Source organism: Drosophila innubila (genome assembly GCF_004354385.1).
Source record: "Drosophila innubila isolate TH190305 chromosome 2L unlocalized genomic scaffold, UK_Dinn_1.0 4_B_2L, whole genome shotgun sequence".
NCBI classification, from domain to species: Eukaryota; Metazoa; Arthropoda; class Insecta; order Diptera; family Drosophilidae; genus Drosophila; species Drosophila innubila.
The window spans coordinates 26725182-27013539 of record NW_022995372.1 but is presented as its reverse complement, the minus strand read 5'-3'; the positions used below and the strand labels follow the sequence as shown (position 1 = coordinate 27013539).

Here is a 288358-nt window from a genome sequence, read left to right as displayed (position 1 = left end):
AGGGCGCGCTTTAAATCAACTTCAGCTAGGAACTTTACGTTGACTTTTTCTCTGCTGCTGGCGCTGCTGTTGGTCAGGGCTCTGACAAAACAGATTATACTGATTTCATGCTGGGAAAATCAAAAAATGAACGTGCGGCAATTTACATACTTAAGTTTTGCTTTGCCCTTCCCCCCTTACTCCATTGCCAATCCCCGCTTTACTAAACTCCCGGGGGTTGGCGCACGAATTTATTGGCCACATGTTTTGTGCTACCTTCGTGAGTTGTACAATTTGCCTTTTGACAATATGTATACGCATTATACTTTCTGAGTTTGGGATTACAAGGAATTTCCGGGGATTCCTTTTTAATTGAATTTCTTTCGGCTGTTTGTTGTCATTGTTGTTGTTATTATTATTGTTGTTGTCGTAGCTGCTTTGCATTTTTAGCTTTCTTTTCTTATTTATACCGAACCGCATTCCATGGCACCCACGTCAGATAATTAAAATGACCGTAGGGCAAACCAACGTTCATAGCATACATTTTGGGGCCGTCGGATTTTGCCAAGTGTTTTGATTGTTATGTGTTTATTTTGAGCGAAACGAACGGACTGTTTACACTCGATAATTTCCATAATAAGCACAAGCCCAGCAACATTAATAATCATATTATAATGAGCTGCTGAGCCATCCCATGACTCACTCTGAAAGAAAATACAAAAAGAAAGGCACAGCAAAAGAGACAAAGTAACATTAGAACACTTAAACACTTAGCTTCTTTCAATGCATTTAAGCAGAAACAGCTCAGAAAATGGTTCCTCGTCTCTAGCCGCCAACCTCAGAGGAATCACCACTCTAGTTTCCTCTCTCACTCTCTGCCATGGACAATCCAAAAGTAAATTTCTCCAAGTTCTATCATTATCTTCAGACGAATTATTAAAATCTAACTAATACATGGAAAATTTTTTAACTATTAACAAAGGATAATATTTATTTGGATAAAAAACGCAATAGTAAATATTATTTAAGGATATTCATTAATATTCAAGAAATTCAGAAATACTATAACACCGAGAATACTTGTTAACAGATTTAAAAAATTTTAAAATCAATTAATAAATAAAAAAAACATAAGAAACATTTTTAAAAAATAAATATATTTTGTATTTTGATAAAAATTATTGCAAAAGTGATTGTTTATGAACTCTCAAAAAAAAGTTTTAAAACCGTCAAATAGCTTAATACTTTCTGGAACAGTCCAAGAGCAGCTTGCATATGAGAGAGAAAGAGTTGAAGCTGTGAGAAAGTGTGTGTGTATTGCAGATTTCTTGTATACTCAGCATGTCTGCTGCATTTGTGTAAGTGAGTGCGTGTGTGTGTGTGTGTGTGTTGCTGTACCAGCTCTTGTTATTTTTATTGTAGCTCTGATTCGCGCTTTATTGCATTATAATTGAATCTTGAAGCGCACAACTAACGCAGGAAACGTTGGCTGACTGGTTGCTTTTCCCGTTCCCCGTTCCCCATTTCCCTTTCTGATTCGTCGTCGATGCCTTGGGGCAGCTGCCACCCTTCCCGCGCTTTGTCTGCCCACAGCTGCTGCACTTAATGCCAAGTGTTTAAAAAAAAGCGAAGTAATATTTACTTACATCCCTTGCCTCACTCTGCCCGCCTGACAACCAGGCATCCATCTATCTCACCTCCCTCACTGCTTTGCCAACCGTTCAGTGTTCAGTGTTCACCATTCTCCATTCACCTCGCACTTCTCACCTCACCTCACCTTTTCCTTACCGCTCACTTCACCGCTCATTTTGCTCATTGCCAGCGAAATGCAATAAAAATTGTTTTCCCATAGACGACGACGACGGCGACGAGCAGGCTAAGCAAATGTTGTTGGAAATGAGCTATAAAAACGGGAAATTGTATTTTACAGTAAATTTTTGCTACATACAAACTAGCTTAAGTCCTCGATTCACCTTCCCTATCCCTATCACCTTCCCCTTGCCACAACTACCCACTCCATGAGCTGCTCCTCCACTTGCACGTCAACGCCTTTCATGGGGCTGTCGCAGATAATCCGTTGCTGAGTTGGCTTGTCTTGACTTGGCTTGACATTGGCTTTGGGTCGACGCTCTGTTCCGTTAGGTTCAGCATGGTTCAGTATGGTATGGTATTTTTCCGTCCGCTTTCTGGCGTTAGTCTCGGATGCGTCTAACGTGGCTTATAAGCTGCCAATATTAAAATGATGACAAGTTTATGGCAAAAAGGCAACGAAAAAGGCAGCAGCAAAAATGCAATTCATGGCAAACTGATGTCTCGTGGCTTTATTTTCATTTAGCTGCATCTGCCTCTACCCCCGACATCCATGCCTCAAAACAGAATACAGAAAATTTCAGCAATGAGAATTATAAAGTAGTTGCCTCTGTTGCCTCCCCCTTAAATGATAAAAATTAAGGCTGGTCAGGCACTCTTGATATCAAAAAAGTAAACAATTTGTACACGGCTTTATAAGAAATAATATCCCTACAGACTGTATTAAACAATAAATTTTTTTGTGGACTGTTCATTTTTTATTTTTTTGTATTTTTATTTAATTTATATGTGGGTTTAAATATTAATAATAAAGAATACACACACTGGTTTGGATATATTTGAAACTATCTATGAATATTTTACAGACTGTTGAAACAATATCTTTTTTTATTTTTTATTTATTTTTATTTAAATCATTCAATGAAATTATATCCTAGCAGATTTTAAAAATTATTAATATTATTGTTATTATATTCAAGTTTTAATTTTAAATACTCCTAAAAAAATGTATAACTGACCTCAGTTATTGTTACATAAATAATTAATACATTAATATTTTTGTTTTATTATATTATGTAGCAAAAAATTAATTTGATTAAGTAAAGTGATAGCTTCAAATATATAATAGTCTTATAATATTTAACAACCACTCATTTCGTTGTTTTTCATTTCCGCTTGTCCCTTTACTAAAAGTGTTTCTAATTGGAACTTTTATTGTATTTAATATTTAATGGCATACTAAGAAACATTTTAATATTGAAGCACTGTCAATAGCTTTAAAATATATATACTCAATACATTTTTATTCAGACAAAATAAATATGTCGAAAATAGTTCATTCCTGCAAATTGTATTACTTTTATTTAAATTCCGTAACATATTATATTTTTTTTCTATCTTAGTTCGGTTTCTAGCCCCATTTTTGCAACGCTGGTTAAGTGGGCAAAGGGAAAGGTAGGAGAGTAAAAAGAAACATAAATAACTGCGCAGTGTTTGTGCCATTTTGGTTGCCACATTTGAATAAAATATGAATAAAACCCGAAATGCATTTAGTTGAAAGCGGGGAGGGAGGCAGGTATAGACAGCGTCGTTGAGGGGGCAGGCCATCAGTCGTTTGTTTCTTCTCTACCCCCTCCCGCTGCGACCAGTTTGTCACCTTTTCGCTTTCGAAAAGGTCTTACTGTAAGGCCGTGCCCGTCATCGTCGTGTGCTCATCCCCTTCCCTTCTGCCTTTCCGCAGCTCCTATTGACGCACAGTGGTCCAAAAGTCTTCAAATGTAAAAGTCTTGAAATGCACGAATATAAAATTTAAGTCGATTACCAATAATCCCAAAGGCTTATTACTTTTTTAAATTTATTAAGCAGATGTTAAATGCATATGTTTTAGCAGCTATTCCGCAATAATTTTCCACCTATTTCCTTCTTTTATTATTATTGTTTTTGTATTTAATAAAGACTTTTTTTATTAATCTAAACTAAATAAGTATATTTGAGTTATCTTAATGTAGATAAGTTTATGTGACTTAAAAGCACGTATATTAAAGTCCTTGTCAATATTTGACTAAAACTGTCACTTGTGCAGTAAATCATCGAAGAAAAGCATAAAGTAAAAGTGTAATAAAACTTATTTTTAGTTTAAAAGTGCAAGTCATTGTTGTTTCAAAATAAATATATTAACTTGAAGTAAACTTAATTTTTTTAAGTATATTTTTAAGGATTTTTTTTTAATGCTAGCACCTCCGTTTGGACCACTGTGCGACGTCACCTCCATCGCATACAGATACGATAATATTTGCATTCAGTTGTGCCTTTATCATTGTTGCAGTAGCTTTTTTATTTTGTCGTCAAAACGTCAGCGGCATCGTCGTCGTCGTCCTGGTTGTCCTCGTCTGGAGTTCGTTCAGGCGCAGCGTTCGCTTGGCTTAATTTTGGCTAGGGAAAAGTGCATAAAAAATCTGCGGCGAATTTGCAATTTGAATTCGACTGTGAGCCAGTTCCTAGTTCCCAGTGGCAGTTCCCTTCTTCCTGCTCGCCTGTCTCCTGTCTCTCGTCCTGGCTCTACATGTGCCTGTGTCGCTGTCGCCTTTATTGAGCCCAGAACATGAATTGGGCACGGGTCTGGTCTTGTCTGGTCTCTGGTCTATGGTCTATGGTCTTCGTATTCCCGTTTCTCGAGCGTCTTGACAGCCAGTCAGGCGGCTATTTAGGAAGTAATTTTCGCGCTTTCATCGCAACTTCTTTTTTCTACTTTTGTGTGTGTCTGTCTGTCTATCTGTCTGTTTGTGGTTGCTTTTGGGCACGTTATTCACGTTAGCCGTTATTTGAGCTGCCGCTTCCTCCCCGCTTACAGCTCAAATGCTGCTCGACAAGCGCCTTTAATGCATTTTTTAAAAAGCCAAATGCGCAAATTGAATGCGCCTCGCTCGACATTTCTGCGGTGTCCTGGCAGATGGGGCACGTGCGCTCCCAAACTCCCCAACGCAGGATAGAAGACATGCACAGAAGCCAGAGAGCATAGGGGAAAAGACAGAGGAGGAGATTGAGAAACACCGGCCGCAGAACGACACGCAGGCATAATTTTTGCTGCTGCACTCAAGCTTAATGAATATTTCAACAGTCATACTCTCGTCCATACATAAATACATAATACACATGTTATACTTCTGTATATACGACTATGTATGTAGGTAGGTAGGTAGGTGCATATGTATGAGTGAGTACTGTAGCATCAGTTAAATGTCATGCTAAATGAGCATCCAAATGTCGCCAGTCTACCTCGGATTTGTTTGCTCTTTGGGTGTGCATCAAAGTGTTCAAATTGGTTTACGAATTTACAATATGTTATATGAATATCAATAAGTCCATGAATTTCAATTGCATTTCAAAGTGCAACACTGCTCGACAAACTTATCCAAGGATCAAAGGATTTATTTAAGAGCGTAACCAGGATGAAAATGTATAGTTTAATCAATTTATTTGGTCACTATTCGGTTAACTTTTTAAACCGAAAATTAAATGATACAAATGAATGAATTTTAGATAAGAGGTTGTGGCGGACCTCGTGGTCCTTGTGCATTTGTGCAAAATAGTCGAGCTTGTGTCTAACAATCTCATTTCGGTATATCATATATAAGATATCAAACTTTTTAAGGATTTGGATGATACTGCATTTTTTAACTACGGACATTATGGGAAAACCAGACGTTGAAAAATCGGCCCTTAGAAAACTTAAAAATAAATTTCAGTTTTATTTTGTTTTTTTTAGCGAGATAGGTACTCAGTCTGTGAACCGATATACCTCATTTAGTGAATTTGTCAACAGGGTATTGCTGCGGTTAGCTTTGCTTTAATGTTGCGGCTGTGTTAAAAAGCATTAAACGAAAAGTCCATTTTAAAAAGAAATTGTAAAAAAAAAAAACAGAATTCATATTGTAAAGCCATTATAAGTTGATTGAACTGGTCAATTTTATGCTAGTACAACAACCGACCCTGTAAACAGAAAACTATTGCAATACCTTTTCTTAAAACGTATTAAATAGTTTACAGCCAAGTGCAAATGTATTAAATACGAATATATTTTCTCTTGGTTTCTATTTCATTTCCTTTGCGCCATCTTATAATTAAAATTGCACCTCATACCAGATTTTCATAGTCTCTTCTCACAACTGACCCAATCTGAACTCTTTCGACACCAAGCAAACTCCCTACATGAAGAACGTGGCCTACCCATTAGCCAGTATCATATGAGCCCCTTCCAGAGAACTGCCAACCACAATTTAATCTCTGTGGCATTATGTGCCCCAATCCTCAATCCACATTGCCCTGTAAGTCTTAGAGCATACTCAGAGCAGTCGCCCTCATCATCATATTCATTCTCATCCTTACTCGCTTCAGCTTCTTGCGTTTCCCCATTCTGAAGTTGTTTTTTCTCCTTTGTATTTGTTAATAAACTCCCAGGCAGACTAAATTCAAATTACGCACACATCTTAAGAGCAGGCAACTGAGACATAGATGAATACGGGGATGTTGCCAGTCATTTCGCTTATAGGCGGCTCATTATGTCAGGTCTATATTCATATACGTACCCCACTGCCACCATACTCCCCGGCACCCCCTTTGCCGTGTTTCCGTATGCGTGAGTGCGTTCGAGATGCTTGCCTAGCTCCACCTTGCTCCACCAGCTGCAGAGGATGACTCCTCCTGTTGACTTTGCTTGTCGTAACATTTCATCTTTATTTCGGCATTATTCCCATGGCGCCGCTTATTGTTTTCCGTGAAAATGGCAACGGCAATGGCAACAAATTAGAAGCGTACCCAACGCCCGAAACGAACGCAAACCAGCTAACATCAGACCGAACCAATTGGGCTGTCTCTAATTGAGGACACGAGTTCCTAAAGGATGCCTTGACTAACTTGCATTTCTTCCTTATAACAATTTCCATTTACTATATTGACTTGTCCTGCAAAGAAGATCAAATTACAGCTGAACTTTAGCGAAAAAGATTCAAATCATTCAATGAAATCACTTTTAAATGGATATCGAAAGAAATAATCTGTTTAATAACTGTTTTCTAATCTTTACTTTAAGTTTTTAAAATAATATACTCTCAAAATATCATGTGTAATACCTAAGGCTTAAGTATTCAAGCAATATAAAAGATAACTAGGCCGAAACAACCGAAGATAGTTGAACTCAGTTAAATATACTAACCATCAAACATACATAAACATATGAAAATTTAACATTTATAGACTAACATAATTTAAAGAATAATCACTGCGGACGGCAGTTCGCGTTAGTGACGAAAGCATCACGAAGGGTGCGAAAGGCGACTAACACTATATACAGCTAAGTTGCAAAGTTTGCTACGACTGTCCGATCAGATCGAGTTATATACTGATCGAAAGGTTTAGTCCTAACTTACAAAATGGCATACTAAAACTTTTTCTAACTAACCTGGGTCATGAGATACGGGGGTGTAAGTGGGAGGGAAAAAATATAGATGATTGCAGCTAATGAAGCTGTTGGTGCCTTTTGGTAACATTTTTTATTTTTCAAAAATTCTACTTAGTCGATTGATACCTCAATCACCCAAATCCCATAACTGGTTCAAAAGATAAATAAATTTGAAAATTTTAGTGGACTTCTCAAATTGAAATGAAAAGTCAGTTTGTTTGTCTGGTTGCATCAAGGCGCTAAAGAAGCTTAAATGTAATGATGGGGATTTATTCCTTTTCGAAAATCTAGAAATGTTTGTTCTACGACTTTTTGAAAAAACCGCTAGTTTAGCGGGAAAGCGCTAAATCCCGCTAAAATTGAAACCTCAACAGTTTCCAAACCATAAAAGCTACCGATATGTTCTATATATCATTGGAAAGGTGTGATTGAGGGCTTTTATGCTTACCTTTAAACTTTATAGTATAATTGGCATTCGGCACTGCGTTAAAAGTAATTTTTATGTACAAAGAAGCTCACCCTTTTTGCTCACAGTGCACAATGCCAATTTTCGCCTTTTTTTTTATTAATTTATATTTTTATTTAAAATTTTTAGATTAAACTGAATTTTGTTCGTCACAAAATTGGATATCAGAAATTTTGGGGCTAGAATTTGCTTTCGTCACTAGACTTTTACCTCGTGTAGAGGTTTTTTTGTGGGATTGAATTAACAGAAGATATGTATATTAACATAAAATTAATTAACATAACATTCATATAACATGTCTATATAAATTATACTATGTTAATATAACATTGATGTAACATGTATTAATAAAATTATGTAATGTTATTATAACATTAACATGTGTACCTGCTGTTACCCCCACCCCTCCAGACTGTGCGTACCACGGCTTGCAAATCGCAACTTATTTGCTTAATATATTCGTTGTTTATTATCCGATCGATTTTCAGCATACATCATAAAGATAGTAATCTATACGTGTGCTGAATTTGAAATCTCTACCTATTAAATTGGCCTTGTAATTGGATATTTTATTTTTTTGTCGAATACAGGAAAGTTGGTGGGCGTGGCAAAGTTCTAAAGCAAACTTGATCTGCGTGCGCAACATAGCAGTATTGTCACGAATTCGGTAGCTCTAGCTCTTATAGTCTCTGAGATCCAGGTTATTATATGTCCTCCATCTGTCATATTTCCTAAAATATCTTCTCTGTTTATTAACCGATCTCGATGAAATTTTCAGCAAACCTCACCCCTGTGCCTAGTCTCAAGACTGCAGCTTTAAAATTGCTTTTGTTATTAGGTTTTGATATCATTTACGTGGGCGTGGCCAAATTTTAAAATAAACTTGATATAGGTCAACATCCTCGGAGTATTGTTACCAAATTTGGTTGCTCTAACTCTTATAGTAAATGTGTTCAAAGTATCGAACCATAATTGTCACGAATCTAATAGGCTCTAGTACCCATTTTTTGGTACCGAGCTAAAAACAAGGGGGCTCAGCCCCCTGCACGCTTCGCTCGCGGTGCTACAGTCGATCATACTCGACTGTCGGGAACCCTGTACTTACTACGGAAAAGCTAAGACAGATAAAAATTAATAAGAAAACCCTGAGCCCAGGAATTCAGAACTCACTACTTGGCACGAAATAAAATTTTTCATACTAAAAATTGATTTTCGCCCGGTAGATCCAATAACAGCTATAAGATGTAATAGACAAATTTTAACCACCTTTTGGATTTAAGTGCATATCCTATTATATGGCAACTCATCTTTGTGTAATTAAAGCTCGGAGACTTCTTTATCTTTTATACACCTACATCCATGAATAAATAGTAACACTGTTGAAATTCAGAGAGATGTGCTTAAAAAAATTTTGTAATATGTATTAATAGGATTTTAGCTTTCTACATGTCCAAAAATTAACTTGAAAGAGCATACTTACATTTGTTAAAAAATCTTTGTTTTTTTTTCTGTTTCATACCTTTCATTTGATTTTATTCTGTATACGCAACGTAGTCAAAGGATTCAGTTTTACATAAATTCATCGTACAACAGTTGATTAACAGTTTGCTTTCGCTTTCTCGTTTACGTGTTTGTTTAATTCTTCAATTGCTAATTTACTTCGTTTACTCTACTTCCTTTTGGTATATCCTCTATTATAATTTCAACAATTTCCATGCAACAATTGTTTTAAAGTTTTAGTATTGTTCAGGCTCTTCCTACAATGTTACAATGAAAAGAAAACCTAAACCCTTGAAAATGGTATTGTGTATTGTCTTCGCGACATCAACGATAAACATATATGAACAGTTTAGAGTCTGCTACTTCTTGAGACTCCAGGCATTATTATTGGGAACTGGAACGCGACGTTGCCCGGATTCGCGTGCCAAAACCTCCATGATGCTTGTGGCGGGCAACCAACACTGCGTTAGAGATGAGATTAGTTCAAATTTAAATATAAATATAAATAAGAAATTTTACTTACGCGCTCCTTGTGTGCCGTAGCAACCACATTGCGGTTGGGCTCCTTGTCGTAGGAGACGGACTCAACGCCAAACACTTCGCACAGCTCGTGCACCAATTGACGCTTCTCACGATTCATGGTGGGAAACGAGTGACTTCTTGACTTTTGCTTGCTCTCCTTGGCCAGCTTCACCAAGTCGCTTAATGTTTCATAGACGCTCTTGGTTAAGGCCGGATTGCGCTTGGCAAATCCACGTGTGAATTCCGAGTACTTGGTAAGTGACTTTAATTGAGTGTCCGGATTACGCGACTGCAAACCGATGGCCAAACGGCGATTGCGCTCCAGTAGTCGACACTCCTCATTGCAATCCAGTCTGCAGAGAGAAATTTATATATATGAATGGTAAAAAGATTTAAGTTTTATTGGTTCGAGTAAATGAAAATTCAATCTGAAGTTGAAGTTAAATTATTAATATATTATGTAAATTTAAGATTCATTCATTTTAGCCATACAAATATTAATAATTTGAAAAAGGAGAATGTGATCTAAGTTCTTGGATATGATCTTTATTCAATTTCAGGACTTTTGCATAAAGTCCACCTTTTTATTTATCTCTTGAACAACTGTCGAGCTTATTGTGCGGTCGTGATAAAATTGTATGGCCGCATTGAAACCAGGATTATCAAGCCATAACTTGATCTACATACCAAGTTTTGTGTCTCTAACTCATGTAGACTCTGAGATCTATGTATTAATACAGGTGAATGAACATTAATGGCTATATCGACTCAATTGTCGATGCATATTAAAAATATATTTATCTTGGGTCGTCTGTCATGTCTTCCTCTGCTTGTTACACTAATTTTTCCTTCGACAAACTCAATAGACACTTTGTACTTCTGAAGCTTAAAATCAAGCTACAATAAATTATAGATGATTAAGTGAATTGTGATAGTTATTTTTTTCCGAACTGAAGCATTATTTGAGTTGAGATCTTTTATACTCACGTTTTATTTGATTTGATGGTTTTGGTGGGCGCCAGAATCTCGCTTAGTTCCATGTAGTTGCCCCGAGACATCTCGGCCATGGACGAAGCCAGCTGGGCGGTGGCAATGCGACTGTGCTCCCTGGCCAATTCCTGGCAGCTTCGATTCTGCTTGCGATTGCCGCACTCACACTGCACCTCAACGAGCTCCTTGCACGGCGTTTCTGGGCAATCGCTGTCGTGGCAAGGTGCAGCACACTTGTGTCCACAGAGCACGCGTGGCTTGGTGCAGCTCTGGCGGCACAGTTCGCCTGCCTGCTGGCAGTCGCCCTCGTGACAGGCTCGGATGCACTTGTGGCGTCCACAGGCTAATGGTTTGCCACAGGCGAGGCCACAGCTGAAGCTGCCCTGGGAGCAGGGAATGGTCTTGCGCTGCTCGTGGTTGCCGTGACACCACTTCGTGGTGAACATCATGCAGGGCGGGCAGGTGGCCGCCGCATGGCAGTTGTGCTGCGGTGGATGCTCACAGCCGTGGGTGCGGGAGCACGGACGCTTGCAGATGGGCTTCTTGGTGCCACATGGCACAGGTGGATAGATGACCTCCGCACCGCACTCGCAGTAAAGCTCCTCGAAGCTGCTGCGATAGCAGGGCGGGCAGTTGCCACGATGACACGGCTGATCGCATTTGTGGCGTCCGCAGCTCAAGGTGCGGTTGCAGGGCAACGGACAGGCGTGATCGATGTCGATGCAACACTCGGCGTTGCACTTGTGCTTGCCACAGCTGCGCTTCTTGGTGCAACGACGCTTGCAGCGGGCGTCATCCGCTCGCGTCGACAGCTGGCGACACTTGATCATCTGGTCCATGGCCACAACGGCATGACGGCCGTTTGCTTCGTGCAGGGCGGACATTGCCCCAAGTGGCACTTGCTGGTGCACTGATGCGGATGCGCCGGCTTGCCACAGCGCAATGTCTTGCCACAGACGCCTTCGCACGTGGGCACGGGATCAAGGCTGCTGCGCTGCTCCGACGCCACGGGCAGCTTGCCACACGGACAGCTGGTGATTTGCGAGGGACTCAGCTTGCAGGGACGGCAGGCGCCGGCGTGGCATGAGTCCTTGCACTTGTGATTGCCGCAGGGCAACGGCTTTCCACAGCACTCCTTGCACGAGTAGTTACGCTTGTCCTGACTCTCCCGGGTGCACTGTACCTCGCGCTGCTGCTTGCCACAGTGGCAGTTCTGCTGCACTTGCTCCCCGCAAGGCTCACACTTGCCGACATGACAGATCTGCTGGCAACGATGCTCGCTACAGTTGAGCAGCTTGTCGCAGATAGCTTCACACTGCAGCGGCTGCTTCATGGCGCACTGCATCAGCTTGTTGGTGCGTCCACAGCCGCAGCTGCGACTCACATTCGCCTGGCACGGCGGACATGGCCCCGGATGGCAGAGCAAGGTGCAAGCATGGCTGCAACCCTCGACACGGCAACAAAGTTCGCCAGCTGTGCGCCAGTTCGGTGCGCGTCAACGGCGGATTCTTCAGCTTGCCACAGAAGCAAGATACTCGCGTGGCAGCTCCTCTAGCACATTCTGGCAGGCTGGACATCTCCAGCCCTCGGCTGACTTTGAGCTGCTCGCCCAGGTAATGGTGCGCTTGAGATGCAGCACATGGTAACAGTTCTGGCACGACCAGGTGCCATGATGTGCCTTGATCTGCTCCACACACACTAGACACTCCAGACGACGCTGCTCAATGTCCTCATCAGTTTCTCCCGTTTCTCCCGCTGCTGGAGCGCGTCTCGGCGAGATCTGTTGATGATGCTGATGTTGTTGTTTCTCGGGCGAGGGATGTGCGCTATCGTTGCTATTGCTGGTGTCCAGTTCCTCGTTGGCACGTGGATAACCATTGATGCGATCCCGATTGCGATTCCAATCATCGCGACGCTTATTGCTGCGATGATTATCGTAGCGCTGTTGCTTCTGCGGCTTTTTTCGATCATAACGATCCTCGTTGCGTTCAGGTCGATCCTCTCGATAATCGTTGCGTCGCTGCTGGCGACTGTGAGTCCCATTCGGTTTAGGCAGCCTTTGATGGTGATGTTGCTGATGCTGTTGTTGTTGCTGTTGTTGTTGATGATGATGATGATTGTTTGTTGACGCCTCGTTGACTGTCTCATTGTTTGACTCTCTGGCAGTGCTGTTGTTGTTGGTTCTACTGTTGCTGGACGTGGACGAGATTGGAGTCGACTCCTGACCAGCATCTGCATTCAGACTAAGTTTGGCAAAGTTGGGCACAAATTCAGGTGCCGATGCCTGCAGCTTGGAGGTGCTGAAATCAAAGCCACTGGCTGAGGCAAAGGGATTATTGCCAAAAGGTGAGTACAGATTGGGATAAGCACTTGGTGCATCATAATTATTAGCAGAGACGCCTCCGTTGGCACCTGCATCGCCATTTACGTAACAGAGAAGAGACTGTGCTTGCACCTGGAAACCGATGGACATTAATAAACAAACGACTGACAACTGCTGGATGCATACACCACCGAAACTGTTGCTGCCGGAGGAGGAAGAGGTGGAGTTGTTGCTGTTGGGCAACAGTCCAAAGGCACCGCCGCCACCTCCAATGTTGTAGGCCACATTGGAGCTGGCCAAATTATGTTGTGTGATAAACTGACTGAAATTCACATAGTTGTTATTATTGTTGCCGCTGGCTGCGGCTGCGACTCCGGCTGCTACTGAGGTAAAAGCAGCGCTGTCGCCATTACAGGCAGAAGCTGACTCATCCCGGTTTAAACCTGCAGATCCGTTCATCATCTGCTGTTGTTGTTGTTGTTGCTGTTGCTGCTGCCAATACTCGGCCATGTCTCGTGGCTGCTTTTGTTGCTGATTAGCTAAAATCAGTGTGTTTCTCTTTTCGCTCGCACTCTACGCCGCTGCTGCCCACGCTGGCGAAAAGTTGATCCGAATTATCGTGTGAGTTGTGAGTGTCTCTTGTTTCCGCGCCTGCAAGCAAACAAGAATGGAATGTTTAGCAATGCTGTGCGTAAGCCTATGGCAACTTAAAGCATTTGATTTCACAACAATTTGTAACAATTTACCCGAATTTTGTTAATTGTCTCCGTTCGAAAAAAAAAAAACAACTAAAGCCACACTGCATGCGCGTGTGTGAGTGTGACGGCTATACTGCGTGTGAGTGTTGCTGACGTGCACTGTTACCTTTCACAGATGGTATCACAGAAGTAACGAGTCATCGTCTGTTAAATGAGGAGCGATACTGTTTTGAGGAGGAGCAAACTTTTCATTGGGATATTAATCCATTCACTGATGCCTACTTAGCTATTTTCGAAGTTAGATTGCAAGTAAATTTTCAAATTTGTTATTTGCCGGAAATCTGATTATTAAAAACATATATTTGGCTAACTTTTGCTATTAGTATTTTTCCTAAAACTATGCAAAACTAATATCATCTTAAAAGCTGCCTGACCAAAAAGGTGGCAGCGCCAGCAATAACATTTCATGCTTACCGAAAGATTTCGATTCTGTCGATAGTATTTTATTTAACATATGTGCAGCCCTTCTCGTAATGTGTATAAATTTCAAATAGATGATATTAACCCTCTAACAGCCAAAATCGAAAAAGACATTCAAAATATTTATTGATATTTATTTTATAAGCTTAAGTTTTAAATTTCAAATTTTCCCGTCAGGTGCAAAATACTGAAGAACGTCAGTAGACGGTCTTGTCGGTTTGAGCGGAATAAAATATGGCCGTTCGCTCGCACGCGACTTTTGGCGATAACTTTTGCTTCTAAAGTGTTTTTTTTTTCAGTTGGTAATCACTTATCTAACTATAATAATATGCAATTAACTTAAATTTTAGTGACTATTATAAAATATATACATTTATAAGCAGTTTTAAATGAACAATTGCTTGAGATGACCGTTACTATGTTATATGTGGAAAATCCTTTTCACAGGTATTTTGTTTTAAGTTAGATGTCATAAAATATACTTATTTTTGTAATGGTAGTCATAAAAAGAATTTTGGGAGACTGATTTGTATAAATTGAGCATTCACTTCTAAAAAATACTGACCATATGTATCTCTTTCCTTTTATCTGATATCAGATGAGCAGCTCGCTTATAGTGATTGCTAAGCCGGCTATTAGGCTATTTCCGTGACCACTCACATTTGCCACATTTGCTCACATTTGAATGTGCCTCATATTTGGCTTCCACGACCAAATGTGAAACTGTTAAGACACTTAAAGCAAAGCAGCTGTTCGGCTTCTGTGCACAAATTATAAAAAGCAGACAATAATAACATTTTATTATTTATTATGATATTATAATTGGCGAAAATTTAATGCCTACCGATTTTATTGATGAAAACAGCTGGTTAAGGTGATAATTGCTTTTTTTTAAGAGTTTATCGATAAACATCGTGTGTTCGATAAAAAAATACTGAAATTCACAGGGTCGAATGACAAAAAAATTGGCTCATTCATTATGAATGAGCCAAAATGACCATTCGGATTTTGTACTGAAATGAAGTCCACATTTCGGCCAAAATGATGAAAATGGCGTCGAATGAGCCAAATGTGCTGTCGTGGAAATAGGCTATAAGTCATTTCATGCCATTTCCTTAAAGGAAACAAGTCCTTTTGCTATTTTTGTAAGGAACTCAGCTTGCTTCAGCTGCTCTGTGATTGTAAAGCTTGAGTTGGAAATTTTCTATGCAAGAACCTTGTATAATATATTTGCATTAGTGGCATTCATGCTCACGATTTTATAGAAAAGTCACTCATTATATAGTAGAATAGCTTTCTTAATGTTTCTGCTCTTCGTCCTTAGATTGTTTCTGCCATAAGACCGTCCATCAAAGGGACTCTATCTAATGTGATTTTGTATTCCTCATTTATTTGGAGGCAACTGATTTCTATATATTGCTTTTGCGTCTTACCATAACGCAGTGCTTTAGCTCTTTCCTCATTGGTAGTGGGTCTGAGGAGTGGTGATATCCTAACATATACAGATGCCAGCCTACTTGTACTTGTTAACTTTCCACAATACCGAATATATGAAAACTCCTTAAATCTTGGAGCAGAACTCGGCGGGAAGTTGACTGGATTTGAGGACTAGTTGGTTCAAGTATGGGCAATGAAGATCGAATGCTTTAGAAAGGCTTGAACCATGCAGTTGTTGATGAGGATAGTTCTTCTATATCGATGGGTATAAGACCAATGAATGAGAGGCTTAAATCTTGAAGAAATGCATCGGAATTATCATTTTCAATAATTTTCAAATTTTCGAATAGTTGTCGACAACATAATCGGAGTCCCATCACTATTAAAACTGCTAAACATGTCATCGCTTCTACAGAATCTATCAACCTAAGCAGTTGTTCATTTAAAATTGCTAAATTACTATATTTATAAATAATAAACACTTAAATTTAAATTTAATAGTTATATTAGTGATTACCCACTCAATAAAAACTTAAGAAGCAAAAAATAGCAAAAGTTATCGCCGAAAGTAGAGTGCGATATTCCCTTGTGATGCAAGCGAATGGCCATATTTTTTCCGTCTACAGACGGTGTTCAGTTTTTCGCTTTTTATACTTCTAGTTACACTGTTCTATTTATTTTTTTACAAAACATTAAAGAATAATATCACATACTATCAGTCTAATTTACAAATCGATAGTCAATATATTTTTTTTGGCGATTGAAATTGCAATCTATTTGGTCATAATTAAATTTGGTATTTTTCACAATTTCAATGTTAAACAAAATTCTGTAAAACGACTCATCGCAAAATAATCATATACATTTTAAAAATCAGAAAAACCGTCTACAGACGGTCATACCCGTTAGAGGGTTAAAACTAGTCGGAAGGGCTATTGAGGGTTTTGCGACTATAGGATACCCGTTACTAATTTAGATATAAACATTACTGGAAGCATTCAGAGTTAACAGTTAAATTGTTGATAAACATTTAAAGCAATAAATAATTTAAAAGTCCTTTAGGGTAATAAATATCGAATATGAAACTCGACAAAACATTTTATTAATTGACTATTCGTAGTTGATAATAATTGAAATTTACATTAATACGTATTTAATTTTTCTAATGTGTACACTCAGTTGCAGTAAATAGAATTGCACTATGATGTCTGTATATAGTTGTCGGCGCTCCTACCTACTGATGTTCTCGAAAAGTTCAATTCCATTAAAAATGAGAATGCTTTTGAATAATCTGCTCGTTAAACCAAAATTGAAAACTTTTAATAGTTTTTCCAAAGAAACTCTATGATTTAAGTTAACTGAACCTTATCTCTTTAAGAACGCCCAGGCTCCATTGACGAGGCCATCAGAATTGTCTATATTGGCTAATACCATATATGTTGTTGTTCACGTTAGTAACAACTTTAGGTTAAATAAAGGGTTTCCGAACAAGAGCGCAGGACTTAAATTTTATTAATAAGAGTGAAATGGGAATTTTTTTTTACATTATTCACGTAGATACTAAGCGGTTGGAGAATATAGTCTTCAACGGAACAAAGTTGTAGCATTGTAAAAACACATTACAAAAACGGTAAAAGTTTTGCAAGAACAGTTCACCAACTACGTCAAGCTTTCGGTCATAATTGCATCAAATAACAATTAGGCTTTTAAAAATTTGACACCAAGTTAACACTGATGGCTGAGAAGATCCTGGTTCGTGTCGGTCAATTAAAAATATAGCAACAGTAAGGGAATCTGTGGCAGGGAATCCAGGCTTCCATTCGATATTGTGGGCATAAATTTAACATTTCCAGAAGAACTATGCAGCGAGCACTATGGAGCATCAAATTAATAAAATCTCTGTAAAATTCGTATTAACAAAATAGTGGAAACTTTAAATTCCGCGCTCTTTTTATGCACTTCTTAAATTTTAAGAATGTATAAATGCGGTCTGAAATATGTAATAATAATTCTTGTGGATATTATGAAGTAGGATGCTAGATAATAATTTATATTGTTATATTCGAAAAAATTTATTATCTTAAAAACTGCGACGCTGGTGTTTTTTAGACCCCGTACTTAAAAAAGTACAGGGGCTTACTAAGTTTGTTTTAAAGAATATGTGCGTAACATTATTGCAAGCAGATCAAGTTTATTTCAAAATTCGGCCACGTCCCCTTAATCGCCCTCAAATCGAAAAAAAAATTTAACATCCAAATTATAGGAACAATTTAAAAGCTTTCTTTATAGTTAGTACGGGGTCTTCGACAGTCAAGCATACTCGACTGTAGAACCGCGAGCTAAGCGAGCAGGGGCGGATATTGGGTGGTGTAATAGGGCTAGTTACACTGGAAGCGATAAGACCGCGGAATGAAACACTCCATTTAAAAAAAAAAAACAATAAAATATATGGCATATTTTTCTGAGTGTAATGTTGGGCAGTCTTAATACTGCTAACACTCTGGTGTGAGTGTGTGTGTCTTGGCAATAGTTCAAGCAAATACAATATATCTTTTGCCTTATTTTTTTAAGTAACAGGTATAAAACTGCTTAAAGCTTTTGGCGATTTATTTGACGTCTTACATCGAATATACCCGCTTTTTAACTTATGTCTTTGGTATACAGATAAATTGCCACAATCATGCCATATAGACCCAGAACTTCTGCGAATATCAGAATGAGAATCATCCCGATAAACAGACGTGGCTGCAGAGCCGTATTACGAACGCCCACATCGCCCACAACGCCAATGGCATAACCGAGGCCAGTCCGCACATGCCCACTGATAATCCTGCTGCCAGATGTACATATCCCTTGGCTATCGGATAAGTTTTTGCAGAATCCAGTTGTCCGGCGATTAGCACTGACACGACCAAACCATAGATTGCGATAATTCCCGCCATCACAATGGGTATAATAGACTTCATGATCAGTTCGGGCCGCATAACTGCCGTGGCCGCAATTCAGTTCCGGAGATTGCTGTTCCATAAGCAGCACCAAACGAGGATAATACCATGGCAGCAGCCACGCCCATAATTCCATAGAATGGTCCATACGGCGGAAATCGAACAAGCTCCTTAATCGCAGCATTATTGTCCACACTATCGAAAGGAGAAGCTTTCCAAGAGACTTCTGAACTCATTTTCTATATTTCTTTTTTTTTTTTTTTATTTAACACATAAATCACATGCATACGCAATAGTAACTAGTTACGACTAACTTGACAGAAATTACGTAGATATACTGCTAAAAAAAATTTTAGAATCTAAAACTAAATTGAGACAATTTACAATTGATTAAGACAATTTACGAGTAAATAAAATCAAGTTGGCTTAGACCGCATTTATGAACACTTTCGCGGTTTATCGCGAGAAGTGATTAAGTTAAGTTTTCCTAAAATTTATGTCTATTATTTTTAGTATCAGTATAAACACTAAGCGATTTACAATTTATCACAAAGCTGAATCCACTAATAAAAATTATTGTAAGTCAAGACAATTTGGGTTTAATCAGGTGCATGTCAAACATCAGTGATTTAACAGTGAGTGCAGTTACTCAAATGGTACTTCAATCTTCAGTTACTGTAATTGCCGTAAAGCTCATGTTAAGTTGCTGCTTCATTGCAGCTTAAAATGTTCTCAGGTTGCTTAACAGCGTTTGTTGTGCTGGCGGAAATGCGGAAGTCGCAGCGGCAGCTTGTGCGGCAAATGAAGGCGGGGGAAGAGTGAAGCTTGGAGTTGCAGGCATGGCTAGCGCGAGTGTTGTCGGCGGTGTTGGTTGCAACTGGTGATGTAGCTGTTGCTGCTGTTGTTGCTGTTGTTGCTTGGTGGGCATAGGAAATGCCTGAGCGCCATCAAGCGGTCGGTATTGACATTTCTTGGCATGAGTACGCATATTACTAGACTGTGTGAAGGCCTGATTGCAATTGGGATGTGGACAGACATATGGCTTGCAGCCGGTGTGATAATTGAGATGTGTCTTCAGGTGGTGTTTCTTAGTGAAGGCCTTGGGGCACAAGGGGCAGCTGAACGGCTTGATGCCCGAGTGCAGGCGATGATGGAGCGTCATGTTGCTACGATCCGCGAATGATTTGCCACAAACCGAACATTGATACGGCTTCTCGCCGCTGTGAGTGCGCATGTGCTGCTTCAGCAGCATCTTCCGGGAGAATCTCTTGCCGCACTCGACGCATTTGTGCGGCTTAACGCCCGTGTGAATGCGCACGTGCATGTTGAAGGCGACTCGCTGATTGAAGGACTTGGGACAGTAGGGGCACTCATATTCCTTGCGATTGCGATGAATCTTCATGTGGCTGCTGAGGTAGCCTTTGTCATTGAAGGTCTTGCCACATTCCGGACACTCGGCGGCAAACTCCTTCGTGCCGCGATGTACTGACAAATGATATTTATAGTTGCGCAACTGAGAGAATCCCTTGCCACAGTCCGCGCACTCGTAACGTGGAGATTTGTGTGTCTTCTCATGTGCCTGCAAGGAGAAAGAAAGCGAGAGAGGGAGAGAGAGTTAGGCGAAGTGTTGCTCATTGGTCGGAGGCCATTTTGTTAAGCAACGCTCATTTGCGCTCTCTTTCTAATGTGTATATGTGTGACAGCTGCACCCATGCGTAAAACCAGTTCTCTCATCTGCTTTGTTTTGCTTCGCTTCTGTTTTTTGGGCGCCACCATTTTTATGATCTTGTGTGCCTACTCGTACATTATCAAGATTTGCATAGGCTCTCCTGCTCTCTTGCTCGCCTCTCAACTGTTGCTCCGCCTTCGCTTCGGACCCGCCCATTTACTGTTCGTTGGCATCGCAGAGGCATCATTAAAAACGTGTTTACATTGAAGCTTGTTAAATACATTTGAAAAACGATACGCCCAACAGAGCTTTTGCAACACTGAAGTGTTCATGTGCCCGTGGAATACGAATGTTCAGTAAAGCTTTCTAAAAACATTACAAAACGTTGACAACTTTAATATAATATCTAACCAAATCGTCAAGACTCTTTACATTATTAATACCAATTTATTTACATTGAACTGTTAACATGCATAGTAACATAAACTTAATACAAGTTCGCTAAGGTACTTTTTTTTTAAATTTACATTTATTGATTAATATTTGACTATTTAGTTTCTAATATGGACTTTCAACTAATTTCAAATCTCGATTGAATCTTTTTTGGAAGATATCTGTGTCATTATCGGCCCATACACTCAGAAAATTATGACATCCTAAAATTAGGTGCGACCGTACTTGAATTTATACCGTTTCGTTCTTATAATTTTAAGATTGCTGTGTACTAAAAATCTTGAATTAAGTATGAATTACATTCACATTCCTATGGCAGCTATCCGTAATTGTGGTCCGATTTTATTCTAACTTATTCTGAATATATAAGACCATGAAAAATACATAATCCGTGAGTCTCGTAAAGATACCTTTAGAAACAACTGAGTTATTTGTACTAAACTAGTTTAAGAATTTTTTGCACTTAAAATAGTTTTTTTTTAATATTGAAAGGAAGTTAAAAATAAGATCGTTTCCTACTAAAAACAAGTACGTTTTGGGATATTTTTTTTTCATAGTCGCACCTAGAACTCACAACTGGTTCTAGCGTCGCAAATATGACGTTAAGGTTGGATCGCTGGTAAAATCAGCACCTATTTCAAAAGGTCGCTAACCTAGAAAATACACCATTATTAAATGGTATTTAATTTTGGTATTTTGAATAATTTTAGTACACATACTAATGCATGTTTTAAGATTAAAGTTAATAAATTATGGCAATGTTTTGTACTAGAAACAAGTTCATTTTGGGTTTATATTAGTAGTTTAGTATTAGTTTAGTATGTTTTCAAAATTTTCAGACTTGAATTATACCCAAAACGTACTTAAAGTATCCCCAAAAAATCTAATTTTAAGATTTCCGTACTTCCGTTCTCAACTTTAGAAATTCCGAACTTAGACAGCTTTTGAGATCGTTTGTACTTGAAAATGGCCTGTTTAAGTACGGAAATCTTGATATTTTTTCTGAGTGTACGAATTTTTAAATAATATTTTATTTACATATTGTTTTGTTTTTCTTTTCGAGATCGATGCTCTCTACTACTATTAGCGAAATGTCGTAATAGTCGCATAAACATCTCTAAGTTAAATTTATACTAATTCTGTTTATCATTGCAGTAAGATTCGATTTTCCAAAAAAAAAATACATCTTTACGAGGTAAAAGTCTATTGACGAATGTCTTTCCATGCCCCAAAATTCTGACATTCAATTTTGTAACTAAGAATGTTTGAACTTTTTTGTACCTCAAAATAACCTTTTCAAAGTGGCGAGTGCTGAATTTTTTTTTTTAACTAAGCGAATAACTTTTTGCATAAAGAGTTTGTGTGACTGAAAACTATATGTGGAATTTTCATACTTAACTTTTCAACTTCTTTCTCTCAATATTAAAGATCTTGCTTTTTTTTTGTAATTTCCATTTTAAAAATCTATTCGTGCTGCATTTTAAAGTACTCTCAGTTACTGTTGTAGTTTAACCAAACTCACCTGCAAAGTTTCGGAGCATCCAAAGACCTTGTCGCATATACGACACTTGTAGCTGATCTCCTCGGCGTTGTTTGAGTTGTTGATGCTTGATCCCAGCTTGGGAAATATTCCAACTGTAGATGCTGCAGATGTTGTTGAAGTCGCCGTGCTCAGGTTTAGGTTGGTAACAGAGGTGAGAGATATGCTCGTGGTGCTATTGGTAGCACTTAAGACCAGATCCCGGCCAGGTCTGGAGCTACTCGAACTGCTCACCGAAGAGGCCGCCGGCGATATCAGAGGCGTTGGCTTGTAGCCCGCTCCGAACTGTTTGTAATAGTCGAGACACTCGAAGCAATCGGCCCGGGTGCAAGCAGCGGGCGGAGCACTTGATTTGGGACGCGAGGGACTCTGTCCATTGATCACGTAGGGTGCAAAGTAGCGCTTCTGCTGCTGTGGTTGCTGGTAGGGCGATGTGGGCGGAGTGGTCAGGCCGGCGGCAGCTGCGGCAGCCGCATAGGCGGGCAGCAGGTGTGGAAAGAACTGGGCATAGAACTTGGTGGCATTGGCCATGGCCAGAAAGTCCGGTGGTAACATGGAGTAACTGCCGCCGGCATAAACAGATGATGGATTCACTGAGGCGGGTGGCAGACTAGTGGCAACAACTGGAAGTGCAGCTGAAACTGGGACTTGAGCTGAAACTGGAGCTGGAGCTGAAACTGGAACTGGAACTAGAGTTGCAAGCTCTTGGCTGCTCTTGGACAGATCCAAAATGTTGCCTGTACTCGGCTGTACAGACTTCTTAGCATGATTATCCTTGGCTGTGCCGCCCAAAATGCGACTGATGCTAAAGTCCGTAACTTGCGGAGGGATCGCAGCCGGACCTGGTGCCAACTGGGGGCCAGGAGACGCCGCCAATTCGTAGCTGCGCTGCAGCATGGCGTGCTTAAAGCCCATACTTTTCGTTGACTTGGCGTTCGAGGTGGAAGTATTGGGTGCGTTCATAGACCTGTACCGTGTCGGGGACTTGGCAACTGTCGCGCTACGCGTCGAAACTCGAAATGTGCGGCCTAAAGTGCTGCCAACGGCCCACAACGTCTTGGCCAACTGGATATTGTTGCTCTCAGGCATTTAATTGGTCAAAAAACGGGTTTACAGCTCAACACACACATAAAGAGAGCGAGAGCGAGAGAGAACAAGTCTACGATCTCTCAGAGATTCTCAGCCAATTAAGCAGCCCTGGCTGCCACCGCTGAACTAAAAGTCGCGCCTCCAATTACGAGCTGCCCAAGAGTGGCCGAGAACTATTTTGGTAGTAGCATTTTACTAGTCACATCTATCATAACGTTTATCACGAACAGATCTTTTCGTCTTTGGGTCTCTCCTCGACTGGTTCGGGCTCTCTAGATCTCCCTCTCCTCTCTCGCTCTCGATCTGACTCTCTGGGAATATCTTTCTCTATCTGACGCTCGTGTGGCTGCGTTGATCTCAGATTGCCTGACTAAGATTTCTTCTTTCTCTGCGTTGTTTTGTAATTAATTGCGGTAATAAAATGTGCGCATCGTTAAATTTTCAAAATGTGTTTCTCCAGTTATTGTTGCTCTTGTTGCTGTTGTTGTTGTTGGTTGTCTGTCCTGCAGCATTGTCGTCATTGTTGATTTCGTTGTGAGTATGTGTGAATCTTACGGTTATGAGCATACACCAAAGCCCCTTTTCGGGATTGCCTGTAGCCGAGCTCATTATGTGTGTGTGTGTATAAGCGTGTGTGCTAGTGTGTGTATTCAGTGAGGAGAGTAACGGCTTACATACACAAGGAACTCGGAGCTATGACATAATCTCTTAAACAGGGCTGTGGTAATGAACTTAAGGAGCTACTTGGAAGGAGTTAACATGAGAACTGGAATTTATAGATCAAGTTAGTCAGGTGATGAGTTAATCCGTTAGCCCTAGATGTGTTTAGTAAACATGTTGCAATTTTCTCAAATATCGAAACTGTGAACTTTTGAACTGAACAAATTAAGTATTCCATTTATTTATTAATATTTTTTACATGGCTAAGATCCTCGTATTCATAAAACTAATCGAATCGGCTATACTTGCAAAAATGTTTTAATTTAAGCCGTATAAATGCCCATACTAATTATGCTATCATTCTTAGAACAATATATTATCGTTATCACGTAAATACACTTAATATAATCCTCACTGTGAAAGATAAAGGTGTAATGTCATACTTTTTATTTTTCGTACACATTTTCGGAGTCAGGAAAATTAGCTACCATTTATTTATTTAAAATTTCAGCAACAATTAATAATTATTGTTATATTTTATTCAATAATGAAACTCATTCCAACTGGCTATATTTTATTCCATTTTAAAATTAAAATTTAAAATACATCTTATACTTTTATCAAATGTCGATTTTGTGCTTTGAAAGTCAATTTCAGAAACTATGTTAATTTTTGGGTTTTAATTAAAAAATTATTTAATGAAAAAAAAAATTATTTAATTCATTTTAAGAATAAGTTGACTAAGTTAAACAAATATTTTCAATTTTGTCAAATCCGTAAACAATTTTGCATTCAATTGCGCTTGCGCTGCTAGACAATAGTAGAAGTCAGACCATAATATACCCTAAACATTTGGCTAAAAATTGGGTGGATATAGCAGAATTGCTTGTATAAAAGTTTACCCAATAAAAAAAAGTTAGTTAAACACAATAAATAAGGATAAACGATGCCCATTAATCAGTCCAGTACCACAGCCCAAGGTTAGCATTTCTTGTTCCCCGGGCAGACTCTATCAGTTTTACAAGCGGGATTTATTTACAGGTGCAACTGCCTGCATAGCATCAGTAGCACCCATAAAATAATGCACAACAAAATACCCCTTTTGATTTGCATTGGCTGGAAGAGACATAAATTGAATGGAACTGCAGAGAAGTGGCAAAATGATGGCACACACACACACACGGAGAGACATTCGCAGAATGAAGGTAAGTTGAGAAAGCGCTCTATATATTTACATACATATGTAAATGAAGTGGTATACATTTACAGGAACAAAGCGATGAGTCGAGGACTGTGGCTATCTAATTGCAGAGCCAATTAGGGGACAGCTTCCAGGTGATCTAAGCTGCACACATCTTGTACACGATTTGTCTGCGATTACTTACAATGCGATCCGTATCTGAGAAACTGACCAACGGTGGCAGATCCAGCAGTTACCCGTGCCGCCAATAGACTGAATTTGGATCTTGGGATCCTAGCCTGATTGATGACGATGCTGTCAACAAGCGCACGGCTGACCAGAGTTTAAAGATCTGTATAAATTATAATTATAAACGAAAACTTCCAGAGAGGATACAAAGACTAATACACAAACAAACAAAAAAAAGAGTGAGAGATTAAAACTTGTTCATTTATTCGTGGAATTCCGCACGATTATTTACATATGCGAGCTAAAGAAACCTTAAATTTTAATTAAACTCACTAAATCATCGACCCGAACCAGAGTTACCCAGCCCCGACTTTTGGTCGCATGACTAATGTTTATTAGCTGCTAATGGTTTGTTTTACAAAAGCTACGTGGCTCGACGACGACGACGACGTAGACTTGTGAGCCTGGATCTGGACCTGGCCTGGAGTCTGTATACTGAAGACTGGACTCCCAAGCTCCAGACCGAAAACAAACTGTTTCACCCGTTGACATTTTGACAAATTCTCAGATGCTTACTACTGTCATGTGTGTGGGGCTCCAATGTAAGCTGATACCTATCTGAGATGTTGATAAGTTTTCTTATGAGTGTGCCTGTATGTGTACCTTACTGTCATTCTCTCTCTGGCTCTCACTTTTATTCTCTTGCCGATTGTCGTTCACACTATTAATTTTCCGCTCGTTTTTTGCCCCACCTGTTCGGTCTGTTGTATTTGTTTTCGTTCTCTTTATTGTTGTTGTTGTTGTTTTGTTGTGGTTCCATGGGGTGGTCGGCATTTATCACATTTTGTGTGCGTTTAAACTCTTTCACTTTGTTGAACCTTTAATGTCATGTGTTATCGGTTAATGATCAGCCGTTGCCAAGTGATTTTCTGTCAGCGGGTGATCCCCATCTCCCCATTGTCGCATCGTTGCGTCTTCTCTCATTTGGGTCTGTGTATGTTTGAACCGTTAGCGGTATCTTCCTTGTGCGTCTCTTTTAGTCACTTCTCTTATGAGTAGCTTGACAAATGTGTTGATTTGCAAAAGGGTTTTCGATATTTTTACTTTTCCCTGAAGATAATAAAATGTTTTCCTTCTTGCTTTTTTTTTTCTATTGCATATTTCAATGTTAATTCCTTTTGCCAGAATTTTAAGCTCATTAAGGAATCCAAAAATAATATGTATATACAATTTTTACAGACATTTTTCATTAAAATAGTATATGGGAGAAAAATGCAATGTACAGACAAGTTTCAAAAACTTTGTAGTAAATAGAGGGTATATAAAACAACAAAACAACATTGTTTAAAATAGAACAAAATATTTACGAACTTAGAAAAAGTAAACAAGATAGGCTATAAACAAAAATATATATGTCCTATCGAAATATAAAAAAAATATATTGATATTAACATGTAACAGTATTGTTCCCCTCCTAAGCAAAATTCTATATTCATAATAGTATTTTTTCAGGCGGTCTTCCTGTTTATATCGAACCACTCCATCGTACAGCTTCCGTAGGAACGATTGCTCGAAACTTGTGCTGTAAAATAAAAAGTTTTAATGTTTCTATCCACTGTGATCTACGATCTTGACTCAAAAGAAATTACGTTCTACGTTGACAGTAAAACATTCGAGTGTAAGACTTCAAAAAACTTCTGTCAGTTTTTTTAAAACTTTAAAGTGGAATTCCTTAAAACCCATGCAAATTCCCAAATCCCACCCAATACGCCCACAGCGATCACAAGTCCATGGTTTATGTTTGTATTTGTCAACACTTCAATAAAAAAGGCACTTAAAAATCGCTATAAGTTCAACGTGTAGCGAACAAAAGTATCGGGCAACGTTTACGGAACCATTTAGGAGGTGTTATACTATTGTGTGTGTTGTATAATTTATACATATCTCAAATAAGTTGGCCACAAAAGACAAAGACACGTTAACATTAACATACAGTCCAACAAAGCGATATTCATAAATTATATAGGTACGCCTATACATACATAGCTCTACCTATATATGTATGGGTGTTTGCTTGCCGAACTGTGTTGTAGATCACAATCATTTCAATTAATTCGAATATAAAATTCGAAAATACGCTCGAAATAAGGCAGACGGGCGGCTTCGCAAAATAAACCGCGTGCTCAAATATATCAAATTTCAATACAAATGAGCCACAAGCATAAATCAAGAGAACCCCCAGACAGACCCCGAACATCGAAACAAATCCAACGAAAGTGTAGAAAAGCACACGCACTCAAAATGACAAACGCTAAAAGTCCAAAACGACTTTTAATGCATCCTAAAAAAGCCGAATTTAACGATCTGACGAATAGCTGTCAAAGCCAAAGTCATGGTGTGCCCCTCGTCGGCCTCTCCGAGCTGTAAAATGTAATTTATTTTATTTTTACAATTCGAGAAAAAAAAAATACTAACTTTAATTCGACGTTAATTATGCTAATGAAAACACACTTAGAATGTAAGAATTAAAATCAAATTTTTCAATTTAAATTCGATCGCATCGCATGGACCATTTTTATCGAAAAACACATTTCATTAAAATCAACGGCGAATGAGATGGCAGCTTTGGCAATCAGTAAAGTGCGCAACAGAGATAGCATGCGACGTTAGGATCTTGTTTGCTTATTGAAATTTTGTGGAGCGCCCCATAAATCCCCCACAAAACAACTCAACGTTTATTATCGTTGTGGTCGTCAACGTAGGCAAGATTTTAGTGTTCGTGTTTCTGTTTTAGTTTCAAAATGTGTTGTTTTTGTTACTGGTGTCCCAGAAAATGAGCGATTAACTACAAATTTGTGCTTAGTTACACCCTCATGCAACACTGAGAAAAATACATCGGTTATTATTTAATACCCAGAATCAAGGACTTAGGCTCTTTCATTGATTGAAAGTTGTCAAGTATGAATTCCAACAGTGGTACTATTCATAAAATTATATTAAAGATACAGAAAAGTATTGGTATATTTGGTAAAAAAAAAAAAAAATTTAAATATATTTAATGCCCTCTTGTTAAATTTCAAAAACAATTTGATTAAATTTTATAATTTTTACATTTAACAGTAACCATTGTTCATTTCTAGGGCCTCGACCACGCCTTTTTTGTGATTTTTTTATTAAAAATATTTGTATAGCAGTCCTGTATGGAGTAAAAAAAATTCATTTTATTTTATAAGCTCTATTTTGATTTTAGACCGATGGTATATTGGGCAAACCTTCTTGGAATTCATTGTTTTGTCGCAAAAAAAAATGACCCACTCTAGTGTATAACCTATTTTTATAAGGATCTTGTATGCTGAATGCTAGTGTCCAAAATAATTTTAGCTTATATAAAGTTTGAAATCACTACAAAGACTATTTTGACTACGAAGCTATATTGCTCATAGGAATGTGTGTTCTGAAAATCTCCTAAAGCAACCCAAAAGGTGGTGTTTCTGAACATATGCTTTAAATAACAAAAATGTTTTGTATATATTTAGGTTATTTTTTAAATTGAATCAAATGTATTTTAATTTAATATATTAATTATATAACACATACATAAAATAACATTTACATAGCTAGGAATTTTTCAAAAAGTTGTTTTAAAATTAATTCTGTTCAAAATCTGTAGAAGTTTGTGGCAGGGTTTATAATGATATTTAAAAAAATTATTTGGTCCCCCCCTTCGCTCAAAGCTGCCTACACCCTTGCCCAGAATATAAGTTTTGATTAAGGTAAGAGTTGTATTCTTAAATTGGATTAATTAGCTATTTAATCGCTGCGGACAGCAGTCCGCGTTAGTGACGAAATCAGCGCGAAGGATGCGAAAGGCAACTATGCAGCTAATTCGGCCCTGCGTAAAAAGGTATTTTACTTTACTAAGAAGCTCAACCTTTTTCGGCATGATGCAGAATGTCTTTATACACGTTACTTAAAAAATAGGTATAAAGCTCGTTCGAACGTATGTAACAGAGAGATGGAGGCATCTTCGACCACATAAAGTATATATATACTTGATCAGCATCAACAGCCGTCTGTCCGTCCGTGTGAGTTCTAAGATCTCAGAGACTAAAAGAAATAGAGTGACCAAATTTGGCACACAGATTTCTATAGACCCCACGCAGATCAAGTTTGTTTTTAATTTAAGCCACGCCCTCCTCCGCCACCGCAAATCGCGAAAAACCACCACCCACAGTTTTTAAGAAATTACTGTTTTTATGGCAAATAACGTTATCTATTAATTTTATCTATAATCTCACTTAACCGCAGCAAGATCGGACAAGTAGAAGGGGAGTAATATCTAACCAAAGTTATTAATTAAGTTATTATTTTAATACAATCACCTAAAAGTATGCAGTAGTTTTTATTAGGCAGTAATTTCTTTAAAATACTTTTATATATATTGAAATATTAGCTTTAAATTTAAATATTCAATTAATTCAAAATATAAATGGTATTATAGCACATATTGGTAATTCGATAAACGAAAATCGAATGATGGTTCCCTCTCTTTATATGCCTGTAATTTTAATCAACATGAATAAATATGTGCATACAAAACTTATTCGTAAAACCATTTTAAAAACCGACCCAGACTTATCCTAGATTCAATTGTATTATCATATTTGGACAGTTCATTTCATTAGCAGAAGGCTGCTAAAATTTCTTAAATAAGGTATCACTGTTTAATTTTGGCAAAATTTGTTTCTTAACAACTGTGCGAACCGAACCTACGTCTTGCTCTATGGCTCGATCTAGGGATGGGCACGGGCCGAATTCGATTATTTAAGCCCGGCCCGTTCTGCCCCGGTCATATTTTCAAAAAAGGACGGCCCGGCCCGAGCCCGGCCCAAAATTATTTATATAATACAAACATGTTTAATTTTTTTTATGTAAAAACCTGATATTTTTCTATGCTAATTTTAGCGATTCATATATTTTTTCTCTTATTTACGCATTTCATAGGTAAAAAAAATTATGCTTAATAAAAATATCGATGCAAATCAATAAAAGAAATGCGGAAATGGCATTAACAGCGAATTATTACAGAAAAGATTATATCAATCCATATGAAAAGAAAGTGTGAAATTCTTACTTTTCGGGCCTACCGGGCTTCGGGTTTTTGGCTGCGGCCCGGGCCCGAACGAAAAAGGCCCGTATACGATTTTCAGGCCCGAAGCCCGTGGATTTTTTGAAGAGGCCCATGCCCATCTCTAGCTTGCACCATCAAACCGAACCTTTACCAAAATTTTGGTGGCTTGCAATCTTGGTTATTATCGTGGTGGAACCGAATGAATTGGGCTAAGAATTGGCTTAAGCCAACTCGAATTGGTTACCAACACTAAATTTCACTAATATGAAGAGGATATCTGTTAAAGCAATTAGTGTTTTAAGGATCAATCGTATTTTTTGTACTCATAAGCCAGTAGGAAAAACAAGGCCAATGACCTATCAATCGATTTCAATTTGATTTTGGAAAAAATTTAATAAATTCCTAACCTTAACCCTCTAACAAGCAAACTCGAAATAGTTATTCAATAAAGTTGATATTTATTTTATAAGTAGATATAGGTTAAATAAGCTTATGTTTAAAATATCATGCACTGTCAGGTGCATAATACTGAAGACCGTCTGTAGACGGTCTTGTCGGTTTGAGCGGCATAAAATATGGCCGTTCGCTTGCATCTCAAGGGAATATCGCACGCGATAATTTTTGCTATTTTTGCTTCTAAAGTTTTTTTTTGAGTTGGTTATCACTTATCCCTTATCACTTATAAAACTATCAATTTATAAACAATTTTAAATGACCAATTGCTTGAGTTGACCGTTACTATGTTATATGTGGAAAATCCCTTTCACAGGTATTTTGTTTTAATTTAGATGTCATAAAATATATTTATTTTTGTAATGCTAGGCCCAAACAGAATTTTGGGAGACTGATTTGTATAAATTGAGCATTCACTTCTACCAAAATACTGACTATATGTATCTTCTTCCAACCAAACTGGAAAATATTATATCTTTATCTGATATCAGATGAACAGCTCGTTTCCAGTGATTTCTAGGCCGGCTAAGTCATTTCATGCCATTTCCTTGAAAGAAACAAGTCCTTTTGCTATTTTTGTAAGGAACTCAGCTTGCTTCAGCTGCTCTGCGATCGCAGGGCTTGAGTCGAAAATTTTCTATGCAAGAACCCACATGTATAATATGTTTCCATCAGTGGCATTCATGTTCACGAAATTATAAAAAAGTCACTCATCATATAGTAGCATAAGCTTAGCTTTCTTAATGTTTCTGCTCTTCGTCCTTGGATTGTAACTGCCCATAAGGCCACAATAAGGAATTAACGATAACTCCTTGAATCTTGGACAAGAACTCGGCGCGAATTAGGCTGGATTTGGGGACCAGTTGGTTCAATGAAGATCGGAAATGCTTGTAGCATGCAGTTGATGTGGATAGTTCTTCTACATCGATGGGTATAGGACCTAGACTGTAGGTTAAACTGTTGCCTGAGCGTCTTGGGAAGCATTGAATGAGAGGCTTTAATCTTGAAGAAATGCATGAAATAGTTTCCAAAATTCTCGAACTTTCTATTAGTTTTGGAATAGTCTGAGTTTTTAGATTAAATGCTGTCGACAACATAATCAGAGTCCCATTACTTTCATCACTGCTTAACTTAACATCGCTTCTACCGAATCTATCAACTCAAGCAATTGCTTATAAATTGATATATTTTATAAATAATAGACACTTAAATTTAAAAAAATTGCAAAAAGCCTACAAGACCGTCTACAGACGGTCTTCAGTTTTTACCTTTTTAAGAATACGTCTAGTTATTTTTCTTCAAATCATAAGAGAATAATATTACCTACTAGCAGTCTAATTCACAAATCGATAGACTTAGTCAATATATTTTTTTTGGCGATTGAAATTCCAATTTATTTGGTCATATTTAAATTTTGAATTTTCACTATTTCAATGTTTAACAAAATTCTGTAAAAAAACGGTTCATTGGAGAATAATCATATATCTTAGAACGTCAGAAAATCAATTCTTAATACATAATAAATGTAATCGAAAAGAAAAATTGATTAGTTTTCCATTTACAATCTAAAAACGGAAGACCGTCTACAGACGGTCTTACCCGTTAGAAGGTTAAATTAGAATCTCTAAGTGTTAAGATTTTCTTAAATTCTTAAATTAATAATTTTTTAGGCTAAAAAAAACTCCGAACCAATGGAAACAATAAGGAAATTTATATAATATTGTGAGGTTTCCAGTCTTGCCTCGATTTTAGTTTAATTAGAATTCTAATAATAATAACAGTTTTTAAGTTCAAATCAGTTAAGGAATAACGTTTCGTGTTTAAACCAAAGATCATAATCTTCATAAGTTTAATTTTTAAAATTTACATAGTAAGGATTACTTGATGATTTTTTAAAAGATTTTAATTGATTATTTTTGAGTAAAAAAAATAAAAATCGCATATAATTACATTTAAATTCTTATTTTTTTTATTAAAATAAAAATCAATTGCAATTTATAGCTTAGGGGCCTCCTATTCCAATTTTGTTACATTTATTTAAAAAGGGAACTCAGAGGAACCACTCAAAGAAAAAAAGGTGGCAATAAGTTTTGATCAATAAAAAAATAAAAATCGAAGTGATCATTGATAAAAAAATAATCATTGATAAATATTCATAAAAAATCAAACATTTTAATTCGTGGCGATCATTATGGTGTTTTTCTTTTTCTTGTATCTTATTAATGAAAACAATCATTATAATAATGTAATGTTAATGTTACTTAAATTTCTATCAGTGTAATCCACCGGGTGAGCAGTGAGCACAAAGTTAGAGTACCAGCTCATGAATATAATAAAAAACAAAAACAGAAAAGCGCTAAGCAAATTTATTCGCTTGCTACACTCGAAACGATTTTAATTGTCTCCACATTTAAATGCGCTACATTCTCATTAAGATCTCGTATGAGCAGTGAGTGGCCAACTGATGTTGGTTATACGTGTATGCACATACTATATGTATGTATAGTATATTAGTTGAGCTTGGCCAAAATCAATCAAATTTAACGATTCGGTGTGGCGTTAGCCGGGAGATACCGAGTATTCGCCTTCAAGAGGCTACACATGCCATGTTGGTGTTGGATGTGGTGTTGGTTTGCCTGGTGTTGGTTTATTGTCATACGTGTCGTTTTGAAGCTGCCGCCGGAGAGCGCCAAATTTGCATAATTTAATTATGAGTTCTTTGTGTGCGGTTCGTTGTTGTGTGTTCGATGTCAGTGTGTGAAGAAACTATTTGGGTGGTTCAATCACGATAAGATGGACGGTCATTTCTTAGCGATTTATGGATTTCTTATTGCCATAGATCAGGAAGTTGTTGCCGCTGCTCCGTTGTTGGCATTTCTGAGTAATAAAACAGTCAAGCCTTACAGAAAAATGCTTCCAAGCAGACAATTTTCACACAATTAAAACCAAATTGGATTTTTCATTCACAAACATCATCTTTTACGATCAGTTTACGATCATGTCTCTATAGGATTTTCCCTGATCTTCATTCATTTTTCTTTAACTTATTTTCACTTTTCTCAGCTAAACGCCTGGTAATCAGAGATCATAAATCTTTAGAGTGCACCAGTGGAAAATTTCCTTTTCCATAACTTTTCATTTAATAAACTCCAGCGACCGTCGGCCAAACAGCATACCAGGCAGTTCAAGTGGCCAGTTAACTAATTATCTAAATGACAATTATTATTAAAGTGCGACCATAAAAAGCATACCCTCAGACTCGACACAATGGCCTACAATTATCACAAATGACCATAATTATTATCAACAAATGATAAAAAAAATACTCGTAAAAAAAAGTGGCAGCAACAGGATCATAAAGACCGAGTCTTCCGAGTAGAATGACACATTTACGGATCTATCTTTAATGAGCAGTATGTACCCCACACAATACTGAGGAAATGGGAGACTTAGGAAAGGGGCAAATTATTAGATAGGATAGTTTGTAATAAGTAGTTTAAATGTTAGCACAGACTAAGCTAAATAAGCATTACGATATACACTTTAAGAAAAAATATAAAACATTATTAAAGAGTATTAAATAAATAACTTAAAACTATTTAATATTTTATATATTATAAATTATAATTGGTTAATTTTTTACTTCGTTCAGTGAATGTATACATAATTCTATTTAATATAGAAGTTGTAAAACTTACTCGAACAAACTTTGCTTTATATTTCCTGATATAAATTATAATCCATATTAATTTAAGTTATATACAAGTAGCTCGTTAAATAAATCATATAACGTTAAAAAGTAAAATGAAAAAGATTAACATAGCTTAAGTAATAAATTAATATTATTATATTTTTAACTATACTGTATACTGTATATTACTTCGACTGCTCTAAAGTATTTTAAAATATTTGAATGATGTTCCTTTAAAGTTTTTAAAAAATATATTTTTAGTTATTAAATGTTTATAATATTTATTCAACGACATTTGCTAATTTTACAAGACTAAGTAAACCCTACTCAATATTATCATACGAGTATCTTAGAAATACTATTAAAAGTTATATACGCGGAGCCTGTTGTCAGTTATGAGTTCCAGGGAGCCACAATAAGGGGAGATTGACAGGATGATTGACATGAAAATGCTGAAAGTTTACCTTAATACAATGATAGAAATGTTGGTCAGATAACTTAGCCAACAGTTTAGAGTTGGAACCATAGCCCAGGCGGAAGCTGAGCAACACCTGTCGTCTATTGTGTCGGCTTTTTGTCTTGTTTTGCTTGTTCATTAAAAACTCGGATTCTGTGTAAAACATTTTTTAATAAATATTATAAAATGGGAGCTGCAGCAAAAAACAAAATTGTTTACAAGAAAAACAATTAAACTAAGAAAACGACAGAAAAAGATAAACAAAGCTACGCAGTTAAAGACCCTAAAAAATGTCAACTGCCAACTGATGGAAGCTGTGATTTCAGGCCTGTCGTCTGGGTGCCTCATAGGCTACACAGACCTACAAATCTCGAGCCTAGAGAGACTCCGAGGTACACATTTTGCCGCTCTGTCTCAGCCAACTCCCGCCCGGCGGTCCAGACAGTTGTCGGACTGTCATAAAACAATTAAGTTTAATTTTGTCACCGTGCCCAGGCCCCCAGCTAGTGCGATGGCTCAAACCCCAAACCAAAGTCATACCCAAGACAGATGCAGGCCCCAGACTAAGGCGTAATTAACGCATGCCTTGTAGTTGTTGTTGTTTGGTAATTGTGCACCTGTTGCCGCCTTTTGTGTCCGTTGCAGCACGGCAACATTGTCAACAAATTGCATGCCAGGGATGCTAAGCGTCAGCGTGTTGGTGCAACAGTTGCTTGCCAAATCAGTTAATATGCTTACGAAATGGGTTTTATCAAGCCGAATTCATTTAAGCATTACCTTTACTCAGAAACAGAGAACAAAGTCTGGGCCTAAAATGCTGAATAATTCAGATAACCGTTAAACAACTTTTAACTGGAAATCTACCAATATAACTTAACGAAATATAACAGCTAACTTCAGATTAAAGAAATATACTCAGAATGTATCCATAACCTAACCTATTTGAAGTAGATCTAGTATATCAATTCTATTGAAGCAATACAACTTTAATTTACTTTGTATACTGAATTCAATTACGAGACTCAAGCTCGATCAGAATTGTGGTAAAATTGTACTATCCTTATGACTCGTCTAAATAAATATTATGAGACTTCGTCTTTAAAAATATTAGCCAATTATCAATTTTATTATTGGTAATGTCTATTCCAGGGAATCAATCCGAAACAAATATCGGTTCTACTTCGGTTTTTTCCTTTCGGTTGCGGTATCAGTACCGGTACGTACCGGTACAGAAATAAAATTAAAACACAAAATAATTAAGTGCTATAAAACAAAAATATATTAACAGGTTTTTACAGATATATTCGTATTTTATTGACACAAGCCTGATTTAAATTTAAAGTAGTTTTTAAGTAAAAAGCAAAATTAGAAAAAATTATATGCACACAGAAAACAACAAATAATTGTTGGTAAAGTGTACCGAAAGCGCATCGGTACAAGCGATTCGTTTTTCGGTTCTTATAAAAAATTTTTTTCGGGTACGGTTCCGGTTATCAAAATGAAACGGTTATTGGTCTATTCACAAGATTGAAATAGCTGCTTTTGTCTTAAAGTTCATGAAATGGATGTCAGTTACAGCTGTACCACCATATCTTGGCATTTTATAGACATGTCGATTTCTTTCTTTAAATTACCACAATTCCACCGCATTTACAACACACTAGCTCTTTATAATTGAAAGCGTAAAGATTATGGAATTTCGGGTTAAATTAGTAAAGTCTTTGCTGTAAGTTGGTAGCTTTAGTTCCGGCTACTCATGCTGTTCATATTAAATAACTAAGTCAAATAAATTGAATCATAAAAAGCAGCACTCGTAAATTGTGCTAATTATATGTCACTCGAAACCGAAATGCGGGAATCTCAAAAACCCAAGAGAAGGAACAATACCGTTGCTTTGTGCACAAACAGACCATGGGCTATGTTTCCCCGATAGCTATAGTCAGAGCACCCACAACAAACGGTAGCCTCTCCGATCAAATGAAATATTGCTACACAATATTCGTTTTTCGTATTGTGTGTGTTTTATGGCCACGTTAATGAAAATGGCTGGGCAATAGGGAATGGTTCGCATTGTTGGCGACAACGGCGGCACTTCGAGTGGCTGTAAAACATAAATAAATAAATTCGAGACTCGTGACATTTGTAAATTGTTTTAGCAAATCAATAAACCCAATTTCACGGCTACCCCCGACTGGCTGCCACCTCGAATTATGTGATAATTGACAGCTAATTGCGAAAGCAGGTCTCGTGACATCCCCAGGACAGCAGCAAATATCCAATTGTCCATCATCAGCATTGTCAATGTTGTTATTGTTGTTGTTGTTGCTGTTATCGTTGTTGTTTTTGTCTGTTCCGCATATTTTCGCAGGCGCCCGCGGTTCGATTGGATTCTCCCCAGTTGCAGCCGCTTGAAATTGAAGTTGAAGTTGAGGTTGATGATTGATGGCGAAAATGTAACCGTCACTGGCTACATGTGGCCAAGTCAAGATCTCGCAACTGGACTCAGATCTGTACAGCGAGACGGTGGTCCATTCCGGATGTGAAGCCGTGAGGATGTTGACGTTTAACTGTGTCGCTAATTGGGCGATTTTTGCTTTAAGCCGCCTTTTGACAAATGACAGCAGACTACAATGAGATACGACTTTTGTCGTATTGTCGTACATTTATCCGTTTGCGGTTAGACTATAAGCAACCACAATACTCACAGCACTGCACTGCGGTGGGGCTAACTAGTCGTATTATCTAGTTTTGCACTTCCTATAACGCATAACGGTAAAAGATACTGAACCACATTTCCAAAATGCCTTAAACTCCTCAGGTAATAGTATGAACGAACAGTTTAACTTAATGAATGTAGGTCAAATTGCAGAGTTTATTTAAGGATGACAGTTTTTTAATCAGGCACTTGTGTGTGAAATATTTATAATTGAATTTCTTTTTGGATCAGGGCCAAGCTCATCTTTAAAATTAACATTAAAATTTAATCCACAGCTTTAAAAATCTACTACGATAAGAAAATTGTTGAAGAACTACTTCAAAAATACTCACTGAGTGGGAATAGTTAATAGTGCAATTATTGATTAAATATCCAAAAATTATTGTTTTATTGTTTGAGACTTAAAACAAAGAATCAAGACTTTACGGACTTTTTGAATAAAAGTACTTAAAGACTATTATGTTTAAAAAATAAAATAAAGACTTTTATATAATCATTTAAAAGGGCTTTTGTATAAGATATAAATATAAGTTTTTTAGCTGTTAGCAGAGATATTTAGTCCTGTTCCGGGTTTCGCTCCCAGTTTCATAGAATTTCATAAAATGTAATTCACGTTGCATTTATGCTACCATAAGTATTGAAAAATTATCTTTTTCAGCATATTAAACTTAACTTCACCACATCGCAGTGAATTCAATACGCAAAATATTTCCAGAATGAAATTAGACTAGGTGAAAGATTTTACTTCCGAGAAATCTTGCCGAAAGTGAAAACTGGAACAGTTATTATAAGTATAACAATTTGTTGCTTATTCCTCATAACAGTTTTGGTTCCTGACTTTAACTCATTTGTAATGTTCTATATAAATATAATATATCTATAACAATTAGTTTTGAAAAAATCATTTTAAACACCAACAAATTCTTGATAAAATTTTATAATAGTATAAGTTAAATATGAGCGAGTCTTCGTTGGTAAATCTTGCAACATGACCAGAAATTGCTCTTAATTACCCTGGGCTGCGCACAATATGGTCTCAATAGCCATTAATCGACGCAATTACAATAAATGTTTTATTGGTCTCTATATCCTTCTATGAAATAATCCGGTGTGGCTCTGACTTCAGAATATCACATTCTCACTGATTGAAAAATAGTAAAGTAATAATTTGGTCCATCATCTGCCTTACAATTTCTTTGAGAGATTTTCCTATTTATTGCAGAGATTTGCAACAGGGTTTAATTCAATTTTGGAGATCGAAAGTCACGCTTGAATTACAGCTCATATAAATACGAGATGCTTTTTTATAAGAATATTCGCTTTAATTTTATGTATTTAATAAAATAAAAAGACAATAAATATGTTGCTGGGACCACATCTGTACAGGATACATATCTTTTAACCTAGTTTTCACTTACTTGTATTTTATATCATTAAAATAGAATAACCATGCAAAAAAGATAACTCTCAAATAAATTGCATGAAACTCCATTGATAAATTGCAAAAGATTGTCCGTAAGTGAAAATCACACCAAAAAAAACCTCTACACGAGGTAAAAGTCTAGTCATTTTCCAGCCCCAAAATTACTGATATCCAATTTTGTGCGGACGGCTGTTAGCTCTAGTGACGAAAGCAGCACGAAGGGTGCGAAAGGCGACTTGCAATATGTACAGCTAATATGGAAAATTTGCCATGACTGTCCGATCAGATCGAGAAAAAAGCTCGAGAATTGTAATACTTTTTGCGCAGTGCCGAATGCCAATTTTCGTGATTTTTTAAATTTATATTTTTATTTTCACTTTCGATCGGTATATAACTCGATCTGTTCGGACAGTCATAGCAAATTAACCAAATTAACAAATTAGCAAATTAGCTGTATATATCTTCCAAAAAAAACATCATTACGAGGTAAAAGACTAGTGACGAAAGTCTTTCCATGCCCCAATATTTCTGATATCCAATTTTGTGATGAACAGTATTTAATTTAATAAATAAATTTAAAACATAAATATATAAATTTAAAAAAAATTACATTCACCATGCGCAAAAAGGTTGACCTTTTTATTAAAGAAAAATTTGTTTTTATATATTAAAATTGTTATAGCTTATAGCTTATAAGCTTAAAAACCTTATTTCACCTGTAAAATGTTACCTGAGTACTCTAGAAAAAAAGTTTAAAGGTACGCCCAAAAGCCCTTAAGCACATCTTTTCAACGATATGTAGGACATATCTGTACACTGATTTAAAAAAATGTTCTAAAATCAAGATTTTGGTCTCAGAACTAAGATTTGTTGTCTAAAAAATGCGTCGAGAACATAATATTTTTGAATTAAGAGAACATATCTTGATTTTAAGAACATTTTAAATAAGACCAAGCTCTTATTTTAAGAATAAATGTTCTTATTTTAAGAACATTTTAAACAATTCCAAGTTCTTATTTTACGAATAAATGTTCTTAAAATTAAAATCAAAAAATAAAATAAATAAAAACTATTTTTTATATTTTTAATTTTTTTATTTTTAAATTTTGATTTATTTACATTTTATTCTGTTTTAGTAATTTTTATTAATTTTATAAATGTTATATTAATTTGTTACGAGGGGGATTCGAGCCACCGCCCATTGCTTCACAACTGAAGCGGCCTCTATTGTTAGCCAGAGTGAAGGGGGTTGGGGGGTAAGTTCCCCCCTCTGCCCTCCCTGCCTACGCCCTTGAAGATGCTAAACTCTGAAAAAATCCATATATTTTTATACGTAGTTCCCTAAATTTTTATCCGAGCTCTTAGTGTAATACACCGTTGGAAAGGTATTGTAGGATGCATATTTTTTAAAACATATGACTGCTTTACTCCATCAACCTCGAAAAAACGGTTTTTTCACCGTTATTTTTTTTTAATGTGCAACAAAAAAATCTGGTATGCCACAATCTTTCATTTAACAATATCTACAACCTACGCTATGTCGCATCCCAGAAGTTTTTTGACTGTAGCACCGCGTTATGCACAGAAATATTAAACTGAAAACTAATTCTCAAAATAGGTGCGGATAAAATGGAACTTGTTTGGCTTAAAGTAGCAAGTAGCGAGAGCTTTCAGAATGCTTTAATGTGTAATTAAAGTTAATTGAATTAATTAGCCACAGCACAAAAAAAAAATACGTTTAGTCGTAAGTTCATGTCAAGACCTGGTCCTAGTTATAAATAGTATATAACACTCACATCTAGCGACATTTTATGACACATTTTTTTCCATTTGCTTGTCGTTTTCTTTTTAATTTTGTGTGGCATTCGTATAACCAAAACGTCACCTAAAAGCTGGCTAAGATCTTCATTTGAAAGGCGTACGCTTAAAATTGTCAGCAATTTTGATGAAAATAATTGGCCAGCTGTGGGCGATGCTGGATGGTCGATGGTCGGACAACAACGGGCGACAACGAACCAATTAAAGCCGCGACAAAATGCGTACGTGTTCATAAATATTGTCAATTAGCGGCGGGTTCACCAAACGTCTTGGCAGCCAGAGCTAATTGCGAACCGCGGTTGCGTCCTCGGGAACAAGTTACGCAACAATCGAAGGCGATCGCAGATCACAGATCGATGATCGAAGCGTAGACAGTTGAGCTGTGTCGATTCGTTCAGGATAAGTTCAAGTGAGCAGGTCGCTCAAATGAACGAATCTACTTATTGAGTCATTCATAAAGTATATTGCTCATTATACCCGTTACTTAAAAAATAAGTAAAGGGTATATTGTGTTCGTTGGAATGTATGTAACAGGGAGAAGGAGGCATCTCCGACCCCATAAAGTATATATATTCTTGATCAGCATCAACAGCCGAGTCGATATGGCCATGTGTGTCTGTCCGTCTGTCCGTCTGTGTGAGCGCCTAGATCTCAGAGACTATAAGAGATAGAGATACCAAAGATTGCCAAGATTGTCAAGATTGCCTTAAATTTTTGACACGCAGCTAAAGCGATTTAATGTTTTCAAAGTAATACAAGTAGTTACTTTAAAGTGCTTTTATATATATTGAAATAAGTAAGTAAGACTTTTTAACCGACACTTTTTCACCGTCGGTAAATTTTTACATTCACAATATTCACCATCAGTTAATTTCTCGTAAAATCTGGTAACACACTATATTTTACACACTTTTAAATTGCATTAAATATTATTTAAAAATTACAATTTTTGATATGAAATGCTTAAATATAATTTACGAAAAATTAAAAAAACAATATATATAAAACTAACAAAAAATTACAATGCCATTAAAAAACACTGATAAAAATGGTTGTTAATTTAAAATAAGAAGCTTAAAGTAAAGTTGTTGGGATATTATAGATTTCAAAAGCATTCCTTCGCTAAAAAATGCAATGCATGGTATACCTTAAAAAAAAATGAACAGCTGAACTAATTCAGCAAATTGAACTTAATATACCAACTCTAGTGAACAGCGACTCATCAATGGGGGGATTGAGTTACATTTACGAGCTCAAACTCAAGGGACGGTTGCAAGTTGGCGGCAGTCTGATTGATCAAACGGTGACAATATGGCACTTACGGGTGCAATCAAGCTACCAGAGTCTCCCCCTCTTTTTCAACTCCCTCTCTCACTCACTCTTCTTTGCCTCAAGCGATCTCTCATTATTTTATAAAGCGTGCGGACTGCATAGCAAAGCGTTACCATTGCTGCATGCCGCTTGATTAGTTCTCTCTCTCTCTGTCTGGCTCTCTCTATCTCTCTCCTTCGCTGTGGCTTGGTGACTTGTTGTCTTGATGGTTCAGTGGCTTTGTGGCTTCTGTTTAAACTTTGATGGTCTCCTTTATTTACAGGCCTTACATTCCGCGTCCATTGGGTGTCGTTTTGTAATCCTTTAGTTAATTAAATTAATTAAATGGGCGAATTGGCGCTTCGGGGATTTGAATTATGTTCGAGAGTGTGTGAATTATGCCTGCTATGAGTGCATAAAGTTGAAAGTAACAAATACAGACGAGAACTCATATTAAATTGGAGTTTCACGATGGCTTGAAAATGATTTTAGCAGCAAGTTTGGTTTGTTTTGAAAGCTGATTTCCTAGTGGTTGATTCGTTTATTTTAGGTTAATGAAGTGGATTCTTAATTATATACATGTGTAGGTCTGATAAGCTGTTGGTTTCAATTGCTAATTGCAGTCTAATTGGAGCACACCCAAGAGACTAATCCAGTTGATCTTTTTGGGCATAGCTTCCGTTTAATTTGTTTATAAAAACACGCAAAGATCTATGATGAGTACGCTGAGAATAAACGACTACTACCCTAAGTACATTTCGTTTGAAATTCAATTAAATAAAAGTTTCATTTGACCTTTAAACGTTCCATTCTCGAACGGCAGACAATCAAAAAGGTGGCACATAAAGCGGTCTCTCAGCTACTTTTGACTACTGCATGGACAGGCAGACAGTCGTCAGTTTTATGATCCGAAAATTTAAATTATAATGCAATTAAAGAGCATATCTAAAAAAATAATCAAACAAAATAAAAAGGCAACAATAGCAGTCGAAACGGCAACTCATATGCTTGAAGCGGACCAAGAACGAGGAGAACAGTAAATTAAATGTAATTAATTTTCACATGCCTCAAAATTAATATTTAAATCGGAGACAAATACGGAGAGTGTGAGCTTTATAAATAGCGTATGGTTTAATAGCTCGCCGTTTGTTAAAAGGATTTAAAAAGTTTCATTAAGATAACCAACCCAACAATAACAATTTATGTATGAGCAATAACAACAACAACAATAAAACAACGACGGCAACAAAAGTTATTGCAGTTTTAATTTTAATTTAAGCTCAACTATGACGACAGGTGAATAAACCATGGGTCAAACAAGCCACAACACAACCGAGCGGCATCTACAATACTAATTTCAAGCGACTAACTAATTTAAAGCCAACATTTGTTCCATTTACCGTTTCGCCCTCGAGGCGTGGCCATCTAAAATATAAGAGCAGTGCTTGTTTCATTTTTGAGGGCAACATTTTGACAAGATATTTGCTGTTGCTACTGGATGGGAAGATAATGCTCCAAGCAAAGTCTGACTCTGACTCTGAATCTCTGTTGCTGATGCTGTGGCTCGATCGCTTGCTATCTCGCTCGCTCGCTTAACGACCACAAATTCAACGGAAAATGGCGTTTAACTGTAACTGGCAATGTGAAACATTTTCGGGTCAGGTGCTTCAACGAGATTTCACCAACCTGCAAGTCAGTTTCAGTCTGTAGAGTCTATAGCCAACGCCCCACAGTGCTCATTATCTTACGGTAATATCGCTCATAAAGCGACTGTGTTGTGATCATAATGAACAGCAGCATCTTCATCATCATCATCATGTGGTCAGCCTTCGGTCATGATGAGATGATCTCTAGACACATATAGCAACGTCAGCTCATTATGGTTTCCTATCTGGTAATGTCTACATGGCGTTATTTCTCGTTTGGTTATTGTGCAGATTTATCTTTAAGGTTTGCGCTTGTGATTGGTACACTGTATACAGCCTTTTAGCTACTTCTTCTTTTTTTTGTCATTGTTTTCACTCATTTTGTTTTTTTTTTCTTTCTTTTTTATTGCCAGTCGTTTGTTTGTTCGGTCAACGCTTAGCTACAATTTCCGGTCGAAAGGGCGCTCGAATGAAAGAAGATAACTGAAATTGCCATTTTGTGTCGGGTAAAATCAAATGAGAGAAAACAGGGCCAAGAGAATCGATGTGAAGCGATTGCATTTTAGGTCAAGCATCCCAAAAATTCCATTCATTACAAATGTAGTAGATCTTTCAATGTTTTTACTTAAACAACTCCCTACAAATACAAATTGCAAATATATAATGATAAGCCAAGCTTGAATATAAGATTATTTGAACAGCATTTCAGATACGCATTCAACAATTTTTACCTTAATTTATATCTATGATTAATTTTATATTATCCTTAATTAATTTATAATACTTAATTTTTTATAATGTGTTTATTTATTTACTTCGAAGGGAAAGGAATCGAACATGTCATTATCGGACGGCTATATCAAATAGTATAAAATAAAATTAAGAAATAAGAACAAACCAAGGCACTCGCATGCAACTCAAAACAAGTTGTTCTCATGGCGTACAGTTCAAACACTTACTTCAGGAAACCTGAGAATATTTTAATGCTATTAATTTAAGAATGTTATACCTTGATGCCACCTAATAACGTCTTTTACTTGATTCAAAAATATTAAGTAGTTTAGTTTTTAATTAGCTGTATTCACTTTCACTTTCTTTACTTAAAAAACTTGTAAATCAAAAAAATGGATAAAATGGCAGGGCTTCACGCATTTTTCAATAGTTTTATGTTTTTTGTTTATTTCAGATATGATTGTATTTTAACTTTTAGTCATCAAGAAGCTTTAATAGTAGAATTAAAGTGTTTTCTTTGCATTTTTATTACCTTTTTGTTCCTAAATGAAAGATTTCGTCAAAAAATCATTATAATACAAACACTCCATTTTGGAAGTAAGCTTTAGGCAAAAAAGTTAAAAACGTAAAAAAATCGGATTCTGAAAGAAAATTTCACAAGATGTGAGTTTTGATTAATTTTAAGTTTTTGGCTGCGGTTGACATTTCTGGAGAGTTGCCCATATGTCCATTGTGCAAATTCGCATATTTAGAGTTTTCCCTTCACTTTATTGCTAATTAAAGCTTGTATGAAATTCGAAACTAAAGTCAACTGAAGTTGTTAATTACCAACTCAGAGAACTGTGAATAATGCCAGCCTATTAAAATGACACATTTAATGTCGCAGCACCCGTGTAGTCAAGGACAATGATTGAAGCAGTTAAAAGTTAAAATTTTCCCTACAGAAAAATAAATTGATTGCACACACCGGACTGTGGTTTAATCATTACGTTTAAATCTAATAGAGCATCCAGTGCTGTCGCATGAATACATACTCGTACAATTGTTTACTTTATTGTGCGACAACATTTCTCATTTTGTTTTATAGTCCAGCACAATGAACGATGAACAATAAACATGATTGTGGTACAGGGAAGCGATAATGGGGGAATGAATTCGTACAGGGGTCAACTCTATACATACACTTGGAGCGCTCTCTCGCCATCAACAACAGCAGCAACACATGTCATTGCTACAGGTGAGCTTGCCTTTTGATTTGAATTCGTTGATAACACAGCGCGATCTCTGCTGCAGCTGAGTGCCCGAGAGAATGCCCTCCTCCCCTGCCCAGCTCGTGTCCCATTCCTTTAACGCCTGACAAACGCACTCACACGTACCGCTAATTAGCTGGTGTTTAAAGGCCCCTCAAGGCATCAGGCACAGACACCAGTCACCAGGCTGCAGCTCCAGCGCACGAGTCGACGGCCATTACGAACATGCATATATGGACGAGTGTACATGTATTTACATACACATTCAAGTACATATGCATACATATTTATACTTATAATGCTCATTATGGGATGAGTTAGTGCAGCAGTTGAGTGGATGACTGAATGACATATGTGTTATTTGGCAAATACTTACGATATAAGCTGGCTAATTAATTTTTAACAGTTTTCAGAATTATGTACAGTCATCAAGTTCGTTTCTGTTTCTTATATCAACTAACTGAATTGTCAATAGAATTAAGATTGTAACATACTATTAACTAAATAAGTTTGATCAATTTTTATCCCACTTCTCTAAACAGAAATCATTTTATTTCTACTAGTCACAGATTTTGTGTGGATTACTTTTGATTTAAAATACTTACAAGTTAATACATCTATTTTAATCCCGACTCAACATCAGTTAAGAGTGCTTCCTAAAAAAATTTTAAATATGTCGCTCAACATTTTGTTGGAATCCACTAAGCAAGTAACTAAAAAGATCTCATGAAAAAGTACAAATTAAGTGTGTGGGAAAACTTTGGTTGAACGCTTGCCAGAGAACAGCCTTAAGTCGAATACTTCCGATATTCATAAATTTCAGTTCTAAAAACCTTCTATATTGCCAAAATACCTGTATTCCATTTGAAAAAAAAAAATAAAAAGAACATGGGAAAAATTAAAAGTTAATTTATGTCGATTCCCCAGACTTACTTAGGTTTAGTGCTATCATTACACTGTAATGTCTTTTTGCGGTCGATTCTTAATATTCTGTTGAATGATAACACTAGGCAACAACCTAAAAATTACAAGAACCAAACCCACTTTTTTGGATAGATTTTGGGCTCCATACAATAAAAACATTTTTCTTACAGTAAGATTTTTTTCTTAGAATATTGTAAAAAATCTGGTACGACAAAACCTAATGAATATAACTATAATTCATTAATACAAAATTTAAGATTTAAACCAGTAGTTTAAGAGACATAATTTTTTGAATTAAGAAAGTGGTGATTTTTTGTTTAGCTTTTTTTAGATTTCTTTTGTTTAAAATTCTTTATTACATTTTTTTCCTATTTTATTTACTTCCTTGTGGAGCGGCATGTCCTTTAGTATGAAAATTTTCTGTGATTTTTGAGATATCTTAACTAATCTCACACAATATCAGTTTGTTGTTATTTTACACATTTTGACCATATTTGGTTCAAATCGGTTTACTATATCATATAACTGCCAAATCGGTTTTGGCATTCTCGAGTAATGATGACAAATGGCAAATTTTAAAAAATTCTAAAAAAAAACAATCTCATCATAAAAACGAGCATACTCAACTGTCGGAGACCCCGTACTTACTATGGCAAAAACAAATAATGGAAAAAAGTTTTTCTTACTAAGACTTGATTTTCGTTTGACCGGTCCTATGACAGCTATATGATATAGCGGTCCGATTTGAATCAACTTTGGACAGGATATATAAAACCAAGTTATATGCTTATTATATCAGATTGGTTACGATATCTCATTAAACAAAAAGTTTATCATACTAAGACTTAATTTTCACCCGATCGGTCCTATGACAGCTATATGATATAGTTGACCGATTTGAGCCAATACACATTCAAGTACATATGCATACATATTTATACTTATAATGCTCATTATGGGATGAGTTAGTGCAGCAGTTGAGTGGATGACTGAATGACATATGTGTTATTTGGCAAATACTTACGATAAGCTGGCTAATTAATTTTTTAACAGTTTTCAGAATTATGTACAGTCATCAAGTTCGTTTCTGTTTCTTACAACTAACTGAATTGTCAATAGAATTAAGATTGTAACATACTATTAACTAAATAAGTTTGATCAATTTTATCCTACTTCTAAACAGAAATCATTTTATTTCTACTAGTCACAGATTTTGTGTGGATTACTTTTGATTTAAAATACTTACAAGTTAATACATCTATTTTAATCCCGACTCAACATCAGTTAAGAGTGCTTCCTAAAAAATTTTAAATATGTCGCTCAACATTTTGTTGGAATCCACTAAGCAAGTAACTAAAAAGATCTCATGAAAAAGTACAAATTAAGTGTGGGAAAACTTTGGTTGAACGCTTGCCAGAGAACAGCCTTAAGTCAAATACTTCCGATATTCATAAATTTCAGTTCTAAAACCTTCTATATTGCCAAAATACCTGTATTCCATTTGAAAAAAAAAATAAAAGAACATGGAAAAATTAAAAGTTAATTTATGTCGATTCCCAGACTTACTTAGGTTTAGTGCTATCATTACACTGTAATGTCTTTTGCGGTCGATTCTTAATATTCTGTTGAATGATAACACTAGGCAACAACCTAAAATTACAAGAACCAAACCCACTTTTTTGATAGATTTTGGGCTCCATACAATAAAAAACATTTTCTTACAGTAAGATTTTTTTTCAAGATCAGCCTATAGTTAGGCAACCAAAATAATCAGTCAGAAGTAATTAAAATTAATTTTTAAAATGAATTGCTTTACTTATAATTCGTTTTGTTTTTTAACACAAGAGCACATATATATTTTTTTATATTTTTGTATTTTTGTAAATGTTGTCGTTGACACTTAAATGCTAAACATTATGTACAAATATATCCATCGTTAGAGTTGCTTTGCCTGTTTCTATGTACGGGCTAAATTGTAAGTACAAATATATAAGTAAGTATTCGTGATTTGCTCAAGCATAAAATAAAAAAATAGTTTTAGTTTTGTAAATAGATTTTGTTGAGTTTATCAAGCGAGTGCGGCGGATAATCCTTGTATTATTTCAACTTTTAACAGTATGTTAACATTAAGTATGGAAGGAACAATGGACGACACGTGACCTCTGACCTCTGGCGCTTCCATCACAGTAGAGTCGATGTGTGTTTGTGTGCATGTGACTGCTTACATAAGTATTAGTAATATCGCTTACTGGCAACATAAATGCAAAACGTAACATCAACTTTCAACATATTTTATCATTTTTTTTTTTTTGGCTTTTCAGCATTATGCTAACAACATTAACTACCAACAAAACATTAACTGCTAAACGCTAAACAAAATTCGTTTCATTCGATTAACAATATACGATTATTCGATTTGTGAGCGTGGAAAACACATAAATTCCAATTTCGCCAACTGAAATAACGACATTGTGCCGCAAGTGAAATAGTTTTTTTTGTTATTTCAATTAATTACTTATCTGTTATTGGTATTAACTTCTAAGTATGTTAAGTTATTTAGTTGCTTCCAACTCTGGACAAGACACACATTCAGGTGCTCATATCATCAATATGTTTTGTGAAATACCTTTAAAACTGGACTGTATGATTTGTGCTTAGAAAACTATTTACAATGTGCGGGGCGGGAAAAGGGTTGCTAATATATAGTTCACTTTAGATTGGACTTAGTTTGATTAAAGTTAAGCTTAGTTGTCTGTGTGTGGATAAGGATGATGCTGATGCTGCTGCGGCTGCTGCGGCTGCTGCTGCTGCTGCTGTTGATGATGATGTTGATGATAATGCATAGAAGAACCTGCTTGTGTGGAGGATGAACTCGTTGTTGTCGTTGAGGTTTGATCGCAGGTTTGATATCCTCAATTTGTATTAGTTGCTCGATGGGAATTAATGACAGTTCGCCGCCCACAGCCTGAGGCACTGGCAACAGCTAAAGCCTAAAATATGGAAGATAACGATTTTATAATATGTATATGTTATCCTTTATATTTCAGTTATAAGCTTAAAGACTTTACTATATTTTTGTCACGATATATAATCGAAAAGTATATATACTAGAGTGGTTCAATTTTTTTCGCGACAAAGCGGTTATGAAAATCGTTATCTACGATGAATTGTCCAAGAAACCATGGGTCTAAAATCAATGTCGAGCTTCCACTTCCACTTCACAGAGAAGTTATTTGTTTTTTAGACCCCGTACTAAAACTTATAAGAACAATTTAAAAGCTAGGAAATCAAATTTGGTATGTAGATTCCTCAATATTGCAGGCAGATCCAGTTTATTTCTTTTTTTAATCGGACCACTATATCATATAGCGCCCATAGCAACAATCGGGCGAAAATCAAGTTATAGTATGAAAAACTTTTTTGCTTTGTGATATATCGTAACAAAGTAATATAATAAGCATATAACTTGGTTTTATATCCTCTCAAAGTTGATTCAAATCGGACCACTATATCATATAGCTGTCATAGGACCGATTGGGCGAAAATCAAGTCTAATTATGAAAAACTTTTTAGTTTTATGAGATTTCATATCCAAATTGAAAGAATTTGCATTGACATTAGTCTTATATATCCTTGCCGAAGTTGGCTCAAATCGGTCAACTATATCATATAGCTGTCATAGGACCGATCGGGTGAAAATTAAGTCTTAGTATGAAAACTTTTTTGTTTAATGAGATATCGTATCTGATATAATAAGCATATAACTTGGTTTTATCTATCCTGTCCAAAGTTGATTCAAATCGGACCACTATATCATATAGCTGTCATAGGACCGGTCAAACGAAAATCAAGTCTTAGTAAGAAAACTTTTCCAATATTGGTTTTGCCATAGTAAGTACGGGTCTCCGACAGTCAGTATGCTCGACTGTAGCACCAACCGACTAGTTTTATTTGGGTAATTGTCTGTTAGGTGGAACTTACCTCAAAAAAAAATAGAGGCCGAATTATGATGAATATAGAGATAAGAGTTAGAAAGCGGTCCTAGATAGTTTTTTAATTGAATTTTAAACGTAAGCACTTTTGTCAAGTTTTTTAGAATAATAGAATAATTCAATAAAAAGTTAATTTTAAATTAATTTTAAATTGAATTGAAAAGAGATCGACAAATTATTCTTATCTCTAAATTCATTATAACTAGCCCTCTTTTTGTGTTTTTTTATATTTTTTTTTTTTTGTTTTAGAGGCAAGTTACACCTAACAGACAATTACCAGTATAGAAAATAGGTATAGTTTCTCCGTAAAAGTGGAAGCTCGCTATTGATTTTAGACCCATGGTTTCTTGGCAATTCTTCTGAGAATTTATCGTAGATTATGAATTTCAAACCGCTTTATACATTTTTTTACTTTATACAAATTGACTCTAATATATCTACAGGGTATTCGGTATCTCCGGCGATCTGATGATGACCTTGCTTTCTGAATAAATAGTAATACTATTGATACCTTGGCATGCTCCACCGCAATCGTTGCTGCCTTTTCCGCCTCACGCTGTCGACGCTCCTTCAGCTTGAGGGAAAAAATCGCCACAGAGCGCGCACTCTTGACCAGTTTTTGCTTTAGTCGCGATTTCTTGGCGTAATTCCATGCTGTTGGATAGTGATTAAATTTTGTGGGGCTATCATTTATATGTTAGTTCGTAACTTACCTTTAGCCTCATCATCAGTATTCCCCGCAGATGTGGATGCAGTGGAAGCAGCTGCCTGTTCCAGTTCCTTTTCCCTCTCTTTTTCCTTCTCCTTTTCCTTCTCCTTTTCCTTCTCTTTTTCCTTCTCTTTTTCCTTCTCTTTTTCCTTCTCTTTCCTTTTCCTTCTCTCGCTCTTCTTTCGCCTGCTTTTGCTGCTGCTTCTGTGATGAGCTCGATGAGGAATTTGATAGAGCGCCACACTGGGTCGTGACTGAGAATTACTGATGATGCTGGAGGCGCCAGGCCCGATGCCACTGGGACTAAACACGCTGCCGCCGCCACGAAGATGAAGACGATGATGCCACAATTGCTGCTGTTGCTGGGAGGCGGGAGGCGTGGCTAGCATGCTGCCAGATGCGCCGGTCTTCAATGCCACATTGCTCCAGGATGGCGCAGGTTTTAGGATATCCGTGTTGTCGACATTGCTTGTGAGTTCCTTCACATGAAAACATAGAGTACTGGATGAGCAGCTGATCGATTAAATGATACCATGCAGCTAACTACACACATCAAAAGCTTTGTGGCTAAATTTATGATTTCATGCAAGACAAATAGTATTGTGAGTGTTAAGCCTGCGTGAAAATAGTTATAATTGTGAGTTAAAGCAGTCGCCATTTAATAATTTACTGTCCCCGCGTTGCCAATAAACTCTGAACTCTAAACAAAATTTGGTTTCATCAACATAAGCTGTTAATATAAATTTTATGATTGAAATTCATAATTTGGTTAAATATATTGGGGTTGTTTCAAGCTATAGAAAATTATCAAACTGCAGCCCTTTTGGGGGTCTGTCAACAGCAAACATCGACACACATTGAACAACTGTATACAATAGATTACGCTATTAGTGATATATATCTCTCACTACCTTGGCAATGCAATCTATGCTTCTATGCAGGTTCGGATTGTCGTTGACTTTTAAACGGGACATCCATTCAGGTGCGTGAAGTTTTATGTGTAGTTTATCCTTTAAACATAAGAATGTAGTTAGTCGCAGAAAGATTGTATAATTATGTACGACAAGTGGCAGTCTAGTAATTTTCAAATCTAGTCAAATTAACTCTCTTTAATGTCTTATTTAAAAATATATTTAATCAAAATTTTAAATATAATAATATTTATGAAAAAATTTGAACAGACTTGAGTCTAGAGACTATCTATTCCCATGTGCTTAGAAAATTTATTTGAATAAATTTTTTAAAACTAGAAGAATTTTGCAAACAAATTTTTTATTTCATTGTATAGTAGTAGAAAGAAAAATTTTTTATTATGTCAATAAGTACTTATAGTAAAAATAATTAATAAACTCTATAATGTACGACAGAATTTATCAACTATTTTTAAAGAAAACTATATTTAATTATTTCTATTACGATAGTCAATTGTTTAAAAAATTTTTAAATATAATTTTTGACTTTACCCTTTGAATTTGCTCTACTAGCAAACCAGTTATCACAAAATCAAAGAGTCTATATTTAAATATTGTGTGCCACCATGTTTAAAAACTCAATAAAATCTTAATGCTTGTATTCGACGTATGATTTGATCGGCGATGTAAGTTCGTATAACATTACTCCTAACTTTGGCTTTTCCTAATTTTTAGTTTGCCAATGTTTTATTTCGTAAAATAAATATTACTTACTCGTACACAACAAAAATAAAATATATTTATTGAAAAAGAAATTCTTTAGTTACATTAATGAAATAAGATAATAAAATAAGTGAATTTATATATTGAGTTCCAGGCCTCATAGTTATTAGTACTGTCCAAAAAATGTTTTCCCGTTACTTATAATATTACCAGCTAATATTTTGCCTATATATAAAAAATGAAAAAAATATTAATTTTAATTATTTTTAAATGAGCACATATGCTCATATATCCTCAGAGGTAGATGATATCACTCGTAATACTATTCTATGTGTATCGCGTAAAGTAAAATGAAGCCTTTACCAACTAAATATTACGTACAGCAAATCACTAAATTAGTACTAGTATTTGTGGAGTCTGTGAATTATCACTTATAGTTTAGGGACACGTATCGAGGGTTTGTTGGTTTTCAGTCTACGCACAATAGGAAAGTGAGAATCGACTAGAAAGATTGTGTATCTAGGTGTGGAAAGGTATATTTAATTTATAATCCTCTATGGCTTACGCTCATTGGAAAGTGAGATGCGCTCTCGGCGGAGATTTTACGCGTCTTGCTGTACGGCGGAATCTCCGATATCTTCGACGTCTGTTGTTGTTGTAGTTGTGGTTGCTGTAGTTGTTGTAGTTGCAGCTGCCGCATCGAGGCACGCTGTGGACTGCTGCTGGTACTGCTGCCAGTGTGATCAGCCGAATCACTAGATTTCTTACGGAATGGAGGAATCTCTTGAATCTGCATCGATTGCAGGCGCGGAGCAAAGCTGGCAGCAGCAGAGTTCAGAGCTAGCGTGCTGGCTGAAGCGCTGTGCCGAATGACAAGCGAATTAGGAATGAGTAAAGAGAAAAATGGAGTGAAAATTGTAAATAAGTTGAGAAAAAGTGTAAGCTGAGCAACTAAAGGTATGCCATGCTGGAATACCCCTAATTTAAATTTACAACAAACTAACAGCTATTTAGAGAAAATATTTACAGAAAGTACTCTTTTAACAGGTAGAAGCGACTTGTAAAGTAGAAGGTTTGGCCAATTGAGATAGATTCGCATAACAAATTTTGGAGTTATTGGAAGGCGAAGACAACACACAGCGTTTTCGAGATCACAGCACTTAAGTACATATCGTGTGTATTTGTAAGTATAGTATGTGAAAGTACATCAAGTTCGATTGTATTTAAATATTTATCGATTTACCCGATGAGCAGCTGTTGTTGTTTTACTCTTTGACTCTGTATCGGCAGAGCGCTCAAATTGCGTACCGAATATCCAAGAAATGGTGGTATATCCGGTATGAAGATTTGCGACTTTTCTACAACTCTTACAAGCGCTATAAAAGAATTATTGTAAATTAAAAAGTAATAAACTTGAGTTGCTTATAAGGGCTTTTTTATAAATTAAAACTATTTGGGTTTTGAGTTGATCGCTTTTACAAAAATATTGTTTTTTGTATTCTTTTATTGATACTGTTCTGTTTTATAGATGTTTCTTTATTCTTCTTTTCTTCATTTGTAAAATTGTTAAAATTGTTTTGTATTTTAGACAAAATTCAAACGCACACCAAACAGAAAAGTGAATTTTTTATTTCGCTCCCAATTTAAAATCGAAAGATCTAATCTTTTGCACATTCAGTGTATGCATGCATGCAAATTTTCAGATTCTTAAATTCTTACATTTTAATTTTAGAGCCTCTACTGTATTTGTTTATAAGAAAAGTTAGAAAATAAATTAAAGACTTTAAATAGTGTTGAGTATATTTGTGTATGCGAAATGTGCAAGCTTCATTTGCCATTCATCGAATGGATTTAATTGACTTGGCGTGTGCAAAATCATTATAAGATAACCCCAAATAGCAGTGTACTCTCATCAGTTGCTTACCCGCCGTTGCCATCTTGGTGCAAACTGCTGAGTGAGGCGCCTCATGCGGCGGCGTGGATTCGTGCAAGGGTCTTATGAGTATTGTGCTAGTCTGCAATTAAGTTTGGATTTAAGCTATGCGCATTTTGACATACAGTCGAGTACACTCACCTGCGATGGAGGTGAGTCCGGCGAGAGTCGCGATTCTCGTAAATGTTGACATCCGCCTCAATGCTGCGGCCAAAGCGTGCAGCGGCCATTTCAGGTCCATAGAGCAGCATATCCTCTGCCAGCTGACTCTCCATGGATTGATCGTGCGTTGTGTTGCCGCCCGTGCAATCCTGCTCCGGTTGTGTGGATGTGGTTGACGGCGGCGTCGGTGGTGTGGGTCGTGGTGAGGTGCCTTGCACTGCATCTCACGACGACAATGCTCGGCACGTGCAATCTCCGCTGCCAACCAGGAGGGCAGCTCCGGCAACAGCCAGGTAAGAGCCTGACGCAGTCCCAGCATGATGTGCTGCGTATAATCATTGTCAAAAAAGTAAGAACGATTTAGTCGAGAGAATAAGAGAGTACTACCCTGTACTTTGTAGCGTCAGTGTTAAATTGATATGTTCAATTTATTCTTAAGCAACTTCTGTGTATATTTCTGGGACCGTAACGATTATGACTTTTGTATAAAAAATTAGGAAATCGAATTATTAGTTGATATTATAACAGAAATACTTTTTAATTATTAAAATTAACGTAAAAAACAAAAATAAGAAATAAATTGTATATTTTAATTTTACAAAAAAACCTCTAAACGGTAAAGTCTAGTGACAAGCAATTTCTGAGCCCAAAATTTCTGATGTCCAATTTTGTGACAAGACAGCTTAATCTAAAAATTTTAAATAAAAATATAAAGTAATATAAAAAAAGCGAAAATTGTCATTGTGCACTGTGAGTAAAAGTGATCTTCTTTGTACATAAAAATAACTTTTTTGCGCAGTGCGAATGCAATTTTCGTTTTTTCATAATTATATTTTATTTCTAGATAAACTTAATTTTGTTCGTCACAAAATGAATATCAAGTCTCTTCGTCACTAGACTTTAATTACGATATCTAGTAAAACAAAAAGTTTTTCATACTAGGACTTAATATTGGACCGATCGGTCCTATGACAACTATATGATATAGTGGTCCGATTTAAACTAACTTTGGTCAGGATATATAAAACCAAGTTAAATGCATATTGTATCAGTTTGGTTGAGATATCTCATACAAAAAAATTTTTCGTACTAAAACGTGATTTTCGACCGATAGAAAAATGTATTTATTCACTTAACAGGTAATATCTTCCGAACCCCTCAACCAAAATTTATGTTTGATATACCAAAACGAAATTGTACGTATTACAACATATTAAATTTAACAGAAATCGTTAGAGCCGTTTTATCAGAAATCATAAAATGTAACTAAAAACTTTATTTCACCTGTAAAATGTTACCTGAGTACTTTAGAAAAAAAAATTACGCCTAAAGCCCTCAAACACACCTTTCTAATGATATATAGAACATATCTGTAGCTTCTATGGTTTGGAAACTGTTGAGGTTTCAATTTTAGCAGGATTTAGCGTTTTCCCGCTAAGCTGGCGGAAGTGAAAAGTCATAGAACAAACATTTCTAAATTTTCGAAAAGAATCAATCCCCATCATTACATTTAAGCTTCTTTAGCGCTTTGATGCAAACAGACAAACAGACAAACAAACTGACTTTTCATTTCATTTTGAAGTCCACTAAAATTTTCAAATTTATTTATCTTTTGAACCAGTTATCAGTTTGGGTGATTGAGGTATCAATCGACGCGTATTTTAAGTAGAATTTTAAAAAATAAAGAAAATCCCCATCATTACATTTAAGCTTCTTTGGCGCTTTGATGCAAACAGACAAACAGACAAACAAACTGACTTTTCATTTCATTTTGAAGTCCACTAAAATTTTCAAATTTATTTATCTTTTGAACCAGTTATCAGTTTGGGTGATTGAGGTATCAATCGACGCGTATTTTAAGTAAAATTTTTAAAAAATAAAAAAAAAATAAAAAATTTTACCAAAAGACCTAACAGCCCTATTAGCTGCAATCATTTAAATTTTTCCCTCCTACTTACATCCCCGTATCTCACGACCCAGGCTGGTTTGAAAAAGTTTGAGTATGCCATTTTGTAAGTTAAAACTAAACCTTTCGATCGGTATATAACTCGATCTGATCGGACAGTCGTAGCAAATTTTCCAACTTAGCTGTATATATAGTTAGTCGCCTTTCGCACCCTTCGAGATGCTTTCGTCACTAACGCGAACTGCCGTCCGCAGTGATTTTTATGAATAAATTTTAAACCATATGTTATATTTTCAATTTTTATTTTATAAGTTAAAAATTAGTCGGAAAGGCTATAGTTGAGATCTCGACCAGAGAATACTATCTATACCAGAAATTACTATCTAACGAAAATTACATACTTTTGAGTGCTTGTATTGCCTTCATTATTAATAGCTTTAGTTAGCTATTACTGCCGTTCTACTTGTCTGATCTTGCTGTGGTTAAGTGGGATGATAGATAATATAAATAGATAACGTAAATGATCATAAAAACCGAATTATCTAAAAACTGTGCGTGTGGTGCTTTTTCTCGAATTGCAGGGGGCGGGGTGGTGTCAAAAATTTAAAGCAAACTTGACCTGCGTGGGATCTATAGAAATCTGTGTGCCAAATTTGGTTGCTCTATCTTAAATAGTCTCTGAGGTCTAGGGGCTTACACGGACGGACAGACAGACATGGCTATATCGATTCAGGTGTTGGATGCTGATCAGAACTCCCTTCTTCTGTACATACATTCCAACGAACACAATATACACTTTAACTTATTTTTTTAAGTAATGGGTTTAATAAGAATTATTTGTCAAGTTTTTTAATCAAGGTTAAACTAAAATTTTGATTTTTAAATTAAAAATTTAAAATAAAAGTTTTTTTTTGAATAGGTCGTACAAAAATATATTATGTGTATTTTTCCCCTCTCTTCTGGAGGCTTTTTGGACTTTAATTTGTTCAAACTATATTATTTGCGTTTCCTGGTTTTCTTACAAGAAGCCTCAATTTCTACAGCTTCATTAACTTGAATGTTATTTGAATTTGAGCTCAACCTTCTCAAGTATAAATAATTATTTGTAAGACCTTTTATTTTTAACATTAGTTATGCAATCATAGAACAGTTTAATGGAAAAACGAAGAATATTCTATCCGTTGTTAATTGTCGTAGTTGACCCAAAATCAGGTCGAAGCCCGCATTACAAGAGTACATATAAATAATTGTTTATACGATAATGTCAACGATCCGCTTCTTGTCTGTTTAATGCATTGCCCAAAACTATCAAACCCTTTCTTTTTATTTTTTATTGAGCGCGGGTTGGCATTCAAGTTGAATGTACTTCCGAGTCAACTTACCTCTAGTGTGACAATCAATATTATGGTCTGTGCGGTGGTCAGGCCAGGCCACAGCCGGGACACCTGGCCGGACAAACCAATCAGTGCACAGTTAACAATAACCGCGGCTAGAGACAAAATGCTGAGTGCATTCTGCCAGGTGCCAATGTTAGCCACACGCTGTCCAAACGGACGCTGATGCACATGAGCCAACTTGAAGGCATCCGAGCGTATTTCCATCAGGTTGTTTATCAAAGCACAGATACCAGCCAAGGAAGGCAGCCGAAAAGAGTACGACATAACCCATCTGAACAAGCATCTCAAGTGATCCGAGAAAGTACCGTCGTACTAAAAAACACAAGTCGAATAACTAACTTAATCAAATTAACATTAGAATCTAATACTTTGTACAAAGAGCTCTCAATCTCAGCCTGTCAATATTGCGTTTACTTGAAGCCTGCTGTTGCTGCTCCTGTTTTACCGGCGGCAGCTGCCTCGCCTTTAGTTTCTCTTCGGCGGTTGCAAGTTCCTCGGCAAGACTGCGATTAACGTTCTGTGTGGGACTTAAGGCACCCACATATTAAACTCAGCTTAGCCAACTTCCATTGCTCAGGAAATAAGGAATGGCCGATTCTCGTAAATTGCCAATAATTTGGCGAGAGATAAGCAGACCAGCAGTTGCTAAGAAAACAATTAAATGTATAAAAGTATACTATAAGTATAATTATAATTTAAAATACCTCCTTCAGCTTTTCCTCATCGCGCAGATAAAATGCGATGTAGAATAGGGACAGAAATGAATTGACAAATTGAAAGAGCGCCACCTTGGCTATCAAATGATTCTCGTACTTCGATTGAAGGCGATAATTCTCTATAAAAGATATTGATAAGAAAATACATGCGCCTGTATTCGGTGGAATGCTTACCGCGATCGTTGAGCCACACGGCCAGCTTAAAGTAGGCCTCATCCATCAGGGTAATGGCACCAGCCAGCAAAACCTTCAGTATCACACTGAGACAGCACAGGACACTCTCCTCCGGCAGCTTGGGTCCCACCAATCCTAATGGATGAACAAACAAAAGTAATAAATGCAGATTTGAATGGAATTAGCTAGCATTTATTAACATCAATAAACAATTTTACAAGTTGTCCAACTCATTTTTTTTTTTTGATTTGGTGTTAATTTTCCTCGCTCAGTAAGTTAATTAATACTCATTTTGCTGTTCACGCACTTCATTTGGCTTATTGGCTGTGTTTACGAGCTTCATTCGGTGGCATTAAGATATATCCGTTGTTGTGGCAGGAAACTCATATTGAATTAAGTTTTGTGTACAATTGAGCAACGATTGTGATTTCAGGAAAAATTGCCCCAGGGTAAATTCAGGACAATTAAGTGGCACTTTAAGTGCTTTCACTAGGAATTTAAACATCAATATGAGACTATGATATACCCTGTTCGATCCTGCATGGGGTAGCATATTACACTATTGCTCTTACAACGAGTAGACTTTTTGTCTGACATACTGATGAGTATTCATTAAATAAAAACACTGCATACCAACAGGCGCCCATTGTGGCACACGAGAACAATGGCAATTTTGCGCTTTTTAAACTATATGAGCTTGCATGTGAATGAGAGAGGTGGGGTGTATGTGTGTGGGCGTCTCTTTTGTTTTGTTGCATAATTTTCAACTTAATTAGCAGCCGCCTGGGCCAAGGTAGTTGGTCATAATTTACACAGAACAGGACAGAACAAAGGACAGTCACATAATGAATGCATACAGCTGCAATATGCGAACCGCATTTTAATCATGGGAACTATGTAAAAATTTATCGTTTGATAATGTGAATACGCATTACTTAACCTACAGACTACAACCTGCATCTGTAAGCCTTTAAGCTGACTGTAAAAGTTAACCATTTAAGCCTCCGACCTCTTTCTATCGGTCCATTAAACTCAACCAGCGATGTGCTTAAAGTGAAACCCCATTATTCTGTTAGCTGCCACTTGACCACACACCTACAGGTATTTAGGTCTTTTACAACACTGACCAGCATACAACTTAAGCTTGTCAAGCACTTTATATCCCTTCTTCTGCTCCTGTCGTGCATCATTACAGCTGCTTTTAAGCGCTTTCGCAGCTGCTATGAAAACCGAAAATGCCACTGTCCAGATTCCAGTTTAAGGCAAGGAACATGCATAAACTGTAACAACAAAGTACGTCAAACTAACATGGCAGCAACAGCTACACCAACAACAACCACAACTACAACATGTCAATTGTCAGGTCAGCTTGTGGTTATTCCAAGTTGGGCGAGTCACTTTCAGTTGAGTCTGTTATGGTAAACCAGTCAAGTAAATGTCCAATAAGTGGGAGCTCTTAATGCAACACTATTATTATAATTCCTAATCTTTTTTAATAACATTGCAATAAATTTAAATTCGAATACAAATATCATTTATATAAAGAATTCTCTATTCTAACTTACAGATTGCAAAATATGCTGCTTTTTATATATATCTATATTGTTCCTATGGGCGCAATACGATATAGTGGTCCGATTCGAACCAACTAAAACTAAGTTTAATGCATATTCTATTAGTTTGGTTACGATATCTCATAAAACAAAAAAGTTTTCATACTAAGACTTGATTTACGCCCGATCGGTCCTATGACAGCTACATGATATAGTGGTCCGATTTGAACCAACTTTGGAGCCGAGTCGATATATTAATGTCCGTCTGTTCGCCCGTCCATCTGTCTGTATGAACACCGAGATCTCAGAGACTATAAGAGCTAGGACACCAAACTTGGTATGTAGGTTCCTCTGTACTGCAAGCAGATCAAGTTTGTTTCAGAATTCGGCCACGCCTCCTATACCGCATAAAAATCAACATAGGACATTTCATATCCACATTATCTCAGAGACTATAAAGGCTAGAGACACCAGACTTGGTATGTAGGTTCCGCTATAATATACTGCAGTCAGATCAAGTTTGTTTCTTTTTTTGATCGGACCTCTATATCATATAGCTCCCATAGGACCGATCGGTCGAAAATCAAGCATTAGTTGAGATATCTTAACCAAACTGATAGAGTATGCATATAAGTTAGCGAAAATCAAAAGGGGACTAGGACTTGATTTTAGAACTTTAGTTTTTGATAAAACATCGTATATTACGAATAAGAGGTACCATTTTTTTTTTTTTTAAATCGATGCACCCTAGTGTGCATATTCTAATTCGAAAATAATTTCATATTTACTGTGAAAGGTAGTATAAATGCAATTTGACATATTTATCTGCTGGAGATGTATTTTTAACCCAATATTCCATATTTATGTAGCCCGTTGTCTAAAATTACACGAATGTTATCGGCTTAAAATATATAAAAATTCTTATGATATTTTGTAATAATTTCATTAAACTCAATAAGCAATTGAATTTTGGATCATGGCCATTATATTAGTAGCAATAAGCTTCACTCAATACATGTCACTTACATTTCAATTTTACTAACAATAATTATTACAATTACAACTCAACTTAACACCAGAAATGTCGTTCTCAAACTACAATTTATACAAATAATATTATTAAAATATTATGAGTAGTTAATATATATTAATATACATCACATTTTATTTGACTAACTCAACTGTGGTTACTAAAGAACAAACCATAATTGTTTCATTGCCAGAAATAGCGCCTAAAGCAAACCCTAAGAAAGAGGACAATTAAACGATTACCAATTTGTTGACATTATCTTTTGTTATAGCTGTTGCTATTGATGTTGTTTCATTCACTTCTGTTGCTATTCTTAGCATTCAATTATGCGTACAATTTGCCAACGTCAAGCAAAGCGGCTTACAAGTTTGTCAATGTCCCTTTTGGTTCCTGTATCGCTTATCTTTATCTTTACTTCATTATCTCTTCTTTGTCTTTACTCTCTGTATCATCAGGCGACATTCTTTTTCGCCATTGGAGCATTTTAATTTATTTCAATTGACAAGTCTTTGAATGTGTGAGTCTGTGTGTATGTATAAGGCTGTGTATGTGGATGTGTGTCCTTTAAAAATTCGTATGCAAATTGATGGCCAAAAGGCATTGAAAATCTCCTACGACTTCTCCGAGTGAAGTTTTAATTAAAACTTGCCTGGCAAGCCCATGCCCATTTTACATTTAAAATTTCATCAGATAAAAATCTTAATAGTTGAATAATATTTATATGAAAACTTGAAGGCAAGTACCAATAAATTTATTCAAAATCTGTTAAACTTAGTCATTTACATATTTAAGAAGTTTTTTGAGAGTCAAATTTGTAAATCTTCAAATTCCAAATGAAATAATAAAGGAGCTAAGAATGATGCTTCTTGTAATTGTATTGGTTTAAAAAAATACGACTTTTTTATTTTTAAAAATTTTAAATTAATAATAATTAAATTTGTATGTGATATTTACGGAATATCACATAATTGGTAGTTTTAACTTTTTTATTTGAATATAAAAGTTACTAAGAAATAAAACTTTGATGTTGTTTATATTTCTGGTGCAAATAAAGTAAACATTTTGTTAATTAACTGATATCTTCGGTTCCTGATGAAAACATTAAAGAAAATCAAAATTTTTATTAAATTGCAAAAATTTAAACATTGAAAACAACTAATAACCAAAATTTTGACATATTTAAGAATCCACTTACCAATATAACTAAGTCAGCCGTATACAGTACGAGTATATTACTATACTATATTTTGTCACAGTCTCAGTAATTCTACATTTACTATCGACTTTTTTCGGTACAATTTCGAGACGGTATAACACGAAACTCGATCCGAAATATTAAAATTTACGAGTTGTTAAGATACCCTTAATGGTTATGTTAATGGTCTTGTGAGCGTAGGGTGACATGATATCAAGTCATAGGTGTCAAGAGCAAATTGAGTGACGAGTATACTACATAATAATAAGTAATAATAATGAAGGTAAATAAATATAAGAACCTTGTGCAAATTATACATGCATTGAGCAATTCCTTTATCGGGTATGTTATGGTGATCCAGCCAATCCTGTGGAAAAGAACAACATACAAAACGAAAAAAGAAACGAATAATTCAATGAGGCGTGATGAATGATAAATAACGTTTTTCAATTTTTGTTTTTTTTCTATTGTGATTGATAAATAACGTTTTTCAATTTTTGTTTTTCTATTTGTTTATTGATAAAAAAACAGAAGTGACAAAAAAATATGCGCATAAAAGTCAATGCAGCAGGAAGCAAACGGAAGCCAGAAAATGAGCGTGAACGAGTGTGATTGCTAGGTGTGCGAGTGTGTGCCTATTAATGTGTGCATGGAAATGTGCAAATGTATGTGTGCCTCTGCGTGTGCTCGTAAAAGCGTGAACAGCAACAACAACAAGCGCGCTCATGAAATGCCAAAGGAATCCGCTAAACAAATTGATAAACACGGCTCACACACACACACGCAATCGCACACACATGAAGGCAACACAATCAAGAGACACACGCTAACATCCGCGACCTTATAAACAGACAATTACAATTCACACAGGCAAGGGGACAGGGCTGCCATCAAACGTAAAACAATATTAATTATACGCACTGTGTGACAACCGAGCAAAATTGCCTGAAAAAAAATTGGAAATACCCTTGCAAAAAAATCAAAAGTCACGAGTATGTTATTTACTTTTTAACTATATATTATTATTTTGAGCGTTAATTTAAAATTACATCTGACTTCTCACTTACCATTTATCTAACTAAAAATAAATTTAAATAAATTAAAAAACTGCAATTCTTTTTCCTTTTTTTTAGTTTTTAAAAAAAGAGAATACTATCCCCACTTCATTAATTACTAAAACAATTTACAATTATCAATTATAATTATATAAAAATAAAATTCAAAATGACATTTTTATTTAATAATCACACCCATACGTTAAACGACTTGTCTTCTCCTATTTGTCCAGCTATTTCCCGAATTATAACATCTTCTTATCAATGCAGCTATTAAATGTGCTATTTTCATTTAGAATTCAAAATAAAGAAAAAAAATTTATTCTGAACATTAAAATTTTATCACAGAAAAAGATAAAATATTGTTTAAATTTAAAAAAACCACAGTAGATCTCTGATCGTGTGGATCGGATTTTTCTATGGAATACTTTTATTAGTAGAGAAGTGGAGAAAGTGATAGGTCTATGTTGATGCTGCTAATTACTTAAGATAAAAAATTTAACTTTGTTTGCAAAAGTATTGTTACTTCGGCGGTCCGAAATATACACAATTGTCACTGTTATTTATACATAACATTCACCCACCTGGAAACGCAGCATGAGAAACATTACGGCAAAGACCAGGCAAAGGCAGAGTCCAATCACAGGAAAGCTGACCAAATAGCGAAAGGCGCGACGTTGCCAGGCAGGCGCCTCCTTCGGCTCCAGTCGACCCGTCACATTGTTCTCCTCCAAGGGACCCTATCAAATATAAAAGAAGACTAGGTCAAATCAAGAAAACTTGCAAATAAAAATTTATTCACCTTGTAGAGCGGCCGAGGCGGTTCGAGTAGCTCGGGGGGCGTTGACAACGTGCCCCATCGAAAGGCCAACTCCACGGAGTATCGTTTCCAGGCCTCCAGATACAACGATGCCCAGGCTACATTGAAGAGTGAGAAGAGCACATGGCCCATATCCTGTGCAGTTTGACCTTTGCCCCACAGTATGCAGTAGAGTATGGTGCCAAAAACAGCGGGCACACCCAGAGCACATGTGTAGTGTCCCAACCAGGCAAAGTAAAGTGCCACCTTCACACCAAAATAAGCGGCAATGTCATCCAAGGGTTGCGGGGCAAAGATCTGCTTCACCCAATGTGTCTGGAGCTGTGTCAGGGAGCAGGACTCGTGCAGTGGAAAGACCTGTGTGATCAGTCCCGACTCCTGCCAAGCGGCAACAATGCTTTGACCTTCAGCCACTGAAGCGCGACCTTGCAACGCATCGATATCACTGCAACCGGCGCGCAGTCCTTGCAGCACCTGCAACACAAGCCACTGACGCTCCTGCGATGTGAACAATGCCGTGCTTCCCACATCTCCCCTCAGCTGTTGAAAGCAGTGACTCTCGCGGGTTGTAAATTCACGCAATGCGCCTCCCAAGTCCGGACGTAAACGTTTCGGCAGACGTGCCTCCTCCGCCGCCCTGAAAAGGCTGCAGCAAATATTTACCATAAATATAAGTTGACGAAAATAACAATAATGTTTTGAATGGAATCTTCCAATTACACACATTTTAAAATAATAAAATTAAGATTTTTGTACCTAATGCAATAATTTTAAAGTCTATATTTGTTGTACCATTCAGGAATATTCTGTTGATGCTGATCAAGAAAATGTATACTTTATAGGGTCGGAAAGACTTCTTCTCTCTGTTGAACACACTTCAACGAATATACCCTTTTACTTGTTCTTTAAGTAACGGATTTTATACAAAACTATTTCAGCAGATCAGTCCTATACAAATTTTATATCATTAAGCATTGATTTGTGTCGTTCCAAAATACGAACTGAGTGAATCTGAAAAATAAACCTTCACTAAGTTGCAAAATAATGCCTTAAAGGATGTAATAGCTGCTCTTATTCAACGCAATTTCAGATACATTAATTTACTCAGAGAATGAGAGTAAAAACCCGCCGAGTTTTTTATTGTGATACAAAAGTAAAGAAGCTTAGCAAATATACTTACATATTAACAGGTGCGCTCACATAAAAGGCATTTCGTCTGGAGCTCTCGTGTGCCTTTACCTGGACTAGGAGCCCCAGTCCAGCTGGCGGCTGGGAGCGGATGCGGGCGAGTAGCCAGCGCAGTGCCTCATCCGGTGCATCCTCGGGAAATTCGATAACCACGTCGCATTGTGTGGGTATTTTGTTCAGCCAAAGGCGACGCGGCGTCATCAAATGTCCAGCGTAGGGCACTTTGCGGCGTAGTTGGCGGGAAGCTGAAACCAGGCGGAAGGGAAAATGAAAATTAATTGGTTCCTACAAAATCAGGGAAAAGCTAGTCGGCATGAAAAATAAACCTCAACCTCAAACAATGAAGTATATTTAGACCCCGTACTTAAAAAAAAGTACAGGGGTCTATTAAATTTGTTTTAAAGAATATGTGCGTAACAGACAGAAGGAGGCGTGGCAGACCCTATAAATTATATATATTCTTGATCAGCATCAATAGCCGAGTCAATATAGCAATGTCCGTCTGTCTGTCAGTCTGATTGTCTGTCTGTCTGTCTGTATGAACACCTAGATCTCAGAGACTATAAGAATTAGAGACACCAAACTTGGTTTGTAGGTTCATCTATATTGCAGATCAAGTTTGCTTCTTTTTTCGATGGGACCACTATATCATATAGCTGTCATAGGACCGATTAGGCGAAAATGAAGTCTTAGTATGAAAAACTTTTTGTTTTTTGAGATATCATAACCAAACTTATAGAATATGCATTTAAGTTAGTCTTATATATCCTGACCAAAGTTGGTCCAAATCGGACGCCTATATAATATAGCTGTCATACGACCGATCGGGCGAAAATCAAGTCTTAGTATGAAAACTTTTGTTTTATAAGATATCGTGAACAAACTGACAGAATATACTTTTAAGTTGGTTTTATATATCCCTACCAGTTTAAATCGGTTTAATATACCATATAGCTGCCATTGATACAAGTAGTCGAAAATGTAACACAGTGCTCTGCAAGGGCGTCAAGTGAGCAAAATAGTTTTGAATTTTTAGCAGTCTTAGCTTTTCCATAGTAAGTACGGAGTCTCCGACAGTCGAGAATGCTCGACTATAGCTCCGTCCAACTAGTTTTCTTATATTTTTCCTGTAAGCTCTATCCGCCATTTCAGATACGATTTTAGTTTACAGCCGACAGAGCATAAAAAAGCAATGCTTACCCACAAAAGAGCGGAGAAGTATTAAGGAAGGAAAAATGCAGAAACTGCCCTTAATGCAACTACAAACAAAAAAACAAGTCCAAATGTCAAAACTACTCGACCCTGTGCCCAGTGACCATAGGTCTTTTTTTTACTAGTTAACAAAGTGCAAGAACTTGTTTAAGCTTAGAATCAAATAAGAGTGTATTGTATCAAAAGAGACTGAGCAAATGTAAATTTTCTTGATCTGTATATGAAATTTACATAACAACCTTGGCCTTTACTATCTACAAGAACATTGCAGAAAGAAATTCATATTGATCAAAAATTATTGACCTATTAGCGTATACTTTAAAAGATTAATAAAGCGGCTCTGTTACCTGCACTACGCTTATGTTTATTGGGTACAGGGGAGAAAATCAAAAAAAAACCTCTTTACTTTACTTTAGAAAAATTGTAAATGTACGCCTTAAAGCTCTCAAGCATACCTTTCAACGATATAAAGAACATATCTGTAGCTTCTATGGTTTGGAAAATGTTAGCATTTCAATTTTAGCGGGACTTAGCGTTTTCCCCCTAAACTTGCGGCATTCGGTATTATTTTTGGAGTCAGTTTTACACAATAAAAAAATTCATTTTAAATAAATGATTAACTTATATTTTTCAAATCTTTCCTCAAATATTTTGACACTAATAATTTTTGGGTTCCTAGAGATTTGAAAAACATGCCTGTACACAAATCGTAACTCTAAATCATGCACATCCTCTTTTGATATTTTTTATGAACGCTTTTAGGTATTGTGTCAAGTGCCAGGTAAAAGCATCATGACCAAGCTCAAATAAAATAGGGCACAACCTGCACTCTTGTGTCGCCAAATTGTGTGTTGCATAACAAAGGATACGCAAGAAGAAGGTAGGGGTGCATTGAGCAGAAAAACAAGGGAAGAGTAAACAAACAAAAAGGTAAATAACAAACCGCAAAAATTTGCCACAACTTTTAATTAGAAGAGGTGAAAACCAGTGCAAATACCAGAACGCTAAAACAACAACCAGACATTTGAAACATGACTCGCCATCAGAGCCCCTGAATGGGAAAATGTGGAAAATGGTGATAAAAACACAAGGAAATTCACTTAAGTTGACTAATGACAGCACCAAAAAGTCACGACACGCAATAGCAAAAAAAAAAGGTAGAGCCTACACTGATTTCTGTTACGTAATTGCACCATCCAACCAAGCACCACCGATTTTGGCAATGATTTAGTTAGGTAAGGTCGTAATTAATTATATACAAACAACAACAATAGACAACCAGTTGGAGGAAGTCAAGGCCTGTTCCCGGACTGATAACGACAGTCAACTTATGCCAATGTCGACCCTTGTTGCATTCTTCTTATCAAAAGCTTTCAGTCCTCATTACGCTAATGACAGATGCAAGAGGCAAGCTTAAATGTCTAGTTGGTTGGTTGCCTCATTTGGGCCACGGAAACCTTCAAAGAATTTAATGATTTGTTTATATAATAAATTGCAAGATGAGTATGTCATTATTAAGATTGCTGTTATTTATAAGGATGAGTTATGTGGATAATTAAATTTTTGAGTTGACCTACGCTCTTTTTAAATTTCAAAGGCGAAAGGCTTTAAATATATACAATATCAGTTGGAACAAATTTTCACAAATCTCTTACCCAAAATCAACTAGAAAACTAATGTCGGTTTTTCCGATTCAAATAAACATTTTTTTTAATTAAATAATCTTTTTATATTGAACAAAATGACATAAAATACATTTAAAATAAAACAAATGTATAAAAGTCCTTTGTTGAAACTTCCATATATGAAAGTACAGACAACAAATATTCTAGATTGTATAAATAGATTCTATATCATAGGTTATCAAATGGCAAATAATCTGAATAAATACTCAACTTTTGCTCACAAGAAGAAGAAAAACTTTAGTCAAATAACAAATTTTTGTCTCCTAAATCCCTCAATTCCCACTGCATTAAGTGTAGATATTTATTAAACAGAAAGTTAGTTAAATAGATTACAAAGTATAACAAGAATCTACCTATAACATCTATATTTATAAATCACACTAGTAGACTCCTATTGGCCATGCTTTCATGGTGCTATTTTCAGCAAATAAATCACAAAATGAAAAGCTCTGTAATTAATTCCATAAATAAACCATAACCAAAGCAGAGAGAATTTCAGTCCGCACACGGACTACACACAGATTGATGAAAATAAATAAACATTTATGCATGTTTATTAAATGTGTAATTCCGTGATTGTATAAACTTGTTTCAATTTGTTGTTGCAGCTAAAAGGCATTCCACAGAGACAGAGTCGCATAGCAAATGAGTTGAAAATTTGTGTTTCTAACCAGTGGGCAAATTGTTAATGCAAATTCTAGCCAATAAACATTCTTCTGAAGCAGTATGTGAATCGTGGGATTACCATTTTAATATCCTTCTCACATATTGTTGTATCCCATAGGGACCATAGGGATTTCATTGGTGACATGAACCACACGCTTCGCTCATAAAATTCAGCCAAAGAAGGGAACATTCTCAGCCTCCTTTTGCCAGAGAGCATGCATTGTGAATAGTTTAGGCAGCAACTTTTATTATACTTATATACGAAATGTATGTCCTTTGGGAGATTAAAATAGGAATTCAAAAGCAAACTGCTTTATGCTGCTAATGCATATGGTAATCAGTTTAGGGTTAATAAAAGTGGGGTAACTAACTATCACAGTGTAAGATGGTGCCTAAGGAAAATAGTCCTAAAATAAATTGGGAACAAATAATTACATGTTTATCTTACGCTTACGCCTTTACTTTCTCGCGCCTTCAATTTCTTTCAAAAACAATTTAAACAATTATGTTAAGATTGATTTTGGGCAATTGTTCATTTTTATGATATTTACAAAAAATTAAGGCGTTCGCATGTGACAAAAACAGAAGCCGTATTTTAGCGGCAAACAATTCAAACACTGATCTTATCGAAATCTAATAAAGTATTTTACTGCGACTACTTTAAAGTGTTATGTATTAATAATGTTTTCATTTGATTCGTAGGTAATTTGCAGGGTAAAGTTTGTTCATTGTAATTAAATTATTGATAGTGAAAGACAGATTTCGTCAAATAAACTTTATCATAATTTTTAAGTCAACAGCAAAAATATAATTTTTAAGTCAATGCTAGCAAAAATATAGAAAAACTTATTGACAATTTGTGAAAATGTCCATATTCTGTTAGACGTTTTTCGTACTATAACATGGTTTTTGACTGACAGCTATATGGTATAGTGATCAGTTCCAAAAACAAACTAGTCGAAAAGGCGATAGTCGAGATCCCGACCATAGGATATCCTTTACTTATTTCAAGATATATAAAAATACTTGAAACAAATTACTCGTATTACTTTGAAAACATTAATTCGCTATAACTGACATTCTACTTGTTCGATCTTGATGCGATTTAGTGGGATAATAGATAATAATAATAGATAACGTTATTTCTGAGACGTAACGTATTTTCTGAGATCCTTTTGATTATACACACGGATGGACGGTTTTCCGCGGTTAACAGGGGCGGAAGGGGGCGTGTCGAAAATTTAAAATAAACTTGACCGGTCTATAGAAATCTGTGTGCCAAATTTGATATCTCTATCTCTTATAGTCTCTGAGATCTAGACGCTCACACGGTCGGACAGATTGACTTGGCTACATTGACTCGGCTGTTGATGTTGATCAAGAATATATATACTTTCTAGGGTCGGACATGCCTCCTTCTCCCTGTTACATAAATTCCAACGAACACAGTATACCCTTTTACTTATTTTTTAAGTAAAGTTTATAAAACTAAATCTATCTCTTTCAGGTATTCTAAATCCCACAAAAAAAACCTCTACACGAGGTAAAAGTCTAGTGACGAAAGCAATTTCTAGCCCCAAAATTTCTGACATCCAATTTTGTGAAAAACAAAATTCAGTTTAATCTAAAAATTTAAAATAAAAATATAAATTAATAAAAACAAAGCAAAAATTGGCATTGTGCACTGTGAGCAAAAAGGGTAAGCTTCAGATTCAGACCGATTGGCTATATGATATAGTGGTCCGATAAGAACTAACTTCGGTCAGGATTTTTAAAACTGACTTAAATGCATATGCTATCAATTTGTTTAAAATATCTCACTAAACAAACAAATTTTTCATACTAAAACTTAATTTTGACCCGATCGGTTCTATGACAGCTATATGATACAGTGGTCCAATTTCATCCAACTTTGGTCAGGATATTTAAGACTAAGTTAAATGCATATTGTATCAGACAAACAGACAAACAAACTGAGTTTTCATTTCATTTTGAGAAGTCCACTAAAATTTTCAAATTTATTTATCTTTTGAACCAGTTATCGGATTTGGGTGATTGAAGTATCAATCGGCGCGTATTTTTGATAAAAATTTTTAAGCCAATATTAAAACTGAACTTATGCAATTGGCAACAGCTTCAGTTGAGCTGACTGTTTTCATCTCCAAAATGTGTCATCTAATGCGTTCGTCTGTTAAATCAACAGCAGCTGGAACAGTCGACAGTCGGAGAATTAAAATTGGCAAAGACTGTAAGGAAATTGGAATGGAGCGACAGCTGTGAGCTGTGAGACGTTGTCCTGAATAATTAATTAAATCGGCTTAAGTGTGGGCGTTGAAAGCGCACTGAAGCAGAGTGAGACCTCGAGGCTCCGTCAATGTCTCCAGATGAGAAGGGGGAACCGAGGAGACTAATTTGTAAGCGTTGCATAGCCCCGAAAACCACCGCCAACCTAGCAACCCATCTACTGAACCGCACAACTAGCCAACCAAATGACTTACATTTAATCAGTTGCTGCTTAAGCCCGTGTAATTGCGTGAGCTCGTGAGACGATATCATTTCCAACACTCTTGAGACATGCTAGGAACAGTTTATGTTTTAATTAGCCCTCGCTGATGACATTGACGAAAAGAAGAACTCACGAGAAGAAACAGCTCATTAGCTTTCGTGTTCACAACGCAACTTGGCGTAACTGACTTGAACTAAATACCTCTAATTGAAATCAAATGATGTAATTTTAATGATGATAATGTTGATAGTGATGATGACTAACAAGCAGGCCAGCAGCTTAACTAATCACTTAGTCAGGTCAGGTAGCCAGGTAGTTCAATACGAAAATTTAACACTGTAGGTTAGACTCATGTTCCTGAGACAATCATGACAGCGACAAGGAAAGGGTGCTATCAGAATTTTCACTTTCAATAAGTCAGTTAAAGACTCCACTACAGTTGGTACTCCCTACAAAGAGCTTCTGAACAATTACATTCTTCAATAAACTTTCATATTTTTCTATAAACCATTACAAAAAAATTATAATGCACATCTATTTTTCTCGAAAAATATTCTTTTATTTATTTGTTCATGTACTTGCGAATTAAACCCAATTGACTTCTTTCCTACGAATTGTGGTTACATTATTTTGTGCACGTAGTGGCTAACTCGGTTCATCGAACTCATTTTCTTATTATTTAATTGGCGAGCTATGCTGAATTATCTTCGTTTTTTAATTTTTTTATTCACATTTCATAATTTTTCAAAATTTTCATATTGTTTCAGACACCAGAAGTCTTGATTGTTATTTACCGCCCAGACTTTTTCTAATATATATAATGATCTGATATTCTAATTTCGTGTAAATTCACTATAGGTAAGTTCGATGCGAGTGCAGAAACAATTCAGAAGCGCTTAAGTAATCTAATTAAAACTGAACATTGTAATAAACTGGTACTAAGTCTCATAAAGATGTAACTGCCAGAATCAGTAGCATAAGAGCATAAGAGCTTTTCATAAGATACTTAAGTCAGCATTTACACACACTGAAATGATGGTCAACACACGACATTGTCCGTGTGAACTGCTTGTCTATGCTGTCCCAAATGTAATTAATTTATGCTGACCAAACTATTGTCGTTGTTGTTACTCCTACTAGACTGTGTCGCCTTTGCATCCCTTCTTCTATTCTGAAAAGTCGTGAAGTGCAGTCAACGAAAACAACCAACACACATACATCACTGCGAAAAGTTCAGTGCATCAATAAAAGTGCCACACATGCCATTAAAGGAAAATTGTACTGAAGTACCAGGTCTCTAAGCCCGAAGGACTTCTTTTGACTGGACAACAGACATCAATTTGCCAAGCGACTGTATGGCGCCCAAGTTAAAAAATTGAGTGCAATATTAAAAGAAAACACACATGATAAAAGTTAAAAGAATGCCGTGCCGTTTACTCAATACATATTATACTCTTATTAAGCGGTAATCACATTAGTACTACACTCTAGAAGTAAAGGTTTCATTTAATGTTAGGGATTTGCTTCCAGTATTTGTAAAAAAAATTTAAATTGGTTAACAAGTGTGAAGTATTTCAGCAAATTTGATTAATAGCTTTAGATACAAATTGATTATAAAAACTCCTGTCTTTCAATAGTCTTAAAAAAAACTTTTTCATATATTCTTAATTAATTACAGTATTTATTAATTCTGTTAAAGCTGCAGCTAACAATTAAAAATGCTTTATAATTATATAGAAATCTAAAAAGTTTGATAATCAAGTGTGCAAACCAGGGATTAAAACCGAAACGAATATCGGTTTAGGTTACGGTTTCGGTTATTCTCGCATTAAAGTTTTCGGTTAAAGGTTACGCAAAATCTTTTAATGTAGGTTTCGTAACAGTTACCGGTTTTTGGTAAGTTTCGGTTATGAAATACCGTTTCATAAGTTGTACGCATTTACAAACACAAACACGCACTTGTGCACTTTTCAAAGCCCGAACCGATTGAACTGGAGTATCAAAAGCAAAGTTGCGCGTTTTATTTTCGATCAAAGTAACGGTCTGCTTCCTGTTCAGAAGGCTGGTAAAGACATTTAGTTTTTATTAGTTCCTGCCACGCGACGCGCAGAACCGAAATTAACCCTTATAAATGAATCGGTTACTAAACGGTTATTTCGGTTTAAAGAGTTTCGGTTTTTAGGTTTCGGTATGGTGAGAAAAATTTTTTTCGTTTACGTTTTCAGTTACGGTTACAAATTGCAATCGGTTTTTACCGGTTAAGGGTTACGGTTTCGGTTAAGGTTATACTTCTATAAATTATAGATTACTTTGTTTAGATTAGATGCGTAAAGTTAATTAAAATTTAATATTAATTTTAGTTATTATCTTTAATTTCTGAAACTGAAGCTAAATTATTTGTTGTTGTGGAAGAGCTTCTTCCTAAAAACATATATTTTTATGAAAATAATAATTATTCTTCAATAAAGCACAGTGTATTACAGTAGGGGAACTTACAACCAAGAATAGTTAATATTAATCAGAGGTGCCCCAGAAAACGAAACCAACCGAAAATCTCCATACATAATAATAATTGTTTTTATAAAAAAAAAAAAAATTAATAAATTCGACAACTATAGGAAAGTCTCAAGGTTTCATAGTCTATAACTTCCGGCTATTATATTCTTTAATTTTCTTGCCGTTTAACCTTTCACTTTTCTGACATTAATGCGTATCGTATTTTCAACAAAATCTTTTCAATCAATTCAATCAATCAATCAATCTTTGCATACTTTGCCATTTCCTCGCAGTCAACCAGCTGGCAATAATATTTTTTGGCTTAAAATTCCCAAGATCAAAATTGTACCCCCCGCCCTGCCTTGGCTCCATTCCTATCACAGCTTCAGCTCATATTTTATGCAAGGAATTTTCATAGCTACGCTTTTGCACACATTTTTCCACTCTGACAACTAAAACCACTCAGAGTGTCAAAACGGCCAGTAGACAGCTGAGAGAAAGAGAGAAACCCTAGGGAACTGAGGGGAAGAGCTACGATTATCACATGAAAAGATAACGGTGTTGGCGATGTCGATGTCGGCAAATGTATATATATTGATTGCATCTGCATATATACTATAATTAAGTCGCACAATCAAAATTCAAAATGAAACTAGGGAGCCCCGCCTCTTGCTCGCTTCGCTCGCCAACTATCGGCTCGCTTCCCTCACGGCGCTATAGTCGAGCATACTCGACTGTCGGAGACCCGTACTTACTATGGAAAAAGCAAAGACTACTAAGAATTCAAAAATATTTAGCTTGACGATCTTGCAGAGCGCTGTATTACCTTATCGACTACTTGCCCCAATGCCAGCTATATGATATAGAAAGCCAATTTGATCGGTCCTACGACAGCTATATGATATAGTGAACCGATTTGAACCAACTTCTGTAACGATGTATATGACTAACTTAAATGCATATTCCATCAGTTTGTTTACGATATCTCATAAATCACAAAAGTTTTTCTTACTAAAACATGACTTTCGCCCGATCGGTCTTATGACAACTATATGTTATAGTGAACAGATTTAAACCAACTTCTGTAACGATGTATAAGACGAACTTAAATGCATATTCTGTCAGTTTGGTTACGATATCTCATAAAACAAAAAAGTGGTCCGATTCAAACCAACTTTGGTCGGGATATATAAAACCAAGTTCAACGCATATTTTATCAGTTTGGTTGAGATATCTCATTAAACCAAAAAGATTTTCATAATAAAACTAGGAACCTACATACCAACTTTGGTGTCTCTACCTCTAATAGTTTCTAAGATATAGATGTTCATATAGACAGACGGACATTGTTATATCGATTCGGCTATTGATCAAGAATATATATACTTTATAGGGTCTGTCACGCGTCCTTCTGCCTGTTACGCACATATTCTTTAAAACAAACTTAATAGACACCTGTACTTTTTTTAAGTACGGGGTCTAAAATAAAGAAAGACAACAATATTTGAATATTTTCAGACTAAACAAGTGGGAATGGCTATAGTCGATATCTCGACCATAGGATACCCGTTACTTATTTCAATATATATAAAAGTACTTAAAAGAAATTACTACCTTATAAAAACTATTTCATACTTTTAGGTGATTATACTGAAATAATAACTTTATTTATATCTTAGGCTAGCTACTACCCCCGTTCTACTTGTCCGATATTGCTGAGGTTAAATAAGATTATAGGTAATATTAATAGATAACGTTATCTACCATAAAAACTGTATTATCTTAAAAACTGTGGGTGTGGTGGTTTCTCGCGATTTACGGGGCGGAAAGGGGCGTGGCTTAAATTTGAAACAAACTTGATATGCGTGGGGTCTATAGAAATCTATGTGCGAAATTTGTTTACTCCATCTCTAATAGTCTCTGAGATACTTTTGTTTATACAGACGAACTGACGGTTTTTTTAAATTTAAAACAAACTTGTCCTGCGTGGGGTCACTGAGATCTGTCGACTCGGCTGATCAAAAATATATATACTTAATGTGGTCGGAGATGCCTCCTTCTCCCTGTTACATACATTCTTTTGTTTTTTTTTTAAGTAACTGGTATAAAAATTGTCTTTAAATATGATGAAATCAACCACCACATATTCATATCTAGTAGAAAGAATTTGTACATTTATACAAATACTAATCACAAATTAAATAAAAGCCAATATTAATATTAGTTATCGCTACAGTTAACCCGAGTAAGGATAGACACCCTCGAACTCTAAAAAAGATTAATGAGCTGTTGCAATAAGTCCAAGATGCTACGCCCACGGCAACTTTAAGATTGAAGACAAAGGATAGAATAATAGGGTTAAAGACAGAAGATTAGTCGCTTCTTATTTCTTCTTCTCAACGTCACACTGTGGGACATTAGGGCGTAAAAGCAAAAATCATTTTTTCGATAAAAGCGATTGTAATAAAAATCCAACAACAAATCGAAAAGGTTTTTAAAATCAGGTTAAAATTGATGGGCTCTCAAAGTTGACCCATTTTTTGAAAACTCGGATATACAAACTTTAAAACTGTTTTGTAGACAAATTATGCGACCGATCTTTATGTTTTTCGTTTCACATGAAAAGTAGGTTCATTTATCACTGCGGACGGCAAATCGCGCTAGTGACGAAAGCAGCTCGAAGGGTGCGAAAGGCGACTAGCAATATATACAGCTAATTTGGAAAATTAGCTATGACTGTCCGATCAGATCGAGTTGTATACCGGTCGAAAGGTTTAGTCCAAACTTACAAAATGACAGACTAAAACCTTTTCTAATTCACCTGGGTTATGAGATACGGGGGTGTAAGTGGGAGGGGAAAAATTTCAATGATTGCAGCTAATGGGGCTGTTGGGTTTTATATATATAATAATTATAATTTTATATATATAATTATAATATTATATAATTATCGAATTAAAACTACGCGTCGATTGATACCTCGATCACTTAAATCCGACAACTGGTTCAAAAGATAAATAAATTTGAAATTTTTAGTAGACTTCTCAAAATGAAATGAAAAGTCAGTTTGTTTGTTTGTCTGTTTGTATCAAAGCGCTAAAAAAGTTTAGATGTAATGATGGGGATCTATTCCATTTAAAAAATCTAGATTTGTTTGTTTTACGACTTTTTGAAAAAACCGCTAGTTTAGCGGGAAAACGCTAAGTCCCGCTAAAATTGAACAACAATTTCCAAGCCTTAGAAGCTACAGATATGTTCTATATATCATTGGAAAGATGTGTTTGAGGGCTTTTAGGCGTACCTTTAAACTTTTTTTTTCAAGTACTCAGGTAACATTTTACATGTGAAATAAAGTTTTTTACCTTCCATTTTGGCGATTTCTGACAAAACGGCTCTAACGATTTTTAATTTTGAGTATGCTTTGCGTGTTTTGGTATATGAAACATAAATTTTGGCTGTTAACAGAATATATACATTTTTTTATCGGGCGAAAATCACGTTTTAGTAAAAAAAACTTTTTGGTTTTTTGAGATATCTCAACGAAAATGATACAATAAACAATTAACTTGGTTTTATATATCCTGACCGAAATTGGTTCAAATCGACCCACTATATCATATAGCTGTCATAGGACCGATCGAGCGAAATCCAAGTCTTAGTATAAAAAACTTTTATTTCATAGTAAGTACGGGGTCTCCGACAGTACAGTATGCTCGACTGTAGCAACGGGAGCCAAGGGAGTAGGCGGCGAATCCCTTTAGTTTTCATTATAATTTAAAAAAAATTTTTTTTAAATATGAAAGAAATTCAACAACTAAATTATATATATAAATATAAAATATATTTTAGTATCTGCCTGCATTAATGATAAAGTTACAATGTCAAAAGCAAAAGCAATTGCAAAAATTTCTGATACCCCACAAAAAAAACCTCTACACGAGGTAAAAGTCTAGTGACGAAAGCAATTTCAAGCTCCAAAATTTCTGATATCCAATTTTGTGACGAACAAAATTCAGTTTAATATAAAAATTTTAAATAAAAATATAAAGTAACAAAAAAAACTAGTGCGCCGGTGCTACAGTCGAACATACTCGACTGTCGGAGACCCCGTACTAACTATGGCAAAAACTAATAATGAAAAAAATTAATAAATAATTAGTTAACTTAAATGTATATTCTATCAGATTGGTTACGATGTCTCATAAAACATAATAGATTTTCATACTAAGACTTGATTTTCGCCCGATCGGTCCTATGACAGCTATGTATAATATATAGTGGTCCGATTCGAACCAACTTTGGACAGGATATATAAAACCAAGTTAAATGCATATAATATCAGTTTGGTTATGAAGATAGCTAACATTTCGCCACATTTGGCCACTATTCCACTACCACAGGACTCTTTGGTATTCAATTCTCTATCCAAATTAATCCCGTCTTTCATGCGTCCAGCTGCGACTACTTTATAGTGCAAAAACTGATACAACCTCGCAAAAAAATGGTGATAGAAGAAGAAGAGCGCAGTGCACTATCGTCCGTTTTCGCTTTGCCAGGCATCATACAAGATTTAAAAAAAAAAAAAATTATTTTTTTTTGTGTAATCAACGAAAAACAACTTTTTAAATGTTAAACAATGTTGTTTAAAAGATAAAAAAAAATTAAAATACATATTTTGAACATATAAAAATTGATTTTTTTTTAATTTCAGATATATTTTTCAGACAGGCAAACCTGAAACACCCAGTGAGCCTATCTTACAGTGCAAGCATTCATTTCAAAGCTTTTTATCAAATACTTTTTACATTTCTAAAATATCTTTACTAGTTCAAAAGATATGATTTTTGCAAAAAAATAATGAGAGATTGTCCCACTATGCGACATCTAAAAGGGGTTTGTCAAGCTGATGCCATAAGCTTGTATGACTTGTTGAAATTTAAAAGAAATAATGTCAAGAAAAGATGACCTTGTCAAACTTACCCAGATTTTAAAAATTAATTTTTAAAAGTGATGCCAATTAATTTATAATCAGTAAAGTTTCTTTAACGTCTCTTGAGAACTTTATATTACATATTTCCAAATTAATTTTGCTTAAACACATTTCGATTAAAATTAACTTTATGCGATAAGAAATGCAAAGAGAAAATCACCTGAAAGACTGAACCTGCTGACGACTTAATGACCCTTAATGCCTATGTTGGCACGAACGTTGATGGCCCCCAAACAGGTTAAGGTTAAGGTTGTCAGGTTAAGTAAATGTTGAGACATACTTACAAATTATACGCGCAAATTAAATAATAAATCTTTGCCCTGCTATCTATGGATAATGAAAATCCACTTAGAGCAAGGACGAAGAAGCACCGAACACAACAAAAACGCAGAAAAAAGGCATCTAAGACAAGCCGGCTTAAGGACATTCTGAGAGAAATTTGAGAGTGTACATGTATGTATGTGTGTGAGTGTATGTGCGTGTATGTCAAACATTATTTATTTGTTAACGTTGGCATTTTAATCTAACATAACACAAAACAAAGACAACATACAAGAGGCCTTAATGGATTTTAAAACGCAAATCATAATTTAATTGCATTAAATAAATGATATTAAGCAATTATTATTTAAAGTGTGCGCAAATAAAACACTTTTACAGCTTTGCCAGCAAACATTGTGGTTTTATCACACTGTCACGCACTCAAATGGCCCGCGGTGAATGCGTAATGTGCGTATACTTAATATGACAGCAAGATGTCAGTCAAAAGCTGTGCTTAACATACTTGTGTATCGAATTATGTTTCATAGGTAAATGCGACAAACATTTCACAGTTAACTGTAGGTTGATAGCTGTATGTGCGATGTAATCACGAAAGACAGAAATATAAGCACTTCACGCAAAAGTGATAAGCTGCAAATCTATTTTAATAGCTACAATATTTATACATTCTAGAACGTTGAGCAACGGTGAGCTCAAAAGTTATTCAATAATTAAAAATCTCTTTGTATAATTATTATATCATACAGAGAAGTCAGCAAGTTTCCCAAACAGATTAAACTCTAACACAGTCATCAGCCTAAGCAGTAATTATAAATTGTATAAATAACATGTAACCTGTTTACACAAATTTCATTTAAAAAAATATGGGTACTGCAAAGATTATTCGATAAAACTTTAAATAAATGAAAAAAATGTATTCCGGTTAATAAGAAAAATCTACAAAAACTATAAATATGGACAGTATAGAAAATAATTACTACATAAAAATAAAAGGTTAAAATATATTATTAGAATAATTAAAGGCTTTTGTGTTAATTATATTGTCTATACAAGACTGTAGATGTCCAAAATGTCCACAGCTTTATAAATTGTTCGAAATTTTTAGTAATCTCTACGCTTATCTGTCGTTATTCGAAAGACAGGGGATCGATCATTATATAACAAATATATATTAAATATTTCGCGATATCTTCCATTGATAAGTCTGCTACTTGTTTTCCAGAAGTATTAATTCTCAACAGCTTTAAAGATTAACCGATAACATAGCTTACAGACGTCGACACTTATATAAACCATCTCATTTATCAGCACACACTTCATGTCCAATTTCCATTCGCTTCTTAAATTGGCCAACTCTATAGCATTTAAATATCTACTTGTGTTGGCCAACTCAATTACTGTACACCCAATGCCTGATTAATTGCTTTTACAGCACGTTGAGCACAGCTTCCATAAATCGACAAAGTTGTTTCGCTTTCAGTTTATGAGCTTGTAGGCCTCGCCCACCGAAAAACATGATTGATTGCTGCTTTTAATGGCAGCTAACAACAACAACAGCAATAGACATAACAACCTCCATCAGCCATCAACGGGACAGCTGACCACGAAAGCAAGTTCCGGACCACCAAAAAATTTGTGGCAACACAACCGGACAGGCAAATCACATTTGGTTTCATTAGACAGTACACGTCCTAACATGAGGGACACGCCCATTGAAAACATTTTGCCAGAATATTTAACCCCAGTTTGGCCAACATACAAGCAGTTAAATCAGTGCGGTGAAGGCATTTGAATTTATCATAATTTGTGGACGCTGTGGCTACAACAATGTTTCTGAAGTGCTTAAGAGCATACGGAGCATCCTTTAGACACGCACTGACATTTAAGGTGACCATGGGGATGCCTACATTTGTATACGGTAGGATAAATTCTCGTCAAATTGATTTGCTGACACTAGGACATGTGTTAAGCTGTTGGAAAACATTTCCACAAAGGGGAGATTGAGAAAAGAACTTGCAGAGAGCATGCAACATCAAACACCACTTAGTAAAGCAGCAGCCTCTCGACTGTATGTACGTAGTATGTAGTCAGAACGCACATGGGAAAATTACAGTGGAATGCTGCTAGATTTTTCTGCTCACAAAATCAATAAATAAAAGGTTACAAATATATTCTGATATGATAAAATGTAGAATGATGATATCAATGAATGCGTAGATAGTTAAAACTATTAAAATGTAGGTATAGAAAAATATAATTGGAAAGACAAGAATATACAAATTCCGAATAAAAAAATATGAAACTGCAATACATATAACACAATCCAAACTCGCAAAGTTTATATCGTGTTCTTATATCTTATTTGTACAAATGCATTAATTTGTTTTCATTGAAAAACGAAATAATTCTAAGAAAGTTTGTAAAATGGAAAAATAAAAAAGTTGACAAAAAAATTATATTCAAATTAAAGAATATTTATTAGTAATATATCCTTGATCATAATGAGCTATGGCAGAATAAATTCAACGTGTAAGAGTTTGAATTAAATTAAAATATATCTGCCATGAACTTAAAAAATAGATATGGCTCTTAACTTCCTAGTTATGTTTTGATTATACTGTTATTCCTCTGTACAGCACCTATCTGTTTTTACTTGTTCATATCGGGCTATATTGAATAAACGTTTCGACATGTTTGCATTATGTCCTGCGACTTGCGCTTTTCCGTCCTCTAAGTGGAAATTTATTTCGGGAAATGTAAATTTAATTATTTTCTGAAAGCACAAGGGTACGAATAACTCGTATATTGGCCAATCAATATAAATAAATAAATAGGTATCATCTACTACAATCAGGTGCAGAATAAATGAAAAAATGCATGCGAAACTATTTCTAAGTATGACATAAAATTAATCAAAAAAAAAAAAAAGCGTAAAAAATCAATTGAGTTAATGGCAAAGGCCGCAAGAACGATGAGGTTGTGACACGAGGCGTATGATGAATACCAAAACATTTGCCATTTTCATTACGTCGCTGTTTTGAGGTGTGGTAAAATCATTGTAAAATAAAGCTCACGTCAAGATTTTTAAAGTCCATTTAAGCGCATAAATTGCATTATCAACTCTGAGATATTGTAATTTAAAATGTTGCAAATTTCAGCCTTTTACTCGGTCGCATTGATTTTTCCATTTTCCCTTTTTCGGAGACCACCTCCAAGAGCAATTGCGGCACCTTCAAGCACCTTTTGGGCGAGAAGCGATGGGAATTCGACCCTTTGGCTGGCTGCCAAGACCAAAACGAAGCACATTCCAAGTATTCATTTATAAATACAGACAACCAAGTGCTTTTAGGCGCACATTTTTGGAAATTTCTTGGCCGAACAGTGAACCAACTGCAGTATCTGAAAAAAGATAGGCAGTTGTGGAATGAGAATGGCAGCAGGAACTTCCATGGTACTTTCTTTTGTTTCCATCATGCGGTTGTTCTTCGGACATGGGCATAAAAGTACAACAATGTGAATATGCGCACGGAAAATTCAGATAGATCGCCAGATTGGCTTACCAAACAACTCAAAGATGTTTCGACTTTCGACCTAGTATGTGCCACACTGGAGTGGCAAGAGGAATGGATTACTTCACCCAATTGGAATACGTGTGCCACATGCCAAGTATACTTGGGTTGGGCTTCATGCAGGAAATTGTTGCACATAGTTAACAGTTGAATAGATTAATAGATAGCTAGATATTGCATGAAAATTGGGTTATAGGAAATAAACTGTTTCAAGCTTGTGGTCCTTAAACAATTTTATACGGAAAACAAAACATAAAATTATCCGATATTTTTTCGAGAACATATTAAGAAAACATAATCATCATGAAATAGAGATAGAAATAGAAATAGAGAATAATTTATAAAGGTGGAACAAATTAAAACTCAGATAAATTGTAATCTTTAACTATAAAAACGTATTTACTTTCTTAACTTTAAAACTCATCCAACATGTAAGCTTTTCTAGCATTGTTAAAGTAAATTTACACTGAAAAATAAGATTATTAAAAATCACCTAATATTGAGTCGATATTTAATAATAAAGTGAAAAGCAGATTCTATTAAATATCTTGGATTATTTATGTGCTTAATGCTTTTATGTATTTTAGTATTTTTATTTGATTCTTAATTCCTAGTGCTACAGGGGTATCCTTATAAATTAGTGCACTAGTCACAAAAAATATAATTATATGAATACATATTTTATTAGCCTACCTAACCTGACATATAATGCTTTACATATAAATTTATATGTCGTTTGAACATGAATAAATAATAATTTTAACTATACAAACAACCAAGAATAGAAAAAGAATTGATACATGTATTTAAAAAAAATAATATACAATTTTCCAACCACTTATAGCTTAAACTTAGAAAATTCCATGCTAATAATAAAATAAATTAAAAATTTACTATAACAATTTAATCGACCAAATAGAAGCTGCTTATTATTTTGTAAAGGACTTCAAATTTTAAAGGTATATTGCTTGACGCATTTCGCACCCTTCTTTCAGGTTTCGTCATTAGCGCGAACTTCCACCCGTTTTTTAAGAATATTTTATATATTTATAGAAATTTTGGGGAATGGAAAGACTTTCGTCACTAGACTTTTACATCGTAAAGACATTTTGTTTTGTAAGATCTAAACTTTCTTCTACTAATTATCAAAAGTAGTAGAAAATGTTAATTCACACGCAATTTACTACTAAGAGTAAATCTGAGCCAAAAAATCTAGTGAATGCTTTCGTTGCAACTCTGTCCAATCCACTGCTTTTTGCACATATTTGGGGTATTTTTATACCCTGAGCCCATTGAAAATGGGCAAAAAAGGGTATAATGTGTTTGGCAGAATGTATGTAACAGGCAGAAGGAGGGGTGGCAGACCCCATAAAGTATATATATTCTTGATCAGGATCAACAGCCGAGTCGATCTAGCCCTGTCCGTCTGTCTGTCCGTCTGTCCGTCTGTCTGTCCGTCTGTTGTAACGCGTCGATCTCAGAGACTGTAAGTGCTAGAGACTTCAAATTTGGAATGCAGGCTTGTGAATACCATACGCAGGTCAAGTTTGTTTCCAATTTTTGATGCCACGCCCCCTTCGCCCACAAATTGAAAAAAAAACGATTTACAGGAGCAATTTTTGACATAGCACTCCCTAACTGAACAATCAGTTGAGAAGTATGCGTATTAAACGACCCTGAAAATTTCAAAGCGATTGACCCATAAATAAAGAAGTTATTTCGGAATTTAGATTTAGTTGAATAATTACATTTGGATGGCAAATCAAACGTGCGAGCGAGACAGCATGTTCACGTTTGTATGCAAGGCGCGCACAAACACAGTAAGAAATAGTACCAATTTTCTTTTGGGCTTCGATTTCAAGTACTATATGACCTAGAGACTTCAAATTTGTTATGTAGGTTCCTGGATACCATACGCAGGTCAAGTTTGTTTCCAATTTTAGGTGCCACGCCCCCTTCGCCCACAAATTGCACAAAACGATTTACAGGCGCAATTTTTGACATAGCACTCCCTAACTGAACAATCAGTTGAGAAGTATGCGTATTAAACGACCCTGAAAATTTCACAGCGATTGACCCATAAATAAAGAAGTTATTTCGGAATTTAGATTTAGTTGAATAATTACATTTGGATGGCAAATCAAACGTGCGAGCGAGACAGCATGTTCACGTTTGTATGCAAGGCGCGCACAAAGACAGAACGAATTAGTACCCATTTTTTTTTGGTACCAAATAAGAATTAAGCGATAAGCAAAAGTATTATCGATATCATGTAATGAAAATGTTAATGTATAATTTATGTATATACAAATATACAATTTGATTGAAATATAATTGTGTTAATATATAAATATGTATTTTTGCATGGCAAAAATCAGCAGAAGCTGATAGCTATGTATGTATGAAATTGCATGAGAGAAATAGCGATCATTTTGCAGCACTACTCTTGCATCTTTGCCGAGCACTGAAAGCTGCAAAATAATAATTTTAATTATTAATATTTTCGATTCCTTACACATATATATAATAAGTATCTGCTTATTATCGTTGTAAAAAAAACTTAGCATTTTCCGCTTTAAGAATCTCATAAAATTAGACATTGCCTTTTATTTCAAATTTCGCGCGCACTGCAGCAGCCTTTGGCAGGCTTGAATTTGTTGCGTAAGTGGGAGAGAGTGAGAGACGAAAATGGGTGCTGCCAGATTGCAGGCTGAGCAAAGTTGTAGTTTGTGGCTACTCTTGACACACGCTACATCGATTGCAAGCGATTACGGTTACGACTTGCGATTTACCAATTTATCAATTTCTAATTAATTTTAAACAAGTTTATTATATTAAAGTTTATTATATTAAACTTATTTGAAATTAATTAGAAATTGATAAATTTAAATCGCAAGTCGTAATCGTAATCGAGTGATGTATTAGTTCAGTGAGGCATTAATAACGTAGTCTGCAGTGATAAGCACAGTGACTTCAGAAAACCGAAAGTTGTTCATAGTTTCGCGTGTGTAATTTTTGATACCCTGAGCCCATTGAAAATGGGCAACAATCAACTTTTATAAAAGAGTACATGGGCTCAGGGTATCCTACTGTCGAGCGTGCTCGACTGTAGCCGCACCTCACCGCGAGCGAAGCGAGCCGGGGGTAGGCGAGCGAAGCGAGCAGGGGGCGGTGCCCCCTTGTTTATAAAATAAATTTTGTGACCAAATTTATTTGTGATCGCAAATGATATTTCGCTTGAGAATCGGTCAGTTATGAATGAAAGTTTTTAGTTGGTCGGCTTTCAAAGTACAGCATTCGCTGTCACCCATTTTCTTGGGTTTCATTATGAGGAGAAGTATGAAAATCAGACCTTAATAGCGCATTTTCCCTGCAGAAAATTCTTAATTTAACTCCAGCGTATATTTATATACCACGGACTATTTATATTGATGCCGTTGCACCATGTCTAATAAATAATTATATAACATAACGCTTTGAGTTAAGGCATGCAACGAATCAGTTTAGTAACAGTTTATATCATTAAATATGTGCAAGAATCTGTTACGTGAATTTTTACGTAATTGTTTGATTTGTAGCATGTCTAATTAATAATACATTTATTTATAGAAACATGTCTTATTATAAAAATTATGCAACGAATCCATTAGTAATCTTATTTCTAAACATATGTATGATAATCTTACTTATCAGTTTGAAACGCGCTTGTGTGCCAACAACTTGGTCTATTTTGTGTAAATAATTTGCAGGAATAATACGAACTCTGAACATTTTTTTAAAGAAATTACAATAAAAAAAAAAGTAAGAAGAATAAAATTTAAGAAAGAAAAAATTTAAAAAAAAATAAAAGAGTAAAAAAAGATTTTGAAGACGAGAATTAGATGCCAAAATTAGGAATAATGTTATTGGAATAAAAAAAATAGTAAAACATAATGGGGACGACGAAACTTAGGAGAAGACAAAGTTATGTTTTATTACTAACCAATGCTATTTTTGTCTTTCCCAATTTTTATCTTCTTATTTTTTATTTTTAAATTAAGTGCTTGCTAGTTTTGTTTTTCTAATTTTTATTTCGCAATTGTCGTTTTCTGACAACCTGATCAAGGATCTTGTTCCAGCCAGTGCACTAGATGCCGACTCCCGTCTCGTGTTGGTCAATGCGATGCATTTTAAGGCCAAGTGGGTGCAGCCATTTAAGCAGCATGGAAAACGCAATGAGAGTTTCTACTTGAACGAGCTGGATGGCATTGATGTGCCCATGATGAACTTACAAGAATCTTTCCGTTACGCTGATCTGCCCAGTCTGGATGCCTCTGCTTTAGAATTACCCTTCGCGAACTCGGACTTCTCCATGTTGATAGTGCTGCCCAGGAGCAAGACTGTACTGCCCCAGTTGGAGGATCAGCTGAGCAGAACCTCGCTCGAACAGATCACGGAGCAGCTGCACGAGATTCTAGAGGATGTTAAGTTGCCCACGTTCAAGGCCGAATTTGAAGTGGAGCTGACAGAGGCTTTTAAGCAGCTTGGCATGACTCACTTGTTCTCGAATCAAGCCGAATCAAGAGTCCCGAGGATGTCGGCTTAAGAGTGTCGAATATAATTCACAAGTCTTTCAAAAATGTAGTTGAGTTGGGCACTGAGGCAGCTGCAGCGACCACAATACTCTTCATTCCTAAATCGATGCGAATTTTCGATGTGGAGCCCATTCCTTTTTATGCCGAGCACCCATTTAATTACTTTATTATCAATAAGAAGAGCACAGTGTTCTTTGCTGGCAAACTACTCAAACCTTAAACTTGACATGCTGTATGCAATTTTTTACTAAACAAGCATGTCAAATTCTTTAAATAAAATTACAAAAAATAGAAATACTAAAAAAAAAATAAGGGGCTCTGCTCCCTACTTGTTTCACTCGCCTTCCCCCGGCTCGCATCGGTCGCGGTGAGATGCGGCTAAAGTCGATTTTTGACCGATTGCTCCTATGGCATCTATATGATATAGGGAACCGATTTGGACCAAATTGACCGGGAATTATAAGACGAACATAAATGAATAGTTTGCCAGATTGCTTTAAATCAAGGCTGCAAGCCGGTTCTGAGCCGAGCCTCGTTCGAATCTAAACCTTGGGTTGAGGGGTATATAAACCAATTCGCGAACCCAACCGACGTCTTGCTCTATGGCTCGAACCGCAAAACCGAACCTTTAACAACATTTTGGAGGCTTGCAGCATTGGTTTTAATAACTCAAAATATTCACAAACTATCATACCAAATTTGAAGTTTATATCTCTTAAAGAATTAAAACTAGTCGGAAAGGCTATAATCGAGATCGCGACCATAACCTACCCGTTACTTATTTCAATATATATAAAAGTACTTTATAGAAATAACTATTTAATATTGCCTTAATTTTTAATGAATTCAGCTATTACTGCGATTAAGTGAGATGCTGAGTAATATTAATAGATAACGTAAATTTTCAAAAAAAAAACGTAATATCTTAAAAACTGTGGGTGTGGTGGCTTATAGCCTCTATATCTTATAGCTTCTGAGATCTTTTTGCTCATACGGACGCACGGACCGACAGACGGACAGACTTACATGGCTATATCGACTCGGAATTTGATGATGATCAAGAATATAAACTTTATAGTGCTACTTTGGTAAGTAACGGGTATAAAAAAGAATAGTAAAATTGCATATCGTCCATCACAAAATAATATTTCAGAAATCTTGGGACATGAAAAGACTTTGGCAGAGGGGGGCACTTTTCCCCCTTTACTCTGGCTAACAAAATTTTAACTTCTAAAATCCATTCAGATTGGTATCACATCACATAAAATAACAAAATAAAATTGAAACTCTGGATCTTTCATTGATTGAAAGTTGCCAAGTATGAATTCCAACAGTGGTACTATTCATGAAATTATATAAAAGATACAGATGTGTCGACCTCTAATTTTTCACAGCTATTTGCGGGTACACAAAGATGAGTTATCTTTCTTATTGATATATTTGGTAAAAAAAATTAATTTAAGATATATTTAAAGCCCTTTTGTTAAATTTAACAAAACAATTAAGTTAAATTTTATAGTCTTTGTTCACTTCTAGGGCCTCGAAAAGGTTTTTAGACCCCGTTCTTGAAAAAAGTACAGGGGTCTATTGTGTTTGTTTTAACGAATATGTGCGTAACAGGCAGAAGGAGCTTTGCAGACCCTATAAAGTATATATATTCTTGATCAGCATCAACAGCCGAGTCGATATAGCAATGTCCGTCTGTATGAGCGCCTAGATCTCAGAGACTATAAGAGATAGAGACACCAAACTTGGTATGTAGGTTCCACTATATTGCAAGCAGATCAAGTTTGTTTCAAAATTAGGCCACGCCCACTTAATCGCCCCAAATCGAAAAAAAAAAATTTTATATCCAAATTATAAGAACAATTTTAAAGCTAGTGACACCAAATTTGGTATGTAGATTCCTCTATCTTGCAGGCAGGTCAAGTTTGTTTCTTTTTTGAATCGGACCACTATATCATATAGCGCCCATAGGAACAATCGGGCGAAAATCAAGTCTTTGCATGACAAACTTGTTTGTTTTATGAGATATCTAAAGCAAACTGATACAATAAGCATATGACTTTGTTTTATATATCCTGACCAAAATTGGTTTAAACCGAATCACTATATCATATGGCTGTTATAGGATCGATCAGGCAAAAATCAAGCCTAAGTATGAAAATCTTTTATGCTTTTTGAGACATGGTAACCAATCTGATAGAATATGCATTTAAGTTAACTAAATATTTTTAAATTTTTTCCATACTTAGTTTTTGCCATAAGCTGCCTACGTTCTTGTTTACTTCGAATCATCGGTATAAGCCACACACGGGCATAGGAACACACACTCATTCATATGTATGAATAACCTACTGCACACACTACACTGGGCAAAATCACGAAATATTTGCTATAAAGTCGAAAATTAAAGTAAAACAATCAAAATATGAATAATCAATAATTAGTTTCGTTATTACTGCAACCATGCAATTTTTATCGTATTGTTGTATTGTATTGTTTTATTTTGTCCAAAAAAGAAATTCAACAATAGTGCCCGTCTTCTGTGCAGTAAAAATTAGCTTTCTGCGGTCTTCTGTCATCTATAATGTATGTTAAAATAAAGTAGAAAGTGTCTTTTAATTAATGTTAATAATGCTTTTTGCGGCTTTTGCGGAACTTTCAACTTGTATGTAACGTAAAGTTCTCTCATGCAACGCTGCTAAACGTTTGGATCGACAATATCCGAACAAATATGTAGTTTCAACTACCTAATAATTAGTCATAATTCATTTAATATTTATTTATTTTCATATTTATGTCTATTTTACATTACAAAAATAATTAAAAATTTCCTTTGGCAATTTCCTTTACATGAAGATTACGTATCCGCAATGTGGTCTTATATGGGCGGTCAGGGTAGGAGTGTTCAAATGAACTCAAAGTTTATTTATCAAACATGACAAGTTTCAAATCGATAGCTGCAATTTTCGACATTATGTCAAATATTTCGCGATTTGCTCCACTGTGCACACGTTGCATATGGTTGATCACACGCTTAACGGAAATTAAGCTGCTCTGCATGTCTAGAGTTCGCTATGATGATGTAGATGCTGTAAATGATAATGATGATGATAGGGATGGAAATGATGGGAAACTGCCTGCAGTTGAAACATTAATTGAAAGATATTTGAATTTGAACCAATAGCCAGTGTGAGCATTGGCATCAATCAAACAATGCTAGAGGCAATCGCAGGATTAAACAATTTTGCAGCCATGAGTACCTGACGGAGCCCCTGACTGAATAGATTGGCAACAGCATCCGAACAGGGACGGAACAGCCAGCAAAGTTGTATAAGCACACAACATGACAGCGCCCTAAAATAGAAATTTGGTGTGCTTTAAATTGCACGTATACATACATATAAAGATATTTGCAGCCACAGGACAAGCAGTTTGAATGCCTTACAGACTTAGGCAAATACATATATAGTTCAGAATGACGGGAATGGGGAGGGAATCCAGCACAGTGCACAGCATACTAAATTTTGTAACGCATTTGCATATCAAGATTATGTGAGTTTCGTGGTTTGTGGCCCACGACAACGATTTCTTGCTAAGTCTCAACATGTGAGTAAACTTTTTATTGACTGTACAGATTGTCCATATTAAATTGAAATCAGCACACGCTTTTAGCAAATTTTGCTCAAAATAGGTTAAATAACATGTGGGCAAATTAAGGCTATTTATGAGTGATTGCTGTTGAAATTATGACTTGGAAATTTATATTAGATCTTAAAAAATAAATAATTAATTAATTTAAATTTAAAATCAAAAATAAAACGCAAGCAACATAATATTAGGGAAAAATATAAATGCAGAAGAACAAGACTTGACCTTATTCTATAACAGATAAATACTAATGCTATCCAAAATTGACTCGCTATAAATTAATATATAATTAATATATTTATATAAAAGAAAACTATTTTTTTAATTTTTATTAAAGTTATATTCATAACGATCTTTATGTATTTCCTTAATTGGACATAGACCATTTTATCAAATAAACTTTATAGAAATAGTTAACTTAAGTTTGTCTCAAAGCTACAAGCCGGTTTTGATCCGAACCTCGGGTTTTTAAGCAGCCTGAACCTGATCATGAACCTAACCCTTGAAACTATTTACTTTGCGAGCCCGAACCTAAACCGAACCGCTTTCTAAAATAAAAGGTTCTGTTCGAAAAAAAAAATAATTACATAAAATGTATGGTTTTCTAATATTACGCATTTTATTTGAGACTTCGGATTAAAATAAGTCGTATTTAAATCTTCAAATAAATTTAAATTATCATCAAAATTTTATTTCTTTAAAAAAAAAGTTTAATTAGTTCAAAATGAAGAGAAATAATTTTTTGTATGAAATTGAACCAAGGTTCAACCCCAAACCTTGGATTCAGGGGGTATATAAACCAATTCGCTGACATAACCAATTTCTGCACATTATTTTTATAATGACCCTGATTAAATGACTATCTCATTATATCGATAGCCCTGGGAAGTAAGTATCCTTGAAATAATAATTCTGTTAAACCTATAGCTCATTTCACTTAAATTTCAAAATTGGCATAGCAACTGTCAGCTTATAAAACGTTTTTCACTCATCAAAGGAATGGCAGACGAAATGTGTATGCAAATATTATTCGCGTTGAGATTCGGGTTCAAAGCACATAAATAACTTGCAGGCATTTCGTCATTATCGTGGCCAATGTTATCGTCTTTTGGACTTTTTACTGAAGAACGAAGGACATCGAGGATGTGGAAGGATGTATGTTGAGCTCAGCAGCGTGTCAATGTGCAATGTGTAAACTCAAATTGATAATACGTTAAAAAAAAAGAGCTCTAAAAAATTGAATAAAAAATTGTGAAAAGCCACAGAAGGTTCAACAACAAAATAAAAGCCAATTATTTGCCGGATTGCTTTACAAAAATCTCGACGATTTTCCTCATACACAACGCAGCCATATCCTCTAATACTCGTATTGTTAAAGCTTTCGTGACCTCACGACCACAAACGTATAGAATATCAAATAAACTGAGGGCTTTGCATAATTTGATTAAATTTACATACATACGCACAGGCTCCTACACCGTGATAAATAAGTGAATATATTAATCTTCTCAATTTAGAAAATCTAAATATTTAGTAAAATGTAACAAGAAAAAACCTCTACACGAGGTAAAAGTCTAGTGACGAAAGCAATTTCTAGTCCCAAAATTTCTGATATCCAAATTTGTGACGAACAAAATTCAGTTTAATCAAAAAATTGTAAATAAATAAATATAAATAAAAAAAATTAAAATATAAATCAATAAAAAAAAAAGCGAAAATTGGCATTGTGCACTTTGAGTAAAAAGGGTGAGCTTCTTTGTACATAAAAATTACTTAATTTTTTTGTTACGAAACAAATTTTCCAACCTAGCTGTATATATTGTTAGTCGCCTTTCGCACCCTTCGAGATGCTTTCGTCACTAACGCGAACTGCCGTCCGCAGTGATACAATGTAAATATAAAATGTAAAATGCAGTGGGAATATCATTCAAACTCTCAGCTATTTCGTCACTCTTTCGTCACTAACGCGAGCTGCCGTCCGCAGTGATAAAATGTAAATATAAAATGTAAAATGCAGTGGGAATATCATTCAAACTCTCAGCTATTTACATATCGTTCATATTGCATGGAAGATTTTATTTGTTTCAATTCTTTTATAATCATAGATTTTAATTTGTGTATTTGTATTTTAATACATGTCAGGACATCTTATCTCTCTATCTTTCGAGTCCATCGATTTTATTTTATTCTCATTCAAATAAATATTCAAGAATCTAAAAATTTTCGATAAATAGGCGTTATATAAACAACACAAAAATGTAAAGAATATTTAAAACAAAAAAAATGCAACCCAAACAAAACCATGTAAACACTAAAAACAAATCTTTTACTTAATATTAGCAAAATCTTAAAACAAAACCTAAAATAATGCAAAAAGGGATTAAAGTGCAATACATGTTCATGAAAATCAAGCTGCAACTGCGACTAATGGATCTATAATATATGTATATAATAAGGTTGGATTAGACAGAGTTTGTTTTGGTCTTCAGGCAAGTGGAAAGCAATTTATTTGTGTGTCATAGAAAAGCCAAAAACAATTATGAGGTGCTTTATGAACAAAATCTAGCACACATAAAGCGTTTTTTATGTATCCTGTGCTCCACATTGAGCCAAAAGCGCCTTAGATTAAGCCATTATTATGAAACGAAGGCAACTGTATAAACATTGCATGCTGGTCTTTTGCTTTAATCAAGTTAAGGCAACAAAATCTTGCAGGTCTCGAAGCGAAAGTGGCCCAAACTCAACCAGAAAATGCATGGAAATAGAAAACAATTCAAAGTCCGCGAGAATTGTAAAAAACATGCAACTTTAAAAAAACAAGCGAGTAACAAAAAAGTAGAAAAAAAAAGTTGAATGAAACGAGTAGAACGGGTAGATATTGAAGTACAAAGAAGGATACAAAGTTGCGTAGAATACGATTAGCGAGTAACAAACAGGTAAAGCGAGTAGAGGGAAGAGTGTAAAAATTTACGAGTAGACATGAGCGACTTCAGAGTGACGACTAGAGGGAAAGGATTAATTCCAAAAAAAAAAAAAATAGAGTATCGAATAGAGAGTAACGATAAGTAAAGAATCGAGCAGAGCATCGATTATAGACCAGAAATAAGAGATTACGATATTCACTGACTTTGTTTTATAATTTCTCTACTGCAATAGGTACAAAAAAATATTGAAAACCAAATTGTTTTTTTGGTGGCGTACAGTTGACAGAAGAGTCAGTCAGGTCAGAAGAAAAGAAAGCGATACAAATGAGGCCAAGGGGTTAACAACAGTCGAGCCATAGCCAATCTATAGCTACCATAGCTATGTTTCTAGCAGCCACAGTCATGCCCAGACCAGAGACATGAATGTTTTTTTTTGTTGTTTTGATGATGACTTGACTCTATTGATAGACAGACGGCAGCAGAGCTCGCTTATAATGCTTACAACAAAACAATCATCCAAAAAGACACACAAACATTGAACAGACAATGGGTTCGACAATGGCCCTAGACAATCAACGGGAATGTGACTAGGATGGCAATTGAAGTGCATGATGGGGAGGAATACGATTCCCTTAATGGCCCAGACATCATGGCAGCTCCGGCCACAACCCAGAAAATCGATGAGAGCCCAACGTTTACCCAATTTCTAGCCAAAACTTGTGATATTTCACGCCATGCTAACGCACGCGATGCAGCTGCCCCATCAATTCCTCATCCTTGACTCCCATCCCTTGATATTCACGTCAGCTTGACGGCTAAAGTTTTAAAGTCTGTTCCATCATTTTCGGGACACGTAATGCACAGCCTAAACAAACTCTTTGCGAATTTGACATTGTAAATACATGTATAGGTGCGTGCGTGTGTCGTAACATTCTCCAAATTCTCAATGCAATTGTCGGAATAGTTAGCGTTTTAGCCAAACCCTTAACATTTCATTGAGATACAGACGAGCTCGGAGGTGCTAAGATTGTAAGTAATGATATAATCCTCGACCGAAGTAGACACAGAATAGAATTTGGTAGAGTGGAATACCAATAGAGCTAACCCATTTTTTAATTGAATTGAATAGAATGGATTTTCGTGTAGGGATAGTAAAAAAAGAGAATTGGTTTCAAATTGAATTTTTTTCTAAGTAGTGATAGAATGTTATTTGCCATAGTATTGGAATAGTATATAGATTATATACATTTGTAATGCCTTAATTTACTTCGCTAACTGATGATGTAAATGATATTTGATGCTGATATATTCGCAGATCGAGACAGAAATTTAATACAACTGAACAGGAAATCATTCCTTTCGTACACTGGTGTTATAATCCCATAATTTAGTAGACAGTAATTAGAACTTGGTTTTGTTTAATATAAGTAGACAGAACAAATAATTAAATAAGAGAACTAACTCTCTAATAGAACCAGGATTGATATAATGCTAGAAAATTATAGTACTTACTGGACCCAAATAAAATACTCTATACTATACTAGTTTTAATTACACTACACTGAAAAAAAGACCAACTTCTTAAATCAAGAACATTCATCTAAAATAATTTGTTCTTAAAATAAGATTATTTGAAGACCAAATTACTAAAACTAAGATTATTAATCTAAAAAATCTTAAAATCTTAATTTAATAATACAAATCTTAAATTGTTAGGAAAGTATAAATAGGTACTATTTCGTATCAAAGAACATTTATTCTTAAAATAAGAAATTGTTTTTATTTAAAATGTTCTTAAAATCAAGGTGTGCTCTCTTAATTTAAGAATTTTATGTTCTCGACGGATTTTTTAGACCAAAAATCTTAGTTCTAAGACCAACATCTTGATTTTAGAACATTTTTTTTATGAATGTAGATATTTAGGTAGCTCTTGACTGACATTTTTCGTAGGTCCTTGTATAAATTGCATGTAATGACTTATTTCTAGCACGCAATCCATAAAACACAACCCTCGTCGGTTCAGCATAGTAAACTTCTAATGGAAAACACTCGGTTGTTAGTTAGTTAGCAATAAGTTAATGCCCAACCCTTATACAGGTACTCGAAGACATATACATATCATAAGGGAACATTCATATTAAGAACTATTTGTAAGACACGCACATGCCAGACAACCTTGACCCGGAAAAGCTAATGAAATTAATTAAGTGACTGCCTAAAGTAAACACTAAGAAAACGACATAGATATATTTAAGCGAAACTTGATTAAAGCCCATTTGAAAGCTCCAGTCCTTGATTAGGCCAACAAGCTGATGGTAATCGATAAAACTCTCAAGAAATAGCTAAAATAGTTTTATGGCTGCCGAAGACAAAGTACGAATAGCAGCCGCAATCAATTAAAAAGGAAAAATGCAATTGCCATTTTCCGTTTTCCATTTTCCATTCCCATATTGAATGCCTCAAGGAGCGAAGACGCACATAAATAATTCAAAGGATGTCAAATGCATTTGCAGTGGCAACTTTCTCAGATGCCACTTGCAACACAATGGCAGCGGACACAAAAGCTCCTGGCTCAACATTGAAAGGGTGTAAAGTTTGTTTTATTTGTCTAACAATGCCAGCACCACCACAACAACAACAATAACAACACGTTGAATCTGTTAGCTGCAAAGAATCTCGGTACAGGAAGTACATCAATCTGAAAGTCATTTTAGGGTAATTTGATAGTTGCTTCGTGCGTAAGCTTTAACTAAGGGATACTTCATAGACATAGAACAAATAATAGCATTGGTTACAGTCCAAGCAGCAGCTACAACAGCTCTTAATTCTATTTTAATAACATAGGTATTTTATATAAGATGGGCACGGGACTTCTTTTTGTGGCCCGGCCCGGGCCCGAATTCAATTTTTCAAGCGCGGCCCGGCCCGGTCATATTTTCAAAAAGGCCTGGCCCGGCCCGAAATTGTTATATATTACAAACAAATTAAAAATTTTTTTTTCATAAGGCTCGGTTACACTTAGAGCGAAACGACCGCGAATCAAAAACTCCATACAAAACAAACGGGAAGAAAAAATTTTACAATTTGCAGTTTGATATTTGGTTCACACTTCTCGCTACGTAACGATACGTATTGGCATAACGTTGTGTTAACTAAAACATTGCACTGTTAAAGCCACTCTTCGCAATTTCGTATTGAAAATAGGTTTCAAACCTACCTTCGTCAGTCAACAATGAAAAAAAATGAGCGCGCCAATTAAGAGCACAACAAGAAAGCGTTGTTTTGATGATTTTGGAAAAGTGGATAAGGTGCAGCTTATAAATGCTGAAAAAATGAACAACTCAGGTTTGAATAAATGTAAAAAAAAGTTAAAATAAAACTTTCTTCAATGATAATAGAAAATAAATAAAATTAAATATATGCAATAAGCATGCATAACTATGAAATTACATAAATACAAATTACAAACATAATTAATTTTACGCTTTCCTGCATTTAATTTGGTTAAATTAGTTTTTGTCATTTTGTTTTGCTTAAGAACAGCTGATTTGCTTTAACAGGGCTTAATAAAAGCGCACGGTCGATTGAATACGTATATCGATAACAAAAATTCCAAAATTCTGTACATAACAGGAAAAGGGCAAACGTAACGATTTCACTTCGCTCCGAGTGTAAATTAGGCTATACTCTCAATTTTTTTCAAAATCGAACAAAATTTGCAATTTACTTTATTGTTATGTAAAAACCTGATATTTTTCTATGCTAATTTTAGCGATTCATATATTTTTTTTCTTATTTACGCATTTGATAGGTAAAAAAAATTAAGCTTAACAAAAATATCGATGCAAATCGATAAAAGAAATGCGAAAATGATATAAACAGCGAATTATTACAGAAAAAATTCTATCAATCCATATGAAAAGAAACTGTGAAATTGCGACTTTTCGGGCCTACCGGGCTTCAGGGTTTTTTGCTGCGGCCCGGGCCCGAACGATAAAAGGCCCGTTTATGATTTTCAGGCCCGAACACGTGAATTTTTTGAGGAGGCACGCGGGATACGAAGCCTGAAAAGGCTCGTGCCCATCTCTACTGCTAACTAACATAACATAGCATAGAACTGGCTCGCGATCCGTATGCTATGTAAATTCCTATGCTAGTTGCTGAACTCTGTAATTCAGGGCACCAACAACATTCAAGTACATTTTGTATTCGTTGATACATTGGATTACTATTTTCAAAATGGTACATTTCTTACTATGCATAAAATATAAAGCTCTTGTAGTAGCCTGTAAATAGATATCTTAAATATTAAATTATTCAATTATTATTGTTCAATATTATAAATTAAATTAGAGAGTTTTACCCAAAATAGAAAATCGATATTTCGATATCTCCACATTCTATTACGGTCTCTTGTAAGCTTGAATTCGATATGCAAAATATCTCTTTGTTTACTACGGGCCGACAATCTATTGTGAGCCATAGAAACACACACAGGACTAAATTGTCATCAAATACATATCTAAACTATATACATACGTACATACATATATGTAGAGTAATTTTGGTGATTCTTACCGTTCTCAATGGTCTCCTTGGCACAGGATATTATTTTGCCTTTGCGACGTCGCAAATTCGATTCAAAATTGTTGTCCTCGATGAAATCATCATCCCGCCCCGCAACGGCATCTGATCCAGCGTTGCCTTCTTCGCCGGCTGTTGTTGTTGTTGTATTCGTTGCTGTGGTTGTTGTTGTAGACTCCGGCACATCCTCGGAGGACTGACGGTCCGGATAGCCTGAATAGCCATCAAAGACACTATCTCTCTCTCCTCCACCTCCTCTGCCGTGCATTAAACTATCAAAACTTTGGCTCATTTTGTGCCAAAAAAAAAACAAATTCCTTTCTTCTCTGTGATTATGTTTTTTCCTTTGTTTTCTGCTTCTATCTGGCGTTCACTTTTGTTATTAGTTTTATTTTGATAAATTGCTTTTTAAAATTTTACAATTTATATAAATTTTTACTCTTACTGTCCTCGAATTTGTCGCGTATTTATCGAACACATTGAATTTCACGAAGTGCCTTCATCATTCATTAATTATTTTTACAGTAGGTCAGTAAAATAAAATAAAAATTTGCTGATTTGCTGATATCATTAATAAGCACAAGGAAACTTAGATACTGTATATGTAAGTATGCTATGCATATGCGTGTTTTGAAGCATAATAATAATAATAAAAAGAATGAAAAACACGCAGCGCATAAGAAAGTTAAAGAAAACTGTAAGTGTAAAGAGTTCTAGTCCCTGTACTTAAAAATGACAATGGGTCTATATAAAGAAGTATAGCCATACATTTTAGGTTAGTTTTCGGTTGGTTTACGTTTATGGAGCATCCCTGATTATGTTTGTCAAAAGGCAAATAGATGCTTCTCCACACCAAGAAGTATATACATTCTTGATCAGCATAAGCATTCCAGTCGATATAGCCATTTCCGTTTGTTTATCAGATCAATTTTGTTAAGAATTTTGTCACAATTTTAAACGAAAATTAAAATTGCATAACATTTATAGTGTATAGGAAACAGAAAACGGCAGCAAACCGAATTCGAAGGAATTAAATAAATGAGCCAAATTTCAATTTGATAGATGACTTAAATTTATGTTTATTTTTTAATTTGCTTCTTTTACAGAATAAATACAGGGTCTCTAACAGTCGAGTTTGCTCGACTGCAGACTTTTTAGCTAGTTCTTTTTCGCTGCCGGCTAGAAAAGTGGGGGTTGATTTCCGTAAGGGGTGTGTTCCGAACTATTGGACTTCACAAAGTCCAGCTCCCCTAAAGGGTTCAAAGTTCGTGGGCGTAACACAACCAACTGGACTTTCTCCATGTATGTAGTTTCTCAGTAGTTGTTGTCAGTTGTCATTCGCCGGATGGAACAACAAGAATGGCACGGAAAGCACTCGAAATTGTCTGCTTATTTCATAATCGCTAAGCTGCGATTTAGGTTAAATCATTTCACAAGGACAAAAACAACAACACAGAAGCCACTTTGGTCTAGAATTTGTTGAACAATTTATTAAAAGTATTGCATACTTTTCAGGGCGTCATTAAAAATTTAACTTAAGCGCCGCTGCCTGCGCTACTTTGTCCAAATTGCAGTGGAATTTAATTATTAAATTACCAACAATTTTGTAACAATTATCTCATGCAAACTCGAATTAAAAACGCGTTCACACGCTGGAAAATGCCGTCAGAGACTGAAATGTCTCGCAGTTGGTCAACTGCGCCCGAGCTCAACATTGGAGAAGAGAGCGCAAAGCGCGCGTGGTGAGTTTCTCACTTATCGATTTTGCTGTGTGCGTGCGTGCGCGCGCTTTTGTTTGTGTGTATGCGTATGTGTGTGTGCGAGAAAAGACAAAAACACAGAATCGCAAAATTCGTATTGCCCTTTTTGTTTTCATACGCGCCTTTCGTCGACTGTTGAGGATGATGGTCGGAGCCGCGTGTCGTTAAGGGAATGCTGCATCAGACGCATGTAAAAAGCCGGCACAAAATGAGACACAGACCAGCACAAAAGAGAAGAGCAATACACAACAAACTTAACAAGCATTTGGAATGCTAAATCGAGTCTGAATCGTAAAAATATATTTATATACCTACATAAAGATATCAAGCTGCTAAGCGGTTTTGACCCGAACCTTGAAAATCATTTACTCCGGAAACCCAAACCCTTACGAACCAATTTCTTTAAAAATTGGTTCGGTTGAAAAAAAATATTAATATATTTTTTTTTCTAATATTGCGCCAATATTTTAGACTTTGAAAAAAAAAAGCATAAAATAATAAGTATTTAAATCATAAAATTAAGAAGAACTATTTATAAAAATTTTATTTTTTATATTATAAAATTTATTTGATTTCCAAAAATCAAAGAAAGATGAATGCAATACAAATATTTGTATACCCGTTACTAAAAAAATAAGTAAAAGGAATATATGTAACAGGAAGAATGAGGCAACTCCGACCCCATAAAGTATATATATTCTTGATCAGCATCAACAGCCATTTCGATATTGCCATTTGTGTCTGTCCGTCAGTCCCTCCGTCCGTCTGTGTTAGCGCCTAGACCTCAGAGACTGTAAGAGATACCAAACTTTCACCTACAGACTCCAAATGCGTTGGAGCAGGTCAAGTTTGTTCCAAATTTAAGCCACGCCCCGTCCGTCTGTCTGTCTGTCCGTATGAACAAAAGAATCTCAGAGACTAAAAGAGATAGAGTAACCAAATTTGGCACACAGATTTCTATAGACCCCACACAGAACAAGTTTGTTTTAAATTTAAGCCACGCGCCTTTCCGCCCCCGCAAATCGCGAAAAAAAAACACCACACCCACAGTTTTTAAGATAATACAGTTTTTATGGTAAATAATGTTTTCTATAAATATTATCTATAATCTCACTTTACCGCAGCAAGATCGGACAAGTATAACGGGAGTAATCCCAAACCAAACTTATTTATAAAGTTATTATTTTAATACAATCACCTTAAGGTATGCAGTAGTTTCCAATAGGTAGTAATTACTTTAAAGTACGTTTATATATATTGAAATAAGTTACGGGTATCCTATGGTCAGGACCTCGACTATAGCCTTTCCCACTTGTTTTATTTATAAAAATTTAACCAAGTTTCAAACCAAAACCAAAAATATACTTAAGTGCTATTTATGTTATATCTCAAATCTTTAAAATATTATTTATTATTTGTATATCTAAGTTTCACTGACATTCAAGAATAAAAAAAATTTATGTTTTAAGAAATATATAAGTACTCATCATATTAACGTTATCATGACTAATAACCTTAACAGATTCATTTATGCATATTCATTAGGCTCTATAAGAGCAATTTTAATTTTAAATAATTTCATATACTTTGTATTTAATATGCATTTCCCTTTTTTAAAAAAAAAAAAAACCTTTTAAATTTTTAGGACTTTAAATGGACATTATCCGATCGATGGTTAGTTGACCTAAAACAGGCGTAATGAAACCAAAAAAGAAAAAAAACTTGTCGGAAGACTATAGTCGAGATCCCGAGAATAGGATACCCGTTACTTATTTCAATATATATAAAAGTATTTGAAAGAAATGAAGAAATTACTTGTATTACTTTGGAAGCATTAAATCGCCAAAACTGCCGTTGTACTTATCAGATCTTCATGCGATTCAGTGAGATAATAGATGATACTAATAGATAACATTATTTACCACAAAAAACGTATTGTCTTAAAAAGTGTGGGTGTGGTGTTTTTTTTCGCGATTTGTGGGGGCGGAAAGGCGCGTGGCTAACATTTGATTCAAACTTGATCTGCGTGGGGTTTATAGAAATCTGTGTGCCAAATTTGGTTGCTCTATCTCTTATAGTCTCTGAGATCCTTTTGTTCATACGGACAGACGGACACGCACACATGGCTATATCGAATAGGTCCTTGATGCTGATCAAGAATATATATAATTTACATACATTCCAACGAACACAATATACCTTTCTCTTTTTTTTAAGTAAAGGGTATAATGATTTATTCGGCACAAATTTTATACTTATGTAGTGTCACTAAGAAAATAACCTATACAGTTTTTTTATTTTATACATCGAAGGAACCTTTTTTCAGGTGCTTAGTAAATTTCAACGTGAACGTTATGTCTGTGGACATTTTAGTTGTATGAAATGAAAATTGTAGGTAATTTGCTTAGTGGTGGCATGTAATCTTTATATTAATTCAGTATGTTCAGTAACATTTATGTTTCAAAACTAAAGCATTTATAGCTAGTTGTACTATTTACTAGTCCGATTTCGGCCACACTTAGTATACCGTAAAAGTATCCTATATAAACATCTAGAATTAAAATCCTAATTTTACATTTTACAATACTAGATTTCTTTGACATTTCTCATTTCGAATACGTTTTGAAAGTCTGTATTTGGATTTATACAAAATAATAACATAAAGAACCTTATTTCTACTACTAATAAGTTAAATAAAATCGCTTTTGGTTTTACACATTTGTAGTATTTATTTATCAAGTTATAAAATTAAATTCTTATATTCGTCTCACATGAAATTAATAATAATTGAATGCACTGTTCATCTGCATTGCTAATACATAATTGATTTTGAATTCATATCAATATGAATATGTGATATATTTGAAAATACAACTAGGGCTTTCTGAATTAAACAGATTTATATATATAGATATATATGTAGTTTTAATATATATTTGCATATTGTTTGAAGTACAATATAGCAATTTCTTATTTCTGGAATATTCTTAGCTGCCGGTTAAGAGGGAGAGACACCATAGCTTGGTCAAACTTCGTCGTGCCCCATTAATTACTTTAATTTAATCCCAATCCTGTTCTTCCTCCAAGTTAGCAGCAGGTCCATTGTTGGCCTATAACAAAATTAAAATTAAATATTTGGTAATGCATATTTTATCAGGAAACTTACCCCGCCACGAACATCCAAAGCGCCAAATTTGGAGCCGGAATAACTGCTTCCGCCGCCCATTTCATCGAGAAAATCGGGTACAACTTGACCAGAACCCTTCAAAATCTTTATCAAATCTCCAGCAAGTTGGCGATCGTGCTCGGGATCAAAGAATGAAGTGGCACGTCCACTGTTGCCCACACGACCAGTGCGTCCAATGCGATGCACATAATCATCAATGTTGGTTGGCATATCATAGTTGATTACATGCTTTATGTTCTTAATATCTGTGGTTGGTGTGCATGCAGAAAATTAATATAGGAATCAATAACATTCCTTGATTATAGTTACCAAGACCACGTGCGGCCACTGAGGTGGCAATGAGAACTTTCATTGTGCCATTTTTAAAGTCGCGCAAGGCCTGCTCGCGTTGACTTTGCAGGCGATCACCGTGAATGGAGGTGGTCGGAAATTCAGTCTCTGAGAAGAAGGAAGCCAGGAAATCTGCACCTCGCTTGGTCTCCACGAAAACGATGGTGCCCTCAGCGCCCTCACGCAATATTTCCTGTAAACAAGGGGATCTAACGATTAGACGGTTATTACACACGGAAATGTCCATCATTTGACTGACCATCAGCTTGGAGCGTTTGTTAAACTTGCTAACTTCGAAAATATCCTGTTTGACATCGGAGCAAGCGCCACCCACAACGCCAATGGTGACAAAAACATAATCCTTTAGGAATTCACCGGCTAAACGCTGAATCTCCTCAGGGAATGTGGCCGAGAACATCAACGTTTGATGCTGCGGACGCATAGTCGGATGCTGCATAATCTTGCGCATGCTCTCTTGGAATCCCATGTCAAGCATACGATCAGCCTCGTCGAGAACAACGAAACGTGTATCATCGAACAAGACAAATGTTCGCTCCACAAAATCGAGCAATCGACCCGGCGTGGCAATCAAAACATGGCAGCCTTTGGCAACAGCCTCGTTCTGATGTTTGACCGATGTCCCGCCATAAACAAGAGTTATCTTGAGATACGTGGAATGCGCAAACTTTCTAGCCTCATTGAATATTTGAATAGCCAACTCGCGAGTCGGCGACACAATAACCGCCTGTGGTTTGCCAATCTCTACATTTTCGCTAGGATCATCGAGAATGCTGGTTATTATCGGCAGCAAGAATGCGGCCGTCTTGCCAGACCCAGTCTGGGCGCAGGCCATCAAATCGCGTTTACCAGCAATCACCGGGATCGACACCTTCTGAATAGGTGTGGGCACGGTGTAACCAGACTTCAGCACATTATCTAGCACAATTTTGCGTAGTCCGGCCTTATCGAAGGTCTTAATAGCCGGTGGCACATTCTCGCCAGTCACCTAAAAACAGATGCACGATTAATTTATAATTTGGATCGGCTCTTTGAAACAATTGCTCACCTTGACCGGAATGTTGTCGTATTTTGAAAAGTTAATTCCAGACGTGATTCCGCTGCTGAACATCTCTGCCTCATCATTAGTCGGCTCCGGAGGTATATAAAACTCCCTTGCCTTCTTCTCGCCGTCCTCACCGTTCTCATCCTGATTATTATTCATGTCACCTTCGCCATCGCGACGACGTCGTTCGCCACGATTGAAACCTCCCCTACGTTCTCCGCCTGTCAATTTTAAATTTAAGTTTTAATTATAAGGAACAATATTCTAAAATCCTATAATAACGACCAAAGACGAGACTGAACAAAGACAAACAATTATTAAATAACTAAGTACTTAAAACCAACAAGCCAATAATATTCACTTTATTTAATTACATCATAAAATTTCCAAATTTACAGAAATGTTTAAAAATTATTATTATTTTTTAACAGAAGAATTAAATCAATTCACATTTATTAGTTTATTTTTAGCATAATTTTAAATAAAATGGAAATTTAACTTTAAATCCAAATAAAGTTTTTTTGAAATGTTTAACAAGTTTATGAGTATATATATAAAAAATATTTTGTAGTCATAAAATTAAAAATTAAGAAAAACGTCATCAGAACACTTAAATAAAACAAATTGAAATTCAAATCCAAATCTTTTTAAAATTAATATTTAAATAACCTTTTAGACAAGAAATTAACTAATGAATAGATAAAATTATAAAAAATACGTTTTATTCGAAATAAACCAAAAATACGTTTTGTATCAAGTTTAAAATAAGTTAATTAGTTTGGAGATAATAAAAATTGATTTTTAAACACAGTTTTTTAATATTAATTGATCAACCTGGAGCAAGTGACACTCCTATTAACGAAGCGATGCAAATTGCGCATTCTGGCTGAGATTAATTATATTAGCTGCCTTGAGCTCCAACAGGACGCGAAAAGCAATAGCCGCCTCCATACGGGTTTTAATAAACGGAGCCGAGCGCATGTCTACACTTGGATACATGATAAGGGCTCCCATTAAACTGTGCACCACACGCTTCTTCAAATCTGACATATCTATCACGACCTTGGGATCATATGTGTATAATGCGGGCATTGAGATATAGCGTGGGTCACTCTCTTTATCACTCCTCTTCTCGGATTCAACTAAAGTCGAAATTTTCTGCTCTTGCTCATCACTCAGTTCTTTTTGGTGGTCTACCATTAGCCGCAGCATCTCAGTGTGCTCGACAATAAATGCCAAATCATCGAGGTTTTCTCCATAAACACGTTCTTGTACGGATTGCTGATTAAGCGGAGGATTTTCCATAGACGCCACGGAGTCTTCAATGAGACGTGTCGATGGCGTTAACATTGATGTTGGGCCGTAAGTGCTGCTAATTTCAGTGCGATTTGCTTCTTGTCCATCATTGAGATTCAAAGAGTTTGGTTGGTAAATAATTTGAATGGATGTCACAATGGGCCTCTCGGGCAATTCATCGGTACAGATAGCAGCAGGCATTGGAAATTCCATTTCCGTTGACATTTCTTGGACTTCTTGTGGAATTACTATATTTTTATTAGTTTCAGGTATTTGCCTTGGCGGTCCAATTGGTGTATCATTAGTGTATTGATTTCCTGGTGCCTCCTCAACTGGTTGCTGAGCTGCAACTGAATTAATGGGTGGCTCCACCTCTTGAGCTGCTGTCTGTAAAAGCTCAGCCAAAAAGCTGGTTGTAATCTCTTGATTGCTTCTCTGCTCAATCTCATTGCGGTCGGGAGTATTGTGGCGAATTATACGACGTCGCTTCAATCTTGGCTGTGGTACATCGTGTTCTTGATAATTCATCACAAATTCGCGTGGTCGAAAAATTGAGGACCAATCGCGTGTGATCGGAGAATTCTGAGCAGTTGCTGGAATAAGAACCGGATCAGCAGCAACAATCGGTGGCGGAGAATGTTCGCTCATTTCAAGTAAGCGACCCGTGGTACGAGGACGGTGAGACTCCTCATTGATGGCCGGCAACAGAGGGCGATATGATTGCATCGGCGTCGACGCTTGTGGATGACGTGACCGAAATAACAGCGGTGTCGTTTCGGGATCATTTAAGCTGAGTTCATCCGCTGGAGCCAGCGGCGTTACCATGTATGATTCCATCGCCAGGTCCTGTGGCAGTGGCGGCGGCGGCATTAAAAGATCATCCTCTTCTACTAAATTAACCAGACTTTGCGAAGTAGCTAATGGCATTGGTGGCATGCTGCGAGTACCAAAAGGAATGTGGTTGGGGAAACACAGAAATCTTCAGTTGAAAATTATATTGTAAATTGATTGTAGTCAATAAAGTGAAGAAGAAAGAATGCAGAAAGAAGAATCATCTTAAACTATGTATTGAAAAATTCTGACTTTTTGTATATTCTATGTAACATATTTTAAAATTGAGTCGTTTACAATATTGTATTTAAATTAAATCCTAAAACATAAAAATATGTACAGAAAAGTACAAAAAACTTAATTATCAAAAAAACAAAATGGTTACACTATCGCATAAAAACGGAAACAAGAAAATACAATAAAACTGAGAAGTACAAATAAAGCAAAGAAAAGAAATATGGAAAGCATTTAAATTAAAATCATTCACCGCATTAAACCCGAAAATGAAATTTCTATTATACAAATAAATTACAGCTCTTATTTTTTAATTATTATAAATATTAAAATCAACTTTTTTTTTAAATTTTTTGGTAAAAAACAAAGAAATAAAATGTTTTTTTTTTATATTTTTTGCATTTTGTATTTTTTGTAATTTTTTGCTTATAAACTTCCTTTTGCCTATACCTAAACTTGGTCCTCTAATTTTTATTTTTTAGGTACAAGCTTTCTACTTTTGAGTAATTTTTAGCATTAATATATAAAAATTCAATACAAAATTCGAAATAATAGTAAATCACACAGTAGCTATAGCTGCCAACGGGTTTCGCTCAAAACTTTTAAGCCATTTGCAAGTTTGTCAGTTGTTCGAGTGATTGTCAAAATTTGTTTGTAGACAAAATTCATATTTATGTGGAAAATCTTGCACTTAACGCTTTGGTTGAGTTGCGGCATAATAAAGGTAAGCGAGAAAAGAATGAATAAGGACGTAAGAACGTACTAAATCGAAAGGTAGTAGCATATAGAGATAATGTATAGTGTTTATCATGTATACCCGTCAATGGTGAGTCCCACACTAGAAGTGGAATTTGCAGCAACTCCTGCAGATGCCTCGTTGTCCGGCACTGTCGACTGCGAGTTCAACAGCAATCTGGCATAATCCGGCGTATCCAGATTGCCAGAATTCTGTTGCTGTTGGCGTACCACTTTACATATACTACTGACCTGATCCTGATCGTCAACCGGTTGCCGTTCCACCGCAATTGCAGTCGCACTCTTGTTGTCGTCGTCGTTGTCGTCGGTCACAATTGAATAGTGCGACTTTTTTACCTTGTTGGTCAACCAAACTGAATTGGATTTCAATTTTGGCCAACTCAGACTCTTGCGCAGTTCGCGAGGCATACAAAAGCGCAATTTGCGGACCGTGTGCAGACTTATGACATTTTCTCTCATCCAGCGATGGAATACAAACGGCACTTGAGGTTGACTTATCGGGACTGTTGACGAGTTAGTTGCATCCCCAGAAATTTTTGTTTTGCTAGACCTTTCAATGTTGCCATCCATTAATTCATACTGCCTTCCGACTGTCTTCAGAAGATTCTTTAATCTGTGCACTTTAGTAGACTCGTTTAGCTCAATGGGATCTACAGCATGGTCAAAATGAGCATCAACAGTTGCTGCTGTTTTGGTCGATCGTATTATTCGTGTTGATAATCTGGCTTGTGGTGTTTTGGCCAATGTTGTTGGCGTTGTCACTGTAGGCGGTGTTGCTGGCATTGGTGTTCCCTCTTGACTGCGAGCTTGTCCTGTGGGCGTTCCGGGCACAACAAATGTATCTCTGGAAGTTTGCATCGCAGATGTCATTTGGTCTATGAACAAGTTTTTATGCAGCTGTTGCTGCTCGTCTTCTGCAACACAAATCAAACGATTGATTTCGCCAATTAGGCGATTTGAGTCTACAACTGTAAACCACAATTGTCGACGCGTTTGCTTGCGTTTATCATGCTCAATCTTCTCAAGAGTCATCAACTCGCTGTTGACCAGCTGCTTGAAGGCAGCTAGCAAATAGTCGCGCAGCTCTCGTAGATTGGCCAATGACTGGTAGGCCGGTGAGTTCAGGTCGAGATCTTTGATAAATTCCTTAACAGTCTCCGCATCGTAGCTAGAAGGTGCTCGCAAGCCATTGCTGGATCCGCAGAGCAGTTTCGCCACTGTTTTTGAAACAAATATGGAAACTACATACATACATACAGGTAGACAGACACACGAACATGACAAAGACACTGTGCTACATTAGCACCATGGGACAGAGACAAGCAAAGTATAGCAACCAAATATTACTTACCATCATCGTTGTCTCCACCACCCCGGCGACCACGGTTTCCACCATCCCCTCCATCATCACGACGACCACGGTAACCACCGCCATCTTCGTTATCGCGACGTCCTCGGAAACCCCCTTCTTCTCCACCTTCGCGACGTGCTCGGAAACCCCCTTCTTCTCCACCTTCACGACGTCCACGATAACTGCCGCCTTCTCCTCCACCGTCACGGCGACCACGAAAACCGTTTCCACCATCGTGCCGTCCACTGTCGCCACCGCCGCCGCCGCTCTCTGGCTGCTTCTCTTCATCGCTCCACGCGGACTCTTCGTTCGTCTTGATCGTTACTGATTTCTCAAACTTTTCTGCTAATCCAGAGGATACAGCGCAAACAGGCTAAATAATAATAAAAAAAAGCATAAATATTTCAGCATTTATTAATTTTAATTTTAATTACCTCATCTTCCCAGTCCGACATATTTTCTTGTATTTAAAATCTATAAAGAAAGTACAAAACATTTATTAATTTTAAATGCAACGTATTAAGAGATATACAAGTAGTACACATAAAACACAGCGCCGTAAAAATGTAAGCGCGCATGTTAATCGGAGGAGTAACTCTGTTAAAGCGAATCTGTCTGAGGATGGCGCACAATTCAAATGTAAACTTCATTTAGCAATAAATTAAAATTGAAGGAAAATTTAAAATTCGAAAGATCAATTCATTATTTTCATGATGGTTTGAATTTCGTCGACATACGGGAGACGAAGTTATATAATTTGATTCAGAAAACAAAATATCAAAAATTCGACAACATTTTAAACAAACTTTAAAAATTCTAGTTTCAAATTTAAGAAAAAATTCATAAAAGGTTACATTGTGGAAAAATTACTAAATATTAATATCCAGTTTTATTTAAATACACGTTTAAAACTATCCAGAAATTTTTTTCTGGGATTCAAGGTTGGCACTAGAGATGGGCACGGGCCTTTACGGTCTTCGTGTCCTGCGGGCCTCTTCAAAAAAAATTCACGGGCTTCGGGACTGAAAGTCACAAACTGCCTTTTTTCGTTCTGGCCCGGGCCTCAGCAAAAAGCCCGAAGCCCGGGAGGCCCGAAAAATTACGATTTCACACTTACTTTTCATATGGATTGATACATTTTTTTCTGTTGGTATTTTCACTGCATTGATTTCGGACCTGGGCCGGGCTTCAAAAAAAAGTCCAGTGCCCATCCCTAGTTGGCCCATCGTTTCAAGGCTGCCACACTGTTTTTGGTTAGTTTTTAGCTAATTTGCATCGGAATTTCAGCTATTTTTCGGATGCTTTCCAGCCAGAAACGGCTATTTTTCCTCAAAAAAGCTGGCAACACTGTGTGTATGTATACACACAGCATGCTTTTTTTCGCCTTGCCTTCTTGTCGTAGAACACATGTGCGCTTGAGTAGTATATGTGTATATGTGTGCACGTTTGTGTGTAGAGCAGCCAAAGCAGAAACGCAGAAAATTAAGGTTAGAGCGCAGCCAGGCAACCACACAACGACGAAAAGAAAAAATAGAAAAAGCAAGACTACAAAAAACGAATTTCTTTTATTTCCACACACACAAATACACACACACATATAGGCGCAGCAGCAGCGACCAAACACACACGAGTTTTTTTTCTGACAGAAACTCTGAAATACTGGTGTGATTTTTGCATAAAAATCTGTTGCGAGTGGAAAAATCAATTGGGATAATAATCAACGTAGAGCAGCAGCAGCAGTCAGTCCAACAAAAATTATGGATAGCGCCGGTAAAAATCGTTATGAACTTTTGTTCATGGACGACGATGTTAGCGATCCATTAGATAATCTTGTCGCGGCCAAGAAGAAGCAGCAGCCAGCGACGGTGCCAGCCTCAGCAGCAGCGACCACAAAAACGGCGCCAACTGCAAAGGCACCAAAAGCAGCGGCAGCCCCCAAGAAGCCAAATCAAGCCGAAAAGGAAAACAAACCAGGTGCGCTTAACAAGAATGATGGCAAGAAAACTGCAAGTGGCAACAACAATGACAAATTCAACAACAACACGAACAACAACAACAGCAACAATAGGCAAGGTGGGGCTGTCGCTGCCCGCAATAATGCTGGCGGCGGCGCTGCTGCTGGCAAAACACGTGAAACTGGTCCAGGGCAACAACAACAACAGCGCAATGTCAATTTTCGTCAACAGAACGGCGGTGAGGTGACTCGCGAGCAGCGCAACAATCGTCGCAACGTGCGCGAAAATGGCGCTCCAGGTGGCAACTCTGGTGGTGGCAATAATGCTGATGGCAATCCTCGACCTTATCGCAACACCGGTGGCGGCTTTGGCAACGGCGGTGATCGTCCCCCTCGCCAGAATCGTAACTTTGAGGGTGGCAATCGTAAACGTGAATTTGATCGTCAATCTGGCTCGGACAAAACTGGTGAGTAAATAGGAGAAGACAGACGCCCCCATTTTACCCATTAACTGGTTCTTAAAGATTTCTTGTATAACTCTAAGCTAAATCATATCCAAAATTAATATCAACTGTGAAAAACGAGGCTGAGAATGCAGAGTGGAAGAAGTCGACGCACATTTCGTTTTCAATTTTTTGTATATATGAAATATGTTTAAAAATAGTTTGGACCGCTCTCTCTTTCCTCCATCACACTCATACTATTGTGTGTGTGTGTGTGAAGGAGGCCCACACAGTTCCACGCTATGGAAACATCATGATGATGATGACGATGATGACGGGCAGCGCCACATGAGTTTTGCTTCATAGGATTGAAATATATGTGTAGGGAATGACAAAGGGGGTTGGGAAAGGGAGATTGTGTGGAGTGTATGTGCATGTGTGTGTGGTGCGAATGCTGATTACGACTTATCGGCTTATCTATAACACAGTTATGTGGCTAATAGCCACAAAGTTGCAGCAATGAGCAAGCGAGTGTTACTAATTTTTTTTTTTTTATCAGTTTCGCCATAATTTTCTAAGCATTTTCAATGTTTAATCTCAGCTTTGATTAATAAATGAAATGCAAAATTTCCGTTATAAGAAAATTACAAATAGATGATATTAGTTGAATTTATAACTTACCAAGTAGGTCAAAAAAGATTCAAGTTCTAAAGAATTCGTTTTCGTCCTGCAATTAAAAGACGAGAAATATTATTAGAATTATCAATCGTTAGAAGATTCAAATTAATTATTTCTTTATTAATTATGATTTGATTCCTAGCCGCTACAAGACAAGACTTATAAATTAAAATTACTTTAGCATAAAAATGTCATGTGAGTAGCAATTGATAAATTAGGTCAAACAAAACAAAAAAAAGGAAGAAACTTAGTCAGTATGAGTCATGATTATAATCCAAGTTAATATACAAATTTTAATTCGTTCCCTCAGGTGTGAAGGCAATTGATAAACGCGATGGAGCTGGTGCACACAATTGGGGATCAGTCAAGGAAGCGATCGATGATGTGAACAAGAACAACGAGGGTGAAACGAGTGCGACCAACAATGCCGAAGGCAAGGCCGATGAATCTGGCAATGAACAGCAGAGCGGCGAGCAGCAGCCAGCAGCCGAGGAGGAGACCAAAGAGCTAACCCTGGATGAATGGAAGGCACAGCAGCAACAGCGCATTAAGCCCAAGTTTAACATACGCAAGGCCGGCGAAGGTGAGTTAGCGTACAGTAGATATAGAATACAATTGATTAGTTTAAATTAACTAAGAATCTATGATAACTAATTCAATTCAATTGCAACAATTCAATTTCAGGTGAGGACACCTCACAATGGAAGAAAATGATTGTGCTGACCAGCAACAAAAAGAAGGAGAACGAAAGCGAAGAGGAACTTGAATACGATCCCGCCATGTATCCGCAACGCGTTGGACGCCAACAGCGCGTCCTTGACATTCAGTTCAATTTCAATGATGGTCGTCGCGGCGGTGGTGGCGGTTTCGGTGGACGCGGTCGTGGTGGCCCACGTCCAGGCGGACCACGCAACGAGGGCAATCGCGGTGCCCAGGGTGGTGGAAGCGGTGCTCCAGGCGGTGCCAATGCCAACACTGAGGGCGGCGTCACTGCCGCTGGCGGAGCTCCACCATCTTCTCGCCCCGAGGGCGGCAATCGGCCGCCAGTTGAGCGTCGTGGTCTTGGCGGCGGCATTGGCGGTGGTCATGCTGGCAAACGTTTTGGCAACGAGCGACAACAGAATGCCGCACCCAAGGTCAACGATGAGCGTCAGTTTCCCACATTGGCCTAAGGTGGGATTACTGCGATTTGGAATTGGAGTTGGAGATTAGAAGGAGGCACTCGCTGCTGCTGCTGCTGTCGCAGGCGCTGGGCGTGCATTCAATTTTAATCATGGTGCCTGTTGTAGGAGAAGGAGGAGGAGCAGGAGAGGAACAGGTTATCAATATATCACACAAAATGCAAACAAATAAAACACACATACATACAACATATAACACACACACATGCGAATTGTAAGAGAAATATACATTTTCGGCCGCAGCGCAGCCAAAGCCAAAAGCAACAAAAACAAGAGAGAAAAATTCAACTTTTCGAAAACAATAACAAAAAAAAAAATTGAGAAATAAATTAAAACTATACTTATAATAAAAATTTAAAACAAAACAAAAACCAAACTGTAAATCTTAAGCAAAAGCAATTTAGAGAAAACTAAAGAGCAAAAAGTTTCTATTTCTATCACACATTGTAAATTTGTTGTTTTTTCTTTTACTATTTTATCAAGTCAATCAAAAGTCATCATTTAACTATACAAGCCCACAACACATATATTCATATATAAAAAAAGTTCAGTCTGCTATCCAGTGACAAAAATTAGAGACGAGAAGCAACATAAAATATTTAAAAAAAAAAACATCACGAAATATGGAGGCAGTTTTTAAAAAGAAAAAAACATTTTCATTAATCACACACACACACATGCATACATACATATATTTTTGTTAACATTTTTATATGCATGCCCTCATATAAAAATGCATTTTTTTAATTTTTACTGTGTTACAATTGTATTTTAAAAATTAATAAATATATAACAAAAACAGAAAATCATAAAAAAAAATTATACCCAAATACAAAACTCAATAGTCGGAGAAAAAAAAATTAAAAGCATAAAAAATGAATATTAAGTGTTGAAATCTTATAATTGTGTTTCTTAAAAAATTCTATATAAATATATATATATAAACCATATATATATACACACTCTATTATATTAATTATAAAGCAAATTATGTGCATCATATACTATACTACATTTAATGAAGGTAGACACAACACACACACCGAAAGAGAGCATAAATTTAAGCATAATTAATAAATAAAAACAAATTAACTATTGGAGCAAATTAAGATTGAAAAAACCTTAATAAGTAGATTTACACAATTAAAACGCGCGCGCGATTAAAAGATCAACAGTTTGAAAAATCGCTTGAAAACAACAAAACTGAAAAAAATACAGAAAAGCACAGAAATTCTACTGAAAAATATTAACAACAGAACAAAAAACTTAATGCAAACAAAATAAAATCCTGTAAAATTTTGTGCTTTTACAATTAGAAATTGTATAAATTATAGAAATTCTATGAATATGTGTATATGAATACATACATGTATATTAATAGTAGCAAGTTGGTAATGAACAAAAGTAAATTGAGATGGCAAAAAAATTTTATGACTAAACCCCGAAGATGTGAAAAACAAATCCAAAAAATACAAAATACATTTTTGGCCAATATTGTATTGTATTTTGACCCCAAAGAATAAAACAAACACCCATTTCAACAAAAACCGTTGGAAGAAACTCGTTTAAAAATAACAACAAAAAAACATAAAAACTATTTGATAAAAATAAAGAAAAACACACAACAGTTTTCAATTGATGTTTTATCTATCTGTCATAGGAGGTTGTTCCATTTGGTTTCGAATTTGAGAATCGGCAATATAATGCCCACTTTTTAGAACTCTTCGAATCGAATAACATCTCTGAAAGAAGATGTTAATCACACACGCAGCGTTTTAGCTTTAAATTTGGTAAGAAAATTCCTATATAACAAACACAATGAACTCAAAGAACTCCTTTTTTTCTTTCTTAAAATAAAGAAACAAATAATAAGATCTATTGGGTTTAACTATTTTTTAAAATAAAAATGAAATAAAATTAATTGAATGTGAAATTGCTAACAAAAAAAAGTAATACTGGGTTTACATAGGGGCACAATGCGGCATCATATTCTGCGGCAATTTTTGACAGATCACAAGTCAAAAAGTTCATATTGACTTTACTTAAAAAGTGCTTCACAGCGCTGTGCCAAGCCAAAATTACTACCGTCAATGTGAAGACTACTTGTCATTTTCACATCGCGCCACGGCGTCAGAAAGTTCACAGAAATTGAACATTGAACAAGTTAACGCGCAATAAGCAAGTTCCACAAAAAGAATACAAGCAAACAAGAGGCGCGCTTTTTCGTCCAGCAAACAAATTTAATGCATATTTATCAAATAATGATCATTTCTGAGCATTCCACACAACTTCGCCAGCACTCCTTTATTTTTGCTAGTCTAACATTGTCAATTAATTAATATTCATCCAAAATTACTTTTGCTTCTAGGGAATCAATTTCAAACGGTAATTTGAAAACTATAAAATGTACACCAAATCCATATAAAAACACAGGATTGCGCAAAAAACAAAAAAACAATTAGTGGTGCCAACTTCCTCGATATGCTTAGCACGGGAAAAAAGGGTTAATTTGAGCTGGTTTCACTAAAACAGCTGACAAACTATTTCCTGCCAAATCCGAGCCAGCCTCTGGCCTGAGGCACGGAATGACACTGGTGTTCAGCTTGAATTGTGTGTCACAGCATTTGTGTTCACATTGTGTGGCTGTGGCTGTCAAATAAGACTCTCTGTGCCCCTACGTAAGCCCAGCATAAGCATGCGCAATTATATTTATTTATATTAAAGCTTTGTTAAAAAAAAAAAATGAAATGAAGTGAAATAACAATCACAATATAATTTTTTCAGAATGACGTTTGACCAACCAAAGTAAAAAACATTAAATAGTACGGACATAAATAAATTGTAAATTGTACATACAGGGACCGCAAATAATAATGAGATTGAGTGGTAAAAATACACATGTTATTTTTTACCGCAAATTCAAAAACACGATAAAGACTTATTTTTTATACATTTTATATTTTAGTTTGCATGTACAAACTAAACCAAACCTGTTATTTTCAATTCATATTTTAAAAATTGAGTAGATCATATTTATAGGTAATATGAGCCAGATTATGGGCTTCGTCGGTTAAAAATATTTTAATTCATTTTTATTTTAAAATTTTATTACCAAATTTTTATATAAAAATTTAAATATTAAATAAATTTCTTTTTATTATTTAATAAAATTAAAAAAGGTAATATTTACTTCCTTTTTTTTTTGTAAAAAAAAATTTGAGTTATGTTAAAATATTTTAATACACCTGTATTACTTTCACCTGTAAATCTTCTAAAAATAAATGAATGTATTTTTTTCATGGAAAACAGATACATATAATTAAAATTTAAATAGAGATTTGTCAATTATTGATTCAATTTAAGCTAAATACAGATGTCCAATACAACATAAAAACCAAACAAAGTTTTAGATGTTGTGGGTCAAATAAGCTGGAAGCCGCTGTAATTGCAACACTAACACATGGTCTTTTTTCCTTTAAAAAAGTACAATTACAAAAATACAATACAAAATAGAACCCACGGATGAGTAAAAAGAGACAAAATGCGGACCACTCAATACGAGAATGAAATAAAAATGCGTATTCGATATGAAGCAACAAAAGCAATGCCAATCAATGGAGTGCTATCATTTTGTTTTCTAGTTACAAACAGTATTAATAATGTGGCTCAAAAGATATTTACGATATTCGATTAATAACTATGCAAAATTTTTTTTTAATAAATATTTTTAAAATGCAATATTTATATAATTAGCACTCACCTTAAAATAATTATTCAGAGTTTACGTTAAAGTTTATATTTGGCACTTTTTCACACCAGTCACCGATTTTAAATGTAGACGACGCGTCGTCTCAACTGAAGTACTGAAAAGTAGAATGGAATGAAAGCGTCAGAAAATATAAGCAAAGATCAAAAACTGACAATAACCGTTGTCGATTTTAGAGTTGCCAACAGCGTTTAAATGTCAGAAAACTCTTATGACAATTCATACAATAAATAAATAAAATAAAAATTATACCCTAATGTATATTTATACAGTCCGTCAAGGATAAAAACATACAGTTTTAAACAATAAGTTTAAAATATAAAAATTTAACTTTTTGATATATTAAAATAAATCAAACAGCTTATAAAATGAAAAAGATACATTTTATTATGTCTGTATATTTACTTATGCTTGAATACATAATTGCAGCACTAGCACATGGATTTTTAAATCAAAACGTTTTTGCTGTTTTGGAAAAATACAGAAGACAAGGACGAGTGAAAGAGACAAAGCACATCTCTAAATTCGCGCATAGCCAACAAAAATGCGCATTCGCGAATGATAAATAAAGCAAAACGTTCAATTTCCAGTCAATGAAGTACTAATATTTCGTTATGTGGTATAAACAATATTAGGAATGTGCTGTACGAATTAAATCTGTTTATTAATAATCTTCTTAATTGCACTTTAATACACAATATTCAAATAATCAGCACTCACCTCCAAGTATTTATTCAGAATTATAGTTAATAAATTAGTTTTTACACTTTTCCACACCAGAAAATATTATTTTCCCTGAAGACGACGTCTATATTGAACTACTGAAAAAATTGGAATGGAAGCGCCAAGAAAATTTTAGCAAAAGCAAAGATCAGAAACTGACAACCGTTGTCACGCAATGGCTTCAATATAGAGTTGTCAACACCAGTTAAGCCTCACAATTATTATACATGCCAAGGAGCCATACAATAATTATGTCGGTTGACAACTCTGAAACATAACGGTGAAATACCAGAGACAAAAGGGAATAAGCGATTAGGACAAAAAGAAGATGAATAAGTTCTTCGAAAATCAGTTGTAAAATTAATTGTTGGACAATGTACATGCAAGCATGTGTATGAAAATGTGTTACATACATAGAACAACACATACATGAAATGCAATTAAATATATTGGCTAGAAACAGTAATTGTAAAAGGGAAGTTGTAGTTTATGTTTAATTAATTCACATCGAAATTTATTGGAGTTGTTTTTACTCGCTGGCGAAACTGTCTGATTTTTTTTTTAACTCCATGTGGTTTTATTTACTTTAATAAATTCTTGTATTTATAAGTTAAGTGTGTTTAAACTTTAAAATAAAAAATGCAAAATTAAAACGAAGAATAAAAAAAAAACGCTATTAATGAATTGTCAAATACAAATTATGCGTTTCTAATACACTTGTACTCACCAATAAATTTATTTTATGTTAAGGCTTCCTTTTATTTAATGATCTACGCGAAATGCACACCAAATTGAATTTACTCGCTCTTTGTTTAAAAAGTTCACGTTTAAATTCTTTGACTTACACTGTAAAGGGTTGCCACCTTGCAAAAATTTCAGATCTGACAGCCTGTGCCATTTTAATCAAATTGTCAAATTTGATTGCACCCAAAAAAAAAACTTTTTTTTGTTTATTTTTTTTTTTATTTTTCTTAGTATTAAAAAAAGAATTTTTAAAATTTTGGCAGAATTTTTTATTTTAGAATTAAACTTGTAACTTCTTTCCCCGTGGCGTGACGAACTTCAAGCCTTCATAGAATTTTTTTCCTTAAGCTTATCTAAGTTCGAATTTTAAGTTTTAATTAAATTATTCATTTATTGTCCAAGTTATTGCATTTCGAAATTTTCAACACCCTAAAATTTATATTTACCACAGTTGGCTAGTATTTTAGCTATTTTGCATCACAATTTCATCTTTTTTTCTGATGCTTTTCAGCCAGATACAGCTATTTTTTCCTTTAAAAAGTTGGAGTCATGTGAGTGGAAACACTGTTCTAGTCCAGCGAAATATTCTGATCTAAGGTATATGACAAAAAAGAAACATTGAATAACAAAACTTTTTTCATATATCTTGATTTTGAAGATATATTTTTTTTGTTAAATTTTTATCGATTTTCTGATACTTTTATTTTGGCTAGAATTTAATTCTAATTGATTAGAATTTTTATGAAATTAGTTATTTGTTGAAAAATTATTTGTAAATTAACTTGGCTTGTTTCACATTTGAATTGTTTGCCTTGACTATTTTGCACCGGAACCAGTGTGAGCAGTGTTAAGCGTGAGCGAAAGATCCGAGTGCTGCCAAAATATTGAAGGAAAAAATGGCTATTTCTGGATGGCAAGCATCTAAAATTTGTTTTCAAATGCACTTGTGTAGAACAAGCTATAAAATAGATGAGTTGGCAACAGATTGCACATACTTTTGAAGATTTTATTTAATGTGGGTGTTCCTAAAACAGATTCGGATTTTACGCAATCAGCTCTGAGGCAGATTTTTCTTTTGATTTAATTTCGATATTATGCGAGACCTTTTATTTCAAAAACAATATTCGACCACACTTGGTGTTTGTTTACATTTTATTGTGATGATTTTAATATGGAGAATGTTGAAAATTTTTATGCATTTATTGAAAAACAGTTTTCACACTTTCATTTGTCAATTGGTGCTTTTGCGCATATTTTAAATTCTCGAAATCAAAATCAAATCAAAAGGGTCGCTTTAAAACTTTTCAGAATTGCTTATTTCAAATCGAAACCAAGTCCGAAGCTGTATTAGGAATACCCCTAATATTATTCCGATATGACAAAAATATTAATTATATTTCACAATATAAAAAAAATATATCGGAAATAGCGATAATATCCATATCTGGCGTGACTAAAAATTAGTTTCGTGTTTCCACTTCAAATCCGTTGTTTTTCCAATTCAAGCTCATTGTGTTTTCACTAAAGTTTACTATTTTACTGCAAGGCTTGCAGTTGGACTTTGTCAAAATAGATTTTTGAATCGATGTTTCACGAAGAAAACAAGTGGCAAGGGCTAAAACACGCTGAAAAATATCGCAACGCCAAAAAATATCTATCGATATATGAATAATATATCGACAACCCAAAATTAAACGATTGGACACAACTCTACTAGAGAGCAACCCTACTTAAGAATACATAAAAGAAAAATTAGTAAACAACATTTATTGGAGGGAAAATAATGTAATCGACCAATTATGAATGTTTTCTGCCCCAAACATTTGAAATATCAGTAAACTAATTGCCAGCAGCTAACATAACCTCTGTTCTATCATTCCAATAGAGATTCTACCCGCAAAATGAGCGTCGAGGATGAAGTGTTCCGAATCCAAAAGAAAATTGGCAAGATATCGACGTCTAGCGATGGCGCGGTGAGTATCAAATAATATTTCAGATCGAATGGAAGTTGTAAAACGGGTTTTGTTTTTGTTGTAGGGACAGGAGCAAGCGTTGGATTTGCTGAAGGCGCTGCAAACGTTGAATATTAATCTGGAGATATTGACAAAGACTCGGATCGGGATGACGGTGAACGAGCTGCGTAAAAGCAGCAAGGATGACGAGGTAATTGCCCTGGCCAAGACTCTTATCAAGAACTGGAAGCGCTTCCTAGCCAGTCCGGCGCCAGGCACGCCCAAGGAGACGCCCGCCAGCAAGGAAAGCTCCAATAACGGTGGCAGTGCAACGAAATCCTCGAGTGCGTCCAAGTCAAATTCATCATCCAGCAAAGAGAAGTCGAGCAGCGGCAGCGGCAGCAGCTCAACCAAGGAAAAGAAATCCTCATCACAGACATCTTTCCCATCGAGTGGCGGCATGACGGATGCCGTTCGTCTCAAGTGCCGGGAAATGTTGACGAATGCATTAAAAATAGGCGAAGTGCCGGAAGGTTGTGCCGAGCCCGAGGAGATGGCCGCGGAACTAGAGGATGCCATTTATATGGAGTTTAAGAACACGGACATGAAGTACAAGAATCGCATCCGATCTCGCGTTGCTAACTTAAAAGATCTTAAAAATCCGGGACTCCGTGGCAATTTCATGTGCGGCGCCGTCTCGGCCAAACAATTGGCCAAAATGACGCCTGAGGAGATGGCCAGCGATGAGATGAAGAAGCTGCGCGAGAAGTTTGTCAAGGAGGCCATTAACGATGCCCAATTGGCCACCGTTCAAGGCACCAAGACGGATCTACTAAAGTGCGGCAAATGCAAAAAGCGCAACTGCACCTACAATCAATTGCAGACCCGATCTGCTGACGAACCTATGACCACGTTCGTCATGTGCAACGAGTGCGGCAATCGATGGAAGTTCTGCTAAGCGTCCTTCCAATCAATACACTTACACCAAAATCCCCCCCTTAAAATTAATTCAAAACTATTGCATCTACACAACACACAACCAATACATTTTGTATTGCAGAGCATTCACTGACCACCTAATTAACAAAAAATACTATTTCAATAAAAAATTACTATTGAGATAATTCATAAATAATTATTTTTAATGTCATCAGTTCCGGTCGCTGACATTAGTGATAGCGCTGTTGTTCTCTTAGTACAGTATGCAGAAACAGCAGTGTTGCCAACGGGTCTGTAATCGGCATTTGATCTTCATACTAAAATGGTTGGCAATAGTGGCAGGGACGGACTGACACTTGATTTTTAAACGTTGACAGCACTGATAATGTAAAAACAGGTTGGTCCACTGCTGCCAACATCTTAGAGGAATAAATAGCTGCTTCTGGCTGGAAAGCATCCGAAAAATAGCTGAAACTGCGATGCAAAATTGTAATAAAATAAAATGCTAACCGTTTTAAGTGAGGAGCAAATTGCTAATGAGGAGTAACATATTACTTTGTTCGCGTGCGGCCCCACTGGTAAATGTAAATTTTATGTAATTCAAAATTTCAAATTCGAAATGAGATAAAATTAAGGGAAACATTTTAATCAAGGTTTGAAGTTCATTACTCCCAGGGGAGAGACTATACAAATTTAAATTTTAAAAAATATTTATAAATGCATGAATTTCTACCAAAATTTCTGAAAAAAATTTAAAAATTCCATCTATTAATATAAAGAAAAATTCAATAAAAGTTAAATTTTCTTAGTTGCAACTGTTGTTGCAATTTGATTAAAATGATATGTGCTGCCAGACCAGAAAATTTTGCTAAGTGGCAGCTCTTCGACCGGGTGGCAGCGTTTTGACCAAAACAGTGTTTCCACACCAGTGCTGCCAAGATTTTAGTCCACAGTTTTTGCTTGCGACGATCGGTTGTGTCCGGTTTTGCGTTCGGGTTTTTTGATTCTGAGGTAACTACCGTTTAAAAAAGTAAAAAGAAAAAAATACACAAGCTATTAAAAAATCAGTTAGACAAATGTGAAATCGTGTGTACTTAACGGATTTGATGTGTCGGAAATGAAGTTCAAATTTAAAGCCTAAATTCCCCTTATTAACCTGTTGCGCGCTGCACTCGATGGTGCGTGACCTATTTATGTAACCTGTTTTAAAGAATATACCGCTTTAACTAAGCTCCCAAACTACAAGTTTTCCCTGGGACTAGAGCTGGGACTGGTAATGGCAACAGAAACAAATGACCAAAGTGTTAATTATACTACTAGTTTATTGCCGCTACCTGCTTGCTCTTTAAGTTCAGCTGAGAGCATTTTGAAAACTATTTATTATCGAGCGACTTTTAAAAGTCAAAAGCTTTATTTCTCCCCCTACAGTGATTACACGGTAAAGAAAAAATGAGTGCATTCACCCTGCAAGCTATGTATATGTGTTTGTGTGTGTGTGAATAAAACTAGAAAAGTGCGCTGAAAAATCTAACAAGAGAAATAATAGTTGGCCAAGGGCGTAGTTATGTTTGTTTATTAAGGGTCAAAAGTGAAACTGACACCCAAGCTTGAAGCTGCTGCAATATACATACATATTTGTATGAATTTTGTACTAGTGTAAGTGTGTGACTAGCTGAGACGTGGCTGCACTATGGCTAAGCCTCTGACCAAATTATTGTTAGCTACGCTTCAGGTTTCGTTGACTAGAACGGTACTAACTTGCACATACATACATACGCATACATATATAGATAGACAGTGAGACAGTGAGAGAATAAGCAGAAACAGCAAGCACAGCACAAACACACACACACACTGGCGCACCTGTCAGAGAGCCCCTAAAAGAGAGAGCCGCTTATAAAGAGCGGCTCACATTGCAGCAGCCATACATTCACATCCCATAGGTGCCCCCTCTCCTTTGCCTTCGCACTCAATTCATAGAAAAGTAGACTTCTCGCTCTTGAGCCTTGAGCTTGCGCTTGAGCCGGGGTTAGAATTCTTTGCGTGGAGACATGAGCAACAACAACAATATTAAAACACTTGTTTGGCCGGTTTGTTGCACAACGGGATATTTTGTAGCTTGCAGTGTTGTTTGGAATTGAAGAACCCTTTTCATTAAAAACGCTTAAAAGCTCAACTGTGTATATTTATTTTTTTTAATGTTTTTTTTGTGTTGTTAATTTTTTGTTTGTTTTCCGTTTGCCTTTGTTGTAGCTGCTGTTGTTGTTGTTGTGCAGCTTTCGCGACTTTGCACTATGGGCCGTGCACGCAGCCAGCGACTTCGACTTTCTGTTTGTTTGGTGAAACTTTTTTTAAGGTCGGCATCCGCATAATAATAAAAAAATAAAACTGAAATCTTATCATATTGCGCGTACGTTTAGAAGATTTTAAATGAGCCATTTGAAACTCTCTCTGAAACGCTCTCTTCTGTCTCACTCTCTTTCTTTTTCTTTGCAGTGCAGTTTTATTGTTTAATCACGCACACAAATGCATACAGTAGCTCAAAGTTTATTTGACCCACTACATTTTAAATATTTAATATATTTAAAAAAATTAAACTGAGTATATTTTATTTAAGTTAAGACATTAATAAACAAACTAAAATTTTTAATATGTTAAAGTAGTAGGTCAAAAAGGTTGCGACCCATTGTATGTAATGTACGCAAAAAATTTCAAAATGAAAAAAAATGCCATGTTATAAATGTGTGTGAATATGTAGGCATACAAATAGATATTATGTTGTATATTTAAAGCGTAATGTACGTGGCAGCCTCGCACGAACTTTCACTAATGACTGTTGGTGAACTCTCACATACACACATATACATGCGTGCACACACACACGCAACACATACCACTGCACGTGCGTTTCCCATACGTGCTAAAATGCGTCGCTCAATTCCAATCAGAGAATTATCATTGATGTGAAGCTTAAGCTTTTCTTCTTGTACTTCATCTTGTGTCTGCTCTCCCACAACAGTAAGCTTTTGCTTAATTCCAATCAGAAAACGTATCATTGACAAGAACTTTTGTTTATATTGTTGTACTGTCTGCTCCCATGCAAATCTGCAAATGGGACGTGCCTAGAAATGACAAAAATGTTGCTTAATGATAATGATAATTTATAGTTTGTTTATTTTTAGTCATGCTTAGCTTTGACTAGATCTAATTACAAGCTGTACGGGCGACATTGTGTTATCAGCGACGCCAAGTGATAACATTATTATTAGGCAATACATATTTTGAATGAAGCGCAAGCAACAATTTGGACATTCTGCTTGTGTGTGTGCGACTCTCTTTCTCTCTCTCTCTGTCTCTCCCACTCTTTCTCTTGATTAGAGTTTTTATGTGGTGCATTATACACATGTATTTTGATCGCCAGAGCGTAACCAGACCAGGTATATGTATATATGTACATATGTTTGTATCTTTGTACATGCATGCCGCCCGAGTTTTGTGTGCCACAAAAATACTACTTTAATATTTCGTCTGCCTGCAACTACCAGCCTATGTATATAATGATACATTTACCTGTTGCCTGAGACGCCTCTGAACGAGTAACCAACTGTGAGATGATCTTATGACGTATCTTACTAAAAAATTGCATTCAAGTGTCAGTTTAAGTGCAGTGGAATTGATATATAGTACATGATATCATGTTCACCAACTCCATTTACTTAGTTATAATCATGTACACAAAATGTTCTTATTGTAGAAATTTCTAGCTATAAAGTTATGCACTAAGTACCGTTAACTTAAAGTTAACTTAAAGTCCGCTTTAGTTATGGTAAAAATCATATTGTCCACCTCCATATAATTTTCTTAAAAATCATATATTTATTACGATTGAAATCTCGGGCCATGAAAGCAAGACCTAGAAATATTTCTTAAAATATGATTCAGGTACACACAAGTTTTTTTTTTCAGAAGTTTCTAAAAATTTGAGCAATTGAAATGAGTCTAATTTAAAATCAATTAAACTTTTTAGTTTTAGTTAACCCTCTACTGCATGAGCACAAAACCATTAAAGAAAAACATTTTTTCTATGCAGATATGCGTTTATTTGGATAAAATTAAGATATATTTGAAGAAATTTTTTTTTTTGGGTAAATAATTTCGGAGAAAAAAGAAAATTGGCTTCGGCAGTTTTTCCAATAAATAATTCATATGAGGCTTACCATAACGAAATTATACGTTTCTATAAAAGAAAACTTTATTTTCTATTGGAAAAAAATTATTCTTCTACAAAAAAAATTGTTTTTTGTGGTGAAAATTTCATCGAAAATTCATTGTTCATCTAGTTTATCAAAATTCACGTTCGTTCACGAGAGACGCCTTAACTAAGTTCATAAAAACACGAAATAAAAGCAAAATTAGAATTATTTTTATACATTTTTCCAACAGAAAATAGTGCAAATAAAATGGCCGATAGTAATTAACTTTGCTGAAGTACTATTTTAGCTAAAGTAAATTACGTTAAAAATGAAAAGCCATATATGGCACTATATGCGGTAGAGGGTTAAGATATATACCTCTATCTGAAGCTAATAAAATTAGTTGTTAGGGCTTAGTTATTTTTTAAGACTTAGATAAAATTTTTAAAATTTAGATATAAAATATTTTGGTATTTAAAAAATTATAGAAATTCAAGTAATAAGTATCAATTCGAATCAGGGAAATTGAAAAATTATATGAAATGTAAGAAAAGTTTCTGTAACCGAAAAAGATATTATAAGCAATGCGTAATAGATATCTTAGATTTTTCAGAATACTCGTAATAACAAATGCAAACTGTCATAATAATCTGATAACTTCCAACACCTGTCAAAGTCTGACCGCAACTCAAAACCTTTTTGGACAAAAGTTTCTATTGCCTAAACGAAGCGTTCAATTCGCCGTAAAAGTAATGAAAGTAAATTTTTGAAATGAAAACAAATCGAAACTAAGGAAGAGAAGCAATTTGCATAGCAAACGCATTACGATTGTCATTGATCATTGATTGGCTGGTTCTGAAATCAACAAACGGAACGGAAAGACACAATACGTAAATATGTTTTTTTTTTTCGGCTTTAGTTATTATTAAAAGTGAAAATGTGTGATAGCCTTTTTTGCATGTCTATAGATATGCATGTATGTTTTATATTCGATTTTGGACTGGTATATGGATTGTCGTCGAATCCATTGATGATCGTTTTGGTTTCGGTTTCCCCTATAAAAGCACCAAAGTCAAAAATGACAATGACGAATTTGTCGTTGTTTTGGGTTATCGAAAATGCGTCGTCGAGTGTTAAATGGTTGCCAAAAAGAAATGTGAAGAAGACATTCATTTCGACTTGCTTGATGAAGATGATGATCAAGTAGTTAATGAAGAAGACGAAGCAGACAAACAAACCAAGGCAGCGACCACTTGTAAATTCTTTCAATTTACCGTAAACTTCACCTTAATTTCTTATTTTTTTTGTATAGTTTTCTATAGCCGGTTTTTAGCGCCTGCAGCAGCAGCAACCACAACAGCTCTTTGTTGTTGTTTTTGATTGTTGTACGACATTGTCAGTTACAAAGAGCAAATTGTTCTTTTTCTCTTTTTTCGTTTTACACACATATAGCGAACGGGCTTTTGTATTGGATGCCAGAGAGCCAGGAACAGTAAATGAAGGACGACGAATATGGTGATTGTAACACGTGTAAGTTAAGAGAACGTATGCTCACAACTAAAGAGAGTGGCATGTTTACAAATGTGATCTCTTTTCGAGAGAGCGACAGAGAGCTGAAAACTTTTGATGCGCACAAAATGCCAAACGGAAGTACACACATACACATGCATGCATAAAGCTTTGTATGTATGTGAGTGTACGTATGTATGTTAAGTTAGAGCTCCCATGCCTGGCCCTGGTTGGCTTTTTGTGTTACGCTCTAATGATTCTTAAAAAAAAAATAAAAAATAGAAAAAGAAAACAATGTTTTATGCGCCGTCGTGAAACGTCCATGGCAACCCCATGGCTCATAAAGTGGAATGTCAAATTGTAATCACTTGCAATCACTTTACACACACACACACACACAGGGTGACTACATCTGGATAGAACCCGCATCGGGGCGGGAATTCGATGTGGCCATTGGAGCACGTGTCATCTCCGCGGAGGGTCGTCGCATCCAGGTGCGAGACGATGATGGCGATGAGGTTTGGCTGGCGCCCGAGCGTCGCATCAAAGCGATGCATGCCTCATCCGTGCAAGGAGTGGAGGACATGATATCACTTGGGGATCTCCACGAGGCGGGAATATTACGTAATCTGCTCATACGCTACAAGGAGAATCTGATATATGTAAGTGAAAAAGTGTCATGAGTTTGGATGAATGAGAAAGTCCCAGATATTAGATTTTTAGAAGTTGTATCCTGAAATATATACTTTATTTTCGATTATTATTTCTTACATTTTAGTAACCCCTTACTTTTGATTTTTTTTTATAAATTTAGAAATAAAAAATTAATATTAATTTTTAATTAAAATTTTTATTTTAAAAGTTGTAATGAATGAATCCTAGATATAAGATTTTTATACTGGAAAAGAAACATTTTTATTTTAAATTTTTTAACTTTTATTTTGCTTGTTATCATTGTCATTATTTAAATTTAAATTTTTAATATAATGATTATATCCGCTATTTAAAAAATATTTAAAAGGGTATATTGTGTTCTGTGTAATTGTAAATGTATGTAACAGGGAGAAGGAGGGGTCTCCGATCCCATAAAGAGTATATATTCTTGATCGGCCGAGTCGATATAGCCAGATGCATTCGTCTGTCCGTCTGTGTGAGCGCCTAGATCCCAAAAACTTTAAGAAGTAGAGAAACCAATTTAGGGAACAAAATCGGATAAACAGAAAGGCAGTAATGTTTTTTTTAGTTCTTAAAGCAATACATGCTCCTAATAGTATGTAGCGAGTATTCTATTAGTAGGGGTCGCGGTTTTAACCGACTAGTTTTAATTAAAATTTTTTTATTTTCAAATGGTAAATTTACATTGATATCTTTACTTAATTGTTGTTTTTCTACTTCCGTAGACCTATACTGGTTCCATATTGGTTGCCGTCAATCCGTATCAGATATTGCCCATCTATACGGGGGATCAGATCAAGCTGTACAAGGAGCGCAAAATTGGAGAGCTGCCACCGCACATATTTGCAATTGGAGATAATGCTTATGCGCATATGAAACGCTATCGCCAGGATCAATGTATTGTGATATCTGGCGAATCTGGAGCTGGCAAAACGGAGAGCACAAAACTGATACTACAATATCTGGCTGCGATAAGTGGCAAGCACTCGTGGATCGAGCAACAGATACTGGAGGCAAATCCCATTCTTGAGGCCTTTGGCAATGCCAAAACAATACGCAATGATAACTCCTCACGGTAAACGATTTGAAAATATCATTGAATATTGCCTTTATCTGATTTATTTCTTTACTTTTTTTTTTCTTTTTTTATCTTTTTAGGTTTGGCAAATACATTGACATACATTTTAGCGCCAATGGAGTTATCGAAGGCGCTAAGATCGAGCAATATTTGTTGGAGAAATCCCGCATTGTCTCCCAGAATCACAGTGAACGCAATTATCATGTCTTCTATTGTATATTGGCGGGTCTGTCCAACGATGAGAAGAGTCGTCTCAATCTGGGCGTAGCATCAGACTATAAGTGAGTTCAAAATGTTTTATAGTTCGGAGTGGTTTTTAGACCCTGTAATTTGTATCAAATTTGTCGAAGAAAAAATGTGCAAAACAGACAGAAGGTGGTATCTCCAACCACTTAATGTAGATGTATTCTTGATCAGCATATAGTTCGTCTGTATATATTTAAGAATGGTAGGACGTAACGTATGGCAACCTAAAGCAAAAGAAAAACAATTTAAAAATGTTACCTCCACTACATTTATAATGTTAATTAACAAAAAAAATTTAGAGTTAAAAAAGAATTAAAGTTTTGGACAGGGACCGTAACAATTATTATTTGTAAAATGGAAATTATAAAACAAATATGTATTATTTATTTTTATCACCAAACTCTTAATGAAGTCTATTCGATATAAACAAAATGATTTTGATAATATATATTTTTGTACGTATTTGAATTGTTTAAGCTCAATGACTTTAAGAGTCCGGGTCTACCCTAAAAATTTCATCTCTATTTAACAATTAATTTCAAATATATAAATTGAATAAATATGGCAGTCTTAGTGAGTGAGTGTTAGGGTAGTTAAGTGCGGGTATAGCGTAGTCGGACGCTCTCCACTAAAGCTTTCTTAATTGTTCACTAATGTCTTTTCTTTTGCAGATATTTGACTGGTGGCAATAGCATCACATGCGAGGGCCGTGATGATGCCGCTGAATTCTCGGATATACGTTCCGCCATGAAGGTGCTGCTCTTCTCGGATCAGGAGATCTGGGAGATAATCAAGCTGTTGGCTGCGTTGCTGCACTGCGGCAACATCAAATACAAGGCCACTGTGGTGGACAATCTGGATGCAACGGAAATACCTGAGCATATCAATGTGGAGCGTGTTGCCGGATTACTCGGATTGCCCATACAACCTCTGATTGATGCATTGACGCGACGCACGTTGTTTGCTCATGGCGAGACGGTTGTGTCGACGTTATCCCGGGAACAGTCGGTGGATGTGCGAGATGCCTTCGTCAAAGGCATTTATGGACGTCTCTTTGTGCACATTGTGCGTAAGATTAACACGGCCATATTCAAACCGAGAGCCACGTCTCGCAATGCCATCGGTGTCCTGGACATTTTTGGTTTTGAGAACTTTGATCAGAATAGTTTCGAGCAGTTTTGCATTAATTATGCCAACGAGAATCTACAACAGTTCTTTGTACAGCACATCTTCAAGCTGGAGCAGGAGGAGTACAATCATGAGGCCATCAATTGGCAGCACATTGAGTTTGTGGACAATCAGGATGCACTCGACCTAATAGCCATCAAACAGTTGAACATTATGGCATTGATTGATGAGGAGGCACGATTCCCCAAGGGCACGGATCAAACGATGCTCGCCAAGCTTCACAAGACGCATGGAGCGCACAAGAATTATTTAAAACCAAAGTCGGATATCAATACAAGCTTTGGCCTCAATCACTTTGCCGGCGTTGTGTTCTATGATACGCGTGGATTTCTGGACAAGAATCGTGACACCTTCAGTCCCGATCTATTGCATTTAGTTAGTCAGAGTGGCAATAAGTTCTTGCGGCAAATCTTTGCCCAGGACATTGAAATGGGTGCCGAAACACGTAAACGCACTCCGACGTTGTCCACGCAGTTCCGGAAGAGTCTGGATGCCCTGATGAAGACACTGAGCAGCTGTCAACCCTTCTTCATACGCTGCATCAAGCCCAATGAGCTGAAGAAACCGATGATGTTTGATCGCGGTCTTTGTTGCCGCCAACTGCGCTACTCCGGCATGATGGAAACAATTCGCATCCGACGTGCCGGCTACCCCATTCGACATGGCTTCCGGGAGTTTGTGGAACGCTATCGTTTCCTTATACCGGGTGTGCCGCCAGCTCATCGCACGGACTGTCAGGTGGCCACGTCGCGGATTTGCGCCATGGTTCTCGGCAAATCCGACTATCAGTTGGGCCATACAAAGGTCTTTCTGAAGGATGCCCATGACCTGTTCTTGGAGCAGGAGCGAGATCGTGTGCTCACGCGTAAAATCCTCATACTCCAACGCAGCATACGTGGTTGGGTCTACAGGCGACGCTATCTGAGATTACGTGCCGCCGCGATAAGCGTGCAACGGGTGTGGAAGGGATATGCGCAACGCAAGCGCTACAGGAACATGCGAGTGGGCTACATGCGTCTCCAGGCATTGATCCGCTCTCGTGTGCTCTCCCATCGCTTTAGGCATCTGCGGGGTCACATTGTGGGTCTGCAGGCACATGCCAGGGGCTATCTGGTCCGGCGGGAGTACGGCCACAAGATGTGGGCAGTCATCAAGATTCAATCGCATGTGCGACGCATGATTGCCGTGCGCAGATATCGCAAGATTCGACTGGAGCATAAACAATTCGCTGAGGTTCTGCAGCTGCGTAAGCTGGAGGAGCAGGAGCTATTGCATCGTGGCAACAAGCATGCTCGGGAAATTGCCGAACAGCATTATCGGGATCGCTTGCACGAACTGGAGCGACGGGAGCTGCAGGAACAGTTGGAGGATCGCCGTCGAGTCGAGGTCAAAATGAACATTATCAATGATGCGGCTCGGAAGCAGGAGGAGCCCGTTGATGATGGCAAACTGGTTGAAGCCATGTTCGATTTCCTTCCCGATTCGAGTAGTGATGCTCCAACACCGCATGGCGGACGCGAAACGTCAGTTTTCAATGATTTGCCACATGCACAGACGGTCAATCAAGAGGACATTATTGCGCCCATGCATATCTCGGAGGATGAGGAGGATTTGTCCGAGTACAAGTTTCAGAAATTTGCAGCCACCTATTTCCAGGGCAATGTGAATCATCAGTATGCCAAGAAGGCATTGAAGCATCCACTGCTCCCACTGCACACTCAAGGAGATCAGCTTGCTGCCCAGGCGCTGTGGATTACCATACTCCGGTTTACAGGAGACATGCAGGAGCCCAAATATCATACCATGGATCGCATGGATACCACATCGGTGATGTCCAAGGTGACTGCGACTCTAGGACGCAATTTCATCCGAAGCAAGGTGAGTGGTGGAGGAAAAGGAGAAATGTCCGAAAAGATCGGATCACTATATTATATAGCTGCCATAGAAACAATCAGTCGAAAACCAACCTATTGTTCCCTCAGAAAAAAAATCAAGATTTCCGTACTTAAACAGGCGATATTCAAGTACAAACGAGCTCAAAAGCTGTCTAAGCTCGAAATTTCTTAAGTTGAGAACAAAAATCTTATTTCAAGTTCGGTTTTCGCAAGTACGGAAATCTTAAAATTAGATTTTTCGGGGATACTTTAAGTACGTTTTGGGTTTAATTCAAGTCTGAAAAATTGAAAACACTACTTTAAGTACACAAAAATCTTGAACTAAACCCAAAATGTACTTGTTTATAGTACAAAACATTGTCGTAATTAATTCATTTTAATCTTAAAACATACACTAGTATGTGTACTTAAATTAAGCAAAATACCAAAATTATATATCATTTACTAATGGTGTATTTTCTTGGTAAGCGATAGAACCACTTGAGAAATCTAAGGTGCGACAATGAAAAAGAAACATCCCAAAACGTACTTGTTTTATTTTTATTTTTAACTTCCTTTCAATCTTGAAAGTAACTAAAATAAGTACAATAAAATCTTAAACTAGTTTAGTACAAATAACTCAGTTGTTTCTGGAGGTATCTTTTCGAGACTCACGGATTATATATTTTCCATGGTCTTATATATTCTGACTAAGTTTGGATAAAATCGGACTTCTATTTTGGATAGCTTAAATTAAGATCGCCAAAGGAATGTCTTAAAATTTTAAGAACAAAACGGTATAAGTCAAGTATTCTAATTTTAAATTAAGATCGACTCATACTTAATTATCAAAAACTTTGTTGTTTTTTAAGATATCTTGACCAAACTTACAGATTGTGTATTTGATATTATCTTTAACAAAATTTGGTTCAAATCACATAGTCTTAATCAATTTTAAGATATCTCAACCAAAACAGATTAGTCATATAGTACTATATCTACTACCTTATCACATGGTATACATAGGAAAACGATTGCAGTATTAAAATTGCAGCATGTCGAAGATAACTTTTCTTTATTTTCATATATTTATTCAAATCTGTGCTTGTAGGACAGACCTTATATTATTTAACTACACCATAAAATTGGGGAATGTAACTCAATTAATATTCCACCGTTATGATTGCAGGAATTCCAAGAGGCTCAACTGATGGGTCTCGATCCGGAGGCATTCCTGAAGCAGAAACCACGCTCCATTCGCCACAAGCTCGTCTCTCTGACGTTGAAGCGCAAGAACAAACTGGGCGAGGATGTGCGTCGGCGGCTGCAGGATGATGAGTATACGGCGGATAGCTATCAGTCTTGGCTACAATCGCGTCCCACATCGAATCTAGAGAAGCTGCACTTTATCATTGGCCATGGCATATTGCGTGCCGAGTTGCGCGATGAAATCTATTGTCAGATTTGCAAGCAGTTGACCAACAATCCATTGAAATCCTCCCATGCACGTGGCTGGATATTGTTGTCCTTGTGCGTCGGTTGCTTTGCCCCATCCGAGAAGTTTGTCAACTATCTGAGGGCGTTCATCAGGGAGGGGCCACCTGGCTATGCGCCGTACTGTGAGGAGCGTCTGAAGCGTACCTTTAACAACGGCACACGCAATCAGCCGCCATCGTGGCTGGAATTGCAGGCCACCAAGTCCAAGAAGCCTATCATGTTGCCCATCACATTTATGGATGGAAATACAAAGACGCTGCTGGCGGACTCGGCGACAACGGCCAGGGAATTGTGCAATCAGTTGTCGGACAAAATAACGCTCAAGGATCAGTTTGGATTCTCGTTGTATATTGCGCTGTTCGACAAGGTCAGCTCGCTAGGTAGCGGGGGCGATCATGTGATGGACGCCATCTCACAGTGCGAGCAGTATGCCAAGGAACAAGGCGCCCAGGAGCGTAATGCCCCCTGGCGTCTCTTCTTTCGCAAGGAGATCTTTGCTCCTTGGCATGAGCCCACACACGATCAGGTGGCCACCAATCTGATCTATCAGCAGGTTGTCAGAGGTGTTAAGTTTGGCGAATATCGTTGCGACAAGGAGGAGGATCTGGCCATGATTGCTGCCCAGCAATATTTCATTGAATACGGCACAGACATGTCCATGGAGCGTCTGTTCACGCTCTTGCCCAACTTCATACCCGACTTTTGTCTTAGCGGCGTCGACAAGGCCATCGAACGTTGGGCAGCGCTTGTGCTGCAGGCCTACAAGAAGTCCTACTACGTCAAGGATAAGATAGCACCACTGAAGATCAAGGAGGACATCGTTAGCTATGCCAAGTACAAGTGGCCGCTGCTCTTCTCACGCTTCTACGAAGCATATCGGAATTCGGGTCCCAATTTACCCAAAAACGATGTCATAATTGCGGTCAATTGGACGGGCGTCTATGTTGTGGACGATCAGGAGCAGGTGCTGTTAGAACTCAGTTTTCCCGAAATCACAGCCGTCTCCAGCCAGAAGACAAATAAGGTGTTCACACAAACCTTTAGTTTGTCCACTGTGCGCGGCGAGGAGTTTACATTCCAAAGTCCCAATGCGGAGGATATACGCGACTTGGTTGTCTACTTCCTCGATGGCCTAAAGAAGCGGTAAGTTCACGGTTCAATCTAAGTTTCAGAATTAAATTTATTTCAATTGCAATCGCCAAATTTATATTATGTTTTCAAGCTTTTTTTGATTGAAATCATAATTAAATCCTACAAAAGAAAAAACATCTACACGAGGTAAAAGTCTAGTGACGAAAGCAATTTCTAGCCCCAAAATTTCTAATATCCAATTTTGTGACGAACAAAATCCAGTTTAATATAAAAATTTTAAATGAAAATAGAAATTAATAAAAAAACGAAAATTGGCATTGTGCACTGTGCGCAAAAAGGGTGAGCTTCTTTGTACTGAAAAATTTCTTTTTGCGGAGTGCGAAGTGCCGAATGACAATTTTCTATTTTTTTTTTTTTATTATTAATTTATATTTAAATTTAAAATTTTTAGATTAAACTGAATTTTGTTTTGTTGAATTTTTTTTAATAGATAACGCTAAATACCAAAAATAGCGTTAAGTCTTAAAAGGGCGGAAGAGGTCGTGTCTAAATTTAAAACAAAGTTCATCTGCGTGGGGTCTAAAAAAGTCTGTGTGCCAAATTTGGTTGCTCTACTTCTTATAGTTCCTGAAATCTAGGCGCTCACACGGACGGACAGACGGACATGGCTATATCGTTTTACTTATTTTTTAAGTAACGGGTATAAGAACCCACAGATTCCACTCCCTAGAATATTAATATCCTTCTATCAAACTTACAATATCAGAAGTTTAGTACATGACTTATTTTTGTACTAAATTTAATATCTTTCGTTACAGAATTGATATCTAAAATATATGGGGCATGAAAAGACTTGTCCCTAGATTTTTACCTATTGAAGAGGTTTTATTTATTATTTTTAATATTTTAATATTTCCTCGAACATGTCGATCTTCGTATCAGATAAAGTGTTATTGTGGGGAGTTCTTTTTATTACTTTAATATGAAGAGAAGCGCGTCCGAGAGTCTTCGAAACTTAGGGCAAGTTTTATCGCTTTAAAAGTGGTGATTTTGAGCTCCAAGACAAGGAACGGCCAGGTCAAATAAAAAAACTTCGAAGACGAAGAATAGGAATCATTGCTCTATGTGAAGCAATACCAAACGCTTCAGGATTTCTCAGAATCATTGGGAGTGAATAAGTCGACAGTCAGCAAACGCTTAAAAGCCATGGAATTGTTTCAAAGCAATAAATCCGTAAAATTTGAGATAAAGGCTGATTATTAAAGGCACAATATTAATTTAAAAAATTTGTAAATAATGTGATAATTTATAAATCATCTGTAGCACTAGGAATTTTAAAATTAAATGAATAAAATCAATAATTAAAATCAAATGGCAAGGGCTACAGTTGAGCTCCCTCGACAGTGGGATGCTCTGACCAGACACGTATTTGAAAACACATACACAAAATGTAATACTATAGGTCCTACATACAGGTATAAGCGCAGTGCTCTCTTCTTTTTCTTTGATTCCGTTGGTTGGCTAGAGAGAGATGGACATATGAAGATAGGAAGATAAAGAGACGGATATTACGAGAATGTGAATTGCTTTTATATAAATTATCTACAAATATGCAAATTTGAATATAGATTCAAGAATCGCCCATTCATTAGAATATACTCGTGGGTAAGATTTTAATATTGTAGAGCCTTCGAGTTCACTTCTTTGGCCGTATCATCATGACGGCTCTTTTAAGGGAGTAGCTATAAAATATCTCCAGTTGACGCCTTTGCCATTGTGGTTATCATTATACTTTCCCGCCAAGTTGCTGTAAGAATTCAAGTTAATAAACGAAGCTTAAAAAAACAATGAACATTTCAGCATACCTTTCGTGACATGCATTCGGCGCAGTTTACATCTTTCTCGTTATCATTCTTTCGTTTCCTTCAAAATCCTCTAGGAGTACAAGTAATTCCTGTGTTTTATCTAGTCCCAAGAAGAACTCGCCATGTATATATCCCCGAATCCCTCCTTGTATGCAGCCCAGTTGCGATTGAAGTTCACACTTCCGGCAATTCGTCTTAGGATAATTGCCCATCCACTTCTCCGAGTATCCGCATCGCACGCAATTATAAAGGGTTGACTTCTAAAGTTCGACAATGTCGTAGGTTCCACTGGACTTGGCCTCGACACAATTGCGTAAATGTGTTGCTTTAAAAAGCCCATCCAACAGCTTACCCTGATGTTGCAGCTCTGCTCTAAGAGATTGATTATTTAGTTGCTTATTAAGTTCACCTATCAATTTTCCTGACGCTTCAACTCCGCTTTGAGATATTTAAAATCCGATACTTTTTCAACTCCATCTATTTTCTGTTGATCCAGTTCCGCTTTAAGAATTTGAATATCCATTGCCATTAATAGTCCTTTAACCAACTTAACGTGATGTTTCTGCTCCTCTCTAAAAAATAATTTATCTTATTTTAAACTTTGCTTGTGTTTCTGAGGTCTGCTTTCGTCACTGTGAGCTGTCGTCCACAGTAATAAGGATATTACCTCAACTCAGATATTTGGGAATTCATTAAAAGAAATAAGTTCACAATGTGCCTCAGAAGACTGACTGAGTCAATATTTGACTTGATGCGAAAAAGTGCTTTTTGAAACGATTATCGCAACAACACACATTATATACTTTGTATATGTGTATATCTTTTTGTGCTCGTATCTGTTCTGAGAAGACTGACTGAGTCAATATATGACTTTAATGCAAATAAGTGTATTTTGAAACGATTATCGCAAAAAAACACATATTCTTTGTATATGTATATACATATTTTTGCTCTTATCTATATCCATAAACACTCAAGGATGCAACCAACTTCCGGTTTGATGAAATGCTAGTATCCTATTGTTGAAACATTCTCAAAAGTTTGAGTAATAATTGCACGTAATAATAAAAATATTCCATATACTTTTTAATCTCGGAATAGCTTATTACTTTCTCGTTTCAATAATAGATATATCCTTTACACGTAACTTGATTTTAAGACTTTAAATGATCATACAAGCATTTTAAAATCGGTTTTAACATTCTCGTATGTCTTGTAAATTTTAAGCTTCTGTAAGTTCTATCATGGCATCCAAAAACTGGGGACTCTTTGAAAGGGAAAAACACCGGAACCGGTATCGGAACCGTTAATCGAAACTAATCCTTTATATTTTTAGTACTGGAACAGTAACCGAAATAAATTCTCTGTCAAGAACCGAATACCGAAACGTTTGTACCGGTACGGTTGTGGAAAATTTGTTAGCTAAAAGAGTTGACCAACTTCCAACTGTTATAGCTTAATCAAAACTGAACCGACTTTCAAGCGGAATGTCATTTTGACCATGATTTGGCCTCTAAATTCATTCTGCATTTAAATATCTTTTTTGCTCTAAGTATAGCTATTGATTTCGATATTAAGGGTCCTCTCTTAGGATTTTCGAAAATTCAAAATTTTAACTTTCACTTTTAATCAACTCCTTATATCGTAATTAGTATAAAACAGCTCTTTAAGCTTAATTCTGCTACCTTTAATTTTTTTGTAAAACATCATGAAGAATTGGATAAAAGTTTTGACTTGTAAAGTGGCTAAATCCGAAGACTGAACAAATTCAAACTGTCATCACTTGATCAAAACTGAAACCATGATTTGGTCTCTTAATTCATTCTGCATTCAAATATTTATAAGTTCGTTTAAAATTTTTTTTTGGCTCTAGGTCTAGCTCATTATTTCCATGTCATATTTATTATAAAACTACACTTTAACATTTTAAAATATGTCAAAATTTGATTTGTTGTACCGTTACATACCGGTACTGATACCCGAACCGAAAGAAAAAAACTGAAATAGAACCTTTTACCGAAACAGTACCGTAACCGAGACCGTAACCTATAATTGTTTCGGTTCGATTCCCTGCTCTTTGATAACTTTTTTTTACTTTTTAAGACTAGAATTAAAAATGTTGATCGAATTCGCGATTGGAATCAAAAAGTGGTTGAATTTAATATTGATTGCGGTTATTTGGAAAAAATTGATTGCTGATTGAAATTTGTGAAATCGTAATGGAACAATCATGGAGCGCTGAAGTGATTAATCATTATAAAAATTGAAATATTCTAATTTGATCTTTTCTTTGCAGTTCCAAGTATGTGATTGCGCTGCAGGACTATCGCGCTCCCTCGGATGGCACCAGTTTTCTTTCCTTCTTCAAGGGCGATCTGATAATCCTGGAGGATGAATCATGCGGCGAATCCGTGCTGAACAATGGCTGGTGCATAGGACGCTGTGATCGCTCACAGGAGCGTGGAGATTTCCCAGCCGAGACGGTCTATGTGCTGCCCACGTTGAGTAAGCCGCCCCAGGATATTCTCGCACTCTTCAACATTGAGGAGGCCCATCATGGCCGGCGTCTGAGCATGGCCTCCAATGGAGGCGTCGTCGAACCACGTGATCGTCCGCACACGCTGATGGAGTATGCCCTGGATCATTTCCGATTGCCGCCAAAGCGTACCATGTCCAAGACGCTGACGCTGGGCTCGAAGCGGAGTGAGGAGCTGTGGCGTTATGCCAGGGATCCCATCAAGATGCCGTTGCTGCGCAAGCTACAGACCAAGGAGGAGCTGGTTGAGGAGGCGTGCTTCGCCTTTGCTGCCATACTCAAGTACATGGGGGATTTGCCCTCGAAGCGACCGCGCATGGGCAACGAGATAACCGATCACATCTTCGACGGTCCGCTGAAGCATGAGATACTACGGGATGAGATCTATTGCCAGTTGATGAAGCAGCTAACGGATAATCGGAATCGCATGTCCGAGGAGCGAGGATGGGAATTGATGTGGCTAGCAACCGGTTTGTTTGCCTGCTCGCAAGGTCTGCTCAAGGAGTTGTTGCTGTTTCTACGCACACGTCGGCATCCCATTTCGCAGGATTCGATGCATCGGCTGCAGAAGACCATACGCCATGGACAGCGCAAGTATCCGCCGCATCAGGTGGAGGTCGAGGCCATACAGCACAAGACAACGCAAATCTTTCATAAGGTCTACTTCCCGGATGACACGGACGAGGCCTTCGAAGTCGATTCTTCGACACGAGCCAAGGATTTTTGCAATAACATCTCACAGCGCCTATCTCTGCGCACCAGCGAAGGTTTCTCACTGTTTGTCAAGATTGCCGACAAGGTCATCTCTGTGCCGGAGGGCGATTTCTTCTTTGACTTTGTGCGTCATCTGACCGATTGGATTAAGAAGGCGCGACCGATACGCGACGGAGCCAATCCGCAGTTCACATACCAGGTCTTCTTCATGAAGAAACTGTGGACGAACACTGTGCCAGGCAAGGATCGCAATGCCGATCTCATCTTCCACTATCACCAGGAGCTGCCCAAACTCTTGCGCGGCTATCACAAATGCTCACGCGAGGAAGCCTACAAATTGGCTGCCCTCGTCTTCCGTGTGCGCTTCGGCGAGAATAAACAAGAGCTGCAGGCCATACCGTAAGTGATTCTACCTGTAATCCAACTAATTCCATCTCTAATCCTGGACTTACTTACAGACAAATGCTGAGGGAACTGATACCGTCTGATATTATGAAGATGCAAAGCACCAGCGAATGGAAACGCTCCATTGTGGCGTCATATAATCAGGATGGTGGCATGAGCTCCGAAGATGCCAAGGTGGCGTTCCTAAAGATCGTCTACAGGTTGGTTTGAAGTTTTTTATTAAAGTCAATAAATGGAATGGTAACACATTAATTTTTCATTCACAGATGGCCCACCTTTGGCTCTGCTTTCTTTGAGGTGAAACAAACCACGGAGCCCAATTATCCCGAAATGCTGCTCATTGCCATCAACAAGCATGGCGTAAGTCTGATACATCCAGTAACCAAGGTAAGATCAACTTTTGAATATATTTATTAAAATGCTGGGTGTCATCTTGAATGTCAAATTACATAAACCTTTATTTTCAACGTCTTTTGCTGTATTAATCGAAATCCTTAATTATTTATTTATTTAATGTTCCTAATCTGTGATTAAATCAAGTTACACACTATTTTAAGCTATAGTTGTTTTAAATTAAATAAATTTGTTTACTCTTTTAGATTTATAACTCATAACGAATTTTCTTTGCAATATTTAATTAATGTTTTCGGGTTTTCTTTTTTTTTCTAATTACAATCACCTCATCTCAACTTAGAGTTCGTTTTTTCAAGTATTAAAAGTCAGGGTTAATACCATATTCGAAACCGTAACCTTCAACCGTAATCAACCGATTGAAATTGTTAACCGTAACTGAAAGTCCAAACTAAACATATTTTATTCATTATACCTAAATAACCGATTATTAACCGATATATGAATAACGTTTCAATTAGCTTTAAATTTCATTGTTGTTAAGCTGTAATCATCGTTTTTCAAACTTACTATATTTTGATTTTAGATTTTAATATCGATTTAATGAAATAAAGGAATTTTTGTTTATAGTTACTTACGTTTTTTTTTTACATTTTTACTACAAGTTTATTTTTGCTGTGCTCCGAAATCAAACCTGTATTTCGAAATCGAAATATAAAACCGAAAACCTAACTGAAACTAATATTCTTTTCGGATTGATGCCCTGTTAAGAATCTTATTCAACCATAAATTTTTGGTTGGTTTTCTTTTGGTTTCATTTATTTGGCACCCCTGCTTATAACTAATAACTACACTTTATATTCAATTTGTTTTCTTTATTTACATCTATTGCTCAAATTAATTTTATTACTTAAATTATAATTGTGTCGACTGTTTTTTAGCCGTGTAATTAAAAAGTACAATGCGTTTTTTATTATTTTAATTTGTTAGTTTTTAACTTTTTTTTATAAGGCTACTAACCTTTGTTGATGTTTAATAAATACTCTATACTATAAATGATGTTTGTAATTGAATGCTTTTGCTTGTAGGATATCCTGGTAACGCATCCGTTTACGCGCATCTCGAACTGGTCATCGGGTAATACATATTTCCATATGACCATTGGCAATTTGGTGCGTGGCTCTAAGCTGCTGTGCGAGACATCGTTGGGCTACAAGATGGACGATCTGCTGACTTCATACATATCATTGATGCTGACCAACATGAACAAGAACCGAACCATACGAGCCAATTAGGAAACTGATTACTTAATAAATATACATAACAATACAGATATTTATAATAATTATAAATTATAAATGCAATAAATTACACGAGTAGAACTTATAGGACATAAGCTGTAATGCACCCACCCCCAAAAATCCTATTCCGCCTCTCCAACTTAACTATTAATTATACCAAACCCTACCTTTGTTTCATACTTATGTAATCAATTGTTTTGTATAAATTCGCAAACTTTTTTTAGTATTTTATGGATCATTCCATTTACTTAAATTATTGATTATATATTAAAGTACAATGTCTCTTTTGTACGATTATCTTTAAATAAGTTTTTGTATCTATGCATTTTGCACTCTGTATAACCTTCTGTACATCTCAACTACATGTCTCTGATGATGATGACATTTTGTATCAAATACATAGAAATGTTTAATAACTATTTAATAAATTATATACATATTATTATAATTGCCAAAAACCGTGCACTGCTTACATCAATATAAGAAAAAGGACAGATAGAGTAATATTCTAGTCGATAGATATTGCTTATATTTATCCAAGCATTTCTTTGGGCGGGTCAATTTGTTTGGTTGAGAAAAAAAGGTGAAAAGCGTCCATCAAAGTCGTAATCTACCAAGAACTTTAGAATTCTTCATAGATATCGATTTTGGTAAACGATTTTTGAGAAAAAAAAGTGCTAGTCTCAGGCTATTCGTCAGCCTTTACGGTGTTCCTTTTGACGCGTCGCGAAAATAATTGCGTCAAATTGCAACCACCGGTAAATAAGTCAGTTTAATATCGACCCATTTCCGCGAAAGTTTTTTAAGTGGCTTTATATATCAAGATTTTAAATCAAAATTGTTTAATGTATTCTAAATTACTTTGATATTATGTATTTCATTTTAAATTGATAAGTATAAGTGCGTTCTTACATAAAATCTTACACTTTGTCTGTTCTTTATTTCAACAACATTTAATGGCAAATTGAACTCTGATATTCCTTTTAAAATAATACGTTTTCGTCCGTTCTCCTGCAATAGTTAATCATTTGACATCTTCATGTAATTTGAATATGGTAATATAATTACTTATTAGGTAGATTGCCCAAAGAAAAGATATGTTTTTGCTAAAGGCAACGTTTTAATTAGTGACGAAAATATGAATCGAAATATAGACAACTCGATTTCGATTGTTTGGCGATCTATCGAGTTGGCTAAATCGATTTCCAAAAAAAAACCAACAAACTCACTGGGGCTTGTTCATCCTAGTTAATTTGCAGAATTAAGTTTAGTCGTTCAATATTAGATGAACAACAGTAATAAATAACCAACAACATTGTCTAAGTTTGAATATGGCTTAAAAACGAAACAAGAAAAATTAGATTTGTAATAAAAGCATGCGTGCATAAAAAATTGAAAAATGGTATCCCACATTCGTAATCTACGGCTATAGTATAGTTCTAAAATGAAATTCTAGTGAAATTTTTTTGAATTCTTAACATTCATTATTAGCATATCTTGAGTGTTTTTAGTCCGATCCTGACAAGATTGGTATCAAAACTCTTGTTAGCACCACAACTTTCAAAATCAAAGATCAATTGTCCGTAAAAACACAAAATTTTTAATGAAAAAAGCGGGGACTAGGAATTGATTTTGGAACTATATTTTTTTCCTGAAAGCTTTTGCTGAATTGACCGTAGATTACGAATTTCGGTTACCATTTTTTGAGAAAAAAAATCAATGCACCTTAATGTTCATGCTCTTGCGGCTATGTTTAACATATTTTAAGTGGGTGACAAAACGCTAATCTCTTAATTTAAAAGTCTTCTAAATGAACCGTGCTAACTCAAATTGCAATCATAAAGCTATATAATAGAAAGAAAGCAGAAATAGATTAATAGGATTTGATTTATTTCAAAGTCAAATAAATTGCTTTTAAATTAATAAAATTGCTAAATTTGCAGAATTTAATCAAATAGCACCACAAATGCCGTAAATTATATTAAGATTGATACAATAAAATTTATGTTGCTTTGATTGTAAGAATGTCGATTTGATCTTTAAACGAACCAGGTATTGTCCTAGGGAATTCTAGTTTTGGCCTTAATATTTTTGATTAATAAGTTAGTTAGAACTTAATTTAACGAGTTCGACAGCCAGATCATTTTATTACACAATTGTAGGGATAATCTTATAAAAAATCTTTATTTTAAGGTCTTGACCTACGAACAGTATAGAATAATGGAATTATATATAGAATGCTATGCATTAATATAAGTATTTAATAATCTATTTTATAGCTGTTCTGTGATTGCATGCAACCCCTTTTAGCTCCCACACAACCGGCTGCCAATTCCCACGCATTGTGTGGCTTGAATTTTCACAGCGTGTGAAAAACGGCAGCCGGCTTAAAAGTCAAGACTCAGATTTTTCAAGATAATTAGTGCAGTAGAAGCTCCTGAGAACTTTTCAAGAATGTTTCCCCCTGCAGTTTAACGACCACAAACCCAAGGCAAGACACCCAACGCAACATTCACCTGTCCAACCAGAAAAAGCAAGCCAGAAGGAGGGTGAAAAATTATGCACTAGAAATTGTGAATGTTCATTAAAAATTCAACTAATTTCATATTCAGCTCTTCTTATAAGATGTCCGACCGGGCAAAGGCCTTAAGACGTTGCAGTTCCACTTACAAAACTTGGTGGTGGATTTTACTTTGTCCCCCATCCCTCCCTTTATTCATCTCACACGCAACGCAGGCGACCACGCTGAGTTTGTCGTTTGAGTCTTTCGTTTTACGAGTAGCAACAAAAAATTCCCAACAACTTGGGGGTGATTTGCACATGTAGCTTCGTTTGCATCGCTGACTCTGATAAGACTTGATAGAAATTCTAATAAAAAGACAAGCAATGCCTTCTAGCTTCTACATGATGTTGACAACTTTATGAAACCCCTTAGAAAACACGTCAAGTTCGAAGCTGTGATTAGTTTGGCAAAAGGCAAACGGAAGCGCGATAATTAATGCAAAACTCCGAATGTTAATTTGTAAATGTGTAAAGCAGTAACAACAATAACAACAAGCTAGACTAACAAATAATGCATAAATATTAAAAAAGAGATTGTTAAAAAGATTCTCAGATCTGTTATTGTTGTCGCCGCTTTTTGGGGCTGTGAGAAAATTCTCTTCCTTCTCTGCGGCAAACGGAAACAATGCGGCGTTATAAATATACTACAATTTCTTGACTTTGCGTTTTTTTATTGTCGTAATAGCGGCTAAAAATTCAAATCGTCCAAGCCGCTGTAATTAAAGTTGAAGAGGCAGCCCACCGTGGGAAGTGCTGCACTTGTTTTGTTTGTCTCAAAATGTTCACACGACACGGCAACTTTTCCCATGCCGATTTAAATCGACTTCTTTGGTGGTTGCTGTGGGAGGCGAGGGGTCAATTAAAAGAAAGAAAAAAGGAAAATAACAAATGTTAAATCGTGCTAAATCAAAATATTAACGTTATAGTTTATATTTATGTTTGTTCTCGTATTTATTAAGTTTAGGACTTTCTCTTAGATCTTAAGACTATCATATTTCAGTTATGTTACAAAATTAGATGCTTTGTCATATATATACATATATATATGCTTTATAGCTGGGTTTATGTTGCACTCAACTGGTGTGAACTCGTTGAAATTTTGGAAAATGCTTTTATTAAGTGGAATGTGATTAGCATACAATTTGTTATTTCAGATTTGTTAAACTAATAAATTCACTTAGGCAAATGCAGATAGATAAACCCAACTTATAAATACATATACAATATGTTCCCTATACTATATAGATGTATATTTAACTAGAGTTACAGTTAATTATGCATTTCCGTGAGCTCTTTCGAGTTATGTATGTACAATTTATGTTTCGCATTTACAAATCTATTGGTTGCAGCTAGCACTACGTAATGAAACTTAAAGTCAACTTGGAATTGATATTCATTGTTTGTTCGAAAAAAGAGATGGATAGAGAGTATAGAATGATGCACGTCTTACTAAAAACTAAGGATTTATGTATAAACTAATAAAATATGTGCTAGAAGAGCTTTAAATAAGTTGGCTTAAATAAATGTATGTCGAATTGCAAATAAAAGCAATAATGCCGCACTCAAGACAAGCCGCTCCCATGACTATTCCATTGCACTTCCGAGATGGAGGGCAAAGTTTGATGTGTCTGCTGTTGTTGTTGTTGCTGTTGCATGCCCTGTTGCAAACTCGAACCACTTGCAGGCGAGTTGCTGTTGTTGTTATTATTGTTGCTGATGCTTGTGATGTTGTTATTGTTGTTGTGACGCGTACGCATAACATCATCAGCCTGATTACAATGTGATCGCGGTCCTGGCTCCGGGGTATAGGTAAATGTAAGCCCAGTGGCATATATAATGCCATCGTTGCGTACCAACGATATGGGCACCTGTGTGGGCTGTCGTACCTGCCAAAAGATGAACAATTACTAAGAATGTCAATTGCAATATTTAGGCAAAAACTCACCCAGAGCCACTCGCCACGAAACTGTGAGATTTCGGGTACAACACAGAGCAGCGTTTCCGTGCAGCGATACATGGTCTCCGCCTCGACATCGCCAAACCAGACCTGCAAATGTGGCGTAAAATTATCGCCACTTAGCTCCAGCATGGCCACATCTCCGCCTCCATTGAGATTCAGCGAATTAACAATCGGTACAGGCGTAACCGGTGAGCTAAAGATTGAGATTTAATTTTAAAAGTAGATTTTAATTAACCCATAATTAATTAAATGAAAATCATATTCAATTTAAATAATAGTATTGTAGCCAGAGCTGGGAATGTTGATTAAATAATTTCACAATATAATATATAGTGGTGGGAAAAGTCTCAACTTAAATTAATTTTAGAGTTAGGAAAAATCATAACATCAAATTTTACTGGTAGTGAAATTTCAAAATAAATGTTTAGTGGGTTCAGGAATTTAGTATTTATAAGCTTAAGTGGAAAAATGAAATTAAAATTTCCGTTGATTTAAAAAATTGTTGGGATAAAATTTAAAGAAAATTGAAGTGGATAAAAAGCTCTGGTAGATTTCATATGTCTAAATTGTTAGTATAAATAAAATTGCTTGTTAGTATTCATGAAAAACTTGTGTTAGCAAATTATAAATTTACAAATTAAAATAAAATGCGATATCATTTAAGGTACTCACGCAACAGGTCCCATGCCCTCGTAGAACTGATATTCGGCTTTATCCGTGGATATGATTGTCCAGCAGGCGCCGTCGTTAATCATTTCCTTGTTGGGCTCCTTGGGACAGGGCGTTGCCTGAAACTGTATGATCTTCTCCTGCGATAGGCACAAATACATGCGATCCGTGTCCTTCATATAGAAGGCGCATTTGTGCAGCTGCGAGACGGGATCATCAGCCTCTAGCAGTGCCATCTGTTTGTCCACCTTGCGTATGATTAGACGCGGCAGCGCCATGCCCGTCACAGAGCACACAAGCTTAACAGTGGCACCATAGTGTATGTAACCATCGCGCACCTGAAACTCCTCCGATTCGGACTCATTGTCATCCAGAAGATGTATCGTAAAGGCGCCCCATTGCGTAGAGGATGCATGAAAGTGTCCATTCTCAACATGCAAATAACGCGTGGAGACTGTCTGGGAGCGCAGGCGATTGAAGAGCGCTACATTTGTACCGCTGGCTATGCACAGATCGGCGTTCTTTAGCGACTGCTTCTTCTTGGACGGCTTCGAGATGACTTTGATGCGCTTCGAGTTAAAGACTCCAATGTCGTGGCCATTGCCATAGAACATTTTCACCGATAGCATGAAATGCTTCCGTTTGTCCGAGTCGGATATGAAGAGTGTCTTGGCGGCACAATACTGCTTCCCATTGAGATCCAATTGCTGCATATCCTGGTCGCTGCTGCCAATGCCGATAAATGCGCATAATTGTGCCCCTTGCTCGCCTTCCCCTTGTTGCAGCATCTCCTCGTATCGTCGTCGCCAGCCGCTGCCAAATAAATAGATGCAGGGCGGTGGGCAAAAGAATCGCTTCTCATTGCCATAGGATTTCTGGGCCACCTGCAAGCGTAGTTAAAACATAATTAGTCAACTCAACTTATTAAGGGTAACAATAATTAATCAAAACACTTTGATTATCGACAGAGACAATTCGTAATCGTAACAAATCGCAAATCGTTAACCGCAGCAATGCAGTTGTTAAATTTTCGTATAATTAATTTCAATTATTTTACTGTGGCCGCCGTTTGCTTAATTTGCGTGCAGTCAAGTGTGAAGGATAAGATGCCTGGACGGCGGTCGACGCGTCGGCCGCTTGAAGATTAGCCGCGACAACCGCAAAAATGCCCCACTGAGGCAGCAATTGAATGTGGAAATGGAACCCACACTCCACCTTATCCACCTAAATTCGCTAATTCCCTCCAGTTCAACCTTTAGGGTTTGCTTTAATTTCTACATCAATAGTTTTAATAAAATTATTTCAGCTTTTGTTATTTTTACATATATTTCAGAGCTCGTTAGTAAAAAAAAATAAAATAAATATTAGGGCTGTCTGAAAAATAAATGTTTTCTCAAATATTCATAAAACTGTTGGAAATTTCACATTCAATTCAGTTTTAAGTTTGTTTTGTCATTGCTTTGATATTTTTAAATAAATATTAAGAAACCCTAATTAAATAGATTTTATATTTTTTATCTTTTTTAAGCTACAAAGTTTATGTAAATATTGTTTTCGTTTTGACAAATTTGTATTCATTAATAAAAAAAAAAGTACATTTGTTGTTTGAGTAATTCCCAATATTCCAAACATTTTTAGAAGTGTAAAAACATGTAGGATCAGTTAACCTTTCTGACATCGAAAACTTACTATAAAATATTTCCCTATGAATTAAAAAGCTATACATGCTTAAATAACCGCTTAAAAATGTAATTTAAATCATATTCAATTTTTAAATTAATTAAGCTTTTTGGGTCGAAAAACCTACGTGTCATCATATTTGAAAAGATTTCAAGATAAATACTAATAAAAATAGACCCTGTCTATATTGAAATTAACAAAAATATAAATAATCTGAAGCAGACATCGCATTAATTTAATTACTATAACAATAACAATAACTTTATTTTTTTGTAAATAAATGTTCAAGGATTTGCTGTCGACCCCTAGTTGTCCTTTGTCCTAGGCTTGGAAAACCGGATAATCAGATAAATGTAGTGATATTTCGGAATTCAATACAATAAAAAATAGAAAAAAAGTATTGTTAATATTTTTGTTTAAAATTCATATATAACTAATTTATTTAAGTTTTTTCCTAAAAGAAGTTCCAAGTAAAAAATAAAAAAAAAATATTTATCAGGAGCATATCTGACACCTAAGATTGAATCCAATTGTCTAACTTAAAATCTAAAGCAACAAAATGATTTGGATCTATTTAGGCATTAAGTAATATTATATTCAAAAATAAATATTTTTATTAAGTATTTAAATTTTAAAGTAATTTAAGCCGTAAATAAGTTTAATTTCATTAAAAATGCAATGCTCATATATGTATGTACAATGTACATATTAGTGCTTGTCGCTGTGACGTCACAAGTTCTACCCTTCCTACTCTCTCTAAGGGACCTGCTGAAAGCACAACCTTGTTGATCAATTAAGCCAGATCTGAGCCTGAACGTACCTTGGCGTGCAGTATGACGATCACCATGTCATTACGCTCTCGCATGTACTTCTCCATGGCATCGCGCGTTAACTTCTTTTCCTCAATGTGCGACCGGTATGGACCTGGACCTGGCACCGCCACCGGCAGCATGGATAGTTGCATTTGTTGTTGTTGTTGTTGCTGCTGTTGTTGTTGTTGTTGTTGATGATGTACTTGTAGCTGTTGCTGCTGTGACGGCGGCGGCGCACTACCCAGTCCAAAGTGCGGCATATCCTGACTGTGGCTGCGACTGAGCAGTTGATTATGGTCCTGGGAGTTGCTATTGCTGCTGGTTGCGGCTGCGTTCTCGTAGGCAATGGCGGGCGGTGCGGCGGCAACGGCGTTTAAATTAAATTGGCTGTAGCTCTTCATTTATGCACATGCTGTTTAAATGCATAAGCGCTAAATGCGTATACGTCTCTTTTTGGCAACTTGTTTAACACTTTGGCACTACTTTAACTTGAACTTTGTTTGTGTTATGTTTTCCATTCGTATCCTGGCACACAACAGAGAGGGAGAACAGAACACAACACACGCAGCAGCAGCTGTCGTTTCTCACGGTTTCGCTTTCGATGTTGATGCTTTTCAGGTGCCCGCTTGGCCAATGGCCACAATTAATATATTTGGTTTTTAGGAGCACGATTTCGAATACGACTGTAGCGCGTTGCGGTTGTCTGCTGTTTAAACTTGAAACTAAACAGTGGAAACTGATTTATAATAAATAAAAAGAGCCGACCCTACAAGCAGCAGCTACCAAACAAACTAGGGTTGTAGTTATCGTATCGATATAATAAGCTATCGACCGACCGCCACAATCTGTCGACCTTTTGGAGCTGAAAATTGTACTTGGCGGACCGTTTAAATAACAAATTAAATATTACCATTTGCAATAAAATTATAAATAATAAATTCATTTAAATCATAAAATATATAAACTAAAGGTGATCATTTATAAGAATGTTGCGAGTTCGTCACCCTTTGTGGGTTGAAATAGTAGTAATTAATAAAGTCGGTCTTGGCAATTTCACCCTCTTGTGGGCGACCAAATAAGACCACACGCCGTCTGTCAAACTAATTGTAAACTAGTGTCAAAAAATAAATCCATTTTTTAAACAGGAACTAAAAATGATATTGTCCTTTTGCTGGGAATCAAGGCAGCCACACGTTTTAACAAATTAATCGACTTATTCGATTAATTGTGAAATTTAATTGTATATGTTTCGTCAATCAAGTTGATAGTCCTTAGGAAGCTTTTAAGCAAGTTGGCAGCAACCGTTCATTGTGTGCGGTAAAAACCTTATTAAAATTCTAGAATCAACTATAACAAGATGAAGCAGTTTAAAGGATTGCAAAAATCTTTATATATATGGACTGACAGCGCTGACCTGGACCAACGTGTGGAAGTGCTTAAGACGGCAACTGGTGGAGAGGTGGCTGTGGAAAATGTGCATCGCCTGTCGTTTTGTAAGTGTTTATCGGTGTGAGTCAGCATGTTTATAAAAAATAATTAAGTACACATGTACATTGCGTGTCTTTTTTAGCATCCTACGCCAACTCGAGTTTCGACCTAATTGTGATCGAGTGCGCACAGCTGACAGACAATTACGTAAAACTGTTGCACATGCTGAAGCCGAGCGGTAAACTTCATTTGTTTGCATACATTGGACCAGCCGCAAGTCTGTTGCAGGAAATCAAGTTATCTGGATTCATCAACTGCAGTGAGGATGCCGATGCCAAAACGCTGACCGCCGAGAAGCCAGGTTATGAAACGGGCTCTTCGGCAAGGCTGTCGTTTGCCAAGAAAAGCGCCAGTGTGAATGTATGGAAAATAAGCGGCGACGATGAGGAACTTATCGATGAGGAGGATCTACTTGACGAGGAGGACAAACAGAAGCCAGATCCGGCTGGCCTAAAAGTGTGCAGCACCACGGGCAAGCGCAAGGCATGCAAGAACTGTTCCTGTGGACTAGCCGATGAATTGGAAAGTGAAAAGTCGACCAAGGCAGCCACTGAAAATGCCAAGTCGAGCTGTGGCAATGTAAGTGAAATCTATGTGTTTGCATCTAGAAAATTTAACAAATATGGACAAAAGAGAGCTGCATGAATTCATTCAATGAATGACTTCTAGTGAGTTGAATTGAATGCTCTTCAATGAATTGAATGCGTAAGAGAGAGCGAATTGAGTTGAGTGAAGTTGTGTTGCATGCCAACTTTGTTTTTTTGGAACTAACTTTGAATGAGTAAGGGTCGATTAATCAATGTCTCCTTAAATTTTATCAAATATATATTTTCAAATTTGACCTTAATTTCTATACATTTTACGTCAAATTATCTCTGATATAGTTATCAAACCCCTTAAAAGGACATTGAAAAACCGGCAATAAGTATTTTTGATAAACTCGAAGAATTTCAAGGCAGCTGTTTCCCATGTTTTTAAGTTCGAGTCTCAAAATTATAATTTACTTATCTTTATAAAATTAATTTATATATTGATTTCAATGTTTTTATTATTTTTTTTTAATTCCTTTAATTCTACCAAACTTACAATACACAACAAAAAACATGGAGAACAAATTTAATACATTTTATATTTTACTTAACGACGTAGTAAGCTAATTTTGGTTTGTCCAATTGTTAATTCTAGATAATTCGAATGAATTCGAAAATAGTCCACATTCTCACTCATTCAAACTCATTAATATTCAAGTGAATTTTGTCAACGTAAATTTTATACTAGAACTCAAATTCATTAGAATTCAGTCAAATTTGAGCTCAAATTCATTTATTCATTTATTGAGTTCATTCATTCAGCTCTCTAATGGACATCTCATGTTTCTTGTTTACAGTGTTATCTGGGCGACGCTTTCAGGTGCTCCACTTGCCCCTATTTGGGCATGCCAGCCTTCAAACCTGGCGAGAAGGTGCAACTGGCTGATAATTTGCTGAAATCCGACATTTAGGTTTAAAAATTAAAAATGCAGCTTGTAGATTTTAGCAGTTTTAATTAGAAAAACATAATTTCATTTGTAAATAAAAAATATATAAAATAAAATCGCGCACAAAGAACGAACGAACGAACGAAGAATTATTCGCATGGAGTACCCTTGATTAAATCACGGTTCTTGCCCGTCAATATGCGATAGTTGACAGCCGACGGATCCAGTTCCTTGTAGAGATACGTGGGCATTTTATCGGACAGCACCCAGAGTGATCCTTCCCTGTCGATCTTTAGATCATTGGGGAAAACCAGAGTATGCGAATCGGAATCAATTAGACCCTGGTTGTCAGCAGTATATGGACGTTTGATATTCCAGCAGGCAATGGCATCCTTGTTTACTTGCGTGTAAAAGATCACATCCGTGTCCTTGTCATAGACTTCCGCCGTGGACTGTCCGTTCATGCCGCGATCTCCGACGAATTTAAAGTCATAGTAAGATTCACCGCCATTTACATGAGTCTCGTTTTGCAGCACACGATTGGAAACCTTGAACTCCTTGGTGCTGGCCAGAGCATGGAAGTATATATCCTTGGTATGATCAGCATTCAAGGGACCCACAGCCATGCCAAAGACGCCATCGGTCCACTGGAAGTTGACGCCACCAACATTAAAGTCTCCCTGCAGCGGATCAAAGTGGAAATAATTGTGCTTAACCCGATACGATTTGTTCTCCCGCAGGGAATAGACAATGACGCCATAGGCGCCCAAATCTGGCACATAAGCAAATGCATCGTCGCACTGTTCCCGATCCGCATCAACAATCTAAGATACAAGAGAATAGATAAATAAAGTTGGAAGACTCGTAATGCCAGTTAATCGATACACACAATATTGGCGAAGAATGTGTCCTCCTTGGTCTGGTCAGCGGGTATGGCAAAGCGACGCAGCAATTTATCGGTCTTAAGATCAAACACCAAAATGGTATTTGGCGTGATCTGCTTGGGATTGCCCAAAATGTCAGCCAGTCCCGTGTCCAGCACCCACAAGCGATCACAGATGTCGACGTGAATGCGGAACGTGGATATGATTGTGGAATTGTTCTCCAACTGCACACCAGCATTTTGGGCCTTGTCCGCATCCAGGCGACCACCTGATGGTGTCTTCTGCTCTTGCGGTTGAACTTCAATGGGCAGCTTGTTGGCCTCCCAGCTTGGATATGGACGCAGCTTTGGCGATTTCTCGTTTGTCGACAGATCAATGTAATTCAAAGTGGCCGCAACGCCCGCCTTCCATCTGCGTAACAGTGAAAGAGAGAGGATTTTGCTAGCAACGGTTCTAATTTTTGTACTAAAGAATCGTATTACCATCTCTACTTGTGGTACATTTTGGCAGATTGATTTTTTTTTTAAATATATTATTTTCTTCTTTTTTTTTTTGTTGCTAATGGTAAACTGAAACTAAAGTTTAATTGTGTAAGCTTTCCTTATATAAAAAAAGAAAAGAGCAAAAACCAATTAAGGACTTTCTTCAAAAAAAATTAAATTCGATTTTAAATAAATTTTTTCTTAAAAAAATCTAATTTCCGTTGGATTTGTCGGCCATTGCCTTTTTTTCATATGTCTTCTTTTTAAAACGATGTACTTCACCCAGATAAATAAAAAGTTTTATTACTAAACAATAGTTTTCAAACCATACTAATATTCAAAATAAAAATATTGATCTTAAACCGAATCAGCAGCAACTTAATTAACATATTCAAATTTTTGTCAACTTCTTAACGGAAAACCCCGTTGACGTCATAAACTAATTGCAACATTTGAAACAGTTAAAGATCTAGCTCTCTCTCTCTCTATATACATATACCGATAGATATAAATAGCATTTGTGCACTGGCCAGCTGTTCCATCATGAGTTATTTATCCATGTAACCATTATTTCTAACCATTTATTCATTTGTTGTCATACATATTTGCATAACTGTAATTTAAAATGCAAATAGTTGTACAACAAAAAGCAACACATATGTGTGTAGACAACAAGTGAGTAACCATCGACATGGTAACCGGTTTTTCAAGCCAAAGTAGCTTTCGCAAAACCACGATTGAGACGACCAATTACAATCATGATTAAAAACAACAAACAAAATGTAACCACTGGTAATCACGACGTGATAATATTGGCCGAATCTCTTACCTTGGCACAGTGACAAAGATTTTGTTTTCCCAACGTTCCAGGCCAAGTGGCAAATTGTTCTCCTCAATGTAATGGCCGCTTCGTTTGGCCTCCGCCTCGGCCTCTGCGCTGGGCCAATTGAAGGTCAGCTGCTTCCACGAGAAGCGTTCCTCCAACTTCGCTTCGATGCACAGCCAACAGCCGAAGCTGATAAGACAAACCGTAAAGAATTTGGGTGAAAACATAGCTCGTCTTCTTATTAGAAACTTTTTTTTTGTCGTTGTGTTCGAATTGACTTCCGTTCCGTTCGAGCTGAGAGCGCCTACTGCATCATTGGAGCTCAGTTCGGAGCTTAATATGCTATCGAAAGCTAAAAGCTTGGCTTGCAAAGCTCGACTAAAGCTTTTCGCAGAAGCCTGTGCAAACAGCAGTCGCTGGGATGGCCGGTAAAATTAACATAGCCGGAAAGGAAAAGGTAAAAATAAATATTATGGACTTACACATTCGTGTATTTATAATTGTTTTTATTTGATCACGTGTAGTCTTATAGGTTGTTGGGATGAATTACTCGAATAAATCGTTGTCGTCAATTTAATTAATTGAAAACTAGTTTATAACCTAAACGGGTTCTCATTGGTGTGTCAAGCTAGTTGAGAACATGAAAAACTACGAGGAAAAGTTGACAGAAGCCGGTTCCATTGTAGTCATAACAATGCAGTACAAATATTATTAACAAATCCAAAATTATTTAAGCTACACTTCAAACGATTGTATAAAAGAGACAAGTTTTAAATGACACGAGTTCATTCATTTTCGTCTCAAATATTGTAATTATGCGACAATTATTTAAATAACACGCCAAATAATCAGATCGGATGTGAGGCAGAAAATTATGGCTTAAGTTTAACAAGTTCACTCATCACCGAGTGGAAGTTAAAAATTGCATAAATCAACATCGATTCGGAAAAGATTTATGTAAATTTAAAAAATTTGTAATATTTATACAAAGCATATTCTTAAGTATGAATGAGATTGAATACTTGGCAGATAAATGAAAAGATTGGATTTGCTCATTTGTATAATATAATTCAATTGATTTTTCAATTGTTTTTAGTTTTTTTTTTTGTTTTTTGTGTTTATTCAGTAAAATTCTCATATTCCGTTTATAAGACTTTAAATTAATTCGTTAATGTTACTTTCATAAGAACATACCGAGTTTTGTTTGCTTCATATTGCTACATTTGTTTACTGTCTTTGTTTTGTTTATTTTTCACTAACAATAAGTATTGAAATAAATTTGAAATCTGGTTTAATTACTTGTATTTATACAACAATTAGCTTTGCTAAAGTGGTACTTAATTAACTATTTAACTATAGATTTGTGGTTGTAGTTTTAGTTGTGATTTCCGGTTGCGTTTATTTAATTTTTTTGTGAATATATTCATCGGTAAAGCAAAGAACTTAAATTAAAAAACATTTGAGTTTCGAGTAAAAGTTGCAATTGTCGCTTAGGTTACTCCCCATTCCGGGAGTGAATATAAATGTAGCTTAACTGTTATATACAATATACATGTACATAATTAAAATTACAGCTACCCTAACAGTGTTCCTATATGAATTACAATCCAATTAAGCTACAAATTCCAACGATCCTTAACAATATCAATGGTTGTATGAACTAGAGATGTCATTTTTGCATTGTGTAAATTTTCTTTTGCTTTTTTAATTATTTAAATACTCATATGAATGTGTGTGTAAGTATGTGTATATTCATTCCTCATTTCATTGTATGTATGTATATTTTTATTTCATTTAACGGCTTAGAGTTTAAAGTCTTTCATTTCGTAGGAATTTAATGTTGTCTATGTGTTTTTTTTAATTTATTTTTTGTTAATATTATAGCACTTTTTGTGATGGATTAGAGTGATTGAATTAAATAAGGTTCAAATTTTATTTATTACATATTTCCGTGAATTCTCTTCAATAGGTTTCAGTTTTAGTTCGCCTTTTTAAAATAATATCAATTCCTATTTATATACTATAACGACGCATTTATTTCACTTTATGCATTATGTTTACCGTCTTTGCTTTGTGTGTATATGGTATGTATAATATACTTTATAATTTTATAAATGCAATTTTAGAACTTACAGTATGTTCAAAAATTTTACTTTGCTTTGAATTTTTATCCGTCCATTTTTCTATGTATAACAGTACATAAAAATTAAAATGTTGCTTGAGCACAATACCCCCCAAATTGAATATAATCAATAATTTAACTTTGATACTACACTATACTATGCTATGTCTTTTATTATCTAAGATTTGCTATGCGTTTTTCCTTTCGGTTTGTGCTACTTAAGACTCACAGAGATTTAAACTATTAAAACATTATTTTGAGTGCATAATAAGTATAAGTACGAGAATTTTTGGACACACCCCAAATTTACACGCACATACACATGATCTATACAAAATCTAACACTAACTTAAGCTAAGTTAATAGGCCATACCTTGAAAGAGTCTGGTTCTGGAGTCTAGGAGCTCGTATTGCCGCGGCATTGAACCGGAAAAACTTCCGGGGATGAACATAAATACGAAGTGGAAAAGGCCGCCTTGGGAAAATTGTATGTGTGCTTGTGTGTGTTAATAGCTCTAGGAGACAGCGCTGAGCAAAAAAGGTTTATGGGGAAAATACTCGTTAAACATGAACATAGTATGCATGCATATGTACTAACAGAAAAATTTGTTTGCTTTTATAATTTAAAAATGACTTAAGCTTAACATGATTTCATTGTTTAATATTTCGGTATGACTTGACTATGTTGGAGTTTTGGGATTAACTTTAAAGCCAAACAATTTTTTAGTTCACATTCTAATGTCGTTAATATTTGTTTATTAATAAGTTAAAAGTATTTCGTTTTCAAGTACTTGCTAAACACGTTTAAGGTACAATACATATTTCAGTTATTCTACAAAATTGCTGCTACCAATTTTCATATTTAGCTCAGCTTAAAGTTGATACAAAGTTTTTTTTTTTCAAAAACATACATATATATTGTTAATATTTATTATTAGCATCTTCATTTTTGTATAATTCACCTATCACGCAAAGGAAATTGACAAGTTTTTTCATGTACGGTGCTCATGAGTATCTGCAAGAGAAATAAATATATATGTAATTAACAACCTAATTTAGATTCACACAAATATTTGAATTTCAAAATAAAACAGTTATAAATTTTAAGCGAGTTGATAAGACTGTGCAATTGGAATATAAATATCGATTACGCTCACAATACATATCGAATGGCCGAAGGTGATCGTATTTGCGTGCGTTCGTGACAGCGACTCATCACTAATATTTTGTTCATTGGACAAACAAAATAAACCGTTTGGCGCTTAAAAAGTACCAAGCGCGCAAATCAATTAAAAATTACATTTTTTTCAATGCAATAAAATTAGAATTAATAAAAAAATTTTAATTATAAATCATAGAAAAAAGACATTTTTAGTGAATTACAACTTCGAACATGACAACTTAACAAATGTTTTATATAATATTACATTTAATCGAAACGGGTTAAAGAAATTTACTTCTGAAAAATCTTGAAAAAAGTGAAAGCCGGAAGTGAACTAATAAAATTTTTAATTTCTATGTTCAAATTTAGAGAAAATATAAATAACGTTGCATGGATAACATACAATAAAAAAGTGTGGGGATTTATAATACAATTGATTTGCATTTTGTAAAAAAAAGTGAAATACCCTTTTATAATTCCAACTACGTGGGGTATTTAATCGATATTCTCAATTCCCGCAAAAATGGCTAAAATCTCTAGTTAATAAATAAATTTCGAATTTATAGGGTATGCGATACTGTAAGGCAGCTACTGCTACACATGCTGCTTTAGAACATTACGAACATTTACGAACTTACCTTGTGTGATTGCGAGTGTGGCTGATGGCGTGGGATGTGCGGAAGCGGTTGTGTTGATGATTGAAGCAGGCGGTGGCTGAATACCAAGCGAGGTTGTTGCTGTTCCGCCACAGACGCCCGATGCGCCATTCAGTTCTGTGCTCTTCGTATTGACGTCCCGCTCGACAAGCCGCTGTCTTAGAACTCGTATCTTTTCCTCTTTCTGCAAGTGGACAACAAATTATGTTCAGTACATTATTTACCTTGGTAAAAACTTTTATTAATTTTTATTTCCTTATCCTTGCAAAAGGGAATTCATAATATTATTAAGAAATTAAAATTAAAATCAACAGAAAACTAGTCGGAAAGGCTATAGTCGAGATCCCGACTACAGAATAACAGTTGCTTTTTTTAATATAAATTTTTAATTACTTTATAGAAATTACTACTTAATAAAAACTACTGCATATTTTTGGTTGTTTGTATTGCCTTAATTTATAATGACTTTGGTTACCTATAACTGCTGTTAATTGGGATAATAGATAATATTAAAAGATAACGTTAATTACCATAAAAAAATAATATCTTAAAAGCTGTGTGTGGTGGTTTTTCGCGATTTGCTGGGGCGGAAAGAGGCGTGTCAAAAATTGAAGACAAACTTGACCTGCTCCAACGGCATTCGGATCTGCTGGCAAATTTGGTTGCTCTATCTCTTATGGTCTCTGAGATCTAGGCGCTCACCCAGATGGACGGACAGACAGACGGACATGGCTATATCGACTCGGCTGTTGATTCTCATCCAGAATATGTGTACTTTAAAGGGTCGGAGATGCCTGTTTCTCCCAGTTACATACATTCCAACGAACACAATATACCCTTTTACTTATTTTTTAAGTAACGGATATAGAAATAAAAAAAAAAAAAATATTTGATGTACAGAACGCAGAAAATAAGATATTTCTGTAAAAAAAATGTTTTAAGTATTTTGTACTACTACAAGCTTACTTGTGTTATCAATCGTTGTAGTTCCTCGTTTTCGGTTACCAATTTTTGATAGCGTTCCTCGTCTTCCTTTGATATGGCCGAGTCTGGATTGTATTTTGATTCGGCCTTATCTTTGGGATGTCGTATTACCTCAATGACCTTAATACATTATATTTAGCAAATTCATAGTTGAAGACATGTGAATTTATATACTGACCTTTGGCACAAATATCAGTAGCATGCTTAGGAAACAACAGAATATCACAGCTAGTGCAACAAATGCGAATGACGCGTCCTGCTGCGAAGCAATGACCATGCCCACTGGAGCTGTTATGAGGCACAGCACAACCACATTATAGATACTCATGCCCACATAACGCGAGTCATTGATCTGTTTCACTTTAATCGAACGTGTCTCATAGGCCAAGAACAGGCCAAATACGAGTATTAGACCCTTAAAACCGTACACGAGTCCTGCAATAATTATGAAATATTGTAATAGGAGAGTGCAGGGCATAAAATATTTAAAACCATACCTAACCACATGGAATTGCGTTCACTTTCGCAATGCTCAAGCTCTGGACGTATTTTAATATCATCAGTTGTAGATACTGGATCTTCGAGTGGGAATGTTTCGAGTATACGCTGCAGCGGATCAAAGATCTGCCAAGACAGTAATATCACTAAATCTATTGATAAGAGCCCCGAAACCATGGTGTATAGCTTCCAAGGTTCCACTTTTTTCTGCAATGCAAGAAAAGAAAAACACAAACATTATTGGTCTTTCTTGACACAAGCTGAACGGGGGAATCAAACTGAAAAGAATAAAAAGATCGACGGACCCCAAAAAGGAAAAATAATAGTAAATAGTGACAGTAAGACAGGACATGTTACAAATCTATCATCGTGAAGTGAATTATATTAATTAGTAATTAATTATTTTTGTACCTTACTAGGATCATTTACACCACGGCATATCTAAAATCATTATGGTTTAAACAGGGTTAAAAAAAATTTTAGTTTTAAATTTCTTTTGGGATTTTTTTTTATCTTGTTGAAAATAAAATTGCTTTCACACGATCGAATCTTCAAACCGATACTTTTGATTTGTTTCTTTAAGGACCGATTTCCGGATCAGGAAAGTTTGATAAAATTTTTGGAGTTTCAATTATAAGAAAGAAAATATCGGTTATCAGTTATTGCGGTTTGAAGAACTTCGGCTTTTTCGGATTCGGCATAATGAATAAGTTTGGCTTCGGTTACGGTTTTAATTACGGTTATCAGTTCCAACCGGTTAATGTTGATGCTTATAGTTACCTTCGGGTCAGTTTTCGCTTTTGTTGTAAATCGATGCACTCGCCAGACTTTGCTGAACATAGCACCATATGCTAGTGTAAAACCGGTGGATAATAACCAAGCTCGAGCTTGACAAATCTGGATTGAATAAAAATATATAAAATTTTAATGTATAGTCTTACAAAATAAGCTAGCAAAAAAATCAATTGCATGCATTCACTTATTTTAGTGATGTCCAAAATGTGCATATAAAAAGTTTTTTATAGTGTAATTTTGGAGACCATTGATTTATTTCTATACAAATCATTAAAATATAATTAGCCATTCCACATTTACTGTTTAAATTTGATGAATATATAATGGAAGAAAAAATAAATTTTATAAATTATAATATAATTTGTGGGACTTTACTTTACTATCAGTAATTATATTCACAATTAAGTATACCTTTGGATATTCGTGCGGACTGACAAAGCGGCCGTCTATGCCTAGCAATATGACTGAGATTAGGCAGATGATAACACCGAAGAGCATAATGGTGTTGCAAACAGGATGTGAAGATTGTATAACTCTGCAAAGTAAAATAAGGTTAATCAAACTGTACTTAAATAATTGTTAGTATTTACCTTCGATGCTTATTCCATATGTTAAAGATGATCAGAGCAAATGCAACGAAGATTCCACAGCTGGAGATGGTGCCCATACAGATGAATAAAGGCAGGGATACCGTACGCAGGACATGCGTGACTATAGTGCGATCTTGAGGAACCTGAAGTATTAGTAAATTAAAATATAGAAAAATATTTGTTATTTATAAAAAATCATGATTTGATTGGAGTGATATGAAATCGTCAGGAGAAATATTCGGCTCTTTTGGTAATACATAAAAAAAAGTCTGTCCTAGGTGCTTGCTTTGATGTTTTATATTTTTGGCCCATAATTTGCAAACGAAGCGACTCTTTGTATTGCGAGGTAGATTCTTCAGCTTTAGTGCAATCAGTCGATTCATGTCAAGTTTCGAACGCAATGTAATTTTCTCATTTTGCAGTTTAATATCACTTATTTCTTTAAGATCTGTGTAATTCGTTTTTACAGCCGGTTCCGGATAGAACTCAATTTCCACATGCTCCTTAGGCTCAACCGAACATGTTATCCAAATGCGATTCTTTCGCTTCTTTTCCGATTTGCTATTAGATAACAATTGCTTCAGGGCCACATAGTCTGCTTTATTAAAGTCGATCCTACGGACATCATTAGCATCTGTTAAGGGTTCGGTCTTAAATCCAATTAGGCGATTAATTTTTAAAAACACACATGGATTCGTGGTATCATAACCGAAGTTATTTGATTTCTGACATGGTCCAAATCTTTTGTTATAGCCACTGAAATTGCCATGTTTATCCAAAAAGTAGTTAAGTTGCTCTCGCATTTTATTTGTGTCTCTTACACTATATATATCATACTCGATTATTTTATAGTTTTCATGACCAAACGGTGCAAAACGCATATATGGCTGAGACATCATAATCATCGGAGTCTTTAAGTTAATATGTTCCGATAAATGGCGATACATAACTATATTAAAGAATATCGTAAACACTACGAATAAGATAATGTATACGACTAAATAACGCCAATGCTTGCTTGTTCGACCAAAGAACTTTCCGGTATTGCCGTCATAAACTTCATTTTGCCATCGCTTTCCAGCCGGAAAATGATATTCGCAATCAATATAATGATGTCTTCTTCCACTCTCCAGTTCAAATGGATCGATCTTCGGTGGCATCTTTACAGACGCTTTCGCTGTTTTTCTATAATTGGGTGAGTGTGATCTATATGGGTTTTTATAAAGTAACTTAATATCCGTAGTAGAAGTGGCCATGGATGAAGGTCTTAAAGTAACTATTTTCCTCTTCTCTGTATGTTCTGTTGGTTCGACCAATGCCATTATCATTGAATGACTATAGTGACTTCCCATAGAACCACTGCTATCATGCTCGATTCTTTCACTCAGCATATCTTCGGTGCAACCATATCTATCGAACTCGAGCTCCCCATCCCTATCATCCGAGTAGTCCTCCAATTCGGCTTCAATGTAAAAATGGGCTGCCGCATCTGCATTAATATTGGATGGGATATGATCGTTTGAATCTCTATTATCTTTATCATGATTATCCATTTGTTGATTTTCAATTGAAATTTCCTATAGGTCACTCTAGAAAAGCCTATTTTGTTTACCTTGCCACCGATCCATTGCTCCGTATTCAGCCAAGTGAGATTATCCAGTTGGGTGTCGTAATATCCCAACTTTTCGTATTTGCCATTTACCATCTGTTCGATTTGTGTTAACGCAATACGGTCGCCCTGTGAGCTGAATGCCACCACGCCCTAAAAGTATTGGTTATTGTAATTTAAAATATATAAATATAATTATTATGAATGGCAGATCTTTTACCGATACGCCTAGAAACTGTGTAGAGTTCATGGCTGCATAGATATCATCGGCAATTTCCTTGTCCGTGTAGGTGAAGTCCCTAAGCGACTTCTTTCTAGATGTTACACGTTCCATTGTCTTGTTGAAAGCTAGTGCCACGCTCCAGACAGCATCATAGGCCAGCGGTGCCTCCTGATAACCCTCCGGATATCGATCGTGATTAATGTCATAGCCATCATCAATTAAAGCTTGATTCAGGCGATGTCTGTTGGTTTTAAAATAGAGATTGTTTGATAAATGAACTTTCAATATTATAATTTTTATTTTGTTTACCGAAACTCATCGGCAGTCATGCCGGAAATTGTTGTCTGATTGTTCTGATTCCACATTAGCGCCTCTGTTGTGAGATGTCCTTCGGCAGCTATTCTCATTTGCTCTACAGTGCAGGTAATGCCCTCAGCTTCCAGATTCGCCTCATACCAGTTATCCTCGTACCACCCTAAAGAAAAGGTTTATATTATCCAATTTTTGTATATTTAAAATAACTGAACCAAAATGGTATTTAAAAAAAAATTTATTTTTTTTAGTAGCTATTGCATATTTAAAAATAGTTTTATTGTAACAAAAAACACATTTAATTATTTTAAATAGTACTTAAATAAATTGAAATTTAAATTTGTTGGTTAAGAAAATATATTTTATTTTAAAAATTATTTCCATGTTTCAATTTCAAGGAAACCCTATACCCACTCAGAAAAATGTTATTGTTAATGTCTTCTTGAAACAGTATCCAAGCTGGTGCTCCTTTTAACAACATAAATGCAGTCTTTAAAATTGAGTTTAAATTGAGCTTATATATCCATGGTCAAAATTTCGGGAGTACCAATACCGCGACAATGCATTTCTGGCCACTTGATCTTGTAGAAAGCATGCTAATATAGTCGTTAGGCATTATACATAAATACATACGGAATACAAACATATTTTAAGTACAAAACGGTCTTGTACTCAATATTATTTTCTTGACTCAAGAAAAACACATTTCTTTTTAAATACTAGTATTATTTTAAATAAATTGGTTAAGTACGCAAGCATTCTTAAATCAAAAACATTCGGATTTCGAACTAGTACGTAGAACGACATTTTTCTGAGTGTAGTAAAATAAAAATAAACATACCAACATATGTATGCTCTGCAATACTTTCATACATAATTATTATATATTAATACTTCCTACACATCTCTTTTGTCACACATATTTTAAGTTTTCATTAAAAAAGTAGACTAATATCAAGTTTCTCACAAGAGTGTAACAACTCAAAATTTTACAATTTTTGGGAATTACAAAAAACTGTGGTGCGTTTCGATGAGGTGCGAAAAATTTCCTGCTTTAGGGTTATTTAACCTGGAAAAACTCCATATAAAAATAACAGAAAAATATTCTTTCGCTGTTTTTATAACCGTTAGTTTAAAAGTAAGTTAAAGGTTAAGTTGTGTTCGTTGGAATGTATGTAACAGGGAGAAGGAGGCATCTCCGACCCCATAAAGTATATATATTCTTGATCAGCCATTTTTGTGTGTCCGTCTGTGTGAGCGCCTAGATCTCAGAGACTTTAAGAGATAGAAATACAAGTTTTTCTCCCACAGACTCCTCTTTGGCCCGCAAATCGCGAAAAACCACCACACCCACAGTTTTTAAGATAATGCATAATCTTACTTAACTGCAGCAAGATCGTACAACTAGAACGGCAGTAAAAGCTAAACAAAGTTATTAATTAAGTTATTATTTCAATACAATCACCTAAAAGTATGCAGTAGTTTTTATTAGACCGTAATTTCTTTTAAGTACTTTTATATATATTGAAAAGGGTAACGGGTATCCTATTGTCGGGATCTAAACTATAGCCTTTCCCACTTGTTTTTTATATTGAGTTTTTCTTTCTGCGGTTGTTTCGCGTCCAGTCTGATTATTCGTTTTATATATACATTTTTCAAAACTTTTCGTAAATAATTTCAAAAATAAATGAAAAAGCAATCGAGTGGATTGTCTTAACTTGTCTTACCTATAAAGAACCAGACGTGTGCACGTCCATAAAGCTGCTGTTTGTACATCTCGCAGAGAACTCGTCTCGCTGCCACCACATAGAAGAGGCCCACAATGATTCGGGCATCCTGACGTCTTAAATTACGCACGGCGTCTGTTGGATCGGATAGAAATGATTGTCTAGTTACGATTTCGACGCCAGCTTCCATGCAACGATTCTCGAGATCCTCTACGGTCTGTGAAGGAATTAATAATATGAGAAAGATTCGCAGAGCATTTAAAGGAGTCCTCTTACCGATATGAATACCTCCTCGGCCTGCTGCAAAATAGCCACACGGGACCAGCCAAATTTTTTCATCAGCTTGATGCGTGTTGGATTGTGCACCGTGGCCGAAGGATGTGTGCGAAACAGTGTTGGAAAACGCTTGCGATCGGATAGCGCAGGACTCGAAGCGCCATAACAAAGCTGTGGTAAAATTCAATTATATAGCTGCAGGTATTACATGATTTACATTATGCACTTACCACAATTAGATTCCACATTTTGGCTGCCTCTGCCACAGTGGTGCACACTGTGCTGCATCCCGCCAGCAGCATCAGCTTTTGTGGCTTGTTATAAAGTAGATTGTACATCACGCTGGCGCCCAAACCGGGCTCACACTGTAGAGAGAGACAGAGAGAGAGATAGAAAGAGACATGGAGAGGAAAATAAAAATCTAGTTGGCAAAGGGCATGACCCAGTTTGTTCCGTTGCCAACAAACGAGTCTCGCATTAAAAACGTCTTGCAACCACATTTATGGCCAAAAAACCCACATACTTGAAATAAGTATTTCGTTCCATAACTTTCGTTTGAAGACTATCATCATTAATATTTCAGCTAATTTTCAGTTTTAAGTGCGTACAAAGGACGAAATTGTTTCAGCGTAATGCTTAAATAATCTAATTACATTTGTAGTTCTTCTTCTGAATCTAATAATATTTGTAATTCAGTCGAATTGGTTTTCACAGAATGCTTAATATTAATTTGTATAATCAAAATTTGTTGTGAACTCTGTGAAATGCAGATTAAGATTTGACTCATTAAATTTTACTGTATAATCTTTAAAATGCTTTTTCTATAGAACCCTATAAAAGCATTTTAATTTCATTTTAAATCATGCTAATTAAGTCTACAATAATTGCGCGTTTGATTTTTACAAAATTTGTTTTATTTTAATTGGTAATGGAATATTTATACCCTGTCATCATTGAAGAAAAATAAGACATCGACTCTAGATAGCTATATGTATTCTTTATAAGAGTTAGAAACTGTCTTGTCTAAAAACGTGTTTAGATATCAGAGACTTAGTCTTATTTTAAATTGTATATAATAATTGTTATTTTATATCTCACAAAAAACATCTACGATGTGAAAATCTATTGGCAAAAGTCTTTGGAAACTGTGGGGTGCAGGGGCGTACGCAGGATATAAATTAGGGGCCGCAAAAAAATTTGTTAGTTTGTATTTTTATACCCTGTGCCAGCGCCGTCGCGGGAAAAGTTGCTCCTGGTGCAAAGACGGGTCTCCATTCCCCACACCACAATTGGTTTTTATATTTTAATAATTAGCAAATAAACAAAACAACGATAATTATTTTTAAAACATAATGAAGTTGACAAATCCAGTGTCGTTATTTTTTAAATGTTACAAAAATAAAAATTAAAAAATATGACAATTTCAGAGTCAAAATAAATAACTTAAATAGTTTACAAAAATTAAATCATATTTTTCTAGATTTTATGGAAGCAAAATCTAAAATTATTTTATTTATGTTTTGAGATATTCGATCGATCCTATATGTATATTTTAAGCTTTTAAAGCCTGCGAAATTCGAAAATCAATTTTTATAAACAAAAACATTCTTATTTTTGTATATATCCTAACCAAGCTAATAAAATATACATATGGACTCACCTCTGGAAATAATTAAAATTGAAAAATTAAAAAAATAGTTCCATTACAGAAAAGTTTTTAAATTGTGGTGTCAGCTAGGACCACGGGATCATTTTGCACTACACGCTTGTGTCAAACTTTCCGTTTTTGTATCCATTATGTTACAGAACTCTTGCTTTGACACTTTTTAATTTTAACTAATTGTATTTTTGCTAGGATTTTGATATTTTTGAGCTGTAATAGCATATTTTTAAATAAATTTTTATATATTTTTTATATATATAAAAACATTTATTTATTTTATTATACACAAGCGGACCCATAATGTACTCATAAATTAAGGCACTAGAAATAATACTTTATCCAATGCAATATTTTCATTCCAATGACGATTTAAGTTAGGGTAATTATGTAGATGACAACTTTGGGATATTCTTGTTATTCACAGAGTTAACGGAACTTAATGACTTATGGAATATGTATACCCTATATATGCTGAGAGTGGCATAATAAAGCATATTCGAATACTTGCCATAAATTGAAAATTAGGATTAAAAGTTTGACCAAAAATATTTTACGTTACCTGGAAATTTTATTACTTTATTCTTAGTGGTTGTGTGTTTGTTTTAATGAGTGGGTGCGAATGTATGGTTATTTTAAAGTTGAACATTTTATACAACTACTTTTTTAATTGTTTAATTGAATTTATTTTTAATTCAGACTCGGATTTATATTACAAGAATTTATTCCATTAATGAATGTTGTTCTTACGCTTTGTATAAAGTTTTCGTTTACTTACTTTATTTATTATTGTACATTTTTTTTTTTGATAAAATAATAAGTTTTTTTATTGTATCTTGAGCATGGGGAAATACAAAGCAGTGAAAATTGCAGGTTCTTGGCAGGAAGAAAATGTAAATAACGTCAAGGGCGTAGGCAGCTTTGAGCGAAGGGGGGGAGGGGCAAAAATTTTTTTTATAATATCACCACAAACCCTGCCTAAAAATTCTAGAGATTTTAATCAAACTGTTTAAAAACTTACGAGTTATATGTGTTATATTAGGTATGTTTTAAATAATTAATCAATTAATTCAAAATACATTTCATTCAATTTTAAAAAATACCTTAGTACCTTAACCTCTCCAAAATATTTTTGTTGTTTGAAAGCATTGCTTGCATAATTTCAGAAACACCACCTTTTGGGTTACTTTTAGAGATTTTTAGAACACACATTCCTATGAGCAATATAGCTTCGTAGTTAAATTAGTCTTTGTAGTCATTTTAAACTTTATAAAAGTTAAAATAATTTCAAAAACTAGCCTTTCTTACGCACTCAGCATACAAGATCCTTAAAAAAAAGAATTTACAGTAGAGTGGGTCATTTTTTTTTGGGACAAAACAACGAACTCTAAGAAGGTTTGCCCAATAAACCATCGGTCTAAAATCAAAATAGAGCTTATGAAATAAAATTAATTTTTTGTTACGCCATACAAATTGACCGACTCTATTATCCAAGACAGTTTTACAAATTGTTTACAACCTAAAAGCACAAAATTGGCTATGTCGAGGCCCTAGAAATGAACAATGATTGCTGTTAAATGTAAAAATTATAAAATTTTATTACGTTGGTTTTTAAATTTAGCAAAAGGGCATTAAATATATTTTAAATTAGTTTTTTTGTACCAATATACCAACAATGAAGATAACTCATCTTTGTGTACCCGCAAATTGGTGTGAAAAATTAGAGCTCGACACTTCACATAATTTCGTGAATAGTACCACTGTTAAAATTCATACTTGACAACTTTCAATCAATGAAAGATCCAGAGTGTCAATTTTATTTTGTTATTTTATGTGATATGATACCAATCTGAATGGATGTTGGAAGTTAAAATTTTGTTAGCCAGAATGTAGGTAGGGGCACTTGCCCCCCCTGCCCCCTGCCTAGGTCCTCGAATAACGTGATTAGAATATTACAATATCAAGCACAAGGCAAAGCCTGTAACAGTGTTGGACGGATCTAAATTTAAGTTTTTTTTATAGAATAGTCGTTGGTATTGGTTGTACCTGATGTATACCAAACAAAATTCAGTTTAACATAAAAATTTTAAATAAAAATATAAATTAAAAAAAAAAAAATTAGTGGGCCGGTGCTACAGTCGAGCATACTCGAGTACATACCCCGTACTTACTATGGAAAAAACTAATAATGGAAAAAATTAAAAAATATTTTTGTTAACTTAAATGTACATTCTATCATATTGATTACGATGTCTCATAAAACATAATAGATTTTCATACCAAGACTTGGATTTCGCCCGATCGGTCCTATGACAGCTATATGATATAGTGGTCCGATTAGAACTAACTTCGGTCAGGATGTATAAAACTAACTTAAATGCTTATTCTATGAATTTGGTTAAAATATCTCATTAAACAAAAATGTTTTTCATACTATAACCTAATTTTGACCCGATCGGTCCTATGACAGCTAAATGATATAGTGGTTCGAGTAGAACCAACTTTGGTCAGGCTCTATAAGTCTAACTTAAATGCATATTCTATTTGTTTGGTTACGATATCTCGTAAAACAAAAAGGTTTTCATACTAAGACTTAATATTGGACCGATCGGTCTTATGCCAGCTATATGATACAGTGGTCCGATTTGAACCAATTTTGGTCAGGATATACAAAACCAAGTTAAATGCATATTGTATCAGTTTGGTTGAGATATCTCATAAAACCAAAAAGTTTTTCGTACTTAGACGTGATTTTCGACCGATACAAAAATTTATATATTCAGTACACAGGTCACATCTTTCAAACCCCTTAGCCAAAATTTATGTTTCAAATACCAAAAGACGCAAAATTTTACGAACTACTGAAATTTAATAAAAATTGTTAGAGCTGTTTTGTCAGAAATCGCCAAAATGTAAGCTTAAATTTTTCTCACCTGTAAAATGTTACCTGGGTACTTAAAAAAAAAAGTTTAAAGGTACGCCTAAAAGCCCTCAAACACACCTTTCCGATATAAAACTAGCGGTTTTTCAAAAAGTCGTAGAACAAACATTTCTAGATTTTCGAAATGGAATAAATCCCCATCATTACATTAAAGCTTCTTTAGCGCTTTGATACAAACACACAAACAAACAAACTGAATTTTCATTGCATTTTGAGAAGTTCATTTTTTATTAGAATTTTTAAAAAATTAAAAATTTTACCAAAAGGCCCCAACAGCCCCAAGTATGTAGTATGCCATTTTGTAAGTTAGGACTAAACCTTTAGATCGGTATATTACTCGATCTGATCGGACAGTCATAGCAAACTTTCCAAACTAGCTGTATATATTGCTAGTCGCTTTTCGCACCCTTCGTGCTGCTTTCGTCACTAGCGCGAACTGCCGTCCGCAGTGATACTATTAATGTATAATTGATGTATCTAGTTAAATTACCACTCTAATTTATAAAATTTCACTTTGATGTCATTTCAATTCATAAATGAGGGCTATGTGAATAATTAGAATGAATTCATTTTTGTTTAGTTTTATGTTAAATGTATTACTGTTGATTTTGTATATTAAAATGAATAATTGATGTCACTAGTTAAATTGTCCCTAGATTATTAGATCATTACAGGCGATGACCGACGAAGAGTGTATCAACTGTCAGTCATAAAGTATGCACTCATTTGCATTCGCAGCAGAGAGAGAGGGAGCATGATTATTCATTAATTCATGGCTTAAATGAAAAACTCATTTGCGCTTTGTTTTTACTGCATTTAACTTCAGTTTGCGTGTAAACAACCGCTGTAATTGTTTTGCCTCGTGTCCAGGCGCTTTTCCTTCTTTCCTTTTTCATGTTATCCTTGATGAGGAGGAGTAGGAAAATATATGTACATATTCCAGTACATGCATAAATCCGAGGCTTGCCGCATTATGAGGCGCTCTTGTTTAATTGTTTCTCTGTATGTGTGTGTGTGTGTGTGTGTGTCTGTGTGCCTTTCTTGGGACATTTCACACATCAAAGTAGGTCAAGCAATGGCAAAGGCTCAAAGCAAAAGCGAATATTGCGTGCGACCTTTGCCGCTTGTTGCCTTATATGATGGCATATGATGGGCACGGCGGCAATGATGATGGTGAATGCTGAATGCTGAATGGTGATGTGCCACGCGGAGATGCCAACTAATTATGCAGCATTTAACGGAAGCTGTTTGCCTAAGCCATATAACCAGCAGTCCATAGTCAGTCAAAACAGTCCCAGTTGAGCCTAAAGCCCAGCGAAGTGAACCGAACTGAACTCATCTCAACTCAGTCACCTCTTAACATACTCTACACTTTTACATACACGTATATGTATGGTTGCATGTGCTTGGTCAGGTTTGTCTGTCAGCCTTGAATAAAACTAACTCAAATGATGAGCTGAACACCACAAATGACCTCATTCAAAACTCAAAACAAGTAGTTAAGCTTTCGCTCACTTAAAACTAATGAGGTACGCCTATAAATAGGAACTGTACGTATAACTGTAGCTCTTTCAAACTATAGCTCTTAAACATTCCTTTCAGTCTATTCATATTGCGAGTCAGCATAACTTGTCGCACAGCGGAGCATTGATAATATTTTGTGCAAGCTTGCGAGCTAGCAAACTAGCTATTAATTATGACATATGACATTTATGCGAGCAAATACATTTACACACAAATACAAACACACACTCTTATAAGCACACATAAGGTTATAAACTGTTCTTGATTCCGAAAAACTCTTTCCAACAAAAACCGACCAAACTCTAAAATACGATTTTTTAAAATTGATAAACAGAAACAACAGGAACTCGCTTTCTGAAATGATTCGACTAATAGACTTTCCTATATTTTGGTTATTATTATTATCCAACATTGAATCTTACAAAAGGGAAAAAAATCAGTCTGTATAATAAAGATAACATTACAAATTAAAAACTACTTGAAAATATAAGAAATGAAACATTTTCGTTGTTATTAACTATATTCATTATAAGTTTCCAAATTAGTATCAGGAACATATAGAAAGCAAATCAAAATATCCATATCTGTTAGCCTTAGTTCCCTTGGTCCAGCCTACCAACCTAAAGTCCATAACTAATAAAATACTAGGGGGCTCCACCCACTGCTCGCTTCGTTCGCGGTGATACAGTCGAGCATACTCGACTGTCGGAGACACCGTACTTACTATGAAAAAAGCAAAGACTGCTAAAAATTCAAAAATATTTAGCTCACTCGGCGCCCTTACATTTTCGACTACTTGCTCCAATTTGGTAAGGATGTACAAGACCAGCTTCAAAGAATATTCTGTCAGTTTGGTTACGATTTTCGCCCGATCGGTTTTATGACCGATCCAACATGAACCAACTTCGGTCGGAATATATAAAACCAATTAAAATGCATACTGTATTAGTTGGTTGAGATATCTCATAAAACCACATCCCGATAGGTTCTTTTACAGCTATATGATATAGTGGACCGATTTGAACCAATTTCGGAAGGATGCATAAAACTAACCTAAATGCATATTCTATTAGTTTGGTTAAGATATCTCATAAAACAAAAAGTATTTTAAACTAAGACTTGATTTTCGCCCGATCGGTCCTATGACAGCAATATCATATAGTAGTACGATTTGAACCAACTTCGGTCAGGATATATAAAACCAAGTTCTATGCATATTGTATGAGGTTGGTTTAGACAAAAAAGTTTTTCATAAAAACTTGATTTTCGACCGATTGTTCCTATGGGAGCTATTTGATATAGTGTTCCGACCAAAAAAAAAAGCCAACTTGATCTGCCTGCAATATATAGGAATCTACATACCAAATTTGGTGTCACTAGCTTTTAAATTGTTCTTATAATTTGGATATGAAATTTTTTTTCGATTGGAGGGCGTTAAAGGGTGCGTGGCCGAATTTTGAAATAAACTTGATCTGCTCGCAATATAGAGAAGCCTACATACCAAGTTTGGTGTCTCTAGCTCTTATAGTCTCTGAGATCTAGGTGTTCATACAGACAGACGGTCAGATAGACAGACGGACAGACAGACAGACGGACATTGCTATATCGACTCGGCTATTGAAGCTGATCAAGAATATATAGGGTCTGCCACGCCTCCTTCTGCCTGTTCCGCACATATTCTTTAAAAATATAATAATCTATAGTCACATTGTTAACTTGAACGCTAAGGAAACATGTGAAAGGTATTATTGAGAAAAATACATATGTATGTAGCATTATTAATTTTAATTCATAAGTCTTGGCAATAGACGTTTAAATTTTTTTTTTAGGATCTTCCATTTATCTAATACTGAATCCGATTACATTATAATTACATTTATTTTTTTTATTTTTGATACATTATCCTTATTTTTTATTGAGCACGCCACATGATAATTAAAGCAATTGCAGTGTCATGGCAGAATTTTTTATTAAGACAGGGTTATAACAGACAGGGTTATAACAGATGTTTTGAAGTGGAAGTGTAGGAATCGAATCCACTTAATTTACAAAGTGAATTTCTAATTATGTGACAGGTCGGTGACTCTAGCCAGAGACCTCACACACTGAAAATATAATAAAAGTACACTTTACAAGTATGGTAAGGACATCATGCAAATTAGGAAAGCTAAATTTGTAAGTTTGTTGACAATTAATAAATTGTCGCAAAGGAACATTTAAGTTTACTTATCATTCAGTTTTAGTTTCTTGTGCTGTGGCTCTCTTTTTAGAGTCGCCGACCTACCACTTCTAGTACTTTTCTGTTTAAAATTAACTGGGCTTGATTACCCCCTGCCACGCTAAAAGAAATGTTTTATCTACATCAATTATATAAAAAAAAAAAACTATCAGCTTAAAAAAAAAAATTTACTTTTATCGAGAATTTTTATTAGAGTTCACTCGTACTTGTAATATAGATGGGAAATTATTTTATTAAAGACCAAAAGAATGCTAAACTAGATTTAAAGAACACTTTATAGATTGTTGCGTTTTTTCTTCAGCTCTTAAAATTCAATTGCACAATTTGATTGAATAGACTTACACCTATTACCGTATTAGAGATAGAAATTGATTAGATTGAAACAGTTTGCGGTAAACAGTTTGACGAAATTGAGGTGAAATTGATTTGAAGAACACTTACGTCTAATACCCTTCATGCGCAATATAACAAAAGCATAATAAAACGCTCGCTACTGTGTGTGTTTCCCTCTAGAGAAATATGCTAATGAATGCCAAGTTGTCCCTCCCCGGACATACCATTCCCTTTCCTCTTCCCTCCCGACTCTCTACGTATTATTCGAGAAGCGACAAAACGAAAACGGTCACAAAAACAAAACGCAAAAACGAAACAAAATAAGTGGCACCCAAGGGGTCCCAACTAGTCGCACTTACATCTACGTATCTATGTATCTATTGTAAATATGAGTGCTGCTGTCTGGAGCAGCTTATCATAGTTTAAGCATTTAGATGTTTTGTAAATATGTGTGTGTGTGTGTATGTGTGTGTGGTAGACTCACCTCGCTGTCATTGCTGTGCAGGATGAGCTTGAAGCCTGGCAGCAGATTTGGCTCCTTGTTGACATCATCCAATGCCAGTCTTGCGGCCGGCATGCACGCCTGCCCACCCTGCCATCCTCCTTTGCCGTTTATGGGAAATATGCCGCCTATGTGCAGCTCATCCGGCCGCCCTGCCTCGCTGCCCTCCAGCTGCGGTGAGCCGATTAAACAAAGCAAAAATATCCAAAACGTAACAGCACCATCACTTGTCATATCCTGTTGAAATGTCCAAATGTGATTACCGCATCCGAGTTCCAAATACACATACAAATACAAAATCAAACTCATCGAGAAACGGACAACGAGAAACGGAAAATGAGAGACCAGAAACTAGAAATGAGAAAGCAAAGTGAGCCTCAAGCGGCGTTTTATGTGTCCAGCGAAATTTTTTATGACTCTTTGGTTTTCTTATGTTTACAGCAAACGCAAGCAATTTGTTAGTGCCTTTATAACAAAGATACTCGCAATAAGGTGGGGCATAATTTGCTATAAAACGACCAATTCAGGCCCTTCAACTTTTGAATATGTCAAAAGTTATCTGTTAATTAAGTTTCAATAACAATTTCACCGACAAAATCTGATGTGCGATATCACAAAGACTGAAAGATATTCCTTTTGTAAAGTGAGTCATAATTGACTATAAAACAACCACCCCAACTTTGGTATTTGCTATAATTTATCTGATAATTAACTTTAAATACCAATTTCGCTGTTAAAAGTTGTTTTTTGCTATCAAAAACTATATACAAAAACATTTAAATGGTTCAGGTTTATAGACTATTACATGTAAAACTTGAAAAAATTATTTTCCTATAAAACGGGCAATATGGAATCCATTTACTATTTCCTTTACTAAGCAGCCTTTCGAAAAATTCACGTATTATACATATATTTGATAATTAAGTTTCATATAAAAAAATAAGTATTACATACAATTATTTTTAATTCATAAAAGAAACGTTTAACAGAGACTTTAAGAACTCAAATGTAAGTAAAATCGCTGTAATGTATGTAAGTGAGCGTAAATAAGCTAATAAGTTCCATTTTAGAGTCAAGCTCACTATCTGTTAAACACTGTCTAGAAATTACTAAAGTAAGTCCCAATGTCTGTGTACTTTCTTACATCGTGCTAGGCTATTTCATTTCTTTATTATAAAACTTGATGGCAAATAAATAAAGTACTTTATTCAAAGGTCAACAAAAGTTAAAAGCAATTTGTAATGTCGCCCCTAAAATAGTTTGATTTGATTGCCAGTTTTCAGTGTTGTTCTTTCTATTTTGCTTGTGTTAATTTTAAAGCTTTTAAGCTGACAATCGTGAAAACAAATAAATAAATAATTAGATTCTATTTTGCTGTCGTTTTTTATATATTTTTGGTTGTTCTGCAAGGCCATTTTGTTGTTGTTTCCTTCCTTTTTTTTGTGATGCTTTGGCATTTCGTTTTATAGTGCTCTCTCCCCGTCTCTGTCGCACCGCAGACGTCTTTTTCAAAACTTCGAATTGCTGAAGAGCAGAAAGCAGTAGAAAACAACAAAATACATACATATATATAGCCCCATTCCCTAAAGACAGGCAGGCTGCTGCTATCGAAATCTGTTTCGAGGCTGTTTTCTCGTCGCTACGCTCATTGCGCGCTTGTCTCTGTGTGTGTGTGTGTGTGTGTGCGAGGTAGATACAGATAGAAATAAACGCACACTTTCACACACACGCTCTCAGACGCAGCACGCGTGCAAAGAATATGACCGTTGTGGTTATTGAATGACAGTGCCCTCAAAGGTAGGCAACATTATTTTGCGTGCCCTCAAAGATAGGCAACATTTCTTCTTTTTTTTTTGCAATATTCGTTCGATACGCGCGCGCGATTATCGACACTTCGACTGTTCGTTAATCAGCAGAAAGAGGCAGTGGCAGTGGCAGTGGCAGTCGATATTGTGCTGCGATTGTCGCTATACTTTGACACCTGGCGAAGGTAACTGTTGTTGTTAGGTGTGTGTGTGTGTTGTACCTTGTGGTTGTTGTTGTTGGGCAACTTCCGCTGACCTAGTTTCAGGAGCACACACACCACGCGTTGAATAATTACGCGAGAAGTGCGAATGCCACTTGGCCACTTCACTTCACAACACTCCAGTCCAGTCCAGTCCAGTCCACACCACTCCACTTCACTTCACCTCCTTCACTTCACCACTTTGCCTTACCTTATTTCATTCAATTCACTTCAATACACTTTACTTTACACTCTACTTAATTTAATTTCACTTACTTTGCGTATGCCGTTCAATTATGTGATGCGATTTTGTTGTTTGCTGCTTCTTCTTCTTTTGTGGCTGCCTTGGCCGGCGCTTCAATTGTTTCATAAGACACAAGAACTCTTTGACTCAATGTTTGTTGTTGCGGCTTTGTTGCTGTTGCTGTTGTTGTTGCTTTGTTTGATGACTGCGCATTACAATCGATAATCCCATGCACAAATGCAGCTCAGCGCATCGACATTGCCGTAAATCCATTTTAATGAAATGCCGTAAGCCGCACAGATTATCCTTAAATGCTGATTATTAGTTACTCCGCCTTCCCACACACTCTCCTTAACTATCTCTCTCGCTCTCTCTCTCTAGCACTATTTGTTGCAGCTGCTGCATCTGCTGCTGCTGCTGCACTTTTAACACACAACAACAACAGCGTACGGGGCGTGGAGCTTTACAAAAAGCTTCAAATTGAATTTTAAATTTTTTATCAGCTACTTTTTTCTCCTTTCTTGCTTCTTCTTGTTTCCTTTTTTTTGTGGTTTTTTTTTTTGATGTTGGCGTTCGAGTGCTTTGTTATTTTTCTGAGATTTAGAATAGATATTTGTATCTCAATTGGAAATTAAGTGTTTGCAGCGTTTTGGACACTTTCACGTGTTTTGCAAACATGTTAATTTAGAGACACACGCACACATATACACATATACACAGAGTGGTTGAAGTTACTTGGCTTGTTTTATACACAATTTTTGTAAAAAACTTTTTCGCATTGTATATTGGGGCGAGGCGCGTTATTTTGTGTTCGTTGCGTTCCACATGTATCCGACGACTGGAACTCCATGACTGACATTCACATCGCCGACTTTGGCTTGAGCCAGCGCAAAAAAGAGACAAGCAGGCAGCGCGTTGAGCTTTTACTGAGCAAGCTTTTTGTTTTGCCTGGAAGTCAGTCGTTGTCGCCGCTGTTGCTGCGTAGCTTCCAGTTAGGCAAATGTGTGTTAGTGTTGATAAAGTTTGATTTTAGTGGGCGCGAAGTTGATAACTGTCAATTGTGTGCACCGTAATTATGACCAGAGGCCACTTGGCCAGGCACAAACACACTAAGCTTCAGGGTTATGGAACTTGTACTTCGACCTCTCTATTTAATTTGTAGTGTTGGATAGTGGGGAGGATTATATGGAGGGGGGAATGGCGAATGCCTGTGACCGGCTTTTAAACTTCGAGCTGTCAAATGGCCGCTAAAATTCAACCACGCCAAGGACGATTGGCTTCGACTTATGGCCAATGTCATCGTTGCCGTTGTTGGCGTTTGTTTTGAAAGTGAAAGCCATTATTATTGGCCTGACTTTGCCCGTTTCTGGTTTGGTTTGGCCTGGCCTGGTGCTAGCCTAGTCTGGCATTGCATGCCAACGTTTTGGGGTCGTAAGACAGCCAAACATGCAAACACGCACAGGCAACAATGCTGTTGCCCCCCCAACAGGCACGCGGTAATAAACACGGACATGGACACGAACACGGACGAAGACACGGACATGGGCACGGGCAAGGTGAGGTCCTTGTCATTTAACTCACTGCCAAGTTGACCTTTTGTCGTGTGTGCACTTCACAACAAGACAGCCAACAACGCAACAAAGCACAACATAACAACAAACAAAATAAAACAACAACATGACAGAACGGAACAGTACAAGAAAACAACTTTATGGTTGCCAGCTAATTCCCAAATGCTACGCCTTGAGCTAAAATCCCTTGTAACAACCTCACCCTAATCGTCATCCTGTCACTGTCTATCTCTCTGTCTGTCTCCCTCCTGTCCATGAGACATGGTCGTGCTTGTTTGATGAGCTTATCAAGGTTCAAACTTATTGAATTTTAAATCGATATATTTCCGGCTTAGCCAATTAGTTTGCTAATTGCAATGAATAAATCATTGCCAAGTGTGCAATTACAAAATCTTTACGTACACACACAAAAGTATGCAAAGGGAAACATTACAAATCCAATTTCCCGAGAAATGACATGACTTGCATACTTACATACGTAAAGAGTTAGGGAAACAGCTAAGGAAAATCCATGCAAGTCAAATTATAAATTATTTATTTAGCTTAGAGCGTGTTTAAGGGTGAAATGCAACTGAATGTGAAATTAAGACGTTTGATTTGTTCAGTTTTAAAATAAATATTTGATTTTAATATCCATATGGATCTGGGTATTACCAACGTTACCCTGTAACGTTACATTCGTACGCCAAAATGTGACAAAATCATGAAAAAGGTGTTGTACTGAGTAACAATTCAGTTAAACTATATTTAGTGAATAAGATGAAAGCAATCGACCCTTCCGCCTTAAAGATATAAGCAAAAATATGCGATACCGTAACGTTATAAATATAGAAGTTGGTTTTGAGTTCTAATTGAATACCGCCAAACTCTCCGAAATGGTCAAGCCTTTTTGCTTAGAACTTTTTTAATATCATTTGAAATATTATAAGTTAATTGCATGGGCAATTTCATTTAAAACCGTTTTCTAGATATTTTTTACCAATCCTGAATATGACACGTTGCGTTGCATGACGCGATGAGAATTTATGATTATCTTGAGAATTTATCTACGCAGAATTTAATATATTTTTAATTTTTTAGTAATTAAAAAGCTCGGTATTTTCATTCTAGTGGGTTAATTTATGTGTAGACTGTTTAAATAAGTACTAAAACTTAAGTTCGATTCCTGAAGAAAATTTTTTAATATGTGAGTTTAGTATAAGTAAGTATAAGTATAAGTTTTTGGTTGCGGTTGACCTTTCTGTGTTTATTGATGAGAATATATCTTAAAGTCAAATATGTCTTTTCTTTTTTTTAATTCTTCCTTATCAATATTTATGGTTTGAGATTCTCTGGTTTATATATATATATATATATATATATATATATATATATATATATATTAGGTGAATCCATTTAAAAAATTTATGAGATATTATTCAAGAGGCGCTATGTCTTTTCTTTGTTTCTCTCTTTCTCTCTCTCTCTCTATCTCTTTCTCTTTCTGCCATTTGATATTTTTCAAAGTTACGACATTTTATTTTCTAAGCTTTATGAATCCTGCCCTTATTAATACTAATGACTAGAGATTTTCAGAATTAATAAATATATTTTCTACAGGAAATCAATCAAAGTTAATAATTGATGAGATTTTATCTAAAAGTCTGTCTGTCGTTTCATCTCTCTCACTCTTTCTCTCTATTCTCCCTTTTTCTTTCTTTAAAAGCACTTCTCAAATTTATGAAACTTAAATACGAGACTATTACTTTTGACTTCAAACATTCGAAGCACTTAAGGTAACTGATTGTGTTGCTTAAAACTTTTGGAAAACTTTATTCGAATTTTTGTTGGCCAAGTGCCACTGTTATTATTCATATTAATCATGAATAGAACGAATCACTCAAACATTGATGGCAAAGTTCAAGTTTTTCTTTTGGACAAGAGCCACAAAAGATTAACATAAGCTAAGCTCGGCTCGGCTCATTCTGCAAGTCCTTGTATACACACACAAACACTCATACACACACTAACACACACACACACAATCACACTCACACTCACTTTCACATATCTTTTTAAATTGTTGCACGCCTCGTGCTTGCCCATCACCCCTTAAGCTCACCCTGGGGGCAATCCTTATAAAAAGTTTAGCATAGCGCTCTGCAAATACAAGGGGTACAGAGGCAGAGGCGTTGGAAGGGTTGGAGGGGGCAGTAAAGGAGGTACAACAAAGGCAAATGCCTGGCATGCGTTTTTCACATTGTTCCATGCGGTTGAATAAACACAAGTCGTTACAAATACATACACACATTCACTTATGCATTTTGTGAGGTGCACACACACACACACAGACACACGCTCACTGACACACATACTGACTGCTGGCTCACAGACACTTATTCGCTCGCTTGCCTCTACAAGCTTACAAAATAAACATTGCGGTATGTATTTTGTTTGTACACACTGCGTATACGTAATGTAAGGCCACTCATTTTCCTACCTGGCTGACTGTCAGTGGCCAACGACATACACAAAAGAGACTCACACACACACACACACACACACACACACACAAGCTGCACGTCACAGCGTACGTGTATATGCAGAAACCCAGCAGCCCGGCAATCCATTGTGCAAAAAGATTTAACCCGTATCCTAAATCCAGATAGCTGAAAATTTACTATATTTTTATGGTATTTCAGCTTAAAGGAAACTCGACATTTCCGAATAGCTAACATTAAATAAAGTACAAGCTCAAAGACAGTCCAAGTATTTACAGCTAGGCATAAAAATGATATACGGCTATCTTTATAAATACTGAAAAAGAGAATATACTCTAAACTCTATTCCGTGCGATTAACACACACATCCAGTTTGAAATTTCATTTCATTTTATAGCCCTACTCATACTTATTTAGCCCTAAATTCAGGAGATCCTGCTGCATAAATATTTAGATTACACTTTTCATTTTTTCGTAGATTCCCTTTTATTTTCGTCCCCTAGCGCTTAAGCCCAACATCAAGTACAAGCGGTAATTTGCACATTTTAATTATAGTAAAAGAATCAGAATAAACAAAAATAAAACTAGTCGGAAAGGTTATAGTCGAGATCCCGACCTGGATACCCGTTACTTATATCAACATATATAAATGAACTTTATAGAAATTACTACCCAATAATATTAATAGATAACTTTAATTACCATAAAAAACTCATTATCTTAAAAACTGTGAGCGTGGTGGTTTTTAAATTTAATTTTTAAACTTCAAATAAAAGTACTTCGAGGTTTTCATTTGTAAGTAAATAATTGTTGTTACTTATTTTACTAAAACTTCTCAGTCATATCAGCTTACTCTAATGATGTAAAAAAATTGACAACCTTCTGTAATTTATTTTTTTATTTTTTGGGAAAAGTTCTAATATAATAAGATTCTTTTTTTTCCATTTTCAACTCAAAATGTAAGTCAATTCTTAATTAGACTTTAATTACCGTAGCTATAATTTAACTAATCCTACTCATATTCGCTTCTTTTCGCTTTCTTATGATTTACCGCAAGGAAAATTCTCAACCTACTGTTATTAACAGTTTCAGCTTTCGGCTTTGGTTGTAGAAAGTTTACGAGGCTGTCATCGTATGAAAATGTTGTGTGCAACCTCGTGGTATGTGGTAGCATTTGGGTTAAAAGTGAACTAATTTGCATAGACCGCATGGAACAATGCGCAGGCGGCTGCATGAGGTAACAAAAAGATTCATTAGGGCCAATCAGTGCAAAGCGAGTGTTGACGAGGGGGGTGGGGTGGAGGCAGGTGGCATAAGGCATGTGGCAAGGGACAATGCTGCGCCACGAGCCGAAGCGAGTCGTGTGTGTAAACAGTTTTGTTGTTTGCCTTCTAAATACGCACGTTCTACTTTAAACAAAGCGTAGCACACACACACAAACATATACACAAGCTGGACTGTTGTAAACAACTTTTGTGTGTGTATGTATGCGTGCGTGTGTGCAAAACAAATTTAAACTTTACGCTCAAAGTTTATTTTTATGAGCGAAACTTTAAATAATGAAATTATCTGACAAGAACTTGAAGATGAGGAAAGCAATATACAAAGACCTCAAACGGAGAGAGAAGCGCAAAGAGTACAGAATATAAGTTATAGAGACTGAGCGAGAGTAAAAGAGAGAGTGTGAGCCTATGTGTGTGTGTGTGTGTGAGTGTGTGGCAGACAAAGAACTGACGATTATCCGTTGTGCTGCCATCGACATCCAATCAATGGCGTAATTTATGCCTTTATTTCCAATACTCGACTCCTTCGTACCTTCGCTGCGAGGTATCAAATATTTATTTACACTTGAGCTATAATAATTCATTGATGCATTGAATGCCAGGCACAGGCTCGCACTTTGGTAATCGGTCTCGGGCACGGGCACGACCCGGCAACGTAAACGTCAGGACTAACCTTTGCCCGATGTCCTTCAAAGGCGCCGTCGCTGTGAAAGCAACAGCTGTGCGCGCGCTCTCCTTGCATGAACATGAGTTCATGTTCGTGTCCATGTCCATGTCCTTCCAATAAAGCTTTTCGACAACGCCGTACACTTTTTCCAATTTCGAACTCGTTTACAAAAAAGCTTCGTTATCAAAGCTTTGTAAATATAGAGAGAGACACTCAGGTATTGTCAATGTGGCGAGGGTTGATTTATCACTTTTTGTACTTCCCATTAAACAAATAATAATATTAAAAAAAACTATCAACACTCGCAATTAGTTAACTATAAAGTTCAAATTGCTTTAACGGCTTAAGCTTTTTCGCAGCTTAAGCCACGTTTTCGCTGTTATATAAGTTATGCATGTTATTTATTTCTGTTGAAATGTTATTGAAATATTTTTGTATCTTAGATTTCTCTACTATAAATTCCTAATATTATTTTAAAAATTTCCACAGCAAAGATTTAATGTAATAAAATTGAAAGAAACCAAAGTAAGAATAAATAAGGTAGAATAACTAAGCAAGTTCATCTATGCTATGATAAATGAGATAATAAGCATGCAGAGTATAAAACTAAGAAAAAATCTATTTCATTAATATTAGTTTTGATCAGAGATCACAAATAATGATTATTTTCGTCTTTTTTAATTAAAAAAAATCAACGACAAGGAAGAAAGATACAAGAAAAAAAACACCATGATCGTTTCCATGAAATCTTTGCATTTTCGACATGATTTAAATTTATTAATTTTTATGGATTTTCATCAATGACTATCATTATTTTTGAGTAAAAAAAATAAAAATCACATATATAATCATCACTTCTGATTTTTATTTTTTTTTTATCAAAATAAAAATCAATTGCAATTTATAACTTACGGGTAGAACTTTTTGCCAATTTTGTTTTATTTACTTAAAAAGGGAACTTAGAGAACCCACTCAAAGCCAAAAAAAAAATATCAAATCAATGAAGCTCAAAATTGCTGAGGCTGTTATCAATATCAAATATTGAATATGCCCAGCGCCTTTGCGACGAAAAGTTGCTCCCGGGGCAAAGATTTTGTCGGCGCCTCCTCCACCCCCTTCAACTTCTTTTTAGCAACACATTTTTTAAGCAAATAAACAAAACAAAGATAATTCCTTTAAAAAAATATTAAATTGACAACTCCAGTGTTAAAAATGTTTACTAAAATTAATTAAATGTTACTACAATAAAAACTTATAACATGATAATTAGCTCATTACATAAAAATGGGTATTATTAGATTCGTGACAGATTATGGTATACCAGTTTGAACACTTTTACCTCCGAGACTATTCGAATTAGAGGAACCAAATTGGGTGACAATACTCTTAGGATGTTGACCTATCGCCCATGTTGTTTTTTAGTTAAATCAAATAGTTTAGACTTCTTTGACTTTTAAAATGCTGAGTCGTTGCCATTTTATCCGCATATTATCTGAATTTATCAATAACATCCTGAATCATACTTTAAAAATACATGATAAAATTAAAAATTTTGTACTTTAATTTTATAATGGTTTGTTATTTCTAAAATTGTAAAATTGATTTAAGCTCCCCCAAATTGAGGTATTAATTGTTTGCTTTAATGAAAGCAAAATCATAAATTACTTTACCCATATTTGGAGATATTCGATTGATAGCAAATGGAGACTGCTAAGTTATCTTGTCCAATTGATGATCGTAAGTGGTTCAAATTTATTTGAAGTTTGCGAAATAAACGATGTGCTAATGCTGATGTGTCAAATTCATTGTATGTTTTTTAAGTTCACTGTCCAATTTGGATTTAGTGTTAAAGTCCTAATTGATGGGGTCGATTGATTCTAAAAATGGAATTCAAAATGTATCAGTTTCTGGTATGTTTTTTCTATCATCTGCAGCCACATATTAAAATTGTTTTCGCACTTTTCGTTGTCTGATTTATTTAATTTCAGGCTCAACCCCTCAAATTCTTTCTAAGTTCAAACTCTTTTTGAAATATACCCCCCTCCCCTTCTAACCCTTTTTTTGGCTTTGAAAGGTCCCTCTGAGTTGCCTTTTTAAGTACGTGCAAGATAATTGGCAAAAATGTCTACCCGTAAGCTTTAAATTGGAATTGATTTTTATTTTGATAAAAAAAAAATAAAAATCAGAAGTGATGATTATATGTGATTTTTATCAGAAGTGATGATAATATGTGATTTTTATGTTTTTTTACTCAAAAAAAATTATTATCATTAATGAAAATCCATAAAATTCATGAAGTAATGATTATATGTAATTTTTTAAAATAAAACTTATAATGATTATGTTCTCTGGTTTTTGATTTTTGTCATATTCAAAATTTCATTAATTTATTTTAAATACACACTAAATAATACACCAGAAGAGACCATATGTTAAAGGGTTGACAGCCGTCTTATTTCTGTACTCTATGTTTAAAACAAAAAAGCAAGCAATGACAAAATTAGCTTTTTATAATTTTTGCATACCCAATTTGTTTATTCATAAATTTGTATTCATATTTTTTATTTAATAATTATATGCTTCCTAGTTCTGTGCTCCTATTATATTATATTAATTGTTTGTCAAAATAATTTACGTTCTTTCCATTTATTATTTCGTCTTCGGGAATTAGTTTACAAATATTTCTAACTAATTGCTTAAATTAGAATGCCGAATTAGATGTTTATACTGGACTAAGAACATTACGGGTTATGGGGCTTAGATTTTAAACTTCACCTCATATATTTCATATTCATATATATTTTTATTAACGCTACAAATCCTCGCATTAAAATAGTTCAACACTTTTAAACTTAATACAATATGCTCTGATCATGTTGAGTATGTGTAATGAAAAAACCATTATTTTTAAAAATTGAAACCTGCTTTTTTAAAACACTTCAGTCATCAAATTCAAACACGGGCTTTCCGTTAGCATCCCAGCTATTCTTGCATTTCTTGAAGGCACAAGCCAAATAAAGAGCTGGAAAATAAAAGGTAGAAGGTTAGTTGGTATCATTAATTGTGGAATTGTGTACTTGAAACTCACTTGTTGCTTCCCATTCGGATTTGGACAGTGTGCCCATTGGACGTCCACGTTGTGTGCCGACGGCTTTACGCACATGGGCGAACTGGTCATCGTTGCCACAGCGATGGGGTTGCACAGATTCCAGGCCAGACATGCGTTGCAACAGTTGGCGACCTTGGGGCAACGTCTCCTTGTAGTAGTCAGCAAATGTGCTGCGTCTGACCAGCTGTAGACCATATTTGCGACCAAGTTTAACAAGTGTGGGGAAATGCACTAGAAATTCGGGACAGTCCACAACGCCCTCCAGATGGAATTGATACTTGGCGCCAAACAAAGGCAGTGAATCCGTATCACACTCAAATTCAATATTGTAGACATCGTTGCCAAAGCTACGTGCATCGGGACCAGCTTCCTTTAACCGTCTAATGATCTCATATGCATCCGGCATAGTTGCTATGAAGTAACCTCCCGGCTGCAGACACTCGGCTGCGTTGCGCATCATGCAATCCGCCTGGACGAGCGACTCGAAGCAGTAGTGGAAGGCAAACTGGCAGGATACCAAATTCAGCTGCAGAGAAGCGTCCTTGTAACGCTCGCGAAGTCTCACCATCGTCGAGTCACAGGCGAAGAATTCGGCTGTGAATTTGTGGCCAAACTTGGATTTATCGGCTCGCTGTATTATATCCTGGTAGCGACGCTGGCATTGCTCGACAGAAACCTCGGCAATGTCCGTGCAGATCAAGTGTGAGATGGTGGCCTTGTCCCACTTAAGCAGATCGCCGCCCTTGCCACAACACATGTCCAGAACACGGAGTGCTTCACCAATGCGCTTCTGTTGCTTGATAAGTGCCATGTATTCGTTGATAAGCTGACTTTTGATCCAGTTGTTAAAGTTTCGCATAAAGTAGATTTTCGACTTGTGTCGTTCCTTGCGTCCCGCCTCCTTCAGCTCGTTGTAGTGATGGGCTACCACATGTGTGTTGGCGGCTCCACTTGCCTCCGCATCCGCATCCTCAGCATCGTTGCCTTGAACAGCTGCTGGCTGAGAGACTTCAGCGGCAACGGATTCAGTGTTGTCGTTGCCTTCGCTTCCCTCATCATCTGAAAGTCTCACTGATTGATGGGACTGTGCAAATTCTTCATCCGCTGTATTCTGTTCATAATTTACGCTCATTTTATTATTACACAAAGCAAATAAATGCAGCTGCCCCTTAATAATGGAAAGTCTGGCCGCGTTACTTTCCAACAGCTGTTTTAAAACTTAGCCTGCTTATCGATATCGTTTGCAGGTGCAACACTGTCACATAGATGAATACAAATAACAAGGTTGCTCTAACGAGAGTGAGCATGACATAAAAAGCAGTTATCGCTCTACTCTTTACAGTGAACGTTGTGTCAGTGTGACGTCAACGATAAATGGCGGCAGTTCTTTGATAAACCTTGTGAATTATACCTGCATGGTTATTGGCCAATCAATCACCTGTTTACGTGCGGTAAATTAATACTAAATGCAATTTCGTGCTTTCTTAAGGCTGTTGTTAAATAAAAGCAATTCAACGGCGCTTGGCAGACGCAATATGGCCTGCAGCAGGTATGAATACGTCAAGTCCTACGAGCAGGACGACAGAATCTTGCCAAATGTTTGGATCGTAATTCGCATTGATGGCAAAAAGTTTCACAAGTTTTCCAACGCGCACAGATTTGAAAAGCCCAACGATGAGAATGGTAAGAGAGACAGTAAATACAAAAGTTAATTAAATAGTAGTAAATAGTAAATAGTATTCTAATTAGCGCTCAATGTAATGAATGCTGCTGGCATTGCTGTGATGCAGGAATTCCGAGACATTGTGCTGGGATATGGACAGAGTGACGAATACTCCTTTGTGTTCCGCAAGGATACGGCGGCATTTAAGCGTCGAGCCTCCAAATTGCTAACCTATGTGACGAGCCTGTTTTCCAGCAGCTATGTGATGAACTGGGCCAAGTGGATGGACCGACCTTTGAAATACGCCCCCTGTTTCGATGGCCGAACTGTGCTCTATCCATCCGATGAGAATCTACGGGATTATCTGAGCTGGCGCCAGGCGGATGTGCATGTGAACAATCTCTATAACACGGCATTCTGGAAGCTAGTGCTGGAGTCGGGCTTAACCAATCAGCAGGCTGAGGAGCGACTTCGTGGAACACTCTCGGCAGACAAGAATGAGCTGCTCTTTCAACAATTTGGGATTAACTACAACAACCTGCCTGCCATGTACCGCAAGGGAACCATTTTGCTGAGGAAGCGTGTGGTGCAGTCCGAGAATGTGCAGGATAAGGGAAGACAGGCGATAGTGCCCATACACGAAGATCTAATAGGTACACAATTCTGGAAGAAGCACACGGAATTACTTGGCAAATATGTGCCCGGCAACTATGTCAGTCCATCCAATGTGCCCAGGCTGCTGGAACATCAGCTGACTGAGGACTTGGACGAACAACGGCGGGACAAGGCGAATATAAGCTGAGCTTCGAGTGACTTATGGCAATAGTTTAATTACAATTTTACAATTACATTAAGCGCAAAGAAATAAACTCGTTCAACTATTCGATTTCGATTAGTAGTCATCGTCGTCGTCATCCTCGTCGTCTTCGCTGGGTTTCCGGCTGCTGATGTTCCCGTCCGTCGTCTGCTGTCGCTGTATTAACGCATTGCTCTGTTGGACGGCGGCTGCCTGCATGCTCATCCATTGTTGTTGCTCCTCCCGCGCCTGCTCCTCGCGCGCCTTGGCAAACAGCTCCTGCTGCTGGCGCAGCAGCTCCTCCTCAGGTATGCCCAGATTCTCGAGACGCGTGCTCTGTCGACGTCGCTTGGCGGCCACTTCCTTGCAATCGTGGAGAACAGCCTCCGCCTCCTGTTTGTAGTCGCGAAAGCCCAAGCGATCGAGTGCTTCCAGAACATGCTCGGCATTGATGGTTTTCTTGCTGCGCTGATTGCACACCTCGTTCGCCTCGGAGCTAATCAGGTGTATAAACTCGGAGCAGCAGTTTAAAATCAATTCACGACTTTCATTGGCCACTCGCACCGTTGGCACCAGTTCCTTTATTATTTTGTTGATGCTGGCGCGTGGTAGTGTCAACTCATCATCCTCAGCACTGGGTGGCAGTAGCTCCTCCTGGGGATTGGACATAGCGCGCACGAAAACGTAAACAAAACTCGAGAAATGGGAAAAATAAACAACGATGCTGCTGCTTCTTGCTGCTACCGTTGTAGTGTTGCAAAACGAGTGACAAATGCTTAATCGTATCGATGCTGCGATGTATTGCTGTAGCAATAATCGATAACAACGGATATGCTTAAAAATAATAGTGGGATTTTTAGTTAAATTTTCTGACTTGGTCAGTTGCTCATTTATTTATTGATATGAAACTATATTCTAACACTTAAATTTTAAATTGCTGACAAATGCATATATTTTTGTGTACTATTTTTTTTTTGTCGATAAATGAACGTCCTAGTTCATAAATGATTGAATAAATTCGCTCGTTCATTTTAATAATCCGTTAACTTGAACTATTCTTAACGAAACGACACAGCCCTTCTTATAAATAGGGATGGCGATATTCAAGAACGTGACAATATTGATATCCGATTTAATATCGCATATAATAAAATAAAATATCGCCTTCCTCAATGTACCCATTGTAGAAAGAGTGCATACTTTTTGGTCAGAATCCTAAATTTCCTTTGTTTCTAAGTTATTCTGAAAATTACTATTGAACAAAATAAGTTAATGTTTAAACTTACCGAGAAAATGCAGCGAACTAAATAATTGAAACGCTGTTATATCTAAATGGTATCGCATTGAATATAATTTCGTGTCACGACATAGCCTGTCAATATCGATATTGCCTCCCATCCCTAAACTCTTCTTCAAAACAAAATTCATTTATTGCGAGAAGCTGACGCCGCTAATGAAAATAAGAAATTAAAGAAAACATAATGGGTGACTACGATTCGGATGATGAAAAATCCCAGTTAGAAAAGTTGCAGCATGCGAAAGTGCCGCGTGGAATGTTTGTTAGCGGCTGGGACGATGATGCCGACGAGTTGATCGAAGAGGATAAAAATCCCCAAGGTATGAACGGTATATTATGTGAATTAACAAGTAATTATATGGTAAACTTTATACGCAGCCAGCATTGAACGCATGATACTGTGGGCCGTGAATGAGAACCGCATCAGTGAGGTGCGGGAAATCCTTCAGCTGGATGCGGACACAGTCAACGCTCGGGATGATGATGGATACACGCCTCTGCATCGCGCCTGTTACAACAACTTTGTGGACATTGCCAAGCTGCTGCTGCAGTACAAAGCGAATCCGAATGCACGCACTGAGTTGGGATGGACGCCATTGCATTCGGCTTGCAAGTGGAATAATGCTGATTGTGCTCAGCTTCTGCTGCAATTTGGCGGAGATGTAAATGCCGAGTCGGATGGTCAGCAAACTCCTTTGCACATCACAGCCACCGTTTCCAACTGCCGCAATACGGCAACGGTGCTGCTCCTGAATCGCAATATAAAGGCGGACAAGGAGAACAACAGCGAGGAGACAGCTGCTGTTATAGCACGTCGTACAGGCATGAGCTACGTCATCTTTGAGATGGGCAATGAGGCGTACGATTGCGATACGGGACTGATAGACTAAGAGTCGTATGCGTTTCATTAATATAATACTTATTGTTAGTTTTATTTATATGCGTATGTTATTGAACGGAACGCGTTCTTCAGCTGGCCGGCGCCGGAGTGCGCACAAAATGCTCATAGAATGACTTTGTATAATTCGCCATCTCATCCTGCATGGCGGCGGGCACAAAATACGGATTACCCTGACCGCCCTCAATGGTGCCCTTGGCCGTGTAGCGCATGTAGCTGGAAACTGTCGTCTCTGGCGGCAGCACAGCTCCATCCTCAATCACACAGCAATCCTTGAGCGTGCAACGACGGCCCTGGCAAGACAATTGACAATAATATTAATAGAGATAAATAAACACTGCAAAAATTGTAATAGAGAGCTGCATGAATGAACTCAAAGTGACATATAAAGCTAAGGAGCTCCAAAAGAATTAATCAGCTCAAGTTCGACTGAATCCTAACGAATTTGAGTTCTCGTATAAAAATCACATTGACAACATTCACTTGACGATACATGAGTTTGAATGAGTGAGAATTTGAATTCGAATTAACGAGAATTAACAATTTGACAAATAAAAATTAGCTTACTCCGTCCTTTCGTTCCGAAAGTATATGCATGCATTAAGTACACACAAGTATATTAATATATATTAAATTTGTTTTCCTTGTTTTATGTTCTGTATTGTAAGTTTAGTAGAAATAAGGGTAAAATATTTAATAATTATGAAAAACCTTAAAAGTAAATTATAATTTTTAGACTCGAACATCTGCGGCCGTTTCGCATGTGTCTGCTCTATCTTGTTTTAAAACTTTACTCGTCAAAAACATGGCAAACAAAAAAAAAACAGATATCAAAAATACTTTCTCATTCAAACTCAGTTTCGACAAACCAAGTATGCTAGCAGCACAACTTCACTCAACTTAATTCGTTTAATTCATTCAACAGAACTCACTAGAACTCATTCATTGAATGAATTCAAGCAGCTCTATAACTTCCAAGTTGCCTACTTACAATGATGGCATTTTTGCCAATGTATACAAAGGAGCCAATAATCGCGGCGGATACCACAGCACCCTCGCCAATAAAGACATGATCTCCTATGTGCATGGGAAAGAAAGCGATTCCCTTGCTGAATTGCTTGTAAGGTGGTCGGATCACTGAGTTTTTGCTAATCACACAATATCGGCCGGTGCGAACATTCGCCAGATCTCCACGGATAATGGCGCCACTCTGCACAATCACCTTGCCATTGAGCACTATGTTCTGGGCCACAGAGCACCGTGTGGCGACTCACTTTGTTGCCAGAGGCCTGTAAACAAACAAAATTGGCCAGTGTCAGCAGTTGATGAGATCATCAAGAGAAATTATTCGACACGCCTTGGATCGGAATTTCTTTACAAATATTACAGACCGTTTCAACGTATTCATCTTTGCTGTAGTACGTGTCCGGAATTTCCATTATATTTTAGTAATATACAACTAAATATTTTCGCAAATTCTGTGTGGGTTTCTGTTTTACCAACTCAGCTGTTATTATTTCGTTCAGAACAAGTTCAAATGAACGGCTCTTTGAAATAAAAAAATTCACTTATTCGGTCATACACAGTGTTGTCAACTCTTCAGGTTCGGAAAAGCTATATTAACAATTTTAAAAAGCTAGTGAATTTAAAAAAATCCAAATAAAAAGCCATTATAGTTGTTAGTTGTTTTTATTATTATTCCAGTAATTAAAAGCATTTGTCGATCTCAGCATAATCATCATCTTCCTCAGCTATACAGATTGCTTTGTCCCAATTCATTTAAAATACCTTACGTTTCAATCAGTAAGTTTTGCAGTTATGGTTGATTTGTAATACCTGCAATAACATTTTCTTCATCCCTGATGAAGAGATAGCCAACTCGTAAATAAGGCATTACTCATTCAGGCCTCTTGCGGTTTTGCTTAATATCGTATCTTAGGCATCTTAATGCGCTCGCAAATCAAAAAATTTTGTAATCCTTTGCCAGTGATGGAAAGTATTGTAAAGATGGTTAAGCGGCATTTACTGATATTATTGTAAAGACTGTGGATTAAAAGTGATGCTATGATTTGATATGTTCAATATGTTGTCACCTTGGGCCGCGCCGGCTGGCTCATCGTTCTCAGGGTGAAGTCCCATCCCTGGCCTGCAGTCCGAACAATCGATTACATCATCGATACACAAACAGCTGTGCGAACGGAACTACACAACACTACAACAAAGACGACGGAAATCCAGCATAAACAACAAAACCTGCAATCAACAACAAACGGTAAGTAAACAAACAAACATTCAAAACCTAACACTGATCCACCTCTCGTCCAAACAGGATCGGTTCGGACCCAGGCGTACCCGCCCTGCCTGAGATGACCCCGTCATCGTCTCCTCATGTTGGCCACCGAATGGACTACTTCATCCTGTGGCCATCGTGTTTCTCTCTCCCTACGCAATAATTACTCGGACATTTTATCATCAGGTAAGTATTATATTCTTCACGTGATTCTTCTCATAATTAACATCTTATCTTATCTTCTACTTACAGGTATGTATGTATCAAACAATTAAACAATTCAGCAACAATGCAACAAGGAAGAAACTAACAACTAGGTCATGATGCTGTAAAGGTAAAAGCTCGCCGGAAATACTGTGACGCAGATGCTAGTGCAGAAACAACTCAGGAATTATAAATGTATCTGGTATATACATACATATATGTTCATGTACCGGTAAGTTAATTATGATGTGATTAGTGTGTGATTCTATGTAAATGTGAATATGTATCGCTTAAGGACCTTGCCTACCTAAAGAGCTCTTTGGGTTAGTTGAAGGGCGATATATGTTTTATGGTATGAGTATATATATATGTATACAATATCTATTGTATTTTGTTGAGTGAATTTGCAATGTTATTGTTTTTGTGTTGTTCCTAAACTGTTGTGTTTCAATTTATACAGATATTATTTTATTTACTTGCTTTATTCCTTTATTTTTTACTTCTTTAATTTTAATTATTAATTAATTTAATTATATTATTATTTAATTTTATATAAGTTTTAATATAAGTATTTTTACGTTTTAATTTTATAATTTCATTTAATGTTCGACTTATATCTTTTTATGTACGACGTTCTTAAAATTTTCTTTAATTAGGCGAAATGCTCTAATAAATTTTCATCATTTTTTTAACAAAAGAACAGCAGCATTGAATTTCTTAAACGGCTGGGGCAGAAAAGGTTGGTATATTGCAGCTCTTCAACTAAAATCTTTCAAACATGTGGTGGAGCAATCAGAACTGACTCACTTGTACGTTTGACAACGTGCTCCCTGGGTTCTCTTGGACGAATTGTAATAGACATATCCACAGATTCCCAACGACGATCAGAGTTTCCCCTCCGGGTTGAAACGTTTACAAAAATCAGCCAGTTTTCGCAGAGGCCACGCCACAAGGTTTTGCAACGGCACGAAATTTTGTTGATCTGGCACAGAGGTGGAGCACTCAATTATTGACCTCAAACAGATCTGGGGCAGCACATGCGGAGCACGATGTCAGTCGAAGCTCCAGCGTCGTCTGACACGGCTTTTCTGGCGAGGCACAAGTTTGGTCCGCAGCACAGCGAGCACAAATGTGTTGACTGTCAACCAAATTAGGCAAACACGCTGGTGCAGCACAGGCGACTCTCCTCAAAAGAAACTGTGTGCCTGTCCAGGCAACCGCTCCTCTTCGCCGATCAAATCAGACTCTCACGAATTTTCTGTCAACCTCGTGGTCTCTAAAATTCTTCCTATTCCTCTATTTTCCTTTCCTTTTCCAATCCCAAAAAAAAACTCGCCGTTACTGCAAAACAAAATGCATCGTCTCTCTTTATGATCTAAAATTTAGGGTCATACCTTTTCACATGTATTTACCGCCAATACCTATCGATAACTATATCTTTTAAATACATGATGCTGGCGCGTGGTAGTGTCAACTCATCATCCTCAGCACTGGGCGGTAGCTCCTCCTGGGGATTGACATAGCGCGCACGAAACGTAAACAAACTCCGAGAAATGGGATAAACAACGATGCTGGCTTTTGCTGCTACCGTTGTAGTGTTGCAAAACGATGACAAATGCTTAATCGTATCGATGCTGCGATGTATTGCAGTAAATAATCGATAACAACGGATATGCTTAAAAATAATAGTGGATTTTAGTTAAATTTTCTGACTTGGTCAGTTGCTCATTTATTTATTGATATGAAACTATATTCTAACACTTAAATTTTAAATTGCTGACAAATGCATATATTTTGTGTACTATTTTTTTTTTGTCGATAAATGAACGTCCTAGTTCATAAATGATTGAATAAATCTGCTCGTTCATTTTAATAATCCGTTAACTTGAACTATTCAACGAAACGACACAGCCCTTCTTATAAATAGGGATGGCGATATTCAAGAACGTGACAATATTGATATCCGATTTAATATCGCATATAATAAAATAAAATATCGCCTTCTCAATGTACCCATTGTAGAAAGAGTGCATACTTTTGGTCAGAATCCTAAATCCTTTGTTTCTAAGTTATTCTGAAAATTACTATTGAACAAAATAAGTTAATGTTTAAACTTACCGAGAAAATGCAGCGAACTAAATAATTGAAACGCTGTTATATCTAAATGGTATCGCATTGAATATAATTTCGTGTCACGACATAGCCTGTCAATATCGATATTGCCTCCCAAACTCTTCTTCAAAACAAAATTCATTTATTGCGAAAGCTGACGCGCTAATGAAAATAAGAAATTAAAGAAAACATAATGGGTGACTACGATTCGGATGATGAAAATCCCAGGAAAAGTTGCAGCATGCGAAAGTGCCGCGTGGAATGTTGTTAGCGGCTGGGACGATGATGCCGACGAGTTGATCGAAGAGGATAAAATCCCCAAGGTATGAACGGTATATTATGTGAATTAACAAGTAATTATATGGTAAACTTTATACGCAGCCAGCATTGAACGCATGATACTGTGGGCCGTGAATGAGAACCGCATCAGTGAGGTGCGGGAAATCCTTCAGCTGGATGCGGACACAGTCAACGCTCGGGATGATGATGGATACACGCCTCTGCATCGCGCCTGTTACAACAACTTTGTGGACATTAAGCTGCTGCTGCAGTACAAAGCGAACTGAATGCACGCACTGAGTTGATGGACGCCATTGCATTCGGCTTGCAAGTGGAATAATGCTGATTGTGCTCAGCTTCTGCTGCAATTTGGCGGAGATGTAAATGCCGAGTCGGATGGTCAGCAAACCTTTGCACATCACAGCCACTGTTTCCAACTGCCGCAATACGGCAACGGTGCTGCTCCTGAATCGCAATATAAAGGCGGACAAGGAGAACAACAGCGAGGAGACAGCTGCTGTTATAGCACGTCGTACAGGCATGAGCTACGTCATCTTGAGATGGGCAATGAGGCGTACGATTGCGATACGGGACTGATAGACTAAGAGTCGTATGCGTTTCATTAATATAATTATTGTTAGTTTTATTTATATGCGTATGTTATTGAACGGAACGCGTTCTTCAGCTGGCCGGCGCCGGAGTGCGCACAAAATGCTCATAGAATGACTTTGTATAATTCGCCATCTCATCCTGCATGGCGGCGGGCACAAAATACGGATTACCCTGACCGCCCTCAATGGTGCACTTGGCCGTGTAGCGCATGTAGCTGGAAACTGTCGTCTCTGGCGGCAGCACAGCTCCATCCTCAATCACACAGCAACTTGAGCGTGCAACGACGGCCCTGGCAAGACAATTGACAATAATATTAATAGAGATAAATAAACACTGCAAAATTGTAATAGAGAGCTGCATGAATGAACTCAAAGTGACATATAAAGCTAAGGAGCTCCAAAAGAATTAATCAGCTCAAGTTCGACTGAATCCTAACGAATTTGAGTTCTCGTATAAAAATCACATTGACAACATTCACTTGACGATACATGAGTTTGAATGAGTGAGAATTTGAATTCGAATTAACGAGAATTAACAATTTGACAAATAAAAATTAGTATCTGTCCTTTCGTTCCGAAAGTATATGCATGCATTTACACACAAGTATATTAATATATATTAAATTTGTTTTCCTTGTTTTATGTTCTGTATTGTAAGTTTAGTAGAAATAAGGGTAAAATATTTAATAATTATGAAAACTTAAAAGTAAATTATAATTTTTAGACTCGAACATCTGCGGCCGTTTCTGCATGTGTCTGCTCTATCTTGTTTTAAAACTTTACTCGTCAAAAACATGGCAAACAAAAAAAAACAGATATCAAAAATACTTTCTCATTCAAACTCAGTTTCGACAAACCAAGTATGCTAGCAGCACAACTTCACTCAACTTAATTCGTTTAATTCATTCAACAGAACTCACTAGAACTCATTCATTGAATGAATTCAAGCAGCTCTATAACTTCCAAGTTGCCTACTTACAATGATGGCATTTTTGCCAATGTATACAAAGGAGCCAATAATCGCGGCGGATACCACAGCACCCTCGCCAATAAAGACATGATCTCCTATGTGCATGGGAAAGAAAGCGATTCCCTTGCTGAATTGCTTGTAAGGTGGTCGGATCACTGAGTTTTTGCTAATCACACAATATCGGCCGGTGCGAACATTCGCCAGATCTCCACGGATAATGGCGCCACTCTGCACAATCACCTTGCCATTGAGCACTATGTTCTGGGAGCCACAGAGCACCGTGTGGCGACTCACTTTGTTGCCAGAGGCCTGTAAACAAACAAAATTGGCCAGTGTCAGCAGTTGATGAGATCATCAAGAGAAATTATTCGACACGCCTTGGATCGGAATTTCTTTACAAATATTACAGACCGTTTCAACGTATTCATCTTTGCTGTAGTACGTGTCCGGAATTTCCATTATATTTTAGTAATATACAACTAAATATTTTCGCAAATTCTGTGTGGGTTTTCTGTTTTACCAACTCAGCTGTTATTATTTCGTTCAGAACAAGTTCAAATGAACGGCTCTTTGAAATAAAAAAATTCACTTATTCGGTCATACACAGTGTTGTCAACTCTTCAGGTTCGGAAAAGCTATATTAACAATTTTAAAAAGCTAGTGAATTTAAAAAAATCCAAATAAAAAGCCATTATAGTTGTTAGTTGTTTTTATTATTATTCCAGTAATTAAAAGCATTTGTCGATCTCAGCATAATCATCATCTTCCTCAGCTATACAGATTGCTTTGTCCCAATTCATTTAAAATACCTTACGTTTCAATCAGTAAGTTTTGCAGTTATGGTTGATTTGTAATACCTGCAATAACATTTTTCTTCATCCCCTGGATGAAGAGATAGCCAACTCGTAAATAAGGCATTACTCATTCAGGCCTCTTGCGGTTTTGCTTAATATCGTATCTTAGGCATCTTAATGCGCTCGCAAATCAAAAATTTTGTAATCCTTTGCCAGTGATGGAAAGTATTGTAAAGATGGTTAAGCGGCATTTACTGATATTATTGTAAAGACTGTGGATTAAAAGTGATGCTATGATTTGATATTTCAATATGTTGCCAGATATTTTTTAACGCCAAAAAAGCCATTGCAACTTTCAATAAAGCTAGAATTCCCGTCATCAGCTAGATCAAGATGTATTTATATAAGGTGAAGTATTCGTTGACAGATGAGGTAGCTAAACTGACAAACGAGAGAGGCGCTGAAACTTTAATAAGTACGCCTTGAGCTAGATCACAATTGATCTCGCATTTGGCATTTGAAAAACGTCAGATCTAACGGGAAAAAGCTGACTTGGCAGCCCTGCTTGTGTCTATTTGAGCAATCGATAACGATTTCATAAAGGTGTCCATCGCTGGACTAAATTGAGGATTTCCCAGTAACAATCGAGAATATTTAGCGATATTCCAAACTGTGACTAACATCACTGCGGACGGCAGTTTGCGTTAGTGACGAAAGCATCACGAAGGGTGCGAAAGGCGACTAACAATATATACAGCTAAGTTGGAAAATTTGCTACGACTGTCCGATCAGATCGAGTTATATACCGATCGAAAGGTTTAGTCTTAACTTACAAAATGGCATACTAAATTTTCTAACCAACCTGGGTCATGAGATACGGGGTGTAAGTGGGAGGGGAAAAATTTAAATGATTGCAGCTAATGGGGCTGTTGGGGCCTTTTGGTAAAATTTTTAATTTTTTAAAAATACGCGTCGATTGATATCTCAATCACCAAAATCCGATAACTGGTTCAAAAGATAAATAAATTTGAAAATTTTAGTGGAAAAATTTAATGAAAAGTTATTTTCTTTGTTTGTCTGTTTGTATCAAAGCGCTAAAGAAGCTTAAATCTTGAAATGTTTGTTCTACGACTTTTTGAAAAAACCGCTAGCTTAGCGGGAAAACGCTAAATCCCGCAAAAATTGAAACCTCAACAGTTTCCAAACCATAGAAGCTACAGATATGTTCTATATATCATTGAAAAGGTGTGTTTGAGGGCTTTTAGGCGCTTTAGGCTTTTTACTCAGGTAACATTTTAGCGATTTCAGACAAAACGGTTCTAAAGATTTCTGTTAAATTTTAATATGTTGTAATAAGTACAATTTTGCGTTAGGTAAAGTCTAGGAAAATTTTAGCCTAAAATTTCTGATATCAATTTGTGACGAACAAATTCAGTTAAATCTTAAAATTTTAAATAAAATATAAATTAAAAAAAATAGCGAAAATTGGCATTCGGCACTGCGCAAAAAGTAATTTTTATGTACAAAGAAGCTTACTCTTTTTGCTCACAGTGCACAATGCCAATTTTCGCTTTGTTTTTATTAATTTAAATTTTTATTTAAAATTTTAAGATTAAACTGAATTTTGTTCGTCACAAAATTGGATATCAGAAATTTTGGGGATAGAAATTGCTTTCGTCACTAGACTTTTACCTCGTGTAGAGGTTATTTTTGTGGTAAAATATTACAGTGAAATATTAAAGTCTATAATTTTGTTCTGTATAATTAAACTCAGAAAACTCGCATGATTCTAAAATATACAACATAAAATGGGTATGTTTTGGGCCAGCATCTTCGCCCAATGTTCTTTGGCTATTTACTAATTATTTAAATTTCTTTAATCGCAGCTTGAAATACAACGTAAATATCTTTAACGGAAAGAGAAGCTTAGAATGACTGTGCAGGCTTCTGAAGTAGAATTTTACTTTAAAGAGGAATTGGCCTATACGGAAGATCATGTTTTGGTAAAGAATCTGTTTATGATTATCGAAGAAGGACTGGGGAAGGGGCATCTTCAAAAGCATTTCGAGACATTTGGATGCGTAAAACAATTGCATCTGTTTCCGAGTGGAAATAAAAGAAGAAAAAGCAACAACGATGTCTTTGAGAATGGAACACGAACTGGCTACGTCATCTTTAAGAATTCTCGTCTGCTGCCAATGCATTGAAGAGTAAGTTTCATAAAGTTAAGAAATGCCGTATAACTGTTCAGCCTTACTATAGTTGGCTGCAACCAGATGCCGAGAAAATGCCGGATAAGCCTGATAATGTGAATCCCAATTAGAACACTGCTGGCATTATGAAACTCAACGATCATTGTCTAGAACATATATTCAGAATATTATCGATACCTGATCGCATTCACTTTGCACGCACCTGTTATCGTTTCCGGTACATTTATGAGGCAATGTCGCCGATTTTGGACAAATCTATCGATTTTCAAATTTTTGATGAAATGACTGCGTGGGAATTGCGTGATTTTTTTCAACTTTCCGGACGTAATGTAAAGCAAGTCGACGGTGGAACGCCAGAGCATCACTGTGATCTTGTGTGCGAGTTTCTTGGCAAACACAGCATTAATTTGAAGTCATTGAGTATCTGTACCTACAGATCAATATCGCACAGCATATTAAAAATGCTTGCAAATCTAAATAGTCTTCAAAATCTGCTAATAGTTAACGCTCTCACCAGTGAGAATCTGCGAGCTCTCGAGTATTTGAGTCAGCTTAAGACACTGAAAATTCTCGGCATTAAAATAATGAATGCAGAGCTTTTGAATTATTTATTAAGTCGCTCTATTGAGTCGCTGACTCTAGAAAACTATGATTCACTGCAGCATCCGGAATTGTTGAATATAATATTTGCCAGGCTTCCGCTGCTTAAGGAATTGCACATACCAATCATTACTCTCGAATCGCCATGTATCGAGCAGCTTATCAACGACAATTGCTGTGAATCTTTGGCTGATTATATTCACATTGCAAGGCTTCCAAGCCTTAAGAAATTGATCTTAAAATTTAAAAATTCGAGTGCAATGCCTCCAATGCTAATGACATGGCTGGTAGAGAGTAAGTCCAATCAGTTGGAACATATTGTAATAGATGCCTATACTGGAAGCTATACCAATGTCGAGATCCTTCCACAGATTGGAAAGCTGAGCGCTGGGTTTAATAAACTGCGATGGGATCACCGATCGTGGATTGAAGGCACTATTCACCTTACAAGAGTTAACAGAAATTAATATCAGTTATAGTAAAAATATCACTGACAATGGTGTACTCCAACTGATCCTTTCCTGTACCAAACTGCAAGTGCTACATCTAGAGAAATGCGAGCAACTAACGGAAAAACTTCTTCAAAATAGTATTTTGAATCTACAAAACAGTCAACATCATCGTCCGCTTCCTCTTAAACTATTTATGCGAGACACCAAAGTCAATAAATTTCTACTACTAAACACGGATGTGGCTGCGATAAATATAATCGATGTGATATTACAACCCTTTTATTAAATACATACATAAATTAGGAAAATTATCGGAAAACTACATTTTGAGATTACAACAATCATAAACTATTTTAATTTTGTTTTTTGTTTATCTACTATCTATCTACTATAATGTATATATACGGTTATTGATTACTTGGTTTATTAATTAAAAAAATAAAATACACGTACAGTAAGTCAAGAAAGTAATTTGACAATATAAAAATTCAGTTATTGATTCTTTTTATTTTTAAAAAAGAGTTAAATTTATTGAAAACTCTTTTTCATTTTATTTAAATTGGTCTCGGAGGAAAGGCAAGAATAAGATATCACAAAAAAAACTCTACACGGGTAAAAAGTCTAGTGACATAAACATATTCTATCCCCAAAATTTATGATATCCATATTTGTGACAAACAAAATTAAGTTTTATATAAAAATATAAAATTATTAAAAATAAAAAACAAAAATTGGCATTCTGCACTGTGCGCAAAAAGGTTGCTGAGGCCCGAACGATGTCCGAACGAAAAAAGCTTATTTGCGATTTTCAGATAAATTTTTCCAAGCCCCAAGCCCGAAAAGGCCTGTACCCATTTCTACTCGCTACAGAAAAATGGTTAAAAGAGCTATTAGGCTCGAGACAATTCCCACTGCCACTTAAATCGGAAAAAAATCTAAAATAACTAATTTCACGTACAATTTAATAGGTACTGACAGTTTTCGACAGTTTTTATTCGAGTTGTACCACTAGTTGTAGTCAAGGGCTTAGGCAGGGGAAGGCAAGTGGTAAACTATTGATTGAAACCACTATCGATAGTTCTCCCCTTGTACTACACATCAGTGCTGCCATATCAGCCTTTTTCCGGACAGATCTGTCCCTTTTTATAATGTATTTGCCTGAGCTTTTTTGACACATCCCCTATCCGGAAATCTTTCCTTTTTTTCCGTGATACTTTTTAAGACTAGTCAGCCGGTGCTACAGTCGAGCATACTCGACTGTCGGAGACCCCGTACTTACTATGGCAAAAACTAATAATGGAAAAAATTAAAAAATATTTAGTTTACTTAAATGCATATTCTATCATACTGGTTACAATGTCTCATAAAACATAAAAGATTTTCATACTAAGACTTGATTTTCGCCCGATCGGTCCTATGACAGCTATATGATATAGTGCTCCGATTTGATCAAACTTTGGAAAGGATATATAAAACATAGTTTTATTTATATTCTATCAGTTTGGTTACGATATCTCATAAAACAAAACAGTTTTTCATACTGAGACTTAATTTTCGCCCGATCGGTCCTATGACAGCTATATGATATAGTGGTCCGATTTGAACCAACTTTGGACAGGATATACAAAACCAATTGTTATGCATATTTAATCACTTTGGTTACGATATCTCATTAAACAAAAAAGTTTTTCATACTAAGACTTGATTTTCGCCCGATTGATCCTATGGGCGCTATATGATATAGTGGTCCGATCAAAAAAATAAACAAACTTGACCTGCCTGCAAGATAGAGGAATCTACATACCAAATTTGATGTCACTAGCTTTTAAATTGTTCTTATAATTTGGATATGAAATTTTTTTTTCGATTTGTGGGCGATAAAGGGGGCGTGGCCAAATTTTGAAACAAACTTGATCTGCTTGCAATATAGAGGAACCTACATACCAAGTTTGGGGTCTCTTGCTCTTATAGTCTCCGAGATCTAGGTGTTCATACAGACAGACAGACAGACAGACAGACGGACAGGAGGACATTGCTATATCGACTCGGCTGTTGATGCTGATCAAGAATATATACACTTTTTAGGGTCATATTCGTTAAAACAAACCTAATAGACCCCTGTACTTTTTTTTAAGTACGGGGTCTAAAAATTAATCTCTTTTCAATTGACAATTGCTTGCGGACACAAAAATCGTCAATCACATAATTATTAGAGCATCTTAAATACAAAGGCTTTAAAATTGACAAAATTTTATTGCACTACAACAACATTAACTTGATAAAGTGGCTAAGTATTGATGACACGGTCCAGTTTTGGGACGAAGTAACGAAATATGTGCAGGTTTATATGTTTAAGGAGCTGGACTCTTTTGGCATAACGTTGCATTCGTTGCCTTGGTCTAATGCTGATGTTGAGCGTGTGTTTAGTCAGGTTAGCATAATTAAAATAGAGACTTTAAACGCTATTTTTTCTATCAGGTAACTTCTAGATATTTTTGAATTCTTAACTTAAAAAACCAAATTAACTTTTATTCCTTAGGCTTGCACTTCGCCACCACGGACAATGTTGCAACAGTTACAAAATTCCCCAAAAATATTTTAAATTGATTGGAACGACCTCAATATATTCTAGCAATACTGATGACGACGAAGATATTGATGGAACCCTAAAATTATTGTCTAAATAATACATAGCTATGTATTTGTTCTGTTCTGCACATAAAAACTTTAAGAAAATTCTAATTTTATGATTTTTCTGACCCTTTTTAAAATATTTGTCCTTTTTTTTGGATTCGTCCATCCAGTTTTTCTTATCGAATTATGGCAGCACTGCTACACAATGATATGGTGGACCGATTCTAGTTTTTTTTATTCATTTATGGTTGAGTCGAACGGTTGAAAGGACTTATTTTACCATGTATCTATTTTCCATTTTGTTCGCTTTTACCGTCTTTGACTTATTATTATTATTGTCTTGCTTTATGGTAGTGTTGGGCAGCTATTTAAATCCAGACCTCTGAAAAATAGGTTATGCGCGCATTGAGACTATTATGTACTGTGAGATCTCGTTGGGCCCCTTCGTTTTGAGAATACAATTTTATTTGCTGCAAACTTGTTAAACAAATCTTAATGCATGGTCTGTAGACCACACAGTTGCACGCTATTATATTTTTATGTTGGGTGTCACTATTTTGTCACTCAACGCAATAGTATGAATTCAATTACTTTTAGTACTTTTAGTTTTAGTTTTTTTTCGCATCCGCTCTGCTTTTAAGTGGAAGAGTGCTTCGTGGATTAAGCTACAACTTCATTTTCCACACTTCATGCAATTGTTATCATAGGCGTAGTTTAGTTAAGTAGTGGGGGCTATCGACCACCGCCAATAATCGCTACAAAATATAAGAAAATTATTAAGTACTATTTTCTACGGAAAAAAATTTTAATACCAATGAACCCCACTTTGAGAGACCCTGCTTTTTTTTTATCTAGAGTGTCAGTGCTCTCTTCTGCATTTTTCGCCCCGACGCTGCGTAAAATTGTATCTAGAACAGCTTTCGAGATAATTTTCCTATCAAAAAAATGTTAGACAACTCACATCTCAAATTTGCATTCTGACTAAGTCCATGGACAAACAATTACAAAATAGAAGATAAAGGCATAATGAACGTCTTATCTACATAACTATGTAAGTTCAGAATATATTCGATAAAACCCGTATGTATTTCTGAGATGTGTCTGCTATAAAAACTCTGCACTTTCTTTGGATTCGCAACAGTTTTAAATCAGATACAAAGATGAGACTAGACGGAGGCGTTGAGCCGATGCTGGCGGTCATAGCGGCTGAAAAGATTGCACTGTCACTATTTGTGCCGATGGAAAGGCTCGAGTGGGCGCTTTCTGTTGACGTGGAGCGTGTTATCTTTTTGTTTGTGCCTGCACTCATCATTGTCACATTGTCATTGTCACTGACCAGTATTGGTATCATTAAAGTGAAATGCCAAATACCAAAATCACAATATTATCCACTTTTATACTAATTTTTCTTTTGTTCTAAATGAAACCTTTAGAAATATAGAAAATCAATTTTCTAAGTGTATGTACTTATTTTAGCTTCTTTAAATTTTTATTAATTTATGGTGATTTAATCGAACGGCTGCGAATATACGGCTACTGGGCATCTAATGAACATTCTTACCTGTTTAAATTAGATTTAAGTAACACAAATTCCCTGCCGACCGTTTTTGAAAACTTATCATACAATCAAATGATGACCTCTATTTAAACTAATTTCGAATAAAGAATGTGTAATAATTATATTTAAAAAAGGTAATTCATAATTTAAATTGGGCGCCAATTAGAAAATAAGTATCGAAAAATGTACCACAAAATGTGCAAACACGCGAAAAGCGGTTGGCGACTGGTGTTGCCACTCTGCTACAGTCGCGTTGCCAACTCTCTCAGATCTCGAAACGGCGCGCGATTTAATTTGAAATAACAAAAGCAATTATGACAAATTCAATAAATTTAGACGAAATAAAGGTGAGTGACGGTATGAAGGTTGGAAGCTCTTCGCACCTCGGGCTAAGAAGTTACAAATTTAATTTAAAAACAAGTGGGAAAGGCTATAGTCGAGATCCCGACCATAGGATACCCGTTACTTATTTCAATATATATAAAAGTACTTTTGAAGAAATTACTTGTATTACTTTGAAAAAATGAAATCGCCATATCTGCCGATCTTTTTGTCCGATCTTGATGCGATTCAGTGGGATAATAGATAATATAACTAGATAACGTAAATTAACATAAAAACTGTATTATCTTTAAAACTGTGGGTAAAACTGCGGTGGGGGTCGTGGCTTAAACTTGAAATAAACTTGAACTGCGTGGAGTGTATAGAAATATGTGTGCCAAATTTGGTTACTCTACCTCTTATAGATTATGAGCTCCTTTTGTTCATACGGACGGACAGACAGACGGCTATATCGACTCGGCTGTTGATGCTGATCAAGAATAAATAAACTTTATAGGGTCGAAGATGCCTCCTTCTCCCTGTTACATACAGTATAACGAACACAACATACCCCTTTACTTATTTTTTAATTAACGGGTATAAGAATAATAAAAATTCAACAAAATTCTAACAAACATTTTTCAAACAATTTTTAAAAATCTAGCATCAATTTTGTGTGCGCAAATGAAAACAAACAAACGATTTGGGTTTGTTTGGTAGTTGAAATTATGTTTATAGTACTTAATGTTTATCTAGTGTTGCGTATTTAGAACTATTTTGTTTTATTGACTTTAAGTTGTAGTGCAACTCGCTAAAATTGAAACCATAAAAGCTACCGATATGTTCTATATATCATTGTAAAGGTGTGATTGAGGGCTTTTATGCTTACCTTTAAACTTTTTTTTCTAAAGTACTCAGGTGACATTTTACAGGTGAAATAAAGTTTTTTAGCTTACTATTTGGCGATTTCTGACAAAACGGCTCTAACGATTTCTGTTAAATTTTAATATGTTGTAATACGTACAATTTGGTATATAAAACATAAATTTTGGTTGAGGGGTTTGGAAGATATTACTTGTTAAGTGAATAAATACATTTTTCTATCGGTCGAAAATCACGTTTTCGTACGAAAAACTTTTTCGTTTTATGAGATATCTCAACCAAACTGATACAATATGCATTTTACTTGGTTTTATATATCCTGTCCAAAGTTGGTTCAAACCGGACCACTATATCATATAGCTGACATAGGACCGATCGGACGAAAATCAAGTCCAAGTATGAAAAACTTTTTTGTTTTATGAGAAATCTTAACCAAACTAATACAATATGCATTTAACTTGGTTTTATATGTCCTGACCAAAGTTGGTTCAAATCGGACCACTATATCATATAGCTGTCATAGGACCGATCGGTCCAATATTGAGTCTTAGTATGAAAAACTTTTTTGTTTTACGAGATATCGTAACCAAACTAAGAGAATATGCATTTAAGTTAGACTTATATATCCTGACCAAAGTTGGTTCTAATCGAACCATTATATCATACAGCTGTCATAGGGCCGATCGGGCGAAATCCGAGTCTTAGTATGAAAAACTTTTTTTTTATAGTAATTACGGGGTCTCCGACAGTAGAGTATGCTCGGCTGTAGTAACGCGAGCAAAGCGAGCAGGGGGTGGAGCCCCCTAGCTTTTCTTTATAATTAAAGAAAAAAAATTTTTAAATATGAAATTCGTTCAACAACTAAATTTATATATTTTACTATTTGCCTGCATTAATGATAAAGTTACAATGTCAAAAGCAAAAGCAATTGCAAAAATTTCTGATATATAGTGACGAATTTTAGCCCAAAATTTTGATATCAAACAAAAATTCAGTTTAATCTAAAATTTTAAATAAAATATAAATTTATAAAAAAAGGGCGAAAATTGGCATTCGGCACTGCGCAAAAAGTAATTTTCATGTACAAAGAAGCTCACCCTTTTTGCTCACAGTGCACAATGCCAATTTTCGCATTTTTTTATTAATTTATATTTTTATTTAAAATTTTAAGATTAAACTGAATTTTGTTCGTCACAAAATTGGATATCAGAAATTTTGAGGCTGGGATATGCTTTCGTCACTAGACTTTTACCTCGTGTAGAGTTTTTTTTTGTGGTTATACTATACTAGAATTTACTCTTGCACAAATAATAAACAATAATTTAATTTGAATACTAAAAGTTATTATTGCGTTCTTTATTGGTTTTCACTGCAAAGAACTGTGACTTAACTAATTATATTTAAATTGCTTTGTTAATGAGCCCTCCATTAATGTAAATGAATTAGTGTTGATTAGATGCGGGTGCATGGAAAATGCAGGTGTTTTGGCCATGTAAGCCCTGAACTTTACATGCAGTTTGTAACTACAGTGCAGAAAAGACAACAAATTGTGGCTGTTGATCGTATGCAAGTATTATTAAAAAATAAAAAGTGTGAATAACTTATATTAATTAATAATTGCATGGCTGGAAGTAACTCGGAACTCACTCCAATGACAATCCAATTAAATGCTCTTTTATAAACGGGGCTGCCCGGCCCCGTTGACCTTCAATTCGGACTACATGCTCGACTGCCCAATGCCCTCTCTTGGCCACATTCGCTAATTGGCAGGCAGCCTTTAATGTTAGGTTCTGCATGCAAAGAATACGCGTATTCATAACAATATTTATGGTAATCCATTATGAAATGCCCGAGCTCTATTAATATTAGGTATTGTTGTTCAGTATGCTACCCAGCATGTAAATGAATTTGTTTTGCCTTTTCAGATTTTGTCGGTTTTCATTTCGAAACCATTAGACCGACCTTAGAAATAATTCATTTAAGCAAACGGCCAGTTGACCATTTGAACTTTTGGCCAATTTTTTTTACAGATAAAGCAATTGCCAGCTCATTTGCTAAAGTAAAATTGAAACTGAATCTTTGGCTGCTGTTTTGTGAAAAGACCGCCAGTTGAAGGTCTTGAGATTTCCACCTTTGATCTAAGGTTAATAAACTTCAACTTGAAACGTGCTAAAGGTTAGAAGCTCCTTATGTTCAGTTATTAATTGAAATGTGTGTGCGCAAATGAAAACAAACAAATTATCAAACAAACAAATCATTTGGGTTTGTTTGGTACTTGAAATTATGTTTATAGTACTTTATGTTCATCTAGTGTTGCGTATTTAGACCCATTTTGTTTTGTTGACTTTATGTTGTAGTGCAACTCAACTTTGTTTGCATACATATGTTCTCAATGGTTGCAACTGTTGTCATGCTGTTTATATTTAAATTAAATTTTATCCTTATACTAACAAGTTTTTGTAATGTTTCTTAATGCTCGGAATTAAAATCATTATGCGGTTTATAAAAACATATATATTTTGAATAAGAAATGTTAATATAAAGTACTTGCAAAATCTATAGGTAAATGATTAGTTTAGTTATATATATAGACATTTATTTAAAAGTATAATATTAAATTTGTTGCTGTATCGGTGGATATAATGTATATTTTTTGGCGGATAATTCACATCAAACGCCTGTTAATTAAAATGTATCTCTTAAATATAAATCCTTAAATAACCTTTTAGTACATTACAAATTTAAAAATTGAAATAAATTTAATTTACTGCAATTTAATTTAATTCTTTGCATATTACCTAAATTTAGTCTTTACTTTTGTCAGCAAATAACTGCTAAGCTTTATTTCAATTCTTAATTCAGTACCGGTAGATACAGTCATGAGACTGTCAAATTCAAATTCAATTGATCTTTACAGTTTCTGTTGATTGACTTGTGTGTGCAGAACCCTCAAGTGCCCAGCAAACCTCATCAAGCAACAGCTTGTACCAATCCCAACTCATATTATATGTACTTATAATACTTCAATAAATTTTCTGTTGGCTACTGTCAATTACAGAAACGATTTATTGATTTAAGTTTGCTGCATTGAAACAAAAGAGTTGAACAAAAAACTTGTTTTGTTGCATGCAAAAAGGTGAAATTATTTAGCAATTGTTGTCTGCCTCCGATTCTCTGCCATTTGTTGTCGCTCCTCACCTTGTGCGCAATAAATTTCAATGAAACCATTTTCTTAATTTTTAATTGCAGCTACGAGTCGATTTATTTAGTCGTTTCTCCCAGCACTTTTCCACATTGTTCTCGATGACATCGAATTAATAGATATACATATTTATATATATAAATATCCACATAACATTGGCTTTGTTTAAATTTTTAGCATTTATTAATTATGTACTTATTTATGATGTGTATTTTTGTTTTTTGCCTCCAGGCTCACTTTAGTTTTCGCCTTGCAGCATTTTACAAGCAACTCAAAAGTGATTAAAACGCTCAAAATCTACAAACTAAAACAATAACAACTATTAAGCTGAAGCTGAGCACACGCTCTCAACAACAACAATAATAATAACAATCAACTTTAATGGCAAATAGATCGTGAGATTGGAAAAATTGGATGGTTCGTCGATTCGTCTCTTGTCTGTCTTCCGTCCAGGCGGATGTGCAATGCGTGTATTTTATATTTTGATCTTGATTAGCTTAGGCATTTAATAATATAAACAGCAACATCTATAGTAACAACAACAACAAGCTGTGATATCATCAAGGCCATCAATGAGGTAGCTTTGTAAATATTTACATAGATGCTACCAGAGAGATTGCCAGCATTCGATGGATACTACGGCATGGTCAAGGTCAACTTGTGGCAGCTTTTCAGCTTTTGATGGGTTTCATTATGTCGATGTATGTATGTAAAAAAATGAAAATGTGTGTTAGATAAAACACTTGTTAAATTGAATACTTAAAGAAGATGAACAATAATCATTATTGTTAGTTGCTTATCAAGATCAAGAAGTAACAATAATTCTAAAATATTGAAAACTTATAAAAAGAAACAAACAGATTTTTGAGCTTTGAATTATTTACCACATCAATCAAAGGCGCATTACAGCTCAACAGGTGCTCAAAAACTGAAATGATACAATTAAAATAGTGTATATAATATAATTAGTAAACGCAAAAAATTAGTATGAGTTTCTTGTTAAATTTATATTTAAATGTTATAAATATATATAATAAGCAAATTATTAATAAGATCGATATGATAGTAGCGTAAAGGATAAGTCTAAAAATAAAAATAAATATAATAATTTAAATGTTACATAAATAAGTACCGAGTTCTTCTATGCAAAATAAGTTATTTTCGTTCTTTTGCAATTACAATAATGATAGGACTTAATATTCAACTACTATTTACAAGTCACTTGAGTCGAGTCAAGACTGTAATGGTATCGTAATACTACAATTTTATAAAACTGACCGAAACTTTTCGTCGGTATGCGTCACTCGGGGTCGCCAAATAAGGAAGTAATCAGAGCGAATGTCAATTACACGCAACGTACAACGTCATAAATAAAAAAGAGATTGCGTATACGCCATGTAAGCGCGGACTTGCCTTGGATTTAACTCGAAAAAAAATAAAAGCGAGCGAGTGCTACGCACAAATTAATTTCATGAAGTTCAAATACCGACGACAGTTAATGAAACTCGAAATCGAAAACAAAATCAAAATCAGACACAATATCGAAATCAAAATCAAGTGTAGCCAACGAATTACGTGGCAAGCATACGACGAGGACAAGCCCCCCGCATACGACTGCGCTACCCCTTGAGACTGACCGCCCCTAAGCCACCTGTTGTGTGTGTGTTTTTTACACTTTTAAATACATCGGTAAGGTCAGCTATTTTATGAGATTGGCAAGTTTTCGATAGGAACATAAAACAAGACAATTTTTGAAATCGATAAAAACAAGAAACTTAAAAAGAAAACAAATTTAAATATTTTTCAAAATTACACGAAATAAATTAAATTAAAATCATCACATGATTTCAACATTTTAAAAACTTAAAAAAAATTACTATTTACATTAATTTTTTAAATTTATGTTAAATCATTATATTTTTCAACCTCTTTTTACGAAATGATCGTTAGAGACATTGTTTAAGAAATTGACTTTTTGCTGCAAGTTGTTTAAAAATCCTTAACTAACTAATTGTTGAAAAAAAAAACGACTGCTGAAAAATGAATTGTTTGATGCTTACGATCATTTCGCGAAAAGAGATCGTTATAAATTACAAAACGTTTAAATGCATATATTTTTATAAATTTGTTTGGAAAGAGTATATGGTATTCGTGGTGAGTTTGGACTCCGTGTTTTGGTTTAACATTCGCTTGTTTTGGTTAGCCGTATCAACGAAACGCGCCCGACGAAGGTCAAGTGCACGACGCTAAATGTGTTTTATATTGTTTCTTACATTAGTAGCAACTTTTTGTTTAATTAATTTTTAATATTTTCGCCGTGCAAGTCACTCGCTTTGCTGTTTGCTGTTTTGCCATTTGCTGTCGTTTTTTGATGATCTGACAAGCGACACGCAACTTGGGCGGTTCTTGGCTAATTGCTTGACTCAGGTTTTGACTTAGGTGGCACTTGAGAGGTGTCAAAAATGTGACCTTGATGGTTTATGGGTTTATGAGGGCGCTTTGAATTTTGTAGTATAGTTTATTAGATGTTTTCCTTACTGAAAGTTTAAAAGGAATGGCTTCTGAGTAAACATTATACATTTTTTTTCACCTGATGAAATGTGCAGTCTATCATTTTATACTGTCGTGACCATTGATTAAAAAATATAATTTTAGAATATCCTCAACAAAAAATTTTTATTATGTTATTTATTTTGGAATATTAAGCAATTCCTTCTCAAGTCAGGAACATTTTCTTTCTCTACGTTCAGTATGTTGTTGCTTTTTTTCTATCAACTAAAGGAAGGAAAATTCATTTTCAATATTAAAGATAATGATCTTATTATAATCGCCCTCAATTTTAGAAAAATTATTTATAGTTGTTATGAACAAAATTTCTCAAGTAGAGGCCCAATCGTCTTTGGCGCCTTTTATAATGATCGCTGTGTTCGTTGCTTATCCAAGTATAATCAAATAACGCGTCAGATTGCAAAATTGTTATCCAATTATGCACCCACAACGTGGTAACTAACAACTTCCTAACCAAATGCGGCGCACACTTTTTGGCCAACCTTCGGCCTGTTGGCCAGTTGACCATAATAAGCTGGGCCAATGATCCACATAAATGGTAGCTATTTTATAAGTCAGCTATCACAGTTTCAGCTGAAGCGCGTGTATGTTCAAACACGGTCTGACACATTTGGATCTTAATTGTCAATCATTGTCAATCAGGCGAGTGGCCACCCAGGCAATGAGACAATCTTTGTCATTTGACAGTGACACTGAGAGCGCAAAAGAAACCTTTTAAGTTCACTCAACCTCACAGCTAACTCAAGAAGTTTAATTGGTGTTATAGATATGTATATGAGTATTGTTTATGTGATATTTATCTAAAACAGTTGATTGCTTTTCATGCCACTGAATTCAAATACCCTGTAGTTTTACATTTGCGATAGATGATATTATAGAATTGTTAAGAAATAGGTAGCTGGTGTGTGAGAAGTGGAAGATTGAAACGCATTGAGAAAAATTTAGAGAAAGAGTTAATGGAACAAACTAAATATAGTTTTATTTGAAGACTTAAAACAATTAAGAAAAAAACTTTAAATCTTTATTTTAAAACAAATTTTTATTTCTTTTTTTGCCCACCCTATCTTGTAAATTATGTAATACTTTTATTATGACGACAGCTTGAATTTTTGAAAGATTCTAATTGTGACAGTGTAAATTTGCCTAATTTTTTATTTTATTTAAATTTTCTATTTTAATAAGAACGTTGTTTCTCAATTTTTAATATTCAGAAAAATGTAGTGGATCTATTTGAAATATTTTCTTACTTGAGCTTAATTGAAAAATGATTTCTGATTTTATTAATCAAACAGAACAATTGAGCTACGCATATACATATAACAATCATATTCATTTAACATCACTCCTTTTTGTAAAATTAAAATGATGTTCAGAATTGTATCATTTATAAGCAAAACTTTTAGAGCTGGAAATCAAAAAAAAGTAATCAGAAATTTAATTTTGTAATAGGACGCCTAATTGAATAAAACCTGCGATCTTTGGCAATAATATTCAATAGAAATTTCATGACGATTAGAATACTATTTGCATAAGTTGTGTACTGGGTATACATCAATCTATTACCCTCAACCATTTATCGCTTATCAAATTCGTTGAAATGGTCAAGGCAAGGAAGTCAAAACTTTTGCCCATTAAACCCATAATTTTGGCAAATATCTAATTAACGCCTGCCAATACCAGCGAGTGTGAGTAAAAGACCCTGCCCAAAAGCCCCGTCTTCGCCTCAGTCTTCGACTTCGTCTCGAGGCTATGCAGCCTTGCCCCTGGCATACAAAGCCAAAATAGTTAAAGAAGAAAAAGAGGAGATAAAAGTCAGTTTCAGGTTCAAAACTATTAGCACCCGCATGCAAAGGCGATAAACCGATCAAAATTGGAACAATCCGCGTGCACGTTAAACAAATAACAAATAATATAATCATAGACAATTGAGTAGCTTGTTGTTGTTGTTGTTATGATTTCTGTCGTGCGTCGCCAGTTGATTTATTTATTTAAATAATTTTACTATTTTGTTGCTGTGTTTTATGACAGCTGACAACTGTTACCTACCGTTTTATTAAGTTTTGGGGCCACTTGGTTGTCGATTTTGGCTTCTATCGATTCGCATTTTGGCGAAGCCTCGGGGCATAGTTAGTGGCAATAATGTTTTAATTAGCAGTGCGAACAAATGAATTGAGTTGAGGTCGAGTCGAGTTCTATGCAAAAGGTGGAAACGCCCCATCCAAACATGCTAGAAATACTTATTGTTATTATAATTATTATAAATGCCACATGAAGGAGCATTCATTTTCAAGTTTCACACAATAATTTTTTTTTCTTTTTATTTAGTATTTAGTTGTGCGACGCTAAGCGCACACATTAACAATAACCAAACGAAAGGAAAATATTAACTAGTAACCGCCAAGAGGCAGGCAATACGCCTCAGTGAGCAGGCGACCAACTCTGGTGATGGTAACGTGTCACGAGAATTACCGCTAGAACGAGAGCCTCAAGAAAAAGAAATAAAATTTATTCAAAAATTCTTTGAATATTCATAATCAAATAAATATGATTTTAAGCTACTGCATTTAGATTTGAATGTAATTTTTTTTAATTCTATATTTCTTTATGTTTATTGAAATTAATTTTTATTGTTTTTGCTACAATGTAATAATAATAAAAATTACCAAAAAATTCAATTAATTTATTTGTGCTTGATAGTCACTTTTACTAATGGATAAAAATTATTAATCTATTAAACAATTTCAAAGTACTTAAATGCTTATTTAATTAAAGTTCTCATATTTAAACTTAAATAGCTTAAAATATTCATTATTAAATTTAACGTAATTTTTTATTTTATATGGCAGTTATTTTAAAACGTATATTTAAATATCAATTTTTTAGATATAAGAAATTAAGTAGTAATTTTTGATCGTTTATTAATTTTTTTATAGTTTTTTAAAATAAGTTTTAAAGATATTCAAATAAAGTCCAAGTAAGTTACATACTAAAGTTGTTTGCACCAATTTTCCATATTTATGGAAATCTGCTTAAAAAATTCATCATCTTAGCTGTTGACCTGGGTTATGAGTTTATTATCAGTCAGCCATGTATTATGTCATTCAAACATAAATGTGCTATTTATAAATTAAGTTACATTTCTAGTTTATAACATCTATTGTCAGTGTTTGATGCTGTGTACGCGTAACTCTCCAGTTTTTAATACCACCATCGTTTGTTAGTTACTGAACCCGAGCGTTTAAACTGAGCACACAGCCAAAACTAATTTGTGTTACTCGATTCGAGTTCGTGTTGCATAGAATCTTGACAAGAGGAAGCCATTTTCGTCTCTTTTGTGTAATGGCCGTAATTAGTCGCATAAGAAAAGGCATTAGTGCGAGTGAGATGGCGCTTTGTGATCATTAAAACATATATAGATAGATGAGTAGTTGTTCCGTCTACACTTTTGGCAATCCAAATTCTCACCTTAACGTATTCTGAATAATTAATATTTTTTACTAGCGAGTAAGTTAATTGACCTCATATACTATATGTCGCGGAATATAATTAAGTTTGAATCCCATATTTTCATACCGATATTATTAGTTATGCTAAGTTTTTAGAATGAAGTATCGAGTACTTACGTTACAGACGCATATCGAATTATAAACATATTGAAAAATTGATTATTTTTTTATGTAACTCACATATATTCTCAATTAGGTTGAGTCTTTACATGAAGTTTAATCTGACCCTATAAACTTTGTATATTTCATGAAAAAACTTTTTTTTAATTAACTCTATTAAATCTTAAATATTAAATAAATGTAAAGCAAACAAGTTTGCGATACTAAATGCCTGCAATTAGAAAAAATTTAAATCTGTATTTGAATGATGTGGCAGTTGGAGCAAGAAATAACTTACACTACTCCATTATTTGTATTTTTGTAGGCAATTTGAAAACGCAAAAGTTGTTTCTTACCTTGAACTTGTAAATAGGTCAGTTTATAATTTAAGTAAATAATTTAAGTAAATTCACAGTTCTCTACGTTTTTTTCCTTTCCCACTTTTACATTGGATTTCGAGTATTCTTTATCATTCACTTGAAGAGAAGTTGAAGTTAGCTTAGCTCATGGATAAAAATAATCTGAAACAGTCGAACAGTAGGTAAGTTAAGATCGTGAATTGAATTCTGAAACTGCACACGTAGTATCTTGATATGTATACACTGTGTTTTTACACTTGTATATTGTTTTTTTTTTATAATTTTGTTTTTTTCTGACTATCATTTCAGGTCTGACTATGTTTATGGGGTTAGCACGGACCAACGACCGTCCTCGGAAAGTTTTGTGCGCATTCCAAGCCACAAAGCGGTGGCGACACATCCGTATTAGTATTTATTTGTCTACTTTATTTAGTTTCGTGTTATTTCTTTGGTGATTTGTGGCGAACACACTCAAATACACTCGTATTCGCATACATGAGTACTTTAAAAATGAAAACGGTAGCCGTTTTTTTTTTTTGCGTAGGTCAGAAGTTATAAATGTTTTTTGTTATTGTTGTTCTTTCTGTTCATCGGATGATTAATTTTAATTTCGCTCAAAAGCAAAAATTTTATTTTGCAAAGGGCATTCTGCGGTTAAGGTGTATACAGCTCGCAACTGGTCCAGTCCCATCCAGTTCGTCCAGTCTCCATCAGCTCTTCTTCTGCCGGATCAGTCACTGACCGTCACGACCTTGCACGCCAATTTACTTAAATTATTATGTGGTATCAGCTGAATTTTTGGACCTGGGATGCCATTTTGATGTCTTTATGTCTTTTATTATTGAAGTTCAATAAGTTTTTTGCTCTTCAAGGTGATAATTTAGCATAAAAATCGTGCTAGAACAAAAGACTTAGGAAACAAACTCGTGACATATGCTCGACACTTTTATGATGCGCATTTTGACAATCTGACAACAAATTGTGGTAGCTGCATTCAGTAGTAATAAAAGTAAAATTGTACATTGCACAACATTGTCAATAGTTGTATTTCATGAATATGCATATTAAAATCTTAAATGGAAATACATTTGAATTTAAATCGGTGATTGAAACCAGTTTGAAATGATCAGTGGATTATGTAAAATATACAAGAAAAATAAAATTCATTATAATTCAAGTACACATAATACCATGAAAACTAATAAAAAAATGTATTTATTTATGGTTTAGATTTTAATTAGATTAATTTAGATTAATATTAATTTTTTTACTCAAAACATTTGCTCTTCGAGTTTTATTTTTTAATGTTGATTAAGATTAATTTGTGATTACTAAAGTTTTTCAGAACCCAGTCATGAAAATTATTTTTACTAAACAAATTATATCTTTAATGAACTTGGATAAAAATATGCACGTTTTTATTAACTTCACTTGATCTTAGAAATATTTTCAACATAGTTTGAAAAATATTCTCCAATTTAGGATATTTATTTTATTTGTATTATTTTGTGTAAATGTTAAATTATGCTAGAGTTTACGTTAATGATGTTCTCAAATTACTTACATAACTCAACAACAATGCTTATATTTGTGTATTTGCTGATTTGTTTAAGATTTGTGTATATGTTTTATGGCTAATTTGGCACATCATAAAAATTGCATCATCCGTTCTTAACATCTGCTACTGCTCAGACTGAGTGTTTTTGTCTGGTTTTGTGCTTGTCTGCGAATTTTGCGACTGTTCAGATCTGTGTATTTGGATAGAGATCGACTAGAGATCAAAGAGGCTAACACTATAATTGCTATCTCTATTGCACGGTAGTCGGCTTTAAAAATTCAATTAGTATATTAAATATTAATTGCATGCAACGGAAAAGCGGCGGTCATTTCCATGCTAATTCAATTAACAGACGCTTCAAAATTGTCAGCCATAATAATCATCGTTACTACATATTTTTGGTATTTTTCTCATATTGTGTGACAGCTGCTGTGAATTGCTTTTTATTAAATCTTTAATAATGGCAAATTCTTGAGTTGCTTATTAATTTTGAATCGTGTGTAAGGTCACCTCAAAGCGAGCGAGTTTTTCTAGCAGCTAACTAAGTGGGTTGACAAGGTCCCACCCAGGAGTATCCTTCGTGCTAAGCTGTGCTTGTCCAGTTTGATTAGAGTAAGGCTATATCATAAATTCACACTCACTTTAGTGACAGTGTTAAAAGCTCTTCTCATCGTTTTGAGTGGCAAAGCTTTTGCCGCTCTCTACAAAGTTCGATCTCTCGTGCGCTCTCTTTGTATGTTTTGTCTTGCGCTCAACGCTTAGCGGTGCTCAGTTTGCCAACGACAGGCGTTTGATGCGGACGCGACGAAGCGAGCGTAAATAAAACCAAAAAACGTTTCGCGCAAACGCAGACAACAATAACAAACATCGATAAAGTGTGCTTTTGTGGTTAGTTTTGTGTTTTGTGCCATGTGCCGGGCGCTAAGTTAAATTTAAAGCATCAACACAAAAAGCAAAGCTAACGAAAAGTTTGCCAAAATAGAAAAAACGGTTAACAAAAGCGCAAAAGCTGCTCGCAAATTGTAATAATTTGAAAAAGAAAACAACGATGACATAACGGTAAAATTTTAGATTCTCTTTCTAGTTACATATGTATGTATTTGAATTTATGTCATTCTCTCTCTGTGGTTTACATAAATACTTTAAATAAAATAAAGTAACAGTGAGTGCAAAATTTGCAAAGGCAATTAACAAAAAAAAAAAATAAAATATTCAAAGTTAAAGTTAATAAAAAAGTATTGAGCAAATTTTTTCGTACTACTTGAGTCTTATAATAATGGGAAAAATAAACATAAAATGCAGTGAAGCGCGGTTTGTGTTTATTGTTGTTGTGTTGTTTTTGCTGTAGTTGATGTTTTGTAATTGTATTTGCACAAGTTGAGCGAATATTAAACAAAGTGCGATAAAAAGAAACCGAGTAGGAAAAAAGTAGTTTAAAGAATCCTACAAATTTGTAAACGAAACGGAATAAATTTAAGTTTCTCATTAAATAATAAAAAAGCCATGAAGATTTCGATTACAATTTTTACAATAATTTCATAATTTATTTTATTTATTCTTTATTCGCCGCTCTCGTCAAAACGTTGCAAATAGCAGCGATAAAAAATTAAAGAAATTAAATAATTAAAAACTCATAAAGCTGGCCAACTAATGAAACAAAAAAATCAACGCAAGAACTCATGTGTGCTTTTATCTCTCTCTTTTCGTCTTTTTGTCTCGCTCTTCGTGTATTGTTTTTCTTAGTTTCTTATGCACGTTTTCCCTTTGCCTTTGTGTCAGTGTCGCTTACTCAACGCGCGCTCGTTGTCTCTCGTGTTGTAGTTGTTGTTGCGCGGGAGGTGGGGCATTTGTCTGTTGTATGTGTGTACACATTACCGTTTTATCGCCCTCTGCCTGCGTATGCATCAAGTGTCGACAGAGACGCCCATTTGTTTTTGTGTTGTTGTTGCTTTTATTTTGTGGTGCGTTGCTGCAGTTTGTGCTGCTGTAATTTCCATTTTGCAGTCGATCGATTACTTCATCTGCAGTTTATTTCCTATGTGTAACTGACCCACGCCAAAACTGACCAGCGCAAAAAAGCCAAAACTATCGACGCAAACAACAACGAAAATCTCACAAAAAGCCGGTTGAAGGAGACTCTTACATATTTACACGCACCAGCGCTTATTGAACACATACAGGTCCGAAGTCAGCGTCAACGTCAACTACAAACAGCGAGCAACAGCGGTAAACCCAAAAACCTGTAACGCAAGCAGCGCCGTCGACAGAGCTTAGCAGTCCACCGTCTTGATTATGTCAATTTCATGTTTACTTCATTTCCTCAACCAAACGAGGCAACCCAAAGAGGAGAGAGAGCACCAGCAATTTCACTTTCGTTGGACTTGAATAGCTGCAGTGCGCTCAGAGAGTGAGAGTGAAAGATTGAAAGAGAGAGCGTGCGCCAGCTGCATTGGATGCTGTTGCTATTGTTGTTGTTAGCTGGCTCACTGGGGCGTTGCTGTTTTTTGTTTTTGTTTTTTTTTTTTGCTTTGGCTTTTGCTTTGCCATCGCATAGTTTCGGTTTCATTTTGTAACTGTAATGTCGGTGCCATTGTTGTTGCCTGGTGCTTGACAGACGTACGCAAAGCTTTTTTTTGGTGTAGTGAGTAACGTAATAACGTAATGCGCTTTATGATTTCCACATGCAATGCGGCGACGCGTTGTCGCGTGTTACGTTTTGGTGCCAAGTCCAGCGTCGACGCCAGCGGCAGCTGCCGTTGCATTGTTGTTGTTAGGTAATCGCGCTAATAATGCGCTCACGTCAATGCGGCGACTGAGAGAGCGACAGCGACAGCTCCTGCAGCAGCCAGCTATGCGAAGGTCAGCAACAACAGCAACAACAACAACAACAAACTGCAACAAAAGAGACGCTCCAATGAGATTTTCAAATTCACGTTTTTATTTCAATATTTTACTATTGAAAATTTCGTGCCTTTTCGCGCTGTCAGATTGTGTAAAATTCTAATTATAAATGAAACAATTTATTACCGGGTTTTAAAAATAAAATGCAATTTATGTGCAAAGTCAGGCAGCGTTGACTAGTTCAAATTAAACCGGTTTATGGCAGCGACAACAACAAACATTACAACCACAATATCCAGTTGGAGGGTGCAATAACAAAAAACAAACATAAAAAATATAACGAGAAAATAAATAAATACATATGTATACATATAAAACACTTAAATTACAACTTTTTTTTAATTATATAAAAGAAAGAAAGATGAAAAAACGTATTGATCTTTCGGAAACACATGTTAATAGCTGTGAAAACAATGAGTTAAATTTATAAACGAACAAATTATTAAGTTTTTTATAAATGTGTGCGTGTGTGTTTGTGTCGTGATAATTAATCAAATATAATGAATTAATCACTTATTAATAACAAATGCTAATTTTATTGCTTAGATTTAGCGACTGTTGCGCCTTTAAACTGCATTAAAAATTGGACGACAATATAAATTGGATTTACGATTCGATTATAAATAAAATCTACAACAACAAAAACTTATTTGTATGCCGGTTTTTTTTTGACAAGTTTGGTAAGTAAACTTTAGAAGCTGAAAGAAATCAGCAAAGATTTAAAGCGTGGATAGAACTGATTAAAGATTGCACTAGGAAAGTGTTAAAAAAGATAATTTAAAATGAATAACATATTCAAATACAATTAAATACAATAAAAACATGAAAATAGCTAAAATTGCCAAAAACTTATATATATTTAATTCTTTTTGGCCCAAAAGATCAATCAAGTTGATAATCAGTAATATTTCTAGCTTGGGGCATTATATCATTAAATCTCTTTTAGTAGGACAACCACACATTGCCCCTCGGGCCACTTGACTTTCACATGATGCCAGAACTTGTATTGAGTGATATGGGAAAATCCCACAATTCCGAAGATACTTCAAGACTTCAATATCCCAGACTCACTTACATCCGCGTGCTTGCGCACATAACACCTTGCGTATGCGCGATTCTCTTTTGTATACCCTTCAAATACAACATGGTTAAAGGAGCTATAATAAACTATTGCTATTTCTTTTTAACAATTTTAAACAGATGAATGTGATATATATGCCTTTTTTTCTCAATAATCGATTAGATCTAAAATATATAAATATTACAGCTAATCTACTTGCCGATCACTTTCTGGCTTTTTTAACAATAATTGAGTTAACGAGCATTCCGGGCAAATTGTTGTGTGATCGATAATTATCGATGTTACCATAATATATTACATACGTGTATCTATAGTCTGCAACATGCTTAAATTATTTGTTAGCCGTCCTATAAATTATAAACTGTTCTTCTACAAGTTTAAATCATGTGTAGGTCTTAATCTATATAAAAGCTAGCTATCGGATAATTTTATGGTTCTTTAAGGCAAAAATTCTTTAATGGTAAATATAATTAAAATATTTGGAAAAAATATTTTAAATTGCTTTTATTTCGTTAAATTTAAAACCGAATCCAACTTTCAGATGATGAGCCGCAGCTCATAATTTAGTTAGCATATTTTGTATGGACAGCATTAAGCTAGGGTATTTAAATATTCGTTATGCTTAAGCTACACCTATTATTATTAATACTCACTTACTCAATTCAATTTCATCGCCACTTAATTATTAACTTTTGACTACGTCATTCTAAACAACATCTGATGGTTTCTTTTTCTGTTTCTATCGTTTGTTCTCTTATAATTGTTGTTGTTACCCACCCCCCAACGAGTTTGATTGTTAATTTGTTTGTCGTTGAATCCGGTTCTAAATCTTAAGTATTTCTGGTTTCTTTTTTTTTTTGTTTCTGAATCTTACATTTTCAAAGCCGCAAGCTAAACTTTATAGAGTGTTGGAAATAAAATTCCTTTGTTTGCGTTAAATAACATCTTTTAGCTTGGTTATTAATTTTCATATTTTTATTCAGTTTTTTACACTTCCGGTACTTTGGCTTAAATCAGTCTATAATTTTTTATAGACCCTTTCATTATTACTCTGTTTATTCAACTAATTTAGCGTTTCGTTTGTTGCATTGAGCTGCCTGTCACTTGTCTTTATGTCTTAGTCTCGATTTCGGTTTGGGATCTGTATCTGGAGACTAAACGCTTAGTCACGAGCCGAGGCGCAAAAGTGCAAATCCATCTGCCACTTGGCAGCTGGCAACTGGCAACTTCCAACTGGCAGCTGGCATCTGTACATATAAATGTATACATTTATCTGTACTCGGAGTTAGTCGTATCTACCCACGGTGAGTTAGGCTTTTGATCTTGGCTTAGGTAATCTTTGTTTTTAAGCACGCACATGAAGAAGTATGTAAATCTTTTTAATTGAGTCTTGCTCGCATCTATCCATAAGATATTAAAATATATTTGCAGACATTTCAATTAACTATTAAAAACCCGTAACTAACTATTTGCATACAATTGCTTTATACTTTTTGCAGATACCAGCATATAAGACGCAGAAAAATGAAGGGCTGGTTCGACGCATTTCGAGACGATGGCGGTCCAACGCTATATTCATTCTCAAATCGAACACCCGTTACTGGGGATGTATCCATTGTGGCCGTGTCTGTACTTTTTGCCACATTCTATGTGGCATTCCTGGTCATATTTCCGGGTGTAAGAAAACAGGTGCGTTATTCATTTATAGTGTATGTTCTTTATGTGATTAGAAAAGTTTATAAACTTCAAATTAAATTTCTCATACATTTAAAATGTTGTCGAGTGATTAAAGTAAACCTGTTTCACAGAAAATTAAAGTTAAATTATATAAACAGGTGTGTTCCACAAATCTTTACGGATTTTATGACAATTGCTTTTTAAAATCTAGTCGGCCGGTGCTACAGTCGAGCATACTCGACTGTCGGAGACCCCGTACTTACTATGGCAAAAACTAATAATGGAAAAAAGTTTTTTTTACTAAGACCTGATTTTCGTCCGATCGGTCCTATGAAAGTTATATGATATAGTTGTCCGATTTGAATCAACTTTGGACAGGATATATAAAACCAAGTTTTATGCCTTTTGCATCAGTTTGGTTACAATATATCATTAAACAAAAAAGTTTTTCATACTAAAACTTGATTTTTGACTGATTGTTCCTATGGGTGCTATATGATATATTGGTCCGATTAAAAAAAAAAGCAGACTGGATCTGCCTGCAATATTGAGGAATCTTCATACCAAATTTGGTGTCACTAGCTTTTAAATTGTTCTTCTCCTTCTTCATTCCATATTCGTTAAAACAAACCCAATAGACCCCTGTACTTTTTTTTTTTAAGTACGGGGTCTAGCAACAGAGAATTATCAGAGATTTTTCGACATCGGAGTCACAGAACTTTGTGACTATAAATTGATATATTTAATGCAATAAATAAATTTATTTAATATGTAATCAGGTGCCATTGAACAATTCCTTTACAATAAAAGACAAACCTAGCTCACCTTTTCGATTTATTTTTCAAGTTGATTAAAAAAAAATGAAATCTATTTTGAATGCATTTAATGATTATATAAAAATATATCCAAGCTTAAAAATTTTGTTGAAACTGAAACTAATTTTATGACACTTGATTTTCGTGACTTCGAAACAGTTTAAACAAATAAGATCTTTGGCATTAAAAGAAAAGCGCAAAAGTTATTTTTTTAAAAAATATCTTGAAGCTATTTTAAAAGTAGCAAGTGTTGTTTCTTTTATTCATCTTAAGTAAAGTTTATCTTTACTGAATTTTTTTAAGTTTTTAAGTATTATCAAATTTCTCAACAAAGTGCCAAAGTTGGTTTTAGATCAGATAGAGCTCTTAAGTTCTATTGATTTATTCCTTGAACCAGTTTATCATGCCAAGGACTTTAGTATTTTTAAACTAATATCCAATGCCAAAGAACCAGTTCTATACTTTACCAATACACATAACTATTTAATTAACTTAATGATATCGTCTAGTACGTATATCGCAGTAAGTTCTCACGGTACTGCCGCCTTGTCTACTTGTAATTAAACTGACAACTGTAATCATAATCGTCGGCACGTTTTCATTAGATGTCTGATGTAAATCTCTACGAATATATAACCTGTTTGTGGCGCGCCCTTTTCTCTGGCTGGTTACTCAGTTACCCAGTTACCCAAGTTAGTTAGTTTTGGCCAATTGAGAGAGAGACTCATTCAATTATCGCCAAACAGATGGCAGCCAATTGGCCAAGTCTTCGGCCATAATTTGCCATAACTGGCTTTAAATCGTTCATGGATGGGATGGGTCTTATGCAATTGAAATTTTAATTGAAGTTGGCCGTCGGAAAGGCATTAAAATTTGCATATCAAGTTGATAGTTACACCCAAATACCAGTGACAAATGCATCATAATCTTAATTTGATTTCTTGTTCACAGAAATTCACAACATTCTCGACGGTTACATTGAGCCTCTTTGTGGGTCTAGTCATACTGAGTGAGTACCCGGTGACCTTAACTCTTTATTTGCATATGCCAATTGCTTATTCTATTACTTTGCTTTTGCATTATCTCATCTCCTTTCAGTCACCCGTTTGGGCTCTGCGTGGCATGTGGCACATGCAACCATCATTGCACCATACAAAGCCTTCTCACGCGAGAAGCTGCCGGCACGAATCGGCACCCACATTGGCCTCATGCATGTCAATGTAACGCTGACGGGTGAGTTGACTACCAATTGTATATTAATTTTATGATTGTACGAGACGAACAGTTTTTCGGCTTTTCCGTTTGATATATTCTACATTTACTTAAGACATATACCATTCGAGTATGAACAAAAGTTTAGAGGGAATATATTAAATGCAGGTGACCACACTTAATCGACACTTGAAAAATAACAATTATTTAATAATAATACAGTTTATTTTTATACAATTCATATAAAGGACTATTAATGAAAAAAAATTAATACCAAAAGAAAACGAAATCATGAAAAATAATAGTTTTTTTTCGTAGAATATAAAGAACCGTTTTTTAAAATGCACTTAATTGCTTAAACGATTAAAATGTTTCGTTTTAACAACTCTTTTAAAAGAGTTACAAACTTTAATTAAATATGTATGAAATGTGTTATATTATTATTATTAATTTTTATTATTTAAACAAAAATGTTTAGAAACTTTTAGACATAGATCTTTTGAAAATAGTTTTTAATAGTTTATTTCTTTTAAAGTAATACTCTAAGATGTGAAAATAAAATTATAAGCATATATTGGTTAAAAATATGATTATGAAAGCTAATAAACCACTGTTGTAAATTTAAAGATAAGCGATTCACATGGATTTGTAGAAAAAATTCTGTTGCGAACAGTTTAGATCAGTAATAATCTTCCTTTACAGCACATTTTATAAATAATTTATGTTTGTTATTTTTTTTAAGACTATCGATAAGAGCTGTCACAGCTGTTAAGATTTCGCTGGCGGTTTAAAAAGTCCAATTCAGTTGTCAGAATATCACTGAATTTTAGTTCCGAATTTTTTTTAAGCACATATCAATATAATTATTTCATCAAGCTCTATTAGTTTTGAAACTGCCCTCGTCAACGTCATGTTTTTTAAGATTGACTGGCTGTAAGTTTTATGAAAACTGTTTATTTTTGTTGTTGAATCAGTCGACTTAAAATCAACAGCCACAACAACAATAACAACGACAGAAACGATACTCACAACGAACAACTTCCATGCAGCCCGCCTCCTTTTTGGTGCCGTTGATTGAATAGCTTTTGTTGATTCGCCTGGTTTATGACTATGAATGTATTGCCAAAAGAGTTTTTAATTCATTAGGAAAAAAATATGCCAAGCTCCGTCTTTGGGGTGATGTCGTTGCCGTTGTCGTGCCCCTTTGCCGAGTGAGATGCCAAGCGGAAGATAAACGCCATCGGTGGCAGAGTCGGCTTCAAAATGTCGCAAGTTGGCCCAGCAAACAATTGAGCAATTTTCATACAAGATTTCAATCGGCCGCCAAAGATTTTAATTAAATTTTGGTCTCGTTGTTTTGATAGTCTGTTGTTTATTTATTTATTTTTGTTTTTTGGTAGCCATTATTGCAGTTGCAATTTGGGCTGGCTAATTGATTTGCCTCTGTGGAAGTCGTTAACAATAAAAAATTAAACATTTTTAACCGGCTCGAACAACATTTGCCAATCGACGGCAATGACGTCATTTGAGAGCGCAGGCTTTTGGATTTGTGTGCTCTGCGGCCAAGTCCCAAGTCAAGCTCCATGTCACGATTCCCTCAACAGACAACTACAACAGTAACAATAACAACAATAACAAAAGCAAACAACAACAATCAAATGAAATGCCACTCAACACCTGCGGAAATATTCGCCAAGTGACTGCTAACGCGCTGCCTCTCAACTGTATTTATACAGATACACATATATGTATGCATATATATAAATATATACAAATATGTAAGCTCATACTAGTATTTGCTTGTTTGTTTCACTCACTCATTCAGTCAGTTGGTCTGCCAGTCACTCACACATTTGTTCATGCACTTGATGTGCAAACATTCAAACAGTACAATAGAAAAGGTGAAATGGATGTTTGAGCTGCCGCAGTAAATCAATTGAAATGCCAACCAGTCGATGAAGCAGTCAAGAAGTAATCCTGGCCATATGCTACACCAAACATGCAGTCAGCCAGTCAGTCAGTCTTAGTATAACTTACATATCACAATGCCAATAGCCCTTATTGGGAAAATGTTGAATCAACAGGAGTTTGAATACTCTGTTAAAATCGGGGCAGACAAGCATTGTTAAAATTTAACAATACAAATATTTGTAATGTTTAGCATAGACTTATTTGAAAAGGTTATCAGACAAAATTAAATTACGTGATCCGAAACTGAATTATTAAGCCTTTGTCTATTACTTGCATTTGAATACAAATAGTGTGATCCGGTTATGGCCCATTTTGGAACTGTTTAATATTATATGAACTTTAACTGAATAAATATAAAATTGTTAAATCAAGCAATAAATGAGGAAGTCGAACGAAGAGAAATTATTTTAATTTTTTTTAATCAGTTATAACCTCCGACAGTGCAGAAAAATGAGTAAATTATTAATACATAGTAAAAAAGGTTTGAACTGGTTTTTGATTATTTTGGAACCTGTTCAAGTTATTTGAACCGGAACTATATAATTCGTATATAAACAGGCTTATAAATAAGCGCAAAATAAGGAAGTTGAGGTAAATTAAGTTGGAATACTCTATAAAACCTTGAGTGCAGATGGATATTAGAAAAAGGCAATATTATAAGTAAAAACATTTTAAACATTTGTTTTATTTATTTAATTGGAATACACAAACATTGCCGTACATTGGACAACAATTGAAGTGATTGCTTCATTAAAATATAATTTTCGTTTTATTTTCCTATAACGGTTACCAATTTCATAGGAATCCTGAGAAACTCTATTCACTTGATCTTCCTTGTCTGTCTTTGATGATTTTCAAAATGATGGAAAGCGAAAAACTCTTGACTCATAACTGCAATGCTATCCACCTGGCCAACGATTATGTCGGTTACCATATTGGTTTTTGACTATAACAGATTTCCAACCTCACAGCCAACTCGCTCTCCCTTCTCGCCATGTTTCAGTAGCACCAACAAAACTGACGCTGCCAAAAGTGCTTCATGTTCATTTCAAATCGCTTTGAGTTGCCATTGTTATGACTTGTTCGTGTGTGTATTTGTATGAGTGCTTGATTATGTTTGAGTGTATTTATGTATACGTGTGCCACTTTGTGGGCGTGTGTCAGTTTGGGGGCGTTTTTGCTAAAAGGGCACAATGAAGCTGCTCAAGTTGACTCGCAAAAGGCAGCGACTGATGAAGTATTTCCATGTACATATTTTTGGGTTTGTTATTACTTTTTTTTCTTACACTTGATTTTTGAATATTTGATTATTTGAATATGATAATTGCGTATGTCAAGCCGTGGCAGGATGATTTTATAGAGTAGTTCAGTATAGACCAGGCTGACAACTTAATTGTTGCTCTTCGAATCGAATTCAAATTCAAATTGAAAATGAAGCTTAAGCATTTTCAAGCAAGTCAAATCAAAGTCTGTCAAAAGTATCAAATGTCTAGCTGTAATAATTGGGCTAAGGCTTATGCATTGTTATTGCCACTATAATAATGATGAAAAATAATAATCACAATAATGAGCATAATGATGATGATGACGTTGACGTTGATTTAAATAATGATTGTGCGGCTACGTCTTGACGGCCAATTTGCCATAAGTTCTCCAACTGCAATTTATGATACATGATTATGACATTTACAATATCCATTTGGATAGATTCGGCTTTATGGGTATTGCATTGCATTGTATATTGACGAATAGTGTTGTGGGTGTGCGGTTTTCATTTGGGAAATCGAAATTGTCGACTTTACAACGGGTGTTGCAGTATTCCTTTAATCAAACGAGACAAATATGTTTCTTCATTAATATTATTAATATAAAATATTTTTTTTTTTTTTAAATTTTATTATTTATTTATGCACGACTAAAAGCAGTCGGCAAAGAAAAAATTACCAAGTATAAAAATTAAGTTAAAGATTAAAAATACAAATACAATTAAAAATAAATTATGAACTGTAAAGAAAAAAAAATTAAAGTTAGATCTGGGGTAAGCAGAAATTATAAATGATCCAACATTTGTTGCTAGGATTGGGGAAAACCCAATCAGATCAATTAAGATTAGTATTGTTAATATAATATATAAATCAAGAAATCAAATATATAAATTGTGTAAATTCATAATTTAAATGATAATAAATGTAAATTTTTAAGAAATTATTATTTACCGAATTAGAAGAAAATAAATTGCTCATGTTGTTAATAACTTAACTATCAACAGTTATTGCATTTTACTTATTATAGTAGAAATAAAACTATTTTAGTATGTTTTTACATTTTTACTTCACATATGATTTTATTCCTGTAATTTACTGCTAAGATATTGACCCGTATCTCAATTTTAAAGTACTGTCGACTATTGTATGTATAGCTTAAGTACGCCAACCCAAATGTCCATCAAAAGTTATTTTTCGAAGTCGTTTTACGTTTTGGTTAGAATATTAAGCTTAAAAGTGACTTTTATTCTCTTGCTTAAGGTATAATAATTTGTTAACTAAATGGGGGAACAGCAAGTAGTCGAAATAAAATTGGAAACAGAAATAAAAGTAGTTGAGATATCAGATGTAGTAGTTGTAGGACAAATAGTTCTGGTAGTAGTAGTTGAAGAAGTAGTAGAGAGGTTATAGTCTAAATAGTATGGGTAATACAAATATGTTGTGAACAATAATTGTAATGTTGTAAATAGTATAAATGTCTTAATAGTTTTTAAATGGTAATAGTCTCAGGATTGGCGTAGAAGTACTAGTAGAAATTTTAATATCAGTAGTATTAGTAGTAACAGAAGTGCTAGAAGTGATATTTGCCAGGGTATTCAATCTCCGTGATTTTTAAAAAAGTTAAGAGTACTTCGTTGATATATTTTTCTTTTTAGTTATTTTTAAAATGCGTCAATTCCATTTACAAGTTTTTTCTTATTTTGGGCATGAGACACTCGAGAGTTGTCAAAATGATGACAGATGCGGAACAGTCATATATTTGTCTAGTATATATTTGTACATTTTGAAAGATATGGGAGAGGGGTGCTTATTTTTTTTTTTTGACATAAGGGAGGCAAACATAACAGTTTGTTGTTGTTGTTGCTGTGTCGTGTGCCTTTGCCTATTGTCTATTGTCAAATGATCATTAATTCATTTTTGCTGCTGTTGCTGTTAAATTATTTGTATTGTGAGTGAAACAACTCCCCTTCATACACACAGCAGCCCCCTCTCGCGCTCCCTCTCTTTCGAACTTTTGACAGGCAGTAAAGTCAACATGAAAAAATCAGCATAATCATCACTTAAAATTATGAAAAGTCATAACCAAAATGTTATTTATTTATTATTTTTGTTGCTCGTTGTCGTTTATTTTTGTTGTTGTAGTTGTCCATGTAGTTGTTATTGTCTGTACTTAAGCGCGAGTTGCGTCGTTCTCTGCCTCAAGTTTCAAGTTGAAAAACATCAATTTTATTGCAGTAGATATGGTAATTTTCATTCCCTACCAGGAATGTATATTTTTAGAGAAACAACTTTATTAGAGTGTCAAATTTTTTAAAGAGACTGATTGTTACTTTTATTATTTGACACTGAATTTATAAGGCTTATTAGTTTAAAGTTCCACAGAACCCTTTAGTATTTTTTTCGTATAGTATAATTTCGGATAGATAATTCGATAGATTTAATTTCGACTTTGGAACACACTCTCGTTATTTTGCAGGTTAGCTCTTCATAACTCTCTCTTTCTCTTTTCTGTTGATTGTTTTTTATTTTGTTAACCTTTTGAATTTCACATTCCCTCGTTTTTCCCCTTACAACTTCCCAAAAATCTGCATCATAATGGGGCTTAGATCTAATGCATAAAAGAGATCAATTAACTATTCGAAATAGACGCAACAAATGAAACCGGTTCAACTTGAGGCAAGTCACCGGTCTACAAAGAATTTCAATGAGCCACCTACTGGGAAATCATATCGAGATCATATGATCGATAGCAGTCTGTGCGTAGACAGTCGACGCACTTTTGGTTATATTTTATATTATTTTTTTTTGGATTTGGGTTTTTGTCGATTGGTTGCCATTTTCGGTGCAGTTTTCGTGATCACCGAGTTCAGATTTAACCTTGTGTCGAGTTTAAGGCCAAATTGTGAATTGTCATGGCAGACGCCGACAGCTTTCCAGCTGCTGACTTGACGATTTATATAATTGTTGTTATGTTCATGTTGACAGCATTTAGTTATGAATTTACATTCTAAGGTTTTTTTTAAGTAACTAATTTGTTGTTAGACGTATATGCCATTTTTGGGAATTCAAGCGAGCAGATTTCTCATGCTTCTGAGTCGATTGACACTTAAGGCTTACGGGGGGGCTTATGAGTCATATGAGAATTTCGTTTATAAGAGTGGGAATTCCTATAAATGACAATATTTTACTTGTTGAACGCATATAAAAGTTAAGCTTAATTTTATATGAGTCGATTTTGTTATACACCGTTCAACAATATATATAGCGTTCATATATAAGTGCAAAATTAAGTATATACCGCTGGCAATCGTTTTCCCGCAATAAACAAATTTACTTATTTTGCAACGAGAGAAATGGTTCTTGTATATATATTTTTTATTACTTATTTTATTTTATCACTTATGATTCTTAGAACATAATTTAAAAAAAAAAAAAAAAAAAAAATTTGTTGGATTTAACTATTTTTAGAAATATAAAAAATTTGAGGGGTGCTTTCAGATCAAATACTTGTCTAACAATATAATCCAAATAATTAGACTGTTGTGACTTTCTGATCTCTTGAACTTTAAGACTTCTTGTGCTTATATGGAATTTACTCAGCCTTCTCGAAGTAAAGCAGTTACGATACTTTGTTGTGCCTAAAATTATGTCTAAGCTTTATTTTGACATCACTGTTGGATCAATCTTTGGCAAAATATTCTTAATTCGCCAGACTACAAATAAACAGCAGTCTAGGCAGTTATATAATCGTATCTATTGGCTCCTTTGACACAGAAATGAATTTTAAACAAAAAAAAAAACTTCTGCACGAGGTAAAAGTCGAGTGACGAAAGACAAGACGCCGCAAAAATTTCTGATATCCAATTTTGTGACGAATAGTATTCAATTTAATATATAACTTATATAAAAATTGTAATTATAACTAAAAATAATTCGGCAGTCGGCACGGCACTTTTTTGCGTGTAACTTAATTCATAAAACTCGAAATTAAAGGACTTTTCATTTCCACATATGTATACAAAAAATTGGCTGTTGACTAGTGTTATTTTGATAAATTGAAAACTTTGTGGCTAACATGTTTGCAAAGTGTTTTGTTGCATTGTGTTATTTCGATAATATCTGACGATGATCCAATATTTATAAATTTTTAAGTTGTTATCAAAAATTAATTTTCTTCATATAAATTTAGTTCAAGATAATGCATCACTCAAAAATGTGGTGCATTGTTGCTAAATATACTCTTTGTAACTAGTTTAGTTCACCTGCTACACACAATTTGATAATCAATCAACAATAGGAAATACTGTAGTGGAATTTGCTTCAAATTTTCAATTGTTTTTACAAATTATTTAAGCACTTAACGTCAATGAAAGTCATTCGAACGGCTGCATGTACTCGAAACTCAAAAACACCCATGCAACGGTTCATTTGACAACCCTTGTCGTAACTCTAGCAACTTTAACGCCTTCACTTCTAGCATCAACAACAACAGCAACGATGTTAATTTGCAACCTTCGCAGATATTTAATGCAATTGAAAAATGACTTCCTGTCACAGCCGGAAATTGTTGCAGCTGGTTGTTGCATCGTCAAACTGACGGCCACGCTGCGTATGCGTAACGTGCAACACACCCCGCTGCATGCCGCTCGCAGCCCACGTTGAACGGTGTTATTTGCACTTGCAATTCATTGTCAATGGCTCAACGTAGCTAACCTTACATAACTACGGCAACAATCTCAAACCAAAGCCAAGTCGAGTGAGCGGCTCAATAGTGCAACAACAGCAACCACATCACATAATCAATTGAAGTGTGCGTAACATTTGTTTGCATATTTTGTTTAACATTCGTCAACATTTTCCGGTTTGCAGAGCACGCGCCTTCGGCTCGTTTAAATATTTTTTTGTCTGTAATACAGACTCTGTATATTAAAATGAATCTACGAGGGTTGATCCTTCAATTCTGCCTTTTTGTGAGTGTTATAATCTATTTCAATGTGTTTATCAACAGATTTTTACCAACAAATATTCTAGGATATTCTAGGCCAATATAAATGCTCTTGCCTTATTGTTTTCTGCGCCTTCTTTTTTATATTTGTAAATTATTTTTAAGTACTTAATTTAAAAATGTAATTTCAGCTTCAATTCTGCCGAAAGTCCCAAAAATATCATTGGAAAGTAGCCAAAATTAATATAGGCTATAGAGATAAAAAACAATTAATTATGTAATGTACACATATATACAGCTTTATTAAAAATAATATTCAGCTATATTATCATTATTTCGAATTAAAATCATAGTACTTTTATATTAATTCATTTTGAATGTAACAGTAAATATAGTATATTTAAGAGACTCAAAGCTATTATTATTTCGAGTAGTCTTAAATACATTTTTAATTATTGAGAATTGATTAGCAAAATTATAGCTTACTTAATTAAACACTTAATAAAAGATTCAAAAGGAATTGTTTTAAAAAAAAATAAAATTTATGTACGCTATGCTCAAGTTATATAGAAGATGTATGTATAGATCCCACCTTGTATGTATGTTTTCTTATTAATTATTTTGTTAGCGTTTATTAACAAGTTTCTGTAAAATTAGAATAATTAAAAAAAAAATTTTTTGTTCCTCTCAAGCAGTTTAATAATTTGGAAATATATTTTTTTTTGGGCTCTTTAGTGAGTCATCAGCTGACTAATCGAACATTGTATAAATTTGCCGCCCCATGGAGAAACTTAATCAAATCGTGCTTTGTCGTTGTCTTCGTCTTTGATATTTGCCTAATTTGCGACTTTGCCTTTCAAAAAATCCAAAAATCTTTTAAGATCGTCGCCCACCCCACGAGCAAAACTCTCTGAGCAGATTTTTGCTTTTAATTCTAAAAGCGTTTGTTTATGCAGGTCATTAATCTTATTTTCATGAATTTGTTTTCTGGTGTTGTTTTTTTTTTTGAGCTGTTAAATTGGGTCTTCATCTTAATCATACATATATACATGTTTATATTACTGTTATTGTTTGTGGTGTTGTTCTGCTGCAGAGGCGCGCATGCTGCCAAAGTGTCTGCCACCGAGTGACAAAAAATGAAAAAATAAACAAAGAAAATAACTAAGGTTGAGAGACGATCTGTTTTTGTGGCGATCCGAAGAAGAAGTAGGCAAGAAAGTCAACAACATGCGAACGTTGAATATGAATCGTATTCCAAATCCAAGTTAGATATTCCTCTTTGATGATTTCGTAAATGAACTAAAAAATAGTTTGGTCTGTCATTTAATTCAGTAAACAGATTAAAAATACAATAAATTATGTGTTTATATCCTTAATAGCACAAAGCAGTTTTTTAAGAAGTGTTTGACCTTAGAATACCCTGAAAATATGTACAAATTATTGTGCTTCTTTATCAACAACCGAATTATTTTTGACTAAACCAAAAATGGTTTTGGCATGTTTTTTTTATCACTTTGTCGCATTCGAAATTAAAGAATTAACCATATGAATTGTTGTGAATTGAAATAACTTGGGTAGTATAAGATGCAATGCAAAAATCTTAAGAATTGTTCCTTAAAGAACAATATAACATTTAAATACTGTTAAAGGGAAAAAGTATTATTTTGTTACTATGACTCTTGAAATTCTGTTAAATGCAATTAGATATCAAGTAGTATTAAATTTTTATATTTCTCTCTTCTGCAGCCATTCCGATTGGCAATTGGACACCGCCAGATATTGATTACAATGAGCGTTTCACGTGGGAGGGCGCCAACGATATGAGCGCCAACTATCGTCTGGCCTTGCAACGGGGATTACCTTTTCCCATACTCACAGTGGCCGAGTACTTTAGTCTTGGCCGTGAGGGATTCTCGTGGGGTGGGCAGTATCGAGCCGCAGGTTACTTTGCCAGCATTATGCTGTGGGCATCGTTGGCCTCTTGGCTGCTGATGAATCTGTTGCTATTGGCAGTGCCACGATATGGCGCCTACCTCAAAGCACTAACAGGTGCGCTCTTGGTCTGCACCGCTATCGGTTATCACTGCCTGTTGCCCCAGCGACCGCTGTGTATATTCCTGGAGGGCGGTCGCCTAGAGTTTCGTTTCGGCTGGTGTTACTGGCTGGTACTTGTGGCAGGTGAGTAAAGATAAGGTTAACTAAAAGAATACCAATTTCATTGTTTAGGTCTTAGTTAACCAACTGAAAGATATTTTAACGAAAAATCTATAGAAAATAATTAAATTTAAAATAATTTTAGCTAAAATTTAAAATGGCTTTGAAAAATGGACCCAAGAATACCAATATGGGAAACAATGCCATAATTGCACTCTGAATGTTTTTCTAATTTAAATCTTGTAGCTTTTGTTTCCTCTTATTGAATTTTGGTTTCCTTAAGATTTTAAATAACAATGTGAAACCCTTCTATAAGCTAATATCAACTAACACTTTGTGTTATAGGTATTCTCTGCTTTATTGTGGGCGTTCTTATCTCCATCATTGATTTGGTGTGGCCACACACATTCTCCACTGTGCTGGAGGTGTATTATGGCACACCTTATGATCGCCATGTCATCCTGGAGGAGTCCAGCGATGTGCGCTATCGCAAGCCGCGCAATAGTCGAGGGCTGGAAGATCCTCCTGGCCTTGGTTCCCGTATACTCCGCCGCCTGAGTTCAAAGGCACGTGACATGCAGGCCACAGCGCCTCGACGTGGCAGCCCTGCTGGTGTCTCTAGCAGCGGTGTTGAAAATAAGGCCTTTCAGGGTGATGTTCCCAAGAGTCCCTGGCGCCATCCCTTCCGCCGTGCCCAGCACTTACCACATTCACAGCACTCCGTACATCATGCTGCACACCCACAACCGCATCAACATCAGCACCAGCATCATCATCAACAACAGCTGCAATTTGTGGGCGGTGGTCCGGTGGTGACGCATCCCATGCACCACATGCAACGCACGCTGTCGCAGGATTCCGGCTCTAGCATCGCCTCCGCCGCAATGCAAATCTCACCACTGCATAAGCATACACTGTCGAGAATGCTGCCGTAAGAATCATATAATAAATCCGATTTAAATCTTATTTTAACACTTGATAAATTAACTTTACAGTAATCCGCCCGTAGAGCGTATACGTGATATGGATCACTGGTGATATGGATGAAGAACCCAACAAAATCCTCAGCTTATGCCTCATCGAATTATTGACAAAAAAAACAAACAAAGAAAAAAGTTAGCAACAAAAAAAAACTCTTATTGACAAAAAACGCTACAAAACAATTTGTGATAATTTCTTAATTTAAACAACAAAAACTAAAAGAAATGGAAAGATAGAAACGAAAATTTTATAAATGACAAAATCGCATTAACTTTTACCTGACGTACTTATAAAAATTTGCTAAATTTAATGCTCTAACTTTAATTAAATTATTTTTAATGTTTAAGTCAAAAACAAAATTTTTGTAATCAGCGCAGCTTGATAACGAGCTGAAGCATCGAGATGCTCTTTAGTGATGTTCATTTGTGATAAGATAAATATGTATAAATCTGCCACACGACGGACACAGAAGCGTGCATTTTAGCTGTTAATCAAATTAGAAAAAATCGATTGCGTCCACTTATTTCGGATACTGAGTTAATTAAGAATTATGCCTAAAATGAATTCCATGCCAGTGTATGTAACAATTAGCTTAACGAAACTATTCTTTACAAAATTCGTGTAATCATGTAATCGTGAAAACTTTGTTTTTAAGATGTGACGATGTTTTTAAATATATGTAGCAACAAATGCAACGATAGTATATAATCGATGTTTTACTCCAGTTTTATTTAGTCTTATGTTAATGAAGGTGTGCTCCACATTTCGTAGCACAACGGTAGAGCATACTTTTAGGATTGTTTTAAAATTGCATCTGATTTTGCACATTATTATAGTGTTACTTAAAATTTTTACGATAACTCAAAAATATTTTTATACATAAAATATATAATTTTAGGAATATTTTATCAAGAAACTATAGTTTCAAAATTGTTCATAGTCTAATACCACTTCGTTACGAAACTAAAAAAAGACCAAATGTTTACAACATTTCATGAACAAACGTTCGTGAACTATGAACAAACAGTGTCACGCTGTGTCGACTGTTTCGACCGGATTTTTTTCTGAGTATATGGAATTAAAATCAATATCTAGCACCCTCTGAGACGCATAAATTGATTTGAATTTGGAGTATTGCAAAAAGTTGAAAGCAATTTGAAATCTGAGCCAAGCTGACAGAATATGCATCTGGAGTGGTCTTTTACAACCTGACCAAATTTTATTGATCGTGAGAATCTTTATTGGTTTTTGGTAAATTTTTTCATTTTTTCCCTTAGCTTATTGTACTTAAGTACTGTAAGGTATTGCCTACTCAATATCTCTTGAGATAACGCTATTAATTGTTTTATTTATTTATATATATTTTGATAGTAAATATAATTATAATATATATTATAGAGATAAGTTTTTAATTGCGACGATTGTATTGAAACTCATAAACATTTTCTATATAACCCAACACTATCTGTTCATTTAAAAAGATAAGAGACTGACCGGGTTGATTATGCCAAGACAAAAGATTCGTTCTTTTATTGGGATAAGAGGGTGTCAATAGACGAAAGGTCTGCTAAATGCGTAAAGGAATACATGTTCATATTTATTATTTTGTCCTGACTGACTGTCTGAAAGATTTAATTACGTTTATAAACAAAATCATCAATCTAAGTACCTTTTTTTTAATATTCTGGTTTAATTTTTTAATTTACTAAAAATGGTCCTAAAATATTGATTATGAACTTTGTAATTTTGAAATTGAAATTTCAGTCAGATAGATAGCTAGCTTTAATTCCAGCCGAAGTTGATCAAGTCAATTCAGATCAATGCTGATAATTTATAATAATAGTTTTTGTACTTAACGAGTGTTTTCGGGTTAAATATTACTTAAAAAAACTGAATTGATAACAATAATAATTGAAATTGCTTTTAAAAACTTTTAATTTTATTCATACTTTGACGGAATTTACATGTCATGGACACAGAGCTGAACATTAGGCATGAAGTCTTTGTAACTGGCCTCCACCACCCTGGTGGCATCAACAAAGCATTCTTCCGTATCGAAGGGCAGCTTGGCCATCAGTTTCAAAGCGACGTTGATATTGCGTGTCAGTTTCATTATAGCCAAAAACAGTTCTCCGGTGCACTTGAGGCCGGTCATCTTTGCGCCTTCCTCATGAGCGCAGATCGTACTGTTCAGATGAATGATATCGTTACAGATATCGTAAATGTTGAGGCAGCTTTTAATTATTTTGGCAATATCCTTGGGCACAGCAGTGCCGCAGGCATCAATAGCATCAATATATCTGGTCGTTGCAGCCATTACTTCAATGACCTGTTTCATGGTACAGTTCACACCACGCACCGTGGTCAAAATCGTCTTCAGGATATCCCCAAAGCCAAAAGGTTGCACCTCCTCGAAGCCAACGGACTGGGGAGCACTTGACTAAAAAGTTTCCAAGTTAATAAACAACAACGTCTTACCAACAACATCTTTTAATCCTTACCTGTACATTGCCGAGCAGACAGCTGGCCGATGCAAGCACCAAAAGACATAGAGTTATTATTCTCATATTGCTGGGGGTTTCTTTTTGAATGTTTTCTCGCAATGATAGCTCCCTCCTTATAAACAGTTTGTCTATCTATCTCTGAAGTGATTTCATTAATTGCACGCTTTTATCTATAAACGTATTTTTTTGTTGATTGATATTTTAGTATATTCTAATCTTTTTTCTTTTTATACAACACATTTTATTCGACAAAATTAATTAATAATTTTTTATTTATAATATACACATTTCACATGATAGATACTTTTTTTGATGTTTTTTTTTTATACGTTTATTATTATTATAATTATGAGCACTCTTCATGCTACTTAAAGCATTTTCAGTGTCTTTTTAAGAATAAATAGAAAAGGTAAATTACAGATTTTTGATCATGGCAGGGGCAGGGTTCAAACCCAGCTATTTTTCAAACTGTAGTTCTATATATGTGACAGGTCGGCGACTCTAACAACAGAGCCACGGGACCACACATGATAGATACCCAATTTAAATTTTAGTATTGCTGTTTAAATTGATTATTATATTTCTTAGCGATACATCCTGATGTGCCAAACTTCTCTTTCAATTTAATTTAAATTTCAAAGTAAATTTTTGAAAGGAAATTTTAAATTCCAAACAAAAAAATGTCTATTATCGGATCCTAATGGAATAATACTGACGTTCTAACATGAATACCATAAATTTAAAATATTTTTAAAGTACTACAAGTACTACTAATGAGTATTTTTATTAATTATATTTTTATTTTAAAATCTTAAATTTATATAAATATTTAGAAACTAAAACGCTATGAAAATACATATTTATTTCAATTATTATTTCGCTCTTTAAAATGATTATAAAAGCATTTAAAAAATATACGAATTTTGAAGTGAATGGTAGTATTTGGCATAAATATACATCAATTACTCTCCAACGTATGCAGATAAATATAAACTAAAACAAATAAAATGAACTTCATATGCACAACTATGTCGTAAGTATAAATAGACAGTTATATTGCCAGACACACACACACTGTCACACACACCCACGCATACACATATCCAGATAGAGCCATGTCGCTATCGCATGCTTTTTGGTTTAGTCCAAGAAATCAAGATTTATGACATTTTTATTACAAAAACGAGGGGCTTTTGTTGTGGGTGGCTGTAAAAATAATACAGAAGACATTGTCGAGAGAGGTGAAGCTTGGGAAGGGAGGCTGCAGGATGTTGGCTGCAATGTTGGGCCGCCTGCTGACTGCAAAAATATGCAGCCAGGCGCGTCTCGGTATTATTTGGACTTCTGACTGAGACTCCGGGGCCTTGGCTCCGGTTTCTGATGCCGCCGCATGCAACGGAAGGCGCATAATTCACAAAACAGCAGGCCATGCAATACTTCAGTGTTGCAAGGGGAAAGGGAGATTGCAAGAGGCAAGAGACGTACGTACGTAGGTAGTTGCATATTGTTGTTATTTCTGTTGGCAGTCAACATTCGGCAATGCAATGCAAATCTGTGTACAGAACGTTAGGACGCGTTTTTGACTCTACATTTTAATATAAACAAATTGCAGTGCTTTTATTTATGATATTTTGTTCATCTTATGCCTCTCTCTCTCCTTTTCTTTGTCTGCCAGCAATAGCAAATGTTTTGAACTCGCTTTCTGCCGCTCTAATAAATTTGCCTAAATACTCATAACTACTCGTACTTATCGATTTTATAACGAAATATTATTTTAGAAGAACTTGACGGGTACTAGAAGTTGTCTCTTTAAAATTAATAATAGTTATTTTTTCAATAACTTCGAGTATTATATAAATAAATAAAAATAAAAAACCTTCACAATTTTGTAGCAACAAATACACAGAAATGTAAGAAAAAAATATTTGGTTAAGTAGTTTTTGTCAAGAAAATATTGAATGAAGACAATATTTGACACCCAAAAAAAAATGGTTTATCCAGGATTTTACTTCAAAATAGCCTGATATAAATAGTTATCAGAAACTATAACTGGACATTAAAAAAATGAGCCTGAGTTGTAAGCAGAAGTAAACGAAAAACTATGCTGTTAAAACGATTTTGAAATGAATTGTGAAATATACTATATGTGTATATACCAGGGCTGTGACGAAATAACTAATTTTGTGATGCATTGGTCATTTCATTAGAATTGAAAGAAATAATATTAATTAAAATAAAACTTTACTAGAATTAAAAATATCAGTGATAATGATATACATTATCAGTAGCATTAAAAATAGTAGTGCTAATGGTATAGCTTGTATAAAAAAAAAAATTATCAATGCTATTTAAATTGAGTTTTAATTAAAACGATTAAACAACAAATCAAAAATTTTCATTGTATGTCATTATTTTAATGCTACCAATCCCTGCTTCACCTTGAAGACCCTCATTGACCATACCCCACCCATACAATTGGAAGGCGTAACTTTGGACCAATCTGAAGCACAATGTCCCTCAGAGCCAAAAGAGCAGTCTATGTGCATTGTGTAGCCCTGATCTGGCTATACGGAGTGCAGATTTGGGGAATAGCTGCAAAGTCCAACTATAATTGCATAAAGGTACTACAAAGTCGTGCCATGCGGGCCATTACGAACTGCCCGTACTATGTACGCGGCACCATCCTTCACCGTGACTTGAATCTGCATATATTGGAGGAGCAGATTGGAAGGCAAACTAGCAGATATAGTGATAGACTAAGAAGACACTCCCTCCCAAGTCCTCATGCGACTAGCTTAAGGTTTGGTCCTATTATAAATTACTATAATTGTGTCGTTATGTTACTATTTTTGTAGTGTATGGATTCAACGCTTAATATAATAAAAAAATAGAATAAAAAAAAAAAAAAAACATAATGCGCATTTTACAAAACAATTGTAAAAAAAAAAAAAAAAAATAATTCCAATTAGACCATAGGTAAACACAGATATGTGCTGTAAATAGCTCTATATTATTAATCGAAAGAGAATCTACCCTAAGACTCAATAGAAATGTAAATATTGACAATTGAATAACCCAGAAGATAAGGATATAAAGTGCCTCATGAATGACCAATTAACGTATGTAATTATTGTAATAAAAACGATAAGACCTACAAACATTGCTGACCACAATATTTTTGGTATAAAAACCTTGCATTTGGCTTGCATTTCTAACAGTTTTGAGCCAGATACAAAGATGAGACTAACTACATTTCTGCTGGCTTTTGCCTGTGCTTTGGGCTACTTTGGAGGTGTTCAGGCGGAGTGTTGTCGCGCCTCGTTGACTATGGCCTATCGTATAGATAGTGGAAATTGTGCCGATGCTGGAGGTCGTAGAGGATCGAATGGTTGTACCATTACTGTTTGTGCCGATGGAAAGGCTCAAGTGGGCACCTACTGTGGACGCAGTTCGTGTAATATTTTTGGTTGTGCCTGTAAAAAAGGCTGTATTACTGGCAACTGGAAGCAAAGTTTCCTTGACAATAACAAAGGCCACAAAATCATTGTCACAGGCGAGCGTTGGAATACTTGATGGAAAATACCAGTTACCAAAAATACCATATTTCCGTTCTTATAATAACTTTCCTTTTGTGCACTGAATTAATTAAAGCTCTTCACTTATATCTTTTTATTTGTTTTAAGCAATTCACAATAAGCTGTTTGATATATTTTTCCTAAGAAAGTTGCTCAAATCAAAAATCTTTTGATGGCGATTGTTTTGAAGTTACGTCCAACTAAATTGTTAGAAACACGTAGTCGGAATTTTAACATTAATTTAAGTTTACAAAAATATTTAGTGTATTATATTCACTGGGGCTTGAACTTTGTGTTAATAAATCTGAGTTGTTGAAAATCAACTTAACTTTAAAAAAATTTTCAGTGAAATTTGATCATTCAAATTAAATAATTTCAACTTAAATTAATTGAATATGCATTTTATAGAGTAATCCATTCTGAAATCGGGCTTAGATTGTTATTTTTTTTCAAAAGTCTTCTTTATTGTAGTTAATTTCTCTTTGAAAAAAGGTGGAGCTCTTTGAAGTATGACGACGGCACACTTTGCCAATGGACTAAAAAATAGATTTTTTCACTTATTTAAATGCAGGAGTTCAATCCAAAAAACATGACCAACATATTTTGTTTAATTCTTGAGATATTATTTAATTCCAGGGTGCAACGCTGAAAACATTCAGATTTTAATAAATACGCAGCCGAAAAGTATGCGACACCGGTTTGGTCTAATGCTCTGCGTCAGCTTGTGGCGGCTGGCAACACAGCAAACGAGAATACCAGCACCTCACCTATCGATATATTTCAGTTCGATAAGCGTGTCAATCAACTTCACTTCTTCTTCATCCTCTGATAACAACAACACGTTCCAATTGTTTTGAATCACTGCGGACGGCATTCCGCGTTAGTGACGAAAGCAGCACAAAGGGTACGAAAAGCGACTAGAAATATATACAGCTAATATGGAAAATTTGCTACGACTGTCCGATCAGATCAAGCTGTATACTGATCGAACGGTTTAGTCCTTACTAACATAATGGCATACTAAAACTTTTGCTAAATCACCTGTGTCAAGAGATAAGGGGGTGTAAGTGGGAGGAGCAATTTTGAATGATTGCAGCTATTGGTAACATTTTTTTTTTTTTCTAATCAAAAATACGCGTCAATTGATACATCGATCATCCAAATCCTACAACTGGTTTAAAAAATAATTAAATTTAAAATTATTAGTGGACTTCTCAAAATGAAATGAAAAGTCAGTCGCTAAAAAAGCTAAGATGTAATGATGGATGTAATATTCCTCTTCAAAATCTAAAAATGTTTGTTCTACGACTTAAAAAAAAAATTTGCCAAACCCCACTAAAATTGAAACCCGGCAGCAAACCATAGAAGCTACAGATATGTCCTATGTATATTTGGAAAGGTGTGTTGAGTCTTTTTGCAACGCCTTTGAAATGTATGTGGTCTGTTTTTCTTTATTATTAAAGGAACAATTTTTAGACCCCGTACTTAAAAAAAGTACAGGGGTCTATTATGTTTGTTTTACCGAATATGTGCGTAACAGGCAGAAGGAGGCGTGGCAGACCCCATAAAGTATATATATTCTTGATCAGCATCAATAGCCGAGTCGATATAACAATGTCCGTCTGTCTGTCTGTCTGTCTGTCTACATGAACACCTAGATCTCGGAGACTATAAGAGCTAGAGACCCCAAACTTGGTATGTGGGTTCCTCTATATTGCAAGCAGATCAAGTTTATTTCAAAATTTGGCCACGTCCCCTTAACCGCCTACAAATCGACATAGAAAATTTCATATCGAAATTATAAGAGCAAATCAAAAGACCGAAATTCCAGATTTTGCACAGACGAAGATAGAATTGTCCTAGATTTTTGCTGAAAATTTCATTCCGATCGCACAGTAAATAGCGAAGATATTAAAATAATAAATTTTTCTCTTTAATACGTTGATGGCGCGTTGGCAGTAATTAAAACTTAAGTAAATAACTTGATAAAATAAAAAATTGTATTAAAATATTATATCACAAGTTGGCGTCCAATCGGTCGTGGGCTTACGTGGCGCAGTGTACTGAGTCGCGGAGTCGGACGGTGCTCGTGGGCTCGAGTCCTGCCGTGGGAGAAAGATTTTTAATTTATTTATGTTCGAATTCAATTTTATTTTATATTAAAACAAACTCAGTGCTTTTTTAAAATGTAATATTAACATTAAATGTTGAAATATCACTTATTTCTTTTACCTTGTAATTGAGCACTAAAACAAGCAATATGGCCATTTGGGAGGTTGAACTCATAAGTGCGAGAGTGGCTCAACACGTTGAGCCTCTGTCAGTTAAAATTTTTTGCAACTTTGTTGCGGGCTCGATTCCCGGCGGGAACAACTTTATTTTCCAGCTGATATTAAGCTATTTTTTTAATTTTTACAATTTATTGAAATTATTATTTATGAATGTTATATTGACATTAAATATTGAATACATATTTAATCATTTCATTATATCATATAGCGCCCATAGAAACAATCGGTCAAAAAACAAGTTTTAGTATGAAAAACTTTTTTGTTTAATGAGATATCGTAACCAAACTGATTAAATATTCATAACAAATGGTTTTATATATCCTGTCCAAAGTTGGTTCAAATCGGACCACTATATCATATAGCTGTCATAGGACCCATCGGGCGAAAATCAAGTCTTAGTATAAAAATCTTTTATGAGACATTGTTACTAATATGATAGAATATGCATTTAAGTTAACTAAATATTTTTTAATTTTTTCCGTTATTAGTTTTTGCCATAGTAAGTACGGGGTCTCCGACAGTCGAGTATGCTCGACTGTAGCACCGCCCGACTAGTTTTTTTATCAATCGTGTCCGCGGACGACAGTTCTTTTGTTGACTGCTTGCATAAAGGGACCACTTTAATTACTCTTAAAATTTTATTTTTTTGTTTGCAAATATTGCAACAATAAAACAAAACAAAAAAAAAAAATTTTGAAATCGCGATTAAAATGTATTTGCTTAGCGGATCCATAAACAAATAAATACAAGATATAAGATAAACTTCGTCTTATCTACTGATGATGATGACGATATTTCTAGAATTCGCTATAAAAACCTTGCGCTTTGCTTGAATTCGCAACAGTTTTTAACCAGACAAAAAGATGAGGCTAGCTGCTTTCGTGCTGGCTTTTGCCTGTGCTTTGACTTACTTCGGGGATGTCCAATCGGCATGTTGTCGGGACTCGATGACCATGTCTTATCGCGTAGATGGAGGCAATTGCGCTGATGCTGGAGGTCATAGCGGCACGAAAGTTTGCACCATTACTATTTGTGCCGATGGAAAAGCTCAGGTGGGCACCTTCTGTGGACGCGGAACGTGTTATTTTTTTGGTTGTGCCTGCAGAAATGGCTGTATTACTGGCAACTGGAAGGAAAGTTTCCTTAACAACTACAAACAGCACAAAATTATTGTCACGGACCAGCATTGGAATTCTTGATGGGAAATACCAAAAGTATATATTTTCATTTGTATAATAAAAAAAATGCAAATTCAACTAGTCGGCCGGTGCTACAGTCGAGCATACTCGACTGTCGGAGACCCCGTACTTACTATCCAAAATCAGTCACTTCTAAAAACTAAACAAACCCAATAGACCCCTGTACTTTTTTTAAGTACGGGGTCTAAATAATATTTAAGATTACCATAAACTCTTATATATTAAATTTGTCGCCGCTCGAATTTGCTTCGATATAATTAAAATTTTATCGGCACCCAGAACACCACGTGGAGGCCATTACACTTGTAATGGGGTCCTTTTTTCCAAAAGAAACTTTGTAGCACAACAAAATCAAATTTCAAAATCACTTGTACACAGCGCGCACAAAAGAGTTGAAAAAGAGTCAGCTTAAAGTCAAATAGACATACATATGCATTAATCATTAGGAAGAGCAGGACATCCATATGTGCAATTCAAAGATCTGTTAAGTGCACACATACATACATATGTTGGCACGCCAAAACAAAAGAAGTTTCTAGCTAAGCATTCATATATATAAACATGCGTTTATGCATATTTGGCTATGTTAAGCATAAGTGAAACCTTAACAGAGAATAAATTAAAACTGCATGTTAAACATGCTAAATGTTAAATCAAATAGTAAAATAATTGAAAACCAAAAAAAGACAAATTTACTAAAAACATAAATTTACACAGTAAATTTATAATAAACATGAAATTAACATAGAATTTTAACTTAACGTTTATATAAATACCAATGTAAAATTATTTAAATGAAATTTTTAAACATGTATTCAATATTAAATGTCAGTCTAACATTCATAAATAACAATTTCAATAAATTGTAAAATTAAAAAAAAGCTTAAATTCAGCTGGAAAAAGTTGTTCCCCGGAATCAGACCCGCGACAAAATTGCAAAATTTTCAAAGACAAAGGCTCAAAGTGTTGAGCCACTCGCACTTATGTCTTTATCCTCCTAAATGGCCATATTGCTTGTTTTAGTGCTCAATTAAAAAGTAAAAGAAATAATTTATATTTTAACATTTAATGTTAATATTACATTTTAAATAAGCACTGAGTTTGTTTTAATATAAAATGAAATTGAATTCGAACATAAATAAATTAAAATCTTTCGCACGGACTCGAACCCACGAGCGCTGTCCGACTCCGCGACTCAGTACACTGCGCCACCGAAGCTCACGTCTGAATGGACGCCAATTTGTTATATAATATGTTAATATAAATTTTTTGTTTTATCAAGATATTCAAGTTTTAATTACTGCCAACGCGCCATCAACGAATTTAACAGCAAAATTTATTATTTGAAAATCTTCGCTATTTACTGTGCGATCAGAATGAAATTTTCAGCAAAAATTTAGGACAATTATATCTTCATCTGTGCAAAATCTGGAATTTCTGGCTTTCAAAATGCTCTTATAATTTGGATATGAAATTTTCAATGTCGATTTGCAGGCGGTTAAGGGGGCGTGGCTGATTTTTGAAACAAACTTGATCTGCCTGCAGTATAGAGGAACCTACATACCAAGTTTGGTGTCTCTAGCTCTTATAGTCTCCGAGATCTAGGTGTTCATACAGACAGACAGACAGACAGACAGACAGACAGACAGACAGACAGACAGACGGACATTGCTATATCGACTCGACTATTGATGCTGATCAAGAATATATATACTTTATAGGGTCTGCCACGCCTCCTTCTACCTGTTACGCACATATTCGGTAAAACAAACCCAATAGACCCCTGTACTTTTTTTAAGTACGGGGTCTAAAAATTGCAAAATTATTTAGGAATCAAACTAAACTACATGTTATTTTTATCCAAATCGAGCCCTAACAGGTAAAGGAAATTCATTTCCAAAAATCTTGACGAAAATGAAAACCGGAACAGGCCTGCATTAAACATAAGTAAAGTGGTATATTGTATTTGTTGAAATGTATGTATGTACGAGGGTACTATTTGAGCTCGCATTTTCATGATGGAGAATGATTCGTCTTTGGCGGTTGACGTAACGAATTTCTCCGGAACAGTGGCCACAAGACTAGTTCGGCCGAAGAAACAGGTGACCAATTGCATCGCTGTACTTCTTCCACGAACATTTATTGTTAGACTTGGCTCGTCTTGGAATGCCTATACTGTTTTGTTTCCGGCTATATACAGGATTCGTCAACTGTCACAAACTTTTAATTCATTTCCTTACAACAATCGACGTGAACCGTTTTTTTTTTGTATGTATTTTAATACCCTGTGCGGGAAGGAGGCGTGTCAGACCCTCAATGTATATATATTCTGCAGCAGCGCCAATAGCCGAGTCGATATATTTATGTCCGTCTGTTCGTATGAACTAAAAGATCTTAGAGATGGTAAGAGTTAGGCGTACATTTGGAATGAAGCCTTGCTATAATTTCAGGTAGATCCAGTAAATATTAAAATTTGCCACGCCCACTGTGGGAGGCGTATGTCGCAAATAACCGAGACTATTAATAAAACTTGATGGTGATATGTAAACACTGGCAAGTGTCTGCCTATGTCTTATACATCCTAAGCAAATTTCATTCAAATCGACCCACTATATCATATAAAAAACTTCTTTGTTCACCTGGGCTCAACTATATCACCTACTGGATGAAAAAAACTTTCCATATATGCATTCTATAATAGTATTTTTAACTGGAAAAATTTAATTTTGTTTTCCAAGTGAAGGCATGTTTTTAAATCACTTAAAATAAAATTCACAAAACATCAAAACAACATCATCAAGATGTATTTTTCCGTCCTAGAAATATTTTTGAATTTTAAATGAAGCCTTAGTAAAATAATTCCAGCCGATTCTCCAACATAGATTTGAATGTCTAATTTTTAGACCCCGTACTTAAAAAAAGTACAGGGGTCTATTGGGTTTGTTTTACCGAATATGTGCGTAACAGGTAGAAGGAGGCGTGGCAGACCCTATAAAGTATATATATTCTTGATCAGCATCAATAGTCGAGTCGATATAGCAATGTCCGTCTGTCTGTCTGTCTGTCTGTCTGTCTGTCTGTCTGTCTGTCTGTCTGTCTGTATGAACACCTAGATCTCGGAGACTATAAGAGCTAGAGACACCAAACTTGGTATGTAGGTTCCTCTATACTGCAGGCAGATCAAGTTTGTTTCAAAAATCAGCCACGCCCCCTTAACCGCCTGCAAATCGACATTGAAAATTTCATATCCAAATTATAAGAGCATTTTGAAAGCCAGAAATTCCAGATTTTGCACAGATGAAGATATAATTGTCCTAAATTTTTGCTGAAAATTTCATTCTGATCGCACAGTAAATAGCGAAGATTTTCAAATAATAAATTTTGCTGTTAAATTCGTTGATGGCGCGTTGGCAGTAATTAAAACTTGAATATCTTGATAAAACAAAAAATTTATATTAACATATTATATAACAAATTGGCGTCCATTCAGACGTGAGCTTCGGTGGCGCAGTGTACTAAGTCGCGGAGTCGGACAGCGCTCGTGGGTTCGAGTCCTGCCGTGGGCGAAAGATTTTTAATTTATTTATGTTCGAATTCAATTTCATTTTATATTAAAACAAACTCAGTGCTTATTTAAAATGTAATATTAACATTAAATGTTAAAATATAAATTATTTCTTTTACTTTTAATTGAGCACTAAAACAAGCAATATGGCCATTTAGGAGGATAAAGACATAAGTGCGGAGTGGCTCAACACTTTGAGCCTTTGTCTTTGAAAATTTTTGCAATTTTGTCGCGGGTCTGATTCCGGCGGGAACAACTTTTTCCAGCTGAATTTAAGTTTTTTTTTTAATTTTACAATTTATTGAAATTGTTATTTATGAATGTTAGACTGACATTTAATATTGAATACATGTTTAAAATTTCATTTAAATAATTTTACATTGGTATTTATATAAACGTTAAGTTAAAATTCTATGTTAATTTCATGTTTATTATAAATTTACTGTGTAAATTTATGTTTTTAGTAAATTTGTCTTTTTTTGGTTTTCAATTATTTTACTATTTGATTTAACATTTAGCATGTTTAACATGCAGTTTTAATTTATTCTCTGTTAAGGTTTCACTTATGCTTAACATAGCCAAATATGCATAAACGCATGTTTATATATATGAATGCTTAGCTAGAAACTTCTTTTGTTTTGGCGCGTGCCAACATATGTATGTATGTGTGCACTTAACAGATCTTTGAATTGCACATATGGATGTCCTGCTCTTCCTAATGATTAATGCATATGTATGTCTATTTGACTTTAAGCTGACTCTTTTTCAACTCTTTTGTGCGCGCTGTGTACAAGTGATTTTGAAATTTGATTTTGTTGTGCTACAAAGTTTCTTTTGGAAAAAAGGACCCCATTACAAGTGTAATGGCCTCCACGTGGTGTTCCCTGGGTGCCGATAAAATTTTTAATTATATCGGAAGCAAATTCGAGCGGCGACAAATTTAATATATAAGAGTTTATGGTAATCTTAAATATTATTTTTTAGTTTTTAGAAGTGACTGATTTTGGATAGTAAGTACGGGGTCTCCGACAGTCGAGTATGCTCGACTGTAGCACCGGCCGACTAGTTTTTCTTAAGCTTAATTAATCAATTAATGTAAGCACAGGAAGAAGAAAAACATTATTAATTTTCTTACTTTAAAAATTTATATAAGTTTAATGATCTTTAAAATCGGCTGAGTAATTCTTAAAAGAGGTGCTTACTGAAGTGAGCTAGTGAACATGTTTCTTCCAAGTTGTTCTTTATTGCTCACTTGTCACATCTTGTTCAGGTGTTCTTTTTTGCTCATTATGGCTCATTTTGGCTCACTTTGCTCGAGTTTTCCTGTACGGTCGAAGTTTATTAAGGCATTTTGCGTTCTTGCTTATATTTGCGTTTGTCTTCAATGAAACAATACACTTCCTGAATTAGCGCTGATAAAATTAAATATTTATTAAATTGAACTTAATTGAATAAGAAGGAAAAAAATCAGGGACCATAACTGTTATGAGGAATATCCAAAAAAGTCACTTTTAATGGTTATTTTAAGACTTTTATTTTATAAATACAAAATAATAGTTACTTTTATTTAAAAAAAATAAAAATTAAAATTAATAATTATTTTTGATTTTTATTTTATTAGTCTTTAGTAAGTCTTTCAAGTCTTTTTTGATGAATAGTTTAAAAGTCTGTTAAGACTCTTATTTCTGATTTTAAAATTTTAAAAGTCTCAAAAGACTTTTATTTTATTTCTCAAAAATAAAAGTCTTTAAAGACATTTGTCATATGAAAAAATTTGAGTTAAAGTCTTTGTGAATATCTCGGCTTATTAAATAAAAAAATAACAAAATAAACATATTTTAAAAGAAAACTTAATAAATTAGTTAGCTAATTGCTTCATGACTTAAACGGTGCAGGATGTCGGGTGGTTGCTTACTCGTATAATGACGCTTTATTTCTTAAGCCAAGGCTGAGACCCACAAATTTGCCAAAATATAAACTTTAGAATTGTGGATCAATTATGAAATGGATCTTCTTATTTTATCTTTGATGGAAGATAACTAGCTCCCGCCTTCTACCGAAGATATTGACAAAGACTTTTATTCAAAAGTTTTCAAATCGTAAAAGTCTTTAAAGACTTTTATTTTAGTTATCAAAATAAAAGTTTTCAAAGTCTTTAAAGACTTTTATTCAAAAAAAAAATCAAAGACTCTTATAAAAGATTAATAAAATAAAAATCAATAATAATTATTATTCTAAATTTTTTTGATCACAAATAATTATTAAATGTGATTTAAAAAATCAAGTTTTTAAATAACCATTAATTTTGATTTTTCTTCTTTTATAAATCAAATAAAAGTTTATTAGCTGTTCGCTGTTACAAATAACAAAAATTTTGGTACATTCAAAACAAAAATTGAACTTCTCCTTATGGTTAAATTTTTATGTTGCTATTTTGAACAATAATCATTATTTTCAGTCCCTGAAAAAAATATGTTCGAAAATATTAAATATCCGACATTTTAGGAACACCAACATTTCATACGGTTGTTTTTAAAAACATTTCTCTTAAAAATCCGTAGAGATTTCTGGAACACACCTGTATAGCAAATTAAAAATTTTTTTTACCAAATACTTCAATAATTAAAAATGTTGTTAATATTTTCAGTATCTTTTATGAATAGTACCACAGCTGAATTATATACTCAAAACCTTTCAAGCACCAAGTTTGAAGATTTTTTGTAATCTGATGTGAAGCGTTTCACTTCTGATGACCGGCTTTCAATGTCTAGTTAAGAGGTTTGATAACTATATCAGAGATATTTTGACGTAAAATATATAGAAATTAATGTGAAATTTGAAATGATCTCTTAAATGAAATGTAAGGAAACATTGAAAACCGGCCCTGAGTGGATTTAGGAAGTTAAAAGTCATTTAGCCATGAGGGGGAGGGGGGGGGGGGGTTGTGGTGAGATTTCAAAATTGGCCCACAGTTCAGATTGTTTACTAAATAAAAATCATAAAAATTGCGTGGTCTACCAGTTATTAATTAATGCACAAGCACTGGTCAAACGCCCCATAGTGGACAGTAGCCATTTCGACTAGTCTTCCACTTTGAATGCGTGCAAATGTCAAATTCGACATATCAAAATTGCCCATGGACATTGTATTATATATTAAGTTAAAAGTTGTAGGAAGTTTTTTGTTTTTAAAAATTTACTATAATGTTATTTTTTTTTTTTTTTAATTTTTATTTTAGCGCGCAATGCATATTTCTTTTCTGTTGATTCCGCAATGCGTTTTTGTGCTCCAGAGCTTTTGAAATTCATAATTTTAATTTGGATTTGACCACTATATCACTATGAATCTGACCACTATATCATATAGCGCTCATAGGAACAATCGGTCGAAAATCAAATTTTAGTATGAAAAACTGTTGTTTTTGAGATATCTAAAGCAAACTGAAACAATATGCATATGACTTGGTTTTATATATCCTGTCCAAAGTTAGTTCAAATCGGAGCACAATATCTTCTAGCTGTCGTAGGACCGATCGGGTGAAAATCTAGTCTTAGTATGAAAATCTTTTATGTCTTATGAGACATTGTAATCAATATGATAGAATATGCATTTAAGTTAACTAAATATTTTTAAATTTTTTCCATTATTAGTTTTTGCCATAGTAAGTACGGGGTCTACGACAGTCGAGTATGCTCGACTGTAGCACCGGCCGACTAGTTGAATCTGATTGAGGTCCAAATTAGCCTGACTTAGCCGAAGGTAAATTCAGAAACATTATACCGAATTACCTTCACCACGCACATGTAAAAGCGAATAGCATGTCGGAGACGGTTTCAGTAACTTCCATTTCAAAATTCAACCGTTGTAGTATTAAAGATCGTTAATTTGTGCGAATGTATGTGGATAACCTGCATTCGATCTCTTTATCACCAGAATTGTAAAATTGCCACTTGCATATATGTGTCGCGTCGTCTTACTCACATGCGTGTTTGACATGAATTTTGTTGGCTGTTTGCAATGTTTGCACAGTGCTATTTGCGAAACTTAGTTTGAAAGATATGATAAGTATTGCAGTTTTCTATATTATCTTATTTACTCAGCTATTTATATTAATTTCACAATCCTCCGATAGGTCAACATCCTCTGGTGCCTCTAACTCTAATAGTCTTGGAGATAAAAGTTTTCAAGCTGGTATACCATAAACTGTCACGAATCTAATAGTACCCATTTTTATGTCACGAGCTAATTATCATGTTATAAGTTTTAATTGTAGTAACATTTAATTAATTTTAGTAAACATTTTTTACACTGGAGTTGTCAATTTAATATGTTTTTAAAGGAATTATCTTTGTTTTGTTTATTTGCTTAAAAAATGTTGTGTTAAAAAGAAATTGTAGGGGTTGGAGGGGTTGGAGGGGGCGCCGACAAAATCTTTGCCCCGGGAGCAACTTTTCGTCGCAACGGCGCTGGACTTAGCTATTTTCATTTGTTTAAGCACTATGTACTGTTCGATAATTTTTTTGAAGAAAAGTTAATGCTTAAAGTTTAAGAAGGTAAAAAGCTTTTATTGGCGATATATAATTAAAATACACACAGCTAAAATGTCAGAATTTTAACATTACTTTAATCTTACAAAAAGTTTTCAATCCAAGTTTTATCCAAAGGTAATTGTAATTTTTGTTTACAAATCTGAGATGTTAAAACTAAACGCTCTAGTTGTTGTTTTGTGTTAATCAAAAACAGTTATCAAAAAATATTTTTTGATGAAATTTTATTTCTCATTAAGGGTACTCACTTAACTCTGGCATCCTAGCAGTTGCAACTTTGTCGAGTCAACTGTTTTTTGTAAAAAATTGAGCTTTTGTCTTCTTTATAAATTATCTGACCAAATCATATTGTGATTGCAACGTTTTCAAAATGGGCACATGAGCTAACTGCTAGGATGCCAAAGTTAGGTAAGTACCCCAATTGTATTAATTTATTGTATGTTAGTGTGTATAATCATACATATCTAATCTTGATATCTGCTGACCAGAATGTCAGGAGCAAAGTATCACATATAAGTTTACCTTCGGTTTGGGCGGATATGTTTGAAAACACAAAAGTTATATTTTCAACCGATTATTCCTATGAGAGCTATATGATACTGGATAAGTTTTGGACAAAGTGGTAAAAGCATAAGAACACAAAAGACATGCAAATTTACATATCGCACAGAATAAGGAATAAAGGCAGTACCACGTCCAATTCTCTAGGTCATTTGTGATTAATATTACAAGTCCAATGCAACAAATTTGAACAAAATATCTGGTTTCGTTCTTGAATATTTAAATTATTCCACAAAAAATTGTCAAATGGATCAGGTTGCAATGCTGTAAGCATTTCGTGTTCAAAAGCATCTATTGACATCACTTGCTAATTACACAAATTATTAATACCACACGCACCAAAACAACAATATATGAGTTGCTATATATTGTACAAGCCCGAACTGTTAATATGCATTGCGATTTTCGAATCTTTAAACTGATTTTCTTTGCAAATGAAATATTGTAAAATGCATGGTAAGTTTACATTTTAACAAAACACGAGGCCTGCGACTGCAACAGCTGACTTTAACTGCAGATATCTTAACATTATACTGTTATGTTACCAATTCTGGTACGTAACGTAATGATGTATTTATGATGTATTGGCATTAAAATTCATAGATTTTAATACTTGTGAAAAATTAGTTAATGCCAATAAAACAGGTCAGATGCCCCATAGTGCATTCAGATTATGATAAATGCGCAGCCAAAAAGTATGCAACACTGGTTTGGCCTATTGCTCTGGATCAGCTTGTGGCGGTCCGCATCCTCATCTATCGATATATTCCATTTCACCTTCCGATCAAATTTGGTTCAAATCGGTCCACTATATCATAACACATCATTCAATAAGCCCAACTAATAAAACAACAACTTTTACACAAAATTCGATTTTATTCATTAATGTCATATTTTTTTAAGATTATACCCTGATTTCATCGCTTCTATATCAATGCGATGCCATTTGTGTAAAAGCTCTCCTCTATGGAAGTGTACTTGTTTTTTTTACCGATTTTGAGCAAACGCGACACCCGTTTTGAGAACAGCTTTCTCATAGGCAAATGTTCATGCAAGATAGTGAAAATACTATTATCTGAAACCTTTAACTCCTTGGCTACCTCTCTCAACTTCATTTTACGATTCAAAAAAAATATTTTATAGATTTTTTTTATATTTTTCGGAACAACTGCCGAATTTGGACGGTTAAAGAGTTCTTCATCATTTGTGCTTGTACGACCACGTTTAACCACATCAAACCACCACTAACCGTTGTTTTTATAACATAACATTTATCATCAAATTTTTGAGCTTCAAAAGTATTTTTTCCATCAAAACAATTTTTTTTCAATGCACGAAAGATTCAGATTTCATTGTTTAAAAATTTAAAAAAGGAATGGATTTTTTATTAGTGGCACCAATTATATGTCAGGGACTTATTGAGTGATGTGTTATGCCTACCATAGGAAGCATTGATTGATCCTTAAGGATTATAATGAAAATTGTTGTTGTTTCTGAAGATATCCCAATCAATCTCTCATTTAATGAATCTTCTTTTGTCTGATAAGTCCTGTCCAAATGGTTTTAAACGGCTCACTACGTCGAATATCTATTATTAAAACAATGGGGCATTTAGCAGGTTTTTCAATCAGTAATCGCTCCTTTACTTGTGATGGATCAGTAATGATCAGTTTTTGCTGAATGACATGATACCATTTTATTAAAACAGCCTTTTATTTTTGTGAAAAGTCTCCTTTTATCGTTTGTAATAAACAATCAGTATCAGGTATCACACTATTTGTGCGATACATTTTTTGTGTTTGTTAAAAATTTCCTGCTGAATGTGAAAAGTAGTAATCAGGTATCATGATTGGTGATCAAAGTTACCTGCTGAGTGACCCAATCTGTCGAATACTTAATACAATGGCATCATCATTCTATTGAGTTCCATTTCATTGCACATGATGAGTCCAGATTTTTGTATTCTTTTAATCAAATATTATGATATTGATTGGAATCATTATATCAGGGTATCCTACTGTTCTCATCATCTCCAATGCTTGAATATATAATTTTGTCCTAATTATTTTCAAAAGTCCAACCTATCCTTCTCCTTAATTTGAAAATGTGTTTAAGCAGCAACTTTAATTTATATCTTTACTCGATGACAGTTTGCACCACAAATAGTAATACCCCTATTGCTTGGACATTTCCCAACGCTTTTGATAGTAGCGCCCACATTTTTGAAACTACATTTAGCCCACATTGATTGTGCATTTTCCAACGCCTTCGATAGCAATGCCCGCATATATATTTATAATTCTAGTTACTGCAACTGAGCAACTTGTAATTGTAATAAAATCGATGAGACCTGTGAACATTGCAGACCACAGTAATTATACCCGTTACTCTAAAAATTATGTCAATGGAATATTTTGATTTCGTTGAAGTGTATAGTATGTAATTGGGAAAGTAGAAGTATAAAGTGTATAGATTCCGATCAGCATCAACAGCTGATACAACCATGTCCGTCTGTCCTTCAGTGTAAGCGCTTAGATCTCAGAAACTATAAAAGATAGAGTAACCAAATTTGACACACAGACTCCAATGGCGTTGAAGCAGTTCAAGTGTTTTGTGGTAATTAACATTATCTATTATTATTATCTAGTATCCCACTGAATCGCAGATAGATCGGGCAAGTAGAATGGCAATAATTTCCATAAATTAGTTTTATATATATTGAAATAAGTAACGGGTATCCTATAGTCGGGATCTTGACTATAGCCTTTCCGACTAGTTTTACTATAAAAACCTTGTACTTTGGTTGGATTTGCAACAGTTATTAATTAGATACAAATATGAGGCTAGCTGCTTTCTTGCTGGCCTTTGCCTGTGCTTTGGCTTACTTCGAAGATGTCCAAGCGGTATGTTGTCGCACCTCATTGACCATGGACTATTACGTACCTGGAGGCAGTTGCGCCGATGGTGGAGGTCATAGCGGTCAGAAAGGTTGCACCATTACTATTTGTGCCGATGGAGGGGCTCTCACAGGCACCTTCTGTGGACGCGGACCGTGCAATATTTTTGGTTGTGACTGCCAAAATGGCTGTATTAGTGGCAACTGGAAGCAAAGTTTTCTTCAAAAACACAAGAAACACAAAATCATTGTCACAGAAGAGCATTGGAATGGTTAATGGGAATTACCAAAAACCTGTTTTATATTTCTCAATTTATAAAAGCTTTTCTTTTGTTATAAATTAAACATTTATTTCCGATTTCTTTGAATTATTTCAAGATTTTTACTTGTCCACTTTTATTTTATGTTAAGGTATTATTTAATATTTAAAAGTTTAAAGGTAATTAACTACGGGGCTCCGCCCCTGCTCGTTTCGGTGCTACAGTCGAGCATACTCGACCGTCGGAGACCCCGTACTTACTATGACAAAATCTAAGACTGAAAAAAAGAAATTAAAAAAAAAATTAAATGAATATTCTATCAGTTTGGTTACGATATCTCAAAAAACAAAAAAGTTTTCATACTAAAACTTGATTTCCTACCGATCGGCCCAATGGCAGCTATATGATATAGTGGACAGATTTGAACCAAAATTGGGGAAGATGTAAAGGACAATATAGAATACACAGTTTGTGAGTTTGGTTGAAATATCTTAAAAAAAAAAAGTCTGATTTTCGACTGATCGTTCCTATTGCATCTATATTGAAAAGTCAACCGATTTGAACCAAATTCGATAGGGATATACAACACATTACCAGATACACAACCTGCGAGATTGGAAGATATATCTAAAGCAACAGCAGAAGCTTTCATACCAGAGCCTGATTCTGAACAGATCTCCCCTATGGCAGCTATATAATATAGTACACCGATTTGAACCAAATACGGTCAAGATGTCTAAAATAACGACACATTGATATTGTGTGAGATTGCTTAAAATATCTTAAAAATCACAAAAAATTTTCATACCAAAGGTCATGCCGCTCCAGAAGTAAGTCATCAAAGTCGAGAAAAACATGCCTAGATACGAAATAATATTTTTACGCCGATTCTCCATAGATTTTATATATCATATCTTAAACGATGTGTAATAATAATAATTATCAAATAAAATAGAAAAGAAAATGTATTTAATTTTTTTTTTACTTTTTCTCGAATTTTAAAGTAAAAAAAGCTGACCAACAAAGCTTAAAAAAATCATTATTTTCTTAATTCAAATACTGATGTCTCTTAAACTACTGGCTTAAATCTTAAACTTATAAATTATATATATATTCAAAAACTTTTAGAAAAAGTAAAGCTTTTGAAAATCGGTTTTGGCGTTCTCGAGTAATGAACTTCAAAAATAACTAACAACTTTTTTACACACTTCATGCAAATGATATAACGATGTCATTATAATGATGTCATTGCCAAGAATAAGAAGGAACAAAGTTAATAAATGTTAATTGGTATTTTTTCTTTGGAGAGAAATTTAAATAATGTAAATGCAATCTGATAGGAAAGGCTAATGACCGACATTCAAAGAGACCCTGTACTTGTTGTAGAAAAAAGTAATTTTTTGCAAAATAATACAATCGCTGCAAGCTTTCTTCGCTGTACAGTGAGTCGGTTGCTTTTCACTACGAAATAGTTTTTCGATTTTTAAAACAATTTTACCAAACTTACAGGATGTATGCTCGGTATTGTTCTTGAAAAATCAGACTTTACTACAGAAAACTGTACTTCTTAAAATATGTTAAGGAATCTTATGAGTTGTGAGTGTAGTTCTTTGTGTTTTTTACCATTGTGTATCTATCACATGTGATACTTTTGCCTACTGTAAAACAACAATGTTTTACCTAACATAAAAAAAAAAATGTATGCATTTTTTTTTTTTAATTTTTCTGGTATCAAATGTAAATAAGTGAACATATGCATATGGAGTTTCTTCAATTGAACGTACTTTTCAAATAGTTATACAGAAAATATAAAATAAATAATATATAAATATATATATATATAAAAAACTAAAAGTAGGTTGCAGGAGTTTGAATACAAAAAGGTTGAAAATTATGTTAATGGCATTTCTTCAATTGGCCATAATTTTCTAATACTTCTACAGAAAATATATAAATTACTAATGATCGGTTGCAGAAGTTTCGAAACCAATTAAGATTTTTTTTTTTTGTAAATTGGTTTAACTTTGAAAAACTTTACCACCACAATTTTAAACTGATTTATTCCTTTGGACTCCTAAACCTTAAAAAGAAATCTCTTTCAAATTTATATAATTCTTCTATCGAACGTTTGCTTCGATAAAATTATTTTTGCCACCTTTTATAGAATATTTAATAAAATAAAAATATGTTGAAAATATATTGGTAGCTGTCAGGACAAGAAAGCATGAGACAAACGTTTTTTTGCTACTTTAAATTCCATTAACAATACGCATCAATTTGCATCGATCACTTGGCTAACAATATGTCCAATATGCCAAAAGGAAAACAAAGAGAGAAAATGGCAAAAGAATAAAGTGAAATAAAACAACAAACGGAATAAATAGCGAGTGAGTGGCAGGAAAAATAAGATAAATTCCCGGCAGCTGCGCTAACGAGCATCAGGATGCAAGGTGGCAGCTCTTTGGGGCAAGTTTGTGGAAAGGAGAGGCGGATTGCGGGGTACGATATTTGAAGGGGGGTCTTTTTAGAGGGCTTGGATGCAGCTCAAGCAATGCAAGAGTATTGTGTGCTGAGTAATGCCCGATGCTTTGTCTAAAACGTAGTCGCTGACAGTGACTCGAAAAAGTCTTGCGTCTTGAGGCACTTTTGGCTTTTGCTTAATACAAATGAAAATGGATGAGCTACTAAATGTTGTCATTGTTTTTGCGAACTCCACTTGCATCGACTGCATCAAATGAAATGAAAATGTTGCAAGCAAGCTAACAACAACATATAACGCCTCGCCTCCCCTCTACGCCAAATCCCCTTCCCCTTCTCCTTTAACTCTGAACTGTCTCCGCCCATTTCTCAGCTGTAAATTTACTTTCTGTGCATTCTTGGTATGCACTTTGTCTGTGTTTGTCTGTGTGTGTGTGTACGTGTGTCCACTCAGTTTGCCCTTTGGGAATCCCCCTCACCTCGCCCACCACTTTGACGTTTTTCCTTGTCGCAGTGTCTAAGTGCATGTGTTTGTCTTTGTTTTTATGTCATTTATTTATTTAAGTCAATTTCGTTGAGTGTGTTTGAGCATTTTGTTGCAATTCGTTTTCTGGTTTCCTTTTGATACCCTGTAGTTACTTATGAGAGAAATGGCACAAAACGGAATCTAGATTATTTCAGAGATATTAAATATTAGTTAAGATTTTGAAAAAATCAAATCTGATTGAAATTATTTGGGTGAATCATAAGGACTCAGATATTTTATTTTTAATTAAGGTAGGAATTAAAAAAAATTTCTTTTAAATGTTTTAAATATATCAAAGATAGTTTTTATTTAAAATGTGCATAAACAAAATTTAAAAATAATTGATTTATTAACTTTTTTAAATTCAAATATCAGTTAGTTTTTGTTACCACGTAATATAAAATATAAATTTTTCCCTCAACTGTAGGGTATTTTGTAGTGGACCATTGTTATTTAGTAAAATATGTGCTTGTTTTTTTTTTAACCATATTTTAGACTTCTGCGAGAAACTTGATGACAATTTCAACTTTGAGTGATTGCAGGATCGTTGAAATAGCTAGTGAGTGAAGAAGAAAGCACAGGAGTAGAATGAGGAAGAGAGCGGAGGGGAATAGTTATAGGGGGTGATGAAAGCAATAAACAAGCACAAAATTGATTGACATATGCTAGTTTGTAGAACTTAAGTGCGATTTGTGTAAATAAAATTTTCTAGTTAATTGGCTGACAATTGAATACATTGAGTTTTAGTGCTTACAAGCGACATTTATTTGTATTTAAAGATATACCACACATATAACTATATTTTATGTGCTTAAACTATTTTAAATTTATTTTATATAATTTGTTAAAATAATTTTAACAGAAACATATTTCAATACATTTTATTGGTTTTTTTATACACTTGTAAAGTAAGCTATAATATCTAATATGTAGTTTTAAAAATTTTTAATTTTTTTTTATTTATTTATTACTTTATGCTTTTAATTCGTTTTAAAAAAATACGTACGTATGCTACTGCAAAAAATTTGATGGTAATTTTATGCAATTTTATTTGAACTACTTTTACTCTCTCGCTTCTTCTTTTCTTTTTCTCTCCCTCCCGATTAACTCATAAAGTCCAATTCTATTAGCGGCTCAATTCTATTGGTATTACTTGGACCAAATCAAAAACAACATTTGGACGATGTTATTATTTTTGCCGAGTTTCCCAAAGCGAGCTACGGGTTAAAAAGTAAAACATTAACAGCATTAAATACTATTTCAAATTTCAAAAATAAGGGATCCCACAAAAAAAACCTCTACACGAAGTAAAAGTCTAGTGACGAAAGCATATCCAAGCCCCCAAATTTCTGATATCCAATTTTGTAACGGAAAAAATATAGTTTAAAATTAAAAATTTTAAATCATTATATAAATTAATAAAAAAAAACACGAAATAATAAATACTAAATAATAAAATGCCGAATGTCAAATTTTTTTTTATTATTTTTTTGTGGGATATCAAAAATTTTTGCAACTGCAACTCTCAATAATGGAGACAGATAATAAAATGTGTAAGTTTATTTGTTGATTTTCTTTAACAAAATTTAACTGATTTAACTTTAACAAAAATAGTTTTCTTTAATAATAAAGAGAACAAGGGGCTCCGCCCCCTTCTCGCTTTGCTCGCGGCTTGGTTGCGGCTACAATCGAGCACGCTCGACAGTAGGATACCCTGAGCCCAGGTACTCTTTTATAAAAGTTGATTTTCGACCAATTGTATGGGAGCTATATTATATATGGAAACGATTTTAACCAAATCTGGTCAGAATGTACAAAACCAACATAAATGCATATTCGATCAGTTATTCAGTTATCTCGAAAAACAAAAAACTTTTTTAAGCTAAGACTTGATTTTCACCCAATCGGTCCTATGACAGATATTTTGATATAGTGAACCGACTTAAACGAACTTCAGTCAGGAAGTACAAATATAAATTAAATGCATATTTTATCCTGATCAAGAATATATATACTTTGGGGGGTCTACCACGCCCCTTCTTCCTGTTACATACTTTCTGCCAAATACATTATACCCTTTTTGCCCATTTTCATGGGCTCAGGGAATAAAAACAATAAATAAATTTCATATATAACAAGTTTTGGTCAATTAAACTAGTTTAAGTCCGAATTGTCAAAAAGAAAACTAAATTATGTGCAAAACTGGCTTTTTCTGCAACACAACACAAAATTTTCTGGCAACACTGGTTATATTTGTCGCGCAAAATCTGTCTGATACATATGCTGATATGCCACTTTATTGCTGCTGTTATCTTTGAACTCTTAGTAATATGTATACATACACTTAATCGGTAATATCTTGCCGATCGAATTTTTACAGATAAGTGTGATATACCAAAAAACGAGGAATTTTATTGACTATAACCTATAAAGATGATAAAGATGGCATGTGTCAATTTCACTAAAATGTAAGCTAAAAAACCTTATTTTACCTGTAAAATGTTACCTGAGTACTTTAAGAAAAAAGTTTAAAGGTTTAAAGCCCTCAAAATCACTTTTCTAATGATATGTAGGATATATCTGTAGCTTCTATGGTTTGGAAACTATTAAACTTTACCGGGACCTAGCGTTTTCCCACTAAACTAGCGGTTTTTCTGTTAAATTAATAAATTTTTTAATACTGGAATTTTTCAAGAGAAAAATAATTATTTAAAAAAGTAGGTGAATATTCACGTCTACAGTAAATTACTTTGAAGTTCTTCAATTCTGTCACAGCTATTTTTTGTATCAATTGTACTTTTAGTTGAAATTATTCAGTTGACATTTAAAATTCTTGAAAATTCAAACTTACAGTAAATTATTACAGGCACTGGCTTATGTACCAGCACCAGCAAATATTTCTTTTTTTTTTTATTTCCCTTCCAGTATAATTTTAATTGATTTTAATTTAATTGAAAAAATATTTAATCAGTATTCCCAGCCCTGGTCTGTAGGGACAAAGGGATCTCAGAGACTGTAAGAGGTAGAGTTACCAAATTTGGCACACAGATTTCTGTATACCCCACGCAGATCATGCTTAGTTCAAATTTAAGACACGCCCCTCTCCGCCCACGCAAGTTGCGATAAGTCACCACACCCACCTTTTTTTGTGGTTGTGGTTTTTAACGTTTTCTATTAGTATTATGTGTTATTCCACTGAATCGAATCAAGATCAGACGAATCAAGTAGAATCGAATCAAGTAGAACGGCATTAAGGGCGATTTATTGTTTTCAAAATAATACAATTAATTTCATTAAAGTACTTTTATATATATTGAAATAAGTAACGGATATCCTATGGTCGGATTCTCGACTATAACCTTTCCCATTAGTTTTTTAATTGCTCTGAATTAGCTGATAAGCAAAATATATACTCTATAATACCCTAGGGGGTAATAAATATGTTTTTAAATTACAAAAAAAATGTTGAATTTCGAAATTAAGCACACCCCGCACTCACATTTAGTTGAGACACAAGCCATTTGTCCCTTTTTTTGTCTACTCTTATACTTGAAGTATGCTGAAATGACGGATAGATGGCGCTTTTGTTTGATTTAATTTAATTTTTACTTTAGCGTTGCCAGACCACCGCTCTCCATTTCTCTGCCTTTCTCAGGACGCCAACGAAGCGAAACGACGCACGTTTTGATCTCAACTTAAAACTGTTAGTAAATGTTATTAAAGCTAGCACACTTGTGTTTTTATTGGAACTAAGGTAGCCAGATGTAACAGCTAAAAAATACGTGTGAAGAGAATAGAAAATAAATTCTTTAGCTCCATAAGCAAATGTCATTCTGAATAATCAAAATCTAACCTATATCTAATTCCCGATATTCTCCTGTTGCGCCGGATTTGGTTTCGTTTGAACAAAGCCCAATTTCCGTTAGACCTAGAGCTTTCATTTAACTAAACTGCCGCTTCACTCTCTTTAACTTTGGACTCGTGCTCAAACTCTCTTTTATTGTTGCTCTGCGTCATGTATTCGAACTTCGTATTCAGCAGGACATGAGCTTCGGCAATTGACTTCGTGATTGTGCCCGTTTACGTCGTGTGCTGTCGTCCTGTCACAATGTCGCGCTGTCGTATCGCGTAAGCTTCGTGCTTCGTGCCTCGTGGCCAGTCGAAGCTCAACGAAGCGGCTGTTGTGTGTTTTAGCATTAGTTGAAGCTCAGCCGTCGGAGTGTTTTGAACGTGTGAAGAAATGCTGACGCTTGTTTCGGTCACAATTCGCGTTACCTCGTAATCGGAATTCAACGACGACGACACTGTAATCGTTGAAGATCCAATCCAAACTGAAAATCAGCAATAAATTCGGTACACGATTTATGAGCAATGCAAATGTTAAATGGCATTAGCAAATTTCTAATCACAAAGTTTTTTCGCGTGTGAAGTCCTAATGATTAAAGTTTGATGGTTGATGGTTGAAGGTTGACGGTTAAAGGGGAAATGTTATTTGCGTGTTTGCTTTGCTTCACCTTCGACTCTGTCGCGAAACGTCAAACGGTGTTGAGAGTTTCAAAACAAAAGGAAAATTAAGCATACGCCACCAGTCACAGAAAGAGCTCAACAAGGTGTTGCCTCGCCTCCTCTCGTACTCTTCCCCATTGCCACTGGTCACTTTAATTGCTCTGCTCTCCTTTTTTTGGCATACATTTAACGTGTAAACAACAACAGCATAAACAACAACAACAACTATTGCAAGTGCTTTTGGTGTCTTTCAGTGTTTGTGTCAGTGTCTGTGTGTGTGTGTTGCCCCCTAATAATTCGGAGTTAAAAGAGGAAGTTCCGGCTTACCCAGTTGGTCACGTGGCCAAAAGTTTTGGGCCATGTATTGCGGGTGGTCTTACCATTGGCATTGTGCGTGACACTGTCCAGAAACAACATCACAACAACACCACAACAACAACTTTGGAATATCACTTCGAAGAGCAAAACTCAATTTGTTGGCCAGGTGAGCTTTCTAGTTTCTAAAAAAAAATCAAGTTAAGGAAGGTAACATCTGCTTTAAACTGGCAACTCAAACTTGCTGTAACTGTGAATTTTGTGGTTTTAAGCTCTTGTCTCGCTGCGCCAGTTTTTCACTTTCCGCATTTCCCACTTACCCCTGTGTTGTGCCCAAGTTCCGTTTGGTTCCTACTTTTCCTTTTCCCCTTTCTTCGCTCCCCTCATCACTTTACACCCGCCGTTTGCCATCTCGTGTCGATTGCCGTAACTTAAAATGCGCCAACTGACTGCCAAAAGTTGGCAAAACTTTCGCCTAAAGTTTATTTTCTTGTTTTATTATTTTTTTGAGCTCAGAGTTGCCTCCTTTTGTCCCCCTCTGTCCCCACTATCATTGTCCTGCAAGAGGAAGAGGCAGCCAATATAGCAGAATTTTGCTTAAATTCCAACAGTTTTCAATATACCCTATAATTCAACTTCATTGGTCTTCGATAATATTTAAAAAAAAATCAGAAAAATAAATAGAAATGTCTATAATTAATTAGATTATAAACTAAATTCTATAAAGTAAATTGAAATGAGAGTTAATTAATACCAAAATTAAAATTAGAATAATAAAAAAAAAATTACTGAATAAAGTTCAGGCAAACTTAAATACAATTTTAAATTAAAGTATACAATTAATTTAATGTTGTTTTACTCTATTTTGGCTAATATTGCTAGTCGTAATTCTGATTAGTATTAAAACAACATTTTGAATAATTAAATTAATGCTTACTCTAATTATATTTTAGTATTTAAAAATATTATGTCCATTAAATGTGTTTGTGTGTAACCTTGTGTTTTTGAATATTAATGCATTCTGTTGCAAACTCCATTAAAAATGTCAGCTGCCTTTTTTTGTTTATAAGGTATTCCAGGCAAATGGAAACAATCTTAAGGATCTCTGAATAAGTTCGCTGCGTTGTTTATTAAATTTGTATGTAGCTTCTTTTCATTAAACGAAGGGCATCTGTGCTCTTCTTCTGTCAAGACCTGATTTTCTTTAGGATGCTGAGCCACTTTTCGCATAGTTGAAGTTTAAGTAAATAAATTAGTTAAATAAATAAAAGGCAGCTGAAAACTGGCAAAAAAGGCTGCCTGACGATTAAAATATGCAAATGAGGGGCAACAAGCGAATGGCAACCAAACAGCAGTTAGACTTACACACAAATGACCAAACCAACCTACACCAATTACCAATTGGCCATGGCACGCACGAGCAGGCCAAAAATGTGTGGAAGTTGAAAGGGAGGCTGCAGATACAGTTGGAAAATTCGTATGCTGCATTTTTGATAAGCTGCTTTTGACGGCAAATGTCCACAAAATTTTGACATTTCCTGCACGCTTCACCTAACAGCACCACGATTAAAGCTTAGTGTCCCCGTGGTGGAGGGAGGCTGGTTGATGGCAGGAGATGGGGGCGTATGCGTGATGTGTGCCAAACAATTGTTGAAATTTATAGCGAAAAGCCAATTACGTCAGGCAAGAGATACAAAATACAGCTGAGGGCTTTAAATGTCTGCCCCAAAAAAGGGTTGCCGATGGGGTTAGTTTACAAGACCCACAGATAAATATATAGTATATCAGTCTATATGTGTACATATATTTGATACAGTCGTTGGCTTATCAAAGTGCTGAGCAAACCCAAAAACCAATTTGCGTGCGTATGAACTTCAGAAGGGCATTAAGCAAAACGCATAAACAAAAGTTACGTATACGCAGCGTTAACCGTTGACGGGTTAATGTGATTTTAATGTACTTTTTAGCCCCAACTGAAATACATTACATGTGTGTGTTTGTGTGTGTGTGTGTAATTTGGGGTAGAGGTAAAATTGTCAAAGTTGTATGCAATTTAACTTTTATGCACAAACAAATTTAATAGAGAATTCCATTCATTCTCATTTTTCTTGCTGCTGTTACATTTTCTTTTTCAATTTAATAAGCAAGCATTTCTTTATGTGACACAGTTTGGAATTGTATGAAAAAATTGTATAAACTGTATAATTGTATAAATTGAACGTTTTTAAACATTTGCAACTCTTTTTTATAAGGTTATAAAATAATATGAAAATATAGAAAAGTTGAATTAAATTTGTTTTATCGTATGTATATTTTTTTTGTAACTTTAAATCAAAGCCATTTTATTTACCGATTTTTTAAGCAACTCAAACTTTTTTGTTATTTTGAAACATTATCAATAAAGTCTCTGTTGAAATTGAATTGAAAATGATATTAGGAAAATCATATTTTTATGTGGTACTTCATACTTGGGTAATGTGAAAGAAATTAAATTTGTATTTACCTGGCAATAACAAAAGCGGCCACAAATATAATCAAAATGATCTCCGCTTGACAGAACAAAAAGCAAACCAAACCGATGTAGGGGGCGTATATTTCATTTGGAGGGCGTCCTTTGCGTGTGGTTGCCACAACAATGGTGGAAAAATGTTCCACGCTTTTGAAATCAATCTTCCTAATGACAGACAGCCACCAACAGGCACCACAAGCAGCAACAACAAGAATAAAGCAGCAACAGTAACGTGGGTAAAAAGCGACTTCTAGACACGTGCGTTTTGCGTTTTTACGCTCAAGTATCTGGCACTTGTAACGGTAATCGATCTGAACAACAGCAACACCTACAACAACAACAATAACAGGTAGCATGAGTTGGCGAAAATGAAAAAAATGCTAGCAAACAGAATCAACAATCTGAGTCTCGAGTGGTGCACATTTCCGCCATTGCAATTTTCATGATTTCAAGTTGGCTGAAAAATTTGTTACTAACAATTTCACTTTCATTTGAAATTGATAAATTTTTTAATAAATATGTGCAGTAATTTAAATAAGCCTTATTTCATGTTTCAAGGCTGATATAAATAATTAAACACAAAGTGCTCATCATAAACTCAATAAAAATATATAAAAAAAAGTTTATTATTTATTATTGCTTATAATTTATTAAAGTCCCGTCAAGCAATTCACGCACCTTCTTAAGCTTAAATGTCATTGAAATAACAATTTAGATTTAGAAAATTAAATTGAGAGCTTCAAAAATATAAATTTAATAAAATTACATTCGAAGATATATATAAGGATTAATTTTCGACTAAATAGTTTCTTTTTTTCATTTCTTATACCGTTGCAGATTATTTAAAATGCAAGTTAAATATATTTTAAATCAAACAACTTAAATATTTTTAATGAATTGCTAAATTATTTCTATACAAGTAACTAAATACATTTCAAATTCATCACCAATTAATTAAAGTTTAATTCATATTTTAATAATAATGTTGTTTTTTATGTTTCCTACACTTAAAATTATATAAAAAATATTTAAATAGGCTTATTTCATGTAATGAAATATTAAGCAGTTTTGTTTCTGCACAACGTTTATAAATACCATTTGAAAAATTCAATATTTTTTTCTATCTATATTCTAAAGTAGGGAAATAAAATTAGTTCTTATCATTGAATTTTTAATTTTTAAGTTTTACACTTTAGATTAATGAATGTATTGTGGTAGTATTATCAATTAACAACTTCATGCTCTGTTATAAATATATAGTAATTCTTTGCGATTCTCTTTTACTTTTTGGTGCATTTTCAATAATGAGTCTGTTATATTAACAAAATGGAACAATATTTTTGGGAAAGAATGAGGGAATAAATTTGTATTTATAAACTCTGTTAATGACGCTGGTTCCTGAACTGGAAGTGAGTTGAGAATTGAAGCTGCACACGACGTTGAGTTGTCCTTGGGGCCAAAGTAGAACTCATTTCATCTCTTGGCTTATCAGCAAGTTTGATGGATTTTTATCCCTTTGGCCTGTCGCTTGGTTTTGGTCTTTCTGCCTGCTTATGTATTTTTATTATTATGCCTTCCCTTTTCACAAAAACACACACACACACAGTATCTCTTTCTGGCTGAGTGTATGCTTTGTGTTTGTTTTTGGTGCTTTGGTGCATTTGTATTTATTGTTGTTGTATTTTTATGATGGCAACAGACACACGCCGTTTATTTATTGTGTTTTTTGTACTCGTATTTTCTTTTTGGCTTTTCTCTTCCCACTCTCCGTTACTCTTTCTCCTCACTTTGGCATTTATTTATTTTCGTTTCCTGTTTTCACCGTTGCGTTGTCGGCGCATTTATAAATATAAATGAGTTCTCCTCGATGAAGGTTAAATTGAAATTTACTTTGTGCCTGTTTCCTTTTTAAAGATCGGACGCAGCCTTTCAATTTATATTTGTGTGCATGATAAAAACCTGCTCAAAACTTTTAGACCTCTGCATTTCCCTTCTTCATGACTTTGGTTTGCACGCCTTTCCTTCAATCTCTCAATCCCCCATTTCACATTCTGTGTGGTTTCATTTTAATTTTGATAAGCAAATGCGGGACATCCTTTTTTTGACGTCTGCCCGACTGTCCTGAGTGTGAAAAGTTTGTTCGCCTGACTGCCTTTTGTCTGGCCTTATCATTTGTCAAAAAAAGAGAAAAATAAAATGGAAAAGGAATTCTTCAAATTGAATATTTGCATAAGTTTATTGAAACAGGCAGCCCAATTGGGAAACTCCACATTAAAAGCCTACCCATGAACTCCTCTTCTTTTTTTGTGGCTTCTGGTTGATTTTCTGTATTTGATACTGAATTTCAAATCCTTTGCTGACAATCAAATTGAGATTGATTTCTTGGCTTTGAGCAGATACTTTTTGTCTGATTGGATTCATGAATTAGCGATTGCGTTAAAACTAATTTTTACCCATAAAGAAATTGTATTTTATACAATGGTAATAAACTTAATTATCAATTATAAATGTGGTATGTGTATTGCTTGTAATTAATATATTGTTAGAGACAACCTTATTTCTAATTTTAGAATAAATATCAAATTTTGTTTAATAATGTATGGGAATATTCTGAGAAGGCTAACCAGGATAAAGAACTAAAAATTTGGTCAAACAATAATTATTGAAGAAATTATCTTACAATATGATAAATACACTACAAAGATCCATTATGCAGTAATAATAAACTAAACAATGTTTATCCGCATTTTTGATAATTTAATAAAAAGTTACAAATCACAAATTTATAAAAACTAACCATACCATAAAATGCCACGATAATTTTTTTCCCCAAATTTTCTCGATGCATGTCAAAGAACATTTCAATTTATATTCGCGTGCAATAGTTTATATTTTTTGCTCATATATTGGAATCCTTAATAAACCTTGTTTTAAAGGTGTAGTTAAATTGTTGAAATTTAAAATCATGAAATTTTCGCTTTCGTCATCCAACAAATGCCAATATGCAAAACGGTTTGTGGTATTACCTTAATGAATATTGTTACAAATACTCATAGTTTTATCCACCGATAGCTCAACTGACATATGTCGTTTATCGAGATAATAACTTAAGTTGATACGAAAATTGGCTGAATATTAAAAACGATTTCATTCCATTTTCGCCAACCACAAACACATGTAAGAGCAATAAATGGTATGAGTATGAGTACAATATTGTGTGTTTATACATACATCTGTGACGGGAAATAAATTTCCGAAAAGTGAGGGGGGGGGGGGGTATAAAGTCCACGGCTTAAGCACTGGCCATAAGTCAAGCAATGCGATTCGCCACGACTCCAGAGAACGGAAGCATAAATCTCATCGACACTAAAAATCAGATATGCGTTATAAGCTTGACCAGCAGTGGTAAGTTCTGAAATATGGTGGTAGGAGGGGGTAGTATCGGGAGTGGGGAGGTAATGCCATTTATATGTCGCCATTAATGTCGTGTTATGAAAATAATTTTCTTAAATTCGCATATTAAACGTTTTGGCCATTAATAATGGACATAGGGAACGAGCAGCACGATAACAGAGACGGGTGAAAATACTCAGTGGAGGGCGGGTTGTGTCTTGGCCACAATAAAGGCAAAAAGAGGAATGAGTGGAAAAGCAGTGAAAATAACAAACATGAAAATGCTGTGCATGTTCCAAATGATCGCTTCAATAACCACAAAAACCATAAGAAACAGCCAGAAAGAGAAACAGAATGAGCGAGAGAGAGTGAGCGAAAGCAAGAGAGGGATAATGAAGTGAATGAATAAATGAATAACGCTCGGAATGACGAACCAACGAACCAACTGGCGGCTGCCATGATGGACTGCTCTGAAGAACGTGGTTGCTGGCTGGACCTTGTGCCGCTTTTGCACATGATAAAAATTTATTTAGACCAAATAGAAAAGAATGAGACTAGCGGGAATAATAAACTACAACAAGCCACAGAGTAGAGCTCAGTTCAGCTGTGTTAAGTTTCGGTCCGGATTCTCATTGGGGTGGGTTTCAGGAAGTGCCTAGGCAGCTATTGACGGCCCATTGTCTAGAGTGGCTCACTCACACACTCACACACACTTACATGCATACTATATAGAAATACATTGACACATACACGAACTTGCTTATATGGGCATACCATATGAGTGCACGTCAGGAACTATTTCTCGACGGCTGCCTTCATGGAATAAAATGTGTCTATCAAATGTTGTCAATTTCATTTTGTCTCGTTCCTTTTCACCAGGATAAGAGTATAGTATTTTGTTAAGCATAGAGAACTTTTGATGTACTATTTTTGGTTAGCTACAGTAACCCTTAAATAAAAATAAATTAATGTATGTATATCACATATAAAAAATATTTTAAATTGGATATTATATCCAAGAGTTACATAGAAGCTAGTCCTTCCAGTCGAATCTTTTAATATACATAAATTGGTTATTTTTTTAATTAAAAACAAAAAATGTATTAAAATAATCTTAAATGATTATAAAAATAAGAAAAAAATTAAAATGCATACATCAAATAATATATATTTGATAACTACAATATATATATATTAATGTCATTTATATTCTAATTTAAAAAAATATATTATATCCTGCATTCAACAAGGAGTTAAAGAAAATGAGATCTTCATTCACATTCTTTTTTGTATTCGGAAGGAAACCAATATAGGGTCTTAGACGTATTATTATTCCTGTTAGCATATGAAATATTTGTAATTTCAAAAAATATTGTTTGTAGTTGAATGCTTAATGAAATTAATTTGCTATTTATTTGATCATTTTTGAATTGTCAACTTTTTTGTGTAATTTTTATTATTCTCGATTTTATCCTACACTTCAAGTAATTTTTTATTCTTTTTTATCTTTAAGTGTATCTGGTCTCCATCTATAATAAATGTCTTAGTTAGTTTGCATTGCTGTTGCTGGACGTGGTCCCCTTTTCCTGTTGCTGTTTGAATGTTTGTCTATCGGTTGCTGGGTCGGTCTCTCGACCGGCCGACGTTTCCGTTTCCGGCGCCTGTACGCCATGTTGATTTTGCCTTCTGTCTTTGTTGTTCTATTTGTTTTGTGCTGGCGTGTATGTGTGTCCGTATGTATTTATGTGTTTGTTCTCTGGGTTAATGTGCGCACTCGACTGTGCGCAAATTGCTCAAGTGTAGTTGAAGTTGTCCATTCAGTTTCATCCTCATATTGTGCGATATTTAAAAAAGAGCATCTAAACAAATTTTTTATAATTGCCGCCTGGACCATTAGTTTTATCATCATCATCATTATCGTTATCATTGTTGGAAAATATTATCAGCTGTTACATTATTATTGCTCCCACATTGGCACCTTCCTTTGTTCGCCCTTCGTCTTTTGCCTGGCTTATCTGATGGCCATTTGGTCGCTTATTGCAATGTCTTACACTCTTATCATTATTCCCATTCCCACATCCATTCCCTTTCCAACCCATACCATCCCCAATCTATTTAATTCCGGTGACGACACTCGGCGGGCGCGTTGACAAAATGACAATGGAAACAAAAGTGAACAAAAATTTTTAAAGTAAATATTGGAAGCCTTACTTCAAATACTCTACGAAGTAAATTTAATATGATAAGAAGAAGGTGTATACTTGTAGAAAAGGCGCAGAAGACCGGAATGAAATATCAGTTATTGACAGACACATAAAAAAAATTAGAACAGAGTTTCACATTCATTAATTGCTCAAGCAAGACAATATTTTATTATTCTATTTTTTCAGATGTACACGTATGTCGATGAGTATATCCTGAAAGTTAAATTTTAGATGTGTGTACAGTTTGTGTACAGTTTATCTGAAATTAATTTTATAAATAGCATAAAAAAAATTACGTGACTGTAATTTGCGTTTTCCATATAAAATACTTAGAAAGTGAAGAGCTTTAAGATTCAGCTAGAAAGTAACAATCTTGTCAGACATATTGTAGTACTCGTTGTGTGTAGAGTATGGGTAAAAAGGTCAGACCAAACTTAAAAATTGCCCAGGTTGTACTTCTATTGATTTGCCAGCGACTTTTTTGTTTTCGCTATCCTCATGCCACAGATCCCATTCAGAATTGTATCTTTTTGCCTAGACTGTGAACCTTTTGCCTTTTGCGAGTCGGTATCTGTTGCAACCTTCTTTGATATTACCTTTTGTGTCTATTTATTAGCGCTACCTTTCTCTTGTCAGCATTTTTTTTACCTTTCCTTTTTTCCTGTTCTTGTTTTCGTTTTGTTGTTCAAGTTACCTTCAAGTTTCTTGTCAGCTTCGTTTTGTATTTGCAAATCATTATTATTTGCATCTGAGAAATTTTTATAAATTTTCTTCTTTTCGTTGGGAATAAAAGATATATAGTATGTATGACTGGCTTTTGCCTTTTTTATGTCGTCTGTCAAATTTTGTACCGTAATTTTTATGTTAGTTATTTTCGTTGGTGGGCGACGCATCCCCTTTGAATTTCCTTAGCTTACGGCAACATTTTTATCGAACTCTGACAATCTACTGGTACTATGAGCTGGAGCGTTTGTTCGGGTTAAGGGAGGGAGTTAAGGGACTCACCGGAAATTGTAAATTTTTGTTTGTTGATGCTGCTTTATCTATATAGCTACTTGGGATAAGTTGGAATGGGTTGCGAAGGGTTGGCATGCTATTCAAAGAGCTTCTGGTGCTTGTTGCAGGTTTTATGTTACGTTGAATACCCCACCGACCCATGTGAAATATCATTGAGTTATTGTGTACACGATAGACTCCATGAGAAAAATTCGCCATGCTGATATTCAAAAGAAAACTGAATTCTAAGCAATTTGAATACAACCAACCTTCGAATTGAACTACTTGGAGTGGGAAGTTATTAATACTTGATGGTAAAAGGAAAAAACTTTGGATAGCTTTATGCTTTGACATAGGTACTGTATGCCTCCTTTTCAATTATTTGCGTTTGACAATATTAAGATAGTTAAGGTGACTAATAGTTAAACTAAGTTGAACATTTAAAACCATTGAAGCATCACTGCGGACGGCAGTCCGCGCTAGTGACGAGAGCAGCACGACAAGCAACAAATTCCCGAAAAATAGAAAATTTTCTACGAATGTCCGATCAGATCAAGTTATATACTGTTCGAAAGGACTTACAGATATATAGCTTTATGTGATTCTTGAGTCGTATTTATAAACGGGAAGTTATTTAAAATTTGTGATACATTAGTGAGAAAACAATTTAGTTGACAATTTTTATCATCATTATTTTCTCAGTCGTGTTATAAATTATAATTTATTTTAAACAGATTATGAAAATCAGAGTGTGTGTGCAGAGTAAATCTCATGTACATTATTCTTTTGGTCAATATACCCAGTCCGAATGTATTATAGTTTATTACCAAATGAGTTAAACATTTAAGACGATATGGAATATATAAATTGATAAGACTAAAAAGCTGCTGGTTTCTACAAAAAGTTTAACAAAAAGTAATAATGATACCCATAAGGCTTAAATATTTATCAGAATAGATATCAATTTTTTTCGCTGTCAAAACAATCACTTCACATACTGTATGCCCCTGGTGTATCTTTTTATATTGATTTACAATATTATACATTTATTAGAGTTGGGTGAACTATGTCTTTTTGACATAAATTTGATATAACTTCCGATGGCTTTGACACACATTTACCGGAAATTTAGATGGCGTTTTGAAAGTGTTTTCTTAACAAGTTGACAACTGCACAGTCTTACCTTAAGACGGCTAACTTGGGAATTGGCAGATGTGCATATATATGTATTTGTAGGCGTATCGACACTTAACAACTCGATAATTGCGGCTTCAATTTGACTTTAACAGAACTTTGTTCAACTTTTTAACTAGCTCCCCCGATGCCCGCTTACCATATTTTCCCGAAAAACTTTTCAACGTACTCAACTGATGGCATTTTTGTTCTTTTCCTGGTTTCCTTTCAGCTGCTGCCGAGGCAGAGAGAAATGAAAAAAATCGAAATGTGCTTCCACCATGAGGATTTCTAGTTGGAGCTGAGCTGGTGGAGCGGAGAGGGAAGTGAAGCATAAACTGGCAGCCAGACGGGCCAAAACTGCAGCGGCAACTGGCGAAATCTGCAAACCAAATCCAACTTAAGTCACATCAAATTAAAATCAACAAGCGGCGAACAAAAAATAGAGACGGGAAAATCCAACTGCAGCTTTTGGCCAAAAAGAAATTACAAAAAAAAAACAAATAAAAATATAAAAATATTCCCTATATATATATCAAAAAGTGAAAGAGAAGGAAAATGAAGTGCAATAAAAGTCAAATGGCCACGTTAACAATGTGGAAAATTTTTATGGCTCTGATTCTGCTTCTTACTGTGGCTCTCGTAATGCCGGTCACATTAGCGCACCAACACTCCATGTCCGGAGGCGGCGGAGGAGGAGGCGGAGGAGGATCTGCCGCAGGACATAACAGTGCACTGGCCATGGGAATGGGAATGGGGATGGGAATGGGGATGGGCTTAGGCACCGTTGGATCTGGACTGGGCAAAGATGCACACGGTAAGTTTGCGTCCTGCTTTTTGTTTCCTGATTATTTTAAATGGCCAACGGGGTTATGCTGGAAGGCTGCACGGCTTCTAGGCTGCTGCCTGAGGTACTCCAATAAATAAATTTAAATATTTAACTGACTCTCGACATCGCGTTTTGCCGAAAACTTTAGCACCTCGTTGTCAGCTGCGAAAATGAGGGCAACTGGCAAGTTGCAAGTAGCAAGTAGCAAGTTGCAAGTTGCAAGTCGCGAGTTTCAAGTGTTGCACGTGTTCGGTGCTTTGGGCTTTTGTCTCTCTCTCTCTCTGTTTTGGATGGGCACGTGCCCAGGCATTTATGATTTCATTTCGCTTTGTGTTTGTGAGACACTGCATATTGTTTGGGGTCCGCCTTCTTGGCTTTCCCTTTCTGTCTCACTCTGTCCCTGTCTCTCTCTCTTTCTCACACACCTGCAGCCCATGTAGTGCTTACCTAAACTCTCTATTAGTCCAAACAAACGCTTATGGAATTTTTAAAAACATGACAGCACCGGGAAAACAAGCCACGGAACCTAAACTAACACACCTGTAGTTGGGGGAATGCTTGAAGTTTTTTTTAGTGTAATACAAAGAAATTTATTTAAAGGATTCCCACTACACAGAAAATTGAAAATGAACAGGCAATATCCTGTGGCTATTGAAAAGGGAATAAAAGTATTGCGGTAATTAAAAGTAATATTTAAATTCATTGGAAAATATGGTTTAAATGCTCTCTTTTTTTACAATTGTAAGTGGCTACAGAGTACATAACAAGGTGTATTATTATCAATAGTATGAATTGAATAAATTAATGTAATGCCTAAGTGCTATTTTACGTGATGATTTCTATATCACCTGGGCAGAAATATTCTTATAAACAGTATTTTGAAGTATTTTATAAAAATGTATAGTAAGCGGATAATATAAAATAAAGTTATAATATATAGCTATAATACAGTGTATAAATTATTGATCGCAGAAAAGTTCTTTAGTTTAAATCAAACATTTCAAAGATGTGATTAGGCTAAAAGCTTGCATTATTATTTTCCTGTTTCGATTTAGCTGACACGAGTTCTTTGTATATACTTTATATTTATTTATTTAATATCGTCTTTAAAGCCGGCTTTAAATAAATGTTCAACCAATGCTTATCGTCCACTTCAGTCTGAGATTGACTGTAAAATTGCTTTTTAAACGTCGTGCAAATTGTTTCGCTGACAAACTCAGAATCTCCGACGTTCTGAAAGTAGCTAAACAGCAAAAAGCAAGTTGATTGAAAAGTTGTTGCTCAACTAGCAAATGCAGCTCTCAGTTTGATGTTGGCTAACTCTGTTTATCGCTGGTTAGCTATAGAAGGTGGCCCATTGCTCCCTTGGCTCTAAGCTCTGCAACTCTCTCCCTCCCTCAGGTAACTTTTGGCCAAAACACTTTTCACGTTTTTTTTGTGGGAGGGAAGGGAAGAGATGGCTACGAGCTATTTGACAAAGTGCCAAAAATTACTATGGCATATCACACTGCACACACACACACACACACACACACACACACACACACACACACACACACACACACACACACACACACACACACACACACACACACACACACACACACACACACACACACACACACACACACACACACTCACACACACATATATGCAAGTGGGCAACTGCGTAAATCATTTCCACTTTATGCGCCCTGTAAGCCAGACAATGTCAACAAACTGCAAAGACAGAAGATAGAGAGTGGCAGGAGGGGAGGCAACAGCAAGAGACAAGCATTATAACGCATTAAAAAGTAGCTAAGAGTTGCAGAGAGAGAGAGGGAGAGAGGGAGAGACAGAGAGAGAGAGAGTTGAGGACAATCTCTTGCCAGCCAAAAACCCTGGCCGTTTAGAAAAGTGTCAAGCATTTTATCACACGAAGCAAAGTCCACAACAGCGAGAGATGAAGCAGACTTAGGCCATAATAAATCTCGAAGAGGCACAAACTCATGCAATAAGAGAGAGAGAGAGAGAGAGAGAGTGTGCTAGAGAGAGGGAGAGCCAGCAAGTGCTGTAATGCATTGCAGCTAAGCAGGCGCCTAAAAGTATGCAACGAAAAGTAAACATCGACTGACTAACGGACTAACTGACTGACTGACTGAATGGCTGACTGACAGTTGGCCATTTGGTAAGTTTGTTCGTACAACCGAAAAACTTGTCAACATGTTGAGTGCAGCAGTTGCCGCCTCCGGGAGACGTCACCGCAGTTGCCCGCACACAAACTTTGTGGCAACAAAAAAAAAAAAGAGAAAAAAAGAAACTGTCGCGTGTTTGTTATTTGCGGGTTGATTTTGCTTATTTTGTTGTATTTGTATTCTAGCTAAGCGCACAGGTGCACAGTTCCTGAGAGAGTTGAAGGGCGTGTAGTGAGTGGATTTTGGGATTTGCAGCATATAAACAAAGTACGCTTTAGCACTCGGGGACTTGCTAATTGCATTTGAGACAGTGCCGCGATTAAGTTACGGGCTTCTCAGAATTTTCCGCATTGCGTAAATAGAAATAATACCTCAAGCACATTTCTTCTACCAGTTCACTGACCTCTATAAGGTTAAAACTATTAATCTCTCAGCATCTCTCCCAGGCTTGATGAATTTTTTATTAAATTTTTAACTACCTTTGAGTTAGATTGACAGGCATCAGTCAGTTGATTAAGTCGCCCACCTGCGGCTCTAATTAATTAAGAGTGAAGTGATATTTTTAAAGCAGGTGGATAAAGGTTGCCAAAGTCTTCTTATTCCTAGAGAGAAAACATCTGCGGATATTCGGAAAACGCTTAAGGGTAACATGCGATTTTAGAGAGCTGTAATTTTAGCAAAGAGTCAGTTGTTGAGTGTTGATGAGATGCAGATACTCTTTCCGAAAGATAATTGTAACTTATTCATTCAATTAATACAAATTGCATACTACTTTTTAGACGGTTTTGTGTTAGGCTTTATGCAAATTATTATTTTTTTTTTTTAATATATTTGTATTACTTACTTTGTTTCTTAATTAACATGAAGATATCCCTATTAAAAAATAAATTACAAAATAAGTAATTATTCATTAAATGCATCGAAATTGAATAATTATTTCAATACTATTGTAGACATCTGAGTTGGAGTCTAGAACTTTATCAAAATTAGTCTTGATTGACTTGTAGATTCTCTTCTTAAAGGACTTCAAGACTAAATTATTAAAGATGGTTTATTTTTTTTAAGCTGTAGAGTACGTCCAAGTCTAATATATTTGTGTAAAAAATATAAAAAATTATTGTTTCTGTAAGATAAGTGCAGTTCACACAGTTGCACAGTTGCCTAAATTTTTCATGTTTTGATAAGTTTCTCGAATGGTTTTTTAAAATTTTAAAATACTACAGAGCATTCTTCAGTGCGTTGTTATTCAAAAATGACACTGGCGATACTTATTATGGCTAAGGCTAGCTGGCGTGTCGAGACAAAAAGCAAATTACGTCGCTTATCTGCACAATTTACGTGCCCGGGCACAAAGGACACCGCCGGCAGGTCCTATGTCCTTTCTCCTTCTACTGCTGAGTCGCTGCATTTCTTTCGCTTTTGTGCAGAGAATTTGTGAATTTCGCCGCGCAAATTTCGCCAACATAAAATGCAGCGCGTGCTTCAAATTCAAAAGGATTCAAGCCAAAAAGCTTTAAAACAAAAGCCGAAAAATTCCAAAAAGTCGCCTTCAAGTCGACAACAAGGATGCAGAATGAAGAACGTAGCAACAGAGCTCGGATTACAAAAGAGCACCACATTGCAACCGTTAGAAAGCGCAGTTTCCACGCTAAATCCATACAAAATGAAAGTTTTTTTCTTCTTCCTTGGGCATTGAAATTACGACATATATTGTGTGTTGCAATATGTGCGTGTACGTATGTGTGTGTGTGTGTGTGTGTGTATGTGTGTTGTGTCGTGTATACGTGTGTGTCGACGCCTAAAAACATGCTACACAATTCTAAAGAGCTGCCTGACTCTGCCACACGGTCTGGTACTGGCAGCTGCCTCAATGCCACAGCAACATGCTGCTATCAAGCAGTTGGAGGAGCTCAGATTGTGGCGAAGAGATGGTGGAGGCGGAGGGCGAGGGCGAGGGGAAGTGGAGGTAGCAGAAACTTCGCTAGCATTTTTGTGACTTTCATATACCATAAATTATTTCATGTTATTATTACATTACAATACATACCCCGTACAAAGTGTTAGGGTTGAGCCTGTTTAATTTGCGACAGGCAACAAGAAAATTCCAAATTTTACTTTTATTGCTTTTACGTTGACATTTTATGTGTGTGTTTTATTCACCAGTTCCGGTTCGGTTTGGTTCGGTTTGTTGGAGCGACGGCCATGAAATTTCTAAAACAACATCATCTTAGGTTACGGCTTTTGAATAGATTTATGAGAACGAGAGAACGTATCAAGAAATTACTTATTGTATTCTATCTACTTATCATATATGTTTAAGATTGCACATAATTGAAACTCATTAACAGGAATCATCATAATGCAAGAGAAGCGTTCGATTTCTGAATAAATCAAGTTGTTTATATGATTATTAAAATTGACATAATAAGTGGCAGTAAAAAATTGCACTTAATTTTATTAACGAGGCTTCTATTCAAAGTACTGTAAGTCAAGTACACGTTTTCATTTATTTATTAAAACGTCAACAATAACAAGGGAAATGTATTTGTCTATTAATTTGTTCATCTATTGTACTTTTTGGGCGAAGAATACCTAAGAGCATATTAATAACATTTTATAAAATTATATGTACAGATAAAGATTTCCAAATATCAATTTATATTTTTATTTATTTTTGTTTACCCTTCGTTGTTAATATTTAAAAGTGTTCATATTGATATAATACCCTTTAAAGATTCCTTATCGTCAATGAAACTAATCGAATTGACCATAAAATCAACCGTATCTTAGACTTATTGATACTGAGTATTAAGTATAGTCCTATGTTATTTAATTACTGTTTTTTTTTGTTGGGTGCATTAATTGCCCAACGAGTAGGTCCTTCTCTTTATAAATAAGTGTTGCCACGAGCCAATTCCTGACATGAATAATTAGCGTAGTTTCATAAAAAGCTATAGTCAATTGAGTTGCTCTTATTTTAAGTCTATTATTCAGACCCTCGTCGTTGCCTTAGCCTAAATATAAAAGCCTTCATAACAATTGAGTAGCAGGAAATGTTGTGTGGTCAGGAGGTCAACCCTTTTGTTGATGATGATGATTATTCGTGCTCGTGTTGTGTGTTTTATTTCATTCTATCTTTGCTTTTATAATTAATATTTATGACAGGCAATGGCAAATGGGAAATGGTAACAGAGGTGTATAAATTTAACCATAGAGTCAATGGACTTTACAGTGCTTACCAGTTCGAGGACCAGCTTTGTCCGGTTCCTGTGCCGTGCGGACGAGTGATTATGTAATAATTAACTGTACATTAACTATTTGTAACCATGAAATTCCAAACACACACACATAAAGCTAATAATGTGGATTCTCACGTGGTTAAAACAAAACAAAAAATTACAGTTTCTAAACGAGTATGAACGCTACAGACGAAATACTCGACTGTAAAATGCCCAGTCCCCGTATATAAAATTATAAAATGTTTGTCGAAAATCATTATTCATATACAAATATTAAATACTATATAAAAATTGATGTTAGACAACAGCGGCATTCGAACCATCGTTTTCTAAACTATTATTATCTAGATCTTAATTATCATTGATTATTATCCGATCGTCAAATTTTCAACAAACGCCTATTAAATAGAACGCATTTTATGTGCCAAATATTAAGACTGTGTCTTAAAAATGGTTGCTGTTATTCGATTATGTCTTCCAGTTAGGATGACAAAGTTTAACCAATTTGTACTAAGTACAGATATTGTCACAGTCCCAATAGCCTCACTTCTATTGGGGCACTGGGCTAAAAACACAGTAAGCATACAATAAAACATATTTGTGATTCATTTTGTGACACGATATCAAAAACAAAAGAAACTTAAATTCAAAGAAAACGAATTCCAAATATACTATCAGTCGACTCTAATCAAAAAAATATAGGTGTGAGTCAGATTAATTACAATTGAGCTTGAATGATGATAAAGTCTAAAACTTCCTTCTTAGTTTTAATAATTCCTTAATAATATTGTGTTTCGATTTGATTAGTCAAGTATAGCTCAAACTAGTCGGCCGGTGCTACAGTCGAGCATACTCGACTGTCGGAGACCCCGTACTTACTATCCAAAATCAGTCACTTCTAAAAACTAAATAATATTTAAGATTACCATAAACTCTTATATATTAAATTTGTCGCCGCTCGAATTTGCTTCCGATATAATTAAAAATTTTATCGGCACCCAGGGAACACCACGTGGAGGCCATTACACTTGTAATGGGGTCCTTTTTTCCAAAAGAAACTTTTGGGGACCTTCGAGTCGACTTGAGTTGCGTAAAAGCATATAGTATATATGCCTTAGAGTCTTATGTTTAACACTATTTAATAACACTAGTCACACTAATTATCTTAAAATGGAACACTTGGTAGCACAACAAAATCAAATTTCAAAATCACTTGTACACAGCGCACAAAAGAGTTGAAAAAGAGTCAGTTTAAAGTCAAATAGACATACATATGCATTAATCATTAGGAAGAGCAGGACATCCATATGTGCAATTCAAAGATCTGTTATGCACACATACATACATATGTTGGCACGCGCCAAAACAAAAGAAGTTTCTAGCTAAGACATTCATATATATAAACATGCGTTTATGCATATTTGGCTTGTTAAGCATAAGTGAAACCTTAACAGAGAATAAATTAAAACTGCATGTTAAACATGCTAAATGTTAAATCAAATAGTAAAATAATTGAAAACCAAAAGACAAATTTACTAAAAACATAAATTTACACAGTAAATTTATAATAAACATGAAATTAACATAGAATTTTAACTAACGTTTATATAAATACCAATGTAAAATTATTTAAATGAAATTTTTAAACATGTATTCAATATTAAATGTGAGTATAACATTCATAAATAACAATTTCAATAAATTGTAAAATTAAAAAAAAACTTAAATTCAGCTGGAAAAGTTGTTCCCGCCGGGAATCAGACCCGCGACAAAATTGCAAAAATTTTCAAAGACAAAGGCTCAAAGTGTTGAGCCACTCTCACTTATGTCTTTATCCTCCTAAATGGCCATATTGCTTGTTTTAGTGCTCAATTAAAAGTAAAAGAAATAATTTATATTTTAACATTTAATGTTAATATTACATTTTAAATAAGCACTGAGTTTGTTTTAATATAAAATGAAATTGAATTCGAACATAAATAAATTAAAATCTTTCGCCCACGGCAGCAGACTCGAACCCACGAGCACTGTCCGACTCTGCGACTCAGTACACTGCGCCACCGAAGCTCACGTCTGAATGGACGCCAATTTGTTATATAATATGTTAATATAAATTTTTGTTTTATCAAGATATTCAAGTTTTAATTACTGCCAACGCGCCATCAACGAATTTAATAGCAAAATTTATTATTTGAATATCTTCGCTATTTACTGTGCGATCAGAATGAAATTTTCAGCAAAAATTTAGGACAATTATATCTTCATCTGTGCAAAATCTGGAATTTCTGGCTTTCAAAATGCTCTTATAATTTGGATATGAAATTTTCAATGTCGATTTGCAGGCGGTTAAGGGGGCGTGTCTGATTTTTGAAACAAACTTGATCTGCCTGCAGTATAGAGGAACCTACATACCAAGTTTGGTGTCTCTAGCTCTTATAGTCTCCGAGATCTAGGTGTTCATACAGACAGACAGACAGACAGACAGACGGACAGACAGACAGACAGACGGACATTGCTATATCGACTCGACTATTGATGCTGATCAAGAATATATATACTTTATAGGGTCTACGCCTCCTTCTACCTGTTACCAATAGACCCCTGTACTTTTTTTAAGTACGGGGTCTAAAAAGTGTATTTGAATAGCTCCAAACAAATATTAATGTTGAATTTTTTGTCCGAATTTTACGTTAAATTTAACACTCACAAGCTGTAGCCAACATTGCGTATGCGTAATGACCATTGAAATGTGTGGGTGCCACGACTGTAATCATAAATCTTATTTATGTGTTTTTGTGCGATTTTTATGGTTTGATATTTGATACGAGAAAATTTTCGACCAACCAAATAGTTTAAATAAAAGGCAGCAAATACGGAAAAAAATATGCTAGAAAAATGCAAATTCAAGTGGAACTGAAAATGGACGAGGAAATGGCAAATGCGTTGGTCACGCTTCACACTCACTCTCCCCTCTGAGCCTCTTCTGGCCCTAAGCTTCTTTAAGAGCTCTCTAATCTAATTTAAGCTGCCATTAGTGTTTAACACTCGGTCTGCCCCCAAAATATGGCTCCGCAACTTGCACCCAACTCCTGCAGAACTCCATCAATCAGAGGCTACGCAACGCAGTTTGCATGTGTTGGAGAGTTAGATGAGGGGGGTAGTAGAGAGTAGAGAGTAGGGGTGTGCGTGCTGCCAAATTTAAGTTTGTGAGCTTGAACAAGACACGCGCTCCACTCGAGCTTATTCTAAACCCCGCGAGTACCTAAAAATATACTATGAATTACACTCGTATTCGTATTTACTCGTAGAAGCTATCCATTTGTGGCATGTGTTAGTCCATCGTGGCAACATGTTAAAATGGTGGTTTATGAGAAATGATGAAGGAGATCTATCATTGTTAGAATAACATAAACATGTTAAGTTGAAGTACATGCACTCTACATATTAAATGTATTAAAAGCTATATTAGACTTGTTTAAATCACAGAAAACTGTTGTTCGCTAACAAGAGTTATAAACTTAAAACAATAAAACTGATCAAAAATTATCTCGTATTTTTGATATGTGCAATCAAATTTATTTGCAATTCTTATTGTATAGAATATTTATATATTTTAGAGTCATTTTTTTATTTATTGAGTTTTTCGGGTCTACAAGTATTTTATTGCTTATGAGATTTATTAAATTAAACTAATTTAAAAACTTTTTAAATATTTTATTTTTATTAGGTGGACATCTTGGAAGAGTGTTGTATTTCTTAAAGTAGCCTAGTTCGTTTATATATAAAACTTGTAGTAAAACTTAGTTTATCTACATTCAGTGTAAGAAAGGATAAAAAGGATAAAGACTATTTCCATTATATCATCATACATTAAATTGACTTGGACTGTTTCGAGAATGCTTTGATGTTATAAATTGAAGTGTATCATAATGAGAATCACCAGAAACGCTTTGACAGCTCTATCTATTAGATTATCAAGGGTGGAAGGGGGTAGCGTGTCTGCCGTTGAAGCATTTTCATCGATGGCTTAAGATTCAAGTTTCATGTTTACAAACATTTCTTGCCTTTTGTCGTTAAGCGACACCAAAAGACAGACGTGCCCATGTTTTGGGGTCGTGATTACGTACGGAGTGTGAGTAGG

The 288358-nt window shown here is 35.3% G+C and overlaps 20 protein-coding genes, 1 long non-coding RNA gene and 2 pseudogenes across 23 annotated transcripts; 10 read left to right on the top strand and 13 right to left on the bottom strand.

The window, feature by feature from the left end:
• Positions 1-9211: 9211 nt before the first annotated feature.
• On the bottom strand, positions 9212-13873 carry LOC117780349 (protein shuttle craft). Its single transcript, XM_034616839.1, is given in 9 exon segments — positions 9212-9673; positions 9736-10087; positions 10722-11561; positions 11563-11577; positions 11579-12196; positions 12198-12255; positions 12258-13179; positions 13234-13698; positions 13794-13873. Coding segments are annotated over 8 exon segments (3231 nt in total). The 5' UTR covers positions 13558-13698; positions 13794-13873; the 3' UTR covers positions 9212-9571.
• Positions 13874-18251: 4378 nt separating this feature from the next.
• Positions 18252-18873, bottom strand: LOC117780350 (annotated as a pseudogene).
• A 635-nt stretch (positions 18874-19508) lies between these two features.
• Positions 19509-23358, bottom strand: LOC117781282 (zinc finger protein 250; the record flags this gene model as incomplete). The annotated part of the gene is made up of 3 exons (XM_034618034.1): positions 22980-23358; positions 22252-22904; positions 19509-20186 (listed from the first exon to the last, which is right to left on the bottom strand). Coding segments are annotated over exons 1-3 (1710 nt in total), but the record flags the coding sequence as incomplete, so codon positions are not given.
• Positions 23359-49656: 26298 nt separating this feature from the next.
• LOC117781281 lies at positions 49657-99837 on the bottom strand. The gene is given in 28 exon segments (XM_034618033.1): positions 49657-49829; positions 49832-49922; positions 51434-51585; positions 51645-51796; positions 51798-51882; positions 51885-52119; positions 52552-52650; positions 53840-54134; positions 54518-54638; positions 55182-55241; positions 55244-55289; positions 55349-55374; positions 55377-55583; positions 55586-55694; positions 58658-58910; positions 58912-58960; positions 58963-58984; positions 59041-59072; positions 59075-59217; positions 59219-59249; positions 59252-59313; positions 59375-59507; positions 59563-59685; positions 59688-59697; positions 64980-65135; positions 65198-65861; positions 66396-66648; positions 99540-99837. Coding segments are annotated over 28 exon segments (4053 nt in total). The 3' UTR covers positions 49657-49683.
• Positions 87667-88479, top strand: LOC117780534 (serpin I2-like). The gene has a single exon (XM_034617096.1). The coding sequence runs from the start codon at positions 87972-87974 to the stop codon at positions 88392-88394; it is 423 nt and encodes a 140-aa protein (XP_034472987.1). The 5' UTR covers positions 87667-87971; the 3' UTR covers positions 88395-88479.
• Positions 99838-104213: 4376 nt separating the features above from the next.
• Positions 104214-119149, bottom strand: LOC117782292 (ATP-dependent RNA helicase vasa-like). Its single transcript, XM_034619372.1, has 10 exons — positions 119096-119149; positions 118370-118472; positions 113432-113477; positions 110788-110827; positions 110354-110726; positions 105889-106106; positions 105082-105828; positions 104802-105015; positions 104472-104737; positions 104214-104415 (listed from the first exon to the last, which is right to left on the bottom strand). Exons 4-10 carry the CDS (start codon positions 110806-110808, stop codon positions 104365-104367), a joined length of 1890 nt encoding a protein of 629 aa, XP_034475263.1. The 5' UTR covers positions 110809-110827; positions 113432-113477; positions 118370-118472; positions 119096-119149; the 3' UTR covers positions 104214-104364.
• LOC117782293 (plasminogen activator inhibitor 1 RNA-binding protein) lies at positions 111949-115060 on the top strand. The gene is made up of 3 exons (XM_034619373.1): positions 111949-112774; positions 113739-114011; positions 114113-115060. The coding sequence occupies exons 1-3, from the start codon at positions 112111-112113 to the stop codon at positions 114598-114600; spliced, it is 1425 nt and encodes a 474-aa protein (XP_034475264.1). The 5' UTR covers positions 111949-112110; the 3' UTR covers positions 114601-115060.
• A 2461-nt stretch (positions 119150-121610) lies between the features above and the next one.
• LOC117781825 (transcription elongation factor S-II) lies at positions 121611-122885 on the top strand. Of its 2 annotated transcripts, XM_034618694.1 has the most exons (3): positions 121611-121627; positions 121728-121815; positions 121880-122885. In XM_034618694.1, the coding sequence occupies exons 2-3, from the start codon at positions 121744-121746 to the stop codon at positions 122750-122752; spliced, it is 945 nt and encodes a 314-aa protein (XP_034474585.1). In that variant the 5' UTR covers positions 121611-121627; positions 121728-121743; the 3' UTR covers positions 122753-122885. The 2 variants fall into 2 exon arrangements, with proteins under 2 accessions (XP_034474585.1, XP_034474584.1); XM_034618693.1 differs by lacking the exon at positions 121611-121627 and having other exon boundaries at positions 121670-121815.
• Positions 122886-123677: 792 nt separating this feature from the next.
• LOC117779917 (myosin-VIIa) lies at positions 123678-143708 on the top strand. The gene is made up of 11 exons (XM_034616262.1): positions 123678-123744; positions 128379-128456; positions 128837-129097; positions 129836-130185; positions 130269-130469; positions 131106-133500; positions 134686-136136; positions 140247-141599; positions 141659-141805; positions 141872-141992; positions 143045-143708. The coding sequence occupies exons 2-11, from the start codon at positions 128439-128441 to the stop codon at positions 143249-143251; spliced, it is 6504 nt and encodes a 2167-aa protein (XP_034472153.1). The 5' UTR covers positions 123678-123744; positions 128379-128438; the 3' UTR covers positions 143252-143708.
• A 3034-nt stretch (positions 143709-146742) lies between these two features.
• On the bottom strand, positions 146743-151726 carry LOC117781823 (suppressor of hairless protein). The gene is made up of 4 exons (XM_034618690.1): positions 150949-151726; positions 148452-149332; positions 147765-147972; positions 146743-147705 (listed from the first exon to the last, which is right to left on the bottom strand). The coding sequence occupies exons 1-4, from the start codon at positions 151339-151341 to the stop codon at positions 147382-147384; spliced, it is 1806 nt and encodes a 601-aa protein (XP_034474581.1). The 5' UTR covers positions 151342-151726; the 3' UTR covers positions 146743-147381.
• A 494-nt stretch (positions 151727-152220) lies between these two features.
• Positions 152221-153978, top strand: LOC117780533 (anamorsin homolog). The gene is made up of 3 exons (XM_034617095.1): positions 152221-152433; positions 152511-153007; positions 153816-153978. Exons 1-3 carry the CDS (start codon positions 152298-152300, stop codon positions 153927-153929), a joined length of 747 nt encoding a protein of 248 aa, XP_034472986.1. The 5' UTR covers positions 152221-152297; the 3' UTR covers positions 153930-153978.
• On the bottom strand, positions 153955-156412 carry LOC117780532 (protein yellow). Its single transcript, XM_034617094.1, has 3 exons — positions 156101-156412; positions 154795-155200; positions 153955-154729 (listed from the first exon to the last, which is right to left on the bottom strand). Exons 1-3 carry the CDS (start codon positions 156322-156324, stop codon positions 154055-154057), a joined length of 1305 nt encoding a protein of 434 aa, XP_034472985.1. The 5' UTR covers positions 156325-156412; the 3' UTR covers positions 153955-154054.
• Positions 156413-158946: 2534 nt separating this feature from the next.
• On the bottom strand, positions 158947-176487 carry LOC117780307 (gamma-aminobutyric acid type B receptor subunit 1). The gene is made up of 15 exons (XM_034616773.1): positions 176233-176487; positions 167282-167416; positions 167052-167222; positions 166776-166992; positions 165046-165211; positions 164734-164977; positions 164517-164666; positions 162905-163047; positions 162726-162849; positions 162300-162416; positions 161519-161726; positions 161200-161456; positions 161004-161141; positions 160020-160221; positions 158947-159234 (listed from the first exon to the last, which is right to left on the bottom strand). Exons 1-15 carry the CDS (start codon positions 176482-176484, stop codon positions 159212-159214), a joined length of 2547 nt encoding a protein of 848 aa, XP_034472664.1. The 5' UTR covers positions 176485-176487; the 3' UTR covers positions 158947-159211.
• A 10643-nt stretch (positions 176488-187130) lies between these two features.
• Positions 187131-188825, bottom strand: LOC117781922 (mRNA cap guanine-N7 methyltransferase). The gene is made up of 2 exons (XM_034618805.1): positions 187589-188825; positions 187131-187522 (listed from the first exon to the last, which is right to left on the bottom strand). Exons 1-2 carry the CDS (start codon positions 188739-188741, stop codon positions 187440-187442), a joined length of 1236 nt encoding a protein of 411 aa, XP_034474696.1. The 5' UTR covers positions 188742-188825; the 3' UTR covers positions 187131-187439.
• A 217-nt stretch (positions 188826-189042) lies between these two features.
• LOC117781504 (probable tRNA(His) guanylyltransferase) lies at positions 189043-190158 on the top strand. The gene is made up of 2 exons (XM_034618277.1): positions 189043-189292; positions 189359-190158. The coding sequence occupies exons 1-2, from the start codon at positions 189076-189078 to the stop codon at positions 190072-190074; spliced, it is 933 nt and encodes a 310-aa protein (XP_034474168.1). The 5' UTR covers positions 189043-189075; the 3' UTR covers positions 190075-190158.
• LOC117781505 (protein Dr1) lies at positions 190083-190807 on the bottom strand. Its single transcript, XM_034618278.1, has one exon. The coding sequence runs from the start codon at positions 190735-190737 to the stop codon at positions 190165-190167; it is 573 nt and encodes a 190-aa protein (XP_034474169.1). The 5' UTR covers positions 190738-190807; the 3' UTR covers positions 190083-190164.
• A 680-nt stretch (positions 190808-191487) lies between these two features.
• Positions 191488-192299, top strand: LOC117781573 (ankyrin repeat domain-containing protein 49-like). The gene is made up of 2 exons (XM_034618341.1): positions 191488-191685; positions 191744-192299. Exons 1-2 carry the CDS (start codon positions 191550-191552, stop codon positions 192253-192255), a joined length of 648 nt encoding a protein of 215 aa, XP_034474232.1. The 5' UTR covers positions 191488-191549; the 3' UTR covers positions 192256-192299.
• On the bottom strand, positions 192275-193744 carry LOC117781574 (dynactin subunit 5-like). Its single transcript, XM_034618342.1, is given in 4 exon segments — positions 192275-192556; positions 193255-193510; positions 193512-193552; positions 193655-193744. Coding segments are annotated over 4 exon segments (567 nt in total). The 5' UTR covers positions 193703-193744; the 3' UTR covers positions 192275-192334.
• Positions 193745-197047: 3303 nt separating this feature from the next.
• On the top strand, positions 197048-197812 carry LOC117780517 (annotated as a pseudogene).
• Positions 197795-199293, bottom strand: LOC117780518 (dynactin subunit 5-like). Its single transcript, XM_034617075.1, is given in 4 exon segments — positions 197795-198028; positions 198030-198049; positions 198739-199038; positions 199141-199293. Coding segments are annotated over 4 exon segments (567 nt in total). The 5' UTR covers positions 199189-199293; the 3' UTR covers positions 197795-197829.
• Positions 199294-220247: 20954 nt separating this feature from the next.
• Positions 220248-239180, top strand: LOC117781450 (dual oxidase maturation factor 1). 2 transcript variants are annotated; one of them, XM_034618211.1, is made up of 8 exons: positions 220248-220534; positions 222923-223056; positions 224957-225146; positions 226901-226958; positions 227048-227182; positions 237089-237520; positions 237842-238427; positions 238492-239180. In XM_034618211.1, exons 3-8 carry the CDS (start codon positions 224982-224984, stop codon positions 238532-238534), a joined length of 1419 nt encoding a protein of 472 aa, XP_034474102.1. In that variant the 5' UTR covers positions 220248-220534; positions 222923-223056; positions 224957-224981; the 3' UTR covers positions 238535-239180. The 2 variants fall into 2 exon arrangements, with proteins under 2 accessions (XP_034474102.1, XP_034474103.1); XM_034618212.1 differs by lacking the exon at positions 222923-223056.
• Positions 239181-240388: 1208 nt separating this feature from the next.
• On the bottom strand, positions 240389-241104 carry LOC117780028. The gene is made up of 2 exons (XM_034616395.1): positions 240979-241104; positions 240389-240917 (listed from the first exon to the last, which is right to left on the bottom strand). Exons 1-2 carry the CDS (start codon positions 241042-241044, stop codon positions 240438-240440), a joined length of 546 nt encoding a protein of 181 aa, XP_034472286.1. The 5' UTR covers positions 241045-241104; the 3' UTR covers positions 240389-240437.
• Positions 241105-267627: 26523 nt separating this feature from the next.
• On the top strand, positions 267628-278475 carry LOC117780983. The gene is made up of 2 exons (XR_004617132.1): positions 267628-267869; positions 278208-278475. It is a non-coding gene; the product is annotated as an uncharacterized LOC117780983 (long non-coding RNA).
• Positions 278476-288358: the final 9883 nt, after the last annotated feature.

Excerpts from the sequence above, each read along its gene's own strand:
- LOC117779917 (XM_034616262.1), top strand. Across the intron at positions 130,186-130,268 it reads CGCAATGATAACTCCTCACG|GTTTGGCAAATACATTGACA; the intron begins GTAAACGATTTG and ends TTATCTTTTTAG. Across the intron at positions 141,600-141,658 it reads CAAGAGCTGCAGGCCATACC|ACAAATGCTGAGGGAACTGA; the intron begins GTAAGTGATTCT and ends ACTTACTTACAG.
- LOC117780534 (XM_034617096.1), top strand. The coding sequence starts at position 87,972 with ATGCATTTTAAGGCCAAGTGGGTGCAGCCATTTAAGCAGCATGGAAAA.
- LOC117780028 (XM_034616395.1), bottom strand. The coding sequence starts at position 241,044 with ATGAGAATAATAACTCTATGTCTTTTGGTGCTTGCATCGGCCAGCTGT. Across the intron at positions 240,918-240,978 it reads GTCTGCTCGGCAATGTACAG|TCAAGTGCTCCCCAGTCCGT; the intron begins GTAAGGATTAAA and ends GAAACTTTTTAG.
- LOC117781504 (XM_034618277.1), top strand. The coding sequence starts at position 189,076 with ATGCAATTTCGTGCTTTCTTAAGGCTGTTGTTAAATAAAAGCAATTCA. Across the intron at positions 189,293-189,358 it reads AAAGCCCAACGATGAGAATG|CGCTCAATGTAATGAATGCT; the intron begins GTAAGAGAGACA and ends TATTCTAATTAG.
- LOC117780533 (XM_034617095.1), top strand. The coding sequence starts at position 152,298 with ATGAAGCAGTTTAAAGGATTGCAAAAATCTTTATATATATGGACTGAC. Across the intron at positions 152,434-152,510 it reads TGTGCATCGCCTGTCGTTTT|CATCCTACGCCAACTCGAGT; the intron begins GTAAGTGTTTAT and ends TGTCTTTTTTAG. Across the intron at positions 153,008-153,815 it reads CCAAGTCGAGCTGTGGCAAT|TGTTATCTGGGCGACGCTTT; the intron begins GTAAGTGAAATC and ends TCTTGTTTACAG.
- LOC117781505 (XM_034618278.1), bottom strand. The coding sequence starts at position 190,737 with ATGTCCAATCCCCAGGAGGAGCTACTGCCACCCAGTGCTGAGGATGAT.
- LOC117780532 (XM_034617094.1), bottom strand. The coding sequence starts at position 156,324 with ATGTTTTCACCCAAATTCTTTACGGTTTGTCTTATCAGCTTCGGCTGT. Across the intron at positions 155,201-156,100 it reads ATCTTTGTCACTGTGCCAAG|ATGGAAGGCGGGCGTTGCGG; the intron begins GTAAGAGATTCG and ends ACTGTTACGCAG. Across the intron at positions 154,730-154,794 it reads ACACATTCTTCGCCAATATT|ATTGTTGATGCGGATCGGGA; the intron begins GTGTGTATCGAT and ends CTTGTATCTTAG.
- LOC117782293 (XM_034619373.1), top strand. The coding sequence starts at position 112,111 with ATGGATAGCGCCGGTAAAAATCGTTATGAACTTTTGTTCATGGACGAC. Across the intron at positions 112,775-113,738 it reads ATCTGGCTCGGACAAAACTG|GTGTGAAGGCAATTGATAAA; the intron begins GTGAGTAAATAG and ends TCGTTCCCTCAG. Across the intron at positions 114,012-114,112 it reads CATACGCAAGGCCGGCGAAG|GTGAGGACACCTCACAATGG; the intron begins GTGAGTTAGCGT and ends ATTCAATTTCAG.
- LOC117782292 (XM_034619372.1), bottom strand. The coding sequence starts at position 110,808 with ATGTCGGACTGGGAAGATGAG. Across the intron at positions 106,107-110,353 it reads TGGTGGAGACAACGATGATG|GCGGAGAACGTAGGGGAGGT; the intron begins GTAAGTAATATT and ends TAAAATTGACAG. Across the intron at positions 105,016-105,081 it reads ACAAACGCTCCAAGCTGATG|GAAATATTGCGTGAGGGCGC; the intron begins GTCAGTCAAATG and ends CCTTGTTTACAG.
- LOC117781450 (XM_034618212.1), top strand. The coding sequence starts at position 224,982 with ATGAAGGGCTGGTTCGACGCATTTCGAGACGATGGCGGTCCAACGCTA. Across the intron at positions 227,183-237,088 it reads TGTCAATGTAACGCTGACGG|CCATTCCGATTGGCAATTGG; the intron begins GTGAGTTGACTA and ends TCTCTTCTGCAG. Across the intron at positions 238,428-238,491 it reads ACACTGTCGAGAATGCTGCC|TAATCCGCCCGTAGAGCGTA; the intron begins GTAAGAATCATA and ends TTAACTTTACAG.
- LOC117781825 (XM_034618694.1), top strand. The coding sequence starts at position 121,744 with ATGAGCGTCGAGGATGAAGTGTTCCGAATCCAAAAGAAAATTGGCAAG. Across the intron at positions 121,816-121,879 it reads CGACGTCTAGCGATGGCGCG|GGACAGGAGCAAGCGTTGGA; the intron begins GTGAGTATCAAA and ends TTTTTGTTGTAG.
- LOC117781922 (XM_034618805.1), bottom strand. The coding sequence starts at position 188,741 with ATGAGCGTAAATTATGAACAGAATACAGCGGATGAAGAATTTGCACAG. Across the intron at positions 187,523-187,588 it reads ATCCGAATGGGAAGCAACAA|CTCTTTATTTGGCTTGTGCC; the intron begins GTGAGTTTCAAG and ends TTTATTTTCCAG.
- LOC117781573 (XM_034618341.1), top strand. The coding sequence starts at position 191,550 with ATGGGTGACTACGATTCGGATGATGAAAAATCCCAGTTAGAAAAGTTG. Across the intron at positions 191,686-191,743 it reads AGAGGATAAAAATCCCCAAG|CCAGCATTGAACGCATGATA; the intron begins GTATGAACGGTA and ends CTTTATACGCAG.
- LOC117780307 (XM_034616773.1), bottom strand. The coding sequence starts at position 176,484 with ATGACAAGTGATGGTGCTGTTACGTTTTGGATATTTTTGCTTTGTTTA. Across the intron at positions 167,223-167,281 it reads AAATGTGGAATCTAATTGTG|CTTTGTTATGGCGCTTCGAG; the intron begins GTAAGTGCATAA and ends ATTTTACCACAG. Across the intron at positions 161,457-161,518 it reads ACGCAATTCCATGTGGTTAG|GACTCGTGTACGGTTTTAAG; the intron begins GTATGGTTTTAA and ends TAATTATTGCAG.
- LOC117781823 (XM_034618690.1), bottom strand. The coding sequence starts at position 151,341 with ATGAAGAGCTACAGCCAATTTAATTTAAACGCCGTTGCCGCCGCACCG. Across the intron at positions 149,333-150,948 it reads TCGTCATACTGCACGCCAAG|GTGGCCCAGAAATCCTATGG; the intron begins GTACGTTCAGGC and ends CTACGCTTGCAG. Across the intron at positions 147,706-147,764 it reads TTCGTGGCGAGTGGCTCTGG|GTACGACAGCCCACACAGGT; the intron begins GTGAGTTTTTGC and ends ATCTTTTGGCAG.